This window comes from Lagenorhynchus albirostris, chromosome 3 (assembly GCF_949774975.1).
Source record: "Lagenorhynchus albirostris chromosome 3, mLagAlb1.1, whole genome shotgun sequence".
NCBI lineage: Eukaryota > Metazoa > Chordata > Mammalia > Artiodactyla > Delphinidae > Lagenorhynchus > Lagenorhynchus albirostris.
The window spans coordinates 43778815-44067172 of NC_083097.1; the positions used below are offsets into that span (position 1 = coordinate 43778815).

Below are 288358 nucleotides of genomic sequence, written 5' to 3' on the forward strand. Positions count from 1 at the left end.
GACGTAGAGAATGGACCTGAGGACACGGGGAGGGAGAAGGGTAAGCTGAGATGAAGTGAGAGAGTGGCATGGACATATATATACTACCAAATGTAAAGTAGATAGTGGGAAGCAGCCGCATAGCACAGGGAGATCAACTTGGTGCTTTGTGACCACCTAGAGGGGTGGGATAGGGAGGGTGGGAGGGAGACACAAGAGGGAGGAGATATGGGGATATATGTATATGTATAGCTGATCCACTTTGTTATAAAGCAGAAGCTAACACACCATTGTAAAGCAATTATACTCCAATAAAGATGTTTAAAAAAAAGTGGCTGTTTAGTGCTTAGGGGCTTTTTTAGAGGATTTAAGAGACTTATTAGATGCTTAGATATTTGAAACAGGATAACCAGCTTTCAGGCACAGGTGGGCCTTAATTCCAGTTGGTTTCCTTCTGGTAGGACAAAGTTTCCATATGCCCAGCTTCTAAAATGTTATCTCAATTTTACCTGCAAAAATTAGGTTATCCAATTTATGTGTGGGGAGTTAGAGAATTGTCACTTGACTTTGTACATATAGGGTGTGGCTTCTCACAGCCAGGGCCCTTTGGAGACCACAAACACTGAAAAGATTATGGAATCCTCTCACCCAATTGGTAATTCAAATTTCTATTTTGACACAAGACTTTCATGCATGCTGAAATTAAAAGAATCCCTCTCTCCATTTTTGAGTGTGAAATTCTAGAAAACTATGTCAAAGTTAACTTGTTTATTTGTAGAGGGAGGATGCCCTTGCTTTTCTGGTGCTCTGAACACATCGTAATCTATGGAGTAGTCCTGCACTGTCTCAGCTATCTGTAAAGCTAAAGGGCTCTTTAAGGCAACCCATTATTTTAAACCTTAGAAGTGACTAGAAAAAGCTACTAGAAGCTGTAAGTTTTCTCACTGGTTTCAGGACTCAGATTCTAGTCTGAAAAAGCAAACACTCTAGTAGTTGAATGAGTAAGTACCACAGGGTTGAAGCCTAATGTTGAGATAGATGTTCATTTACACTCTCCCGTCCTCTGCCACAAAACGAGAATGTAAGACATCAGTGGAATTTGGACCTAAAACCTTATGAATATGCTACGTGAACACTTTTTGAAAAAGGTATACACTTTAGCTTCAGGACTTCTTTTGTTGTGTTTGATAGAGTGCAATTACTGGAATAAGATTGCCAAAATGCCTTTCCCAACCAATGCTACAGACTTCTGCAAATAAAGATCATGTAGACATGCTCTTTTAGGTTTCAAAAATAAGGTTAATTGTAACAGTAGGTATAGCTTTAAGCCAATTAATTTTAAGCCCATGCAATCTTACCAAAGAGCTTTATATTTTTATAAACTTGTTTCAGCAAACTTATTGAGAGCCGGGTCTGTCTATCTGTGACATTCTGCTCAGTGCCCAGTGAGGCGATGGGTAAAATGTCTAGTTGTTACATTACAAATCATAAGTCACCTGTTTTCAAGTTATGTAAAGACATTCAAAAGTATATGAGTTAGGGACTTCCCTGGTGGCACAGTGGATAAGACTCTGCACTCCCAATACTGGGGGCCTGGGTTTGATCCCCAGTCAGGGAACTAGATCTCACATGCATGCTGCAACTAAGAGTTCACATGTCACAGCTAAGGAGCTGGTGAGCTGCAACTAAGGGGCCTGCCTGCCACAACTAAGACCCAGAACAACCAAACAAACAAATAAGTAAATACTCTTTTAAAAATAAATAAATAAAATTTAAATAAATTTTTTTAAAAAGTACATGAGTTAAAATTCACATTAATCTAAAAATTTAACTTTTAAAAACACATTCGTGGAACTGTAGTAGGAAATACTACCTGAGACCTTTTTGTAAAAAGTCCTTTTTTTGTGTGAGTCTCCAAATCAGTTTAGTAAATCCAAGAACACCACCAATCAATCTGTCAATTAATCAATGTTCTTGAGTCCTTGTTATACGAAAAGAATCACAACAGTTGCTGTGTGGAATATTTTCTTTTTAAGTATAAAGGGTTTGCCCTTAAGAGATTTATAATTTGGTCAGGAAGAAAAGGCTTAAGTGCATTAAAACATAAATTACCACATAAGAAAACAACACAAAAGCAGACAAAGGCAATGTATGATCAGTTGTCCAATCTAAATAAATGTGATTCTTTCATAAAAGGAAGAAATCATTGTGAACAAAATTTGGTATGTGAAAATTTCACTATTTAACCAAGAAATGCTAAAGGACAGGCCAGTCACAGACCAGTTGAGCAAGAGGGCTCCCTTGCTCCAATGTTAAGACCAAACTAGGTCAAAACTATTGGGTATTTACATGTCTTTAAGGTTGTGAACTGAGATTGTAAACAGGGGAAAGATTAGAATAGCAAGCTGAGGTTGGAGAACCAAAATGCTGAGAGCTCCTTGCGCACCTCCTGGGAACCCTTCTGGTCAGCAATTCTGACACATCTGACGTGTTTAATGTGGATGGTTACATTTGCGTGTGATCTCACAAAACGGATAGTATTGTTTTAACTGCAGTTAACTGTAACTCAACCTTAATGAGATATAGTTCACATACCATACAGTTCACTCATTTAAAGTGGACAATTCATTGGTTTTTAGTACATTCACAAAGTTGTGCAACCATCACCACAATAAATTTTACTATATTATCTTCCCACAAAGAAACTCTGTACCCCCTGATGAGTCACTACCTATTTCCCTCTGCCCAGCCCTTGGCAACCATCTGCTTTCTGTCCCTATGGATGTGCCTCTTCAGGACATCTTGCATACGTGGAATCAGACAATATATGGTCTTTTGTGTCTCACTTCTTCCACTTAGCATAACAAGGTTTATCCATGTTGCAGCACAAATCAGTACATACTTCATTCCTTTTTATGGCTATATAATATTTCACTCTATGAATTTACCATACTTTGTTTTATCCACTCATCAGTTGAATGGATAACATTTGGGCTATTATGAATATTGCTGCTATGAACATTCATGCACAAGTTTTTGTGTGAACATATGTTTTCAATTCTCTTGGGTATAAACCCAAGAATGGAATTGCTGCATCATATGGTATGTCCATCTTTAGCATGTTGAGGAACCACCAAACTTTTTCAAAGTAGCTGCATGATTTTATATTCCCATAAGCAATTTCTCCACAATCTCACCAACACTTGTTATTATTTGTCTTTTTTTTTTTTTTTTTTTTTTTTGCGGCACGCGGGCCTCTCCCATTGTGGAGCACAGACTCCGGATGCGCAGGCTCAGCGGCCATGGCTCACGGGCTCAGCCACTCCGCGGCATGTGGGATCTTCCCAGGCTGGGGCACGAACCCATGTCCCCTGCATCGGCAGGCGGACTCTCAACGACTGTGCCACCAGGGAAGCCCTATTTGTCTTTTTTTATTATAACCATCATAGTGGGTGTAAAGTGGTATTTCAGTGTGCTTCTGATTTTCATTTCCCTGATAGTTAATGACGTTAGGCATCTTTTCATGTGCTCATTGACCACTTGTATATCCTCCTTGGAGAAATGTCTATTTCAATCTTTTTCCCCCTTTTTAAAATAATTAATTAATTTTTATTTTTGGCTGCATTGGGTGTTCGTTGCTGCTCACGGGCTTTCTCTAGTTGTGGTGAGTGGGGGCTACTCTTCATTGCGGTGTGCAGGCTTCTCATTAAGGTGGCTTTTCTTGTTGCAGAGCATGGGCTCTAGGCGTGCAGGCTTCAGCAGTTGTGGCACGCAGGCTCTAGAGCACAGGCTCAGTAGTAGTGGTGCACGGGCTTAGTTGCTTCGCAGCATGTGAGATCTTCCCGGACCAGGGCTCAAACCCGTGTCCCCTGCATTGGCAGGCAGATTCTTAACCACTGAGTCACCAGGGAAGTCCTGCCCCTTTTTAAATCAGGTTATCTGTCGTTTTATTATTGAGTTGGAAGAATTCTTCATATGTATTCTAGATACAAGTTCTTTATCAGGGTTGTGTTTTCAATTCCTTAATAGTGTCCTACGAAACAAAAGTTTTTCATTTTGGTGAAGTCCACTTTGTCTATTTTTCTTTTGTCTCTTGTGCTTTTGGTGTCACATCTAAGAAATGATTATGAAACACAGGTCACAAAGATTTACCTCTATGTTTTCTTCCAAGAGTTTTATAAGTTTAACTCTTACATTTAGCCCTTTGATCCAATTTGAGTTAATTTTTGTATATGCTATGAGGTAGGGATTCCACTTCATTCTTTTGCATATGGTTATCTCATCCCAGAATCATTTGTTGAAAATACTATTCTTTCCCCATTTAATTTTCTTAGCACTCTTGTCAAAAATCAACTGACTCTAAATGTGAGGGTTTATTTCTGGATTCTCAATTCATTCTATTGATCTAGATGCCTGTCCTTATGCTAGTACCTCAATGTTTTGATTACTGTTGCTTTTTAAAATGTTTTGAAATGTTTGACTCTTCCAATTTTGTTATTTTTCAAGACTGCATATATATTTTTTATTTATAACATATTTCATTTTTTATCCACATATCCCTTTTATAGTTGATTTTGAAACAAAGTCCTAGTGATAATTTACATAAAATCTGTCTTTTCCTCTTTGTGGAGGTGTCCTGTCATTCTCTTCTTTGGGTTGATGTTAAACATCAAGGCTCCTCTTGCTGGAACTGACTGAGGCAAAGCTCCTGAACAAAAGCCTTCTGTGAAGGTGGCAGTTCTTCCTTCTTCCTCAAAGTTCCTTCTTAAACCAGATCTTGTCTCTTTGCATTGTTTTTTTAAACTCTTGAGACCTTCAGGACAATTGCTCTGTCTCTGATAATTGCAGTTGAACTGCCCAAATTGAAACTGAGTGAGTGAATGCCTTAATAATAGGCTTTTTAACCACACTATAAACTTCTTTGCTTTATACCTCTTTCAAATGCCCTCTTGGTTCCACATAGCTAGGGATATAATAGATTCTCTATAAACAATCCAAATAATCCATGGTTAATTGATGATGTTAGGTGAAAAAACTCCAGCGTTAAATGTTGATAGCAGTTAGTGAAAAGAAATCCAAATCTATAATTTCTAAATTTCTTTACCTGTAACTACTTCATATATGTTGTTTTATATAGAAGTATAATAACTAACACTTATGTAGTACTCTCTGTGTTCCAGGCACTATTTAAGTGCTTTTCCTATTTTAACTCATTCACTCCTCTCACTGGCACCACAAGTTTGGTACTACTATTAGTCCCATCTTACAGATGAGGAAAACAATGCACGTGGAGATTAAGTAATTTGTTCAAGATTACATGACTATTAAGTTGCAGAGTCAAGTTCAAACCTGGACAGTCTTGCTCCAAAGTGTGTGTGTGTGTGTGTGTGTGTGTGTGTGTGTGTGTGTGTGTCAGTCGCCTGTTTATATCAACATGGTATGATACCATTATGTGGTAGAGGTAATTAGAGAATAGCATGCCATACCATAACGTACAGTGTGGTTCAGAGAGAGAATGTAAAAGGGATCAGAGAAGAGAGAGGTCCTTCTGCATAGAAATGACTGGAAAAGAATTTCCTAAGTAGAGAAGATATGAGCAGGCCTTAGGTCCGTTTGCTCTAAGTCAATTTACCAAATGATCAATTTGCCAAATGACAAATTAGCTAAAATTTGTCAGAAAATTCATTGCAGCTATGTTACTACAAGAGCCATCCACATGGCCAAGAGCAGAAAGGGACAGAGCTATCTAAGTTGCAAGATTGATAGCCAAAATTGATAGTCACTTGACAAGTCTAACAAGTCGCTATCTACAGAATTATTCAGTTTCCTTAAAGCTGAAGGAAACTGAAATGTGGGAAAAGTCCCCATTAAGGCAATGAATTGATGATTCAGCACATTAATCGTTTGTGGAACTGATTTTTGGTGAACTGGCTTGTGGCAAATTCACTGTCAATGAGTTGATTTTTGCTGCATGTGCCTGATTCAGCATCTAGAACTGTAACGTATAAACGTTGGTTTGATCCTACAATCCCCAACCCAATGACCTTGACTCCTTTTTTACTGTAACCTACAGTAAGGAATACACTTTTACACTTTACAGTGTGACCACACACACACACACACACACACACACACACACACACACACACACAAGATTCACATTGCCCTTACCTCAGGCAATGCACTCTGGTATTTTCTATTCTATTCTATTTCTCTTTTTTCCCAATACTGATTACAACCCAATAACACGATTTCATCATCACTCAGTTGGTTATGACCTGCAGTTTAGAAAACCTCCTAACAGAAAACCTGTTGTAACTTTGAATGTACAGTACAAGGCTAACAGTCCTATAGCACCAAACTAACATGTGTAATACTATTTTGGAGATAATAATGGATATAATTCCAACTCAGTGTTTCAGGATACAGTTCTCCACTTACAATGAAACCGGGAACATTCTGTCTACTCTAAATCCTGCTGTGGGGCTGTAGGGAGATCTTGCAGATCCAAATAGCTTGTATGGCTGCCATGGCCTGGTGGGTAGAGGTAGAGCTAGTTAAGGGGCTGGGGGGCATATGCCTTGACCACCAGATGCCTCACTAGTGGGGACATTTTTTTCCCTCTACCAAACCTGCAAGTCTCACTTTCCACTGCTAGAACTTGCTATCTGGTGCCCATAGAAATTGCTCTTTCCCTTGTTCCACTAATAAACCAAACAGCATCTTTCAAGTCCTGGAATCAAGTCATCAATCCTTCGAGATTTTCTAGGGGGTTATACTGCTGGTGATAAGAAGGTAGAGATGGGATGGAAGTTTTCTGCTGTGTTTGCCTCATCCTTTTCTTTTTCCCTTGGGCCATGTAAGAACGACAGAATTGCACATAGATTCTTGTGGTGGGTTGTCAAGTACAGTAACATTGATTCATCATCATTTCAAGAAAAACCAGACTTGGGCGGGTCTGACTGGGCTTTCAGATCGTCTGGCTAAAATCACTATTTTATGATATTATTTCTAATTCAGTGACATATATCAGAGGGAACAATAATTTTAATAAGTACGCCATGTGCTATTTTATAATGTCCTTTCATTTAGCCATGCATTTAAACAAGTTAGATGCTGATTATACTTCAAGTGTAAAATGCTGAAGGCCTATTCTGCTCTTTTGAGTCCAATTAAAATTTTAATTACTTGGTAAAGTGAAGCACTTCAGGAAGGAGAGGTGACATTTCACCCAAAGATTTTTCTAAAGTTAAGGGTTGAAAAACAATATTTTTATGTGCTATTGTTCACTGATGACCAACCAGTGCTTTTCTTATGAGCTCATTTTGTTCAATTTTAACTCTCTCCATTTGTTCATCTCCAGTGGATTTGTATCAACGCTACTGAATGCTAATAGAAAAGATTCGAGTCAAAGACAAAGAATAAGGAAAATATCTGGGATTTGCAAATCTCTGGGATTACATCCTTTGCAGCTGGAACTTCCCATATTGGCATCAACCCAAACTTAATTTAGAGAGAAAATTTGATTAGCATTCCTTCAGTTACGAGGACTTTATAAAGCAAAATGTTTTCTTGCCACTTTTGTTAGATTTTTTTTCCTTCTTCATCCATGTGAGTATCTTTAGAAGAAGAAGGAGAAAAAAGAGCTGCCCTTTGAAACAGAATTAAGAAGATGAATGTGGGGACCCCCTGGTGGTCCAGTGGGTAAGACTCCGTGCTCCCAATGCAGGAGGCCTGGGTTTGATCCCTAGTCGGGAAACTAGATCCCACACGCATGCCGCAACTAAGACTTTGCATGCCGCAACTGAGTCCACATGTTGCAATTAAGAGTCCACATGCCACAACTAAGAAGCCCGCACGCTGCAACTAAAAAAAGATCCCACGTGCTGCAAGAAAGACGCGGCACAGCCAAAATAAATAAATAAATAATATAAATAAATAAGGAAAATGTGAAGTACTCAATTTGCAAAACTGAGAAAATACAAAACTGAGAGTATTACATTGGCATTTGAGTATCTCAAATGCCTACTGTGCGTGTTGGATGATCCTAGTGAATGCATGTGAATCTGTTGTGTAACTCCAGTCCCACGTTCTCTGGTGTGGCCCTGCTACCTCTGTGAATTAAAGTATAATGCTAATGAGGTGACATGGCAGGCATGGTCCCTGTTTGAGTTACTCAGCATCATTCAGAGAAATTTTACTTTTATCACCAGCTAAACTTCTAACTCCAGTGAACTGCTGGGACATTTTGTGCTACTGCTGACAATAGCACTGGCCGAGGACTGTGAGTGATAACGCTATCGATACTCAAGAAATCTTCAAGTGCCTGGTACCTCATAGGCACTCGATAAATATTTGTTGACTGATTAAGTGGTGCCTGATTGTTATACGAAGAATACATTTATTCTTCCTGGAAGCAGTGATGTAGAGTGGGAAGAATACCAAATATAGGGTTAGCAGCCTATCCTGCCAATTTGCCAGCTAAGTAATTTGGGGCAGCATAAAAAAAAAAAAATCTCCCTGAGACTCCATTTCCAAGTCTGTAAAATGGGGGGAAGAACTCTGTCTCGAAAAAGAGTTGTGGGAGAATTAAATGGGGTGACAGAATGCAAAAACACCTGACACACAGGGGGGAACCTCAGTAAATGCTAGTTGAATCAAATCCAAAATTACTCATTCTCATGAATGAATTTGTCCCTAATTTTAGTCTTTCCACCAATAATTTTTATCTATATATTTATTTTGTTCTCTGTGTTATTTAGTATTCCTCCTCCCTTAAAAATAATCAACTCATTTTTGGCAAAGTACAGATGCAGGCAAAAATAATAAAAATATTAAATATTACAATGTCAATAAAAAAAAGATTAAGACCTTCTTTGAGATATTAGTAAGCTCACAGAGCAGGCTCCTAAGTGTACATTAGTAAGGGAAGCAATGAATCCAACAGTAAATTCCCTGGGTAAAAACAACTGTGCTCTTCACAGAGAACCCAACTGATTGTAATTTTATGCCATCCTCTCATCAAGGATGGCCTCTTGGCAGTTACCTAAGCTGGCATTATTATTAGGTTAATATGAAAATTTATGACAGATGCTGAGATACTTCCCTTCAAATAAAATGAAAATAGCGTCCAAGGAAGAAGAAAGACATACATGTGAAGGGGCCAAAAATCAGCTGAATTAGAAAGGGGCCACTCTGAAGCTATGCTCTGCCTAATAGGAGACTGACAGCTCCAGTCTGTGACAGGCCAGACTGCTTGGGAGCTGCCTCTTCTCTTCCAGACCAGACCAGATGATAATCAGTAACTGTCACATGAATAGGCAGAGCTGGGCCTGGGCCTGAAACTGCAGTGAAGAACACCAGTTCCAGCCAACAAGCCTGCAAAGCAGTTGGGAAATAGGAAAATGCAAACGTCCTGGGTCTCCTCAGCCTTCAACGCAGAATCTAAGTACCACCCAACATACAGTCGGCTGTTTCAGGAACATAAAGAATTTCTTTTAGGGACTTCCCTGGTGGCACAGTGGTTAAGAATCCGCCTGCCAATGCAGGGGACACAGGTTCAAGCCCTGGTGCAGGAAGATCCCACATGCCATGAAGCAAGTAAGCATGTGCGCACAACTACTGAGCCTGCACTCTAGAGCCTGTGAGCCTCAACTACTGAGCCCGAACGCCTAGAGCTCATGTTCTGCAACAAGAGAAACCACTTCAGTGAGGAGCCCATGCACCACAACGAGGAGTAGTCCCCGCTCGCCGCAACTAGAGAAAACCTGCGCACAGCAATGAAGACCCAACACAGCCAAAAGTAAATAAATAAATGAATTTATTTAAAAAAAAGAAAAGAATTACTTTTAGGAAAAGATGGCAATTTAAAATTGGCTTTGAAATGTCCTTAATTTCAGAAGCTTTTGATTTCCAACGATATTCCCATATAATTTCCATCCTTGCAAATTTTAGTGTTTGAAAAATTAAAAAACCTAAACCTTCTTGGAATGAGTTCAATTTACTTTGTCAGTATCTATTTCTAAAGAAGGAGATGACTCTTTTAAAACAAAATTTTGAGACCTTCTGAGATATCAAGTGATTTGAATAAGAGGAAGTGTTTATTTACATGGTCTCATTCTGCCTAGTCCACTGTTTTCTTATCTTAAAAGGAGTTGGCATTCCAATGTTTTCATATGTACTAATGAGCTATAACAACAATTGCCCACCCACTTAAATGAATCTATTTAGTAATAAAGAAGATAGTCTTGTGGTTTCCCCACCATTAGGAGCACTTCCCAAAGAAAAGCCGTTCTTAGTTTACCTTTGCCTCCTCTCTCAGACTGGGATAGGATGCAACTTGCTTTGTAGACTACAAAGTTGAGGAGAGTAAATCCTCCTTTTTAAGCTTCCACATCTTGCCATATTCTCCTACAATCGGTCCTGCAGGCTCTCTGCCCACTAAATCATCTGAAGCAGCAGATGCATTCTGCAATTGCCAGTAAATATGTGTGAGGGGAGGGCTCTCTGCAGGCATTTCCTGTGGTTTAGAGCCATTACTACATTGACACTTTTACTTTTTCATCTTAGAAATTATTTTTCTTTATAATTTAATTACAGATGGAAGTCAATGATAGGTGTCCTCTTAGGAAAGACAGAGCAGTACTAAACCAAGTCCCCAGATCAAGACTGTTTCCCCCACCTCATGAGTTGTATTTCTTTTTTACTTTGGTTTCTTTTTTTGTAACTTGACAAAACCACTTTAATTACTTAATGTACTGAAGAACATACTGTGTCCACAACGTGCACTGAATATATAGCAAGGATCAGTCTCTCTGTGTTGTAATTTCAGACTGAAATGCAAAGTCTTCATAACCAATTCAAATGTTCACCACTAAGGTTTGGGGAAAATAAGTAAATAAAATCAGTTGTAAAGTTTTATACTTCCAGAAGAGAACCTGGCATTCTAGCATTTATATATATATATATATATATTTTTTTTTTTTTCTATTTATTTATTTGGCTGTGTCGGGTCTTCGTGGCTGCATGCAGGCTTTCTCTAGTTGCGGCAAGCGGGGCTACTTTTCGTTGCGGTGCGAGGGCTTCTCATTGCAGTGGCTTCTCTTGTTGTGGAGCACGGTCTCTAGGCGCGCGGGCTTCAGTAGTTGCAGCACGCAGGCTCAGTAGTTGTGGCGCACGGGCTTAGTTGCTCCATGGCATGTGGGATCTTCCCGGACCAGGGCTCAAACCCGTGTTCTCTGCATTGGCAGGTGGATTCTTAACCACTGCGCCACCAGGGAAGCCCATTCTAGCATTTAATGCCACCCTGGTTATTTCCTAAAATGTAAACTTTGTAATGTATGTAAATTGGGGGATTCGTTATAGAAACACTTATTTTCAAAAGTTAGGCAAGTTATATCAATCTAACTAAAACTTAGCCAAAACAATATCACTGATAATCAGGAACACTTTTTGGAAATATTTATTATGTTATGTTTATACATATTATTTAAATGTATTATTATTTATTATTGAATAACTGATATACGTCTGTTTTAAAATGTACAAATAACACAGAAGTAAAAAGTGAAAATTCCTCCATCCAACTCCCAAGAGTACTATTAACCATCTTACATGTATTTGAAATATATTTTTAAAAATTTTATCATATCATATTAGCATTATATGTAATATACATATATATATAATAATATATGTATAGATTTTACAAAACTGGAATTATATAATGTTCTGCTGCTTGCTTTTCCACTTAACTACATTTCAGATACCTTTCTTTCTGCGTCAATACAATAAATAGGCAGAATGAGCTATTTCACTCTTCTTTATTACTGAATATTAATTCAGTTTGCATAATTTTTTTAATCTAGCCACTACTTATTGACATTTGGCTTATTGTTACTCTTTAATGAATATAAACACTGCCCTAAAGGACATTCTTGGTCTCTGAAGAATAGAAATTATTCTCTGCAGAGTAGAAATGCTGCTTCAGAGGATAGGTTTATTTAAATTTTTGAACAATATTTCACATTGGCCTTTAACTATGGGACTATATTGGATGCCTCTTGTGCCCACCTCACATCTCGGCCCACCGTTTACTTCCACTATTGCTGCAGCTTCGTGCAGCTGTCTGCAGCCTGACAGCACCTCACTCCAGCCTCACCTCGTCTCTAACCTCTGCTCCAGGTTTCTTAGGCTGTGTGGAGGGTGCCTGTGGGACCCTGATCAGCTTTGGCACTTGCGTAAACCTTGGAATGTGAAAGGCTGACATCTCCTGGTGCGACCCTTGTCCAATGAGGACAGGAGCTTGTGGGGAAATGGTCCCCTCCCCTCTCCCATTCTTTAAGAGGGCAATTGGGAGGCCAGATCTACATAGCTCCTCAGTAGGTCCTGGAAAAATCCAGGCCTGATTGCCCACAAGGGTGGTGACCAGCTGGAAAAGGGTCCCCTGGACTGGTTTTTCTCTCACTTTTTACTCCCCTACTCCTGTTCCCCTGTCTCAGGCTCTACTTTCTGGGGGGACCTCAGCTAACACAGGTACAGATTAAATCTTACCACTGATGACTGGTTCTTCTTGTCCTCAGCCACAGCAGGCACTAGCTACGTTTTTAAATATTGTCTAGCTGATAGGAAATCTCACTGTTTTAATTTGCATGTCTGATTAACAGTAAGTTAAACATAAAACATGTGTTTAAAAATCAGCAAGTGAACCACAATCAAGAATCAGTCATTTCGTCTAACATTAAAACCCTAAGGAAAAACACTTTGTTGCCTCCCTCCCTCCCCATCAGGGTAGTACTTTCTGATTTTCACATAATCATTGATATAACAAAGGCAATAGCAAGGAAACAACATGACCAGAAGTCTTTTCTTACTGCCTTATAGCCCTTGAAATGTTAAAAGAGGACCGGCAAATGATAACTATTTAATTTGAATTGGAGCTTTTGTCCATATGTGTTAGACTTTCATAAAATGTTAGAGCTACAATAGATGTTAAATGTCCTCTGGTTCAGGATCCTTACTTTGAAAATGGAGGCACTAAGACCCAGGGAAGGGAAGTGCCTGAACGACTCACCCTATATGACACAGACAGAGGTAGCAACAACTTAGGACTCATGGCCCTTGGTTTGGCACTTTTTCTACGAAATCATAATGCCCTCTCCTCGGAAACTGATCATTTGGCTTTTCCAAAACATCCTCAGTTCTGGTATCTGTTAGGACCCCATTTACTTTTGTTTTTTTTGTTTTTCTTTTAATTAATTAATTTATTTATTTATTCATTTATTTGGCTGTGTTGGGTCTTCGTTACTGCATGTGGGCTTTCTCTAGTTGTGGCGAGCAGGGGCTACTCTTCGTTGTGGTGCGTGGGCTTCTCATTGCAGTGGCTTCTCTTGTCGTGGAGCATGGGCTTGAGGCATGCGGGCTTCAGTAGTTGTGGCTCTCGGGCTCTAGAGCGTAGGCTCAGTAGTTGTGGCACATGGGCTTAGTTGCTCTGCAGCATGTGGGATCTTCCCGGAGCAGGGATCAAACCCATGTCCACTGCATTGGCAGGTGGATTCTTAACCACTGTGCCACCAGGGAAGTCCCAAGACCCCATTTATTTTGAAATAAGAAATGTTATTCATACTTTCACCATAAAGACACCACAAAGGACTATTTTTAAAGAAAAATATCCAGAGAGGTTATATCTTTGTAAGCAACTTTGTAACAGTGACCTCATGAAAGAGCTTTCCGGTGGCTCCAAAATTGTGATTTATTACTAGGATACTGGGATCCCGGCATACATCACTGTTCCAAGTTGACATAAAAATATGAGGTCAACACAAATATCTAAAATAAAAAACAAAATAAAACGAAACTGACAATTGCTAAGGAAACATCAAGATCAATTAGAGGTCAGAGGCCTTAAATTTATTAGAAGCCTATAGCTACCAGCAATGTAAAGGGAAACTGGAGATCTGTATCTCGCAAGAGTAGATTCCAGAGTTAACTTTGTCTCTTTGGATGTATTAGAGATTTACCTTGAATTTTCATATGTGTAATTTTTATTTATTATGGTAAAACTCTATTTAAAATAATGAAAGTTTTAAAAAGTCATTGGAAGTGATTCATGTATTTGGGCAATTGAGTTTTTAATGCATACTTTTAATTCCTATTATGGTTAACTAACCTATAATAACTCTGCTGAGTTTGCTTTAGCCATATAGTATTTCAGCACAGGGAAGAGGTAATATTTGCGGTGCACCTACTAAGTGCTATGTACTTTGCATGATTTCAACTTCATTGCTAGACCCTGTCCTAGTTTGAGTTCCCATAAAAGCAGACCTTGAGACAAGATTCTAATGCAAATAGTTGTTTGGGAGGTGAAGGCAGAGTAGTGAAGAAGTGATACAGGGAAGGCAGCTAATAAAGGTTTATTTCCAAGCTGCCTACTACTACGAGTAACTGGAGCTTAGTCTTGCTGGGAAGAAATCAAGAAATCATTGTAGAACACACTCCTGGGTTATCCCACATCGAGGGTAAGAAGCTGGTATGTTGGTCAATGTTTAACAAACAGCTCTGGGAGAGGGTGGGAGAATTTTGAGTTGTAGCATTTGTTTATTCCCGTGGTGTAAATACTCCCATCATGGCCAATTTTAAACTGTCAACGTGACATCACTGAACTTGGAGTTGGGAAGACATGTGCATTCCAGGTTCTCATAAGTTGGTGCAAACCAACTGTAGTAGTATACCACTGCAACTTCCAACATTGGTTAAGGACCGCTCAGGATTGAAAATTGGGGCCCACTTCCAGCTGGCCACATGGTCAGCAAAGTGCGCTTCAGAGGCCAGAGAGATGCAGTGGCCAGCATGGCAATCTGGCTGCTGTGTTCCAAAGTAGTGGTAAGGGTGAGAGGAAAAGGGCGAGGTTCCAACAGTATAGCCCCGTATTGATGATGACTAAAGTGTGTACAGCTTGCCAAAGGTCACACAGCTAATAATGGAAGAGCAGAGATTCAAACAGAGACCTGGCTAATACTAGAGCCCTCTTGTCTCTATGGAATGCTGCTTCTCCTATAGAAAGCTGTAAGTATTACAATGCATTAGTGAACAAAGAAAATTATACTGTGTTACTTAGGGTAGATTAAACTGCTATAACAAATAGATCTAAACAAGTACACAAGAATTCTATTCCTTGGTCAGCAAAATAGATTTTTTTTTCCCTTGGAAGGAATTCAGGAGGTTGTCTAATGGGGCTGTCCTCTACCTAATCATTTGGGGACCCTTTTATTCTGTGGCTCTGCCATCCCATGGGGCATTATAGTCATCTGTATCCAGACAGTGCCATGGCGCAAATCCTATTGGTGAGAACAAGTTGCATGGCCATACCTAGCTGCAAGGCAGGCTGGGAAACATAGTCCCTGGCTGGGTAGCTGCTTCCCAACTACAACTATATGGTAATGGATGGAGAGAGGGAATTTGGTGGGCAGCTAACTGTCTCTAACACATCTTTCCAGAGAATATTTAGGCTAGATATTAATTTCCATTTCTTTGCATAATAAATTTAAAGATCTATAGTAATTCAAAGGTAATTTTTATGTTTGATAGACAATGTTTTTTTTTAAATATAAGATTTGAAACAGCTTGGAACTTTGGGTTAAAACATAATACAGAGTATAATATCCTTTTTCCCATTCAAAGGGATGTGTTAGTAAAGATCCCCATGGTAAAATTTTCACTTGAGATGCTTAAATCATTGGGGAATAAAAATTCCCCATTCTCCCTGAGGCAAGAACTCTGAAAGATCTCATGAATATTTTTATGGTCAGTAAGAGAATGATATCTAACCAGTGAAAATCAACAAATATATTTAATATGTCATATTAGTATATATATCCAATATCTATAATGGATATATATTGCATTTTTAAGATTTGAAGAACAGGCTGTGCAGCCAGAGCATATAAGTTCAAACCCCACCTCCACCACTTCCTGGCTGAGTAATCTTGGTTAAGTTGCTTAACCTCTCCGTGGTTCAGTTTCATCTGGAAAATGCAAATGATGATAGTGCCTACTTCATAGGGTTATTGTGTAGATTAAATAAGTTAACATATATGAAGCACTTATCACCATACTGGCATATAGTAAATGCTCAATAAATCATTTATAACTATAAACTTTCTAGGATCCTGTTCCTACAAACTTTCAGATTTGTTTCATGTGTTACAGATATGGCTCCTTTTCTGCCATTCTCTTCTTCTGCATTTTAGATTCCCACTCCTCAGTTCTCTCTCATTTTCTCTCTGTCTCTCCCTTCTCTCCTTATGTCCCTCCTTCTCTCTCTCCCTCCCTCCCTCTGAATTATCCCCAATAAGAGACAATTAGAATGCATATAGAAATAAATTCTCAACTTCTTCTAAAGAAAGTGCAAAATTATATTTGCAGATGCATTCATATTCTTTTAAGGAAAGAGAACTTTTCCCCCATTAGGGATGGAATGTTGTGATTGAAGCTCAAATCCTAAGGAGTCTTGGACAGTTTGTGTTTTGTAACAACTGGAGTCAACTCCTTTTAACTGAGCATCTACTACATGAAAGGCACTGAGCTAGGGGCTCTGGAGAGACAAGGATGATGAAGAGGGGATGGTTCTTCTCTCCAGGGTCTCATGAGCTGGTGGAAAATGCAGACACGGACAAAAGCGGCTCTCCCACAAGGGCAGCCTCTGGAAGTTCTCTGAGGGAAAGGGCATCGTCTCACTTTCTCTACTCCCAGCACCTGGAACAGGGCCTGCTCATTAGCAGGTGCTTAGCAGTACCTCCCTCAGACCTGGGCAGGAGAATACAGTGCACCATGCATCACAAATCTGGAAAAACAAATGTATTAAAGAACACACAGCTACCCTGGTCACTCAGATCTGGTGTGCAGTGCTGGCTTAGCATGACCCATAACCCTAAACATCTGCTCTAGAGACCAGTGCCTTTCAGGCCCCAGGGAAACACGGCTTCACATGTCTTGTCCCATGACCTTGACGTGTCGAGAAGGTCTGTGGTTGTGCTCCTGCCGATGTTGGACATCAACATTAATTTGCAGTCGGGGAGAATTTCACTAGTTGAAGTGTTCAGTAAGAGAAGAGATAAGCTAACTTGTCAAATCTGCCCCTCTGATAACAGGAATGCAATAGATTCCTGTATAACAACGTGTCATATCCTCTTCGTCGGAGTGCTCCTGTTCTTGCTTCTCTTTTTTTTTTTTTTTTTTTTTGCGGTACGCGGGCCTCTCACTGTTGTGGCCTCTCCCGTTGCGGAGCACAGGCTCCGGACGCGCAGGCTCAGCGGCCACGGCTCACGGGCCCAGCCGCTCCGCGGCATGCGGGATCCTCCCGGACCGGGGCACGAACCCATGTCCTCTGCATCGGCAGGCGGACTCTCAACCACTGCGCCACAAGGGAAGCCTTTGCTTCTCTTTTTGACCTATTTCATAGGTCCTGAGCTAGTCACCCATTAGGCCAGTATTCACAACAGTTGCTCACAAATGCTGAGAAAAATTTTGCAGTATTAAGCAATATGTATGACTTAGACTTGTATTTATGGAGGTATAAATAAAACATGTGAAGTATGTTGCTATTCCTTACATTGGCAACTGTATGGATGTTGAATGCTAGGACTGCAAATAGTTTTATCCTAATAAAATATTTGATGACATTTAATTAAATTTTCAGAGTTAAAGGCTCAGCTTTATTTGAATAATTTTTATTTAACATTTTGATATTCATCAAATTTGTAGTTTAAAATAGAATTTTGCCTTTTAATAATAACAGATAATTGGATTGTCTCAAGTGATCAAATGCCAATTATGTGAAAATCCCAATTATAACAACATAATTAGTAATTTTGTTGAAATAAAAGTAGGAAGTTAATGTATGTCTTTATTTTAGTCCTCATCCAAACACTCTCAGCCCATCAATGGAACACCAGATATAAATACAATTGTCTTTAATATTTTGTTGCCAGTCATATAAAAATCACAACTTTACATGTAACATTCAAATTTGTCTTTATATATATCTAGGTAGGAGCCTAGAACATATTTTATTTACTGTTGGTTTACAATTTGACTTTTAACTAATTTAAAATGTTGTATGGGGCCTTCATGTGTACTCACCCTGGCCCTCCAAATGTTAGGAATGGGCCAGGCCCAGGGGTAGTGGTGTCCAGACTTTGGGGGTGGGGTGGATATAAGGAAGTGTTTTCAGAAGAAGAGGGCTCATGGGTGAAAGCATGGAGGAAAGAGAGCATGATCTGTTCCTAATCTGTGGCTGGAGCCCAGGCGCAGGACAGGGTGAGCTGTGTTGAGAACTGAACAGTCAATGGTGGAGGCAGAGGGACGTGGTAGACTGGGAGTGTGATAAGGGCAGATGGTAGGTCTACTCTGATCTCTGTGACATCCCTCGGCCTTGCATGGTGCCCAGCACATAGGAGCTAATGCATTTAATACTCACTGAATGAATGAAAGAAGGAATTTGGACCCTATACTGTATGTAATGTAGAACCACTAAAGAGTTTGAGGAGATGGGACAGAATCAGAACTGTAGTTTGGAAAGATAGCTGACAGTGGTGCCTGAAATTTGTTTGAAAGTTTAGCTGCTGGAAGTAGAAAGATTAATATACTTAGTTATAACTAAGACTATACTTAGTCTTAGTTAAAGACTAATATACTTAGTTAACTAATATATTAGTTATATGTTACCAATTTATATCTATTGTGATTCTTTATTTCCTGAACATATAAATGTGGATATTTAAAATTATACACTAATCTGGCCTAACCAGACATTTAATGGTCCATGAAACTCCTAAGTCTTAGGTACAACGGCTCTAGGGCTGTGCTGTCTGATAACACTGGCCACTATCTACATGTGCCCTTTTGAGCACCTGAAATGTGGCTCAAATGATGTTCAAGATGTTCTGAAGAGTAAAAAACATACCAGATTTCAAAGATCTAGTACAAAAAGAAATGGTAAAAGATCTCATTAGTAATATTTTACAATGTTGATTACATATTGAAATAGTAATATTTTGGATATATTGTGTAAAATAAAATATATTATTGAAATTAATTTCACTTGTTTCTTTTTAGTTTTTTTTAATGTGGCTACTAGAAAAATTTTAATTACATATGTGCCTTGCATTTGTAGCTTGCGTTATAGTTTATCAGGCGGCACTGTTCTAGTGGATGCCAATTTTGTATACATCTTTAGCAGTTTGGACCCCAAAACAATGCACATCGATTGCAAACTGAAGGTACAAATGTTGCAAAAGATGCAGAAGTTGACTAAGCCACAGGAAGTGGTACTAAACTTCCCAGATTACATGTAAAGTCTTGTCAGCATAGGATTTAGCAGAGGTGGATCAGTGGACCACAAAGGAAGAGAAAACCAACAAGGACACTGATTCAAAGAAAGAAATTGAATATTACAGGAGGACCTTGGGGAAACACAGGAAGTCTTCAAATATTTTTTTGCAAAAATGATAGTCATGATTAAGACACAAAAGTTAAATGGAAAAAGAATATCTCATCATACATCAAAAAAAAGCAAGCAACAGGGCTCATGCAAAGAATTCAAAGAATCAGTGCAGAGTTGTAAAGGTAAGCAGAATTTTGCTAACTGTGAGATAAATGAAACTTCATTAGTTGGAGTTGTATTTTTAAATATAAAAATCCCAATTCAACTGGCTTTCATTATTTACCATAAAATTAGTTTCTGATTTTAAATACAAGTAAATACATGCAAAATGTTTAGATGGCTGGTTAATAAAAAGGAATCTCATATATATGCATATATGTATATATAATATAAAATATTTTCTTTTAGCCTAAAACATAATAACAGGGTTTTGTTTTGTATAGTTGGGGGTTTTTAACCAGTATTTGGCTGTAGGGCCTTCGTCTTTTGAGTGTGGGTCCACTATTCAGAGCCCTATGTATCTTTCTCCCATATCTCGTTGACAATTTTCACTTTTAATCTCTTTCAAGCAAAGTGAAAACTGATAGATACGTGCAAAGTTCTTACAGATTTGAATGCTTTTTTGCCCAATCTTTCACAATCATCATACCCACAACTAATGTGACAGAGATTCTTCTGTGTCTCACCTTCATTCATTCTTTCAAAGCATTTAACTTAGTTTTCATTGGAACAACTTTCATTTTGCACTTACATACTCATGTTTAATAGTATTTAATTAAATTCCATAAGGATAGTTATAACAGGTATAGTCAGATTTGTGAAAAAATATGATGGATTCTCTTGGGGTCCATAACTCACCTGGTGTGCAGGTGTCATGAGCATTCATTGTGCTGTGGCATCCCTCTGCCTGCTGCACACCACACCAGGAATGACAGGTATCTGTTATTGGATGAGTCAGCTAAGTGGAGGCTTGTTAAGAAACTTTTTACTATAATGTCACCTACAGTGTACTTGTAGAGGGACAACTATCCCATAAATGACAAGATTTCCTGACTTAGGACATCTGGAAATACCTGGGAATTATGGTGTCTGGAAAGAGCACAGAGAAACCAAGTTCCAGCCCCAATTCTCCTGCAAGTATTCCATAATAATATTGATAACTCTGATAGGACACCAGCTTTTACTCTGTTCTCAAGGTTATCTTCTTACTCTCTATGACTACCTAAGACATAGATCTCACAGAGGAGTGAAACCACACACACTGATGGATCTGAAATTCTATCAGAGTCAGCCTGATAAATACCCACTAATAAAAATACTTGCAGATGGGAATGTTTTATTTATTTACTTTTATAAATATGAAAAACAACCAACAATATCCCCAGAGAAGAAGAAAACTTCTTGCATGTGCATAATAGGTGTTTAATAAACACATGATGAATGATACATGGGCTGAAATATTTCTGCCAGTGCATATTAACTCCATTCATTCTAATATCAGTGATGTTTATGCACGATGAGGAAATGCACCAATATTAAACTGGATCCTCCAAATGAATGTGATGTAGGAACTGAAGTGTGACTTAGGGATCCCAGAAGCACTATGTGGAAGCAGTGATCTGTAAAGCACTGGCGTAAAGGTTACCACAGCTGTCATGGCATAAATGAAATCACTGCAACACGTGTACCTGAGTGAGGATAGAAACAAAGAAAATGAAATCACTGCAACATTTGTATCTGAGTGAGGATAGAAATAAAGAGCTTGGAAATAGGAACCGGAATTTTCAGTGTACAAGCAACCTTGGAAGAGACACCATTATGTCATTAAAGAAATCAAATTAAGGCAATTTGACATACGCCTTTATGCATTAATACAAAGCAGGCTCCTACAGCACCAAACTAGAACTAGAATCTTAACCATGCTTAAACTGCAAAAACTATGGTAGCAATTCGATGGGTTAAAATCTCTTCAAAAATACGTTGTATCAACATATGGCAGAGGAGGAACACCCTTTTCAGTCAAGCATGTCCTTTGATTATTTTTCTACCTTAAAAAAATGTCTGGGGCTTCCCTGGTGGCCGCAGTGGTTGAGAGTCCGCCTGCTGAGGCAGGGGACACGGGTTCGTGCCCGGTTTGGGAGGATCCCACATGCCGCGGAGCGGCTGGGCCCGGGGGCCATGGCCGCTGAGCCTGCGAGTCCGGAGCCTGTGCTCCGCAACGGGAGAGGCCACAACAGTGAGAGGCCCGCGTACAAAAAAAAAAAAAAAAAGTTTGTCGGTGTATAGATGCATGATGACAACATGAATATTTACATAAAAGATTAAGGGGAAGGGCTTCCCTTGTGTCCCAGTGGTTAACAATCCGCCTGCCAATGCAAGGGACACGGGCTCGAGCCTTGGTCCGGGAAGATCCCACATGCCGCGGAGCAACTAAGCCCGGGCGCCACAACTACTGAGCCTGCGCTCTAGAGCCTGCGAGCCACAACTACTGAGCCCGAGTGCCACAACTACTGAAGCCCGTGCACCTAGAGCTCGCGCTCCGCAACAAGAGAAGCCGCCACAATGAGAAGCCCGCGCACCGCACCGAAGAGTAGCCCCCACTCGCCACATCTAGAGAAAGCCCGCTCGCAGCAACTAAGACCCAACATAGCCAGAAATAAATAAATAATTTTTTTTAAAAAGATTGGGCTTCCCTGGTGGCGCAGTGGTTTAGAGTCCGCCTGCCGATGCAGGGGACACGGGTTCGTGCCCCGGTCCGGGAAGATCCCACATGCCACGGAGCGGCTAGGCCCGTGAGCCATGGCCACTGAGTCTGCGCGTCCGGAGCCTGTGCTCCGCAACGGGAGAGGCCACAACAGTGAGAGGCCCGCGTACCGCAAAAAAAAAAAAAAAAAAAAAAAAAAAGATTAAGGGGAAAATGACTCAAAGTACCAAAAGCTAGATGAAAGACCAGCACTTAAGGTTTCTCCATAGTGGTGTGATGGATGGAGGTCAGAGAACTGTGGCTAGTTGATAGTGTTGTATTTGGTGCTCCTCTCACTTGGTTCCATTTTCATCACTGTACAAATGAAGAGGCAAAAGTAAATGTTTTGCTGGAATTCCATTTCCACTTTTCTACTCTGGCCAAACTTCAAAACTGGAACAATTTTGAAAAGCTGAAGGCGTCTACTTACTTTTCTCATTTACAGTTACCTAAATATGTGTGTGCAAATTTGAAGGTTTTCTGATCTAAATAGGAAAGAAAAAAGTTTATCCTTTCCAATGTAGGATTTGGTGGGTGTGGCAATACGGGAAGACCTGGGAAATAACTACTGTTTTCTTTGGATGATACACTTGGCTACCGTTAAAAGAGTGTATAATTATAGCCTAAATGTAGACTTAAACTTTTAACAGATTTATCTAAAGTTTCAAAATTTGTGCCATTGGATGTAATTATCTAAAACTATCTTATGGCAGATGTTGCAGTACTCAGAACACTGAGCTAATATGAAATCTGAACCCGCTTTAAAAATCCCTCGGATATCACCATCCTCCTCAGTTACCATTTATAGCCAGGAAGGAGGTTTTCATTTTATCTATTTCCAAAAAAATCAAAGGAATTATTTTGTAGACACTTTAGACTCCTGTCGAAATATATGAATACTGACAGGATACCGCTCTCTTTTCTGTTCCTGAGGAGCCCTCTGCCTCCCCCCCCCAACCCAGCCCCCGCCTTAATTCCTGTTTCACAAAATTAATCTAGGGACTCTGCTCCCGGGTTGTGGGAGATTTCTCATCACAGACAAACCGGCTGGAGGAAGAGAAGGGAGGGGAGAAATAAACGCGACACGGAAGCCTGAAGAAAGGTCGAAAATCATTAACATGTAAATGGTGCTTTTTCCATTCCAAAGCACCTTATCGCCAGACGCCCCCAGGGACTGGAAGGGTTCGGAACTCCGCGTTAGGCAGCTCGGGCACTGCAGGGGCGGGGGCGGAGGGAACCCGGACGGCGGCCCGACCCTGCTGGGAAGAGGGACGTGCAGCTAAAGGCATAGGATTCGGGGAGGGCCAGAACCTGGCCGAGGATGACAATAGCAAACACTTCCTGGTTCCTTCCCCAAACGTGCTCTCTGTGGTCCTGTATATCGCTGCCTTCCCCAAAGACACCGGAGGAAAAAATAGAAATCTATAGAGATCCCCCGGACCCCCGCCGCCCGTTCCTGTCTCTCTCTAGCCGGGGGCGGGATAGAGGGTGAGAAGAGTGTCCCAATCGGTGACTTCAGGTTTTGAACAAGATATTCCAGGAAACTTTTATTTGTAGCATGATTTGGGGGGTGGGGGGTGGGCGAAAGATGAGGAAAGCTTTTATAAAACTTGTTTTTTTTGGTGCGCGGAACCAGGGCCGCTGAACGTTGGGTTTCTTTCGCTTTGCAGCAGGCGACAGCCCTGGGCGCCACCTGCGCGCCCCGTACGGAGTGGAGGCGGGGTCGGGGGTGGGTTGGTCCGCGCCCGGGTTCCCCGACGCCCACCGCAACGGGCAATGCGAATGACAGGCTGCAGACCCTCTCGCCTGCGTCCTCTTCAACGGCCCATACACCGAAGTTCGAACTGCGGCTCCCGTGAGGCGAGCCCCGGCCAAGCCGGGCCGAGATTGCGGCGGAGAGGAAGCGGCGCTCCTCCACCGAAGCTCCTCCTCTCGCCGGTGCAGCCCGGGACTACCTGGCGGCGCGGCGGGTACGGCGCGCAAACCGCAGCGCGCCCCCACGGCGGCCACCTTGGAGCCCACCTTGCTGGCCGGCGCGCAGGACGGAGCGCACAGCCGACCCCCCACCAACCTGCGGCCGGCTGTCCTCCCTCCACTGAACCCCGCGCACCCGCGCGTCAGTCCCTGCCGGGCGCCCAGAGGGCCGCGCTCACGCAGTTGGCGCAGGCGGCCTTACGCCAGAGGCGCAGCGCCCGCCCGTCCGCCCGCCCCCTGCACTCTCCCCGCCCCCTCCCTCCCTCGCAGGGGCCGAGCGAATGTAGCCCGCGAGAGAAAATGGCGGCGGCGGCGGGGAATCGCGCCTCGTCCTCGGGATTCCCGGGCGCCGGGGCGGCGAGCCCCGAAGCGGGCGGCGGCGGAGGGGCCCTCAAGGCGAGCAGCACGCCCACGGCAGCCGCGGGGCTGCTGCGGGAGGCGGGCAGTGGGGGCCGCGAACGGGCGGACTGGCGGCGGCGGCAGCTGCGCAAAGTGCGGAGTGTGGAGCTGGACCAGCTGCCCGAGCCGCCGCTTTTCCTCACCGCCTCGCCGCCGTCGTCCTCCACTTCCCCGTCGCCGGAGCCCGCGGACGCGGCCGCTGGCGGGAGCGGTTTCCAGCCTGTGGTGGTGCCGCCGCCCCGCGGAGCCGCGAGCCGCAGCGGCGCCCACCCTACAGAACCGGCGGCCGCACCGGACAGCGGCGCCCCGAGCCCCGCGGGGGCCGAGCCCGGGGAGAAGCGGACGCCCGCCGCCGAGCCGCCTCTTGCGGCGGCCCCAGCTGGGTGAGCAGCGCGGCCGGGGGCGCGATGGGGACTTGGGGGGCGGGCGGGCGAGGGCAATGAATGAACCCCGGACACTGCGCAGGGCGTCCCGGGGATCCGCGCAGCGAGGCTGCACGCCGCTCGCCGGGAGCCCTCTGGCACCCCCTTTGACCCTTCCGGCGTCGGGCGGCGCCCCGGACCTGGCCTGGGGTACGGGACGGGGGCCCGGGGCGGGGACATGCGGGAGAGTTTGTTATTGTTTGCAGACATGTGACAGGCGTGCGAGCCGCGCTGCGGGTACCGGTTGAGATAAGGTGTGGGGGCCCGGGCTGGCTTTTGGGGGCTCCCGGAATCGGAACTCTCCGAGGAGCCCCGGAGCGGGACCCTGGCGTTGCCCTCCGGGTCGGGTTGGGAGGCGGGCAGCCGTGCAGCGGCGGCGACCCCGGACGAGAGTCCTCGGGGGCGCCGGGGTGAGGCCCGACCTTGCGGGCGGGCGGTGTAGGTGGGCGGGGTAGGTGGGGAACCCTGCCCGAGGCCGGGGGTGGGGGGGCCGGAGCGCGGCAGAGAAAGCGGTGGGGTCCCCGCGGCTGTGACAGGCAGAGTCTCTCGGCAGGTACCGGGGGCCGGGCTGGGACGAAGGCTGCGCGCCCGGAGCGCGGCCGCAGGGGGCTCCGGGTGGACGGCTCCGTAACGTCTGTCAAAGCGGTGTGGGCTGATCGGCTGCAAATGCTCGGGGGCTTGCGGTCTTTTAGGACGTGGGGTTTTCTGATTGCGTCCCCCAATGTCCTTGGGAATGAAGACTGCACCACTAAGACTTGAGTGACTTCTGTTTGGAGTTTGAATTTGGCCTTTGAGGTTTGCATTTGGCGGAGTGGTGTAAGAGCCAGGACCGGATGTGTCAGCCATTCAGTTTCAAAGCGGTGTTGACTGCTCCCCGCAGCCTCTCCGGCGTGGTTGGGGACCGCGGCGCGGGTGCGGTACTTCCTGCTCCGTGCAGCTGCGCGGGCCGCCGCCGACTGTCGGCTTCCAGGGGACACAGTGCTGTGGCTCCGGCTCCGTAAGAGCCGTACTGCCTGTGCGCTACGGTGTTTGTAAGGTAACTCAGACCAGCCGTTCCTGGCCTGACCCTTTTTGGCAACTGGAAATTTTTATGTTTAAGGAAGTTCTTTTGACTGTGACAGCCATCACCCTTGTTTTTAAAAGAATCTGACTAGTGTATGCAAAGCACAAGTTTGAGAGGTATTTTGAGTTGCTGGAAATGTTTTTGTGATAGTCACCCGTTTCCCTATAGGGTTTCCTGACCTTTATTCTGAGTATTTTAAAAGACTGCCTTAGGTTTGTTTCCCTTGTGAAACGAATTTGACAGTAGGACTCATTGGCTTTGGTTAATTATCTAAAGTGATTTTGGGGGGAACTTGATTGTTTAAAACCACAGTTCGTTGATTCCTTGGAAGTTGTCCCTTTCCCTCTCCCCGCCTCAACCCTCCCCCCCCCCAAAAAAAACCAACTAAAAATATGGTCAGCACTGTGCCATGGCAGTATTGATAGGAAAGATTGGTGACTGTGGTAGTTTTCTGTGTGCTCTTGTCCATGTAACTTAGTCTTACAGGGTTATTCCTCTACACTACTGCTCCTGGGAAGATTGGATTAAAACTTGACTAGGATAATTCGTTGTAGGCAATTGTTACTACAAGTGAGCTCCAGATAAAAATATTAAACCCAAAATTTGAGAGATTAATTTTGTCTGTTCTCATGAGACCGAATTTTTGGATACAGTAAATAGTTTAGCAAGTGTCAGCATTCTAGTCATCTTAATGAGCTATTGAATATAGCAGAAGAGGAACTACTGTAAAATTAACATATAGATGTTGTTTAGTGTTGTCTCCACACAAAGTAAGAGGACGAAGGTGTAAGCAGATAGAATTCAGGTACTGAGTAATCCATGCTTAATTTTTGCATTTTGTAACCTAGGTTTTTCCCCCCCTTTTGTTTAAGGGGTGGATAATAATTGCACAGTATATGAAATTATGGGCTAATCAGCATAATCATTTTTTAAAATGAATGTCACTAGCCAGAATGCTGTTTGTTCATCCCAAATCTTATACCTAAACATTTCATTTATAGTAAAATGTTGATTCCCTCTCCTCTTGAAATAGTGATTTTTTTTTTTTACAATTTCCTTGTTAATGGGGTTGAAATTCATTTGATTCTATTGGTATAAACACTTTGATTGTAAGCAGTTAGTAAAATCTCAGTTGAACTTTACTTTTTTGACAGTAGTTGCATTCATACTTTCAGGAGGAAAATCTAACATTGAGATTTTGAAATATTTTTGTTTCAGTGGTACTATAGGTCTGGAGACCCCTTCTGTTTAAAGACTTATTGTATTCTTTTAAAGAGAATTCTGTGAGATTTTTAATTTCATAATTTCCTCCAATTTTTGATCTTCGGATGTAGAAATTTAAATTGTAGAAAATACATTTTTGTAGTATAACTTATATAAAGAATACTCATATTAAAACAAAAGATTTTAAGTACATCCCTCTTTTACAGGTTAGTAACTGAAATCAGTGGAAGTTTTTTGCCTGTAAGTGGCGCCCAAGGGTTTGGGATTTTTCCTTATATTACAGAATTAGGGAGTTTTTCTTCCTATTTACGGTCTTTGAAGAGAAATTACAGTGTTACTCTCCATTGAACAGGCTATTGTGAGTTGGTAGATATAATTACTCCATTCTATTTTTGTAACTTAAAAAAAAACAACTATCAATTTGCTGGCCCCATGAAAGAACAAGATATGCTGTACTTGTTAATGTTAGTTTTTGTGTAAAACTAAAGCTATTTCATAGGCTGCTTTTATATCCTCATAGAGCCCTTAGCTTTCACTTCCTTTTAGAAGCTGCTAGACTATAAATATAACTTAGTGAATTTTTACTAGAGGAGGTATAGGAACATTATTACCTAAAAACAAGTTTTTAAAAAAGTTAAGTTGGTGATTTATAAAACAATAGAGGTAGTTACATAAGTTAGTCTTACATGAATTTGTAAGTTTTGTAATTATGAATTGTCTCCAAGTTCTGTTTTAAATTAGGTAAGGAAATTAATGCATTCTTCAAAGACTAACCTTATTAAATATAATTCTGAAAAAGAAATATCAGAACTAGAATTGTTGCCAACTTTTGTTGTCTTTTCATATCTGATTTTGGCAAGGGTGACTGGTTAACCAACATTCCTTAATATATTATCCCCAATACACTATAATAACTCCGTTTTGTTAGATACAAAAAACAGGAAGTAGCTCTGTTCATTTATATTCTTTCACATCTCCTGTAGCACCTCAAGCATATGTTGCATGTTTTAGAAATGGTCGCGGACTTATTGACATAAAGATTCCAAAATATGGAATGAAAGGAGTGTTCTTTGCTTTCAACAAGAACAGAAGAACCAGCTACAGCTTGCCTAGGCTGTCTGCTGATCAGCCCTTGACAGTTGCTGTGAGCATTCCAGAAGAAGAAATGATGGGGTGGCAAGGCAGTTAATGGGGAGTGGATTCCCCTGAGGAAAAATGTAGGGCATTCAGAAGTGCTCTGAGTTAGAAGGCACGACTTTTGCATTTTGTACCCTATTTTCTTGGGTTGAGAGTTATTTCTTTATGAAGAAGGCAATAGGAGAACGTAGCATGGAAAAGTAATAGTCTCCAGAGGCTACTTAAGAGCTGCAGTATATTGCACTTCTAACCTTGAAATGCCTTGCTATATCAGATATACCAAGTATATTCCTTAGACTTGGTTGTTTTCCTCAGTCTTGGCCTCCTTTTATATCCTGAGTCAAAAATTAGAGCTACTTTAAAATGTAAACGGGTAAAAGATTAATGTGAGGAAATGTGCAGTATTAGGAATCAACCCAAGTTGTTTTTAAGAAATAATTTAAGAACATTTTTAAACACGAAAGAAATTATCAGGAACAGAATTAAATGTTCATTTACAAATGCTCATTGCAAAGCAGTGAGATGAGTTGGGTGTTCTTATTGCAAGAATATAAGAGGTTTTTTGCTGTGCCTAAACATGTACATTGAGCATAGAGATGTATTTAGATACCTTTTATATAGTCACTTTTTTTGCCTTCTGTGTGTCAGGCAAGTTATATATATTATCTCATTTCATCATCGCTGCAGCCTTCCAGTGCATTGTAGTTTCTGTTTTCAAGAGGTGGAAACTCATGTGCAATGCTAAAGCCCCATTATCACACAACTAGAAGACAGGCTAGGATTCAAACCCAAGTTAGTCCCACTCCACAGTCCATTTCTTTTCACCACTCTCTAACGTCTCCATTTTCTTTTTCAAGTTAATAATCAGATTAACTAATGATTTTGAAGGAGAAAGTTGTTCTTCAAGAGTCAATAAGCAATTGATAGGTTTCTACCCAGTGCCATTGCTAATACATTTGTCTCCTGATGTGTATGTAATGCATAGCTTTCTGTAACCTGGCCTCATCCATGTAATACAAGTAAGCTGTGCTTAGATCACCTTATCATGTTAGGCAGGGAGAATAATTGATTAGTGTTGAGTGTTTCTTAGGTTCCTTGATTTGTGCTGTTTACATCGTAAGTGGAAGGAAATAAAGAAGCTGAAATAATATCACATATTTATTTTTAATCATCACACATGGAGACAAGCTGTTGCAGTATAGCTAGACCCTATCCCTTTGTACTTGTTTTAGATTTCATGCATCCAGCATTTATGAACCTCTGCAAGGTGATGTCCTGGGTGGTAGAGAAAAATATCATCAACGCACAGCCTGTGTTTCTGTTGGCAGATTGTAGTATGAACATGTTTCACACCACCATGTTAAGCGTTGTAAGAGAGATAGGAATAGAGAGGGGCATCCAGATTAAAGAGTAGTGCTGTGAATCTCACCCATGACATTCCACACTGTATTCCTGCAGTGAATACAGTAGTACCTCACTAACTTTCTGAGGAATTAATTGACCTTCTAGGTTTGTAGTTAAGGGTGGTAGCTTTGTTCTGCTTTCTGCTTGTACATTTGGTCTGCTAGCTTTTGCTCTTTCCCTTTGGTCTCTTTACCTTTTCTTAGGACAGATATATGCTGTAGCTTTTCCATTTCCACAGCAATGGCAACAGGAATTCAGATGCAGATTAGTTTCAAACTATTTCTGCCTACTCTTAGGAGGTATATGTATGGAACTGCAAGTTCAGACATGATTTTTTTCTTTCTTGAAAGAGAAAATTAAAATGGGGGTATAGGAGCAAGAAACCGAGTATCTACCAATGCTGGCTTTAGAATTCAGACTTTATTATTAGTAACAGCAACTCTGCTAGTTAAGAAAACAACATTGGGAAATGTAAAATATGCTCTAGGATGTAAGATAATCAAGAAGATACCCTTGTCTTCATTTACTCTGTGACATATCATGGTTGGTTCAGGTATGTTTGGTATGGAGAGGAGCTCTGTACTGTTAGTGATTGAGTCCTTTGAAATACTAGTCTGGTTAGTTTTGGTTTAATAGATTGAGATGTTGTAGACTGCCAAGAACTCTTCAGGTTCTTAAGACCCACCAAGCGTGTGTTTCTGTAAGTACAGTCTGTCACCTGGGAATTATTGATGAGACAGTCAGACTTCTTGAAGACTGGAGGAAGTGCCCGGAGCTCACACAGTGCTGTAGTTAGTGTGTTTACTAAGTTTATCACATGTAAGCATGATGATGATGAATATTTGCGGAGCAAGGAGAGGGTAGATACTGGGCGGTGGGTGGAGGTGGTACTCTTGACAGATAAGATGTGATTATTACCTTCCTTTATTGCTAAATAGCCATTCGACTGATATAGCATCAAATAATCTTCAAACTGGTCTTACAGCGTTCTGAATACTAAATATCAACTGCTAACAGACAGGGAGCTCTGTCTTATTCTTTGTCATTGCTCAGCACCTAGGCTAATGTCTAGCACCCATGAATATTGGATGCACATGAGTGTTAGGATGAATTCATTTTCCCAAAGTGGTTATTTTTACATAAGTGTATAAGAAGATACACTGACTCATGACTTACTGTGATGTGATGTGATTTTAATCATAATCTAGCTTGAGGCAGGTTTTGAAGGCAGGAACTATTTCTTATGAGTTTTTGTGCATTGCTTGGTATTTTGTAGCAGTAGTTGGTATTTAGCAAGCAGTAGTTAATAATAATGACCAGTTTTATATAATGTAAACCAAACAGTAATTAGTTCAATAACTAAGTGTAGTTACAAAATAATTGGAGCCATGTATAAACTGTCAGATATTGAGAATATTGAGTTTCTGGTATTTGAGTGTCTAGTTATTTGGGCTGATAGGTAAGCCCTGCTGATTTTCTTCTTAACCCTGTGGCAACCCTTCCTGAATGGCTTCTCCTCATCTTCTTGAACATTAATATTAGAACATACTCAGGCCCAGGCCTTCTGTCATTCCCTGTCTTCCACCCCCACCCCAGGCTCATTAATGCATTTAGATCAATTTTTGGCCATTCACGAATGATTGCAGAGTTTATTTTCCTAGCCATGATCTCTCCTAAATGCCACACCTGTCTACATGACACATCCATACTCAGATATCTAAAACCAAATTTAGGATTTTCCCTGTACCTTGCCCTACTAATACATTCCCTGCTCATGAAATGGCAGAACCAGAACCTAGGGTTGTCCTTGACAACTTCTGGTCTTCAGGTGATTTCATCTATTATCACATCCCTAGTCCACCTTCCGTGATCTCTCATTTGGACTAATGTAATAGTAAGTAGCCTTCTGACTTGCTCACTCTCTCCTACTTTCTCCCTTCCAGTTGGTTCTCCATATTACGTGGCCAGAGTGATCATTTTACAATGTAAATCTTATTATAACAATTTTCCTCTAGAGAAGTAAATTAAATTGAATTTTAAAACTTTCAAATGCTTTCCATTTGGATAAAGACCACAGAATCCTTAACATGCCCCACAGAGTCCCTGCCTGGTTTAGCCCGTGCCTGCCTCTCCAGGCCCATCTCTGATCACGCTCGCCCTTGTTCTCTGCAGGATTGCCGGAAGTTCCTCAGACTCAGCACACCACCTCCTGCCATAGGGCCTTTGCACGCACCGCATGCGCCCTCTGCCAGGAGCACTGTGCCTAGTCCCGAGCCAGCTCCTCAGTGTTCAGGTCTTAGCTCACTGATGCTTCCTCAGGGAAGCCTTCCTTCCCTGATCTCCCAGACTGGCTTTGTAGCTCAGTGTCCCTACTGTCAGTGTTGTGATTTTATATTTGTTATGTCATTTGGTGAATGGCTGCCTTCCCTGGAAGACTGTAAAATCTGAGTGGGCAGAGCCTTTGGCTGGTAGCAACCCAGCACCTAGCAAAATGCCTGGCACAGAGTAGACCCTCGATAAATATTTGTTGACTAAATGGATGAGGGTAATAATGACATGGCAAGTTCAACCTAGTCTGTGGATTATCTGTTCTTCCCCTTTGTCAGATGTAGTCTGGGACCTAGCTAAGATGGGGTTAAATGGCAAAAGCCTTGTCGGTTTGTGATAGATTCATTAGGCCGTATCTGGACTATTAAACACACCAAGTGCCTCAGGTGAAGTAGGACAGCTTAATGTGGTACAGAGGAAATAGCTATATTGCATGATTATATGCTGTAGGAAGAAGTGATTGCTATGTGTATTTAGTTCTCCTGCTCTTACCAGGGAGTTGAGAGAGAGAGTATATGTGTGGGCTCATGTGTGTGTGCATATATATGAATAAATATACACCTGAAGGTGTTATGCATTAATATAATGATTCCTTCTTCCGAGTTCTCAGTGTTATCTAAACTTAGGGTACCACTTTTAGGATTTTTGTGCCAATAACCCTGCTTCATCCAAAATTTAATTTGTTATTGATAATAATTCAACTTGGGATAAATAGTTCACATTTGCATTAAAGAAGAGGTTTGCTAGACAAGTACTATATGAGATTTCAGGAGCCAAGAACCCACGTAACAGAAAACGATTTACCGGTGGTAACTAAACCTGGCAGCCTCCCTTATCTAGAACATGGTTTAGCACTAAGAAGTAAGTAAAAAAGGCTCTGAGCTGCCAAAGGGCCTGTAACAAAATCTGCACTTTGAAGTTCTTTGATTTTACACTTAGAAGAGTTCCAAGGGCATTCACTCAGAATTCACTGCCATTTATTTAAGTTATTATTCTTGCAGTCTTGTCCATTTGGTGTCCCTAACGTGCAGCAATTAAAAGCAGCCAATTAGAAGGCGAGTAGTGTGAGCAAGAGACAGGTTCCCTGAAGGAAGCATATAAGCAGAGACCTGACAGGTGAGGAGAGAGAAGGGAGGAGAAAGGGAGAGATAAGAGGACATTAAAACATTGCAGTTGGGGCCACCTGGTGTTTGAACGTTAGGTTCCACATACCTGGATTGCCTCTAAGATTATAAATTTATTAAATCACAGCACTTTCCAACATTACTTTTTGGGCATCAGCTTCCTTATTTGTAAAATGAGAGTGATCAAGGTTATATGATTGGCTTTGTTTTTTGTAATGCTGATTACTGTGGCTCATTATTGCAAGGTTGTTGTGTTTATAGTTTTAGAAAGTATTTTGATCCTGAGTGGTAAACATCTAAATTATCTGGAAGGGGTCGTCCTGTAGCCTTGATGATGCTGAATAAATACAGTGCTGTTTGGAATTACATGAAATTGGATGCTGCTCATTACAAATGTCTTGTGGATTGGCTTTGTGGGAAAATGGTTTTGCTTTATTTGTTGGCCTGAGTCATTTTATATCCTGCAATTTTTAAAAAATGCTTGATAGTTAATCACCACCACCAGTATGTACTGCCCTTTCTCCTAGCTAGACTTTGAGAAGTCAGGCAGTAAGCGCCAGCTTTGCAATGTTGACCAAGTTATTTAATTACTGCAAGGACTTTGGTTTAATAAGATGGCTACTTGTGAAAGGATTCTTGATGTTCACATGCTCTTAAGATGCTTAGTGTTTTGAAAAAGACATTTCACAATTCTTTTTTTCTCTTTCAAAATAATTAATTGGCTCTACCTGTTATTTATGGTCTGGATTTTATTGGTATTCTTAAATTCTTCTTGGGTAATAAATAAAATTATTTTCACTGAACCTTAGATTTTAAAAAAGATGTGACATATTAATGTAGATGTTCATATTCCTGGAGAAGGTTTAGTGTCTTCATATAAATTTATTTTGAATTTTGAAAATATATTTCAATTATTCTGGTACACTGGCACCTCCACACTGTTATACAAGGTCCTTATGATTTCTCTGGGATTCAGAATTTATAGAATTAAACTTCATTAATAAAATGATTAGACAGTCCTTTTGAAAGCAACAGAAAAATTTATTTTTTTACTTTATCTTTTAACAAAAGAACAGTATTATGTAGACTGCTATATAGTTTGCTTTTTTCTTAATAGTATTTTGTTCGTTATCTTAATGGTGAACATAGAGCTGTCATTTTCCATGACTGCATAGCATTCTATCATTTGCCTGTCTCATTAACCAGTTTCCTAGTTTTAGACATTTATATTGTTTTGTTGTTATATCGAGCTGTAGTGACTACCATTGTACCTACATTTTCATATGTTTGTGCATTTGATTTTATAAAATAAATATTCAGAAGTGAAATTGCTGAGTCAAAGGACATGTATATTTAAAAATTTTATCATATAGCCAAATTGCCCTGTAAAACACTGCCAGTTTACATTTTTCTCATGGTGAGAGTGCGCATTGCCCCACGTTCTTGCCAGCGTTGGATATTATCAATCTTTCATTTTTGCCAATGTGGTGGATGAAAGATGTTTTCTTATTTTAATTTGCATTTCTTAGCTTTTTAGCATCATAGTACAACTTGTGTTTATTAACAATTTCCTACTTCTTTTGTGTATTTCCTTTCACACATGGGAGAGAATTGTTTGTTTTTTCTTACTGATTTTTAAGCATCCTTTGTATATTAGAATATTAGCTCTGACATTTATTGGAATTGTTTTCTTCTACTTTTGTGTTATGAATTTCAATTATAGTATTTTTCTATAAAGAAGCTTTAAATATTCCTTCAAATTTCAATCCCTTCCTTCCTCCCTCCCCCTCCTCTCCTCCCTCCCCCTCCTCTCCTCCCTCCCTCTCCTCTCCTCCCTCCCCCTCCTCTCCTCCCTCCCCCTCCTCTCCTCCCTCCCCCTCCTCTCCTCCCTCCCCCTCCTCTCCTCCCTCCCCCTCCTCCCTCCCCCCTCTCCTCCCTCCCCGTCCTCCCTCTCCTCCCTCCCTCCCTTCCTTCCTCCCTCCTCCCTCTCCTCCCTCCCTCCCTCCCTCCCTCCCTCCCCCCTCTCCTCCCTCCCTCCCCCCTCTCCTCCCTCCCTCCCCCTCTCCTCCCTCCCTCCCCCCTCTCCTCCCTCCCCCCTCCCCTCCCTCCCTCCCCCTCTCCTCCCTCCCTCCCCCTCTCCTCCCTCCCCCCTCCCCTCCCTCCCCCTCTCCTCCCTCCCTCCCCCCTCTCCTCCCTCCCCCCTCCCCTCCCTCCCCCTCTCCTCCCTCCCTCCCCCCTCCTCCCTCCCCCCTCCCTTCCTCCCTCCCTCCCTTCCTCCCTCCCTCCCTCCCTCCCTCCCTCCCTCCCTTCCTTGCCTTCTAGAGAGGATAGGCTGTGTAGTGGTTCAGAGTACAGATGCCTGAGTTCTAGTCAGAGTTTCACCACTATCAAGTAGTGTATCTGGGAAGTTACTTAACTTCTTTGCACTTAAGTTTCCTCAACTATAAAATGAAGATACTACTTCAGAGTTGTTGTGAGGACAAAGTGTTTGTATAGTTCTTAAAACAGTGCTTGGTGCATGGCAAACACTGTATAGGTAATAGCTATTATTATTCCCTACTGCAAGATTATAAAAATTCACCAGTCTTTTCTAATACTATTTTTCTAGGTTTTTTAAAAAAAATCTCTTATCTGTATGAAGTTTAAGGGGTGACACAGGGCCCTAACTTAATTTTCTCCAAATGATTGGCTAAGTGTCCCAGCACTGCTTATTTATTAAAAGTTTCCCCTTTATCATATACTAGATTTTCAAATATTTCAAAGTTCCCAAATACATTTCTTTAGATCTTATTCTTGCACCAAGGGCCTAAATTCCTATATAACCACATTTCAAGTTTTGTATGAAGATTCTAAAAGAATGTCATTGACTAGAGAGAAGATCTATCAGAAGACTATTAGCTGTATCTTTGCTAAATCGTTCTTATTAATATTTTGGTGCCTAAAATATCTTGGCTTCAATGACAGGGCCTCTGGGATAGCTTCACCAGGAGGTACAGCTCTGCCAGGCACTGCAGCCGGCGCAGTGTCCGAATTGAATCCCTGTCTTCCGCAGCCTCTCTATCTTCCCCTTCAGATCTCCTGGTCCTTTGCGGTGCCGTTGGTAATTCCTGTCACCATCTCCCTCATCACCGTGCTCTTACTCCTCTGGCTTTCTCACCCTCAGCTTCCAGTCAGTGTCCAGTTCTATTGTTGCCAGTTGTCTGCTAGCCCTGGAATCCACCCACGCAGCTGCTAACCCAGGGTCAGGCCTCTGTCACCTTGTCCCAGTTCTTGCAAACCTTCTTCCTAACTAGCCTCTGGCTTTTGGACATGTTCTCCTCAGTCATTTCTCTACACTGCAGGTAGAGTGAGGCTTCTATGATGCAAGTCTGATCTTGACACTTCAGTAGACAAAAATCTAATCTAGTCTTCTCATTTTAAAAATGAGGAAACTGAAACACAGGCTTAAACAGCTCAGATAGCTAATCAGTGGTAAAGCTGGGAAATCCCAAGTCCATCAGAAATAATTGGCACTTTTTCTGGCATTCAAAAATAATTTCTTTTCAAATATATGCATAATAGATTTTGCACCTTGTGAGTGGTGGATAATTTATGTGATTTGAATTGCTGGTGTTCAGCATGCCTTCTACACACAAACTGAGGCCAGGAGAATGATGAAATGCTGTAGAATGAACTGCTGCTTACAGTATACTATACAGTTCAAAAGATGCTTTTGTATTTGCTGCCATCTAATTGAAATATATAGGTTATTATAATCTTTCAACCTGAAAATCAAGCAGTATCACTCAACTTAGATACTGTTAGTTACTTGTGTCATTAGTGTCTTAATAAATCTTAAAATCTACAATTGTTTCTTTTAAGATACTTATTCATGTAAAGGAAATGTAACAATTCAATTTAATTCCCCAACTTTATTCTGTGTTGATATTGTGTTCCACACTTTCAAATGGCTGTGTTCTATCTTTAGATAAATGAATTCAGAGGAAAAAAAAAACAACAACAACTTTTCTTCATCCTGAGAATAAAGTCCAGACTCCTTAGTGTAGTTCAGAAGCTCTGGTAATTGGCTCTGCTCCCCTCTCAGCTCCCCCTTCCAGAACTCCCTGCTCCAGTCATTCAGTGCTATGTTCACATTTTTGTTTCCCCGGCTAACTCTTCTTTTCTTTCAATGGGCTAAATGTTGTTTCTTCTGTTTGGAACACTCATTTTGTCTCCGTTGTGAGATACTTTTTAATATGTTTTTATTCCCTCTGCAATAAAGAATTATTGGTATCCTACTAAATATAAATGTGTCTATTTACAGAAGTCAGTACTCTATTGTGAATTTTGCTGAACTCTTTGATTTAAAGTTCCTTGGTATCTGAGTTAGATATCCCACTTTTAAAACTTTTTAGTTTTTCCTCTGTCATTGCATACATAGTCATGTCTGACTGAACAAGTGTTTACGAAAAGTTCTTTTTAAATTATACATTATTGTAAAGTGAATCAGATTTTTCTGTTAATTTGTGTTAAAATTTCAGAGGTACAGTCTCGGGAAGATATTTCAGTGCCAAGCATTGTACAATCAGCCCTCCATATCTGAGGCTGCAGAACTCGCAGGTACCGAGAGCCGACTGTGCTCAACAGTTTTATAGTATAAGGGCTTGAGCATCTGTGGATTTTGGTATCCGCAGGGGGTCCTGGAACCAGTGTCCCGTGGCTACTGGGGGACGACTGTATTGCTGTCATCCAGAATAATCCAAGACCATCTCAAGTCAGAGAACAAATATGCTCAAATGCTTCACGCACAGAGCTTGATCGTGGCCTAGGCACACCCATCACAAGGTTTATAGCAGCTGCGCAGCCTCCACGGGCAAGGTGCCGGGGAGCTGATAGGTTATAGGAAAACAAGCATGTCAGATGGAGGGTCATTCCAAATCTTTTTGTCTGGTCTGTGGGTGCTCTTTCTAGAAAAACGAAAGGGCAGAGTAGTAAACATGCCAGGATGAATGCCCGTGGTCAGTGCTGTCATTGCTCCTGACACGGGCAGGGTCATGCCTTCATGAACACTCTTGGAGTGACTGCTGTGAGCCAGGCTCCAAGGTGCTGGGGACCCAGCAGTGGGGAAGCCCATGAAGGAGTTTAACAAGGTAACAGACTGCCTGGTGACAGCTGGGAACGAGGAGGGTATAGGGAGGGTTTTCTGGGAATTGGGAGGTCCACCAAGTTGTGAAGAATGCCGAGGAGTTAAACAAGTGAAAGGGACTTGGAGGGAGACTGTGGCCTGCGGGTGGGGTTGTGTGGAGAACACACACAGGCCCGGAAGTCCATGGTAGGCTTGCCCGCTGATAGGGAGAACTGTGAGTATAGTTCAGGTAGCCCTGTCTGGGTGGGAGCAGGGTGCAGACAAGGCTCAGCAGCCAAGCCTGGGGTAGGGTTCCTGGCCCTGGCCAGAGAACCATGCAGAGCTCCCTGCCTCCTCATTGCCGCCACTGGGCAATCCTTAGATCGCCGTGCCTGGGACAAAATAAAAAGCCTTTGTAGTTCGGTAAGTAACTACAGTGCCCTAGGAAGTCGGTCAGGAGGCCCAAAGGGGGAGTTACATCAAAGCTGGTGCAAGACAGTCTGAGTCTGAGATCACAGTCTGGGAGCTGTGTGGCTCTTGCATTTCCAATAGCTTCCCATAGTTTCAGAGGCTCACAGATTGGGAAATGTAATCAGGCAAATGAATTCCATCCACTCTGGTCATGAATGTGTTTTGGAACTGCACGATTACATTTCAGGGGCAGCACAGGGTAGTGATGAGGATGCTGGACCCGAGGAGTCAGGTCCTCTTAGGCACTGACTGTCGCTGGACTCCAAAGAAGCCACTTAACTTCTCTGAACCTCACATTTCTCATCTTGAGTGGGGGTGATTAGACAGGATAATGAAGTCCGGTTCTTAACCCAGAAAAGCACTCAGTAAAAATTAACTGTCTATAATATAAGTGCAAGTAACTATGAAGACTCACTGCTTAAACCTTGACTGTACAGATGAGGATGAGGTAAAGAGACTCACGGTTCCCTTACTAGTTACCATTAATTTAACAAAGGCAGTTTATATAGATTATGCATCATCTTGGGAGCAGTATATTTTCCTTATTATTTTGAAATTATTAATGAGAATAATGGAAAATGCAACTTTCAAAATTATGTGATGTGGGATAAAGCATGTCATCGGTAGGACATAATGAGGGTTCTCATCACTTTGTGAGGACCTAAGGCTGATCCCCTGGGTCTCTTTCTCATCTGTGAAAAGAAGAGGTTGGGTTACATAATTTTTTCGTTCCCTTCAAGCTCTAGCAAATTATATTCCAAAATTTTAATTTGAAAATTATTTCTTGTGGCTAAATTTAGTTCTAATTATTAAAACAAGTAGATTTTTGAACTTATAAACTCTTGAAATTTTAAAGCTGGGTACCAACTATAAAAAGAAATGCAAATGAAAAACAATGAAGGCTCAGAAAAGAGATAATCATATTTATTACCTGACATTATATGATGAGAAGTATTTTTTAGAAAGCATATAACTGTCGGGAGAACAGTATTTTGCAAAATGGAGAAAATAAATTAGGGTAAGGTCGTTTGCATGTTTGTGTTTAGCAAATATGCTTAGAGAGTAGTTTTGAAAATAACTTTTTACGCCTGATTTTTAGTAACTTTACTGCTGTTAAAAACTGTCTTTTTTTCTTCAAGTTTAATTATATAAGAAAGGGACATTCCCTAGGGATAACCTGTAATAAGCAAAGCAATCCTTTGACTTTTTCCTATGTTTATAAAGACCTTTTTGTAAACATGCATGTGTATGCATACTCTTTTGTTTAACTAAAACTTTTAAAAGACAGTTGTATTGTTTCCTAATTGTGAAAATTCAGATTTCGTTCTGTTTCAGGAGTTCTTTTCACATGATTTATATAGAGTTGGCAGTTGCTGGAAAGTATGAATTTCACTATGAATTTTTTTTCTTTTTAATCTAGTAATTTGGGGGTCAAGTGGTAGAAAATCTTGAGTTTCAAATAGTTTTGGAATTGAACTTTTAAACTGATTTAATCATTGTGGTTACACCAATTTGAAGCATATTCACACAAAACTCTCTTGCCCGTCACTATTCTTCATATATAGAACTGAAGCTGCTTATAATTCATTGCAGAGCACCCGGACATCCAACAGTAATTACTGTTTTAGATTCCTGGTAGTGAAGAATGCTTGACCCTTCCTCCTTCCATTAAAACCCACACAGCTCTCTAATTCTGATTGTTGTGATCAGTTATTCAGATATTTGGGAGCACTTACTGTATGCTACCAGCACGTGATTTCCAGACAAGGCTGTGATAATAAATAGAGCAAAGTCCTTTTGAGCCTTGGTTGCCTTAGCACCATTCTTCCATCCTGTCGTGACTGATTATGGTAACTGGCTATAGGTTTTGTCACCAATAAATACGGCAGCTAGACTGTCATTTGCACAATGCAAAGTGAAATCATCCTGCACTGCAAGAAGATTTGCTAGGAGAGTCTTAAATAATGCCCAAAACACATGAGAACAAAGCTTTCCCTTTTGGCACTTAGGTCCATAAAGGCAGTTTTGGCATCGAAGAGAAAAGGTTTATGTTCAAGAACTTCTTGATTTCTATTCTCCCTCTTACTTCCTAGGCCAAGTTTTGGTGATAACATATAAAACCATTAGTGTGTAAAGTCAGCTTATCTCTAAGTACAGCAACTTGAAAAAGAAATGTGTTCAGAATTACATTGTATAATATAATGCTTTATTCTTGTTGAAGATGCACCAAAATAATGTATTTTAATTACTAAAAACAAATTAGTAGAAATTTCTTATCTACGTAGAAAATATGGTCAGCCATGCACTGAGCCAAGATGAAATTGTTTTTTCTGAGTTGTGTTTTTGTTTCTTATTCCCCCAGTCCCCAACACATAGACTTGCCACCTCCCCCATACATACACACACACACACACACACACACACACACACACACACACACACACACACATATCTTGCTAAAGTACTGACTTTTCATTCCATGCTGACAAGTTGTGCTGGAACTTGCCATTACAGGGTCTTCAGTAAGCAACTTACACAGAATTCTGTGCTGTAGCAAGGCTCGTGTAGTGCCAGTGCATTCACACTTTTTCCTATATTTCTCTGTTCTCTGTTAAAAATAAATCTCATTTTATAAATTATTTATTGAACATTTATAGGGTTTGCATTTTTAATCAAATTTGCTTTACACTTTAGATTACCTATACCATACTTTTACTCCTAGGCTGACTTCCCGTCCTTATACTGTTGGGTTACCCCTGCCCTGGTATATCATTTCTTGTGAATGTAGGGCATATACCCTGAAAAACCATAATTCAAAGAGAGACATGTACCACAATGTTCATTGCAGCCTATTTACAATAGCCAGGACATGGAACCAACCTAAATGTCCATCAACAGATGAATGGATAAAGAAGATGTGGCACATATATACAGTGGAATATTAGTCGGCCATAAAAAGAAACGAAATTGAGTTATTTGTAGTGAGGTAGATGGACTTAGGGTCTGTCTTACAGAGTGAAGTAAGTCAGAAAGAGAAAAACAAATACTGTATGCTAATGCATATATATAGAATCTAAAACAACAACAACAACAAAAATGGTACTGATGAACCTAGTTGCAGGGCAGGAATAAAGATGTAGACATAGAGAATGGACTTGACAAAGGGTGGGAGGGGAAAGCTGGGGCGAAGTGAGAGTAGCATTGACATATATACACTACCGAATGTAAAATAGCTAGTGGGAAGCAGCCGCGTAGCACAGGGAGATCAGCTCGGTGCTTTGTGACCACCTAGAGGGGTGAGATAGGGAGGGTGGGAGGGAGGCTCAAGAGGGAGGGGATATGGGGACATATGTATGCATATGGCTGACTCACTTTGGTGTACAACAGGAAACTAACACAGTATTGTGAAGCAATTATACTCCAATAAAGATACATTTTAAAAAATACATTTTATTTAAAAACCAGAGAGTTTTTAAATCTGTGGCAAAGGTTAGCCCAAAGACATAGAAAATTGCATACTATTAATTATTCATTTTTTAGATACCTAATCTAGGATTTTTTTTTTTAGTGTGCTGTGGAGATTGCCTACATTAAAAACATTGAAAATAACACACAAGTTTTGTAAAAAGTTTTTACGTAAGGAATAATATATTTAAAATGTTGATTCATTCTTTACCATATGCTTAGGCAGCCACGTGTCAAATCTTTTTGAATACAATACTGTCTTCTTTCCATAAACCATTGAAACTTCAGCATTCCAGCTCTGTCTTCCACAACTCTTACCCATGAAAATGAGATAAAATTTTGGTTTCTTAGGATCATGTGTGTGAATTTGAGGTTCAGAGACTGTGGTCACTATGGTGATCTGACAGCCATCACCAGCTCTCCTCCAGGATTATGTCACCTGTAATTGTCATGGGGGAAATGGTGACATCAGCACTCTTAGCTGCTATAATTTCAGAATCACAGCCCAGTAACTATTTTGGAGTCACTCCTATACGTCTGGGAAGTGAAACATCACTAGGCTCATGTTGGATCCTGGGTAGCAGAGGGATCCGCTGCTGTGCTGCAGCTGAAGCCAGGGTGAATTCCTTGGCATGGATCATTTCAGATGTCTCTAAGAGCTGCTCCTCCTGAATCAGGCTGGCTCAACAGGATGCCTGCCTGCTGGAGCATAGAAGCAGCCACTGGGACGTTTTTTAGGAGACAGGTCAGGAATGGGATGGAGAGCGGGAAGGGCGGGTTGTGGTGGCAGCTAGAAATCAGTCTCTAGAACCAGTGAACTCCGAAACCTCATCGGGCTGCTTCCAAGGTAGTTAGACTCTGAGAGAGGGAGGTGGGCCACAAAGACCTAGGCCTAAATTAGCTTTAACCCCTGATTTGTAACTTAAGTTTTCCTAATTGTTCATTTTGTAATTAAAGTTTAATTCGACTAACCACCAAGTGGGCCTTTAGACTGCCATTTCAAAAAATTGGTAGCATGCTAACTTTCACACTTATTAAATATTTAGAATCATTGACCATTTGTTTCCCTTAGAACTTCAAATATTAAAAAAACCACTTTTGAACATTCTAGTCTATTCAAAATATCTATGATTGTTTATGTAGGACTAATAAAAAAATTAGAAACAAATGAATTCCATGAGAATTCTTTTTTTTTTAATAACCATGAGAATTCTTTTTTGACCTCTCAGTAGTCAAGTAGCGCTACTTGAAGATGAGATAATGTGGATAATACTTTAAAAACCAAAATTATTCTGATGCAAAACTTCTGTCTTTACTGTCTCAGGTAAAATGAAAAGCCTACTCAAATTGCAGTTCAAATTCAAGAGTTCCTTATGGACATATCTGATTCCTTCTTTCTCCCTTGTAACTATTGGATAGGGAATTGCCAGGTGTCTTTAGTTGAAAGGTACTTAACCTGCTTTCCGCCTGCTTATTGTGGTGGACTAAGTGTTGGCATTGGCTCAGGCCCATCAGGCCCGTCTCCAGTATTATCTTACCACTTCTGCAGGACATTGAGTAAAGTTATTTAACTGCTTTGAATCTGACTGTCCTCATCTGTGAATTAGAAATAATGATACCTTTCCTACTACCAGAATTTGAAAAGATCGAATGAGATGGTGGATATGAAATTACTTTCAAAGGGTGAAAATAAAGCCCTAAGGGACTTCCCTGGTGGTCCAGAGACTCCATGCTTCCAGTGCAGGGGGTGCAGGTTCGATCCCTGGTCGGGGAACTAAGATCCCACATGCCACGTGGCACAGCCAAAAAATTAAATTAAATAAAAAAATAAATAAAGCCCTAGGATTTATGGTCACAGTATTTTAGAATTCAAGAGTACAACCTCCTGACTCTTAGAGTGGCATTAGAGAGGTTCCGTCATTGAGCACTGAAGTGCAGTGTGGGGCTAGGGTGCCCCTGCGTAGCTCACCTTAGTCCATCCTAGTTTAGCTGCATTCTCCTGCCGTGCTTGCCTTATTGGAAATATCAATAGTAGTTAATTTCCTCTGTGCCTGGTACACTGGTACATTATATAGCTTGTCTCATTTTAAGCCTTGTACTACTATCCTTGTGAAGTAAGTGCGGTTTTTATTCCTATTTTACAGATGAGTAAACAGAGACCCTGAGAGGTGAGGTAACCTGGCACCTAGTGGGTGGGCGAAGCCTGGGTGTGAACCCTGGCAGTTTGACTCCAAGACTGTGCTCTTTAACCTTATGGTAATCTTTTATGCATATTTTAACATATTTTTTAAATCAGGAGATGGGTTTGAGTTATATCAGAGAACAAATTTCATTGTCTATTACGCATTTTCCCTGTCTTGGCTGTTTAGGTCCTCCAAAATATACAGGAAGCATCAGTGAAATGTTTTAACATTTTTCGTTGTTTGTGAAGTTCTTATAAAAGAAGACCAGTTGTAAACACAAATTTAGACTTCAGTATGTTTACTGTACCAGAAAAGAGAGTAGGCTCAGGGTGCAGATGTGGCTGAACTTCCTTCATGCGCACACCTTTGCCAGCAGAATGGGAGATGTGCTTGGAGTGCATGGTCAATGTTAACACTTGTGGAGCCTTCACCCTTTACAGAGTGCTTGCACAGACTGTCTCATCCTCGCCCTGCGACACAGGCATCTTCCCATTTTACAGCTGGTGGGAATACCTCAGAAATGTTAGGGGGCAAGAGGCAGAGTGAAAACTCCTGACCCTCTGCTCTGTATATACACACGCTCCCTCCTCTGGGCTTCTCCTAGGCTCACACCTGCATGTCCTATTGCATGCTCTGAGGTAGCTGCCTTGGGTAGCTCAGGCATTTAAAATTTGTTTACAACTAAACATAGCTGTTAGAGCTCTTAATAAATGGGTCATGAAAATAATAGCTAGTTTTCATTTCCAGTGGTTTCAAATTAAAGCTCAATTTAGACTTCGGCATTCTTTTAATTGGTGTGTTTTGAATGTTGGTTGTGCCTGTTTACTCATTAGAATAAAGATACTAATTTCTAAGGCACACATCCAATATAGCGTTATGCCTAAATGGGCTTCAGTTCATTTATTCTCTTACTGTTATTTGTTCTCTACTAGTAATATAAGTTAACGAATGCCTGCCTATCAAGTATTTTGTCTTCAGCAGCCATCTTCTATAATTAAAAGAGCTTAGTGGCTCTGAGAGAATTCAGTAATTTCCCTGACCCTATGCCTCCCCAACAAACAAAGGAGATTATCTTTGAGTTTAACTGCAGAAAGGTCACTCAGGTAAAACTGAAATCTCCTTTAAGGCAAGATAAATATCTTTGCCCTTAACTGGGTCTCTAATATTCCATTATTTTGTTTCTTAAATAACAGTAGTAATGTGTTTGCAGTCCCAGAAATCTTACATATGTGCTGCTTCTGGAAAGTTTCACTATCATTCCAAACTCAGTAATGTTTACTGATATACCATGTGGCTACTACTGTTCTAGGAACTGAGTTATCCCCAGATAAGAGCTGGTAGGTAACAAGATAATTCAGTTCTTGTGTTCTCTAGCTAGTTACTGATTACCAGTAGTTAGTTTCATGAGAAACTCTTGGAGAAAACTGAGGAGTAGTTGTAGGTTCTACCTGGGTTTGACCATTTTCATGTACACACTGGATATGAGACAACTTCATGAATGCTGCCTGTTGATTGTCCTTTTAGGGTACAAATGATGTAGGCAATGAAGAAAAAAGATGAAGAAAGAAATACTGTTGCGCTTTAAGAAAGCCCTCTTAATAAAAACGTGAGTTGACACCCCCCCAAAAAAAATCAAGAATGATTGTGTCAGACTCCTGAAAATGATTTTATTATGTGTATTGTATTTATATACAGCTTTTAAGAAAACAACTTGTAGAAAGTAAAATATGCTTAGCTTTATATCTTATTACATTGATAGTAATTCCACCTCTGGGATTGAAGTTTCCTGGCTGAGATGCTTCTCTTTAATGGTGCCTTTGCTCAGTTCAGTCTTGGGTTTCTCCGAATCTCTCACAATGGCCAAGAATTGAGGAATGAATGGGGACTTCCTATGGGCAATTTTGATTTCCTGATAGGCAGGCCCCGGCTTATATCCATACCTCTGAAAGGATAGTGGGGAATTCTAGCTCAGATTCCTCCGAGCAGTGCCAGGATTTCCTGGAAGAGAGCAGAGAAGAACCTGCAGGAAAATGATACCTGAGAGGCAGAGGAGACTGTTTTACCCAAGGAGAAAATGGTCAGCAGTAGTAATGCCACTGGGCAGGATGCAAGGGTAGCTGTGACTGCCTCAAGGCCAGAATTAGTGGAGTATTGAGCATTGGAGCCACTGAGCTTCCTTAAGGGATGACAGGGCAGTGAGGAAGCCCAGGCTCCTCTTGAGAAGCTGGAGGAGGACGGAGTGGGAGAGAGGCAGAAGCCTAAGGATTTGCAAAAGCGGGGAAGCGTTTTGGGGTTGGTTGGGTTGGTTTTTGTTTTAAGGCAAGAAGGGAGGATGCTCATAGGCTGAAGAGACGGAGCATAAGAGGGGAGGTTTGTTGTTAAAGTAGTGAGTGTGCTTTCCTGGAACACTGACATTTCTTAAGGGAGGGGCTTGGAGGGTGCTTGACTGCATAGTGAATAGGAAGCCAGTCTGTGATGAAGTTTGCCATGGTTATGAAATATGTTGGTAGGGGTTTTCTCGGTGTTTAAATTATTATTGCTCATGGTGTAACAAAACATTCATCCACCTGGCAAATTTATTAAGAAGTGGCTACATGCCAGGCACTAGGAATATAGCAGTGATGAAACAGACAAAAATCCCTGCCCCCACAGAGATTATGTCTTCACAGAAACATGGTTGTAAGTATTCTTGGAATCTATTTCATGGTTTCTGCTTGCACTTTTTTTCATGTTTTGTGGCCTTCCCTTAGAATGACATGAACACTAAAGTGACCTTCCTGTACCAGATGTTCAGAGGATTGCTTTCTGTCCAAGCCTTCCGGGTGGCTCTTGGATTTTTCTACCCTCTTCCTAATTGCTGTTAGTAGTTACCTTATGGAAATACTGTCCAGGTCCCATTTTAACTTAGGCAGCACGTGTACCTGACTGGTAGCCAGTCAGATTTTGATGTCGAAGGTGTGGGTGTGGCGATAGTCTGGGGAGGTAACCCAAGAGTACTTTCTTAGTAATAATAAAATATCAAAGTTTTAAAATGATTTCTTTTTAGAAAAATAATTGAGGACATATTTAGAAATATCCTTGTAAATATTGCTTATTATCTTGCATAACTGATAGACTTTCTTGGTTGGAAAGTGGTAGAGATATGGCTGATACTTTGGCACTTAGGCGCTTTATCTTTGCTTCAGGTAGAGGGTGACTTGTTACTTATATGTCGCTAGTGGTTGTGCCATTGATAAACATTTGTTTATGTCCCCTAAACAAATTTTTGAAGTTTTGTCATACATATGTGATCGTCAGATTGTGAGAAAGTTGTTGAGAACAGCTGCTTTAGCTTATTGGTGAACATCCATTCGGCAAACTTCTGTTGAAGAGAAAGGACCCGGGAGCATGCTCTGCAGCCTGCCATTCTGGGAATGCTTACTTGGAACATTGAACAAAATTGATTCAAGTCCCTAGTCTCATAGTTTACCTTAATTCATTTGAGTTTTATGTTTTAGTCATACTTGTTTTTTGTTTTTAGTTTCTTTTTGCGGTACGCGGGCCTCTCACTGTTGTGGCCTCTCCCGTTGCAGAGCACAGGCTCCGGACGCACAGGCTCAGTGGCCATGGCTCACGGGCCCAGCCGCTCTGCGGCACGTGGGATCTTCCCGGACTGGGGCACGAACCCGTGTCCCCTGCATCGGCAGGCAGACTCCCAAGCACTGTGCCACCAGGGAAGCCCCATATTTGTATTTTTAACACAAAACTGTCACTGCACCGCTCTCCCAAATCTTGGAATAAAATTGACATTCTAGAAGTAGATGCTTTATTTTTTTCATGCTTATGCTGTGGTTTCAAATGCATCCTGCTAGCCGTATCCCCTCCAAACTAGGAGAATCCAGGTTTGAGGAGTCTGGATTGGGGGTTCTAGCGCTGTCCCTTCCCTGGAGACACCCCATTCATTGACCTCCTCAGCTAGTTCCCTTTCTTCCACTCAGGTTTCTTCCTAATAGGATGTAGTCTTGTCTTCTGCCTCTTCCCTCCCAGGCACAAAATCTTTTGGGATTTTCTTTAGAATTCTTTCTTCCTGTTAACTACAGGAAAATCAATAGGTATTAACAAAATTAGAGATATGGACAAGTCCCAAAGTTATGGAAAAGTTTTTTCCACTGAAATACATGTGTCTAAGCTTATGGTTTTGGGCTTCCTTTACTGACCATCTCAGTGTTTTACTGGGGGTGAAATCTGTCACTCTTACTACAGCTGGTATTCCCAGCTCTTCTCTCTTTCTGCAGTGTTCCTAAAACTAATGGTGGGGAGTTAGTTTACACAAAGGCCTCAGTGAAGCTTATTTACATCTTAGAGATCTTTCGTATTGGAAGGGTGTTACTTCCTCATCGCCTGCTGTGTACAAGTACCAGGCATTTCAGAGTCAGTACTGTTAGAGTGGTGGATGAGTAGGACATAGGCCTTGCCATCAAGAAAAAACACAGCCCGAGGGGAAAGATCAATCTGTTCCTTTATTCAGCACATATTTATTGAGTGTCTGCCATATGCCAAGCTTTCTGCTAGGGCAAGGAGCATAAAGTTAAAAGACTCATTTCTGCTCTCAAGGATTTCACAGTCAAATGTTGGAGACAGACAAGTAAGAAACCATTATAACAGAGTGCTATTTGCTGAGTTGGGACTGAGGAAGGACCCCCCGCCCCCCCCCCCCCGCCCTGACTGAGTTAGAGGGGCTGTGACCAGTGGGGAAGGCTGAAGGCAGCTTCTGGGATAGTTTCTCCAAGGAAGGGAGGACCCTAGAACTTGTGATGAGGTGGGAACCACAGGATATATACCTAAGGAAAATTAGACAAATTTTATTTTTTGCTTCTTCTGTATACTAGATAAACTCACATTTTATTGTCAACATTGTTTCTGTTTTTCAACGTAAAAGTTTTGAGTTTCAGCCAGAATGATAATGAATTTAGTCAGTTTTTTTGTTTGTTTTTTTGCGGTACACGGGCCTCTCACTGCTGGGGCCCCTCCCATTGCGCAGCACAGGCTCAACGGCCATGGCTCACGGGCCCAGCTGCTCCGCGGCACTGGGGCACGAACCCGCGTCCCCTGCATCGGCAGGCAGACCCCCAACCACTGCGCCACCAGGGAAGCCCTTAGTCAGTTATTTAATTAAAAAGAATATTAATATGCATGCTTATGAAAGAGTTGCTGTCATGTTTTAAAACAGAAAACAATAATACAATTTATAAAGTACAAGTATAGTTCTTTGCCCCATTTCCATTCAGGTTATTCTTTTATAATTGAAGTCTTTAAAATTAGAAAATGGTTAGGAAGAATGGCTTTTGAAGCATATATCAGGCTAAACTGTAAGTCAAAACCTGCCAGTTTAAAATAAATGTGATTCTTTGGTTCTCCTAAATTGTAGCTTTTGCTACAGTGAAAAGAAATTAGCATATTTATGAACATCTGCAAAATTCCATTGAAATGAGAAGACATTATTCAGGTAGACAGAATGTAATGATTCAGACTATATTTGGGACAGGATATCGGAATTAATGTGGCTTCTCTTTCAAGGTATTTGTGGGCAGATGACATCTTTAATATTAATAATTGCCTGTTACATTTTTTAAGGAAAGAGTGCCACCTATTGAATGAAGGTTTTTTCCTCTCCTCCCATTCCATTCCTAGAACGTTCTGTTTCACTTTGAATCCTTGGTTTCTCCAACTGTGTACTATAATTAATTCCAATAGGTAATTTATGCCAGACAGTGAACAAAGAAGTTAGATTCACTCTTGATCCTATCTTCCAATGGATTAACTAGGGTGGCTAGTATTCTTAGAGGGAGTTTGTGCCTCCAAAACCAACTGTAGAAACAAAACCTAAACATAAGCATGATTCAGCTCTTTGCAAGTTTCAAAACCTTCCCATTATTTTAATGTATTCTCTAGCTGAAGGGTTTTTTGTTTGTTTTAAGATGGGTGTATGGGCACTCAGTGAATAGGAATTATTCCGGAATAATTGAAAGGGATTGAGGAATTTATGACATTGGTCAAGATCTACTGGGGAGACCTCAGTCTCCCAGGGGATATTGTTGGATTGTTGGATCACAACTTGGCCATAGGTCACTTGGGGAGATTCCTGAGGTTCAAATCCAAATACCTACTTCAAAATAAACCACGTGGTACTTTTCGGTAGTTCTTATCTGTGAAAGGCTGAGAACATGAACACTAGCAAACACACCAGTATCAGAAGTAAAAGATTTCATTTGAGAATTTACGTGGCCATTATTTGTAGCTTATTGGCACGTTTGTGGTGTATCGGCTTAATACATTGCTAGGCATCGATTGTCTCCAGCTTTTCCACTTGTTTATTGGACTGTGCAAGTAGGGAGTGATTTTTTTTAAAGGAGGTGAACTGTATGCTAAATTGATTTATACTTGCTGATGTAGACAGATTAATCGTACAGCCCACTGAGGGATGATATTTTGTATTAAAATCCTAAAGTCAAAAACAAAAAAATAGGGCTTCCCTGGTGGCACAGTGGTTGAGAGTCCGCCTGCCAGTGCAGGGGACACGGGTTCGTGCCCCAGTCCGGGAAGATCCCACATGCCACGGAGCGGCTGGGCCCGTGAGCCATGGCCGCTGAACCTGCGCGTCCGGAGCCTGTGCTCCGCAACGGGAGAGGCCACAACAGTGAGAGGCCCGCGTACCGCAAAAAAAAAAAAAAACCAAAAAAATATATTGTGTAAGGTATTAAAATTCATTCCATATAAAATGTTTAAGTTGTCTAACCCAAATATGTCAAGCTTATGTCCTAAATACCAGATGTAATTAACCAAAGATGTCACTTTTTTTTTTCAGTTTAAAGAATAAATTGCATCTAAGAGAGTAGATCTTAAAAGTAAAATAAGTAAGTAAATAAATTGCAGTGACATCTATTCATGTTACTTAAATAAGGAGTACTAATTGGCTGAATGGCAAGCATTCTCTGAAAATATTATGATTTTCTAGTAATACAAAAGCAAAAAAATTTTAGCAGTAATTGTGTTTTCATATTAGCAGTCAGAATGACTCATTAAATGTTAACACTGTATCCCAGCTTTTCTCCATTTAAAAAAAGCAAACTCTCACCTCTCTGACTTGACACAGATTAAGCATTTCTGAAATGATGATACCACATTATGGGAAAAGCAGGCTTTGTGGCCGCAGAGAGCCCTGGACTCGGGAGTTAGAATTCAGATTGGAACATTGTCACAACTGAAGCTGAGACTTGGCCAGAAAGCCACCATGCTTCATTTCTCATTTCAGGCTACTACTTCACATCTTTTTGACTCAAAGCACTTAAATACGCAAAATGGTTATGTGTCTTTTAAGGAAGAGAAATCTGTGGTTCTTTCATTTAAAAAAAAAAAAACTAGAAAAGTTAATGTTTTCAGTGTTTTAAAAAAAACCCTTGAAATCCATGTTTTGTGGTCTCTCCTTTCTTGAATGTTTCTCCTAACGGTTGTTTTATCTTTCTGAGAGAGCTTTGATAGAGTCCCTTGTACATAATACATACCCTTTTAATAATTAGATTTGAATTGCTTTTATCATAGTGCCTATCAGGGGTACTGAGTCTAAAAGTTTAGTAATTTCTAGTCTGAGTTTTCACAGGGTCTGTGGATCCGTATTTGTTCTATGGTGTTGGTAATGTTGAGAAAGGATTCTCACATTTTAAAACACCAGGAGCCACTGGATTATAGATGTACAAAGAATATTTTATACAAATAAACTGTTGGGAGGTATTCTCCAGATACAACAATTAGAGGGAGTTTGTGGATCCTGTTGAGCTTTATATTTTTTGATACTATTTCTCCCTCACAGAACTATAGCATTTACATAGTGGCATTAATAAATGAATCATGTTCATTCTGGATGGCCCTGAATCTTGTAGTCTGATCTGATTTGGTAAATTCCTGAATTCCAGAAAGGTTGTGAATCGCTTAAAGATTATGTAGCTGGCTAATGGCCTAGTTATGACTTGGCTCTTAATCTCAAGACTCCCCAGTCCTGTTATTTTTCTTTGGTTTTGTGAAGCCTCCCACAGTGTAGAGAAGAGTAATTCAGTAGCACATGTTTATTTTTAAGGAATATATCAGCCATACAGAGGGAAAATATTAGAGCATAATATAACGAACAGCCATAAAACCGTTGCCTGTATTTAATAAATGTTAATATTTTATCATATTTGCTGCAATTGGGTATCTGTGCTTTAAAGAAACAATATTCAAGACACAGTTGGAGCCTCCTCCTTTGTCTTCTTACCTCCCTCCTTGCACCCCACCGGTAGTGGGCCACATAGTAGCCTTGTTTGGCAGTCTTCACATTCCAGATGTCTCTAATCAACATTGTTACCTCCTGAAACTAGAAAAAAATAGTTGTATTTTGCTATTTTCATCTGTTTTTCAGCTAACATATTGTTAAAAGAAATTATGTGTAACATAGACTAGAAGGAAGAGCACAGGGCTTTGAAGCCAGAGAGACCTGGTTTTGAAACAAAGAATTCCCACTTACTGTGGATCCTTAGTCAAGTTACTTATCTTTCTGTAAGAGTTTCTTTGTCTGCACAAGGGAGACAATGTGTCTTACTTACATTGTAGCCTCGTGTGAGAGTTGGAGCCCCTGTAAGGATAGCACCTAGCATGATACCCAGTTCAGAGGAGGTCTCCATAAAGAGTAGCAGATCATAAATAATGATCATAGTAATAGTTGTAGTAGTTGCATTTATTGTGTGCTTACCATATACTTGGCACTATTTTAAGTGCTTCATCCATGTTCATTCATTTTAAAACTGTGAGATGAGAACTATATGCTAAGGGCTTAAAACAGTGAAAGGCACAGAGAGGTTAAATAACTTGGGCCAAAGCCATACAGCTAGTAGGTGTCAGACCTTGGATTTTAACTCAGTCATTCTAGCTCCAGAGCTCATGCCACTGATCACCATGCCATCCATCTTGATGATGTTTGTGGTATGACTTCTTTATCTACCCTGTCCTAGGAACATGTCCTTCAAGTTACGTCATTTTTGTTGAATAAGAAGCCCTTTTGATTTTGCTGTGTATACAACCAAGATTTTACTGGTTTGGGTGGCTATTGCCCCATCAATGCCCCTAACAAACCCCACCGCCGTACTTTCTAAACTCCCCAGTGTGGGCCTGGCATGACTAGTGAACGAATTTGGTCAGTTTCCTGTAGCCATCTCTGGACAGCTCTGCCTCCTCGGCCATTGCCCTCGCCTCTTTCAGCCACACTGGTCTCACTGCCTCTGCTGAGCACTGATGCTGCTTCTGCCCTGATCTGCTTCCCACCAGTCACTGCCAGGAGTGCTGTCATCAGTGAAGACACACCAGTGCTTCCACTGTGCCAGCGCTCCCGGGGTTTGCAGTGAAGTGAGGACCGTGCCCCAGGCCCCTGTTTTATTTCAGATTCTGGGGCTTTCCTCTAGGCATATAGAGCTATTTAGAGCAAATGGCTTATCGGGTTTTCGGCTTTGTTTTTTTGGCTGATACCTTCTTTGTCTTCACCCCGGACCTAAGTCCTTGGCAGAGAGTGAGCAGACTGGGCCTGGGGCAAATCTTAGTGACAAACTCTGGCCTCTGCTAGTGGTTAGATTGGGCCACGTTTGTATGTCTGACATTCACTTCTCTTAAGATGAGTTTGTACCAGGTGAATTTACTCATCTCAAGCTGGCTGTCAGGTGATCTTTTTCCCACATATTTTGATTCTTGGAGGCTTAGTTGCACTAAAGACAATTGCTGAATTTTATGATAGCCCGTGAAGCCTTATATTAAGACATTAAAACAGCTGGTGTTAGTTTCTTCTCTGGATTTTTCTTCTTAGACCTATTGACTCATTTGAGCCAGAAAGGGTATAGAGATGATCACATACACATTTCTCTCTAAGGACCACTACTACTCTGTCAAAGATGTTTTGCTTAAAGGACTTCTGTGCCAAATGAGTGCAAGGAATACTGTGTTACCTTCTTTTTTCTTCCCTCTTGGAAAAATATGATGCACATAGGTCTTTAAATGAACGTGTTTATTTTAGTGTTTCCTAAACAGCAGAATCATAAACTGTTTAATATCCTATAGAACATTATTTTCACCAGAGCTGTTTCTTTTGTCAAGAAAATCTTTCAGCCTTCATTGGCTCCAAGCCTGCCAGTCCTGTTCTTTCATTAAATATTATTCAGGCGGGCTTCCCTGGTGGCGCAGTGGTTGAGAGTCCGCCTGCCGATGCAGGGGACACGGGTTCGTGCCCTGGTCCAGGAAGATCCCACATGCCGCGGAGCGCCTGGGCCCGTGAGCCATGGCCGCTGAGCCTGCGCGTCCGGAGCCTGTGCTCCGCAACGGGAGAGGCCACAACAGTGAGGCCCGCGTACCGCACACACACACACAAAATATATATATATTATTCAGGCATCACCTCCTCTGTAGATCTTTCTAGGAGTCTCCTAGATAAAATTAAGATGGAGATCCACTCCATCCTTGCAACGATTTATGATATATTAAAATACATCTATTATAGCAAGGTTGGCATCTGTTTTCTCTGTTCTGCTAGACTAAGCGCCTAGAGGGATAGAGATCCTGTCTTACTTTTCTTTATCCCACTTCGTATTTGTATCTCTGTTGCCTAGCCCAGAGCTTACACGTAGTAGGCGTGCCAACATTCATTGAACAGAGTGGTTTTCTAGCATTAAAAGCATAGAGAAGAAAAGCTACATTTGTCAGGAAGTCATTCTTCCTCATTCTGAGCATCCCAGTTAACATGCCTTTCCACCAGCTAGGAGGAAGTACTGTAGAAATAGTGCTAGCTGTTCCACGGGGTTTGAAAGAAATCATTCTCCTAGCAAAAAGGCTGTAAGAGGGCTTTGTGCTCTACTTCAGCACTATATGCCTTCTCATCCATTAATCTGGGAATGTTAAAAACAGTCCAAGGGTTTTTATTAACACAGAAGGTACTCAAAATGTTACATTTTTAACTTTAAACCACTTTTCTTAAACTGTGGGAGGGAAAATGTGCAGTAACATACCACTTTTGCAATTATTAGTTTTGTTCATTTGATCTTTTAGAATATTCAAACTGAAGCTTCCACATTTCTTTCAAGATAATTGACTTAGTAAAAATGTAATCACACACCCATTGGAGAAGGTTCCAAAGAAAAACATACATCAGAGCCCCCCATAACACTGACTTGGGAGCTTTTTGATGAAAACCAAAATGGTGAAGGAGCAGCCATCTTTTCCCCCTGGAATACCTGCTTTGTGCCATGGATTATGTACCAGTGCCCTTAGATGGAGGACAGGACACATTGCTTTTCTGAAAACTGCCCCAATAGTAGTAGTGTAGGGAGTTCCGATATACTTCTGTAATGTAGTATAAAAGCTCACTTACATTTATGCATCAGTTGTCTTTTACACATTCCCAACCCTAGGTTTGTCAAGTAGCATGAAAGAGGAATTCTTGAAAGCAAATACACATTTAGCCAAATACTGTAAAAAATTAGCATCCTTTTCCTTGCTTACTGATCTATATTCAACAATTAAAGAAGAGGATGTTCATACGTCCCATTTTTTCCCCAAAGGTTTCTAAAGGTTCTTTGTCAGTTATCAAGGACACAACAAAGGAAGGAATAAACAGTGGAATTTTTAGCACTGAATATTAAAAGAATACAGGCTTACAGAGTAAAAAGTATTTGAAGCTTTCATGGGTTTTTATTGGAAAGGAACAAATGAGAAATGCAACCATATTGGTTTTAAACTCCCCCTGTAAACAATGACTCTTAAAAAATAGTTTACATTAAACCTGTAGATTTTCTTGAGTTCATGAGTGAGAAGAAAAGAATAGTGTGAATCTTATCCCATAGGAAGATGGGTAGAAGAATAGTAGTACTTAGAAATTTTGTTACAGAAGTGATTACTTTGATGAGTAAATAAAGTATTTTTGTAAAATATTTAGTTTAATAAACGTTCCAGGGACACCTAGCAACTTTTCAGTCCATTTGTTTTATCATTGGTAACAGAACTGCATTCAGTTTTTCTGTCACTAAGATATTCATATATTTTGTGACACGATGAATCTTACAAAATCACAAAACTCATTTCTGTCCAGTTCTATTTTTACAATTTTCACTTGTCTGCATAAATACTGCCATCAAATTTCAGCTCATAATTTGTGACAAGTCAGTGAATTTCACTGAACTTGAATCATAAGACATTATAGAACTGACGTGTTGGTTTCACTTTAGTCTGATTTGTTTTCTTTTATGCCCACACATGAGGGGTGTTCACTTGAAGAGACACCTGCCCTCACCTTCTCTGGTTTTCCTCCTTGACTACTTTTTAAAAAATAATATTTTTTATTTCAAATTGCTAAATCTTCTAGGATATTCATTTCCTTACTAACCTAACTTGATTACTGACTTGATTCATCTTATTTCCTTTAATTTTCTTTAAATTTCTTATCAATTTTAATAGTCATTGCATATACTTGATTGTCTCTACATAACTACTTCCCTCCTGAATTTGCTGTATGTTTGAGCTGTCTGAATTATCTTTTCCTCCTGTTGAGTTTTTTTTTTTTTAATTTACTTATTTTATTTATTTTTTGTCTGGGTTGGGTCTTCGTTGCTGCCCACGGGCTTTCTCTAGTTGTGGCGAGCGGGGGCTACTCTTCATTGCGGTGTGCGGGCTTCTCCTTGTGGTGGCTTCTCCTGTTGTGGAGCACGGGCTCTAGGCATGTGGGCTCAGTAGCTGTGGCTCGCAGGCTCTAGAGCGCAGGCTCTAGAGCGCAGGTTCAGTAGTTGTGGCACACGGGCTTAGTTGCTTCGTGGCATGTGGGATCTTCCTGGACCAGGGCTTGAACCCACGTCCTCTGCATTGGCAGGTGGATTCTTAACTACTGCGCCACCAGGGAAGTCCTCCCAGATGTTTGTTGATTTGAAGTGATAACCAGCTGCTCTGACTCCAAATCATTGGTTGCTTATCAAGTCCGTGGCATCTGTTGCTCTGGGTGCTTTGTTTGTGGCTGCAGGACATGCCAGGGGAAAGGACCTGCCCTCAAAGAACTTGCACTTTCCTTGTCTAGGCTGACCTAGGTCAGCTAGAGAGCGAGTATTTGCAGTATGATTATCCCCTAATTTTTTGGTTTAATTTTGGTTAATTTCAAACATACTTATCACGATTCTATACCATGTTCTACTTTTCAGAATTCTGTAATTTTTAGTGGAGAATAATTATAATCTTAAAACTCAAATGGGGTGATATTTTAATAGAACGGAATCCTTGATATCAGGTAAGTTGATTTTTAGTATGTGCAAGACAATTTAGAATAATTTATAAATATGAATCAATCAGAATAACTAAGGTGGTATTAAGCTGCTGGTAATCATTGTTGATAGTAAGCTATATTGTCATCTTTGTTATTTGACCTCCATATTATTTAATTTTTGATGTAGTTAACCAGAACGTGAGCTTTTTGAGGATGAAATTCTGTGCCTGTATCCTTCAAAGGACTAAATAGGAAGGTTTGCACACAATACTAGTTTTTCTCATCCTGATGAAGATTTCTGATAGAGATTCAACATATTATAAAACTGATTATACCATGGCCATACCCATATTAAGAAATCAACAGTCCTTTGTTGTGCTAAAGAGAGGATATTTACTCTGTATTGAGGGAAAAAAAAGTAGTTGCCTGTTTCTTGGTAAAAATAAATAGGAGTTGTGCCATCTTTAGTTCTTAGGGCCAAACATTACCGAGCACAACCTGGAATGAAATCTTCTGGGGACTAATTTTCATAATGTGAGCCACTTTTATATATTATTTCTTATGTAAAATTAGACATGTTGTAAATGTTGCATTACATAAAGATGGAAGGGTTGGCCTTACCAATGATTTTGTCTAATCCTTCTTGCTCAGAAGAGGGAAAAGGCCAGCAGTTGCCAATGACAATATATCTCTGGAGAAATTATCTTAAGGAAAAACAGAGTTGTTCCACCACTGAGATACAGATTTTTTGGCCTCAGATCTAGGTGTATGAATTTTAAGCAGTTGTAAATACTAAGTTTGCTTTTGCCCTGGAAATCATTCATATCTGAGTTAAATCCAGTATTTTTCACAGACTTTATCACCTTGGACACATAACCTCCCTGCTTTTTTTCTTATCTGCCAGTGGGATAGTTAAGAGTCCCATTCTCATGAGAACTGACTGAGATGACCCACTGTTAGCACAGTGCCCTGTCAATGGTAAGGGATGGTTAGCCTCTGTTGTTAGCCTTCATGCTTCACCACATTCTCGTCATCCTTTCCGAAGTCATTCCTTCTCTTGCCTTTTGCCTGGCAACTTAAATTTTAAGGGTCCCAGAGTGGTCTAGTTTTGTTTTGGGAGATAGTTCCTCCCTTGCTCTCTCTCCTGTTGGTAACAAAGCTTGTGGGTTTTAGTATGTGAATTCCTGCTGCTAAGATAACTTCCCAAGCAGACCTCAGTTGGGTGGCTCTGAACTGTGCCTGTCCCAAATAATTCAGTGCATTTTCCAGGGTTCTTTGAGATTGCTTGGACACTGAGAGAATTGAGATTCTCCCTAAATAAAGTTATCCATAATCTAAACTGTTGTGGAAATCTTTATGTATACTAAGGTTAAACCCCATTAATTTCCAGAAGGGTTTCATATAATCATTATACTCTTTGTTACTCCAATTACAGTGACGTACTCTACTAATGAATAAAATTAATGTGCTTCTTTAATTCTTATAACGAAAGTCACCATTTAAAAAACTTGTTTAAACTTCTTTGAATACTCATCAAGTAGATATCAACTTAGATATCTGATGCTGGCTCGCTGTAAAGACAAAATCAGATTTGACAGTGACCTGCTAGACCAGTGAAGAGCACAGGCTTCAAAGTCAGATTGAGTGGGGTTTGAAGCCTGTTCCTACCACTTAAAACTGTGTGACCCTGGGCTTGTAACCCAGCCTCTCCAGACCTCAGATGGTAAAGACCTGATAGGATTGTCGGGAAGATGAAATGAGTTAATACTCGTAAAGCACCTAACACCTTGCCTGACACATAACATTCACTTTTTCTGTTATGACGTTAAGTCTGGCAGTTACTTCTCCAACCACTAGTTGTTGACTAACATTACATTTTCGTGCTAAAGATGAACCATTTAAGAAATACCTTAAAGAAATTATAGTAAACTTGTAGGATTCTGTTTTTCAGTGTTTATCGAATGTCCTCTGTGTGCCAGGGAATGTGCTGAGTTAGTGTTTTCATCCGGCTCTTCGGGGTTGCAGGGAAGAGAGACATGTTAGGGTTTATTTCAGTGCAAAATAAAGGACCCGTGAAGTTTCTGCACATACATGTGGCCTCTGGAGAACATGGTGATTCACCACGTGGGGAGGTATGTGTAAAAGTAGCTCCGGCTGGCTGACATCATGGACAGGGACCCAGGTACAACTCTTATGTTTATTGCTTATTCCCTTCTCCCTGTCTCTAACTACATCTTCCTTCTGACTAATTTCTCTCTTCTGCCTTATTTCTGTCTCATTGATCCTATTTACTACTTTGCTCTTTTTCTCTATTTTGATGCCATTCTTCCTGCCATGACACTCTCCATGTATCTTGTACTCAAACTCCCATAGAGAGAAGGTCTGGTGAAGATGTGTAGCACCATCCAGTGTAGAGGGTGTTTGGATCAGGGCACGTTCTTACACCAGCCAGCTGTGGACTTCAGGATGGGTTCAGATATATAAAGCATGGTGCCCCGGGTGTCAGACACCACCCTGGGAAGAGGAATTGGCTATGGCTGGATAGGCCCTCTGGCTTCTTGTAGGGTGCCTTTTGTGGCCTGTCCAGGGCATTTGGCACTGATGATAGAAGAATGAATAAGATGTGGCAACCTGTCCCAGAAGAGCTCCCAGTGTGGTGAGGGAAGCAGATATTTAAACAAATACTTGAGTTTATGCTGTATGATAATTAATACTAGCATACGGGGAGGGAATGGCTAACTGCTGTAGAATGGCGGTAGGAAATTCTTTACTGAAGGCATATGAGATGACAAAAGGCGTATTCCTTTCAGGATATAAATCATCTGCAAAGACAGAGAGATGTGAAATATCTTGGTGTGCTTAAGAAGAGTATTTTAGTGCTGTGAGAAGAGGGCAATGGCTGGCATTTAAGGGGTTCCAGGAAGAGGGTCTAGTATATGATACCAGTGAGGCTAGTCAGTGTTAGAAACAGAACTAGGGAAAAATCATCTCCTAGAAAACAGGTGGGGGAGAGCTACAAGACTGGCAGTCTCATCAACAATGGCTGGTACCACAGTGGGTCAGATAAAGGCAGGACTGAGTGGCTTCACTGAGAAGGGGCCATTGAAGCATCTTGTTTTATAGCAGGTAAATTCTGTAGGTCTAGGAAGAGTCTAAACTAGAAACCCAACCTCAGGGGAAAAAGGTTTTTTGAAGCTCTAGGTCAATCACAAATTCATTCTGAGGAATGTTTAGAAAGCAAAAAATGCAAGAAACCTCATGTTTTCTAAATAAATAGGAAAGGAGGATAAAGCTTAATCTGTAACAATGTTAAGTTTCTCATAGTTATCTGAATAAAATTTTATTAGGTCTTCAAAGTAGTTTCTCAAAATATATATGTTTGTTTTGCTAAAAAGTCAGAAATATACAAGCTACTATTTTAGTTAAAATAAGAAGTATGGTTCTAGGTAATAGATGGGGCAAGAATAACTCTCTTATTCATGTTTAACCAAAATGGATTAGAGGCCCTCTAATCTCGCAGTGATTTTACAACTATCTGTTTAGATTAGTTTGTGTTTAAAAAAAAAAAACAACTTTCCTGCTATAGCTATGATATTAATTGGATAAGATGCCTAATCACTGCTATATACATGTAGACATACACACATAGCTGGTAAAAATAAAAACCCTGTTTATGTCTGATCTGTGAAGACTATATGTTAAGGTTATAACAAAACGGTAAGTATGTAAGAAAAACTTGTTTTTCTTCCCAGTTTGGTTTTCTTTTCAGAGATAAATGAAGCTAAGTAGGTATGATTTTTTTTTTCTGGCATGTAGAATAGAATTTACTGTATATTTCATTGAATCTAAGATTCCATTGGTTATAAATTGTACCATTATTTTCTATACCATGAAGAAATTTTTAAAACCCTGTCCATTAAATTATAACAGCATTTGATTCTAAGAGGCATTCAGATTTCAGAGATATTAAAATGTGAGGCACAGGCCTGGGAAAGTTGAACTAAGAAAGGAAAGTTTATACAAGTTTATTGGAGATGACAATGGGGCCGGGGACCAGGTGCCCCCATGGCAGACTTGGAAGAGCGGGGGCTCCAGGAAGACACGCTGAGGGTCCTAGCTGCCTTCCTTAGGCGGGGTAAATTTTTTTTTTTTAATGTGAAAAAATACACATTTTAGAATTAATGATATATAGTTATTACTTATGAAGACATTAGAAAAAACACTTAGGTTTATATTTGCAGATCAATTTAGGAACAATAAAAATTGTTCTACTGAATAAGATCTAAATTACAAACTGAGTCTTAATTAAATACAGAACTGTAAAAAGATTAACATGAGTAATCATTAAATTTTAAAACTAGGAAGATCCTTACAGCTGCCAAAGATGTTAGTAAATGATCATTTAATATTTATTTTAATACCTACTGTAAGCCAACATTGTTAGATGGTTGTATAGCCATGGATGAAACACTCACTGTGCCCTCCCTTTGTGGAGCTTACATTTTGGGGGGGGTGGGTGGTTTATAGGTTTGCAAATTGCAATGAGCACTTTAAAGCAAAAGTACAGAGCTGTGAAAGAGTGGAACTCGAGATTCCTAATTTGAGATTGGGAAGGTCTGTAAGGAGTTGAAGAAAAGCCAAAGAGTGGGTAGAAATGAACAAGGTAAAAAGTAGACAAGTAAGAAACAGCCTGTGCAAAAAACCCGAGCAGGAAAGATGTTGGAGCCAGGCAGTGAAAGAAACAACAGAAGGGGGTGGGCGGTCCGGGTGACTTCAGTTGAGGTAAGACTGGATGATGCAGGGCCTCACAGGCCATAACATTCTGGATTTCAGTCTAAGCCCAGGGGGAAGCCACCAGAGGGTTTTAATGGGGGAGGTGACCTTGGCTGCTCTGTGAAGCCTGGATTGGAGTAAGATTCAAAGTGAAGAAGCTGTTGCTAGTTCAGACCAACTAAGTTGGCAACTTGGCCTGGGTGTTTTGAATGGAAGATCTGTTTTCTTGAAAATAATTTGTCAGTATTACCTGAAGGCTTAATTTTGTGTACATTTGGACCCAGCAGTTCCACTTCAGGGCATTTATTCTAAAGAAATAATCTTAGATGTGTGCAGAAGTTAAGCTACTAGTATGTTTATCCTCTATTATTTATAATAAGAAATTGGTTGGAAAGATGATAGTATTTTGAAAACAAGTGGAAAGAGGAAAATCATACTGACTTTAAGGAAGCCACATCATCCAGGAAGATTTGTTTAGATAAGGAGAGTTCTCTGTGTGTTTGAGCGGGTACTAGGGAAAAGACACTGAAAATACAGAATTGAGAAGAGATGCTCATAAAACAAATTTGGGGGAGGAGAGACATCTAGGACCAGGGGAAGATAAGCATCTTTGTCAGGGAGTGCTGCACCATCTGGTGTAAAAATGCACTGCAGTTCTACAATGGGACTTACTAGCCTGGGAACCTAAGCCATGCCTTGCAACATTGTTACGGGGGGAAAGTGCTTTTCAAACCAGAGTTGTAAGTGAATTTGTAGTATGCAGTCAGCCCATGAATTTGATTGCCTATAAATCTGAGCTTCCCTGGGTAAGTACTGACTGAGCAGGATGAATTTTTGGGAGAGTATTGCTCTGTCTCTACCCTCCCCACCTTCTTTCCCTCTCCCTTACTTTCCCCCTTCCCTTTCCTCCCTCCCTTCCTTCCTTAGCCTCTCATCCCTCCTTATTCCTCTGACCACCCCTAACATTTACACTTCATGATATATTTAGGGAAGGAATAACAGCCAAACACTTAAGTGTTTTATTATTTAAGTAAATAATAAAATCAACTTCCTCCCTCCTTCCCTCCCTTCCTTCTTCCCTCCCTCCTTCCCTCCCTCCCTCCCACTTGCCTCTTTCTTTGTGAGTTTTTGTACCTGTGTGGTGGAAATATTTTACTATACGGTCTTAATGCCCCTTTGCAAGTTTCAAATGTTAGTGTTCTTTGCATTACTTAAAAATATCTAGGCCAGTCTCTGGCACAGAGGTATTTAACATACTGGTTTTCACTCCCCTCACAGTGTTGATGCTTAAGTAAAACCAGTTAACTGTTATTTCCTTTCTAGTGCATATTTTAAGTAGGTTTTTTTTGTCTTGTTCTTTGGGGTTTTTTTTTTTCTGGTTCTTTGCAAATACTGCTGCTTTATAGTTATGATTAGCTGGAAAATTCCTAGAGGAGTTTAAATTTGACTTTTTGGTAAGCTTGCAGTTATCATCTCTGGTATTTCCTTGAGTATTTCCTTTTCCTATCAGTGTAAAGAAATAACTATTCTGTAGCTCTACAGAATTTCCAAAATAGTTACTGAAGTTAGCTTAGTATTTTTAAAATTGTTACTTCTCCCAGAATGCAGTTGCTTTAACTCTTTCCTTATGAACCAGTTATAAAACCCATGGCTGTATATATTGTGTGTTGCATATATCCATGTATGGATATGAGTGTATTTTGAAGTTAGTGGATGTTTTACCTATTAGGCTTTGTAGAAATAGTTCTCAAAAGTTACCAGCCTGCAGGTTATTTTATTATGGTAACTCCACAATATATTATGGAGTAAAGGTCAAAATGTTTGTACCAGGTAATTTTTACTATTTATATATGGAGTACCCCAAGTACTATATCATGTTCTGAGAAAACAAATTTAATCATTGAGGTGTTGAAAAAATATTGTGGGATCACAGAAGATGTGGTTAGGTTTCACCTAGCTTATTAAATATTTAGCTGATTTCAGCAAATGAGCATATCCACCAGATTTTATCTATATTGACTTAAATTGTTGGAATTCCTGGGATAAATAGTAGTAAAATACTCTTCTAAATATTTGTCTGTTATGTACTTGAGTATATTAGAATGGTGTAATTAGAAACAGTGCAGTTTTCATGTATTTGTTAATGCAATGCTTAATGTCTTAGGATGCTTTTTATTAACTACCTAGAAACAAAGGTCTGCAGTAATATTACTAGTAAGCCTGCACCTTCTAAATAGAACCTTTCTTTTTTTTTTTTTAATAAATTTATTTATTTATTTATGGCTGTGTTGGTTCTTCATTGCTGTGTGCAGGCTTTCTCTAGTTGTGGTGAGCGGGGGCTACGCTTCGTTGTGGTGCGTGGGCTTGTCATTGTGGTGCTTGTTGCAGAGCACGGGCTGTAGGCACACGGGCTTCAGTAGTTGTAGCATGCAGGCTCAGTAGTTGTGGCGCACGGGATTAGTTGCTCTGCGGCATGTGGGATCTTCCCAGACCAGGGCTCGAACCCGTGTCCCCTGCATTGGCAGGTGGATTCTTAACCACTGCGCCACCAGGGAAGCCCAGAACCTTTCTTTTTAAAGGCTAATATTATTGAACTCATGTTATCAGGCAACATTCAACACTATCCATGTTATAATTTCAACAGTATAATGTGATTCACAATGATATTTTCATATCTTGCTTAAATCATTTAGGGGTTTTAGCAGTTATCTTTTTAGTTACATGTCCATTGAAAGTATGAAATAGAACCGTATTGTTCTTGGAAATTTTTTTTCATATATAAATCTCATTCTCCTTCCATTTTAGTCGTGAGATGGAGAATAAAGAAACTCTCAAGGGGTTGCACAAGATGGACGATCGCCCAGAAGAACGAATGATCAGGGAGAAACTGAAGGCAACCTGTATGCCAGCCTGGAAGCACGAATGGCTGGAAAGGAGAAACAGGAGAGGCCCTGTGGTGAGTGACTGTGGGTTACCTGCTAATAAGGAAGAAAGCATAGGAGGAAATGAAAAATTAAGCATAAATAGATCCTCTTGTAAGCTTTTTTTTCCTTCTTCATTTTATATGCAGTGGTTTTATTTGCCTTGATATTTTCTAGACAATTGAACAAAACATAGCTAAAACTATTCTCATTAAGCAACTTAAACTGTTCTAAGAACTAATCCCTTTGGTTGAGTGGGAGAGGTAATGCTTAAAGCAACACTGCCCTCTAATGTTAGTATCTAAAATCCTTTAATTAGAGATTTCCATTGTACTTAAAAAAGAAAAGCAATTTTTCCAATTTTATTTTGATGTTTTATCTCTAAGGTAGGATCTAAGGATCTTAATTCCAAATCTTCTAAAATCATGTATGACAACATTTAAAAATGTATTATGTATTATCAACATTTAGTTGATAAAGCCTAAATGACTAAAATCTGTGTGGGTAAAAAATAGTCTTCATTTATGGCTTAAAGTAATAATAAAGAGAAGCTGATATATTGTCTGTTGTATTTGTATAATACTGCATAATAAAAAACTCACTGAGCTCATGCCTTAGTCTGATGTTCAAATTTACTTATTTTTTTAATTTTTTAACTAATAAAAATATTGGCATTTTAATTTAGGTGGTAAAACCAATCCCTATTAAAGGAGATGGATCTGAAATTAATACCTTGGCAGCTGAGTCTCAAGGAGAAGGCCACGCAAGCGCTGCTTCCTCAGCTCCCAAAGGCCGACGCAGTCCTTCCCCTGGCAGCTCCCCATCAGGCCGCACAGTGAAATCTGAATCTCCAGGAGTAAGGAGAAAAAAAGTTTCCCCGGTGCCTGTAAGTTAATGATTTAGCAAATATGTTAAGTTTCTACAATCTTTAAACTTATTTATAACACAGAAAAGATTGGCTAGCTGTCTATTAGAGCCACAATTCCCAAAGTATGGCCCACAGACCCTTGCTTGGGGGAACCTGCCCTGAGATGCTTCCTGTGGATCCATTAGGTCAAAACTAATTTTGTAATAAAACTGAGATGTTATTTGCCTCTTTTACTGCATTAACATTTACAGTGGTGGGTAAAACTGCTGGTGAATTTGCCTGAATTAAAGCTATGACTGTAGAAACTGTATTCTTCACTTGGGTATTTGGCAAACATTTTCCTTAAGAAGAATTAAGTAAGACTCACTTCAAGGAAAACAACTGATATGTTTCTTCACTAGTGGTAAAATTTGAGATTTCAAGCAAAAATTAAGAGTTTTGGAAAACTCATATCCACCACTGTAAGCTTGAAAGCTTCCCAATATTTAGACTTTTCTATAGGCCAGTGATATTATCAAATGTGATTTTTTTTTTGTATATTGCACAATGAAATAAATGTATGAACTTTTAGAAGATCTGCATAACTTAGTGAACCAGAATTTTCCATATGACCAGTGAATGATGAAACAAAATCATTCTTTAGTAAATGATCCATTCCAAGTATATAAAATAAACCATCTAGATTTAATGTAACAGTAGGAAAAGTTTGTTTATGTGGTTTCAGATTCCACATTACAGCCTCCTTTGATGTAGTATCAAAGAAGAATATTCATCATTATTTGAAAAGGATTTTCCAAATATGTATCTGTGTGAGGCCAGATTTTCTTCATGTACTTTAACCAAAACACCGTTATCACAGCAGATTGAATGCAGAAGCATAGATGAGAATGTAGGTGTCTTCTGTATTGAGCCAGACATCAAAGAGACTTATAAAAAGATAGGTGCTAACCCCTCTGAGAGAGACAGACAGACTTCCACTGGCAGAAAGCAAGTTAAACATTCTAACCTTGAAGAACAAATGAGTGAATGGCAAAATGACTGAGATATAGTGACCACAATGGGAGATTTGGTTTTCCTCACATCTGAGGTTGTTAAAGCATATAAATACTTCAAAAAGTAAATTTTAAGTAAAAATTTTTACAGTAAAGCCCAAAATTCTCAATAGTATTTATTGGCTTTATGTGGACACACCTTTAAATTAGCTGCTCAAAACAGGATCTTATTAGCTCAAGAATCTACAAATTGGGCAGGGCTCAGCAGGAGTGGCTTATGTCTGCTCCCCATGGCATCTGCAGAAGCTGGAATATCCAAGACTGCTTCTTCACTCACATGATCTGGTGCTTCACCTCGAACAGTTGGGGGCTGTTGGCATCTCTTTCTTACAGTATGGAAATTGGGTTGCAACAAGTGTTTCAAGCTAGGAGAGCACAAGGAACAGATTCTCTCTCACAGCCCTCAGAAGGAACCAACCCTGCCAGCACCTTGATCTTGGACTTCAAGCCTCTGGAACTATGAGACAATAAATTTCTAAGTCCAAAAAAAAAAAAAATATGATTCAAGAGGGCAAATCTCAGCGTGGAAGCTCTTATCAAGCCACCACTTGCATCATGTTTACTAATGCCTTATTACCCAAAGCCGGTTACATGCCCAAATCCAGAATCCACGTGGTAGAGGACTACAGAAGGGTGTAAATACTGGGAGGTGTCGTTCATGGGGGCCATTCAAAGTAAAAGTCTACCACGAGTAAATACAGAATTGTGTCTCCCCTCCCCCTACACCTATTTTGGGATATGTGCTAGACAAAGTTACTTCCTCATTCTTTATAACAGCTACCTAACATTTCATTATCGGGATAAATCATGGCTTATTTAGTGAACTACATCCTAATGGACATTTCTATTCCTTCTTAACTTCCATTACTAAAAACAATGGTGCGAAAATATTTTTTATGCATACATTTTGCACATCTTTGAGCATATCCATAGTCTGAATACTTAGCAAGTCCAATAGCAGATGCATGTGTACTTGTTTTTGGTTTTGTTTTACTTTTTAGTAATTGCCTTTTAAAAATAATGGTTTTATTAAGATATAATTCATATAATGTACAATTCACCTGTTTAAATTGTACTGTTCATTGAGTTTTGGTATATTCACATAGTTGTAGCCATCACTACAATAAATTTTAAAACACTTTCACCACCCCAACAAGAAACTCCAGGCTAATTAGCAGTCTCTCCCCAGCCCTAGGCAACCACTAATCTACTTTCTGACTATATATAATTTGCCTATTCTGGACATTTTATATAAATGGAATCATATAATATGTATGGTCTTTTGTGACTGGTTTTTTGCACTTCGCATCATGTTTTCAAGGTTCATCCGTGGTATAACTCCATTCATTTTTAATTGTAGAATAATATTCTGTTGTATGGATATACATATTTTGTTTATTCACTTATCAGTTGATGGGCATTTTGTTTCCACTTCTGGCTATTATGAATAATGCTACTGTGAACATTTCTGTACACAGTTTTGTGTGGACATATCTTTTCATTTTTCTTGGGTATATACCTAGGAGTGGGATTGCTAGATCATATGTTTCACAAAGCAGCTACACCATTTTACATTCCCGCCAGCACTGTATGAGGCTTCCAATTGCTCTGTTTTCTCGCCAACTTTTATTACCTTTTAACTATTTAGTTAGGCATCAAAAAGAACTAGAATTTCCAGTGGGCACTGATGGAAAGACTAAGTTCTAGGGGAATCAGTGAAGTGGAGTGAGAGCGACATATATCACCCTCACCACAGGAGAGTTTTTATCAGCCTCCAGTGAGATGTCTTAATCTGGGAAGAGTCACTTGCCACTAGTTCTCTACAGAGTGTACCGTGGGGGGAATTCCATGGAGCTGTTTGTAAATTACCAGTCACAAAAGAGCATTTAGTAATCCCTTAAGTGGAAACCAGGAAATTGGATGCTTAATAGAAACAAATCATTTTACCTGCTTATAAGGCAAATTTTCTGTGCTTTTTATTTTGATTTACATAATACTTTTCAAAGAAGTCAAGTACTTATATAGTAATTCGTAAAATTACCACATGGTTGTCTCTCTAGGCCAAAGATTTATTATTAGTTACAGGGATGACAGATTTTAGAAGTTTACTCATAACGAGTATATCAAACAAATGCATTTGCAAAATACATTTTGTCCCATCATATTATATATTAGGCATTTTTTCAGAATATGAAAATGGTGTCGGCTATGACCTTTTTTAGGTAACTTTTTTCTAATGGAGAAGTGAGCAATTTACCTAATTTTTATTTTTTTAAAGCATTTCTTAATTTTTTAAAAAATTTATTTATTTTATTTTATTTTTGGCTGCATTGGGTCTTTGTTGCTGTGTGTGGGTTTTCTCTAGTTGCGGCCAGCAGGAGTTACTCTTCTTTGTGGTGCGCAGGCCTCTCACTGCGGTGGCTTCTCTTGTTGCGGAGCACAGGCTCTAGGCGCGTTGGCTTCAGTAGTTGTGGCACGTGGGCTCAGTAGTTGTGGCTCGCGAGCTCTAGAGCTCAGGCTCAGTAGTTGTGGTGCACGGGCAGTTGCTCTGCGGCATGTGGGATCTTCCCGGACCAGGGCTCGAACCCGTGTCCCCTGCACTGGCAGGTGGATTCTTAACCACTGTGCCACCAGGGGAGTCCCCTAATTTTTAAATGTTGTGAAGTTTCAGAGCGGGAGAATCACACCACCTCGAAGAGCCCCTTCACCAGATGGCTTCTCACCATACAGCCCTGAGGAAACAAACCGCCGTGTAAACAAAGTGATGCGGGCCAGGCTGTACTTACTGCAGCAAATAGGGCCCAACTCCTTCCTGATTGGAGGAGACAGCCCAGACAATAAATACCGGGTGTTTATTGGGCCTCAGGTAGGAATTGTCACCATTTTACTTTTTATTAGGATGTGGTACTAACTCTATGCACTGTAACATTCTTAAATTTAGATCAGTTGTGTAATTCTCTTTAGTAAACTAAAGAGAATTCAAATTATATTTTGGGAACTAATAAACACTTTTACTTAATGTGTTTATGAAGGGTTTTACTATGATTTAATATACTTCAGAATACAAATTTGGTCTTTTTAAGAAACCAAAAATAAGAGATTAATTCATGGAGATAGCTGTAGGCTTTTCTTGCGTATCCTTATATATCTTATTATATAAGGATAATGAAGAAAATTATAGAAAGTTTAGTATAATAAACTTGGAAATATTTAAAAGTGATCAACTTAGGAGTTCTAATAGAACACAGATTTATTAAACTATAGGTTTGTGTTTTTTTTAAACTCTTTAGAACTGCAGCTGTGGGCGTGGAACATTTTGTATTCATCTACTATTTGTTATGCTCCGAGTGTTTCAGCTAGAACCTTCAGACCCAATGTTATGGAGGAAAACTTTAAAGAATTTTGAGGTAATTTTTAAATAAATGCTTTATAGTAAAATTGTCAACAGATTTTTATGATATTCCTGACATTTTTCCATGAGCTTTAAATTTAAATAGACAGTGGTCATTTTAAAGGTGTGAAGGTATGTAAGGATTACTTGATGTTTGTGAATAGTTCTCTTATAGTCTATTGACTAATTAGTTTTTTCTTCTAGACTAAAAAAAAGTAAACACTGACCTGCTGTAAAAATACTATCCTTAGTAAGCTATATGTATTCTTATTTTTGAAGCCCTTAAATTGGCTTTGTGAAAAACTTAGAAAATAAAAGGCAAATAATTCAATCTCTAGAACTCTTAATATGTATATTATGGCACAAATGTCATTGTTACTGTCTTTTTTCAATGTTAGGTTGAGAGTTTGTTCCAGAAATATCACAGTAGGCGTAGCTCAAGGATCAAAGCTCCATCTCGTAACACCATCCAGAAGTTTGTTTCACGCATGTCAAATTCTCATACATTGTCATCATCTAGCACTTCTACATCTAGTTCAGAAAACAGGTTAGTACTTTTTAAGGAATTAAAAGCATTAATCCAGTGTTACTTTTTAATTTTAGGGATAATTTTTATATATATACTTGTTAAGTTACTCTAAAATGATATAATTATTGAATCTTGGCTTTCAAGGTAAAATCAAGGGTAAAAAATAGTAAAGGTCATCTAAGTATATATATTTGGATATTTTGTCCTGAAAACTACAGTGTTGAAAACGGCACCTTAAATATCAGAATATAATAAATGTCCATTTCACAAGAAAAATCATGTGGCAGGTATAAAATAAGTGGCTACTGTTTATCAGTCATTACTTTGTGCCAAACACCTTATATGTTGGTCTCATTATGTAGGTTTTATCACTTTTGCAGATAATGAACCTGAGGCACTATATAAAGAATATGTCTATAATTTTTTGATATAAATAAATTATGTACAAGGCAAAGTGGTTATCCAGAATCACTTTCAAATATAGGATGTTTAAATTTCATGACATCACTACTTCTCTCATAGATACTCTCAGGGAATCCTCATTACAGCCTATTTTACATGTGAGAACATAAGCAGGCTCTTCTGAACAAAGAGACTAATAAGCTGTAATTAAGAGATACAGTAGCTGTTAATCATAGTTGTTAATTAAAATCTGCAGTGCTTCTCAAACTTTCCCATTACTTAGTTGCTGATAAGAATAAACTCATGAAGGATCTGAGATGTAGCCCAATATGACAGGTGTGAAAAAATTAAGAGTATTATCATAAAAAGTCATGTCAGTTTTCTTTCTTTTCCAAGATTTCTTTATTGCTTTAATGAAAAAATGAGGTTCTTAAAAATTACTCCAGAAAGGAGTGCTGCTTCTCTTAGGAGGGCACCCCCTGTGTGTTCCCAGGAACCTCAGTCTGAGAAGCACTGGTGTAAGTGCTTTTAAGTCTCATTCTCATCCCATCAATCTTTTAAGTATTGTAACTACTTCAAAATTCATGAGGAATAGAAAGTGATGATATCAGGACAAGGGCATGATGAAGTAAAGAATTGAGAGAGAAGTTTTTTCATCTATGGAAAAAGTAAATGTTTGAATTTTATTATTTTATATTAAATGAATTGATTTTAGAATGAGAATTTTATGAGTTTTTTTGGACATTAGAGATTTTCCAGTTTACATGGTTCAGTGATAAATAAAGCCAGAAGAGGTCATTTGAACAAAGGCAGAACTGGAACCTGAGTATCCTGATTCCTAGTTCAGGGCTCTTTCTCTTACCTGTTATCTCTTCTAAAGAAATGAAAAAATTAGCTTTACTTCTCAAGCTTCCTTACCCAAACTTCTAGAGCCTTTCTCCTTTTGATTGATATTTCTGTAGCTTTTTATTTTGGAAAAAAATAATAACTGCTTAAAACCAGGTGGCCAAAGTTAAAATAGAAAGTCTCTCTCTCTAAGATGAAAAAAAGTACCCTTTCAATATGGGCTGGCCATAATTTGGGGGTTTTATTGATTCATTTGAATTTTTTGTATCCAAGGGGGGAAACCAAAGAAGTTGTAATCTTCCTAAGATTATACTGTGTAGGTAAGTAGGTTAATGTTTCATGTAATCACAAATTTTTATGTCTAAAATAAATATTTTAAGACTAAAATTAATAAAAAAAATTATCTGGAGATCTTATTGCAGTATATTAATTTTAAATGGTATATAAGAAACAATGAAAAACAGAATTGGGACAGATTGAATATGCATATAAAAAATAATTAACAAAACCTTACCAACGAAATAAAAGCTGCAAACAGAAACTTATGGTCCAGGACATAAATGGGCAAAGGACGTGAAGAGAATTTCCACAAAAGAACAATTTCAGGGTGCTGACAAACATGAAAACTGTTCAGGCAACCTAATAACTAAGGAAATGCTCATTAAAAAAAATATATATATATATATCAGATTTATTTACAGAATTAGTAGATCCTTTGTAATGCGACAGTTCAGTTCTTATAAGATGCTTTACTGTATGTAGTGGTATAGCCTTTCTGGAAAAAAATAAATGTGACTTTTTAAAACGTTTATAGTCATTGATCCAGTAAATGTATTTCTTTTTTAAGAAAAAAATTTTAATTTGAGAAATGTACAAGACTTACATATATGGCTGTTTCTCACAGTAGTATGGTGAAAAATTGGGAACAACTTAAATATCCAGCAAATGAATGGTTAAAATATACCCATATTATGAGTATTTCATGCAGCCATTAGAATTATGCTTTTGAAGAATACTGAGTGGCATGAAATAAAATCCAGATTATAATACTGTCATGCATGAACCCATTTTTTATATATAAAAGGTATTATAGGTACATAAATATTGAAATGAATAAAAAAATTAATGGTTATTAATGGGTGGTATTATGACAGGTGACATTTTTATACTTTAAATACTTTGGGCTTTGAGGGTCATTGGGTCTCTGTCACAACTATTCAGCTCTGCCCTTGTAGCTGAAGTAGCCGTAGACAATATGTGAATGAATTGGTGTGGCTGTGTTCCAATAAATCTTTACTTACAGAAGCTTGACTAATTTGATCCCCCTTTAGTTCGCTAATCCCTGCTCTCTACTCAAGTGATTTTACTTCTGAAGAAACTGCTAGAAAGAAAATCTGAAATGTCAAAAAAGAGGGCACAAAGAGGTTTCTAACGGTTTCTTAAAATGTGGAAACAACTCAAATGTCCAGCAATAAGTGGGTGCTTAAGAAGTTAGGATCTGTCTAATCAATGAAAAATTATGCCACCACTTGAAGAGTTTAATAAGTAGAATTTTTACGATAAATCTCTTAACATGAAATTGTACATGTATATAGATAAATGATCTGAATAATGTTTACAAAATATGTACTTGGAAAAAAGGCAGAAAATACCCCAGAATGGAATATTTTTAAGTCAGAAAAGCATTTAAGAAATAAGTTGCACTTACAATTTGACTAAATTGTGGAACTTTATTTTTCCTGTATTTAAGTCTTTTGAATAAGCTAATTTTGGTGTAATTATTTGAAAAATTATTTGATCTTGGGTCATCTTTGCCATTAGTATTTTTATTTTAGATTGTTGTGTAAATCATTTCTGCAGTGTTTCGTTAATTTTTGTCATTAATACATGCATATTTTAATAGCTTTTCCTGCCTCCTCATAGCTCCATAATTATGAAAAGAGAGAGACAGGATAGATAAATGGGAGGGAGAGAGACTAGTAAGTGTGCTTCAGCTCAGGAATCACACATCGTGACATTGATGACATATTTGTTCAGCTTTCAGGGAAGTTTTTTGGGGAACTGTTATTTGCTGTCAGTCACTCAGACCTGTTTTTCAGGAATTATAGCTTAAGATAGTAGAAGTGTAATGTTGAGCCCAGGGGAAAGCCTGAGCTTAGTAGAAGCACGAATTTGTAGGGATAAGTAGGTTATGGGATATTCTCCTCAGGTTAAAGCCAAATGGTAGATTTGCCACGAACTGTTCTGTGATCTTGGGCAGCTTACTTATAATACCCCAGAATCTTGTCTTTATGTTGTAATGGAAATATTGTTATTTTATTTTTTTTCTTTTTCTAACATCTTTATTGGGGTATAATTGCTTTACAGTGGTGTGTTAGTTTCTGCTTTATAACAAAGTGAATCAGTTATACATATACATATGTTCCCATATCTCTTCCCTCTTGCGTCTCCCTCCCTCCCACCCTCCCTATCCCACCCCTCCAGGCGGTCACAAAGCACAGAGCTGATCTCCCTGTGCTATGCAGCTGCTTCCCAGTAGCTATCTACCTTACGTTTGGTAGTGTATATATGTCCATGCCTCTCTCTCGCTTTGTCACAGCTCACCCTTCCCCCCCCATATCCTCAAGTCCATTCTCTAGTAGGTCTGTGTCTTTATTCCTGTCTTACCCCTACGTTCTTCATGACATTTTTTTTCTTAGATTCCATATATATATGTGTTAGCATACGGTATTTGTCTTTCTCTTTCTGACTTACTTCACTCTGTATTGACAGACTCTAGGTCTATCCACCTCATTACAAATAGCTCAATTTCGTTTCTTTTTATGGCTGAGTAATATTCCATTGTGTATATGTGCCACATCTTCTTTATCCATTCATCTGATGATGGGCACTTAGATTGTTTCCATCTCTGGGCTATTGTAAATAGAGCTGCAGTGAACATTTTGGTACATGACTCTTTTTGAATTACGGTTTTCTCAGGGTATATGCCCAGTAGTGGGATTGCTGGGTCACATGGTAGTTCTATTGGTAGTTTTTTAAGGAACCTCCATACTGTTCTCCATAGTGGCTGTACCAATTCACATTCCCACCAGCAGTGCAAGAGTGTTCCCTTTTCTCCACACCCTCTCCAGCATTTATTGTTTCTAGATTTTTTGATGATGGCCATTCTGACTGGTGTGAGATGATATCTCATTGTAGTTTTGATTGGCATTTCTCTAATGATTAATGATGTTGAGCATTCTTTCATGTGTTTGTTGGCAGTCTCTATATCTTCTTTGGAGAAATGTCTGTTTAGGTCTTCTGCCCATTTTTGGATTGGGTTGTTTGTTTTTTTGTTATTGAGCTGCATGAGCTGCTTGTAAATTTTGGAAATTAATCCTTTGTCAGTTGCTTCATTTGCAAATATTTTCTCCCATTCCGAGGGTTGTCTTTTGGTCTTGTTTATGGTTTCCTTTGCTGTGCAAAAGCTTTGAAGTTTCATTAGGTCCCATTTGTTTTTGTTTTTATTTCCATTTCTCTAGGAGGTGTGTCAAAAAGGATCTTGCTGTGATTTATGTCATAGAGTGTTCTGCCTATGTTTTCCTCTAAGAGTTTGATAGTTTCTGGCCTTACGTTTAGGTCTTTAATCCATTTTGAGCTTATTTTTGTGTATGGTGTTAGGGAGTGATCTAATCTCATACTTTACGTGTACCTGTGTAGTTTTCCCAGCACCACTTATTGAAGAGGCTGTCCTTTCTCCACTGTACATTCCTGCCTCCTTTATCAAAGATAAGGTGACCATATGTGCGTGGGTTTATCTCTGCGCTTTCTATCCTGTTACATTGATCTTTCTGTTTATGTGCCAGTACCATACTGTCTTGATTACTGTAGCTTTGTAGTATAGTCTGAAGTCAGGGAGCCTGAGTCCTCCAGCTCCATTTTTCGTTCTCAAGATTGCTTTGGCTATTTGGGGTCTTTTGTGTTTCCATACAAATTGTGAAATTTTTTGTTCTAGTTCTGTGAAAAATGCCAGTGGTAGTTTGATAGGGATTGCATTGAATCTGTAGATTGCTTTGGGTAGTGGAGTCATTTTCACAATGTTGATTCTTCCAATCCAAGAACATGGTATATCTCTCCATCTATTTGTATCATCTTTAATTTCTTTCATCAGTGTCTTATAATTTTCTGCATACAGATCTTTTGTCTCCTTAGGTAGGTTTATTCCTAGGTATTTTATTCTTTTTGTTGCAGTGGTAAATGGGAGGGTTTTCTTGATTTCATTTTCAGATTTTTCATCATTAGTGTATAGGAATGCCAGAGATTTCTGTGCATTAATTTTGTATCCTGCAACTTTACCAAATTCATTGATTAGCTCTAGTGGTTTTCTGGTAGCATCTTTAGGATTCTCTATGTATAGTATCATGTCATCTGCAAACAGTGACAGCTTTACTTCTTCTTTTCCAATTTGGATTCCTTTTATTTCCTTTTCTTCTCTGATTGCTGTGGCTAATACTTCCAAAACTATGTTGAATAAGAGTGGTGAGAGTGGGCAACCTTGTCTTGTTCCTGATCTTAGTGGAAATGCTTTCAGTGTTTCACCATTGAGGATGATGTTGGCTGTGGGTTTGTCATATATGGCCTTTATTATGTTGAGGAAAGTTCCCACTATGCCTACTTTCAGCAGGGTTTTTATCATAAATGGGTGTTGAATTTTGTCAAAAGCTTTCTCTGCATCTATTGAGATGATCATATGGTCTTTTGTCTCCTTCAATTTGTTAATATGGTTTATCACATTGATTGATTTGTGTGTATTGAAGAATCCTTTCATTCCTGGAATAAACCCCACTTGATCATGGTGTATGATCCTTTTAATGTGCTGTTGGATTCTGTTTGCTAGTATTTTGTTGAGGATTTTTGCATCTTTGTTCATCAGTGATATTGGCCTGTAGTTTTTTCTTTGTGACATCCTTGTTTGGTTTTGGTATCAAGGTGATGGTGGCCTCATAGAGTGAATTTGGGAGTGTTCCTCCCTCTGCTATATTTTGGAAGAGCTTGAGAAGGATAGGTGTTAGCTCTTCTCTAAATGTTTGATAGAATTCTCCTGTGAAGCCATCTGTTCCTGGGCTTTGCTTGTTGGAAGAGTTCAATTTCAGTGCTTGTGATTGGTCTGTTCATATTTTCTATTTCTTCCTGATTCAGTCTTGGCAGGTTGTGCATTTCTAAGAATTTGTCCATTTCTTCCAGGTTGTCCATTTTATTGGCATAGAGTTGCTTGTAGTAATCTCTCATGATCTTTTGTATTTCTGCAGTGTCAGTTGTTACTTCTCCTTTTTCATTTCTAATTCTATTGATTTGAGTCTTCTCCCTTTTTTTCTTGATGAGTCTGGCTAATGGTTTATCTATTTTGTTTATCTTCTCAAAGAACCAGCTTTTAGTTTTATTGGTCTTTGCTATCGTTTCCTTCATTTCTTTTTCATTTATTTCTGATCTGATTTTTATGATTTCTTTCCTTCTGTTAACTTTGGGTTTTTTTTGTTCTTCTTTCTCTAATTGCTTTAGGTGCAAGGTTAGGTTGTTTATTCGAGATGTTTCCTGTTTCTTAAGCTTGTATTGCTATAAACTTCCTTCTTAGAACTGCTTTTGCTGCATCCCATAGGTTTTGGGTCGTCGTGTCTCCATTGTCATTTGTTTCTAGGTATTTTTTTATTTCGTTTTTGATTTCTTCAGTGATCACTTCGTTATTAAGTAGTGTATTGTTTAGCTTAGCCTCCATGTGTTTGTATTTTTTACAGATCTTTTCCTGTAATTGATATGCAGTCTCATGGCGTTGTGGTCGGAAAAGATACTTGATACAATTTCAATTTTCTTAAATTTACCAAGGCTTGATTTGTGACCCAAGATATGATCTGTCCTGGAGAATATTCCATGAGCACTTGAGAAAAATGTGTATTCTGTTGTTTTTGGATGGAGTGTCCTATAAATATCAATTAAGTCCATCTTGTTTAATGTATCATTTAAAGCTTGTGTTTCCTTATTTATTTTCATTTTGGATGATCTGTCCATGGGTGAAAGTGGGGTGTTAAAGTCCCCTACTATGAATGTGTTACTGTCGATTTCCCCTTTTATGGCTGTTAGTATTTGCCTTATGTATTGAGGTGCTCCAATGTTGGGTGCATAAATATTTACAACTGTTATATCTTCTTCTTGGATCGATCCCTTGATCATTATGTAGTGTCCTTCTTTGTCTCGTCTAATAGTCTTTATTTTAAAGTCTATTTTGTCTGATATGAGAATTGCTACTCCAGCTTTCTTTTCGTTTCCATTTGCATGGAATATCTTTTTCCATCCCCTCACTTTCAGTCTGTATGTGTCTCTAGGTCTGAAGTGGGTCTCTTGTAGACAGCATATATATGGAAATATTGTTATTGATTTTACAAGCTGTTCATCACATCATGAAGGTTCAAACAAAAATCTGTAAAATAGAAACAAACCTCCTCCCACTCCAGTCTCGGCTGCACACAAAATGACTACTGTTAACAGTTTTTAATACATCTTTTAAAATTATATAAAGCAAGGAATATAAAACTCTTCTCTGCATTCTGGGTATGCAGACACACACACACCCCAATACTTCTCTCATCTTTCCTATTGTTAAGCAATATAGTCATGACATATATTTTGATCTGCAACTTGCTTTTTAAATTAAAAAAAATATTTACTTTATATATCAAGAACATTTTCCTCAATACAAAAAATATACACTACTTCAGCTATATAAGATTGTATGGATGTGACACAATATATTTTGCCATTGCCGTAATTAATGGACATTTAGTACACCTAATTTTTTGTTGGCCTATTAAATGCAATAAATTTTATATTTTTTTGTTTACTTAAAATATTTCTGAAGGATAGAATTCTAGAAAATAGTTTTTTTTAGGTCATGGATATATACATTTAGTATTTTAAGAAATACTAGCAAATTCCTTTCTAAAAATTTCAGGGTTTTTTTTACTCCCACCATTAGTGTATATGAGAGCCTGTTTTCCTATGCCGTTATCAACCTACTTAATTTTTGTCAATCACATTATCCCATTCCCCCCACAAAGACAAATAAAATAAGATAGAGCTTTATTAATTTAACATGTATTTTGTACTTCTCTTTTCACATTTATTGGCTATTGGTCTTTTTTATTTCAACTGCCTTTTTATCTTCTTTGCTTGTTTCACTGTTGAGTTGTTAATATTTTTCTTACTGATTTTATATTCACTTTGTATATAATAGGAATAGTCAAATATATACAGTATAATTCAGATATACATAATAAAGTTACAATTTTGCCATAAATGGAACCATTCTATACAAGTTTGAATTCTGTCAGGTTATCTGCTTTTTTTCACCATATGGTATATTATGGATATTTTTCTTTGTCATCATTTATGGATCTCTGATCCTTTTCAAAGGCTTCATAGTGTCTGGGTGTACCATTTTTTTAACCTTCTTTTGATGTTCCTTTGGTTGATTTTTTTCCTTATGCTAAATAGTTCTGCAGTGAACATTCTCACACACATATCTTTATTATGTCTCTTTATTTCCTAGAAGTCTAGTTGAAAGGTTGTGTGCATTAAAAATGTGACATACTTGTTTCTAGGAAAGTTGGACTATACATGCACCAAAATTGTCTGAGATGGGTCTTCATACTTAAGGATGTGGAATAGATGAGTTCTACAGTCCTTCTAATACTTGAAATCTTGAAACTGTTGGCATGTAGTATGTTTGTACATAGTCAAATCTGATAGCAGTTTGTTTATTCAAAAGGTACAATAACAGAATTTGGGGGATACATATCTCTCTAAGGTTGTAGTTCATATATTGAATTATATTCATAGCAAGGAAAGGTTAAACCATATCCACAACCTATAAATACGTGGTGGTATGAGTCTGATTCAAAATTACTGTATATTAATAAGAGAAATATTTCTCAAATAGTTCATATACAAGACGCTCCTAAACAAGAATTTCTAATTAATTTTTTCATAGTCTAAAGAAGCCACAATTGTTTTTAGCATATGGCATTAATTCTGTTCTTTTGTGGTTAATGCTTTTGTTTCCCCTTCTTTATAGTATAAAAGATGAAGAGGAACAGATGTGTCCTATTTGCTTGTTGGGCATGCTTGATGAAGAAAGTCTTACAGTGTGTGAAGATGGCTGCAGGAACAAGCTGCACCACCATTGCATGTCAATTTGTATGTGGCTCTTTTTCTCTCTGTGCTTACTCAACATGGTTACTCTATCAGCTAACTATATTATTTAGGATTTTAACATGGCCTTCAGCGAGACTGGTGAGAGAAGAAAAGAAGTATACCTAGGCCCTGTAAGAAGTTTTCAACAAGTAGGAGTTTAGGATCTCTTAGGGATGAGCAAAGAAATGTTATAAAGTGTGACGCGTGGTAATGGAAGGCGTGCACAGAAGGGAAGGAGGTGGAAGAAGGTCTGGGCAGGCCTTCCAGAGAGGGTAACGCCAAAGCAAGTTTTGGAATAACATTACCAGGTTATCAAGTGGGCAGAATGTTTTGAAAAACAGTAAACAAAGTACATGTTATGTATAGCATGTTTAATAAAATAGCATTTGCAACAATTACAAGCATCAGAATAATTTAACCTTCCGTGTTTGCCTGCGTTTAGGTAAACGTATAACATTTTGAGGTTCCTTCCATATAAATCCTATACTAGCCATTGTGAACAATTATTACATAAATACTTAATGGTAAACATTTATACTTTTCTAAGTTTTTTTCCATAATTTTTCAGGGGCAGAAGAATGTAGAAGAAACAGAGAACCTTTAATATGTCCCCTTTGTAGGTCTAAGTGGAGATCCCATGATTTCTACAGGTAACAATTATGACTTAATGATTTGGGTATGTTTAATAAAGAATAAAAATGCTCTCAAAGTGTTATTTAAATCTGTTAATTATTTTTAGCAAGCTTTGTTAATTTTTCATTTAGCCACGAGTTGTCAAGCCCTGTGGATTCCCCTTCTTCCCTGCGAGCTGCACAGCAGCAAACCACACAGCAGCATCCCTTGGCTGGATCACAACGAAGGAATCAAGAGAGCAATTTTAATCTTACTCATTATGGAACTCAGCAGATCCCTCCTGCTTATAAAGATTTAGCTGAGCCATGGATTCAGGTAAGTAGTTCTGATTCTTCATTTCTCAAAGAAACATTTATAGACTAATTAATGTAGTTGTCTCCCCAGTTGTTTATAATTTAAGAAAGTACTTTTGCTTGCCTCCATCATGACTCGTATTCCATTGAAAATTTTAATTTTACCTTTGATGTTAATACTATGCCACTTATTATAGAGCTTAAACTTCAAAATTTCTTTGTAATCTCACCTCCCATCTCTAGAAACATCTTTCTAAACTAACAGACATAAAAGGTTATTCAAGGATAGACACTAGAACCATTTAGTGCTAAGTTGCTCCAATGTTTAATCCTGCCAAGAATTTGTCATTTTCTTATTTGTTGCTATTTAAACTCAGTTTCTCCTATTCATATTCTCCTGGCATATGTTAGGTACTCAGTAATTGCTGAGTGGATGAGTAAGAAAAGAATGTGGTATTTACCTTGTATTAGTAATTTTTATTTGTAAGGACAGTTTCCATTCCTTTACTTTCTCTTCTGCTTAAATACTTTTTCATCCTTAGTTAATCGGAATTTCGGTTGGTTGGTTGGATTCTAATGATTTTCTTTGTTGTTATCTGCTTAGTCCATATGTAGAATCCAAAAGCAGACAACATCTCCAGATTATAGTGAAGTAAAATGTTTTTGATAATCTGGTAAATTCTGTTAAATTCGTTAACAGACACAATAACTCATTAAGCTTATACATCAGAAGGATTTATCTCCTTTTTCTTTTTGTGACCATTATAGTCCTGCAGCTTTTGAATTCTTTTCTTAGCATGTTAACAGCCTAATAGGAATCTAATAAAATTTACAAACTTAATAAGTATATTATTTATTTTATGTAGTTCATTAATGGTATTTAACATAGGCCCTCACCTGCCCCTTCATGAGTCCTCAAGAAAACTCTCAATTTGATACTGAGCTATTGGATGCCATTTTTTCAAGGCAGTGGTTCAGGTTTGTTTTGCTTAAGCTTTAGGTTGGCCTAGGCGATATATTCCTAGTTTTTTAAATTAGGAATATCATATAAGACATAATTAAGACTTATTGATATGCTGTTTAACAGTGCCAGGCATACAACAAATTCACTATACTCTAATTGATTTATTCTCCTTTACTATCACTTTAAAACAGAACACATAAAAAAGTCATGATTTATTTTCCCCAAAAATGTGTTTATTCATCCCTAATATTTAGAACTTTTTCAAATGATACATTATCTTAGATATTAAGTTTACTTTTAGCTAACTGGTCCATAATGTCAAGACCATGCACCCTTTCTTTTCTTTAGGGATTCTCTGGCTTTGCAGATGTGATAATGATGACTATAATCACATGCACTTTAAGTATTTCATTATCCTTTGCTGATTTGAACACAGTGTTTTTCTTTAGTCTTGATTTTTCCACTCCATTCATTATATTTTTTCTAGTTAACCAAATAAGAGCCTTTGACTTACTACTATCATTGGTAGGAGAAATACTCTTATCTCTTGAACACCTGCCCCAGTGCCTTTCTTGATTTGGCTTTTTTTAATATTCAGTTTTTTTTCTGTAAACTACCTTAACACAAATACAAATTTGAGGTTCTTCACAGATATGTTTATTTTGTTTTGTGGTAAGCGACGGAGTACAGAAATGCATATATATCCATCTGATTACTTAATGGTGTTCACTCTTAGTTTTACTTGAGCTAATAAATGTTAAGGAGTTTTGCTAATTACCAGTTAAACTTGAGTATGTCCTTACGGACACAGTTGAAAATTGTATAGTATGGTGAAGACTTAAGAAATGTCCAATTTTCCTTTAGTAACCAAAAATCATACTTAATTCAAAACACTTTAGTTTTTCTTCACATTGAATTCATTTTGTTTGTCTGATTATAGGTATTTGGAATGGAACTCGTTGGCTGCTTATTTTCTAGAAACTGGAATGTAAGAGAGATGGCTCTCAGACGTCTTTCCCATGATGTTAGTGGGGCTCTGCTGTTGGCAAATGGGGAGAGCACTGGAAATTCCGGGAGCAACGGCGGGAGCAGCCCAAGTGCTGGAGCTGCCAGTGGGTCTTCCCAGACCAGTGTCTCAGGAGATGTGGTGGAGGCATGCTGCAACGTTTTGTCAATGGTCTGTGCAGACCCTGTCTACAAAGTGTACGTTGCTGCTTTAGTAAGTAGCTTTATTCTACAACCATAGCGTTATGGGTTTCTTGGGTTTTTTTTTTTTTTTGACAGTTGGCAGATATCATTTTTAAGATTCAGTAAAACTACTTTACCTAATTTAATTTTGGAAAATCCAAAATGTTTTTTATTCCATAATCCCAGGAAATTGCAGTCTTCCATTTAATCTCTTCACTTGGATTTTACTTGTTTTAACCTGGTCAGGATTTCTTATATGCTGTTTACTTTCCTCTACTCTAAAGTAGCAATAGTAGGACTTCCCTCATGGCGCAGTGGTTAAGAATCACCTACCAATGCAGGGGACACGGGTTTGATCCCTGGGCCGGGAAGATCCCACATGCCGCAGAACAGCTAAGCCCTCGAGCCACAACTGCTGAGCCTACGTGCCACAACTACTGAGCCTGAGTGTCTAGAGCCTGTGCCCTGCAAGAAGAGAAGCCACTGCAATGAAGCCCCTACTCGCCACAACTAGAGAAAGCCCACACACAGCAATGAAGACCCAACGCAGCCAAAAAAAAGCAATAGCTTGCTATTCATACCTTCACGTTTGCCTTACATTATACATGACCAAATTAAAGATTCTTTATGGGATAGCAAAGTAACCAGAGTTACTTTGATTTTTTTTTAAATTTGATATTAGACATTTATTTTTTATTAATTTGATATTAGACATTAAGAAGAACTGATTTGGGGGACTTACCTGGTGGTCCAGTGGTAAAGAATCCGCCTTGCAGTGCAGGGGACACAGGTTTGATCCCTGGTCAGGGAACTAAGATTCCACGTGCTGTGGGACAACTAAGCCTGCATGCCACAACTACTGAGCTCACAGGCCTCAACAAGAGAGCCCATGTGCTGCAAACTACAGCTGACACACCCTGGAGCCCGTGAACCGCAGCTAGAGAGAGAAAACCCACATGCCACAACTAGAGAGAAACCCGAGCACTGCAACGAAAGGTCCCACGTGCCTCAACGAAAGATCCCGCGTGCCGCAACTAAGACCTGACACAGCCAAAAATAAAATAAATAAATATAAAAAAAGAACTGATTTTTAATGAACGTTGTATGGCAATTCAGAAACCTTTTCACAAAAGAGGATTCCATGACATAGATTACTGAGTTGTTTTTCTAGTTTAACCTGTTAGAAGTTGTCTTTCATGAGTGAGATGGAATGACAAGGAGGCTGTTCTGTTTGTAATTTTGTATGCTAAAATTTGACTTTCTCCATTACGAGTATATATATCTTTACAACAGGGTTTCTCAACCTCAGCACTTACTGACATTGACACATAATTATCTGTTGGGGGCAGGGGTGCTGTCTTATGCATTATAGGACGTTTAGTAGCATCCTTGGACTATACCCACTAGATACCAATGGCCACCCTATCCTCCCCTTAGTCATAACAACCAACAATGTCTCCAGGCATTGCTGAGTGTCCCCTGAGGGCCAAAACTGCCCCCAGTTCAGGACCACTGCTTTATTTATTTATTTATTTTTACAGCAGGTTCTTATTAGTCATCAATTTTATAATTTTATCCACATCAGTGTATACATGTCAATCCCAATCTCCCAATTCATCCCACCACCACCACCACCCCGCCCCCCTGCCACTTTCCACCCTTGGTGTCCATATATTTCTTCTCTATATCTGTGTCTCAATTTCTGCCCTGCAAACCGGTGCATCTGTACCATTTTTCTAGATTCCACATATATACGATAATATATGGTATTTGTTTTTCTCTTTCTGACTTCACTCTGTATGACAGTTTCTAGATTCATCCACATCTCTACAAATGACCCAATTTTGTTCCTTTTTATGGCTGAGTAATATTCCATTGTGTATATGTACCACATCTTCTTTATCCATTCATCTGTCAATGCGCATTTAGGTTGCTTCCATGACCTGGCTATTGTAAACAGTGCTGCAGTGAACATTGGGGTGCATGTGTCTTTTTGAATTAATGGTTTTATCTGGGTATATGCCCAGTAGTGGGATTGCTGGGTCACATGGTAATTCTATATTTGTTCTTTAAAGAACCTCCATACTGTTCTCCATAGTGGCTGTATCAATTGACATTCCCACCAGCAGTGCAAGAGGGTTCCCTTTTCTACACACCCTCTCCAGCATTTGTTGTTTGTAGATTTTCTGATGATGCCCATTCTAACTGGTGTGAGATGATACCTCATTGTAGTTTTGATTTGCATTTCTCTAATAATTAGTGATGTTGAGCAGCTTTTCATGTGCTTCTTGGCTATCTGTATGTCTTCTTTGGAGAAATGTCTATTTAGGTTTTCTGCCCATTTGTTGATTGGGTTGTTTGTTTTTATAATATTGAGCTGCATGAGCTGTTTATATATTTTGGAGATTAATCCTTTGTCCATTGATTCATTTGCAAATATTTTCTCTCATTCTGAGGGTTGTCTTTTCGTCTTGTAGTTTCTTTTGCTTTGCAAAAGCTTTTAAGTTTCAGTAGGTCCCATTTGTTTATTTTTTTTTTATTTCCATTACTCTAGGAGGCGGATCAAAAAAGATCTTGCTGTGACTTATGTCAAAGAGTGTTCTGCCTACGTTTTCCGCTAAGAGTTTTATAGTGTCCAGTCTTACATTTAGGTGTCTAATCCATTTTGAGTTTATTTTTGTGTATGGTGTTAAGGAGTGTTCTAATTTCATTCTTTTACATGTAGCTGTCCAGTCTACCCAGCACCACTTATTGAAGAGACTGTCTTTTCTCCATTGTATATCCTTGCCTCCTTTCTCATAGATTAGTTGACCATAGGTGTGTGGGTTTATCTCTGGGCTTTCTATCCTGTTCCATTGATCTGTATCTCTGTTTTTCTGCCAGTACCATACTGTCTTGATTATTGTAGCTTTGTAGTATAGTCTGAAGGCAGGGAGTCTGATTCCTCCAGCTCCTTTTTTTCCCCTCAAGACTGCTTTGGCTATTCGGGATCTTTTGTGTCTCCATACAAATTTTACGATTTTTTGTTCTAGTTCTGTAAAAAATGCCATTGGTAATTTGATAGGGATTGTATTGAATCTGTAGATTGCTTTGGGTAGTACAGTCATTTTCACCATATTGATTCTTCCAATCCAAGAACATGGTGTATCTCTCCATCTGTTTGTATCATCTTTAATTTCTTTCAACAGTGTCTTACAGTTTTCTGCATACAGGTCCTTTGTCTCCCTAGGTAGGTTTATTCCTAGGTATTTTATTCTTTTTGTTGCAGTGGTAGATGGGAGTGTTTCCTTAATTTCTCTTTCAGATTTTTCCTCGTTAGTGTAAGATTTCTGTGCATTAATTTTGTATCCTGCAACTTTACCAGATTCATTGATTAGCTCTAGTAGTTTTCTGGTGGCATCTTTAGGATTCTCTATGTATAGTATCATGTCATCTGCAGACAGTGACAGTTTTACTTCTTCTTTTCCAATTTGTATTCCTTTTATTTCTTTTTCTTCTCTGATTGCTGTGGCTAAAACTTCCAAAACTCTGTTGAATAATAGTGGTGAGAGTGGGCAGCCTTGTCTTGTTCTTGATCTTAGAGGAAATGCTTTCAGGTTTTCACCATTGAGAATGATGTTTGCTGTGGGTTTGTCGTATATGCCCTTTATTATATTGAGGTAGGTTCCCTCTATGCCCACTTTCTGGAGTTTTTTATCATAAATGGGTGTTGAATTTTGTCAAAAGCTTTTTCTGCATCTATTGAGATGATTATATGGTTTTTATTCTTCTATTTGTTAATGGTGTATCACATGATTGATTTTCATATATTGAAGAATCCTTGCATCCCTGGGATAAATCCCACTTGATCATGGTGTATGATCCTTTTAATGTGTTGTTGGATTCTGTTTGCTAGTATTTTGTTGAGGATTTTTGCATCTATATTCATCAGTGATATTGGTCTATAATTTTCTTTTTTTCTAGTGTCTTTGTCTGGTTTTGGTATCAGGGTGATGGTGGCCTCATAGAATGAGTTTGGGAGTGTTCCTTCCTCTGCAGTTTTTTGGAAGAGTTTGAGAAGGATGGGTGTTAGCTCTTCTCTAAATGTTTGGTAGAATTCACCTGTGAAGCTATCTGGTCCTGGACTTTTGTTTGTTGGAAGATTTTTAATCACAGTTTCAATTTCATTACTTGTGATTGGTCTGTTCATATTTTCTATTTCTTCCTGGTTCAGTCTTGGAAGGTTATACCTTTCTAAGAATTTGTCCATTTCTTCCAGGTTGTCCATTTTATTGGCATAGAGTTGCTTATAGTAGTCTCTTAGGATGCTTTGTATTTCTGCAGTGTCTGTTGTAACTTCTCCTTTTTCATTTCTAATTTTATTGATTTGAGTCCTTTCTCTTTTTTTCTTAATGAGTCTGACTAATGGTTTATCAATTTTGTTTATCTTCCCAAAGAACCAGCTTTTAGTTTTATTGATCTTTGCTGTTATTTTGTTTCTATTTCATTTATTTTTTCTCTGATCTTTATGATTTCTTTCCTTCTGCTAACTTTGGGTTTTGTTTGTTCTTCTTTCTCTAGTTCCTTTAGGTGTAAGGTTAGATTGTTTATTTGAGATTTTTCTTGTTTCTTGAGGTAGGTGGTATTGCTATAAACTTTCCTCTTAGAACAGCTTTCGCTGCATCCCATAGGTTTTGGATCGTCATGTTTTCATTGTCATTTGTCTCTAGGTATTTTTTGATTTCCTCTTTGATTTCTTCAGTGATCTCTTGGTTATTTAGTAACGTATTATTTAGCCTCCACGTGTTTGTGTTTTTTACGTTTTTTTCCCCTGTAATTGATTTCTAATCTCATAGTGTTGTGTTCAGAAAATATGCTTGATATGATTTCAGTTTTCTTAAATTTACTGAGGCTGATTTGTGATCTATCCTGGAGAATGTTCTGTGTGCACTTGAGAAGAAAGTGTAATCTGCTGTTCTGAGATGGAATGTCCTATAAATATCAATTAAATCTATCTGGTCTATTGTGTCATTTAAAGCTTGTGTTTCCTTAGGAATTTTCTGTTTGGATGATCTGTCCTTTGGTGTAAGTGAGGTGTTAAAGTCCCCTACTATTACTGTGTTACTGTTGATTTCCTCTTTTATAGCAGTTAGCAGTTGCCTTATGTATTGAGGTACTCCTGTGTTGGGAGCATATATATTTATAATTGTTACATCTTCTTCTTGGATTGATCCCTTGATCATTATGTAGTCCTTCCTTGTCTCTTGTAACATTCTTTATTTTAAAGTCTACTTTATCTCATACGAGTATTGCTACTTCAGCTTTCTTTTGATTTCCATTTGCATGGAATATCTCTTTCCATCCCCTTACTTTCAGTCTGTATGTGTCCCTAGGTCTGAAGTGGGTCTCTTGTAGACAGCATATATATGGGTCTTGTTTTTTGTATCCATTCAGCGAGCCTGTGTTTTTTGGTTGGAGCATTTAATTCATTCACGTTTAAGGTAATTATCGATGTGTACCTATGACCATTTTCTTAATTGTTTTGGGCTTGTTTCTGTAGGTCCTTTTCTTCTCTTGTGTCTCCCACTTAGAGAAGTTCCTTTAGCATTTGTTGGAAAGCTGGTTTGGTGGTGCCGAATTCTCTTAGCTTTTGCTTGTCTGTAAAGCTTTTGATTTCTCCATCGAATATTGCCGGGTAGAGTAATCTTGGTTGTAGGTTCTTCCCTTTCATCACTTTAAATATGTCATACCACTCCCTTCTGGCTTATAGAGTTTCTGCTGAGAAATCAGCTGTTAATTTTATGGGAGTTCCCTTGTATGTTATTTGTTGTTTTTCCCTTGCTGCTTTCAGTAATTTTTCTTTGTCTTTAATTTTTGCCAATTTGATTACTGTGTGTCTCGGTGTGTTTCTCCTTGGATTTATCCTGTATGGGACTCTCTGCACTTCCTGCACTTGGGTGGCTATTTCCTTTCCCATATTAGGGAAGTTTTCGACTATAATCTCTTCAGATATTTTCTCGGGTCCTTTCTCTCTCTCTTCTCCTTCTGGGACCCCTATAATGCGAATGTTGTTACGTTTAATATTGTCCCAGAGGTCTCTTAGGCTGTCTTCATTTCTTTTCATTCTTTTTTCTTTATACTGTTCTGAAGCAGTGAATTCCACCATTCTGTCTTGCAGATCACTTATCCGTTCTTCTGCCTCATTTATCATGCTACTGATTCCTTCTAGTGTATTTTTCATTTCAGTTATTGTACTGTTCATCTCTGTTTGTTCTTTAATTCTTCTAGGTCTTTGTTAAACATTTCTTGCATCTTCTTGATCTTTGCCTCCATTCTTTTGCTGAGGTTCTGGATCATCTTCACTGTCATTATTCTGAATTCTTTTTCTGGAAGGTTGCCTATCTCCACTTCATTTAGTTGTTTTTCTGGGGTTTTATCTTGTTCCTTCATCTGGTACATAGCCCTCTCTGCCTTTTCATCTTGTCTATCTTTCTGTGAATGTGGTTTTTGTTCCACAGGCTGCAGGATTGTAGTTCTTCTTAGGACCACTGCTTTAGAATAATTCTTATCTGGTCTGTTTTTATTTTTTATTTTGGGGGTAGGAGTTTATTAATTTATTTTTGCTGTGTTGGGTCTTCGTTTCTGTGCGAGGGCTTTCTCTAGTTGTGGCAAGCGGGGCCACTCTTCATCGCGGTGCGCGGGCCTCTCCCTATCGTGGCCTCTCTTGTTGTGAAGCACAGGCTCAGTAGTTGTGGCTCACAGGCCTAGTTGCTCCGCGGCATGTGGGATCCTCCCAGACCAGGGCTCAAACCCATGTCCCCTGCATCAGCAGGCGGACTCTCAACCACTGCGCCACCAGGGAAGCCCTCTGGTCTGGTTTTTTTTTTTTAATTCTTCCACTTCATTTAAAAAATTTATTTATTTATTTTATTTATTTGTTTTTGGCTGCGTTGGATCTTCGTTGCTACACACACTCTCTCTAGTTGCAGTGTGAGGGCTTCTTGTTGCAGAGCATGGGCTTTAGGCGTGCAGGCTTCAGTAGTTGCAGCACGCAGGCTCAGTAGTTGTGGTTCGTGGGCTCTACAGCATAGAGTTAGTAATTGTGGCACACAGGATTAGTTGTTCCACGGCATGTGGGATCTTCCCAGACCAGGAATCAAACCTGTGTCCCCTGCATTGGCAGGAGGATTCTTAACCACTGTGCCACCAGGGAAGTCCCTGGTCTGTTTTTAAAACTCATTTCACTTCTCTGCTTCCACTCTTAATCTTTTTCTAATCCATCCTATAACAACTATGCCTAGCAAATCTTCTTTTTGAAAGGTAGTATAGTATAGTGTTTATGAACATTAGTTTGGAGTCAAAATTGAGTGACCTCATAATTTATCATCCCAACTGGGATACTTGGATAATCTGCTAAACTGGGCCTAGCCTAGGCAATCTGGATATATGGTCAAAATCAGAGGGACTCTGATTCGAATTCTGGTTCTCCAGTTTGCTAGCAGTGTAACTTTTTAGGACTCGTAAACTTCATCTTTTTCACCTATAAAATAATGAAAATATGTACCTCTTAGGTTTGAAATAAGATTGTGTAGATACCTCTAACTGTAATGTCTAGTACATTGTGAGAACATTGAATATAATAGTCATCATTATTCCTTAAATGCCACTTTATTCCCCAGCTCAGAAACCTATAGAGGTTTCTGTTTCTTCAACAGCATTTCCTAAGGCATATTCTGTGGAAGTTTGGCTGGATTATGAAAAGTTTCTTCCCTTTCTTCCCTGAAGAAAGAGTTCTGTGTTCAGTTAAAATTGGTGAATACTAAATTACATGAGGTTAAATGGGTCTGTTCACTGAAAGTCTTCTAGGAACCTTCATAAGTTAACGTACATTGGGAATCTCATCATGGCATAAGATGCATTATTTCCCAAATTTATCTTAACCGTGGTCTTTTTTTTTATATAGCATCTTGAGGGACCAACATACTATAGAATACTATAGAATAAAGACCAGCATACTGTAGAATAAAGACCAGCATAATATAGAATAAAGACCAGTGTTCTTGGCTCAACTTTTTACCTCTTTCTTCTTACTATTTTCCAACACAAACTTTCAGACGTATTTGACTGTTTAGTATAATGCCTTACTATCTGGTTGTTTATTATCACTTCACATGGTTTCCCAATGTGTTCATGAGCTCCTAGAGTGCAGGGACTCTGAATGATACTGTATTCTGATTCCTCTACAGTTATTTAGTGTGCCAGGCACAGTGAGGGCAGACATGGTTCCTGCCCTTAGAGCTCTCCCTTCCCTTTCTCCCCTCCCTCTTGCTCTTCTTTGTTTTCCCTTCCCCTCCCTCCGCATATATAATTTTTTGCTGAACAATTTGAAAGTTATGTGCAGGCATCATGACATTTCACTTCAAATACTTTAGCATGTATCTCTTAAGAATAAATAACATTCTTCTGTATAATCACCATGCAATCAGCAAACTCTGAAAATTTAGCATTAATTACAATATTATTATGGACTATAAAGTCCATATTCAGATATCCCCAAACTGTCCCAACAGTGTCCTTTTCAGCTAAACTACAGACTTTATTCATATTTCACCCATTTTTCCATTAATGTCTTTTTTCTCTTTTAGGATCCAATCCAGAATCTCACATTGCACTTAGTTATCATGCCCCCCTAATTTTCCCATCTGTGACAATCCCTCAGTCTTTACTTGTCTTTTGTAGACCTTGACACTTTTGAAGTGTATTGGCCAGTTATTTTGAAGAATGTTCCTCAATTTGGGTTTATCTGGTATTTTCTCATGATTACATTATGCATTTTTCGCAAGAACACCAGAGGTGATGTGCCCTTCTCAGTGCATTGTTATCCGGGGGTATATCATGTCAGTGTGTCTTATTATTGGTGATGCCATCCTTCATCACTTGCTTAAGGTGCTGTCTACTGGGTACTGTAAAATTACTATTAATAAATGTCTTGGGGGAGATACTTTGAGACTATGCAAATATCCTGTTTCTATTCACAGATTTTAGCATTTGTCAGTGGATCTTGCCTACAGCAATGACTACTGTGGTGTTCTAACGGTGATCTTCTATTTCCCATATTCTTCCTTTATTAGTTGATTGGAATTTGTCTATAACGAAGAGCTGTCTCTTCTCTCCCATTTATGTATTTATTCAGTTTTTTTATTTCTATCACCATAGACTCATGGGTATTTATTTTATTCTATGGGTTATAATTCAGTACTATCATCATTTACTTTGTGCCCAAGTTATTCCATCTTTAGCCATTGGGAGCTCTTTCAAGTTGGCTCCTTTCCTCATTTTCTTTTTAAAATAACTTTTTATTCTGAAATTAATTCAGACTTTTAAAAATTACAGAAATAGTTGAGAGTTCCTTTCTACCTTATCTATTTATTTATCCAGTTTTTTATTTGTATCAGTATCAACTCATGGATTCTTATTTTATTTATGGGTTATAATCTGTTCCTATCATTATTTTATTTCTCAAATTGTCTCAGATTAGGCCATTGTCTCTGATGCTTTTTAAATGTAGTTAAACTGACCTTCAGTTTTTTTCCCCCAGAAAACGTTGAGAGCCATGCTAGTATATACTCCTTGCCATAGTTTGGCAGAAAGAATCAAACTGCAGAGACTTCTCCGGCCAGTTGTAGACACCATCCTAGTCAAGTGTGCAGACGTCAATAGGTAAGGCCCTATAAATGAACTGCTTCAAACCGCCTTGTCCTAAAAGCCTAGCACAGAGCCTCAAACCTAGTGAGTATTTGATACATACTTACTAAATGAGGCTTTGAATACTGTTTTATAATGTGAGATTTGAAATTAACATGTAACATTTAAAGCTCTTAAGGACTAGGAAGAACTAATGGCAAGTAAAAACCAGGCTAACAAACTGCGTGGACCTCCACATTATTGTATGGTGATTGATTCTCTTTTATTTTAAAGTAATATTCTTAAAACTGAAGTCCAGTTGATAAGAACAGCAGGTGATATATGAGATATTATCTCATTTTAGAGAATGAGTTACACAGGATAGGAACCAATAAAATCATTATACATGCTTTGCATTATCAGGACCAAAAAAACAAAAACCCCATTCCATTATTTTCTTTGTGATGGAATTTTACTCTGTGATAGTTTTGTCAGATAACAACAACAACAATTCCATATATCCCTGCAATATCCTTAAAAATCAGCAAGGAACGAGAACAGCCCTCACTGGAGGTAGAGAAATGAGGGTATGGTGATAGGGAAAATGAGCACAAGCTATGCTTTTATTAGACCACTGGTTCTCTCTCTCTCTTTTATTTTTTCCCTTTCCATAAAGTGGGAGGAAAAGACTACTTGTCATATAATGAGCATAGCCACAGTAAACACTTTTTTGGCAGTTCTCATCTCTTCGTGTCCCAGCAGATCTCAGGTGGTAAGAAGCACTGACTCTCCCTTGGTTTGCCTCTGCCATTACCTCCTTTTGGAGCTCTTCTAGTCCAATTTTGTCTTCCTCCCTAAGTCACATGAGGTAGTCTGTAGAGGATCTCAGAAATTAAGCACTTAACTTTGACTTGTTTCTCATCTCATAAAGTCTGTCTTTTGTCTCCATTGTTTCTCTACACAAGCCTACAGATTGTAAGTATTAGAGGTTTTCTTGTTGCTTAGAGAGAATACTATAAATATCTGAAAAAAATTAACAAGTAATTTGAAAAATGCATAGAAAAATCATTTCATTTCTTAATATTATAATAGGGTTTTTTCCCCTAAGAATTTCAATGTTTTTATGGCATTTGTTTTGTTGTCCACTTTCTGAAATTCTAAAGTTAGGTTGTTTACTTGGTCACTTGAATGACTGAACATCATAAGAAATATGGTAAAGAGATTTTATGATATTTAGAAGTCATTCTGGCTATATAAAGAGAATATAAAGGTTTTGGATGGGAAGACTTTGTTTTTAATTCAAGAGAACTTAATGAAAATTCAGAAATCAAAATGTCTGAGTCTTTTCTTTCTTATTTTAACAAGATATGATAATGAAAATAAGCCTTTTATCTGGTTTCATATTTAATACTTGCTGTTTATAAGAGCCAGTAGTGAAGATTCTGTGCTTAACACAGAAGATAAGGTAAAATTTATGGAATTAGACCTAATAATAAATATTATTACTTATAGTGACATCATTAATGCAGTTTTAGTGGTTGAGAAGCAAACACTCCTAAAAACATTTTTTCCCACCTTTTCACAAGGCATTACATTACTACTCTCCTTTTAATATGTATTTTATCCAAGATTAAAATCTGATGTTGCTTCCTTTCATTTTTAGTCGCACAAGTCAGCTGTCTATATCAACGCTATTGGAATTGTGCAAAGGCCAAGCAGGAGAGTTGGCCGTTGGCAGAGAAATACTTAAAGCTGGTAATAACTTTTTACTTAAAATTAATATAATATGTTTTATCATTTTCCTTAGACGGTCTAATCTCATAATCTCTAATAGGGCAGTTACAGGATTTTGAAATAATTTTGTAAATTGACTCAGCTAACATTAGAAATAGGAATTAATCTAAAAGGGAGATTCTTGAAATTAATATAATTCAAGTATTTTTGTTAACCTTAAACCATTTGATCATGTTTTGTTTTAGATTTTAATATCACTGTTTTTCATTTATTTTTACTTTCCTTTCTGTAGGATCCATTGGTATTGGTGGTGTTGATTATGTCTTAAATTGTATTCTTGGAAACCAAACTGAATCAAACAACTGGCAAGAACTCCTGGGCCGCCTTTGTCTCATAGATAGACTGCTGTTGGAATTTCCTGCTGAATTTTACCCTCATACTGTCAGTACTGATGTTTCACAAGCTGAGCCTGTTGAAGTCAGGTAATTTTTCTTCTGAAAATACATTTCTTTCCTCCTTTTACCTACCCCATCCCACCGCCCCCCGCCACACCCATCCAAGAAGGACACATTTTAGATGAATGAAAGACTCAAATTACAGCACACATGTAGGTGACTGATGCCTTAATATTTGATTGGCGAACACCTGAAGTCTAGGCTATTTAATTAAAAATTTTTAGATCCTTTATATTGATTTTTTTAATATAAAAGTTGTGAATTAGTACCATTTTATTTGTATGTATTTTGCAGTAATTTTAATTTGTTTCATAATTGAATGTGTTTTTTCTTTCAGGTATAAGAAGCTGCTGTCCCTCTTAACCTTTGCTTTGCAGTCCATTGATAATTCCCACTCAATGGTTGGTAAACTCTCCAGAAGGATATATTTGAGTTCTGCAAGAATGGTTACTGCAGTACCCCATGTATTTTCAAAACTGTTAGAAATGCTGAATGTTTCCAGTTCTACTCATTTTACCAGGATGCGTCGTCGTTTGATGGCTATTGCAGATGAGGTGGAAATTGCTGAGGCCATCCAGCTGGGCATAGAAGACACTTTGGATGGTCGACATGACAGCTTTTTGAAGGCATCAGTCCCTAACAGCTGTCCAGAAGCCACAGAGAACAGTTCCTTTGAGCGCACAGACCATTTAGAGAAAACTGGAAAAGGATTGTGTGCTACAAAATTGAGTGCCAGTTCAGAGGACATTTCTGACCGACTGGCCAGCATTTCAGTAGGACTTCCTAGTTCAACAACAATGGAGCAGCCAAAGCCAATGGTTCAAACAAAAGGCAGACCCCACAGTCAGTGTTTGAACTCCTCTCCTTTATCTCATCATTCCCAACTAATGTTCCCAGCCTTGTCAAGCCCTTCTTCATCTGCCCCATCTGTACCACCTGGCACCGTAACAGATGTCTCTAAGCACAGACCTCAGGGGTTTGTTCCCTGCAAAATACCTTCTGCATCTCCTCAAACACAGCGCAAGTTTTCTCTACAGTTCCAGAGAAACTGTTCTGAAAACAAAGACTCAGATAAACTTTCCCCAATCTTTACTCAGTCAAGACCCCTGCCCTCCAGTAATATACACAGGCCAAAGCCATCTCGACCTACCCCAAGTAATACAAGTAAACAGGGAGATGCCTTAAAAAATAGCATGACACTTGATTTGAACGGTAGTTCCAAACGTGATGACGGCTTTGGCAGCAGCAGCAATAGCAGTAATGCTGTTATACCTAGTGACGAGACAGTGTTCACCCCAGTAGAGGAGAAATGCAGATTAGATGTCAATACAGAGCTCAACTCCAGTATTGAGGACCTTCTTGAAGCATCTATGCCTTCAAGTGACACAACAGTAACTTTTAAGTCAGAAGTTGCTGTGCTGTCTCCTGAAAAGGATGAAAATGATGATACCTACAAAGATGATATGAATCATAATCAGAAGTGCAAAGAAAAAATGGAAGCTGAAGAAGAAGAAGCTTTAGCGATTGCCATGGCAATGTCAGCATCTCAGGATGCCCTCCCCCTAGTTCCTCAACTACAGGTTGAAAATGGAGATGACATCATCATCATTCAACAAGATGTAAGTATAGTCTTTAAGAGGTTAGAGAGTTTCCTCGGGCCGTGCTAAAATAAAACTAATTCAGAAATACAGCTTTTAACATGAGTTAACTGTTAGAAGCAGAGTTTTCACATAGAATTAATTATACAACAATTTTTGTATCATTATTTGAACAGAAATACTCATTGCCTATTTCAGAGGCCCTTCTGGTTGATTCTACAGTGGTGATCACTTATGCGTTTGACATTGGTCACCAACACTGTCCACTCAGAGGTCAAGTTTATAGGTGATTTGGGGAAGCCAGACTGAACAAGAGTAATATTTTGCCAGGCTGATTTCACAGAGTCTTACTCTTTTAACTTAACAGTAAAAGGATTGCTCTCATTTAATATGCAGACACCAGAGACTCTACCAGGACATACCAAAGCAAAACAACCTTATAGAGAAGACACTGAATGGCTGAAAGGTCAGCAGATAGGCCTTGGAGCATTTTCTTCTTGTTATCAGGCTCAAGATGTGGGAACTGGAACTTTAATGGCTGTTAAACAGGTAAATATCTAGTGAGCTTATAAATGATTACAATTATAAAAGTGAAAAATGAGCAAATAAAGGATATATCCCCATATGTATATATTTTAGTTTTTAAAGTTTTCAGAAACCTAAATTTCTTTTTTTAAAGTATTTATTCTATTTATTTATTATTAATTTTTTTGCTGCGTTGGTTCTTAGTTGCGGCATGCGGGATCTTCATTGCGGCACGTGGGCCTCTCTCTAGTTGTGGCTTGCAGGTTTTCTGTCTCTAGTTGTGGCACGCAGCCTCTCTCATTGAGGCATGCGGGCTCAGTAGTTGTGGCGTGAGGGCTTAGTTCCCTGACCACGGATCAAACCCACGTCCCCTGCATTGGAAGGCAGATTCCTTACGACTGGACCACCAGGGAAGTCCTGAGAAACCTAAATTTTAAAGTAGATGTTGCCACAGCACCAAAGGTATCATGAGTTCTATTTGAAAGTTGAAGCGTGATTATTGTCATGGTTCATCAAGATGAAACATCAGGATGGGCCCTATAAAGGTTGCAGTTTTTGTTTGCACTTTTTAATATTTATTAGAGGTATGGTTTTATACTCCCTTCAGCAAAGTTACTGGTGCAATGTCATCTTGGGATTTCTGTGGTTTACTTTTTATAATGAGCATGCTTATCAAGATATGACAATAGTTGGGAACTCCCTTGTGGTCCAGTGGTTAGGACTCGGCGCTCTCACTGCTGGGGCCCGGGTTCAGTCCCTGGTCGGGGAACTAAGATCCCACAAGCCTCATGGCGAGGCCATAGTAAAGTTTTCATGTTTAAGTCATGTTGGTTCTTATGATTGGGCTTTTCTCATTTTTTTAGTCTGCCTTCAGACAGTTTGGAAAGATTGGTTATGTCTCAGTCTTCCTTTATCTCCTGATATTTTACTGCTGCTTGTTAGATTCTTATTATTTTAAAAGAGTTTGATTTGGTTTTTTTATAAAGTATCTACATTGCATCCATGAGCATAAATGCCTTCTACTATTGATATATAAGTTAATTTGGGTTTGTCCATTTTAGATTAGATTGTTAGTGAAAATTATAAATAGAAACTCATCAGAATTCAAAACTTTGTAAACATGTTTACTGAAATAGGTGACGTATGTCAGAAATACATCTTCTGAGCAAGAAGAAGTAGTAGAAGCATTAAGGGAGGAGATAAGAATGATGAGCCATCTGAATCATCCAAACATCATTAGGATGTTGGGAGCCACATGTGAGAAGAGCAATTATAATCTCTTCATTGAATGGATGGCAGGTATGTTCATGTTTTAAATTACAAATAGTGATACATAGATTTAACTTTTGCTTGATATTAAATTTAGGAAAAACCGTTTAATGAACACTTATTTTTATTAAATAGTTCAGATTCCTAAAAGTCAATTGCCTCAACATAGTAGTATGAACTGTAAATAGTTTGTCTTTCATTTAAATATAAATAAAATATTCATTACCTCTAACTTTTAAACTTTTTCAGTGTGTCTTTTAAAATGATTGTGTACCATTGTTTTATAGGAATAATTTTTTTAAACCTGCCATGGTAAGATCCATATTTGTCCAGTTGGCCATCATTAATAGGACAGATTTAGGAAATATTTTAACATAACAATATAAAAATAAAATTAGTTAAGATATAGCTTTAAAAACTAACAGGTAAACTAGCACTGAAGCGTAAAGTTGAACCTTGTCATCTACTTGAACAAATAGAGACTGAGTTTTATTTTGTATTATACCGTATATACAGTAAAATAAATGACTTGGGACGTAATGAATACACAAGCACTTGGTTTCTTATTTTTTTGTGTTTGAAGAGTGTATTTCTATTTACAAATCAGTTCTTTAGTACATTCTCTGATGTTGGTTGTTACCTGGGTTGATGGTTGTATATAGGTTGACTATTATAAACAATTTTAGATGAGGCTTATTGAGTTTGTGACTTGTCCTAGGTCAGAGCTGGTAAACAGTAGGATATGAAGCCTAACTCTGGGTCTTCTGGCTCCTCCCATTCTTTTTACCTTCTGTTAAATAACATGTTACCACTGTTTACTTACATCATTAAGAAAGAGATTTTGTATATCTTGGTCAAAAAGAGAGGTGAATTGTACATAAGAGGAATAGTTCCATCCAAAATTGTTAACTTTTAAAGCTTTCTGAAATCTTGACCTTCCAGAAAACCAGTTAATGAGGGTTCCATGAAAATGTCTCCTAATTGATAGGTTTTAAGATTACTGGAATGTGTTAGTTTTTAAACCAGTTTCACTTCTGAAGCAGATGATAAATTTAATATTTCAAATGTGAACTCATGCAGTGCAAGCTTATGTAACCAAAGTGTAATGAACAATTTTAATTTTGGCTTAAGTTTATGACAAATTATTATTATTACATGTTTAGGGGGATCTGTGGCTCATTTGCTCAGTAAATATGGAGCCTTCAAGGAATCAGTAGTTATTAACTATACTGAACAATTACTTCGTGGCCTTTCATATCTCCATGAAAACCAGATCATTCACAGAGATGTCAAAGGTAGGAATTCTTTTAATTATTATCTTCTTATTATCAATAAGCAGAAAACAAATGTAATTTTAAAACTTAGACCTTTGTTGATAGTTTCTAACTTGAAATCAACTATGGGATTGTTTCTCCTGAGTAACTCAGATCACTAGAATTATCAGAAGTGAAAGGAACTTTTCAGGGTAATATATTCTGCCTTCCTTAGGCTGAGACTTTTTCCACAGTCTTACTGCTAATTGATGCCAAACCAAGTACCGAATCCAGGTCTCTGATTCCCCTGTCTTGGTCTCATGATGTACTTACTGCCTCCCCAAAGGTTCCTATTCCTGGCTTTATTTAAAATAACTGGGATACTGTAAACTCCTTTTAAGAAAAATCCTCTCTAATCTTTTGCAGTTTGGTTTATTTTAAAGAGCAACTTTGGGGAATTCCCTGGTAGTCTAGGTTAGGACTCCGTGCTTTCACTGCTGGGGTGCAGGTTCGATCCCTGGTCAGGGAACTAAGATCCTGCAAGCTGCGTGGCCAAAAAAAGAGAGCAACTTTGGTTTTCTGACATGAATGCCTTTAGGATTTGATATAACACATTCAAGTAATTTTATAGCATTAATTTTTTTAAGCTATAATTATGAAATTACAGTATAAAGTCTGAATTGGGCTAGGTCAGTATGTTTCAACAGAGCTTTGTCTCAAAGTGTAAACTACACTAAAATTGGAACTTTGAGTAAAGATTTTGCTAAGAATCATTATATTAAAGGTTTAACACTTACTATTTAAAAGTTTTACGAAATCTCTGCTTTTGTTCCTTATGCCTTGATGCTTTGTCTGATTTTCCCTCTGAGGCTTTGGATTGTTTTTACACTGCAGAGACCTATGTGCCTTTACTAATGAAGTGAATTGAGAGGAAGAGTAGATTTCTCTGACACACAATCTACTTTCTTTCTTTTGTCATTATCCTATTTCATTAGTAGTATTTTACTGAGTTTTTAATCTGTTCTTTTGTTTTTAACATATAAGGTCATTTGCTGTTTTTGTTGACAGGTGCCAATTTGCTAATTGACAGCACAGGTCAGAGACTGAGAATTGCTGATTTTGGAGCTGCAGCCAGGTTGGCATCAAAAGGAACTGGTGCAGGAGAGTTTCAGGGACAATTATTGGGGACAATTGCATTTATGGCACCTGAGGTGAGAAGCAGCTTTGAGTGTGATGAAAAAAAATATTTTGGAGTTCTGTGTGACAGCATTACACCAAATAATTTTGCAGTGTTATCCACTGTGTGACTACTAATTAGAAGTCCACGGCCCTAAAACTAAGGTCTTAATGATATCCTTGATTTCAGACCCTTCATCCCTGCCTTTCCATAGCCTTTAAGCAAATCTATTAAAACCTGTTTCTAACAAAGAATTATTCGGTAATTTATAGTAGTTGTTTTCTAGTAAACCCAAGGTGCATAATTGCTATTCTGAACTCGGCCTCTTCTGTTATGTTCAGAACTCTTCACGTTCATATGTAGTGATAATTGGTTGTCCTCTTGCTCTGTAGTTTACTACGCGTACTGAGGCAGCTTTGAAATTCTATGATATGCCTCTCCTTCAGAACCTCACAATTCTCCAAAATATTTTTGTCCCACATAGGAGATTGAGCGTGTTAATGAAATAAATGAGACATCAGGTAGTCTGTGGAATTGTTCTTTGTACATTGTTTTGCTCTGAAGTAAAAAAACCAGAATCCATAACTACAGAATGGCTTTCTCTTTTTCTAATGAGTCATATTTCCAAATTAACTCTGCTTTATTTTAGGTCCTAAGAGGTCAGCAGTATGGTAGGAGCTGTGATGTATGGAGTGTTGGCTGTGCTATTATAGAAATGGCTTGTGCTAAACCACCTTGGAATGCAGAAAAACACTCCAATCATCTTGCTTTGATATTTAAGGTAATCATGAGATAAAAATTACTTTTTTCTGCTAAAATTGGCAGAAGGCAAATTTTCATGGGTTCTCCTTCCCTATCAATCTAATGTGAAGGCATATCTTCTTTGAAATAAATGTATGTGTATATATCTCCAGGAATGGATATGGTGTGGTGATTGTTGGCAGCATGAACAGTCAGTTCTCATTATTCACGGTAATCATGCTCTATCAAGTCACTGAGAACACTGAATTAGCAAATACTGAATCATTGCTCCTGGGTGAAATATGTACATATATATACACACACACACACACACACACACACACACACACACACACACGCACACCAAACTTTTAAATTAAAATACTTGAAGCTCTTTATGTATTGTACTGTCACAAATTTTTTAATCTGTTATTTCCTGTATTTAAAAAATTCACACCTAAGTCAGAGGCCAAGGCTGTTCTACCTTTCTGACAACTTCCAAATCCATTCTCTCCACTTCCACCAGAGAATAATGTAATGTTTGAGATTTTTAGCATTTGAGTTGCACATGTGCTCATTTAAAAGCTTGGGCTTTGTAGTTATACAGACCTGGGCCCAAACCCTGGTTCCATCCTTTAACAGCCATGTGACTTATTCTGTCTACTGTCCGTTTTCTTGTTTATAAAATGGGTGTAATAATAGCACCTCCTTGATGAATTATTTATATTACATCATATTATGAGGATAAACAGAACTACCTCTGGGCCTGAGAGTAAAGCACTTAAAACACACAGTCTGTGCAGAGTGGGTAGTATTAGTCCTCCGAGCTGAGCCCCAGCGCCTCTCCCCTGCCGTAATCTCCTCCAGGTCTCCCCATGCTTATATAGCTTCCTCAGTCACCTGAAAATAAAAAATCAGTGCAGTTGTGTTTCTGATATACTAAATTGACTGACCAGGTTTAGTCTTACTTACTCTGAATAGCTCTCTGTGCTGAAAAAAACAGAAAATGTGCAATGAAGGAAAGAGGACAAACCATTTTGGAGAGTATGAGGAAAGCAGAATTGATTTGAGTGACTATTTCACCTGCCTCATTGTGATGCACTTCGCCTTGTTCATTTGAGACAATAAAGAGAACTGTAGCTCCATCTGATCAGCATGTATTTGGTCAAATTCATGAGTTTTTCCATAGACACCTTGTTAGCAAAAAGTCCACCCACTTTTAATTCTTCTATGTATAGGATGCATATATAGAGGTTATGAAATATATGCACGTGTACTTCTGTATCAGAAGCTCCAGTTGTGGAGAACTTTAACCCTAGTGTTTTCTCTTACAGATTGCCAGTGCAACTACTGCTCCATCAATCCCTTCACATTTGTCTCCTGGTTTACGAGATGTGGCTCTTCGCTGTTTAGAACTTCAACCTCAGGACAGACCTCCATCAAGAGAGCTACTGAAGCATCCAGTCTTCCGTACTACATGGTAGCCAATTATACAAATAAACTGTAATGGAGACAGGATGCTCAACAAGAGAAAAAACTTTTGTGGGGAACCACATTGATAATCTGCTGGCCTTCATGCCACTGAACAGCTATGAACAAGATCAGTGGGGAACCCTTACCTAAGTATGTGATTGACAAATCATGATTTGTACCTAAGCTTAGTATGCAAAAGTCCACAATTTGTGCAGAAACTGTAAACTGTGCCTTTCAAAGAACTGGCCCTAGGTAAACAGGAAAGCAATGAAGTTTGCATGATTAATTAACAGAAGCATAATTTTTTGGAGCACTTTTTCAGCAATATTAGCAGCTGAGGGGCTCAGGATCTGTCTTAATGTTTCAGTTATTCTTCCATTTCATATTGTGATCACAAGCAGGGGGTTCTGCAGTTCGTTTTTTTGTTTTTTTTTTTTTTGGTCACTGGCTATAAAAATCAGTATCTGCCTCTTTTAGGTCAGAATATGCTATAAGTAGCAGTAAATATATTTTTAAAAGTTGGTAACTTCTTTATGACCCACAATTGACCTTTATCTTTTTAAATGCCTGGGCAATTGTGGTTCATTGTGCATTTTACTGTTGGCCCATTCATTTCGTTTTTGGAAATTATGGTTCTATATTTTCATTTCACCTTCATTTATGTTTAATATTCAGGGAAAGGTGATCTTTTCAAACCACAAAAAAAAAAAAGAACTAGATGTGAACCAGAGTTTATTAAATATCTTGCTATTGCAAGAGTTTTTTAAAATATAGATGCAATTTTATTTGTTTTTAAAATTGGAATATGATAAAATACTACCTTCATTGAGTCAGTCACTGCTCTTCTTATGCAGGTTAAATATAAATTAAGTGAAAATCAACTGTTCTCTGTGATGCAGCTCACAACCAAGATCAAGATGACCTTGAAATGTATTTGAATTTTTTTAATGTATCGGTTTCTTTTGTAGGAAACTTCACACCATTTAAGTCTTACTCTGTATGTAATTATCCATCATGCATCATCACCACTGATAACAACGTTAACTGCTGTTTTCCTTCTACCATGCATTATCTCTTTATAGTAGGCCTGGCTGATAGATAGATAAAGAAAAATTAACTTACTCAACTACGAATGAGTGTTTCTAAACAATAAATTTGCTTTGAACTTGGAAAATGTGTTCAGAAAGATAAGTGAAACAATTTCATTTACACACTAATTCCTTGGATTTTGCACAGTTATCTAATGGTTTTTGTCTAAACTGAATTCAGATGCATGGAATCCTGAAGGAAAATGGCAGCTCTTTTACCTTTTTTCTGTGAGTCTTTTAAATTAAGTACTGATTAAGTATTTAATACAGCTTTTTGAGATGTTAAGTTTTAACTCTTCAGAAGCCAGTTGAATTGTTGCAGAGTTAAATAAAATTGGTTATTCTCAAAGACTCAGGATAAGCTAAATAAGCTATATAGAGTACATTTTAAATGTACAACACAAATTGGAAGTAAAATAAGTTACAAGATAAGTTTACAGGGATATATTGCATATAATTTTTAAAAGGCAGTTTTTTTATATGAATGTGTTTCTTAGTGAAATTTTACATTCCTTTGGTTGGAAGATTGGCAATATTTGAAGAGTTAAACATAGTACAGAAATGTGAAGTTTGGTAGCTCTAAATGTGTTGTATTTTCTTTCTTTTTTTTTTTTGACTACTTAGAATTTTCACAGTTCTAATAAGATTGTTTCCAAGTCTCTCATGTGCAAGCTTTAAAGGATGCACTCTTGCCATTTTATGTACTGGAAGATCATTGGTCAGATTAATACTGTGTCTGACAGAGATGTAAACTGTATAAACTGAGGAACCTCAGCTAATCAGTATTACTTTGTAGATCACCATGCCCACCACATTTCAAACTCAGACTGCCTCTAGATGTCAGAAATCCATTGTTTGAGTTTGTTTGCAGTTCCCTCAGCTTGCTGGTAATTGTGGTGTTTTGTTTTTTGTTTTGTTTTCAATGCAAATGTGATGTAATATTCTTATTTTCTTTGGATCAAAGCTGGACTGAAAATTGTAATGTGTAATTATTTTTGTGTTCTTAATGTTATTTGGTACTCAAGTTGTAAATAACGTCTACTGCTGTTTATTCCAGTTTCTACTACCTCAGGTGTCCTATAGATTTTTCTTCTACCAAAGTTCACTTTCACAATGAAATTATATTTGCTGTATGACTATGATTCCTAAGACTTCCAGGGCTTAAGGGCTAACTTCTATTAGCACCTTACTGTGTAAGCAAATGTTACAAAAAAAATCTCTGGGTTAAGATAATTTGGCTTAAATGTATCCTTTGTTATTTTAAATATATCAAGATATTTTAATTAAAATTTTTACCCCATTGAACCACTTTTATAGTATTTGTACCTATTTTGGTGTTTTGTCTTTATAGTAAATAAAAGTTTTTGAACAAAGGTTGTTATTTTTATTTATTTTGAAATAATTTCATACTGACAAAAAAGTCCTAAGAACACCACAAAGTGCTCCCATATATACCATTCACCCAAAAGCCCCATTCAGATTTTGCCAGCAGCCCAGTTATATCCTTTATAGCAAAAGGATCCAAACCAAGATCAGCTTTGCTCTTGGCTATGTTTCTTGAGTCCCATTCAATCCAGAACCATTCCTTATGCCTTCCTTGACCCTGACGACCTTAATTTACTGTTTTATAGAAGTCCCTCAATTTGCATTTGGTGATTCCTCATGATTCAATTCAGAGTATGCATTTGTGACAGGAATATCTCAGAGATGATGGTGCAGGCAGTGTTCTTTTCAGTGTCTCCTATCCGGAGGTATACAAGGTCAGTTTGTCCCATTGCTGGTGATACAAACTGTGATCATCTGAGAAGGCTTTGCCACTGTAAAGTTACTCTTTCCCTTTATAATTAATATCTACCTTTATATTAAATATTTTGTGGAGGTGACACTTTGAGGCTACATAAATAGCTTGTTATTCATCCAACTTTAGCTCTCTGCTCTTAACTTCCTTGCCTGAATTATTACCCTGATGGTTGCCAGACACTGGTTTTCTGGTTCCTGCACTCCTTCTGTATTCTGTTAATGGGCATTTTTCTATAAGGAAGACCTTTCTCTTCTTTGTTATTCATATGTATCAAAATGGGTTTGTGGATTCCTATTCAGTGAGATAAAATCCATTACTGTCATCACATATTTCCTCAAATTGTCACATTTAGCCATTGGGAGCCTCTCAGAGCTAGCTTCTCTATGGACTGACAAGCCACCATTATTCTTTGAACACTTCTATACTTTCAGACCCATATCGTGAGTTTGGTTCATCCCTGGGATCAGCCATTTTTCCAAAGAGCCCTGACTGGTATTTAAAAACTGGGTGCTAGATACACTCATTACTCCTGGGTATCACTGCTCCCAGGCCCTCTTGGTAGACAAAGCTAGAATATATGTTTTTTTGCATACGTATGCAAAATACATATATATATATACCTACCCATACACACACATAAACCATGAGTTCACACTAACCTTTCCATTTCAATATACCACCATCCAGGTTCATTCAAGCTTTCCCTCTTTCCATATTTGTAACTCCTTTTCTGGACAGTAAGAAACCTGGCTCCCATTTGCCTCAATAAGTTGACTGACTTGCTCAAGCTCTCCACCCACCCATGTAACCCATCTCCTGATCCCCGTTAGGCTGCCACCTCAGTCGGCTGCCTTCTCTGCATGGGCCCCAACCCCTGCTGGACTGCCCTTGTTCCAGCTTACCTAAAGCCAGACATACACGTATGTATACTTTATTTTTTAGGGCAGTTTTAGGTTCACAACAAAATGGAGCAGAAGATTCAGGGATTTCCCCCGTAACTCCTGGCCTCACATACTGCACAGCCTACCCCACTATCAACACTGAAGGGCTTTTTGACAAAATAAAGGAAAGCTTTATTTAAAATTGTTCTTTAAAAAAAAAAATTAACTGAAAATTATACGTTTTTTTAAAAAATCTTATGTGGTTTGACATGTTATATACTTGCACATAACTACTACTACTGTTTCCAGACAGCACAGATTAAACTTAATTGATCCTGTTCATACAACTCTTTTTTATATCAGACATAAAAAAAGCATAAAAACCATCCTCTTATGTTAAACTGTTGGCAATAGGAATAAAGATTTATTCAACAGCTACTATTTGTCAGGCATACTTTACAACACAGTGATTATACTCCATTTCACAAATGAGGAAATAAGGCAATTTCAATCATTCTGCAATTCAGGCTGTACCAAGGAACTCACTTGGCCTACCCCAGAGTTTTAGTCTTAGATTGTACCTTGTGGTTGTGTGTTACTGTTTTCTAGTTTCATCCTTTGTATTTCTGCTCAGTAGTTGTTTCTCACATGATCACCCTGCAAGATGGGTAATGTCACTGAAAACTGTGAGTTCAGAAGCTATCTTGTGTCTCTACATTTGTTTTAAACTTTCTGTATAATGTGATTTAAAATGTACACCTTTTAAATAGGCTCTGGATATTTTCCCTAAAGGGCACACTTCAGTCATTTCAGGAAAATATTAACTTTGAGAAAAGCTTTCTGTTTCAGAGGAATTAATAAATTAATTCTCTTCCTTGATTTTACTTCAATGATATTAACAGTTTTACAAAATGACCAAATCTGCAGGTTAGATGGAATCTAGAAAAATGTTGGGGTATCATGCCCACATGGAAATGCCAATGAATGCATTTGTGAACTGATACAGTAATTCACTTGTTATAAAATAAAATGCATGAAATACTGCAGTCACTGGAGAACACAGTGACAAACGTATGCAAACTGCCATATTTCCATGTCATGACAATTTTTAGGTTTGTCATTTTAAAAATTTCTGCTATAAGCAAAAATCGCATGTTGAATTGAGATGTAAGGTAGGAAAGGATGGGTCTTTTAAAGTAGGTGATGATGATGGACTTCGTGACCACAGAGCCTGAGACATCACCTGGGTCAAGTCTGGCTCTGCCACTTGCTAGCCGTGTAACCCCACAACAGCTTTGTAAGAAGTAAGAGAACCTATGTAAATGGCTAAGAACAGTACCAGGCACAGTGGATGCACAATATGTATTTTATGAATGAATGAGTGACCCAAAAGTCACAGACTCAAATGCCTGTGGACCTAGAAGTGTCCTTAGCAGAGCTTTTGGCTGACCTGAGAGTTCATGCCAAATTCATGTCCAAGTGGGGTCCATGGTTACCATGTTGGAATGAAAAAAAAAAGCCCAGTGTTTCCAAAGCCTCTGAATTTTCAAAAGAAGCTGGAGAGATCTGGATTTTACATGCAATTTCTTGTTGTTTACACATTGGAAACTAATTTTAAATTTTATAAGGAACAGTAGGCTAAACAAAACTCATATGCTTGATCTGGCCTGTGACTAGCTGCTTTTTGACCTCTGACCTGGGTCCAGGCTTATAAAACAAAAAATGAAGTAGAAAATCAGAGTGAAATCTCAGCTTTAGGAAACTGGATCCAGGACTTTTGTCTTCTGAGATATATGAGATAAGGGGGAAATGGAGACGCTGATTATAGATGCTAGAGAACTAACCTATGAAGAGAAAATTAATGTCTAGTTTTATGCACTAATGTGAAATGCTTACCGCTAAAGCCTAATTATCATGTAGCAAACTATGTATATAGCATTCAAATATGCAGGACTTCCCGGTGGTCCACTGGTAAAGAATCCGCCTTACAATGCAGGGGACATGGGTTTGATCCCTGGTCTGGGAACTAAGATCCCACATGCCGCGGGGCAACTAAGCCTGTGGACCACAACTACTGAGCCCACACGCCTCAACTAGAGAGCCTGCATGCCGCAAACTACAGAGCCCACGTGCTCTGGAAACTGCACGCAACAGCTAGAAAAGAGAAAACCCACACACCACAACTAGAGAGAAGCCCGCATGCCACAAGGAAGAGCCCGCACGCTACAATAAAAGATCCAGCATGCCTCAATGAAGATCCCGCATGCTGCAACTAAGACCCAACACAGCCAAAAACAAATAAGTAAAATCTTAGAAAAACAAACAAATATGCCATCACAGTGGTATAGCTAGTCTGTGAGTTTCATTTTACAGTAGGTACTCTGCATGATCTGTGACTAAAGAACTTCATCCACAACTGAAGCCGGTCTCATCACTTGAGATCAACCTGGTATTACTGTGGCCCATGCCCCATGGCCCTCAGTTCAGAACTTTGCCAAACCTGTAGAGATAAAACTAGGCTAAGCTGATGACATAAGAGGCAAAGTCTTCATGCCCCAAAGTTCCTTTCCCACAACGCTGAAATTCGTATTGGAGTTTATTTTTGAGATAACTAAGTGCTATTTTCCCTTAAAGTCAATTTGCTTAATGAGATCTCACAACATCTATGTAGACATACTCAGAGGATGAGGGTTGTAACTAGGATGAAAGGGAAAGAAAGAAAAGGAGGAGGAATAATGAGGTATGGGGAAATATTGAAAAATCTTTGGCAGGGAGTAGCACAACTATATTTGCATTTTATAAAGATCACTCCAGCAGTATCTTGAAGAAGGAATCAAAGGGGTGGTACCAGAGGCAGAAAGAAAGTCCGAAGGCAACTGCATTATCTAGATAAGAAAGTGTGAGGGGAGGGCTTCCCTGGTGGCGCAGCGGTTGAGAGTCCGCCTGCCGATGCAGGGGACACAGGTTCGTGCCCCGGTCTGGGAAGACCCCACATGCCGCGGAGCGGCTGGGCCCGTGAGCCATGGCCACTGAGCCTGCACATCTGGAGCCTGTGCTCTGCAACAGGAGAGGCCACAACAGTGAGAGGCCCAGTACCGCAAAAAAAAAAAAAAAAAGGAAGTGTGAGGGGAGAGTGATGTCAGCATCAGGGCAGAATACAATGTCCCTAACAACACTGAATCATGAAGAAAGAGAAAATCTGAACAGACCAGTAACAAGTAAGGAAACTGAATCAGTAAACAAAAACCTCTCAACAAAGAAAAGCCCAGGGGGGGCTTCCCTGGTGGCACAGTGATTGAGAATCTGCCTGCTAATGCAGGGGACACGGGTTCGAGCCCTGGTCTGGGAGGATCCCACATGCTGCGGAGCAACTAGGCCCGTGAGCCACAACTACTGAGCCTGCGCGTCTGGAGCCTGTGCTCCACAACAAGAGAGGCCGCGACAGTCAGAGGCCCGCGCACTGCCATGAAGAGTGGCCCCCACTTGCCACAACTAAAGAAAGCCCTCGCACAGAAACGAAGACCCAACACAGCAAAAATAAATAAATAAATTACTAAACTCCTACTCCCAACATCTTCTTAAAAAAAAAAAAAAAAGAAAGAAAAAGAAAAGCCCAGGACCAGATGGTTTTGCTGGTGAGTTCCATCAAACATTTAAAGAATTAACGCCAATCCTTTTCAAACTCTTCAAAAAAACTGAAGAGGAGGGAACACTCCCAAGCTCATTTTATGAGCCCAGCGTTACCCTGATATCAAAGACAGAATCGGACACTACAAAAAAGAAAACTACAGGCCACAGGTGGTCCAGGATGGCCGTGTAGGAAGATCCTGAACTCACCTCCTCCCACAGGTACACCAAATCTACAACTACATATGGAATATTTCCCTCTGGAAAAGACCTGAAAACTAGCTGACCAGCTCCTTCACGACAAATGATAAAAGGGCCACATTGAGGCAGAGGCAGAGAAGTGATCTCACTAAAACCCCACCCTCAGTGCAGTGACCCACAGTCAGGAGGGATGTCAAAAATGCAGAGCTTCTCCCTGAGGAGTGAGGGGTTTGTGCCACACATCGGGTGCCCCGACCCTTGGGACCTGCAGTGGAGAGATGAGCCCCCAAAAGGTCTGGCTTGGGAAACCAACAGGGCTCACGTCCAGGGGACCCAAAGGGCTGTACAGAACTGAGACATTTCTCTTAAAGGGCTCACGTGCAGACTCACTTGCCCTGGGGACCAGTGAAAAGCAGCAGTTTGAAAAGTGCCTGTTCTCCACCGTGGCTGTATCAATTTACATTCCCACCAACAGTACGAGAGGGCTCCCTTTTCTCCACACCCTCTCCAGCATTTGTTGTTTGTAGACTTTTTGATGATGGCCATTCTGACTGGTGTGAGGTGATACCTCACTGTAGTTTTGATTTGCATTTCTCTAATAATTAGTGATACTGAGCATCTTTACACGTGCCTGTTGGCCATCTGTATGTCTTCTTTGGAGAAATGCCTATTTAGGTCTTCTGCCCATTTTTTTGATTGGGTTGGTTTTTTTGTTTTTGATATTAAGCTGTATGAGTTGTTTATATATTTTAGAAATTAATCCCTTTTTGATCTCTTCATTTGCAAATATTTTCTCCCATTCTGTAGGTTGTCTTTCTGTTTTGTGTATGGTTTCCTTTGCTATGCAAAAGCTTTTAAGTTTAATTAGGTCCCACTTATTTTTGCTTTTGTTTCCATTAATCTAGGAGACAGATCAAAAAAAAAATATCGCTGCAATTTATGTCAAAGCGTGTTCTGCCTATGTTTTCCTCTAGGAGCTTTATAGTATCTGGTCTTACATTTACGTCTTTAATCCATTTTGAGTTAATTTTTGTATACAGTGTTAGTGAATGTTCTAATTTCATTCTTTTACATGTAGCTGTCCAGTTTTCCCAGCACAAATTATTGAAGAGACTGTCCTTTCTTCATTGTATATTCTTGCCTCTTTTGTCATAGATTAATTGACCATAAGTGCGTGGTTTATTTCTGGGCATTCTCTATCCTGTTCCACTGATCTATGTGTCTGTTTCTGTGCCAATACCATACTGGTTTTTTTTTTTTAACATCTTTATTAGAGTATAATTGCTTTACAATGCTGTGTTAGTTTCTGTTGTATAACAAAGTGAATCAGCTATACATATACATACATCCCCATATCTCCTCCCTCTTGTGTCTCCCTCCCACCCTCCCTATCCCACCCCTCTTGGTGGTCACAAAGCACCAAGCTGATCTCCCTGTGTACCATACTGTTTTGATTACTATAGCTTTGTAGTAATTTACAGTATAGTCTGAAGTCAGGGAGTGTGGTTCCTCCAGCTCCATTCTTCTTTCTCAAGCTTGTTTTGGCTATTGGGGGTCTTTTGTGTTTCCATACAAATTTTAAAATTATTTGCTCTAGTTCTGTGAAAAATGCCATTAGTATTTTGATAGGGATTGCAATGAATCTGTAGATTGCTTTGGGTAGTATAGTCATTTTCACAATGTTGAATCTTCCAGTCCAAGAACATGCTATATCTTCCCATCTGTTTGTGTCATCTTCAATTTCTTTCATCAGTGTCTTTCTTTTTTTTTGGCTGCACCAGGTCTTAGTTGCAGCATGTGGGATTTTTGTTGCAGCATGTGGACTCTTTAGTTGTGCATGTAGGCTCTTAGTTACGGCATGCAGGTGGGATCTAGTTCCCTGACCAGGGATCGAACCCAGGCCCCCTGCATTGGGAGCACAGAGTCTTAACCACTGGACCACCAGGGAAGTCCCTCATCAGTGTCTTATAGTTTTCCAAGTATGACTCTTGTAGGTAGGTTTATTTCTAGGTATTTTATTCTTTTTGATGCAGTGGTAAATGGGATTGTTTCTTTAATTTCTCTCTCTCATATTTTGTTGTTAGTGTGTAGAAACTAACAGATTTCTGTATATTAATTTCCTTCAACTTTACCGATTTCATTGATACGAGTTCTAGTAGTTTCCTGGTAGCGTCTTTAGGATTTTCTATGTATAGTATCATGTCATCTGCAAACAGTGACAGTTTTACTTCTTCTTCTCCAATTTGGGTTCCTTTTATTTCTTTTTATTCTCTGATTGCTGTGGCTAGTACAAAAGTGGCGAGAGTGGGCATTCTTGTTTGTTCTGATCTTAGAGGAAATGCTTTCAGATTTTCACCATTGACTACGATGTTAGCTCTGGGTGTGTCATATATGGCCTTTATCATGTCGAGGTATGTTCCCTGTATGCCCACTTTCTGGAGAGTTTTTACCATAAATGGATGTGGAATTTTATCCAAAGCTTTTTCTGCATCTATGATCATCTCCATATGAGATGATCATATGGCTTTTATTCTTCAATTTGTTAATGTGGTGTATCACATTGACTGATCTATGGATACTGAAAAATCCTTGCATTCCTGGGATAAATCCCACTTGATCATGGTGTATGATCCTTTTAATGTATTGTTGAATTTGGTTTGCTAGTGATATTGTGAGGATATTTGCATCTATGTTCATCAGTAATATTGGCCTGTAATTTTCTTTTTTGTGGTATCTTTGTCTGGCTTTGGTATCAGGGAGATGGTATCCTCATAGAATGAGTTCAAAAGTGTTCCTTCCTCTGCAATTTTTTAGAATAGTGTTAGAAGGATAGGTGTTAACTCTTCTCTAAACTTTTGGTAGAATTCACTTGTGAAGCCATTTGGTCTTTTGTTTATTGGGAGTTTTTAAATTACTGATTCAATTTCAGTATTCATAAAAGTTTTAGGTCATGAAAAACAAATAAAAGCAGAGGTAGATTAAATTAGACTAGATTAACTTTGACCCAGTTTAAAAAACAAATAATAAAAGAACAGTTATAAAAGGTATTTTTGAAATTAGAGAAATTTAAACATGGGCTATATTCATGATATTGAATTACTGTTCACTTTTAAAGATACAATGGTAATGTGATTATGTAGAAAATGTCATTCTTATATATGTGTGTGTGGAGAGAGAGAGAGAGAAAGAGAGGAATTGTTACAAAATGTTAACAACTGGTGAACCTACATAAAAGATATATGGCTGTTCACTGAACTTTTCTGTAGGTTAGAAATTTTCAAAATAAAAAATTGGGAAAATATTTATGTTTGTATATTCTTTGGTTTGTTGTCATTTATTTTTTTGTATTTTACTTTGATTTCCTTTTTTTTTCTTTTTTTTTTCCCTACAGCTGGGCTCCTGTGTTTCAGTGGCAATTCAGCCTACACTAATTGACCACCAGTGAAAGAATTATTTACGGAATTACACAACATCCAGAAGAGGGCAGCAGAGTAAAAGTTTTCTTTAATTAAAGGATGATCTTAACAGTGTACTGACTTTGCCAAATATCTGAAAATCAGAGTTTACATCACCTTTTTCTCAGGAATAAGCAGTTAGCTCAGTGTTCCTCTTAGAAAACTGAAAAAACTAAGGCAATTCACTGATAACTCCATTGTTCCAATCAAAAACTTAGACTCAGTTTAAGAATAAGAACAGGACATTCTTATTCTCCTATCCCCTTCAGACAAGAGTAACAGTTACAACCAAGGAGAGGCTCTAAAAAGACACCTGATGCCTTTTTCCTGGTTTCCTGTTCTCAAGACCACCTTGCTCTTGAATTGCCACCCACCCACCCATCCAGCCATTCACCCATCCATCTTGCCAACCACTGTTCGTCTTGAGCTTCCCAAACTATCCCTACATGCTAGTGCTCTGCTTAAGAACCTTCAATGACTACCTACCGCTTACCTCAAGATTTCCTAATGGTCTGATCTTACTCTGCCTAAAAATTTTATTTCCTACTATTCCTAATGCAAATTTTTGCTCTACTCAGATTGTTACACTCTTGTTCTCTGAACCCACAGTATTCATTCCCACCTCTGCAGTTTTGCTCATGCCAATGGTTCTCAAACGTTTTGGTCTCATACTGTGGTCTGAGAAGCAGCTGAGAGCCAATGCCATAGAATCTTCCAGTTGATATATTCAAAACTGCCATAACGAACTGTGTACTAATACACAGCTCTCTGGGGCATCATTCCTAAATATTTGTATGTTTATTATAATCATTTTCCACTAGATGGCAGTAAAGTGGCTGGAGGCAGAGGTGAGTTTTGCTAATTCAGACTAGCAGAGACAATTTTTTTCTTCTCCTTTTTAGGCAGTATGTTATTTTCTTTTACTTTTACTTTTTTTTTTTTTCAGCGGAGAGCATGAACACAGTCCCCCACTACCACAAATTATGCAGTCGAGTTTTCCATATTTGGGGAAATCGCAGGAGTCAACATATCCAGAGTACAATGGATAAGTCTCGCCCTGGGAAAACCACCTTTGAGATCATGGTATCTCCCCTGCCAGGTAAGTATTTCATGCAGTATTTTATAAATTTATTTATTTATTTATTTATTTTTGTCTGCGTTGGGTCTTCCTTGCTGTGCGCGGGCTTTCTCTAGTTGCGGCGAGTGGGGGCTACTCTTGTTGCAGTGCACGGGCTTCTCATTGTGGTGGCTTCTCTTGTTGCGGAGCACGGGCTCTAGGCGCGCAGGTTCAGTAGTTGTGGCTCGCGGGCTCTAGATCGCAAGCTCAGTAGTTGTGGCGCACGGCCTTAGTTGCTCCGCAGCACGTGGGATCTTCCCAGACCAGGTCTCGAACCCGTGTCCCCTGAATTTGGCAGGCAGATTCTTAACCACTGCACCACCAGGGAAGTCCCTCATGCAGTATTTTAGACCCTAAAGCACAAAATAACTTTGAAATACGTTGCGTCTAATTTTATCAATAGGCAATATACTACTGTAATTCATAGAATTGACATTAACTTCAATATCCAAAGTTAATGAAATGCCTTGTCACAAACTTTCCTTCTCAAAATTTTGCATCACAGTATATACGTGGCTCTAACACTCAATTCTCAAACATTTTTGTCTTCAGACCCCATTATACCTTTAAAAATTACGAGAATCCCCAAGGAGCTTTTGTTTATGTGGGTTATATCTATTGATATTTATTGTATCATATTAAAACTGATAAATTTTTAAATATTTACTTATTAACTCATTAAAAATAACAATTTAAAAATCTATTACATGTTAATATAGGTAACTTATCTTTATGAAAAATAGCTAACCCCCCCAAATAGTGAAAAGAATGGCATTTTAATATTTTTGCAAATCTATTTTATTTCTGGCTTAATAAGAGACAGCCAGATTCTCATATATGCTTCTGCATTCAATCTGTCTTACCACATATCATGTAACCCCTAGAAAATGCCACTGTACCCTTGTGAGAGAATGGAAATAAAGGCAAATAACCTTTTAGTACTGTTATGAAAATAGCTTTGACCTTGCCAATCTCTAAAAAGATCGTAGGGACCCCCAGCGTCCTTAGGCTACACTTTGAGAACTGCTGATTTATGCTATCCCTTCCTTTCCACCTCTCTTCTACCTATTTCTCTTTGAGGCACTCCTTACTTCAGTAACTCATATTCAAATTCTATAGTAATATTTAATTTTTTCTAAATTATATGTTTTTCCAACTACACCATAATCTTTTGAAGCTGTACCTAGGCACACAGTTATCAATGAATAAACATTTGCCAGTTATGTTACCCACATTAGATGATGTACCTATTCAAATAGCCTCCAGAATACCCACAAACTTTAAACATCCACTCTCTTACAGCAGAGAACTGTGAAATCATGATTCATGCAAAGTAAGCCTGTCCTCCAGTTTATAGTTTGAAAAACAGTTCTTTCTTGAACAAAGTCAAAGCTCTTAGTTATTTACTGATCTTGCCCATAAAGAATATTAAGCAGATAAATACTGCCAAGAATTCATAAAATGTTTGAATATCTGCTCGTTTGTCAACATAAACTCAGTCTTTTCATCACTTTCCACAGAGAAAAAACCTTAACGCCCTCCTCTAAGGGTGGGAAGAGGACCCTTCCTTGCTTGCCCAGGAGCAGATAAACATTGGTGGGTTCACTCAAAGTAGTTCAGCAGTTCCCTCCTGCATTTCCCTACAAGACTGGCTTTCCAATTCTGGGCTATTTTAAATCTTACCTTCTCATCTCAAACCTCCAATATTCCCCTATAACTATTCTCAGTTGAAGATCTTGCCTCATAGGTCAGTGAGAAACTAGAAGCCATCAGATTTAGTCCTCAACTTTCTCCAACCAAATCCCCTAGTATCCACTGAGTGCACATTCTCCGCCTTCTCTCTTACTACAGTTGAAGATGTATCCCTGCTCCTGTCAGAGGACAACCTCTCCACTTATGCTCTAAATCCACTCCCACCTTTTCAAAAACTTTATTCGGGAAATCACTCATACATCTATATAAATTTCTTTCTTTCTGTTGGATCATTCTCACCAGCACACAAATATGCTATAGGATCTTTCATCTTACAAAATTTCCCTTCACCTTTGGCCCTATTTCTCTGCCTCTCTTTCAGTAAAACTTACTAAAAGAGTTGTGTACATTTGTTTCTCCTTCCTCACCTCATATTTTCTCCCCAACACACTCAAACTTTTCACCAAAACTGCTTTTAATCAAGTCATCATGGGCCTGCATCTTGTAAAACTCATGGGCACTGATCCATCTACATTTTTGCCATCTCCTTTTTCTTCATGTCCTCTGGCTGAAGACTCTGAATTTTATCTCCAGCTATGGCTTCATTTCAAAGCTCCAGATATGGATATTCAACTAGTTACTTGTCATTTCTCACAGGTATTTTAAAACTTCACCCTCCCACATCCAATCTATCATCAAGTCTGGCCAGCTCCTCCAAAATATAATCCTAATCCACCCACTCTCTCCACCTCCACAGCTACCACTCTAGTCCAAGCTATCATTATCTGTCACCTAAACTACTGTACTAGCCTCCTAATTAACCTTCCTTGTGTGGTAACTGCCCATCTAATTGTCCATAAAATACTCAAAGTGATCTTTTAAAAACAAGAATCAAATCATGTTACTTCTCTGCTCATAACCCTCCAATGACTTCCCACGCACACTAAGAATGCTAAATACTCACCCAAATCTGCAAGGCCCTCCATGATTTGGCCACTTCCCTGACATCACCTTTCCCCTCTCCTTTACTACCATGTTCCAGCCACGTGGCCCTCTTTTCCTTGCTTGAATATATCAAGCTCTTCCCCACCTCAGTGCCTTTGCATTTCCTATCCAGAGACTCTCCCCATAGATCTTCCCAAGTTTGGTGCCTCCTTGTCATTTAGGTCTCAGTCACACATGGCGCCACCCTATCTAATGCTGCTACCCCTATTCCCACCCCAAGTGACCCTTAAGAGGGTGAAGTCCCAGGAGGAAACAGAAGACACACACAAAATTATCCACCCCACTCCCTTCTCAGTACCCTACCTCATTTTCTTCAGGGCACTAATTGCTATCTGATATTATTTATGTGTTTAATATCTGTCTCCTACACTAGAGCCTGGGATGCAATAGGTGTTCATTAAATTATTTGTTGAAATCTCATTTTGAACTCTGGAAGTTACAATCCATTTAGGGACACTATTTGTGGATTTTAAGGATATTAATAATAAAGTTTATCTATGCTACATGGCATTTTTGTGATTAATAGCATAAATGGCCTTTAAATGAAAAAATACAGCACACATATCTTTAGTTGGGTAGAGTATTTCAAGAGACTGGAAACAATAGGAAGTAGGGGTAAAGAATCAGCAAAGAAGACAATTTTGGACAGCAGCACATCTCTATGCCTACCAATGCTAACCTTTTGCTTGTTGTATATTATATATTAGAAAATTGTCTGCCTGTCTGTTGTTTCTCATTTATTTGTATTTAAAATTTTATGTAAATCATTAAAGGCAAAATAACTACAAAATATACACTCTTTTCAACTGCATTTGGTATGTTCATCAAGAGAGAGCATATCCTGGGACATAAAACAAGTCAATAAATTTAAAAGAACTGAAAACATACTTGTTCTCTGACCACAACAGAATTAAGAACCAATTACAACAAGATATCTAGGAAAACCCAAAATAGTTGGAAATTAAAAACACTTCTAGGGACTTCCCTGGTGGTGCAGTGGTTAAGAATCCGCCTGCCAACAGGAATAAAGACGGAGACATAGAGAATGGACTTGAGGATACGGGGAGGGGGAAGGGTAACCTGGGATGAAGTGAGAGTGGCATGGACATATATACACTACCAAATATAAAATAGATAGCTAGGGGGAAGCAGCCGCATAGCACAGGGAGATCAGCTCGGTGCTTTGTGTCCACCTAGAGGGGTGCGACAGGGAGGGTGGGAGGGAGACGGAAGAGGGAGGGGATATGGGGACGTATGTATATGTATAGCTGATTCACTTTGTTATACAGCAGAAACTAACATACCATTGTAAAGTAATTATACCCCAATAAAGATGTTAAAAAAAAAAAAGAATCCGCCTGCCAATGCAGGGGACATGGGCTCGAGCCCTGGTTCAGGAAGATCCCACATGCTGCAGAGCAACTAAGCCTGTGTGCCACAACTACTGAGCCTGTGCTCTAGAGCTGAGCCACAACTACTGAGGCCGTGTGCCACAACTATTGAAGACCGTGCACCTAGAACCCATGCTCTGCAACATGAGAAGCCACCACAATGAGAAGCCTGCGCACCACTACGAAGAGTAGCCCCCACTCACCACAACTAGAGAAAGCCTGAGCACAGCAATGAAGACCCAACGTAGCCAAAAATAAATAAATAAATAATAAAATATAGTTATTAAAAAAATAATAAAATAAAAAACACTTCTAAATAATTCATAGATCAAAAAATAAATCACAAGGAAATTTAAAAAATATTTTATACTGAATGCTAATGAAAATACAATATATCAAAATTCCCAGGATTCAGCAAACATAATGCTTGGAAGGAAATTTTTAACTTTAAATACATATATTAGAAAAGAAGAGAATTACAGGAAATATTAAACTCGATTAATATCAGTGATGTTAAGGTTCTACTTTAAGAAGCTAGAAAAAGGGCAAAATAAACCCAAAGTAAGTAGGACATATAAAATAATAACAAAGAGAAATGGCCAAAATAGAAAATAGACAAACAACAGAGAAAATTAATAAAGTCAAAAGCTGTTTCTTTGAAAAGATCCACAAACTTCCAGTTACAATGATAAAAGAAAAAAGAAAACATATCACCAAAATCAGGAATGAATTATCACTACAGATCATATAGACATTAAAAGGACAGTAAGATTATATTTATGAACAATTTTATGCTACCAAATTTGACAACTTAGATGAATAAAATTCCATGACTAAACTTGAAACAAGATGAAACAAATTCTGAATAACCCTACATTTTTAAAAGAAATTGAATTCATTATCAAAGAAAACTAGAAACCCACAGTTTCACCAGAGAATTCTATCAATATTTAATAAAGGAATAACAGCAATCTTATATTAAAAAAATTTTTTTTAGAAAGTAGAAGAGAAGGAAACACTTCTTAACTCATTTTAGGAGGTCAGCATAAGTCTAATACCAAAACTTGAAATAAAACTACAAACAAGCCATGAAACCGAAAATTTTAAAATACTTCAAAATAAACATGGTATGACAACAAAAGCATATAAAAACCGATAGGGTATGACCAAAGTGTTACTCACAATTGAGTAGGGTTATCTCAGGAATCCAAGGATGGTGCAACATTTGATAGTGTGTCATTATAATTCACTCTATTAATAGGAAAACAGAGAAAAGTCATGTGATCACCTCAATAAATAGCAAAGAAAAGCATTTGATATTCATCATTCATTTAAAACTTAAGACAAAAATTCCTGACAAATCAAAAATAGAAGAGAACTTTTTAAACTCTATAAATTATACCTACCAGAAAATTACAGTAAATATTAAACTCAAAGGTGAAACCTCAGAAATAGAAGAATGAAGTATATTCATACAAAATAATAAGGGGAGATTCCAAAATATATCTTTAATAAATAAAAGTTGAATATACAAAACACACTCACACACAATTCTATGATTTTCTACAGGAACATACACAGAGAGGTACATACACAGAAATAAGATTGGCAGAAAACACATCAGCCTGATAACCTCTGAGGAGAGTGTTAAGGACCAGGATTGTTGGAAGCACAGGTTACAGGGTGTGGTTATAGGAGACTTTTTAGCCTTATCTACCATGTTTCTATTTGTTAAAAGGAGAATGCTGTTTTCATGAATTACTTAGATAACCAACAGGTAATTTTAACACCATAAATTTAAACTCAACATAGTATTGGAAGTCCAAACCAGAGCAATTAGGCAAGGAAAAGAAATAAAAGACGGCCAAATTAGAAAGGAAGAAGTAAAACTGTCACTATTCGCAGATGACATGATATTATATATAGGAAACCCTAAAGACTCCACTAAAAAACTGTTAAACTACTAAACAAATTCAGTAAACTTGTGGGGTACAATTTCAACATGGAAAAATCTGTTGCATTTCGATACACTAATAAAGAACTAGCAGGAAGAAAAATTAAGAAAACAACCCCATTTACAATTGCATCAAAAAGAATAAAATACCTAGGAATAAATATAACCAAAGAGGTGAAAGACCTGTCCAGTGAAAACTATAAGACATTAATGAAATAAACTGAAGATAACATAGATGGAAAGATATTAAATTATCATTGATTAGAAGAATTAATATTGTTAAAATGTCCATATGACCCAAAGCAATCTAAAGATTCAATGCAATCCCTATCAAAATCCCAATGGCATTTTTCACAGAAATAAAACAAACAATTCTAAAATTTGTATGGAACCACAAAAGATTCCAAACAGCCAAAAGTATTGAGAAAGAAGAGCATAGCAGGAGGCAAAATACTCCCTGATATCAAACTATATTACAAAGCTATAGTAATCAAAACAGAATGGTATTGTCATAAAAACAGACACACAGATCAATAAAACAGAATAGAGAGCCCAGAAATAAACCCATGCATATAAATAAATTTACAACAATTAATTTACAAGAAAGGAAAGAAGAATATACAATGGAGAAAGGACAGTCTCTTCAATAAATGTTGCTGGGATAACTGGACAGCCAACATGCAAAAGAATGACACTGGACTACTATCTTACACCATACACAAAAATTAACTCAAAATAGGTTAAACACTTGAATGTAAGACCTGAAACCATAAAACTCCTCAAAGAAAATATAGGCAGTAAGCTCCTTAACATCATTCTTGCCAGTGATTTTTTTGGATCTGACACCAAAAGCAAACGCAACAAAAGCAAAAATAAATAAGTGGGACTACATCAAACTAAAAAGCTTCTGTACAGCAAAGGAAACCATCAACAAAATGAAAAGGTAAGCTGCTGAATGGAAGAAAAGGGGTTAACGTCCAAAATATATAAAGAACTCATACTTATCAACAGCAGAAAAACAACCTGATTTTTAAAATGGCCTCAAGATCTGAACAGATAGTTTTCCAAAGAAGATATCTAAATAGCCAACAGGTACATGCAAAGATGCTCAACATCACTAATCACCAGGGAAATGCAAATTAAAACCACAATAGATATCACCTCACACCTGTCAGAATCGCTATTATCAAAAAGACAACAAAAAACAAGTGTTGGTGAGGATGTAGAGAAAAGGGAACCCTTGTACACCATTTGTGGGGACTGTAAATTCGTGCAGTCACTATGGAAAACAGTATGAAGGTTCCTCAAAAAATTAAAAATAGAACTACCATATGATCCAGCAATTCTACTTCTGGTTATGTATCTGAAGGAAACCAAATCACTGTCTTGAAAAGATTATCTGCACCCTCACGTTCATTGCAGCATTATTTACAATAGCCAAGACATGGAAACAACCTAAGTGCCCATCAATAAATGAATGGATAAAGAAGATGCAGTATATATATATACAATGAATACTACTCAGCCATAAAAAAACACGTTATCTTGCTATTTGCAACAACATGGATGGACCCTGAGGGCATTATTAAGTGAAATAAGACAAAGACAGACAAATAGCGTATAATCTCACTTATATGTGGAATCAAAAAAAAAACAAAACAAGTTCATAGAAACAGAGAACAGACTGGTGGCTGCCAGGAGTTGGGGGGTGGAGGAAATGCATGAAGGGGGTCAAAAGGTACAAACTTCCTTTTATAAAATAGTAAGTCATGGGGATGTAATGTACAGCATGGTAACTATAGTTAACAAAATTGTATTGTACATTTGAAAGTCACTAAGAGAGTACATCTTAAAAGTCCTCATGACAAGAAGAAAATTTTCTATATATGGTGACAGATGTTAACTAGATTATTGTGATCATTTTGCAATATATACAAATATCGCATCATTATGTTGCACACTTGAAACTAATATTATGTTATATGTCAATTATACCTCAAAAACGTAAAGAAATAAGTAAATAAGTAAGGTCTGGGCAAAACGGTCCTTTGTACCAGAGGTACATTGTAGATGATTAAACTATATGGTAAAAATTTTAAAAGCACTGGAAATATATACAAAAACTACTTTTTTGTTTTTAAAGATAAGTATATTACTATAGGTAAGAAGTCAACTAGTTCCTTTTAGTTCCTTTTAAGTTTGGAGACCTTAAAGTTACTCTTTGAATGCCATTTGTTGCACATCCTGGAACTGAATTGCTCCCATTTAGCAAATCAGGTAAACCTGGAGGATGTCAATTTACCAAACACAACACCTGACAGCACAGCCTCTAGAGTTTGCCAACTATCCTATATAGTAGAGTGAAATAGAAACTTTGACAGATATTTTTTCTTTTTATTCCTTTTTTGGAATACAACAAATTAGTCCTAAGGCTACTTGAATTTGCCTGAATTTTCACTAGATCTGACTAGTTCAATTTAGACGTTTAGGTTAGGATTTACCCTCACAGGCAAAGAACAGGAAAGCTGACTTTCCAGACTGAGGAAGCGGCATCAACACATTTATTTTTTAATAAACACCTGATGTGAAAATGGCTGAGTTATTCTAGTAGTTTACCCCTCCTGCAACTAAGCGTGGTCTAATTAATCCTCTCCTAAATGTGAACGCGTTGTGTGTGAAAATACACGAGCGAATGGAGAAAGGAAAAGGGAACAAGGAGCCCTCCTACAGCTCTACGCACCTCTGTTTCAGCGAGCTGGGGTCAATAAAGCAGAGGCACGGAGACACGGCGATAGGAGACCAGGAGGTACCGGGGCCGCCGAGCGCGGCACTGAGTGCTGAGACCGCGAAGGGGAGGGACGGCGCAGCCTCTGCTCCTCCTCGGGTCGGGGCGGGCCCAAGAAAACCCGCCTCCCCAGTGCCGTCCTCTTCACGGCACCACAGGACAGCCATGCCGGGCCGCCTGCTGCGCGGCCTCTGGCAGCGATGGCGTCGTTACAAATACCGCTTCGTACCCTGGATCGCGCTGAACCTAAGCCACAACCCAAGGTGAGAGAGCTGGGCGGCTCGACCAGGGCCGTTTGCCTCTAACCCAGCGACGCCATCTAGACCGCTGGGACTTGAGTTAGAGGGCCGAGGTGGGCGGAGCTTCCGGAGGGCGAAGCCTCAAGCAGGCGGAGCCTAAGACGACCCAGGGACCTGAGTGGGCGGGGCCCGAGGTGGGCAGCGCCCGAGGTGGGCGAGGCGGAGGCTGATGGAGTCCGAGTTGGGCTGGGGGCCTGAAGAGGGCGCGGGGCTTTTAGGTGGGCGGGGCCTAAGGCCTATTTCCCGTCGTCCCCGGCGCGGCGAGGTCCGCTAGGACCTGATCGCCCGCGGGCTTTGGCTCGAGTTCTCGCTTTTGCTTCTGCAGGGGCTGCGGTTCCTGGGCTTGGGGGAAAAATGGGAACTTTTGGAAAAGAAAAAAACTTGTACAACGTGAGGGTGCGTGGCCTTCTCTCCGCCAAGGCAGTTAGGAGCTTGAAGTTCCTTAGAAAAGCTCCTAACTACGTAGTTGGTATGGTCACAGCTCCGTAGTTGGTATGGAGAAAACAGCGCAGCTCGGCTGTGAGGATAATAGCTTGGAGTAGCTGATGAATAAAAACGAGCAAAAAGCCAATAAAAGCATGTCGGAATATTGGATTTAGAATACGGATTCAGCGCTTTAAGAAGGGGATCTAGCTGAGTGGGTGGCCGTAGGATCATTGTTATTGCCGGCTTTAGTAAGTGGCCTGCTTGTGGTCTGGAAGAAGTCAACGTAATGCTCACTTAAATAGGCAAAGAAGTCAACGTAATGCTCACTTAAATAGGCAAACGAGCTCCGCTGAAGGCTGGTTAATAACCAGAGAGCTTTCCCAGAGTTTCATACTACGGAAACGTGAATTCAGCTGCATCATTACTAGAATTGTGAGGTGGAAATTGGTTCAAGTAAACCAAGAAGTAAAAATAATACTTAAAAACTATTTACGGAAATAAAAAGTGATCTTTAAAGAAGTAATTACTGTGGTGGTGTGATGAAATGGGAGATTGGGATTGACATATACACACTAGTATGTATAAAATAGATAATAACCTATACATAAAATTAAAAATAAAAAGTAATTACTCCTGGGAGAGAATGTGACAAAATATATAATGTTAACTTAAATTTGTCTTTGAAACTACACGCGTGTGAAAAGAGCCATTGCAATATGAGGATTCTCATTATGTAATAACATTCACATAATGGCTTTGGGTGTAGTGGGAAACTAGCCCTGTTTCCGCTTCTGGCTCTCCCATTTACCCGCTTTCGGACCATGGGCAAGTTCCCTAACATCTTCACGCTTGAGTTTCCTTGTCTGCAAAAATGGCGTAATGAATGTAAGGACCCAACAGAATTTGGTATGTAATGGGCCTTTCATAAGCATTAGCTATTGTTGACTTGTGTAGGTATTGTTGGGAGTCAGGTAACTAGAACTAAACCTAAAAAACTCTTTTCTGAACTTCTTCGTTTTATGCCCTTCAAACACATGAGAATAATCTTCATACAGGCCAGTAACCCAGAAGACATCAAGACAGTCTGGCTTTTATCAGTTAAGGGTAGTGAATAGAAACTTTTCCCATTTTCAGGACCCTCCGATACGTTCCAGAGGAATCCAAAGACAAAGTTATCTCAGATGAAGAGGTCCTAGGAACATTACTGAAAGTTTTCCAGGCTCTATTCGTAAATGATTTCAATAAACAATCAGATATCTTGACTGTGTTTCCAGAACCTGTTAAATCAAAATATCAAGACCTACTGTCAGTTCAGCATCCAGGGGTGAAACAGCTTGAATACAGACATCAACAGCAAAATACCTTTACACCAGAAGAAATTCTTTATAAGACATTGGGTTTCAGTGTCACCCGAGCACCTAGCACATTGATTTCGGCTGGAAAAGGTGTCTTCGTTAACAAAGGATTAGTACCAAAAGGCGCGGTTGTATCTATGTATCCTGGTAATGACATAATTAGTACTTGGCCAAGAGTTTCTTATAAAAAAATATAAGTTCAACAAAGTGCCTATCCCTGTAATCCTTGGAGTAAGGGGTTGTATTGGAAACTCTGATTTCCACAGATTTTTCTTTTTTCCACAGATTTTTAAACCCTGATTTGGAAATTAACTGTTTGTAAATTATCTCATGTATTAGAAAGTATCCTGGAGTATTTGTTGGGATAAATGCATTTTTCTTTTAAGGAAATTTTTCTAATGAATGTTTAAATTTAGGAGATTATAGTATGGCCTACTTTGATAAGACAGATTACTTAGAAATCACTAGAGAATAAGTCAGTTTGGCTTAGCTAATTAATAATTAAAGGTAAAAAATGGGTTAAAACATGAAAGATAAAATTTAAACCTATAAATCACTGAATAAAGATCTTCCTGCCATTTCTAAACTTGAAAAGTAAAGAAGCTTCTTTTCAAAAGATCATTGACTAGCATGCTAAGTAGAATGTTACTTGTTAAACATATTATTTGGTGTAGTGGAAAGTATGCGTGAATGTTTGTCAGATAGACCTATGTTTTTAAAAAGTCATTCTACTATTTTTTAATTCTGTGAGTCTCAGTTTCCTCCTACACAACTATCCTAACTCCATAAAGACTAAATAGGACAAGCCAGCAACAAACAAATTAATAGTAAAATAAATAGATTAACATGCCTGGAACATAGGAAGCACCCTGTAAGTATTAATTTTCTCCTTTCCTTCATTGCCAACGAAAGGAAAAACAACCTGAATGTCAGACTCATCTATTCCAGTATATATCTACATTATTTAATTATTAATAAAAATACTTTTCTTAAAAGGCTCTTTAATAGATGACAAATCACTCTACTTTAAAAAATAAAAATAAAAACAAAAACACAGCTTTGTAAAACTGAACCTAAAATGTGGTGTTCACATTTTTTTAACCAAAATAGTCATATTTTATTTGGCTGTGTGGACAAGTTGGTGCTGTGCTCCTTCTGCTATTGGCCACTCTTTAATGAGGAAAGGTAGCCAAAGAGAATCTGATGGTCTAGACGGGAGGTGAAACTTTAGAGAAAGGCAGAGAAATTAAAACAAATTCTTCCATGTTATGTTTATGTTCCAGAGAAAGGTCCTTATCATGATGTTTATGATTTTTATAGGTTGCTATAATAATGTCTTTGTCTTGTATACTAGGTACAGTATATCAAAAGTACGAGCCAATCTTTTTCCAGTCCATTGGAAATCCGTTTATTTTTAGATGCCTGGATGGGGTACTCATTGATGGAAATGACAAAGGAATATCAAAAGTCGTGTATAGGTAAGTTGGTGCCATGTTCAAATTTAATTATAGGAGGTAGAACCGCACCACAATGACTCTGACCACTAGCGTTTGTACTTTAAAGAAAAATCATTTAGGCGGCTGCCCTATTGATTAGACAAAAGTTTTTTAAGAAAAATTTCACTGTTCAATTCTAGGGTTAACTTTCAATTTTAAGATACAGAGGAACAATGTCTTAGCTAATGCTTTCACCTGTTTCAGATCTTGCAATGGGAGGGATCAACTTGGCCCTTTAAAAATGAGTGATAGTACATGGCTAACGTCAGAAATTCATAATCCACTGGCTGTAGGACAGTACGTCAACAATTGTTCAAATGGTAAGTTGGCACCTTGGGGCTGTGAGATATAAATACAGCAGTGGTAATGCTCCTCCTTTGCCATGTGACTGAGTGCCAGAGGCAGTTGAGTTAACATTTCAGCTATCGTAAGCCCTTGAGTAAACTCTAACTTTATAATAGCTGATATCAAAGAGAGAGTTCGGGGAGATAATGATATACATTAACTGGAATTCTTAAACTTACTATTTTTATTCTGATTTTTCAGTAAATATAGGCAATTGATAACTGCCCTTTTGATCATTATTATTTTAATACTTAACTTAGAGATTATTTTGTCAGTGCCTCAACATAGCCTTATAGATTACTCACTAGACACTAGACTGGTATCCTCTTTCTGTTGCTAAGTTTGTGAGTTACCTACCTTCTCTAGGACTTAACTTTCCTACAAGTTTGATCATCTGGCTACATTTAATATAGACTTTGGTGTTAGGGAGACATGAATTTGAAGCCTGATTCTTCTACTTAACCTTTACCCCTTCTGAACCTGTTTCCTGATCTTCAAAAAGTAAATAAAACATCCAAACATATGTATATAGATATATAATCTAGCAGTGCCTGGAACATAATAGTGATTATTAATTTGAACGTTTTCTGAAAATTTAGAAAACCATACATCAAGTGCCATAATTCAGTACATAATTCATGACCTTATAAAATGTCTCTGTTTCTAAAAAATTCTGTACTCGTTCCTAGACAGAGCAGCTAATGTCTGTTATCAGGAATTTGATGTGCCTGCAGTTTTCCCTATAGAACTGAAGCAGTATCTTCCAAACATTGCGTACAGCTATGACAAACAAAGGTTAGTCTTCTGTTAGAGCTTTTCCTATCTTCTGTCTTATGCTGTACCTAAAAATATATATATTTTCTATGAAAAAACTATATAGAGATTGGGGTTTTTTAGTGAAAAATTATAACAGATTTTTATGTGCATCACACTTTAGTGTGTTAATGTAGGTTATCTGAAATTTAAAATTTTCCATTAACTTAGCTTATTCTGCTTATTATTACCCACTTTTATTCTGTGTAGTATTTTATAAGTTATCAACCTTAAAGTTTGTTTCAGGTGACTCTTGTTTTTCCTACCTACAAAATCTTCAAATAAATTTTACTTTATTTTAAGGATCCTGTTCTCCATTTTACATGGAAGCACCCAGTTGAAGAAAGGGACCAAATTAGACTATTACTTCTTTTGCCTACTTCACTATTAGGTTCAGAAACTTAGTCAAAAAAAGGGAAATATTCAGAAGATATGAATTTTTAAATCTGCTTTTGTTTTTACCATAATTTATTTATTTTTTATACAATTGTTAAAGGTTACTTTCCATGTACAGTTATTATAAAATATTGGCTATATTCCCCATGTTGTACAGTACACCCTTGTGGCCTTACACCCAGCATTTTGTACCTCTCATTCCCCCACCCCTATGTTGACCCTAGTAACCACTAGTTTGTTCTCTATATCTCTAAGTCTGCTTCTTTTTTGTTATATTCACTGGTTTGTTGTATTTTTTAGATTCCACATATAAGTGATAAGAATATATGTATTTTTTTAAATAATGTTATTTATTTTGGGCAGCATTGGGTCTTCATTGTTGCGCATGGGCTTTCTCTAGTTGCAGCGAGCGGGGGCTACTCTTCGTTGCAGTGCGCGGGCTTCTCATTGCGGTGGCTTCTCGTTACAGAGCATGGGCTCTAGGCGTGCGGGCTTCAGTAGTTGCAGCACATGGGCTCAGTGGTTGTGGCATGCGGGCCCTAGAGCACACAGGCTTCAGTAGTGTTGGCACGCAGGGTCAGCAGTTGTAGCTCGTGGGCTCTAGAGCACAGGCTCAGTAGTTGTGGTGCATGGGCTTAGTTGCTCCGTAGCATGTGGGATCTTCCTGGACCAGGGGTTGAACCCATGTCCCCTGCATTGGCAGGAAGATTCTTAACCACTGCGCCACCAGGGAAGTCCCTGTATTTTTATTGTAACATTTCTTCTCTGATCAATCATTAAGTGGAAAGTCTACCGAGAATACTCAAGTAACAATTTTTAAATATAAGTAATTCTGTAGAGCTAAGAGTTCTTTATTAACAATGCTATAGGAAGATATTGTCTTTATATCATTTCACTGAGCTGCCAATTGCTAGCAAACTTTATTTTGTACAGGTCCTATTAAATTGTCTTTTGAAGATGAATGATATTTAAAACTTAGACTATTCCCTGTACTTAAACCTTGATAACTTTCATGTCTATGTGTGTGTATTTAACAATGAGGTTTTTTTAGCCTTATACTCTGGGGCATAATATTATTACTGTTCAACAAGTACAAGAAAAGTTAAATGAGTAGGAATATTGAAGGTGTGCATTATGTCTTGTGTCCATAAAAACTATTTTTTTAATTCCCATAAATTATAAAGTAATGTTTCCAGCTTTGCAGAATACAAAGATACAAATTAATTTTAAGTGTTGAATTATAATAAATTATAATAAATGTCATTTTAAAATGCTTTTTGTGATACCAGTTTTGAGGGCTTGAACATAGAAACAACATTTTCAAAAGAAGTAGTCAGTTGTATAAACAATTGACTTGTGGTCTTTTTAAATAATACAAAATAAACATACTCTAAAATGCCTTCATCAGTGATAAGAACTATTTCCTCATGGAAATCAAATACATAAAGTAAGATGACAGTAAGGAATCTGAATAAAATTCTCTAAAATCCATATTGGTTGTATTAAAACATGAGCTTGTATCTGTTAATACTTCTAATTTTGTCTGTGTTTCTTTTTGTTTTCAGTCCACTTCGATGTGTCATTCTTGTCGCACTCAGGGACATCAAACAAGGAGAAGAGCTTTTTTCAAACTACTATACAATTGTCAGCTAACTGTATGAAATTAGGTTTTCTATTCAGCTACTGAGTTAATTCTAAATGTTTTTGTTGTTTCTCTGAGTTCCACCTGCAGAGCAAATATTTTGAAACCTAATTGGAGTGGGAACTTTTTAGTTTTTATTGATATTTGTGTTTCAGTTCCATCATGAAAACTATTTGCTTCATTACAATTTCAAATTTGTAATGCAATTCCAGTGTTAATTGGTTTTCACCTAAGTACACAGTAGTTTACTAAATTAAAACCCACTGTCTGAACTTACAGTTTCAACTTTTCTTTTGTATATTTTGATTATCTCTGTGGCGGTTTATCGAATTTTAGCCAAGTCATCAGCAATTCTTGTACTATTGATGTGTACTAACTTCCATAAAGACTTAATTTTTCCAGAATATTCTAAAACCAAAAATATTTGTTGTGTTGTCATGAGTTAATTGGGGTGTGTTTGTGTGTGTGTGATTTAAAGATTGTTTTAGGGACTTCCCTGGTGGCACATTGGTTAAGAATCTGCCTGCCAGTGCAGGGGACATGGGTTTGAGCTCTGGTCTGGGAAGATCCCACATGCCGTGGAACAACTAAGCCCGTGAGCCACAACTACTGAACCTGTGCTCTAGAGCCCGTGTGCCACAACTACTGAGCCCACGTGCCACAACTACTGAAGCCCGTGCACCTAGAGCCCATGCTCCACAACAAGAGAAGCCACCACAATGAGAAGCCCGTGCACTGCAATGAAGAGTAGCCCCGGCTCGCTGCAACTAGAGAAAGCCCATGTGCAGCAACAAAGACCCAACACAGCCAAAAATAAATAAAATAAATTTATTTTTAAAAAAATTTAACAGAAACAAAAAAAAGATTGTTTTAGCTGGTTAAGGGAAAAATGGGGGGTCATCATACTATTTACTGTATGTGAACATTTACACACACACACACACACACACAGTTTAAGAGTGTAAGATTGTTTTGGCATGGAATTATAGTTAAAAGATGGTGGTGGGAGGAACACCTATCCCCTATTCCACACTTCTCATATTTGGACAGCTTCCATAAGTAATTCTCCTGCCTCTTTCTCCACCCACTGGCGAAAGAGTGATTTTCTGAGATTATCTTTAGGGAAGAACTAGGCACCCATGGCCCAAACCCCTCTAGTTCCTTTTCTGTGGACTCTCCCAGCTGAGTCTGTTCTGGGCTGCTCTCTGCCCTGTGCAGGGAGTAGCCTGTAGTCAGCCCAGCCAGTGAAGGAGTGAGTTTAGTTCAGAGGTAGAGTATTAGTGAGCTGACCTGGCCTCAGCTCTGAAGCCACATTCTCCAGTTTTATTAGTAAGAGTTACTTTGATCTCCATCAACCTGACTCCTGCATCCAACCCTCAGTTCCAAACTTGGATAGGGAGGAGGGTGTTATTTTTTGGGCCCCTCAAATCCTAACATGGCACCTATACAACCAGATTCTGACCATCTCCACTGCTACACCAACAGCTTTTCTCAGTTTATTGCAATTTCAGTGGCCTCCTAATTGCCTTCCCTGTTTCCATTCCTGCCCCTTTTACAGAATAGAACACCAAAAGGGATTCTTTCAAACACAAATCAGATCCTAACCCGCCTCTGCTCAAAACTCTTTGATTACTCCTGCTTTGGAGTAAATGCCAGTCTTTCATTACCTCTGATCTCACGTCCTGCTCACTCCACCCAGCCACACCTGCCTCCTTGCCACTCCTAGAGCCTGCCGGGCACACTCCCACCTCAGGGCTTTTGCACTAGTTCTGCCTCCAGAAACCTCCCCCCAGATAGCCATACAGCTCATTCCCTGTCACCTTGCCTAACCAACCTATGGAAATTTACATTCCCCCCGCCAACCCCTAAAATCCCCATCCATTTCTTCTCTGTAGTATTTATCATGTATGTCCATGTAAATCCATGGAAGCATCTCTTTTTCTCAGGCTCATTTGTTTTTTATTTGTGCCGCCAAGATTCTGAGATGCCGGGGGACTCATATTATTAAAAAATGCCAAGCCACTTGATCAAGAAGATCCTATTGGGCTTCCCTGGTGGCGCAGTGGTTGAGAGTCCGCCTGCCGATGCAGGGGACACGGGTTTGTGCCCCGGTACGGGAATATCCCACATGCCGCGGAGCGGCTGGGCTCGTGAGCCATGGCCACTGAGCCTGCGCGTCCGGAGCCTGTGCTCCGCAACGGGAGAGGCCACAACAGTGAGAGGCCCGCGTACAGCAAATAAATAAATAAATAATAAGATCCTATTACTCAGAACTTTATGTAAGATACAGAAACTTAACTCCTGTGGCCATATTAGGTATTTAGGAGTGAAGTATTGCAATGTAAAAGACTTTTTAAAAATAAGTCAGAGGACTTCCCTGGTGGCGTAGTGGTTGGGAGTCTCCCTGCCGATGCAGGGGATATGGGTTCGAGCCCTTGTCCGGGGTGATCCCACATGCCGCAGAGCGGCTGGGCCCGTGCACCACAGCTGCTGAGCCTGCGCTCTAGAGCCCGTGCTCCGCAGCTGAGGCCGCCGCAGTGAGAGGCCCACGCACTGCAACAAGGACCCAACGCAGCCAAAAATAAATAAAAATAAAACAAATTTATAAATAAATAAGTCAGAAAAAATGCATATTATATAGAAAGAGAACAAATATGGTAAAAAGTTAATTGTTTAATCTGGATTGTTCTTCATACTGTTATTTTAACTTTCGTCTTAAAAGTTTTATTATTTTAAGTTGGGAGAAATGTCACCATCAGCTTAAGAGTCATCAAACATTTAGTGAATGCCTACTATGTGAAGGGTCCTGGAAGATTCAAAGAATAAAACACAGTTCCTGCTGATAAAATGCTTACAATGGTACTATAAAGTGTACCCAGTACCATGACTTGGTCTGGACTGGAGAGGTGAAGATATTTTTAAAAAATAAAACATTGATTTTTTTTTAAAGAACCACTTTTTCCTTACTAGAATATTTTTTTAAGGTTTATAAATGACATATCATTTCTGACATGCTTATGAAATGCTTTTATTAATTCTACACCAGGAAACAACTTTGTGGCAGTATTGGCTTTTTGTGTAAAAACAATCTCATCAAAATCGAGGTACACTATAGAGCATGTGTCTCTCTAAAGTGAATATGCCAGCTATAGTATATTAAACCTTGAAAAATGTGAGCATTTCTGGTCTAGGACTATGACTTCACCGCCCTGTGCACTGTTTTGTCAGAGAACCCAGATAGCCACAGAGAAGAGAATAAAGATCAGAGATCACTTACCTGGGTGGGAAACTGTACACAGTGCTATATCCCAGGGACTAATTTAAATTAAAAATGAAAGTGTGGGGCTTCCCTGGTGGCGCAGTGGTTGAGTCCACCTGCCGATGCAGGGGACACGGGTTCGTGCCCCGGTCCGGGAAGATCCCACGTGCCGCGGAGCGGCTGGGCCCGTGAACCATGGCCACTGAGCCTGCGCGTCCGGAGTCTGTGCTCTGCAACGGGAGAGGCCACAACAGTGAGAGGCCCGCGTACCACAAAAAAAAAAAAAAAAAAAGAAAGTGTGTATAATGAAATACCCAATTTACAGATGACATGAAATCTTTAAGTCAGAGAAGCAGCTGGCTCAAAAAGTATACCATTGATGGAAATTATGGCCAAAATGGGTAAGGTCTACAAGTGACTAGATTATTCTGCTCCCACAAGGCTCTCCTCCCTCCCCTAAAAGACTAAAGCGCTATGCTCTTATATGGCGTTTGGCTGACCTCTTGGCTGTATTCAAAACACTGGTCCTTGTACCTCCTTTGAAGGCACTTCTGTGTATGTGTCCACCAGATAGCCCTGCACATTAAGGAAGAAATGTGGTTTTAGATAAGCAACTGAAGCAGAGACGTCAAGGTTTTTATCCTCCTCTTGTCCAAAATCTGGACATTATGTGCAATCTGATCACTGCATATTAAGAATGGAACTACAGAGAGAAAGCTCTGGTCAGAGCAAGTGAAATATGGGGACAGACTTGTGAAATTAGGCTAAGATGAGATATTTAGCTTGAAAAGATGAAGACTTAGGGAAGATATTTCTAGAGTCTACTAAACTATGAATATTGTGATAAGGAAGACTAGTTTACTGTAAATATATTGTCAAATGATAACATCTGATCAAATTTCAGATTTCATGTCTTCCTAAATGACAACAGTTACTGAGAAACTTGTTTGAAACATAACAGACATTCAATAAATACTTCCTACTTCCTGAATGAAACTAAAAGTACGTACAATCCCCACTTTGGGATAACGAGAATTTTATTATAGATGGAAATTTATTTTAGAGGAGTTAAAGAAAACTTATTTTATCTACCAATTTTATTACTTACCTATCAAATACCTTATTTACTACATCTAAAACCAACTTAACAGTGGTTAAATATCTACGCATGTGTTATAGCTTAAAAACTATTAAATAAAAATCTATTTGTGGCATATACTCACACGAACCAAGAAAAAAAAAGATTTCCAGATTTTTATTTCTGGAACTGTACACCAGGTATTAAAGTACAACAAATACAAAATAATGCTCAAAAAAATCAGTGTTTATGTACAAATATTAAAATCAATGCAACAATAGCAACTTCCTCTTGAACATCTGATACTAAAACTTGTTCTGATTGTCACTAATCAATCTCATACTCACAGCGTACTTATTTCAAACTGGGACAATTGGAATCACTGGTCATCTAAGAGGAGTTTTAATATCTACCATATTTAACAATAAAACTAATAGTTTCCTCCTTTTAGTGAAAAAATTAAGAACTTTTTAAAAAACATAGTAATGTCAATATTTTTATAAATTATTTCGATTTCCATTTGTAGACAATGTGCTTTGAAACTCTGGGCAAACAATCTCCTTGGTGGTCAGGTTTATTTGTTGGTTTACATTCAAAGTTGAAGTATTCACTAGAGACTTTGGTTAAATTAAACAGTATCACTATGCTCTATTAGATCTGACGTTCTCAAATATTATGACCCTCAATTGTAAAAATTAAAAAGGAAACAATTGCACAATTCTTTGACCTAATTGTACACACTTTAGTATTGTTTAAACAGTATTCTACATCCTTCAAGTAAATTCAGCAGTTGACCATGACAAGAGGAAAACTAAACACTGAAAAAGCTAGCATGAAAAAGTGGAGTACAACTAACAAAAGTAAAGTATTGCTATAATCACAGCACCAGTTTCACTTCTAAATGAATCCGCTGTCCTCTTCAAACCCCCTGTACATAAAAGACACATCAGCCAACACTGCAACTGCTCACCATGGATTTTTGGTTTGTTCATACAAAAATAATATGGCAAAGGAAAAAGAAAAAAGAATTTATCACAGTTTGTTATAAGAATTGTGCTTAACACTTGATAATAAAGGCATTATTGTTTCTTCTTATGACTGCAAATCAGTTATTTTCATGCTCTCAAACGCAATTCTTCTAATAAACAGTAACAAATTCTCTGTTAAGATGCTTAAACGGAAAGGAAAAAACCCAGTAAATCCAGATTTAAAAGGAAATTCAATAAATAGCTATTTTACATGAATAAAGTCATAGTGGTACAATTTATGAATGTCACATCAAGCATGCACAAAAATGGTATTATACATGGAGGAAGCAGTCAGAAAATATTGAATTAGATCTAAAAAGAGATGAAGACTTTACATATATATACAAAAATCTTGCAAATTATTGCCTCATTTTAACAAGGAATTAAAAGTAAACGTTACCAGCCAGTTAGCGCTCTCTAAGAGGCTAAAATCAGATTGGCGTTTAAAAATCCATTAAACTAGCTGGAAATTATTTTTCTCTCATATCATTTCTGGATTTTGGTCAAAAATCTTTATTTAAATAACTAAAGTGTCCATTCAACTTGCTGATAATCAAAACTTCAGATAAGAAACACTGTTTCCATCTTATATCAAGATCCCAGCAATGCATAGATAAACTGAATATATTACTGCATCAGCTACTGAGAATGGGCATGTTCATTTAAGTGCAACTGGTATTAGCATTCAGTCATCTTTGTGTAAATTATTTTATACAGACCAGCCACTGTAAACCCAGAGTAAAAATTAAAGTTATAACAATGGAAGATTATGGCCAGTATCTTACTAAATTATAGGTGTATTCATTTTTAACAAAAGAAATTAGGTTCAAAGTTTAGCACAACACCACAGCAATAAGAAGCTGACAACTTGGAAAAAAATATCTGAAAGCAACATAGAACCCAGGCTACCCATTATTTACTGTGTGCATACAGGAATGCTAGACTTTAGATGTATAAATTAGAGACTGACTTTTAAGTTATTAATTTAACTACTTTTCGTCCACTGTGCTAAACTAACTTTTATAGTAAATGTGCTAATGCGTAAACACTTCAAAGCAATCTTCATTAAAATGCTGCAAAGAAAAGAATACACATCATCCAAAACTAAGGATGTCATTGCAGTTCACAGTTTGTATAATAAATACCCTCCCTTTCCATCACTACTAAGGTAACTACATTCTATCTATTCATCAGCACAACCTTGAAGCGACTTATACTTACAAATATCAGCAATGTAGCCAAACATTTAAGTTTCTGCAAAGCAAGACAACTAGTAGAAACTGAAAAATTTAATTGACAGTGCAAAAAAAAAAAAAAGTAAAATTCTGTGTTTTAACTGAACTATAAAAGCAAAGCTTATCACATTCTAATACTGCATTACATATTGTCTGAATTCACCTTATAACTTAAAGATGCATGTCTATACAGCAAAAATGGCCTAAGTTTAAGACAATGGCTTCTCATTCACAATGTTTGGAATAAAAATAAAACTGAGTTTGAGATGCAACTGAACGTCAATCACTTTTTAAAACTTAAAGTGGTAACGTACCATTCTATTTCAGATAGGAACTCACATTTTTCTTGCCAGTAACTGTTCAAGCTAAACAGAAAAGTTTAAATATACTTCAAGGTTCTACTGCATTTTATGTCTAAAATCTAGAAATCCCTCCTAAATATTAACACTTTGAACTGCACCACTATAAAAAAAACCTAAGAGGTGTTCCAAAATGTAAACCAATGAGTGGCAACATCCTAGGCTTTGTAGACTGTGCCCTGCAAGTCAACTGCCTCAGGATAAACTAAATTATCAATGACTGGTATGATTTTTATGATTACAATCTTGATAATGGTGGACAAAACCCCATCTAAATACCACACCTTCAAATGCCAAACTTTTAGCCAATAACTGAAGTTACACAGAAATCTTCCGGCAGTAAAATGACCAATTCTGTGTAAGGTAGCCCTGGTCTAGAATTCTGAAACAGGATCCAAGCAAGCGTCTTCATAATTTGCACGCAGTTCCTCGTGCTGGCTTCCATAAAGATGGACTTGCTGTTTTGTAAACTGAAGTGCTCTAGTTGAACAACATGAGAGAAGTTTCCATTTTTAAAAAAATCCTTGCATGTTTGTGCAGTTTAAAGAAACCTACCCCTGCTTTTATTTAATTAAGAAAATAAAACCAAAAAATGCTACATTGAGCAGGGATCAGGATCGGTACCTGTAAACATTGTTATTCCACTGCATCCATTACGGCAAAAGGAATTTACATGAATAGAAGCCACTCCATTCAGTTCAGAACATCTGTGCTGGTTTTGAGCTGGTGGCCTCTGTCTACAGGTTTTAAAATTGGGAGTGAGGGCAGTGGGGAACAGAAAATAGAAAAAGAAGGGAGTGGGGAAGAGGTACTGGGGATGAGGAAGAGATAAGCAGAGCTTAAAGCTGCACCACAGAGTTCAATCTTAGTCCCCAACTCTGCTGATCATAGTTCATTTCCACATTTATGGATTGAAAATGAAAATACTCTTGATAAATCAAGATATAGTTCTATACATACTGACATCACTGATGTCATAGTGAAAAAAGTTCAAACTTCCAGTGAAAGACTAAGCAAACCTGATACTTTCCTGGTACTGGTACTGCACACCCACTGTTTCTGGGCCCCTCACTCACATCACTCAGAATGGAGGGCGGCATGCTGATGCAGAGCGTGGGCACTGATGAAACCATTGGTCTCGTTGGCAGACAGACTGCCAAAGTCAGCCACAGACACGGCCATTTTGGCACTGGTGATATGATGTGTGTGATTTTCAAAGTCCACACCCAAATTATTTGCAGAAACCTCATTCATAAAGGATTCAGGAACAGCAATGCCCATTTTCAATCTCTTTGCTGGTCTTTCTGACTCTTCACTGCACATGTTCATGGGGTTTAGCTCTGAGTGATAAAATCCAGTCTCAAATAAGTTAAAACAATCACTTTCCCCATTGCTGGGCAGGGTGAGTAACTCCTCTGTTCCAACAGGCACGTGATTGACTTGTCCACGGGGCGTGCTGCCCAGTGGAGGAAAGCTATCATCCAAACAACTCACATCCGCTGGATCGCAGACGGTCGCTACACTGCTGGTCAAAGCTAAAAAAAGAGACGGAAAATGGTTTAAGTAAGCGGTCTGACGTCATGCCACAAAGAGGATATAAGTTTGCCCCAAGCTATGGTAAAAAATGCAAAAAGATGCTCATGTTACCTGTCAAGTCACTGGCAGTGAAAGAGCTGAGAATGTTCAGCTGTTGATCAGGAACAGGCTCAGGTCGGTTAGATGTTAAGGCTGAAGGATTTACTGTCCCACCCAGAGCTTCTGTTTCGTCTACCAAACGATCCATATAGTCCCTAAAAAACACACCCCAATAATTTTATGACTGCATATCACAGTTAAAAACAAAAATCCCAGAAGTCAATCCCACAGTACTTACGTAACTCCAGGGTGATGGTTATATCGTTTCTTTCCAAATCTTGTCTGTTGAGCAAAGTAATCATAACGTTCAGATTTCTTCCACATATAGTAGAATGCTACACATTCAGCAACTGTTCTAGTTCTCACCTAACAAAAAAAGTTGCATTTTTTAAAATCAACATATTCTATGCATTTTTTAATAACTATTATTTTTTACAACCCATAGGTCTTATTTTCTATCTTCCCAATTAAGAAATTCTGAACTTTTTATTAGTGAACTGCCGTTACATTTACACTATTTAATAATGAGGCTGACTTCAAAAGCCCAAGGCTTTTTCTTTAAATCAGAATGTAATAATAACAATAAATGCGTATCCAGAAATTATCTTTTTTTACACCTTTACCAAAAATCTTAAAACACTGACATCCTTTACTTTTCTTCACTGAACTTTCACTGTGATTCTGACTGTAGCAGGGGTCCTTCTTAACCCTGAGGGATTCATGAATGAGCTTCGTTGGGATCTATTAATTCCCCAAATTTCATGCAGGTATACTTTTCTGGGGAGAAGGGTGCAGCTTCATCAGATTATCAAAGGGTTCCATGGCCCAAGAGATTAAGAACCATTTGCAAAGGGATCAGTACTCTACCGCATCTGGAATTTAAGATGATTGCCAGATAAAGGCAGAATTTTTTCCTTTAACATGCACTTGGCTCTTAGCGCCAACAGAGTTTGGTAAGAACAACAACAACAATAAAATTTGAGCCTCGTTCAACTTGGCTCCACATGCAGACTAGGGCTCTTCTAACTATATATAGGTAAAGGTATGAGTTCAGATGTACAGACAAAATTCTGTATCTTTACCCAATAAACACTTTCTCCCCTGCTTAATCAGTACCCAATAAGGACATTTCAGAATCTCTATCCTGATTAGTGAGCATGTTGTGATATAAGATCATAATATAGGAACAAGCTTTTTAAACCAAGAAATAAGGTATACCTTTCAATAAATACATCAGCCATAAATAAGTCTTCAAAAAGAATATAGGCTTCTTGGGAACAGAGACCTTTCCTGTCTTATTCACTGATGTATCTCTAGAGCTTAAAATAATATCTGGTAAATGATAAAGCTTATTTGTGAAATAAATGAATATATTTCATAAATTATTGCTAAACTGAGATTTTATTTTGACTTAAAAGGGCAACTGTTTCATCTTTCAATAAATTAAACACTTAATCTCATCTGTGAGAAAACAATAGGTTTTCATACATACAAAAAAGCACTGAAGTATTCAACATCATACTGGAAGATCTAGCTAAATGCAATAAGAAAAGAAATAAAAGGTATACAGATTGAGAAGAAAGAAATAAAACTGTCTGTTCACAGATGACATAATTGTCTATATAGAAAATCCTAAAGAAGCAACAAAAAACCCTCCTGGAACTAATAAATGATTATAGCAAGGTTGCAGGACACAAGGTTAATATGCAAAAGTCAACTGCTTTCCTATATACCAGCAATGAGCAATTGATATTTGAAATTAAAAACACAATACCATCTACATTAGCGCCAAAATGAAATACTTCGGTATATACCTAATAAAATACATGTAAGATCTATATGAGAAAATCTACAAAATTCTGATTAAAGAAATCAAAGAAGATTTAAATAAATTGAGAGATATTCCATGTTCACAGATAGGAAGACTGATTATTGTTAAGGTGTCAGTTCTTCCCAACTTGATTTATAGATTCAGTGAAATCCCAATTAAAATTCCAGCAAGTTATTTTGTAAATACTGACAAATTAATTCTAAAGTTTATATGCAAAGGCAAAAGACCCAGAATAGCCAACACAATATTGAAGGAGAAGAACAAAGTCGGAGGATAGATACTACCCAACTTCAAGACTTACTATTAAGCTATCGTAATTAAGATAGTGTGGTACTGGTGAAAAAATTAACAAATACGTTAATGGAACACAATAGAGAGCCCAGAAACAGACTCACACGAATATAGTCAACTAATCTTTGACAAAGGAGCAAAGGCAATTCAATGAAGGAAGGATCATCTTTTCAACAAACAGCGCTAGAACAAGTGGACATCTATATCCACCTTTCACAAAAACTCAAGATGGATTACAAGACCTAAAAGTACACTACAAAACTATAAAAGCTCCTAGAAGATAACACAGGAAAAAACCTAGATGACATTGGGGATAGTGATGACTTTTTAGGAACAACAATACAAACACAATCTATGAAAGAAAAATTGATTAAGCTGGACTAATTAAAATTAAAAACGTCTACTCTGCAAAAGACACTGTTAAGAGAATGAAAAGACAGGCCAAAGACTGGGAGAAAATATTCAAAACTCACACATATTTTTTTGGACTGTTATCCAAAATATATAAAGAACTCTTGCAATTCAACAATAAGAAAACAAACCACCCAATTAAAAAATGTGCTAAAGACCCTAACAGACACCTCACCAAAGAAGATATATAGATGGCGAATAAGCATATGAAAAAATGACCCACATATGTCATCAGGGAAATGCAAATTAAAACAAGATACCACTACACATTTTAGAATAGCCAAAATCCAAAACAATGACACCACCAGATATTGGCAAGGATGTGGAACAACAGGAACTCTCTCATACATTGCTGGTAGGAATGCAAAATGGCACAGACACTTTGGAAGACAGTCTGGCGGTTTCTTACAAAACTATCCATACTTGCTTAAAGAAAAAGAAAAAAAAAAAAACACTGTAAAGCAATTATACTCCAATAAAGATGTTTAAAAAAACCCAAAAAAACAACAACAAAAAAATATCCATACTATTACCATATCATCCAACAATCACACTTACTGGTATTTACCCAAAGGAGTTAAAAACTTATGTCCAAAAAAACCCCTGCACACTGATGCTTACAGCTGCTTTACTCGTAACTGCCAAAACTGGAAAGCAACCAAGATGTCCTCCAAATGGTGAATGGATAAACAAATTGGTACATCCATACAATGGAATATTATTCAGTGATAAAAAGAAATGAGCCACACTAAGACTCCATGCTCCCAATGCAGGGGGCCCAGGTTCGGTCCCTGGTCAGGGAACTAGATCCTACCTGCTGCAACTAGAAGTTCACATGCTGCAACTAAAGATATTGTGTGCCGCAACTAAGACCAATATAGCCAAATAAATAAATAAATTTTTTTTTAAAAAAAAAAGCGAGAGAAATGAGCCACAAAAAAACATGGAGGAACCTTAAATGCATATTACTAAGTCAAGAAGCCAATCTTCAAAGGCTACATACTGTATGATTCCAATTATATGACAAGGGATTTTTTGATCAGTGAAACTATTCTGTATGATACTACAATAGTGGATAGGTGTCGTTATAACAACAGAGTGAACCTACTGTAAACTGTGAACACTAGGGGATAAAAACATGGCAAAGTAGATTTACCAGTTGTAACAAATGCACCACTCTGGTTGGGGGGCTGGTGGGGGGAAGCCGTGTGTGGGTGGGAGCAGGAAGTACATGGGAACTCTCCATACTTTTTCCTCAATTCTGCCGTGAACCTAAAACTGCTCTAAAAATAAAGTCTATTATTTAAAAGTGTGTGTATATTCTAACAGTTTGGGATAATTAAATCTCATTAAAATATGCTTTGCTTATTCTTTCTTTTTGTCCTAAGGAACACAGGATTCTAAAATATTTAGGTGGATAGGTCAATATTCTATGCCTACTGCTTTTTAAAAATTTTAAGTTTATTTATTATATTTATTTGTTTTTGGCTGCATTGGGTCTTCGTTGCTGCACGCAGGCTTTCTCTAGTTGTGGTGAGTGGGGGCTACTCTTCCTTGCAGTGCAGAGACTTCTCATTGCGGTGGCTTCTCTTGTTGTGGAGCATGGGCTCTAGGTGCGCAGGCTTCAGCAGTTGTGGCACATGGGCTCAGCAGTTGTGGCATGCAAGCTCCAGAGCGCAGGCTCAGTAGTTGTGGCGCACAGGCTTAGTTGCTCCGCGGCATGTGGGACCTTCCCAGACCAGGGCTCGAACCCGTGTCCCCTGCGTTGGCAGGCGGATTCTTAACCACTGCACCACCAGGAAAGCCCCACCTATTGCTTTTTAAACTAGATTTTATATTTCAGAGCAGTTTTGGGTTTACAGAAAAATTGATCAGAAAGTAACAGAAATGTTAATAGCAGGGGAGCATTAACAAGTTATAGCTTTTATTCCCTACCCAAGAGGCTCATAGATTAGTTGCTTATATTCATTGTAATTACTAAGCAATTTCTCTATACTAATTTGCCTAACTTACCTTATTCTTCTGTATAAGATGAAAATCTTTTCCAAAAAGCATGAGTGCATGTTCAAAGCTCCGGCATTCTTCTTCTGTCCATGCAGTCATTCCTTCTAAAGAAATTTTAAAACAAAATAAATTGGCCTCAAAACTCTTATATATATAAATGACTGATTTACTTTCAGTATGTTTTCCTAATAAAAAGGCTATAAACTTCTACACACACACACACACACACACACACACACACACACACACACAGACAAGTTCTTTATGTGGAGATTTTAGTTAGTAATCTTAACTAAAAAAATCTAGAATACCAAAATATAAACAACTGGGTTTTTTTCCTCTGCATGATGAGACAAGAATTTTATATTTTCTTCTATAATTCAAGCACATTGTTTTTCTAATTTTTTTAAGCAATGAGCATTTTTTTAATTAGGGGAAAAAAAAGGTTATTTTCTTTATAGAAAAAAAAGCCTTCCTTTGGTCTTATGTCAAAACCATAAGCTCTTTAATTAGAGACCATAAATAATGAACACATATTTATTCAGAGTCAGTTTGCAAAGTGCTATACTGTAGGAATATAAAGGGAATAAAAAACAGCCCATGCTCTCAAAAGACTAAATCCCATTCAACTTCCTGGCAGATGTCAATGTTGATGAATCAAATCTACTTGGGGCAGAGGAGACTTGAAGTGCCTCACAATGGGAACCAGGTCCCCAAAGCCATTAAGAGTAGCCCACCACGAAGGTGAAAACTTTGTTCAGAGTTTTGAGAGCTTAAAGTAATTTTTTCAAAGAAGCAGCTTTTACACGGAAACATTTCAATAGACTATCTCACCTACAAGTTTAAATGCATTGTCTCCAGCTTCTATATTTTTCCAAGTCATTTATATAATATTAGTAAGCATTATTTCACTCTATATATACTTAATGAAAGCTATGGTGCATGCAACTGATTTATATAATGACAAAAATACTGAAATTAAACTTAACCATTTTCCTTGACACACACAAACCAAAACCTAAGCACTGCAAAAATGTTATTACATGATTACTAAACATACACTTCTTGCAATAAATTGAATGGAATATATTATACATGTTTCTTTTTTTTAATCTTTAATCTCCTTTTCATTTCCTGTCTGGTTTAAGAAAAAGAAAAAACAACTTTTTTCCCCCAATGAAATCATAAAATCATTCTTATTAATTACTTTGGATATATTGTCATCTCTGGGGTCTGCTTTGTTCTGGAGGTGACAGGGGGGTAACTAATTTGTATTTGAACAATCTCTGGTACGTCTAAAAATAGAGGGCAAGAAAAGGAAAAAATTATTTGCTATGAAGATAAAAATAGATCTTATACAAAAGTGTTATAGGATTGCTCCGTCCTTTATACTTTGCTTATTCTGATCCCCAAATGACCATCCCCTATCATTTCCCTCTCTTGATCCCAAGTGTTTCTTACCTTGAGAGGCCTTTCCGTTGCAGCAGTACCTTTCAATTGCTTCCTTTATATTATGGTTACACTTGAGAAGTTCGTATAATGCCTTAGGGCAAGGGAAAAAAAACTATTCAATAAAACTTACCAAAAGTTCATACTTAAAAAAAAAAACTAAAAACAAACAAACAAACAAAAACAGGTGTATTGTAAGAGTCCTGACAAATACTAGCTGAAGTGCTCTCTAATTTCAGGACATTTGAAGCGTATGTTTGCCCAGACATTTAATCTACGTAACTATCCTGTATATTGACTCTGGTATCCGAAGAGTTTGTTCATTCTGATTCTACCTCTCAGAAGTTATCTACCAGTATCATTCCTCACTTTTTTTTTTCATTGCCAGGCCTTCTGAGCTGGGAGAATATCCCTATTTTAGATGATTATTTCTAGTCAGGAAAAGTCAAGAATTATGGTCTTCTCTCTTGATAGCACCTTCTGCCTGCCTTTTAGAGTTTTAATAAAAGAGAATAGCAGCAGGTCTAGAATAGAAGGATGGATATTTTAGTGACTGGAGTTTATAGTTATTTCCATCTACTATGGAAGATATCATTTTTTAAAAATTAGAATTTCTTCCCATTAAACCTGTTTGGAATTATGAATATACTAAATAGCAGCAGACAGAACTCAACTGAAAGTTAAATAATAATCCACCTTCCCAAGTACATTTCAAGAAAGGCAAGGATATTGGTAAACCTATTAATACATCAATAGGTTAATAATCAATACATTAATAATCAATCATTAAAAACAGCTGCTAAAAAAGCTTCAGATAAATCAGTACCCATTTCTATTTTTAAAAAGACAAAACCTGTAACGGTTATAAGTAGATGGATACTACCTTACTATAAGAAAGACAGCCTGTATCAAACCAAGGCTGGTATTATTCTTTTTTTAAAATTTTTGGCCACACCCCGTGGCATGTGGGATCTTAGTTCCCTCACCAGGGATTGAACCCGTGCCCCCTGCATTGGCAGGCGGAGTCTTAACCACTGGACTGCCAAGGAAGTCCCAAGGCTGGTACTATTCTTAATGTAAAAACCTTACATGTATTATCTTCCATCAAAAGCAGGCCTCAAACCACTGTAACTACCAGAAGTCTCTGAGAGTTATAGCTAATGCAGTAAAACATGTTCTAGGAATAAGAGATATAATAATGGTAAGGAAGGAACAAACGTATAATTCAGTAATGACTTTAAAACTAGAAAACCTAAGAGAAACAACTGAAAAATCATTATACTAAATTAAATAGTTTCAGTAGCTTGAGAAAAAAATTTTTTAATTTATATTTCTCTAAATCAACATATACAAATACAAATATAATAGTGATCTCATTTACAACAGTGCTAAATACTGTATTTAAAAATAATGAGGAATTAATTAAATGCATGTGATACTTAAAACAAGTAAAAACATTTGAGTGATTAAAAAAAAAGTCAAATACATAGAGAATCAGAACATGTTCTTGAAGTAGGTTTTATATTTTAAAGGTACTAATTCTTCCAAAATTAATTTATAGTTTTAATGGAATATCAATAGGAAAAGCCAATGGGATTTCTTTTTGACAGCTGACAAAACTACTTTGAAGTTCAGCTAGTTTGACTTCTCTGTGTTATTCGGAAATTCAAGTTTGAGTCCACCTATCTCTGGGCACTCATTAGCTGGGATTAGCTAGGCTGGAGATAGAGTGTAAAGGTATATGAGAGGGGCAAACAACATCAGAGAGAAAAAAACCCTAATAGGCAATACTTCCACCCTTAACCCACACACCATCAGGAGCGTACTCCATCTACAAGCACACAGTATTTAACGAATGCTCCTAAAGCAAATTTATACACTTTTTTTTGTTTGTTTGTTTTTGCGGTACGCGGGCCTCTCTCTGTTGTGGCCTCTCCCGTTGTGGAGCACAGTCTCCGGACGCGCGGGCTCAGCGGCCAAGGCTCACGGGCACAGCCGCTCCGCGGCATGTGGGATCTTCCTGGACCGGGGCACGAACCCGTGTCCCCTGCATCGGCAGGCGGACTCTCAACCACTGCGCCACCAGGGAAGCCCTATACACTCTTAATAGACATGAACTTCAATCACATCCTGAATAAAGTTCAAGAATAATCCAAAAAATAACTTTAACATAAAATCTAAAAGTCCGACCACAGAGAATGTTTAAATAAACAATGGAACATACAGACATCAAGAATGAAGTATTAAAGAAATCTCAATGGCAAAGAAAATAAGACTAAGTAATTAAAAGGATATAACATGGTAGGTAAAGTAAAATATATGTGTGTGTATACAGAAAAAAAGGCCAGAAGACATGAAACAATAGAATGGTTATCATTAGGTCTTGGGATTTTTTTTAAACCAGTATTTTCCAAGTTTTAAAAATCAGAAAGAGATAGCCAGTTCATATGTAAGAAATATTTGAATCAAATATAAGAAAATCAAGAAGATACTATATTAGTTAGCTGCTGTTTCAACAAAAGGTGATGTATACCTGTTCATTGTCCCTTGTGTGCGTTCCTGCAGAAATTCTATCCATTATTTTTTCGTTTCCAGTTCTTAATGAGGTCTCAACAAGGTACTCCTTAACTTTGCTCTCCAAAACCACACCAGGACGCCAAAGTAATTGGTCTTCATTTTCATACACTGATAAAGAAAATCCCATCAACACATTAAAAATAGTGAACACACTTTAAGATGTATACAAAACTGTTTTTCCTCTTCCTATACAAGTAACTAACTTTGAGGACACCAGTAATTTGATTGTCTGGCAAGCTGAGTCTTTCATTAGTAAAGGTTTAAAACAATTTTTTTTTTAACTTTATTAAGGTCCAAGTATTCCAGTCACTAGAGCAAGTAGCTGTTTTGGTGATTGGATTTACTAACAAGTTAGAAAGCTTTCTAGGCCTAGTAGTCTAATATAAAACCTGGTAGTGGTGTCTTACATTCTTCTAATGAGGGGGTAAAAATAACCTGTGTAAATTCTTTAATAAACTTATTACAATTTTCTCTTAAACTCCCTAAATGGCTCTATGAAAATGTCTACAGGTTAAAAATTGCAAACAAATTAAAACAAACAAAAATAAATAACAATCAAAATATCTGCCAATACTGAAATACCTAGGAAAGATATAGTTTTCCTTTACTGATTTCTTCCCAAAAGGTAAATTTTTATTTTAAAAAGCAAAAAAATAAAATAAAATAAAAAGGAAGCAGACTAATTAAAAATGGAAAACAATGATAAACAGTAAGATAAGTAAACTTTCCACCTCTTAGAGAAGCTGATATTTAGTAAGCGAAATGACACTAAAACAAACTGTATATTTTATTAACGCAAACACTGTTGCCATACTGAAGGTTTCTACTTCACACAATAAAGTCATACAGATAGCCCAAGTATTTATCCCATTGCTTCCATTCTTCAATTGTAAAATAACTACTAAATATAGCGAATAAAAGTAATTTACTGAGAGCTCGCTATGCAGCAGAGACGGTGGTAAGTGCTTTACATTCACAACTGTATAAGGCAGGCATTTCTATTCCCAATGAGCAGGAAAGTTAAAAATAAAGTGTGCCTGTGAAGCAATAAGACTGACTTTTGAGGTAAGTTTCTGGAACCAGTTTCATAAAGAAACTTTAGTCAAAACTGAAATAGGTAATATAGTTTGAGTTTATTCCCTCAAAAGATAGAGAAGGTATACGTTCCTTTCTGAAGGTGTAGAACTGAGAGAATATTACCTCCGCTATGTTTCATCTAAGGACCAGCAGCTGCTGAGCATGTACTTTTGCCCACGGCCAAATCTACGTGTTTCCCAAGTTTGGCTAGGAAGGTGCACCTGGATTTTTACTTCCCACCACCTCACCCCTCCATATTTTCAGAACCAGCTATAGTTGGAATCTACCAAAAATGTGAGGAAAACTGATTACACTTAAGTAGGGGTATATAACAAAAGCAACAGAATCTTTACATTCCACCACCTTATCTTTCAGGGCTGGGGCAAGAGAATTTCTTCTAGCTTCTTTTTTCCTTAAGTGTTTCTTCCCAAGAGGATTATATTCCTAATGTTCTCATTATCTCAGGTGATAGGATGCTACCAACTTCCACTGCAGTGGGATGTAGGCCAAAGAGCTGTACTTTAAGAGCAGCTCCACTATTTTAACAGGTGCTTAGCATACTGAGTTAAGAAGCACTGTAAGGGGCCAGGGTTGGGGAGAAGGGGGCGGTAGTTCTCTGAGTCTCATGGTTAATTAATCTCATGATACATTACTCCTAAGTCAGGCCTAATTCTTCCCTGACTCCAAATCTGTCTTTATACTCACAGGATGAGCATACAATCAGATATTTAAATAAACATATCGAGTGGTAATTTGGCTTACCAAATATTATCAAAATTAAAAGGCTTCCTTACCTTTCTCATTACCAGCATACTCTCCAAGATAAGGTGGAATCTCTGCTTGATATTGTAAACCAATCATTATTTCCTACAGGAAAATTTAGAAGTAAAAACAACTTATTACAAAAATAAATACTGAAAAAGAATGTTCCAATTCATTAATCAGTTACTACAAATCTAAAGTTATCTCACAAAATTATCGTAAATTATTTCAGAAGTGTTTTTAAAAGCTACTTTAATCCAAATGGTCTACTAAATTATGATGGTAACTTAACATACCTTCCTCAAATCTTCAGGTGAGTTACCACTGTCTGTTTCAACATCTTCAACCTCTGATTCTTTATCTCCATCACACGTAGTATTTGCTTAAAAGAAGAAAGTTAAATTTTAAAAAAGGATTTTGTTGCCTATTTTTGCAGCACTTGAAAGAGTGCCTGATATTTTATATTTTACTTATGATAAAAATTTGTTGAATAAATGAGATCAGCACAAATATACTAAACCTCTTGTACTATTCTCACATTTTGAAACTAGTCAAAACAAGACACTGAAAACACGAAGAAAGTGCATAATATCCTTATAATTATCTGGTGTACGGTCATATAGTTTGGAGAGGCAAGAGGAAAACCACTACGGTCCCCTTAAAAAAAGAAGGTAAAGCACTAGATTACACTGATTACATTAATCCAGAGTGAGACATACACAATGAGCTGCACATTGAGTCCATAAAAATTATCTTTTTGCACACATATGTGTATGTGTATTGGAACTTGTTATCTGAACAGTTCTTCTACCATAAAAATACCTGAGAAATAAGCAAGATTGCATATAAGAAATTATTTCAGTTCAAAGACCTTTTAAATATTACTGATATACATTAAGGGATAACACCAAGAACTAAAAGAAAAGGATTAAATAAATCACTAAAAATAAAAAATACTTTTGGAGCAACTGATGGTAGTTTTCAAACTGACAGTAGTTTATCAGGAGAGTAAGAGCCTTTTAACAGAAATCCAAAAAATGTCTATAAAATTTCATGGCTGAACTAAGATTGGTTGCCCTAGCAACAGATGAGTCTTGGGAAAGAAAACAGCCCTGCAAAACCAAGCAAATGCTTTCGTTTTTAAAGAGCATATTAGTTTACATCTCCCCCAATAAAAAAAGGTTATAATCTTGTTCAGCTTATAATAGTATTTTATTTCAATTAAGTAAAACACTCAGATATTCTGACATAACTACTGAATGTAACAAAATGTACTCAAGCTACAGTATCAGTGCTACTACTAATCAGTAATGATTGGATTTCTTACATCGTAAAGGTCTAGGGAAGAAATCGGAAGTTTCATGGGAAGTCACAGATGGTGTCAGATCATCTGCAGAAGACTGAGTTTCCTCATCATCACCTGACAATAGGTCTTTTGCTATTTCCTCCTATAAGAATAGGAATGCAATGCTAGGGTTAGAAATGATTACATCCCATCAATTTTGAAAAAAAAAGTCTTTATAACATTATTCATAAACATTATGGTATTATAATACAATTAAGAACTAACTGAAGTCTCAGTTTTGAGAAAAGTAAATTTGAAATTCTCCTATAATTTACTTCACGTACACAATTAGTTAATAACATTTACTAATTATATATAATATTAATGCTATACTATTATACATTTATGATATAACAAACAATTTTCTTAATTGTGGGTATGTAAAGAACTTATCTGAAGCGGTAGACTAATTTTTAGTGAATTTACAACAAAAATAATCTTACTTCTAAGTGGTTAAAAATTAAACTCACTTTCTGCCAACTTAAATAACTAAAAGAAAACAAAAAAGTCTCCAAACTCCACTCTTCCGATAACTTTTTAGAAGTCCAACTAATGCACCACTCCGACCAGTGATATAATTTTAAAAGAAACAGTTCAGAATTAATTTTTATGTAAGTATATAGTCATCCTTGTGCCTGGTACATAGTAGGCACTCAATATTTGCTGAATGACTATGGTCATTAAGGTTTTTGGTACATTAATATCACATTTAATTGAAAAGTGGGAACAACATAACTCACAGGAAGATGTGGAGTCCTCTCCCTGCCTGAGACCTGAAAGATGAGGAAAGTTTCCCAGGGATCTGTTAGCAGAGACCATGACTGAATTCTCCTTGGCGGGGACTAGGCCTCCCCTACAACCAGCCTATGTTAAAGATGTATCACTGAGGCCTTGGCTGCTATGGTCTCTGTCACTCCCAGAGCCCAAGAAAACAGAACTTCTCTCCAACCACTCCATGCCTAAGCCAGATTGGTTTGAAAACTTCTGGGGGATTCATTAATCAATGCATTCAAGTGTCCACAGGATCAAAAGAAGTTAGGGCAAAATCTAAGTTTAGATACAGTATGTCTACACAGGAAAGATAAAAAGTTATGGAAGAATACTCAAATATGCAAAGTATTATGAAGCTATTACTACTTCTAAAGTAGTGAGATCAAAGCCAAACAATATTCAAATCAGTCACCAAAATGATAAGAGCAATGCATCCATAAGAAGTTTACAATTCAGAATTATGAAATGCTTTAAATTAAACTAATAAAAACAGTCAATGGTAACAGATCTGGAATTTTTTTCTACATGCTTGTACTTACTTTGTCTAGTGTCATATCTGGTAGTTCATCTGCAAGTTCACTTGGGGAGCTATTTGCACTGGAATTTGCAACTGCTGGAATTGTAGGTTCATAGCCATAGAATGCCAATAAATCTTCTAGAGGCATGTTTCCTTCCTATTCAAGCCAGAACACAAACATGAACTCAGCAGATGCCACAATGCTGAACCTCAGACAAACCTTGATGCCATTAGTGTTCATAAAGCACATTATCAAAACAGCAGGACCAAATCAAAACCAAGTTTTAGTTTTGCTTTTTGTAACTGTATCCAGAAAACAGGATCAAACACCTAGAGCTATAATTAATATATGAACAAAAGTCTAACAATTAACATCTTAATTTTCATTTTCCAGCATCATTTTACTTTTTAAAAACTTCCTCAAATATTTGCCTTCATGCAGACTTTTTTTTCGCTTTTATATTACTATAACGATTCGCCTTGAAAACATTTCCGATTAATCAATCAATAACTTCACATAATTTTTAGCTTGTTTCCTTGCAATTAACAGTTGACCACTTGGTTTATTCTTCATGTTATTTGGAAGATACCTAATGAGAAAACCTTTGCTGAACATTTACTAACACTATTATGTTTACATATTAATGTTCAAGACACAGTTATCCTTTGATATTCCTACTACTGTCTCTATATTCTGTACCAGTTGTTTTTTTCCCACAACTGTCTGATGAAGTTTGCATTACCACCATCTTACAGATGAGAAAATTGAGGCTTAGTTCTGGGTTCGAATCCCAGGCCCCCAAGTTCTCTTACTGGCAGTGCTGCTTTGATAAAATTACAGACTCTGGCTGCAGGACTACCTGTGTTATGAATACTTATGCCATGCCACATAGTGGCACCCAGTCATTGTTTTTTCCCTCCACTAATCTGAAAATAAGTGCTATATTTCCTTTTTTAAAGTAGTTTAATTCAACCACTAAAATGCATAGAACTGTTTATAATTATGATTTAAATGACTTCAAAACCATATATTCATGAACTAGTTAATTTCTTAAATATTTTAAAGACGCTTATGTCCATCTATTAAGAGGTTCACTTTTAAAACTAGCTTACGGTTTAATTTTCCCTTTAAAAAAAAAAATCTAAGTCATGAAGCACACAGCATGAAAGCAGAGTATGCAACACATGCCTACAGTTGATCACAAAGTGAGCTGAGGAGAGCCAGTGATGTCTCCCAGAGAGCCAGCTGGCTGCCCACCAGGGCCCACAAGGGACACAGGTTCTGGGGGTCCCTAAGAATTGGCCTTCACCTTTGCAGTACAGAACTTACATTTTTCACTATGCCTGAATGAAATAGATTCATGTTATGAGATTAGAATAAAGTATATGACAGAATGCTAATTTGTGAATCTGCAGTAGCAGACATGCACCTTTCCAATGACCATGCCACTCATGAAATCTTTTCAGCTTGGAAGTGGAATCAGTAAAAAGCTGCTTTGGGAGCATGGACAAATTCAGCACAAATTAAGTTGGATGGTCAGGATGGACAGAAATTCACCCATGCCACGGGAAAACCTCATGAAGTATTCTTCTCCCAAATGAAAGAACCTCTCGAAGCTGCCAGAACCACATTGAGAGTTTCTCCAGTCCTGCTCCTTGCAGAGTCCATGCAGTCCATTCCCTCTGGTTCACACTAGTTGTAAGAGGAGACTGGTTACAGCCTTTGGCAACCACCTGTTAGCAATATTTCTCCAAAACTTTACAGTTTCAGATTCCCTCCATGAACTGGGGAGATGGCAACTTTCACTCATCATGCACTGACAGTCCATCTTCCCATCAACACAGCATTTACTGAGCTCTAGGTACCATGTGAAGGACTACTGGCTATGGGTTAAGAAATACAATTTCCAGAAAAAAAAAAGAAATCCCTGCTCTCAAGAAATTCAGTCTTGGTGGAAGGAACTGATAAGTTAACAACTGTAAAACATGGTGCTAGCTGCTTTAATCAGTTCTGGAATTGGTGCTATGAAATGGTAGGTACAGAGAAGGGAAGACCTACGCTCCAGGAATAATAGTATATGGTAGGGAAGTATCACACAGAGGACAAAGACTGAGCTAAGTCTTGAAAGATGAAGAGGCTTTTAACAGATAGGGTTGTGTGCTAGGGACTTGTGGTTCATCGTCAGAAACACTGACTGAGCAGTGACTGTGCCAGGAGCCCACTGTGCCACGTGCTGGTATGAAACACAGGTCTTGCCCTTCCACAACTTACAGACTAGGGGGATACTAACAATACTCAAATATGGAACTGCCAATTAAGATGCGTGCAAAAGGAATCAATAGGGTCCTGAGACACAGAATTATGTGGAGGGCCTACTGTCATAGGGTTACAGAGTCAGACAGTGAATGACTTTAGCTGAGGCCCAAAGTCTGAGAAGTGACCAATCCTGTGAGGAGCATTCCAGGCAAAGGAAACAACACACTTGAGGCCTGAATATGGTTTTCCACTAAGCCAATGGCCAGAGCACAGAGAGTAGAATGAAGAATGGCTCAAGAGGTGATTAGAAAGACAAGCAGAGGCAGATCACAAAAGGCCTCATGGGAAAGAAACTTGGACTTCATACTCCCAGGGCAATGGGAAGCCATTGGAGAATTATAAAACTGGAGTGACATGACTCTATTTCTTCTTAAATCCTGGGCAGCTGTATGAAGAAAAGTTTGGGGAGATGAAGAGGGAAGAGAAAAGCAGGGAGACCACTTAGGAGTTGCATGCTGGGTTAGGGTAGTGATACAGACATGGAGAGAAGTGAATAGATGAGATGTATTCTGAGGTGTAATCAAATGGGCTACTGGAGTAAAAGGGAGAAAGAAGGACAACTCCCCAGATTTCTATCTGAGCAACTGCCTATCGTGGTAACTTTTACTGAGGTAGAAAAGACTAAAGGAAGGAAAGGTTTATGAAGGAAAAACATTAAGAGCTCTGCAGAGGGACTTCCCTGGTGGTGCAGCGATTAAGAATCCGCCTGCCAATGCAGGGGACACGGGTTCAAGCACTGGTCCAGAAAGATCCCACATGCCGCGGAGCAACTAAGTCCGTGCGCCACAACTACTGAGCCTGCGCTCTAGAGCCCGCGAGCCACAACTACTGAAGCCCACGTGCCTAGAGACCATGCTCCACAACAAGAGAAGCCACTGCAATGAGAAGCCCACGCACCACAACAAAGAATAGGCCCCGCTCACCGCAACTAGAGAAAGCCCGTGTGCAGCAAAAAACATCCAACTCAGCCAAAAATAAAAAAAAAAATAATTAAAAAAAACAAAATGTTTGAGAGGAGAAGAATACGGTGAATTTCATAATTTAAAAAAAAAGAGTTCTGCAGAGGACACAAAGTTAAGTTTGAGAGGACTATGAAACATCCAAGTGGAAAAGTCAAGTTGGCTAAGAGCCTGGAGCTCAGAGGATCAGGCTGGGCTAAAGATATAAATCTGGCATTCATTAGCATCTAGATGATATTTAAAGCCACAGGAGTAGATGAGCTCACTCAGGGAGAGAGTAAAGAGAAGGGGATCTATGCTTTATTAGAAGAATTTTCAGATATATTACCCTATAGGCAATGGGACACGTCTAGAAAATTTTAGATATGATTTGCATTTTGAAAAAGACATCCTAGGGGGAGTAGAAGAATAAGAGCCTGAACTAAGAAGGGAATTAAAGAATCTATTTCTTGACTTACGTGATAGAGGGAATGTAGGTAACACAGGAGTCTAAGTGGATTGCCCATTTCTGGCCTGAGAAGGTTAAATAGCTACAGCATCATTATAAGACCAAAACAAAAGACAAATAAACTTAAGGGTAGAGGGTGGGACAGTAGATTTAAGGTGAAAGTCGAAGCACTGGGCTTGAATGAGTTATCCAGAAGAGGAATACAGAGTGAGAAGACAAAAGCTAGAACCCTGGGGAATACCATCAATTAAAATGAGGGTAAAGAAAGAAAAGTCCGTAAGTACTACAGAGGGAAACACAGAGGGTAGAAGTAGAACTAGGAGAAAATGCAGGATTATTTAAGTTAAGAAAGAAGCAAGGGTGGAGAAACCACGGATGGTCACTTGGGTCAAATATCAAAGAGAGATCAAGCAAGATAAAGCAGACATGAATTCTTTGTATCTGTCAATCAAGAATTATTGGTGACCTTACAACCTGTTGGGAGAAGCAAAGTTGAGGACTGAATGGGAGGGGAGAAAGTACATACACTATAAAAAGAGAATGTTGAAGGGCAACACAGGGTCAAAACAGAATTTCCAAATGTGGGAAATATATGAGTAGGAGGCCTTACTGAAATAAAAAAAATAAGTAGAAGAATAAACTGAGGGCTAAAGGGGTGGAATCTAGGGACTAGCCTGGGATGTGGAAGATACTTTTGGGACCGGAGAGAAGGAAGGAAGAATTAGCATAAAAGTTAAGTTTGCACGTGTGAGGCAAACAGGAGGTTCTGGGTAGTCATTCACGAAAATCCTACTTTCTCTACAAACACACAAGCATGATCATCTGTTGAGGGAGAAGGTGACCTTCTTTGTGGAAACCTCCTTAATACAGTCAAAGGATGACACTGTAATGACCCCTAGAAGGGGCTGGTGCCAAAACACAGAAATTATCTGTACTAAAACTTTGAAGCAAAACTGGAGAAGATTAATCCAGTCTCTGAAGCACTTTACAAATGAGCTTTCTGTTAGAGCCTATTAATAAAGCACTTAGTCCTTTGAAGCACAGAAGAAATGTTTTCAAAATTGAATTAGCAAATCTCAAAGTCTCTGAGGATCTGTGGTGGCTAGATCAGCTTAGAAGTTTGATCTAGCACCTTATCCCAGGGATGAGGATTTTTCTCTTCTACAATATTTCTCAGGCATTTTGTTGAACCTATTTAAATTTCAAGGGACACATCTGAGTCCAGTCACACTTATAAATGAACTGTTTTGTAAGTCAAAGGATTTGTAACAGGAAGAGCACAATATTTAGAGGCAGAGGACTCACTAATTGCTAACTACTACTGTGGGCAAATCACCTAACCTCTCTCACCTCTATTTCCTCATCTGTAAATAGAAAAACACATTATTTCATTAATCCTATGATGCATAACCTCACATATCAGAAATCAGGATGCACCTCATTACCACTGTACAAATTTCTTATAGTAATGTCCCTCCCTGCTCCCATCTATGCTACTTCTAAATCTACGGTACATCTTACAATCAACAAGGCCTCTGAGCCAAGGAAATAACGCTAATACTTGTCTGACACACCTGATGGTGTTGCTGAATGGGTCAAATGACACTGTCTAAATGAGGTACAAATTAATTTTCACATAACACCAGTCTGGTATCTTATAATACTGGATGCAAAACCGCATACATATAACTTTTTAAAATGCTTTAAAAATAAATCAGTAAGGACCTAGATCAAAGTCTCATTTCACAATGCATATCAGAGGAGAAATCTATATATTAATAAAGGCAGAAATGTAAATTACTTTTTTAAAAGTTATAGGTCTAAATCTAGGATTATTAAATTAAAACCTCTCAGGAAACAGTAATGTGAATAAATTAAAATGTAGAACGATATAACATAAACCTTATTTTAGTATGGTTAATAACTAAAATCTTGTCACGTAATCTATTCTCTATACTTACCAAAGTGCTACCGTAAGAAAACTGATTTTGTACCGCTCTTATTTTCCATAACATATAATGTACTAAAAATTTGTAAGCACCAAAATAAAGGCCATATGTATAGACTATCAAATTTATTTACTATGAGCATAACAACTTGTAGTTTTCTAAAACATTAACACCAAGGCTCTAAGGCTGTTACCATGTACCAACACCTAAATCACTGTTCCAATAATATAAGATTAATACATTATTTTAAATTGTATAGAAATAATTTCAAACTTCTTCTAAAAATACAATGATCTTTACTCTTTATATTTGTGTCTCTATCTACTGTTTCTTTTCTTTGTTTTCATGTTTCATTAAACATCAGTAAAGAACAGAGACCACATCTACACAGTTATGCTTTACTGCAGATAAGAATCACAGTTCAGATGAAGTGAGCAGTCAGTCACTCTTAGAAACAGCTCCTCTTGTCCCTTGCTCAATGAGAGAAGGATTAGCCTTCTGAGCAAGGACACAGCTCTTAGGTCTTCACTAGAATTTGTTTAAAAATCACCTGGATTTTTCTGTCTCAATTTCCAAGAATGCGACAAAATGCCAAGAAGCAAAACTGCCTAAGTACAGAGAAGCTGAAACATTTAAAGGCCTGTAATTTTTCAGAATCTACAAATTCAGTGACAGGTATCATTACAAAGATTTAATTACTGGAGTTTACTAAACAAAATGAAAATCACAGGAATAGAAACTAGGTATTTCTGTGAACAGCTAAGTGAGTAACTCTTTGCTGTTGATTATTTCTCTATATCTTCCCTAATTTTCTTTTAAAACTCACCACACAGATTAAAGCAGCTATTACTATAATCTCTGGAAGAATAAAACCTACAAATCTGAAAAACAAAATTTTACCAGCCCGTGAAAATCTCTACCAGATTACCCATACTCAAGTAGGAACTACATTAACACATTAAATGAAATTTTAAATTCTTACTAGTTTACTGACAAAACATCTATTTGTGTGGTTAAAGCACAGTCTAGCACATTTATATTATTTTCTTACGTCATGCTGTAAATAGACTGCTGCCTCCCTATCTTTAACAGCAAACACATAATTAAGGAAGGTGCATTATGAGACCACCTGGGACTTTTGACCAAGCCCACAGCAGTGTCCTGACATAAAAAAGTACAGGAGAGAAGTATGTATTCTAAGAAGCCTTCCATGAACTTCCACATGAGGCTAAACACCTTTTACTAGACATAAATCCTTTCTCCCATAGCTCTCACTGCTTACTGCTTTCAGAGTTCTTAGCAGAGGACATCAAAAAAATCTTTGCTCTCATTTGTCACCCCACACTAGACCATAAGCTCCCAGAGATCAGAAACATTGTCAAATTGCTCATTTTTGCCATCCCAGGACCCACCACAGTCCTTGGCTTAGTGATAATGCTAGCTGGATTATAATTCTCAATTTTTCTAGGCTACCTACGAATTCCCTGAATAAAGTCAAGGCAGAGCTTGAGACTCTTGGGTATCTTCTCTCATCAACAGGCAACAACTTATCATCACCCCTGAAAGAAGTGATAGGTAAGACTTTTCTTCTTGATTATTTCCTAACAATTTTATCTCTATATTCCCAAATCTGTTTGGCTTTTATAGGAGATATATGTATTTTTTTTAATGATTAAATCTAACCGCAACCATGTTGGATTAATCTGCCAAAGGAATAAACATGTTTAGAAGATTTCAGGTCTACAGGAGCAAGCCTGGGGTCTAGGCCCTGAAGACTCTGCTTCTGTTTCCCTGTGTGTTAAGATGAAAGAAGAAATGCCATAATAGCACAGCCCTGCCTCACAAAGATAGCAGAAGAGATTACTTAAGAATGTGCTTTGTCTTCTTCAAGAAAAAGAAGTATGAAAACTCAGTATTATTCCTGAAAACTTTTGTTATTCTGGGCTGATTAGAAATTTGCAAATAAGGTTAATTTACAGATAAGTATAATCTTTTCAAGGAACCCCTCTCTCTGTAGTTCCTGGTATAAATATATGTTTAAAATCCAGTTCATTTGAATTTATACTGATTTGGGGTTTTAAAAGTTATAAACTACATTTACCTTCCCGACTTTCTAAAAGATGACTGGGTGGGAAGGAAACAGGATATTACTAATTCAAATTTAAAAACAGAGTAAAACTTTTTCTCTCTCAATTTCCTTATAGTAATCCATCAGATTTTAAGTTTCTTGAAGGAGAACTTCTCCCTGTATCTACTGCAGTGCAGTGCTTAGTTAAACTCAAGTTTGCCCCTCAGTAAAATAGTGTGATATAATGCAAAGAGGCTGGGCTAGGATTCAGAACTAAGTTTCCTACAGTTCTCTATATCTCAATATTCTCATCTGTAAATGTACCTAGTTCATTGTCCTGGTATAAACTTAAAAACAGGTTAACAAACATAAAATAATTTTTAAAAGTTATATGAAAATGTACTTATTAGGCTATCCTTCAAAATAATAAGAAAAGCAGTAACTTTCTGTACAAGTTAGGTCAAAAGGAAATACGCTGATACTATTTTTTTAATTGAAGTATAGTTGACTTACAATGTTGTGTTAGTTTCAGGTGTACAGCCAAGTGATTCAGCTATTTATATATATGTGTGTGTGTATATATCTTCTTATAAATATGTGTGTGTATATATATATTCTTCTTCAGATTCTTTTCCATTATACACTATTACAAGATACAGTTCCCTGTGCTATACAGTAGATCCTTTGATACTATTTTTATTTCAGGTAGGTTATAAATAATTTATAATAGAATGTCAAAATCTTTACTATAAGTTTGTATTAAAATACTAAAGTAAAATCCTTTACCTTTTCTAAGTCTTCAATTTCAGAACTGAAGTTTTTACCCTCATCCATCATTTCCTCTTCTTCAAGAGTTCTTTCATCATCATAGTCATGGACCAACATCTCAGCAGTGGGGTCAAAATCATGATCCTCAGACGACAAAGACCCAACTGGAAGGAAACAAACTGAATCACTTTACAGGTTCACAAGGCTATTTACAAAAGAAAATAACTTGTGTTCTACTGCCAGTTCCTTAATACACTTGTCTAAAAGCAGTAGAAAAATGTGAGACGGATTATGAAAGGAAGACTTCACAAGAGTCTTACATAGTGAGGCTAAAAACTTCAGTAGAAGGGAATATTAACTTTACTCAAATTCTAACCCTCAAATAAAGGTTCAAATCACAACAGAAATGTGGTTTTTAGAACAAATACAAATTTCTGTGAAGCAGCTATACAGCAATTCAGTCTTCAAAAGCACTACCTCACTTTTCACGTCTATAACAGTATTTCAAGCTCCCCAGCATTAAACCATAAAAGCATGCTTTTCTTTGGACTACTAATAAAGTTCTTAAGGTTATGTGAAGGGAATACAGAAAATCATATCTAAGAGCTTTGGAAGAGGTATCCCATTGCAAGTTGTTTTAGTCAATTCCAACTTGTTTATAAGATGGTAATGCTTGGGAATTCCCTGGTGGTCCAGTGGTTAGGACTCTGCACTTCCACCACAGGGGGGATGGGTTCGATCCCTGGTTGGTAACTAAGATCCTGCAAGCCACGTGGTGTGGCCAAAAAAAAAAAAAAAAAAAGATGGTAATGCTTTTTAATGGCAAATCTGAAGTCAACAGGATACCCTGAAAACCAAATGGAGAAATGAATACTATCCATAATCCCGAAAAAATGAAGTCAAATTTATGAAAAACAGGATTTTCTCCATTTGTTTTACTCTACTATGTAATTTAATTAGATCACTCTCAGAGCAGGCAAGGAAAGAAGTATTAGAATCTTGGAGTGGAGAAAGGGAGAAGTGGAAGGAAGCATATTCAACACAAAAAGTTTGATGTGTTTTTAGTCAAGCTATTTAATATTTTAAACATTTAAGGACATTAAGATCATTACCAAAACACTGAACTAGACCAAAGATTTTTCACTATGGAAAAAAACACAGACAATTCAATGTTTCTGATTCTGAGTTCAGAGAACTCTAATCATTAGCCCTAAAAATAATAAAATTCCTATGGGACTCTATTCTTTAGGAGGTTTACATTATAATGTTATTTTTTGAATGCTGAAAGATATTAACCTGCTCATTTTAAAAGCCTGTTGAAGTATAGGTAGTTTAAGTTAATTTTAGAGAAAGATGAATATTTGTTAAATAGCTGAAAAGCAGAACATCAACCATTACAAATTTTCTTTGAGGAATTCCAGGAAACTTTTGGGGTATGCCAAAGTGTAAGGTATGAAGTAGATGGTAACTTTTCTACCTCTTTGAAAGCAGAGCTCTACCCTCTTTCTAATCCACGTATCACTTGGCACACTTTAAGGCTTCCCCTGAAAGACGAAAGTATTCATTCAATAACAGCCAGAAACAGAAGGGCCTGAGGGTCTACTCTTGGCTTTGTCCCTGGCTTTCTGGGACCTGAGGCAAGTCATTTAAACTGTCGGGGCCTGGGTCCAGTTTTTCATTTATAAAATTCATAGGGTTGGTTTAATGACCTCTAGTCTCTTCTGGTTCTAAAATGTTCTTAAAAATTGGCTAATTGATTATAAACAAGTTATAAGTTTGTTTAAACACCAAAACCACACTTTTTGCTTTTTATTTAGATTGCAACTTCTTAAAAGCAGACAGTGATACAAAATGGAAAAATTCCATTATCATCCAGATGTTTGGCATCATGTACATAAATATTCTTTCCCTGAAATTAGCTATAACAAAGAAATGTTTGTCTCAAAATTAGAGAAACTTAAAACAATTTTTAAATGTAAAGACATAGCTATTTTCAAAATAGCCACAAATTTCTTCTACTTGATGTTAATTATTTTATAATACCTTAAACGATAATCAAGTGAGACATTAAAGGTTGACTAAAGACACGAAGTAATATGCAAGGAAATGGACTCTAAGGCAACATGTGGTAACAGAAGACTTGGGAGCCCATCCAGACTCTGCTATTAACTAGGTAACTCTCGGTAGAGTTATTTAGAAGTCTCCTCAAGTGTAAAATAAGGGAGTTGAACTAGTTCAGAGGCACTTTTCCTGGAGACTATGAGAGGGAAAAGAGGCAGCCAAAAGGGGGCTGGAAAGAGAATAAGAAACTGAAACAAAGCTGTCCTTAACATTTCAGCACATGAGGAAAGGTCTCTGCCATAGATGGGTTTCAGGGGTTCCACAAACCCCAAGGTATATGCAATTATCCATTATGTGCAGAGTTCTGGAGGCAGAGTCCCTTGCTTTCATCAGATCCTGACAGGGGTTTCTAACACCAAAATGGTTAAGAAACACTGTCCTAGATGATCTAATGTTGTCTCACCTCAAAAATTCTGTATTACCACTTTTCTTTGCCAAACTCATAAAGTATGTGTTTCTTTTAATTAGGACAGCTTTACGTAACTCTCAATTTTGCATTTAATACAATCCACAGACACTTCTCAATTATGAAAAATGTATGAGACAAAACAAGGGGAGATGGAGAGTCAGGATTAATGATCAATATAAGCACCCCCAAAGTTCTGACAAATTAAAGAGACAATTTCTCAAAAAAATTAAAATCTAAATTAAACTGCTAAAGTTAGTGGAAAGTTTGGGAAAGATTTGGGATTAACCGTTTCAGACTTGGAGAAAAAAACACGATATGTGAGAATTAAAGATCTATTACTTAAAAAGAACGTTTGTCAATTAGCAGCTCTGTAACAAAAGTATTTTTTTCAACATGCCAGATAAAAGTGAGAAAAGAGTGTAACTGTTCCTTCCTCCAACAGCTTAATTACCAAAATGAACACTGAAACCTCTTAAAAACAAATGATGAAAAACTCGCAAGACAAATTTCTGTTGGAAAAATTGAGCAATAGATCTTTGGGTCCCCATCACCCTTTGGGACCCACTGAAAAGTAAGAAAAGGGGACAAACCTGGGCTCGAACTTCCAAAAGAAGCCTAGGAGAGAAAAGAAAACGTGCGGTTAGATCGCGCAGCCAGGGAAAGAGGCAGCGCCGGCAACAGGGCGCAGAGGAGGCGGAGCCCAGCGCTCCTCCGCAGCTGCCAAAAGTGCAAGACGTAGCTTCGCTCCAATCGCTCCCGGCCCCTTTCGGGCCCCTCTTGGCTGCCTCGCCTTCCTCCCCGAGTCCGTAGTGTACAAACTCGCACACCGGGGACGAAGCCCGGTGTCTAACTGGCAACTCCAAGACTCCGCTTGGAGCTCAGCAAGTTACAAAGTAGAGAAGCACAACCCAGAGCAGTCGGCTCACAGCATCGGTCCCCCATACCCCGGCATCTCAGGAGTCCCCCAAATCCCACCTGGCTCTCCACAGCCCCAAACAACAACTCGCAACCTAACACCCTTTCCTGGAAGGGACTCACCCTGCGCATCCAGTCCACCTCCTGGGGCCCGGTAGCCCCAATTCCTGGGCTGTCCTCTGCCCCCGAGCGTAGCCAGCTCTCAACCGGACACTCGCCCCCAAACCAAAGCTCAAGCCCCCCCATACTCTCTGCGGCGTCCGGAGACGCGGATCCGCAGTCCCAGAGATGCTGGTTCCTTCCAGAGTGTTCAGTCGCTCCCCGGGCCCGCCAGCGAGCCCCTCGCCCTAGCGTGCTCCTGCCGAGGGGCTTCTGCTGCGCCACCCCCTCCCCCCAAGCTCACTAGTCCCGGGGGACACGGCCAGGGCAGCTCCGCTCGCCCTGCCTCCCCCCTTAAGCTCGGAGGAAAGTGGGGCTACCGAGAGTCCGTGGAGAGAGCGTCGAGGGTCTTGGTCCTCCCCGTTTACCCACAGGAGCTCCCGCACCTCCCGGGCTGCGGGGCGGGGAGTCCCGCTCGCCTCTCGCGAAGCCCAGCGGCCGCGCATCCCGCTCGCCTCCGCGCCCGGAGCAAAGTGGAGCTTGAGGTTCCTTCGCACCGCAGCCTGGACCCAATGGGCCGGGGGCACAGAACACTCCTCCAGCAGGGCAGTGGCGCAGCCCGCTCCCCGCTTTGCAATCCGGCCGCGGAGGGGGGGGGATCGGCCGGTTTCCACCCACCCCGGCCCCAGGAGGCGGCGCGGAGGCTCCGGCGGCCCGCGTCAGCTGCCCGGGGGCACGGCACGGCGGCGTCCGCGGGCCGGGGTTCGCTGCCGCCGGCCGCCGCCTCCCGTCCGGCCCCGTCGCCCGGCCGGGTCGGGGCAGGAGCCGCCGCGGCCTAGTCCCGGAGGGAGACAGCTCCCGCGCCCGCTCCCGCCCCCCGGCCGGCCCCGCCGCCGCCCGTCGCCGCCCCGCGGCCCCGCGCCGCCACGCCGCCCCCCGTAGGGCCGCGGGAAGGGCCCCGAATCCCCCAAGCCGGCTCGGGGACCGCGGGAGGCCGCCGGGCACCCGCTCCAGCCCGGCCGCTCCTGCCCGGTTTCCCTGCTCACCTCCGCCATATTGGTACCTTTAGGGCGAACGAGCAGCGCCGAGCCCAGTCCCCGGATGGGGAGCCTGAGCCAATAGCAGCCGCCGCCGCCGCCGCCGCCGCCGCGGTCCGCCCGGCACCCGCCCGGCGGCGGAGGCGGCTCGGCCCCTTATAGGGCAGGGCGGCCCGCGACACCCCCGGCCCGCTCGCAAGCCCACCCCATCCGGCGCCCCTCGCCGCGCCCCGCGCCCGCTGCGGGCGCCTCGACCCGCACCCGCACTCACCCGCCCTTCGCCTCTCGGCTGGAGTAAAGTTCCTGCCGAATTGGAGGCAGACGGGGGACGGATGGAAACATCGGCGCAGGACAGACCCATGTCCACCCAGTCGAGGCCCAAGAACCGGCCGGGGTGGCTGCGGACCGACCGACAGACGCTCCGGTCCGGGAGGGCGTTGGGGAGAGGGGCAAGAGACTTGGAGGGACAACTCGACAGACTTCCCTAAGTAAGAAGAGAGGAGGTGGTGGATGGCCGAGAGGAAGCCCCGAGAAATGGAAGAAGTGGCTGATGGACTGCAGTGTCAGTCCAGAATGAGAGGACAGCGACCAGGCATTTTGCGGTTTCCCCTAAGAGACCTGCAGGAATGGGGGATGCAGATCAGCGTACACTGGCCCATGGAGTGGACGGTGGAAGTGGTCATTTGCCAAACAGGTTTGGAAGATAGTGACAGTACGGAAGAAAAGGCAAAAGATCAACAGGGCAAAGAAGTGATAGTGAATAGAGTTGCACGATTCAAAGAAGATGCTTGTAAAATACAAACTCTGCACGTTCGGGAAAAAAAATTAGAACAGTACTAGAGGTTGTTAATTGCCAAATAGGGTGATAAGGGAATAGGGTTGATCCCAAATAGGGATGACCCAGAGGTACACACTTGATAGACCTGTGGAAGAGCAGGAATACTCAAGGGCCTGAAACTGACCCACCTCCCACCTCCCTCCCAAAAGGTCAAACATTTGCTTAGGGTCAAATGGGAAAGTAGACCTGTGGGCAAGTGGATGGGTTGAGGATGGAGGACAAGGTTTAAGAGGTGTACCTTCTCCTAGGCATGTCTTATGGCCGTTTGGTCTTCATTGGGAGACCTAAGTCTAACTCCTGGCAGTTCCATTTTCACACTGAACAACTCTGAGCAAAGTACACAAAAATATTCACCAACAACTCGTTGGTAGCCCACAGAGGTAAATCCTGCAAGAAGTTCGAGTCCGTATTCCTAGTTGCCTTGGCACACAGGTGTCTTGAGGCAGGAGGCCAGAAATAATATGTATGGAAAACAAAGTAAAAAAAAAGAAAAAGTGGAAAAGAGAAGTCGACTGTAAGGTCCTGGATAAGTGAGATGCAAACACAATTAGAAAAGTATAGCAGGGCCCTATAGAAACTTGGAGAAGAGTGTAATCTCAGACACCAGAGCTCTTCTATCAACTATTGCTAAAACACGTAATATTAAATAATAGAATTGAGGTTATTTGCCGTAATCTCACAAATTGAGAGACTTTTTAGAAGCTTAAACTTTCCATTCTTTTAGTCCAAACATGAAAGGTCTGGATTTTAATCCGGGGTTGCCTTCTATTCTCCCCTCCAATGGTGGAGACTGGATTATGGATAGGAGGGGAGATGATTACTTTCAACCTTTTTAAGCAAGGCATCTCAAAATTAAAGTTATTCCACTGGTGAACGTTATTTATTTATGGAAATTTTAGGAGAAAAGTCACCTCAACCATTTCAAAACATCATAAAGACATGGAAAATTACACTTTCCCTGCTGTGAAAGATATCTTTCGACATTTTGTCCAGTCAAATAACTCAAAAACAGCTGAACTTTGAAACCAGAGGGCTTGGCACACATTGTATGTACTGTCCTCAATGAGGCGTTTAGAGTTTTCAAAGTGAAAAATGGCTTGAAATTAAGTGATTAACTTTAGAAAAGTGGTAGTGAACACATCCCATGGACAGAGCCATTAAACAATGCCCTGAGCTGGACCACAGGCCACGCCACCACAGAATGGGGTTGGGATCGAGTCATGAAGAAAGTGTCTCCAGCAGCCTGTCTTGTCATACTTAACACTAAGGAGAAACGTTTGCTTCATAGCAAAACGTGGCTAATCCAAACTATAAATGTGGCCTTAGGTTCCATTTTGCCCTATCTAAGAAATATACAGACTCCTGCACTTGCGTAAACTTAGTAGAGAGTCTGCAGATTCTCTTTTTATTAAACTATAAAGATTTTGCACAGGCACTTGTAATTTTGGCTGCTTATATGCTCTCCATCCTAGTACGTAATTCATGTAGTCTTATGTCCAGGCTATTAAATAAGGATTCATAGAAAGATAAGTGAAGCTAAATTAATTTGCAGATTAAGGAAATAGAGGCACTTTCCACTCCTAATCCCCAGAGAAAAAGTATACCACCCAGTCTTACATAACACATTCCTTTTATGATAAAGTGTGTAAAGTCTACTGTTTGTACATGGATCTTTCATTCTTTTTGATGACAAGGCTTCTAGCAGTTGCTACAGATAAAAAGTCCCCTTGTTCTAGGGAGTTGAAATAAAAAATTACTTTTTACTGTTGTTATTATTATATACAACAGGTGGCATTATATAGAAAGTAAGTCCTATGCTGGACTCTGGGCACAATGGGATCACCGTAAAAGTCCTTGTCAAAGCTTACCGTGTAACTGAGTAATTTTTATACGTGGTGGATGGGAATCAGAGCAAGGAAAACTCAAAACTGAAACCACAGTAACACCTAAGGAGAACCAAAATGTAATAACATCCTCCAGCCATCTTTAGAAATGAAATAAATCAAGGAAAGATTATAAATGTATGGTTTAAGATGTCTTACAATATATACAATAAAATAAGAAAATGTACGTATAAAAAATGAGGGCCAGTGAAACTAATTAGCCTAGGAGATTAACACCAGAGAAGAAGTCAGAACAAGAATATGCAGGTAATGAGGTGTGATACACAACATGAGAGTTAAACCATAAATTTGGCTTAGAGCTTTCTGGAGCTAAAGCAAAAAATAAAAAATAAATACAATTGTTGCTTGATTCTCACTGTCCTTGAGAAGAAATGTACAAATTCTTCCATGGAAACAAAGCTTTTCAGAACCTTTAAAGAAATGTCTTGCCTGAGCTACATAATAATGTAGTACTATAGAGGGCAATATCCTCTACCAGATCCTCAAAGGGCACTGGCAGGGTTTGCAACACTGTTTCTTTTAGTGACCATCCATGAAAGTTGAGGGCATCCTATAAATGTATGACCTACTGAAAGCAGTTTTAACAGGGCCACGGTATGCAATACAAATATTTAGCTTTCTACAGATTCCATCTAACCCAAATAGACTATCCAAAGTTAATGTCTCAATCTCAAGTGCCTGTGCTAGTCGGGCAGGCGCAACGAATCAGTGAAGCTGGCCATTGTGAAGACTAAAGTAGGGGCAATAGCAAACCCGTAGACAGTAACCCTACCGGAATGGAGCAGCCACTAACTCAGTCTCAGCAGACTGGCTCTAGCCTTGTGAGAATGTGGGCCCAGTGCTTCCAGGCATTCTCAATTTCCAAGAACATCTGGAAAGCCAGATTTTTATGTGACATCTCCTGGTTTTCAAAATTTATCAACTAATTTTAAAAAAATGTTCAACACAATGTAGATTAAATAAACCACGTTAAATAAATCACGTGAACTGTGAGCTTCCAGTTTGCAGACTCTTAGAATCTCTTAACCTTACCTCTCAACATGGCTTCGGGTAAGACTATAATACCAACATTTCAGCTCGCTATCACATCAAACTTCTTGCATTTTTCTAATCATATCCATTTTTCCTGGGTGAAACTCAAATATTTCTTGACAGAATGGATGACTACTCTCTGAGAAAGCTAATTCACTGTAGTAAGCTTTGCCTAAACAAAGATTGTTAACAGAAGGGAGATGGTCTATGTAGTTATTTAAAAAAAAAAAAAGAGGGCTTCCCTGGTGGCGCAGTGGTTGAGAGTCCGCCTGCTGATGCAGGGGACACGGGTTCGTGCCCCGGTCCGGGAAGATCCCACATGCCGCGGAACAGCTGGGCCCGTGAGCCATGGCCGCTGAGCCTGCGCGTCCGGAGCCTGTGCTCCGCAACGGGAGGGGCCACAACAGTGAGAGGCCCGCGTACCGCAAAAAAAAAAAAAAAAGAAAAGAAAAAATAATTCTTATTTCTCTAAGATTGACCGAAACAGGTTGAACAAAACAACCATAAGTACTGACAATTGCTTTGTAGTTGTATGTTGTACTGTATTAGAATGGAAGCTAGAGAAAGTTCTGAAAAAGCTGAACTCAACAACGTCAGAATTTTAGCAAAAACTAACTGGGGCAACCAGCTTGGAGAACTGGCTTTGAGATGGAACACACAGGGCAAGGATATAGGGACTTCTCTTGATGGAGGAACATTGCCACTTCCCAAGGCAAGTATTAGCAGAACTAATTTAACGGCTGCATAACTTATCTTGAAGAAAGAATGCACACGGGGCTTCCCTGGTGGTGCAGTGGTTGAGAGTCCACCTGCCAATGCAGGGGTCACGGATTCGAGCCCTGGTCCGGGAGGATTCCACATGCTGCGGAGCGACTGGGCCCGTGCGCCACAGCTACTGAGCCTGTGCTCTGGAGCCCATGAGCCACAACTACTGAAGCCCCCACACCTAGAGCCCGTGCAATGGGAGAAGCCACTGCAAGGAGAAGCCCGCGCATCGCAGCGAAGAGTAGTCCCCACTCGCCGCAGCTGGAGAAAGCCCGCGCACAGCAACGAAGACCCAACGCAACCAAAAATAAATAAATAAAATAAAAATTCTTTTAAAAAAAGAAAAAAAGAATGCACAACTCAAGGAGTGCCAGTGACTTTGCTCTCCATTTCCCTCAATCAATATACTCTGGGTTTACCTTGAAATGGGAGACTCCAATCTTCTGTACTCTTGGTTGGCTTCTCACAGTGTGAGCACCTTGCTGCCCTGAGTATAATTCTGGTGTTTAAAGATACATTTTTTTTTTTTGGTACAGTATGACCTATAAATACAAGCCATAGTATTTAGGCTTAAAGTATAGACACTTTCCTAAGCCATTTTTTTTTCGGTTCAATTTCTTCTAAAATTATTATCATGAAATGTTTCAGGAATATTAAAATATATGCTATTTAAATAGTTTTTCCTCCTTTTTCATCTAGTTGCACAACCAAATGTAAATACAGTGTGATTCCACATTACATGCATTTATTGAGTACCTATATATATATTTTTTTTGGCCGCACTATATGGCACGTGGGATCCTAGTTCCCCGACCAGGGATCCAACTCGTGCCCCCTGCAGGGGAAGTGCAGAGTCTTACCACTGGACCGCCAGGGAAGTCCCTTGAGTACCTATTAAGTACATATTTTTTCGTATAGTCTTCTTCATCATCACCTTGGAGGTAGCTGTTATTGTCTCCAGCTTATAGATAAGGAAACTAAGGCTCAGAGAAATTCAAACTTATCCAGCTTTTAAATGACAGAGCTGAATTTGGGCCCAAGGCTGCTTGAATTTAAAGCCTGAGCTCTTTTCTTCGTATTAAGATGTTAATGAGTGAACCAAGAACCATTAGAAAACAAAAAGACAGCATTTAAGTGAAATCTTGATAATTTTATAAACGAGACTAAGCAATCTCTCTTGGGAAAAAACAAGTGCTAAACTAAGGGACCAACTCTTAGAATAACCTATGAAACTGGATAAAAGAAAAATGTGTATCAGATCAACTTATTGTAACAATACAGTAAGGAAAATAATCTGAGTTATACAGTACTTAAAAGATGGTAAGCGGACGGCGCAGAGACCATGTCCATCTCAGTCCATTTTTTTGCAAACATCTGGCCTAGCACACTGCTTGGCACACAGTGCATGTACACTCAGTAAATATATCTGAATGAATGAATCAGGATCTAGTTCAATGGTAGCCACTTCCTTAGAGAGAAATGACCTAAGGTATACAATAATGATGATAATAGGCAATGAGTCCTAATGCATCATTAGGAACAGTATTACAAAGGCAATAGTCATTCACTTATTAATCCATTTACAAACCATTTCCATCCCTGGCCTTTGGTTAGATTGGGACTGCCCATGTGGTACACGTACCAGGAAGCCCAGCCACAGAACCAGCCCTCTGACTTCACTGTGCAGTCAGGCAGCCCTACCGCTCACTTGTTCTGACCTGTTGTGGTCCTTTCTCCTTCCTCCACCTCAGATACCCAACTCTCCTCGATGTCATACCAGAGAGTAACGTCCCACAGGGATCCCTTACCTGTGTGACTCACTGGGACATGCTTCTTTGGCTTTTACTCTCAGCATCTCCCTAAGACCTCCACTCACCCATAACTGAAAGTTTTTCCTGGCCCATACTGGTCACATCAGCTCTACCTGGCCTTCTATCTGGGAGAAGAAGGGACATATGATTTCACTGTGCTGGGATCTATAAGGAGATTCATCATAAGTCTACACTGCAAAACAGTTCTCCTCATTCACTAACTTGTATTTCAACTTTTGAAATACTTATGCCCCGACATTTATATTTACACACAAATGAATTCACCACACCACTGGGTGGATTTCTCTCCAAAATTACCAAGTCAAAGTTGTACAAGAACAAGCTTATACTTTAGGAGAACTTCTCTCAATAGAAAGAAGGAATTTTAGGAACTGATTGTATCAGAAACATCTTATGTGCTGTGTTAGTTTGCTAGGGCCACCATAACATGGTACCCCAGGCTCGGTGGCTTAAATAACAGAAATTTATTTTCCCACAGTTCTGGAGCTAGAAGTCAAAGACCAAGGTGTCGGCAGGTTTGGCTTCTCCTGAGGCCTCCCTCCTTGGTTTGCAGATGGCTGCCGTCTCACTGTATACTCACATGGCCTTTCCTCTGTGCACACGTATCCCTGGTGTCTCTTTGTGTGTCCAAATCTCCAATTATAAGGACATCAGTCAGATTGGATTAGGCCCACCCTAATAGCCTCATTTTAACTTAGTTATGTTTTGAGAGGCCCTATCTCCAAATACAGTCATAGCCTGCAGTACTGGGAGATCAGGACTTCAACATATTAATTCGGGGGAGGGGGGAAATGATTCAATCCATAACACGCGCCCCCTCAGATTCTTTCCACCCAATCTGCCTCTCGCACTTGCAGCCTCCACCGTAGAAGGCCAATTCCATGCACACAGCTCCTGCTGGTATCTGGCTTCTTCTGCCATTTCTGCACTCAGACAATAAACAGCTGCAAAGCATGGAATCTGGCTTCCTGAGTGACTGTTAGGGGGATTGGATGGTGTAAGCCAAAAACGTGGAGGTTTGAATTCCATAGGAGGCAAGCTTAGATGAATGGGGATGTGGGAGACTGCAGGGCGCCAGGCAATTAAATTCCCTTTCCTCCCGCCCTTGGGTGGATGACTCTGGGGCACAGTTTCTCCACCCAGCCTGTCCTGAGATGTCCAGTGGTTGAGCAGATGTACTTGCTGAGTGACCTGCTGGGTCTCCTGTGGCTTTGTCAAGAAGCAATGACCAGCATGGTTACGTATCGCCTTGCACTGCTGTTTAACTTCCCTCTTTCTTCACTCTTGCTACCATGGCTTTGCACTTCCCCAAATCATCATCTCTTAATCCTTGTCTCAGGCTCTATTTTCTAGGGAACCCAGGAGAGAACACTGGCATACGTGCCAGCTGGAAAATGAGACTGAAAAAGCAAAAACAAAAACAAAAAACAACCCTGTTAATTAAAGACAAACATTGACAAGGAATCTTGGGGCTGATGCAGAGCTGAATACCATGTAATCAATAACATGCTCCTGCATGATATACATCATGTTCAGAGGACTCATCACTCTTTATGAAATAGGAGATTAGAAAGTATATCAGTTGGTTCCAACTGGGAACCATTCTAAGATTTAAAACAAAGGAAATTAATCCATGAATTGGTTACATAGGCCATAGGTTTGGCTGAGATGCCAAACAGAGGACTGTGAAGCAATCCATAGATTTGCAAAAGCAGAAAGTGTTACGCCTTCTAAGCTGGAAAGACAAAAGGAAGAATCAATGTTACCACAGCCCAGAGGCCAGTCACTGGGGGAAGCTGGCACTACTGTATGCTTGACTAGCTACAGCTGAAGATACAGCTGTGCCGGAGATGCAACTAGGCATAGAGAGAAAAGGACAAATACCCTGGTTTTTCTCTTCCCCCTCCAATTTCCTGCCAGTGCCTCCCATTACCTGAACTGGGAAGAAGCCAGCGGACCCAGGAGCTCGGAAAATGCAGCCTGCAGGAATTGGCACCTGTCATATGGAGCAGTTCAAGGGAAGGATATAGAGTGAAATTAACAGCACAGGGTAAGGACTGGCCCAGAAAACAAGACAGGTTAACTTGGAGAAGTTGTTAGAAAGTCAATAACTTTACAGGTCAAGGTACTGTACCTTAGGGGAAAAATATATACGTAACACAGCTATAGCATAGTGCACATTGGAGTAAAACAGCCCTGAGTTCAAATGTTATTCGCACATGTGACCTTGGAAAAGTCATTTAATTTATCTGAATCTCAGTTTCCTCTTGTCGATCTGTGTTGTAACCCTCTTAGAAACGATGTGTAATGCTTTAGCATTGTCCCACTGAGGGGTGAGGAAGTTGGAATTTTATCCACTAATTCCCATCCCCATTGAAGGTCACTCCTGGCATTCACTCCTGGGCACTTTTGGCCTGCCCTTCCTTCAGGAGGGCCAGGCCCACTGTCTCAGGCAGAGAACAACCTTAGGCAGAGAGATGCGGGAACCAGGTGTGAACAGGTACTGTCCAAAGACAACTCCAGGGTAGACTGAGGAATATGGATCAAACATTGGCAGTATCTGTTGCTGATATATAACTGAAAAAGATCTGGGAATCATAATGGACCACAATCCAGCCTTAAATCAGCACAGTTGTGCTTTCATGTTTCCCTAGACCAGTGCTTTTCAAACTTTTCTGACCAATATCCACAGTTAGAAATATAATTTTACATTGTGACCCAGTACACGTGTGTTTGTATACTTATATATAACTTAAACAAAAGTTTCATTAAACAATATTTATTCTAAGTAGCATGGACTCTGATATCTTTTGATTTCATTAGACATTTTTAAAGAAAGGTTGCAAGTCACAAAATTGATTCCATGACCCTCTAAAACCCTCAGTGTATTTTCTTAGCTACTCTAAGTGTGGGCTGCTGCCGTGACAAGTTAAGGAACTGCAGCCAGAATGTAAGTAAACTTGGTCACTATGCACTAAAGTCATTAAGCACTAAATTCAGCTGACGTTTTTTCATAGCAAGATATTCTCAATGAAGGAAGCCGTATGTGTTGATTCATATTTTGGCTCAAGCTCCTCTAGTCAGAGACCAACAGCTCACGGATCCATCCTTTGAGTAGTACTACCCTAGACCACATTTTAAAAATGGCTTGTTTTAAGGGTAAAGAAAGAAGTTTTCTAACATTTGCCCTTCTCTCTTGTTAAAAGATCCCTAGTCCTCCAAAATCTTCCTCAGTTTTTTCTTGGGGTCTCTGAGGGTCATCTCTGATGATGTCATCAAACCACATTTACAGATGGTCCCCACCCTCTCCTTAGTGCCTAAGGCTAGAAGCGAGGGTGAAGACGACTGCCCACCCCCGCAAGAAGGACCACGTGGTCCATGCTCCTGGTTCCCTGTTCCTGCTGCCACCCAGTCTATGGGGAAATGAGATTCGAGTTCCACTTCTGTGGACCAGAAAAGGAGGAAAACGGGGTCCCACACTGCAACTGTGGGCCCCTTCTCCAGGCTGCAGGTGAGTTCTGTGAAGCTACTATCTTCCAGGACAGCAATCCTCAAATTGGAGGATGCTAGGGCAGTGGGCCTCAACCAGCAGCGGTTCTGTCGCGCCCCCCCACCCCCGCCCAGCCCCTGGAACATTTAACAATATCTGGAGATGTTTTTGGTAGTCAAGCTGGGGCGAGGGGGTTGCCACTGGCATTTTAGTAAGCAGAGGTCAAGGATGTCGGTAAATATCCTACAATCCACAAGATAGTCCCCACAACAAAGAATTAAATAACCCAAAACACCAGTAGTGCTGAGACTGAGAAACCCCACCCCCAGGGTACATGCAGGCTTCCCAGGGGTGAGCACGCAGATTGTTCTAAGCTGATTGGTTACTTATCTTCAATTCCATTTGTAATCTTTCCTAAATTTGGTCTTCCACAGTCTGCCAATTCTCCTTTTCCACCTCCTTTTTTTTTTTTTTTTTTTTTTTTTGCGGTACGCGGGCCTCTCACTGTTGTGGCCTCTCCCGTTGCGGAGCACAGGCTCCGGACGCGCAGGCTCAGTGGCCATGGCTCACGGGCCCAGCCACTCCGCGGCATGTGGGATCTTCCCGGACCGGGGCACAAACCCGTGTCCCCTGCATCGGCAGGCAGACTCTCAACCACTGCACCACCAGGGAAGACCCCCACCTCCCTTTTACAATGACCCTTTCCCCAAATCCCAAATAAACATTCCCAGGTATAAAAACTTCCAAGACACCCCGTAAGGGACAATTTGAGTCTACAGCTCCCTCCTGTGAGAAGCAACTGTGAGGCAGTTCCCTGGGTGCAAAGCAAAAGAGCTTCATAAAAACACTAAAGCAGCAGCATCTTGTTTCGTGCAGGTGACAAACTCCTGCAAGCCTCTGAACCTTATGCAGCCATCTATATGTCTTAGAATTATAATCCAAAAGTAAGATAAGTTGATCACAGGGAGACATATGAACACATTTATATTAATCGATAAATGATGTCATATTTTTTTTCTGACTGAAAAATTCAATCTGGTTAATGGGTCTGACAATGAGGACTGGCTTCACCATTTCAATTATACAGGAGACATTTCCATAAACTAAATTGGCTAACTCTGCAGGCCAAGGTACAATATATGATGTGCCAGAAATGACATCTTTTTCAATTATTCAGATTTATAATAGAAATATTTACATGTTAACTTAAAGATGTGAAAGGAGGGTGACACTGTTGGTGTGAATGTAAGCTGGTGCAGCCACTGTGGAAAAAAGTATGGAGGTTCCTCAAAAAACTAAAAATAGAATTAACACATGATCCAGCAATCCCATTCCTGGGCATATATCCAGACAAAACTATAATTCAAAAAGATGCATGTACCCCTATGTTCATAGCAGCACTATTCACAACAGCCAAGACATGGAAACAACCTAAATGTCCATTGACAGATGAATGGATAAAGAAGATGTAGTACTAAGATCAGGAACAAGGCAAGGTTGCCCACTCTCACCACTATTATTCAACATAGTTTTGGAAGTTTTAGCCACAGCAATCAGAGAAGAAAAAGAAATAAAAGGAATACAAATTGGAAAAGAAGAAGTAAAGTTGTCACTGTTTGCAGATGACATGATACTATACATAGAGAATCCCAAAGATGCTACCAGAAAACTACTAGAGCTAATCAATGAATCTGGTAAAGTAGCAGGATACAAAATTAATGCACAGAAATCTCTTGCATTCCTATACACGAATGATGAAAAATCTGAAAGTGAAATTAAGAAAACACTCTCATTTACCATTGCAACAAAAAGAACAAAATATCTAGGAATAAACCTACCTAAGGAGACAAAAGACCTGTATGCAGAAAATTATAAGACACTGATGAAAGAAATTAAAGATGATACAAATAGATGGAGAGATATACCATGTTTTTGGATTGGAAGAATCAACATTGTGAAAATGACTCTACTACCCAAAGCAATCTACAGATTCAATGCAATCCCTATCAAACTACCACTGGCATTTTTCACAGGACTAGAACAAAAAAATCTCACAATTTGTATGGAAACACAAAAGACCCCGAATAGCCAAAGCAATCTTGAGAAAGAAAAAAGGAGCTGGAGGAATCAGGCTCCCTGACTTCAGACCATACTACAAAGCTACAGTAATCAAGACAGTGTGGTACTGGCACAAAAACAGAAATATAGATCAATGGAACAGGATAGAAAGCCCAGAGATAAACCCACACACATATGGTCACTTTACCTTTGATAAAGGAGGCAAGAATATACAGTGGAGAAAAGACAGCCTCTTCAATAAGTGGTGCTGGGAAAACTGGACAGCTACATGTAAAAGAATGCAATTAGAACACTCCCTAACACCATACACAAAAATAAACTCAAAATGGATTAAAGACCTAAATGTAAGGCCAGACACCATCAAACTCTTAGAGGAAAACATAGGCAGAACACTCTATGACATAAATCACAGCAAGATCCTTTTGACCCACCTCCTAGAGAAATGGAAATAAAAACAAAATAAACAAATGGGACCTAGTGAAACTTAAAAACTTTTGCACAGCAAAGGAAACCATAAACAAGACCAAAAGACAACCCTCAGAATGGGAGAAAATATTTGCAAATGAAGCAACTGACAAAGGATTAATTTCCAAAATTTACAAGCAGCTCATGCAGCTCAATAACAAAAAAACAAACAACCCAATCCAAAAATGGGCAGAAGACCTAAATAGACATTTCTCCAAAGAAGATATACAGATTGCCAACAAACACATGAAAGAATGCTCAACATCATTAATCATCAGAGAAATGCAAATCAAAACTACCCAGTCAGAATGGCCATGATCAAAAAATCTACAAACAATAAATGCTGGAGAGGGTGTGGATTAAAGGGAACTCTCTTGCACTGTTGGTGGGAATGTAAACTGATAGAGCCACTATGGAGAACAGTATGGAGGTTCTTTAAGAAACTAAAAATAGAACTACCATACGACCCAGCAATCCCACTCCTGGGCATATACCGTGAGAAAACCATAATTCAAAAAGAGTCACATACCACAATGTTCACTGCAGCTCTATTTACAATAGCTAGGGCATGGAAGCAACCTAACTGTCCATCAACAGATGAATGGATAAAGAAGATGTGGTACATATATACAATGGAATACTACTCAGCCATAAAAAGAAATGAAATTGAGCTATTTGTAGTGAGGTGGATGGACCTAGAGTCTGTCAAACAGAGTGAAGTAAGTCAGAAAGAGAAAAACAAATACCGTATGCTAACACATATATATGGAATCTAAAAAAAAAAAAAAAAAAAACTGGTCATGAAGAACCTAGGGGCAAGATGGGAATAAAGACACAGACTTACTAGAGAATGGACTTGAGGATACAGGGTGGGGGAAGGGTAAGCTGGGAAAACGTTGAGAGAGTGGCATGGACATATATACACTACCAAATGTAAAGTAGATAGCTAGTGGGAAGCAGCCGCATAGCACAGGGAGATCAGCTCGGTGCTTTGTGACCACCTAGAGGGGTAGGATAGGGAGATTGGGAGGGAGGGAGATGCAAGAGGGAAGAGATATGGGCACATATGTATATGTATAACTGATTCACTTTGTTATAAAGCAGAAACTAACCATTGTAAAGCAATTATACTCCAATAAAGATGTTAAAAAAATAAAAATGTATGGATAAAGAAAAAAGATATGGTACATATATACAATGGAATACTACTCAACCATAAAAAAAGAATGAAATAATGTCATTTGCAGTAACATGGATGGAACTAGAGATTATCATACTAAGTGAAGTCAGTCCGAAAGAGAAAAACTAATACCATACAATATCACTCATATGTGGAATCTAAAATATTACACAAATGAACCTATCTATGAAACAGAAACAGACTCTCAGACATAGAGAACAGACTTGTGGTTGCCAAGGGGGAAGGAGGTGGGGGAGGGATGGATTGGGAGTCTGGGGTTAGTAGATGCAATCTATCATATATAGAATGGATAAACAAGGTTCTACTGTACAGCACAGGGAACTGTATTCAATATCCTAAGATAAACCATAATGGAAAAGAATATAAAAAGAATGTACATACATGTGTAACTGAATCACTTTGCTGTACAGCAGAAATTAACACAACATTGTATTATAAATCAACTGTAATTCAACTTAAAAAAATGTGAGAGGAAAGGTGATAGAAGCCAGAATAGAGGTTACCTATGGGTAATAGAGGGCAGGTATCAATAAGAAGGGAGCATGAGGGAGCCTGCTAAGGTGCTGGAAATGTTCTACGTCTTGATTTTGGTGGTGGTAACGTGAGTGTATAAATATGGAAAAATTCATTGAGTCTTACACTTAAAATCTGTGTACTTTAGAAAAGTTATATTTTAATAAAAGCAAGAAAAAAGTAAAGGTTTTTTTTCAAAATTCTTTTGTGAGAGTATTCAAGCAAAAAATGTTGCAGACTACTGCTGTGGGAGAATGAGAGGACTAGATTTTCCTGGTTTTCCTTGTTTTCCTTTAGCCATGGTCTAAAACATGTCTCTTCTGTCCTCTATCCTCAAGACTCCTTCTTCCTAACCTGTCTCATTTGCTTCCCAAGCCCTTCCACTAAGCCCCTGGAAGTTATATTCTGTGATCAACACACCCCTACACCATGAATCACTTCCCAGGCATTTCCCTCCACCACATGACTTAACTGAAATCTACCTCCTCTCCTTGACTGCTCCCACCCAGGACACCGTCTTTTCAGACTGCACAGACCTCAGAGTCAGGAGGGGAGGTCTATGGCCTTGCTCTTCTGATAGGAAGCAGGGTGCTGCACCCTCTGAGAATCCTAGCACTCAGTCATACAACCTTCTCCCCCGTCACTGTCATTTACTGACTGCCTGGCCACTGCCCTTCACCCACCGAGGATTTGGTGTACACACAGGCTTCTCTGCCTCAATCCCTGCTATTCTCTTGATTACATTTACACTTAACAGAAGATTTCAATTTCGATAAAGTCCAATGTATCCCTTTTTTTATTTTTATTTTTATTTTTTTGGCGGTATGCGGGCCTCTCACTGTTGTGGCCTCTCCCGTTGCGGAGCACAGGCTCCGGACGTGCAGGCTCAGCGGCCATGGCTCACGGGCCCAGCCGCTCCGCGGCATGTGGGATCCTCCCGGACCGGGGCACAAACCCGTGTCCCCTGCATCGGCAGGCGGACTCTCAACCACTGCGCCACCAGGGAAGCCCGTATCCCTTTTTTTAAATGGTTGGTGCTTTTGTAGCTTATGTAATTTTTGCCCACTCCAGGTTTTCAGAGATTTTCTCCAATATCTTTTTTTCAAAATATGTTATAGTTTTAACTTTAACATTTAGGTCTATGATCTAGTTTGAGTTAATTTTTACGTATTGTGTGAGTTAAAGGTCAAGATTAATTTTTTCTATATAGATATACAGTTGTCCCAGCACCATTTGTTGAAAAGCTTTCCCCATTGAAATAACTTGGCACTTTTGTCAAAAATCAACTGAGTACAGTGGTCCCTCAGTATCTGTTAGGGGTTGGTTCCAGGACACCCCCCCCCACTCCCACCCCCACTTAGATACCAAAATCCACAGATGCTCAAGTCCCTTATGTAAAATGGTATGGTATTTGCATATAACCTAAATCCTCCCATACACTTTAAATCATCTCTAGATTACTTACAGTACCTAATATTGATACTGTAAATGTTATGTTAATAGTTGCAAATACAATGTAAATGCTATGTAAATTGTTACTGAAGTGTGGCAAATTTAAGTTTTGCTTTGGGGAAATTTTTGGAATTTTTAAAAAATATTTTCGATCTGGGACTTCCCCGGTGGTCCAGTGGCTAAGACTCCACACTCCCAATGCAGGGAGCCCGGGTTCAATCCCTGGTCAGGGAACTAGATCCCACATGCCGCAACTAAGAGTTCGCATTCCACAACTTAAAGATCCTGCATGCCACAACTAAAGATCCCACATGCCACCGCTAACGATCCTGCATGCCACAGTGAAGATCCCGCATGCTGCAACTAAGGCATGGCAGAGCCAAATAAATAAATAAATATTAAGAAATTTTTTTGATCTGAGGTTGGTTGAATGTGTGGATGTGGAACCCACCGATACAAAGGGCAAACCGTACTATGCGGTTTTACGTGAGGGACTTGAGCATATGTGGATTTTGGTATCCTTAGGCAGTCCTGGAACCATTCTCCCGGATACCCAGGGATGACTGTATATATAATATAGGTATTCAACTGGATCAACTGAGATATTTATATTACATTATATACATTTTATATATATACATATAATGCCTATTTCTGGGCCTCATATTTTGTTTCATTGTTCTATATGTCCATCCTTAAGACAATTCCACACTGTCTCGATGACTTATAGTAATAAGATGTATAAAAAATCTTGAACTCAGGTAGTGTAAACCTTCCAACTTTGCTCTTTTTCAAAATTATTTTAGCTATTCAACATCCTTTGCTTATTCCATATGAATTTTAGCATCAGTTCCTCAATTTCTACAAAATGCCTACCAATATTTTCACTGAGATTGCACTGAATCTACAGATCAATCTGGAAAGAAATGACATCTGAACAACAGTGAGTTTTGCAATCCACGAACATGACATACCTCTCCCTCCATTTAGGTCTAACTTTCTTTCAGGAATGTTTTATAGTGTTCAGTGTACAGGTCTTGCACATCCTTTAGTAAGCTTATCCCTAAGTATTTTATGTGTTTTCAAGACTATTTTAAATGACATTTTAAAATTTTCATTTCACCACTGGTTGTTGCCAGTATATAAAAACTTAAATTTTATATATTGACCTTGTATCCTACAACTTTGCTGAACTTATTTATTGTTTTAGTAGCTTTTTTGTAGCATCTGTAGAATATTCTATGTTCACAAATTTGTCATCCATAGTTAAGACAGTTTTACTTCTGTCTTTCTAATCCAAATATCTTTCTCTTTTTCTTGCTGTAGTACAATGGCTAGGACCTCCAGGACAATGTTAAAAAAAAAAATGTGTTAAGAGTACTTATCCTTCCTTGTTCTTGATATTCCTGGGGGAAGGCATCTTATTTTTTACTGTTGTGGTGGTTATGAAATATATTCATGATTTATCTGACACTCCTCCCTTCAAAAAGTGGAGCCTTAATATTCTCCCCTTGAATGTGGGCTGTAGTTAGTGACTTGTTTCTAATGAATAGACTCTGGTGGAAATGATGGTATGTGACTTCCAAAAGACCAGGTCATAAAAGACATTGTGGCTTCCTCCTTGCTTTCCCTTTCTCTTGGATCACTCACTCTGGGGGAAGCCAGTTGCCAAGTCGTGAGAACTTTCAAGAAGCCTTGTGAAGAGATCCATATGGTAAGGACCTGAGGCTTTCTATAAACAGTGAGTAAGAACCTGAAGCTTTAGCCCAACAGCTTCATGAATGAACCATCTCGGAAGCAGATCCTTCAGCCCTAGTCAAGTCTCCAGATGACTATAGCCCTAACTGATGTCTTGAATGCAACCTCATGAGAGAATCTCAAGCAGAACCACCTTGCTAAGCTGCTCCCAAATCCCTAACCCTCAAAAATTGTGAGATGATAAGTATTTATTGTTTAAGCTGTTCATTTTGGGGGTAATATTTTACACAACAATAGATAAATAATACAGTCATTAAGTATCATCATGTTTCTTTATATGTCCTTTATCATCATTCCCTTCTATTACTAGTTGGCTAAGATTATTTATTGTAAATGAGTGTTGAATTTTGTCAAGTACCTTTTCTCCGTACATTGAGATGATCATATGGTTTTTCACCTTATTCTGGTAATATGGTGATTTTCAACGTCTAACCAACCTTTCATTCCTGGGATAAATGCTACTTTATCATTCCCACTCTACGATACATTCATCTTGTTGAGCAGTAAAATGGAATGAACTGATACATGCAACAACATGGATGACTCTCAAAAGCACTCTGGTTCCATTTATAATAAATTCACGAAATAGCAAAACTAATCTAGAGACAGAAAGTAAGTCAGTGCTTACCTGGTGGCAGAAAGTGGGTGGGGATTGACAGCACAGGGCAGGAGGAAAGGGTGATGGAAATATTCTGTATCTTGATTATGGTAGTGCTTATACAAATTTACATTTGTAGTGGTTATACAAATGTATAACTCATTAATCAAGCCCTTAAAATGGGTGCACTTAAATGTAAGTGAATTTCACCTCCAGAGAGTTGATGTTTAAAAGTTTATACTTGAATTCTGTGAAACTAAATAGGTTGAGAATGTATTTCCTTGTCATGCCCATTAAAATAAAAATGCTAAAACAGTGGGTCTAGGTTATCTTTAAGCATGGTTATCTGTGTTACAACTAAAGCTAGCAATTTGGTTAATGACCACAGTAAAAGAGAAAACACTGGCCTAGTTAATGGATTTAATCTATTTTCTAAGTCTAAATGGTTGTTAAGTAAAGGCTTCTGCTGTGTATAGAATCATTACTGTAGGGAAGTGTACTCACTGGGCCTATTTTCCTAGGGTGAAATTCAAATGTTTGAGAAATCCAAACCCAAGTCAGTTTTCCAAGGGAGAAACCTCTACTTAAGTGATCTCAGCCTCAGAATAAAGGGTTAAACAGAAACACAATGCATGACTTTTCTGATGGTTTTTCTCATTGTGCTGAAAGCATTTCTTCTTTAGCTGCGATAATCTTGAACTCTGTCTCACCCTGAACTAGGACTCTTCAGCCTGGAACACACAGAAATGGTACAAACGCCAACACTTGTTTCTAAATAAACCAGCCATAAAACAGAAGTTGTTGATAAGAGGAACAATCAACAGTATCAATTGTAAGTTATTGTCAGTAAAAACTGTGATTTTTTATAACCAAGCCTAATGCTGACCCTCCTCTCTCTTATCTTTGCATTTGCAGAAAATGAAAAGACTGGAGGAAATGAGAGTCTGCCTCTAAATTGGTAATTGCACTGGCCATGTTCTCACCCTTGTCACTCTCAGGCTGGAATTCCAGAATAGCTGCTGCCCCCAAATCAGCCCCTCCTGCACCCCTCAGCTTGTCATTCCAGCAACAAGAGCAAAAGAGAAAGAAAGGGGCTAAGATAACTGTCAGTCACATTCAACTTTCCTCTTTCTCTACTCTTTTATTTCGAGGGTGGAATCTGAGAACCTCACTATCTGCAACCCCTTTTCCTTAAGTTGGAGAAGCCAAGAGCTAGTTATGCCTCTGTGATGGAAAATATCTTTTGCAGGAAAACGTGAAGAGCCCTGATATCAAGGAAGTGCAAGACAACTAAGGTCAGGAAGCCCAGGGGAAGCCAGGAGTCAATAGCAAGAACTACGGGGACCATAATCCAAAAGACAGATAACTCTGTTATGAAGATGTGAAAAAATTAGAACCTTCATACACCACTGGTGGGAATGTAAAATGGTGCAGCTGCTTTGAAAGGCATTCTGGCAGTTCTCAACAGGTTAAACATAGTTACCACATAACCCAGCAATTCCACTCCTAGATGTACATCCAAGAGAAAGGAAATCATGTGTCCATACAATAATTTATATACAAATGTCAGAGCAGCATTATTCATAACCACCAAAAAGTGGAAACAACTCAAATATTCATCAACTGAAGAAAGGATAAACAAAATGTTGTATATCCATACAATGGAATATTACCTGGCAATAAAAAAGGATGAAGCACTGATATAATATGGAGATATCTTGAAAACATTATTCTACATGAAAGAAGCCAGTCATAGAGGACGATATATTGTATAATTCCATTTAAATGAAACCCCCAGAATAGGCAAATCTATTGAGACAGAAAGTACAACAGATTAGTGATTGCCTAGAGTAGCGAGGGGGAACAGGCACATGGAAGGGTTGGGGGTTGTTGGCTAAGCAGTATGGTGTTTCTTTTTGGGGTGATGAAAGTATTCTAAAATTCATTGTGATGATGGTTGCACAACTCTAAATTTATTAAAAGTCATTGAATTGTACACTTCAAATGGGTGAATTGTAGGGCATGTGAATTATATTTCCATAAAGCTATTATAAGAAAAACAAAAATACCCAAAACATACAGGGGACCAGGGCAGGAATGGAAAACCTGGAAATTAGCCAGAGGGAAAGAGGAAGCAGGCAGGTGGCCTGAGGCAGTTCCTAGGCCTCACTACAGTGCAGCTGCTGTCGGTCTGTATTTGCTACAACATGAGGCATGGATGGGATGAGTTGAATTTAAAGGGCCAGGGATTGGGCTAGACACTACTGTACAGCAAGCTGCTGTTTTTATGGCAGACGACTGCTTCTATAGTTGCTATTAAAAAGTGCCAAGGGCTTCCCTGGTGGCGCAGTGGTTGAGAGTCCACCTGCCGATGCAGGGGGCACGGGTTCGTGCCCTGGTCTGGGAAGATCCCACATACGGCGGAGCGGCTGGGCCCATGAGCCATGGCCGCTGGGCCTGTGCGTCTGGAGCCTGTGCTCCACAACAGGAGAGGCCACAACAGTGAGAGGCCCGCGTACTGCAATAAAACAAAACAAAACAAAAAAAAACTGCCAAGAGGCTGCTTCTGTGTTCAGGTCTCTTTAGGGGGCAGATGGTGAGCCCCATGTTCATTTGTTTATTTAGGTCCTCACAGTCAGGAAGTTGACTTACTCATACTCAGTTTAAGACATTTTATCCTCTTCAATCCCATATAAGGCCTTTGGTGGTGGGTATATTCCTTTATATTTATTCCTTTTTACTCCTATATTCTACCCAAGCAACCATTCTAGTGGGTATAATGAACATCTTTTAGATAGTATGTGCATCCTTGCATATTGAGTGTTACTGATTTGTATGCAAGTATTCTTAAATTTAGCAAATATTATTGCCTTGGACAGCTCATTCTGGTTCTTTTTTTTTCTCCCCCTTTTTTTTTCACTCAGCACACTGTTTTTAAGGCCTAGCCATGCTGTTGGGTGTACATCTTTGTTTCTAACTGGTGTGCATCCGCTACATGTTACCAAACTTCTCTCCTATATGTGACTGACATATAGGCTGCCTTCCTCTCTCTGCTACCCCCAGTAATGTGTGGCATCCGTGCGAAAGCTCCTCACAGACCTCCAGCCACAGGCAGGGTAACTGAGCAAAGGCCCCAGCTGCTGTACTCTGAAATCCGGCGCTGTGTTTCACCTGAGGTCATGTTTCCCACGGGTTGCTCCCAGCCAGTGACTAAGTGCAGCAGGGACACTAAGACAGGCCCATTTCTGGGAGACATGGGATTCCTCTCACAGCTGATTTTGGCTTGAAGACTTCCTGCTGGACTCAAAGAACCTTCCCTAGTTTGTACAGCAGTCTAGGACACTTCCACCAACAGCCCTTCCATCTCTCCTTCACTTGGGATCAGACTTGCAACATGGTATGACAGTTCTCCCAACCCTCCCCATTTTCGCTCACAGGTATATTCCCTAGTAAAATCTTTGTACATTTAATTGATTCAACCCACATCTTGGCATCTGTTTTTTGTAAGACTCAGGCTAATCCATAATGCTGTATCAAACATCCTCATACGTGTCCCCTATTAAGTTGTGTAAAGATTTCTTGGGGATGTACATCTAGGAGGGAAGTTGTTGAATCCTAAGGTGGGACCAGATTGCTCCCTGGAGGGGTTGCTCCCATCTGCATTCTCAACAGCAATACATGGGATTCTTATGTCTTCTCATCTCTGACTCTCTGTGGCATTATCCACTCATTTCTGCCCATCTAACAAGCATAGAGTAGCATCTCTTTGTTGTTTTAAATTTCTTTTCTCTGATTACTAAAATTACCAATCATTTCTTCATATGCGTTTTAGTCTTTAGGAACTCCTCTTCTGTAAATGGCCTGTTACAGTCTTTACCCATTTTTATCTTGGGATTGCTTTCTTTTCCTTTTTGGTTTTAAGGAATGCCTTGTATATTCTGGATACTGAGCCCCTGTTGATTTTAGACTTTGCAAACATCTCACAATTTACCATCTAGTAACCTTGTTCACGATATCCTTGACTGAACAGAAATCATTCATTTTAACACGAGAACATCTTTGGGGAAGGGGAGAGCTGTTAACATTTCACATCATGGTCAAAAATTTGAACCATGGCCAGAAATATCCAGACTTCATTCTAGGCTCACCATCTCCTAGATGTGTACATCTAGGCAAGTTACCTCTCTTTCAACTTTTCATCTCTAAAATGGGCATAATATAAGAGAATCCCACCCATCTGAAGCAATTGGGATAAATAGATCAACTTAAAATGGAGAATCATAAAATGCCATACCTATGTTAAACATTTTCTTTTAACGTAAAACATACAAATATGTATTTATTTATACATCTTCACATAGAGCATAGGCCTTTTCTTTGGCTATACTGCACATCTGTCTTCTTACCTAATCCAATCCACAATGCATTGGCAATAATTTCCAGTTTGGGATTCTTTAAGGTGTGTCAAGAATTTATATCTTCTATATTTTTACAAGTTTTTTCTACCTGTTACAATTGTTCTTACCCATATTTAATCGACAGAAAGTTTTTTTATAATACCTTTCCAGAGCATTCCACTTAATTTTCTTAGGAACAACTCTTCACACTCATATCTAATGTTTATATACTAATTAATCAAATTGCACAATTGTAACAAGCACAATAGGCACAAACAGGTTTGAGAGCAAAGATAGTTTCGTAAGCATATGACTCAACATGGGGGAGCAGAAGTACACAGGCAAACCAGAGTCCTTGGCTGTAAATATTCCACGTGTCATCAGAATTCACCCTTGTGGGTCACGGAGGAAAGGGAGAGCCCTGGAGAATCTGAGGAGTTGTTTCAGTGGACGCTGCTTAGGAGTTTCCATTGTTATCTGCCTTTTGGTTAGTTGTACTGAACACTGCACCTGGCACCTAGTAAGTGTTTGGTAATTGTTAATCATTATTAATACTAAACTAGTGGTTCTTTTTTTTTTTTTTTTTTGTGGTACGTGGGCCTCTCACTGTTGTGGCCTTTCCCGTTGTGGAGCACAGGCTCCAAACGCGCAGGCTCAGCGGCCATGGCTCACGGGCTCAGCCGCTCCGCGGCATGTGGGATCTTCCCGGACCGGGGCACGAACCCGTGTCCCCTGCATCGGCAGGCGGACTCCCAACCACTGTGCCACCAGGGAAGCCCTAAATTAGTGGTTCTTAACCTGGGCAACCTGTCTCTTGCTCCTGCCACTCTGTCCCCCAGCCCAGGAATATTTGACAATGTCTGGAGACTTCTTTGGCTGTCTCAGCTGGAGAGGTGGTCTAGTGTCTGGTGGAAAGGTACTAAATAGGACAGTCCTCACAACAAAATGTCAGTAGTGCCCAGGTGGAGAACCCTGTACTAGACTATGCACTTCAGGAGAACAGTAACCACATAGGTATTTATTCACAATTGTATCTCTAGTACTTAACATCTCATGGTCCATAGTAAATAATAAGTATGTGTTGATTCATGCATGCAAACTGATTAAATGAGAGAGAAGCCTTTGAGAGAATGGAGGGCACATTCCCAGAGTCGGGGCCCAAGACTTCAAAGGGGCACAAACAGACCCCTTCCCAGAAAATTAATCTAGGCTACTCTAGCATCGACGTATATACACTGCCGAATGTAAAATAGCTAGTGGGAAGCAGCCCCATAGCACAGGGAGATCAGCTCGGTGCTTTGTGATTACCTAGAGGGGTGGGATAGGGAGGGTGGGAGGGAGACTCAAGAAGGAGGGGATATGGGGACATACGTATGCATATGGTTGATTCACTTTAGTGTACAACAGAAACTAACACAGTATTGTGAAGCGATTATACTCCAATAAAGATCTATTAAAAAAAAAATTTAGACTACTCTGTCCCTAATCCAACTTCTGCATATTACAGCTGGTCAGCTGTAGTTGGTTTGATCCTCATCTGCTTATACTGTTTTTGTCTGTCATATTTACCCACTAAGAATTTTATTATTATTCTTTTGGTAGTTGATCTCTGGCTAGATACCTGGACTTTGCTCTAACCCGGCAATTCAACGTTGGTCCACTTCTCTGGAGAGCCCAGCCCTGCCATCCATTAGTGTTCAGCATCTCACCCTCCTGCCTGGCACCTGAATGCTTGCTTCAGCTCTGCCCCTGGCTGTCAGGAGATTAGATGAAGGGAGAACACAGTTATTATAACTGGTTAAAGAAAGGTCCTGAATGAAGAGAATAAAAGAGGTCTGGCCCAGGGAAGCAGAAGAACTATGTTCTCACCCTGGTTCTACTGCTTATCAGCAATATCTTGGGTAAAATCTCATAGTTACTTTTTCTTTACCTCAGTTTTTTCATCCATAAAATGGAAACAATAATGCTTTTCAACCTATTTTATATAAAGTGGTTTGTAATAAAATGATAACATGAAGGTGATTTTCAGAAAGGTTTACAAATAACCTAAAAGTCTTTAGTGACTGTCAAAGAAACCAACTTTTTAATAAATGGATATAATATATATATATATATATATATATATATATATATATATATATATATATATATATACATACCACATCCCCACACCCTGGCATTTTCCCAGGCAGGCAGAGAAATGCTCTTCCCATTTCACAGATGGGAAAACTGAGTCCCTCACAGGTTAATGTTTTGCATAGTTCAAACAACTGGTATGTTCCAGAGAGACTGGGACGGGACACAGACCAATGCTCTTTCAACTAAGATACTAGGCTACTAAGCAGGTCCTTTGAAGACATGTGAAAATGACTTTGATAAAGTAATACAAAATCACATTATAAAAGGGTTTGGCATGAAAGGAAGCTGCACAGCATACACCCTAAGGATACTTTTATAGTCATGTCTCAGATGTAAAATTGGGAAACAGTGAAACTATGCAGCTAATTGTCATTTTTTTTTTTGGTTTGAAACATCCCACTCAGAGAGGATTTGCATGTGGCCCTGAAATTTCTCTGCTCATTCAAGTTTTGTCCATTCTTTTTGTGGCATGGATCTACAGAACAGCAAGGGCCATAACCTTAAATTCACACATGACTGTCTCCTGTGTCACTCTGTGGGATTCACCCAGGCCTGACAATACTCACGGATGGATAGAAGGAAAGGAAGCAGCAGGACTTGAACGCATCTCTGTTGGGCGGGTCAAACACAAAGGAGGGAGAGGGAACCAGCAGCTGCGGCTGCAGGGAATTCCAGTTTTGTGCATGCTGCCGGGGCGGGTGGCCTGGAGAAAGCTGAGCAGGTGGCTGAGAAGGAAGAGGATCCCAGCAAGCACGTGAAGTACAGGAGTGGGGCATTCAAGGTGGAGCACACTTAGAAGTCTGGGACACCCAGCCAGGAATCTGTCAGCACTGGGGATATTTGTGATTCTGATCCCTGGGATCTGGACTGGCAAGGCCAAGGGAGGCTCCTGTTCTAAGAGGAGATGGGGACATCACCAGGTTATTGAGAACAGGCTCAAATACAGAAGCCCAGACTCAAGACATGGGGCCTGTGAAAGAAGATGGAGAATTCAGGAACAAATTAGGCACTGCTTATGGACCTCTACAGGGGTTGCTCAGCTGGAGTAGAAAGACTGCTCTCTGGGGAGAGAAAAAAGGAATAAACCAGGCGCCAGACTGGACGAAGCAGGAGGGGGCTGTCAGCTGTCAGGAGGCAGTGGGACCCTTGATCGCCTCTGTTGCCCCACTGTGAGCACAGTACCCCACACGCTAGAGTCTCTGGGCTGCAGAACATACCTGCTGCCCCTGGAGTAGCCCCATGGGTCATACCGCAGAGCTATTACTAAAGAGATAAAGGAAAACTTGGGAAACGCTCTGGGTTGAGATTTTAAATATTTACAGTATTCTCTGCAATTGATTCTCAGTCGACTTCTTTGCTCCCTGGTGCCACCTTGCACCTGCCACTAGAGCTCCTTCTAGGCAGCCAGCCCCGACCTCCTAAACCTGTAAGCATTCTCTTTGAACAAAGCCCATCAGAGGTGTCTAAATGGGAGAGAGAATTGGAAGAAAGGAATGGGGGAGGGAAAAGGACCAGCTCTAACTGAAGTCAAAGTTGGAAGGAAACTGAAAAGTAAGTGGTATAAAGAGACACTGCAGGTTGCTCTCCAAAGCATTCTGTGCTAGGATTGAGTCATCCTTGGGTATAAATCTTTTTGATGCTGATCTACAAAGGAATGAATAAATGAATGAATGGACAAATGAATAAATCAGTGAATGATTCAAAGAATCAATGGACTGATAAACAAATGACTGATGAAGATAGGAAAATGGCATTGTGCAACCATCACTACACAGATATGTGTATGATTGTGTATATGTGTGTGTGTGTATGAAGGAGGAAGAGTTCAAAGGGTTGATGGGTATAATAGGTACACAGAGGGCTACTCTGGCTCTTAGAGAGGGATTGGTGACAAAGTAAAGGGGAGTAACAAGACCTAAATTACCTCAGAAACCCTCAGCTCTCGAATGGCAACAGATATGTGCGGCAGCTGCATCCTGACAGCCGACGGTTGTCATGTTCAACTCTCTCCTTCCCCCATGGGACATGGAGCAAAGTGGGCCCAGTCAAAGGATGCTCCACTAAACCAGTCCTTTCTCTGACAAGCTCCTCATGTTTACTCCCTGACACTACAAAAAGAAACAGAATCACTCACAGATTTTATAACTAATGCTTTCATGCAGATGAAATCCTGTGCCTCTGAAAGACCAGCCAGCTACCCAGCATTGGCTAAAATAGTACTTGACACACGCACTAGGCAGTGGAGTGGTGAAACTGTGGCTGTGAAGAGTGGGGTGACTTCCGGCTTGATTTTATCTAGCCGGTATATAGGGGAATAATGTATCCTAATGGCCTGTTGTGGATAACCTTTTCAGAATGAACATCAAATTCTCAACTGATAGAGGGAGTGAGGACCAGGATCACCTGGGCAGCTTTGTCGAACTTCACATGCCCCAGGCATCCTAGCCCTGATTCTGGTATTTACTGCCTGAGACATAAGCTACTAGCGTGCAAGGAATTAGATCTGAAGTTGTTTGCACCCGACAGAATGCCTACCATGCAGTGTGGGCTCAATACATATTTTTATAATCATAGAATTTGGAGGGATTTGGTCTCCTCTTTGCTTGAAGGGGCCTTAGAGCTCAACCAGTGATCTTATTCAATGGCAGAAATTAGGTCTGGAGTAGTGAAGTGACTTGTCCAATATCACATGTCTAACTAATGGCTCAGCATGGCAACTGAAATTGCAGGAGAATGCAGAGAGGTTAGTATAAAAATGTATATTAACCAGTGAACGTAATTGTTTTCTGAAAAGGGCAAAGCACCAGTTTTAGGAAATTGGTCAGATGGTCTGATTGAGGGAAAGAAAAGATATGCTAGGTTCACCCATCAAATGTGGGGTGTATGGGCCATGGGTCTGTCCTATCTTTAGGTTCCTGGCCTCTCCCTCCTACTGCCAACCAAGCCTTGTCACACAATCCTAAGCCTACAAAGTAGAGGAGATGGGCATGGTTTATTAGAAGCATCTCCTGCAGCAGGAGAAAAGGAACCAGGGTCAAATGCCAATTCAGTGCTTCAGAGAAGATTCTCAGAGAGAGGTTCATTAATCAGGAACAGTTTAAGTAAGCTTCCATTTCAAGATATGTAATCTCTCTTATGAAAACTCTCACCACCATTAAAACATCTTTTCCTGAAGCAACAGCAAAATGAATATGGCTACCAATTTTAGGGGGGAGGCTACTTACTTCTATTGTCAAGAACCAAGAAATCATTCAGCACTGAAACAGTTAGTTCTTTTTCACTGGGCAAAGGTCAACATAAAAACCACAGCCTCGGGACTACCCTGGTGGCACAGTGATTAAGAATTGCCTGCCAACACAGGGGACACAGGTTCAATCCCTGGTCCGGGAAGATCCCACATGCCATGGAGGAACTAAGCCCGTGCGCCACAACTACTGAGCCTGTGCTCTGAAGCCCGCGAGCCACAACTACTGAAGCCTGCGTGCCTAGAGCCCGTGCTCCGCAACAAGTGAAGTCACTGCAAGAAGCCGACACACTGCAACGAAGAGTAGCCCCCGCTCGCCACAACAAGAGAAAGGCCTGAGCACAGCAACGAAGACCCAAAGCAGCCATAAATAAAGTTAAATCTTTAAAAAAAAAACAAAACAAAACACAGCCTCTGCTTTTAGGTTAAGTTCTTTTCAATACTTCACACTCAAAGGATTTGAAACATAAATCTGCTTGGCTTTGAGTTGCTGGAAAGCAGGTTGTTATTTAAACACACCACCAAGAGTGACACTTTGCACGTGGCCACTAAGACACCACCTAGAGAAGATATTGATGAGGTGTAATCATCTTAGACTGTGCTTTGGTGTTGGAGCAGCACAGGGAACACTGATATGGAGGGGGTGCAACTTTGTCAAGCAAATGGCCCAGTCCTTTTGTTACCCTTTTGACAATAAGGGCACCTTATGAAACTGGGCTCCGTGAAGCACTTACATCATGTCTTAGGATTCTATCCATTCATTCAAATGATTTAAACCAACACCAACATTGCCATATGAAATATTTTAAACGTACATCTGTAATCCTGATAAAAAAATGTCTAGGAAGGCCTGTTCTTGGCCGCTGTATTTCCAAAAATATCTCTTGCATACACCAACAATTGAGCACACAATCTGTGTGATCTGTGCCTTCAACCACTTGCACCGTTCTTCATCTTTGAAGCCTGCTGTTGAAGGGCATTCATCGCAAGGTCACGCAGCCTCCAAAGAGGATCATTTGACAACGGCACACAAAGTCATCCACAGATGGAAGATAAGAGCCTTTGTAACTGTGTGGGGCCTGCATGGTTGCAAAACGTCAATGAGACGAGAGAGGTGTTACCAGGAGAGCACGGACTCCTTTCTGATATTGAAAAATGAATACTACTGCCTTTTTTGCCCTGAGATAACTGATTTGTGAAATCCACCAGTCAACTGAGCTTTAAAAACCTTCCAACGGTAAGACTTGCAGTATATACAACATTCTATGAGCTATCCTAAGATAAATAAAATCATACCCGATCCCTCATATTTTCATCTAACTCTGGTGTTAATAGTTAAAATAATCAAATTTTAAGGACTTTTTTTCTAACCAAGTAATTTCTCAAACAAATTTGAGAATAAAAGGCTCCTCTACCAGAATGATTTCTACAGAATGTTAAATGGAGCACTTGGATTAACATGTATCTCAGTATTTAACTGCATCCTTCCAGGCAGACCTCAGACAGAGGAAAGTGTGGAAGATTGGCAAACAGTCTCTCTACCCCAGGATAGGCTTACATCTCACTTTCCAAAGAATTTCAGTTGTAATAAACTTTACCCAAAATTACGTTATGACAAGAGATTGTAATTCTAAGTAATGAAACTCAACATTTCCTTCTTCTATTGCCCATGGTATAATGATTTAAAGTTGGCAAGCCCTCGCTTGGTCACACAATCTATGAAATTAAAATATGGCTGTGGTTTTGGTCAAGGCCAATGAAATGTGGCAACCCTGAACAACTTATAAGAATAAAATGTTAAATTAGCAATTCTAGGGACTTCCCTGGTGGCACAGTGGTTAAGAATCCGCCTGCCAATGCAGGAGACACGAGCTCAAGCCCTGCTCCGGAAGATCCCACATGCCGCGGAGCAACTACGCCCATGCACCACAACTACTGAGCCTGCGCTCTAGAGCCCGTACTCCTCAACAAAGAGAAGCCACCGCAATGAGAAGCCCACACACAGCAACAAAGTGTAGCCCCCGCTTGCCGCAACTAGAGAAAGCCCGCGCACAGCAACGAAGACCCAAAACAGCCGCTAAATAAATAAATAAACAAATTTATTTTTTTAAAAAATGTTTTAAAAAACAAATTAGAGAGGAGCTTCAAGTTGGAGGAAGAGTAAGACGCGGAGATCACCTTCCCCCCCACAGATACACCAGAAATACATCGACACATGGAACAACTCCTACAGAACACCTACTGAACGCTGGCAGAAGACCTCAGACCTCCCAAAAGGCAAGAAACTCCCCACGTACCTGGGTAGGGCAAAAGGAAAAAGAATAAACAGAGACAAAAGGATAGGGACGGGAGCTGCACCAGTGGGAGGGAGCTGTGAAGGAGGAAAGGTTTCCACACATTAGGAAGCCCCTTCGCGGATGGAGACTGCGGGTGGCAGAGAGGGAAAGCTTCAGAGCCGCAGAGGACAGCACAGCAACAGGGGTGCGGAGGGCAAAGCGGTGAGATTCCCGCACAGAGGATCAGGGCCGACCGGCACTCACCAGCCCGAGAGGCTTGTCTGCTCACCCGCCGGGGTGGGCAGGGCTGGGAGTTGAGGCTCGGGCTTCACTCGGAGCACCGGGAAAGGACTGGGGTTGGAGGCGTGAACACAGCCTGCAGGGGGTTGGTGCACCACGGCTAGCCGGGAGGGAGTCCGGGAAAAGTCTGGAACTGCTGAAGAGGCAAGAGACTTTTTCTTCCCTCTTTGTTTCCTGGTGCGCGAGGAGAAGGGTTAAGAGCGCTGCTTAAAGGAGCTCCAGAGACGGGCGCAAGCCGCGGCGATCAGCGCAGACCCCAGAGACGGGCATGAGACGCTAAGGCTGCTGCTGCCGCCACCAAGAAGCCTATGTGCGAGCACAGGTCACTCTCCACACCCCCCTTCCGGGGAGCCTGTGCAGCCCGCCACTGCCAGGGTCCTGGGATCCAAGGACAACTTCCCCGGGAGAACGCACGGCGCACCTCAGGCTGGTGCAACGTCACGCTGCCTCTGCCGCCGCAGGCCCGCCCCGCACTCCGTGCCCCTCCCTCCCCCCGGCTTGAGTGAGCCAGAGCCCCCGAAACAGCGGCTCCTTTAACCCCCTCCTGTCTGGGCAATAACAGACGCCCTCAGGCGACCTACATGCAGAGGCGGGTCCAAATCCAAAGCTGAACCCCAGGAGCTGTGAGAACAAAGAAGAGAAAGGGAAATCTCTCCCAGCAGCCTCAGGAGCAGCGGATTAAATCTCCACAATCAACTTGATGCACCCTGCATCTGTGGAATACATGAATAGACAACGAATCATCCCAAATTGAGGAGGTGGACTTTGGGAGCAAAGATATATATATTTTTTCCCCTTTTTCTCTTTTTGTGAGTGTGTAAGTGTATGCTTCTGTGTGTGATTTTGTCTGTATAGCTTTGCTTTTACCATTTGTCCTAGGAATCTGTCTGTCCGGTTTTTTCTTTTAATTACTTAAAAAAAATTTTTTCTTAATACTTATTTTTATTTTAATAACTTTATTTTATTTTATCTTCTTTCTTTTTTTTCTACCTTTTATTCTGAGCCATGTGGAGGACAGGCTCTTGGTGGTCCAGCCAGGTATCAGGGTTGTGCCACTGAGGTAGGAGAGCCAAGTTCAGGACACTGGTCCACAAGAGATCTCCCAGCTCCACGTAATATCAAACAGTGAAAATCTCCCAGACATCTCCATCTCAACACCAGCACCCAGCTTCACTCAACGACCAGCAAGCTACAGTGCTGGACACCCTATGCCAAACAACTAGCAAGACAGGAACACAACCCCACCCATTAACACAGAGGCTGCCTAAAATCATAATAAGGCCACAGACACCCCAAAACACACCACCAGACGTGGACCTGCCCACCAGAAAGACAAGATCCAGCCTCACCCACCAGAACACAGGCACTAGTCCCCTCCACCAGGAAGCCTACACAACCCACAGAACCAACCTTAGCCACTGGGGACAGACACCAAAAACAGCAGGAACTACGAACCTGCAGCCTGCAAAAAGGAGACCCCAAACACAGTAAGATAAGCAAAATGAGGAGACATAGAAACACACAGCAGATGAAGGAGCAAGGCAAAAACCCACCAGACCTAACAAATGAAGAGGAAATAGGCAGTCTACCTGAAAAAGAATTCAGAATAATGATAGTAAAGATGATCCAAAATCTTGGAAATAGAATGGAGAAAATACAAGAAACATTTAACAAGGACCTAGAAGTACTAAAGAGCAAACAAACAGAGATGAACAGCACAATAAATGAAATTAAAAATTCTCTACAAGGGATCAATAGCAGAATAACTGAGTCAGAAGAACAGATAAGTGACCTGGAAGATAAAATAGTGGAAATAACTACTGAAGAGCAGAATAAAGAAAAAAGAATGAAAAGAACTGAGGACAGTCTCAGAGACCTCTGGGACAACATTAAATGCATCAACATTCGAATTATAGGGGTCCCAGAAGAAGAAGAGAAAAAGAAAGGGACTGAGAAAATATTTGAAGAGATTATAGTTGAAAACTTCCCTAATATGGGAAAGGAGATAGTTAATAAAGTCCAGGAAGCACAGAGAGTCCCATACAGGATAAATCCAAGGAGAAACACAAGAAGACACATATTAAACAAACTATCAAAAATTAAATACAAAGAACAAATATTAAAAGCAGCAAGGGAAAAACAACAAGTAACACATAAGGGAATCCCCATAAGGTTAACAGCTGAACTTTCAGCAGAAACTCTGCAAGCCAGAAGGGAGTGGCAGGACATATTTAAAGTGATGAAGGAGAAAAATCTACAACCAAGATTACTGTACCCAGCAAGGATCTCATTCAGATTTGATGGAGAAATTAAAAGCTTTACAGAAAAGCAAAACCTAAGAGAGTTCAGCACCACCAAACCAGCTTTACAACAAATCCTAAAAGAACTTCTCTAGGCAGGAAACAGAAGAAAAGGAAAAGACGTACAATAATAAACCCAAAACAATTAAGAAAATGGTAATAGGAATATAAATATTGATAATTACCTTAAATGTAAATGGATTAAATGCTCCCTCCAAAAGACACAGACTGGCTGAATGGATACAAAAACAAGACCCAAATATAGGCTGTCTACAAAAGACCCACTTCAGACCTAGGGACACATACAGACTGAAAGTGAGGGGATGGAAAAAGATATTCCATGCAAATGGAAATCAAAAGAAAGCTGGAGTAGCAATTCTCTTATCAGACAAAATAGACTTTAAAACAAAGACTATTACAAGAGACAAAGAAGGACACTACATAATGATCAAGGGATCAATCCAAGAAGAAGATATAACAGTTGTAAATATTTATGCACCCAACATAGGATCACCTCAATACATAAGGCAAATACTAACAGCCATAAAAGGGGAACTCGACAGTAACACAATCATAGTAGGGGACTTTAACACCCCACTTTCACCAATGGACAGATCATCCAAAATGAAAATAAATAAAGAAACACAAGCTTTAAACGACACATTAAACAAGATGGACTTAATTGATATTTATAGGACATTCCATCCAGAAACAACAGAATACACATTCTTCTCAAGTGCTCATGCAACATTCTCCACGATAGATCATATCTTGGATCACAAATCAAGCCTTGGTAAATTTAAGAAAATCTTTTCTGACCACAACGCTATGAGACTAGGTGTCAATTAAGGAAAAAATCTGTAAGAAACACAAACACATGGAGGCTAAACAATACACTACTTAATAACCAAGGGATCACTGAAGAAATCAAAGAGGAAATCAAAAAATATCTAGAAACAAATGACAATGAAAACATAATGAACCAAAACCTACGGGATGCAGCAAAAGCAGTTCTAAGAGGGAAGTTTATAGCTATACAAGCCTACCTTAAGAAACAAGAAACATCTCAAATAAACAACCTAACCTTACACCTAAAGCAATTAGAGAAAGAAGAACAAAAAAACCCCAAAGTTAGCAGAAGGAAAGAAATCATAAAGATCAGATCAGAAATAAATGAAAAAGAAATGAAGGAAACGATAGCAAAAATCAATAAAACTAAAAGCTGGTTCTTTGAGAAAATAAACAAAATTGATAAACCATTAGCAGACTTATCAAGAAAAAAAGGGAGAAGACTCAAATCAATAGAATTAGAAATGAAAAAGGAGAAGTAACAAATGACACTGTAGATATACAAAGGATCATGAGAGATTATTACAAGCAACTATATGCCAATAAAATAGACAAATTCTTAGAAATGCACAACCTTCCAACACTGAACCAGGAAGAAACAGAAAATATGAACAGACCATTCACAAGCACTGAAATTGAAACTGTGATTAAAAATCTTCCAACAAACAAAAGCCCAGGACCAGATGGCTTCACAGGCGAATTCTATCAAACATTTAGAGAAGAGCTAACACCTATCCTTCTCAAACTCTTCCAAAATATAGCAGAGGGAGGAACACACCCAAACTCATTCTACGAGGCCACCATCTGATAACAAAACCAGACAAAGATGTCACAAAGAAAGAAAACTACAGACCAATATCACTGATGAACATAGATGCAAAAATCCTCAACAAAATACTAGCAAATGGAATCCAACAGCACATTAAAAGGATCATACATTATGATCAAATGGGGTTTAACCCAGGAATGCAAGGATTCTTCAATATATGCAAGTCAATCAACGTGATACACCATATTAACAAACTGAAGGAGAAAAAACATATAATCATCTCAATAGATGCAGAGAAAGCTTTTGACAAAATTCAACACCCATTTATGATAAAAAAAAAAAAAACCCTCCAGAAAGTAGGCATAGAGGGAACTTTCCTCAACATAATAAAGGCCATATACAACAAACCCACAGCCAACGTCATTCTCAATGGTGAAACACTGAAAGCATTTCCACTAAGATCAGGAACAAGACAAGGTTGCCCACTCTCACCACTCTTATTCAACATAGTTTTGGAAGTTTTAGCCATACCAATCAGAGAAGAAAAAGAAATAAAAGGAATCCAAATTGGATAAGAAGAAGTAAAGCTGTCACTGTTTGCAGATGACACGATACTGTACATAGAGAATCCTAAAGATGCTACCAGAAAACTACTAGAGCTAATCAATGAATTTGGTAAAGTAGCAGGATACAAAATTAATGCACAGAAATCTCTTGCATTCCTATACACGAATGATGAAAAATCTGAAAGTGAAATTAAGAAAACACTCTCATTTACCATTGCAACAAAAAGAATAAAATATCTAGGAATAAACCTACCTAAGAAGACAAAAGACCTGTATGCAGAAAATTATAAATCACTGATGAAAGAAATTAAAGATGATACCAACAGTTGGAGAGATATACCATGTTCTTGGATTGGAAGAATCAACATTGTGAAAATGACTCTACTACCCAAAGCAATCTATAGATTCAATGCAATCCCTATCAAACTACCACTGGCATTTTTCACAGGACTAGAACAAAAAAATCTCACAATTTGTATGGAAACACAAAAGACCCTGAACAGCCAAAGCAATCTTGAGAAAGAAAATCAGAGCTGGAGGAATCAGGCTCCCTGACTTCAGACTATACTACAAAGCTACAGTAATCAAGACAGTGTGGTACTGGCACAAAAACAGAAATATAGATCAATGGAACAGGATAGAAAGCCCAGAGATAAACCCACACACATATGGTCACCTTATCTTTGATAAAGGAGGCAAGAATATACAGTGGAGAAAAGACAGCCTCTTCAATAAGTGGTGCTGGGAAAACTGGACAGCTACATGTAAAAGAATGCAATTAGAACACTCCCTAACACCATACACAAAAATAAACTCAAAATGGATTAAAGACCTAAATGTAAGGCCAGACACCATCAAACTCTTAGAGAAAAACATAGGCAGAACACTCTATGACATAAATCACAGCAAGATCCTTTTTGACCCACCTACTAGAGAAATAGAAATGAAAACAAAAATAAACAAATGGGCCCTAATGAAACTTAAAAGTTTTTGCATAGCAAAGGACACCATAAACAAGACCAAAAGACAACCCTCAGAATGGGAGAAAATATTTGCAAATGAAGCAACTGACAAAGGATTAATTTCCAAAATTTACAAGCAGCTCATGCAGCTCAATTACAAAAAACCAAACAACCCAATCCAAAAATGGGCAGAAGACCTAAATAGACATTTCTCCAAAGAAGATATACAGACTGCCAACAAACACATGAAAGAATGCTCAACATCATTAATCATTAGAGAAATGCCAATCAAAACTACAATGAGATATCAACTCACACCGGTCAGAATGGCCATCATCAAAAAATCTACAAACAATAAATGCTGGAGAGGGTGTGGAGAAAAGGGAACTCTCTTGCACTGTTGGTGGGAATGTCAATTGATACAGCCACTATGGAGAACAATATGGAGGTTCCTTAAAAAACTAAAAATAAAACTACCATACAACTCAGCAATCCCACTACTGGGCATATACCCTGAGAAAACCATAATTCAAAAAGAGTCATGTTCCAAAATGTTCATTGCAGCTCTATTTACAATAGCCAGGACATGGAAGGAACCTAAGTGTCCATCAACAGATGAATAGATCAAGAAGATGTGGCACATATATACAATGCAATATTACTTAGCCATAAAAAAGGAACGAAACTGAGTTATCTGTAGTGAGGTGGATGGACCTAGAGACTGTCATGCAGAGTGAAGTAAGCCAGAAAGAGAAAAACAAATACCGCATGCTAACACATATATATGGAATCTAAAAAAAAAAAAGAGAAAATGGTCAGAAGAACCTAGGGGCAAGACGGGAATAAAGATGCAGACCTACTGGAGAATGGATTTGAGGATACGGGGAGGGGGAGGGGTAAGCTGGGAAAACGTGAGAGAGTGGCACGGACCTATATACACTACTAAGCGTAAAATAGATAGCTAGTGGGAAGCAGCCACATAGCTCAGGGAGATCAGCTCGGTGCTTTGTGATCACCTAGAGGGGTGGGATAGGGAGGGTGGGAGGGAGGGAGATGCAAGAGGGAAGAGATATGGGAACATATGTATATGTATAACTGATTCACTGTTATAAAGCAGAAACTGACACATCATTGTAAAGCAATTATAGTCTAATAAAGATGTTAAAAAATTAGCAATTCCACTTCAATTAATTTATCTTAAGAAAATAAAGATGTGAGCAAAGATTAATGTACAAGGATATTCATAACAGTATTTGTTTTATAGGAAAAATTGAGAACAATTTTAATGCTCAGTAACATAACACTAAATACAGTAAGTGCCAATGTGCACTCCCATGTCCAATCACATAAGTTATTTCACGTGTCTGGTGTACATTTTCACGTGCGTGCATTCTCTACAAGTGGTTATGCTTTTGCGTACTTTACTGTACAGTATTGTATAAAGTACAGTATCTTTATCTCAAGCCCAGGATGTCTGGAGTCAAGCAAAAAAGCAGAGGTGATGTAGCTGGTACTACTGCACTTTTCAAGGTATACTGTACTGTAAGATTAAAAATATTTTCTTTATTTTTTGTGTTTGTTTTTTATGTATTATTTGTGTGAAAAGTATTATAAACCTATTACAGTACAGACTGTATAGCCGAATGTGTTAGTTGGGTACCTAGGCTAATTTTGTTGGGCTTAATGAGCAAATTGGACTTACGAACGTGCTCTCGGAACGGAACTCGTTCGTATGTCGGGGACTTACTGTAGATGATGGTATAGCCATTAAAAATGATGATCAAAATGTAATAGTATTACCTTAAATATTAAATAATGGGGAAAGTTATAAAATACTAAAGACAGACAAGCTAATTTTTATGGGAAAATGTACCTATATACATAAATAGTCCAGAAGAATATACGGTATAATTATGGCTTATTTTAACATTCTTCCTTCTTTCTAAATTTTCTGGAATAAATATATAAAGACTTGTATAACTTTATTATTAAAAACACATTTTATTTAAAAAAAGAATAAAAGTATCAGAGACCAAAAATGCTACTGGCCAAATGTTTGTCATTGATACCTGCAGCCCCTCCTTTCTACTTGAAAAGTCAGGATAGGCTAACTGATGAAACAGATAAACCCTAAAGCTTGGCAGCTCTCTTAGGCAGCTCTTCTCTGAGCAGTGACTTAGGAACCAAGGCTCTTTCAATCTACAGCCTTCACTAAATCCTTTGCATTAGAAAAGAGAATATTTAGGGTTACACAGGTTTTCTTAGACAAGCCCAGATAGAATTCACAATATCACCCAATTCCACTGGCCATACCTCGGTCATAATGCCATGTCTAACTACAAGGAAGACTGAGAAACAACTAGTTACATGACTAGGAGGAAAAAGAGAATAATTTGGTCATCAACTAGCCAGTTGCAGCTATACTAGCATAACCAATACCAGGACAACTTCCACATGGAAACTCTACTTGTTACATAGAGTTGGGAGTGAGGCATCCTTCCAAGAACTAGAAAATGAGAAAATAAAAATTAACCTAGCTAAAGCCAACCCCAGTACATAAAAGTGTATCCAGTTCCTACCTTTTTGAGCAATGAACAGGAGAGAATCAAATGGATATTGCAGAAGAGGGCAGGCATTCTCACCTATACTCTGTGCTCCAGGGCTTATTTTTTCAACCACCAACTCATGACCACGTTGCCAGAACATAAGGGTTTCACACTATCCATGACTGTAACCCAACAGACGATAGATAGGCTAAAGATAGACCAGCATTATGCTTATTTTGATAGACTCAGAATGAATCGGGCTCATAGGGTCCAGTCTTCAGAAACATGACTGGACCAATAGATCTGAAATTGTAGCACAATCAAACATTAATGTAGTCAAATATTTTAACCCAAAGTCTAACAATATGAAACACTCTGTCTAAAGAAAGAATGTATTGATAGATATTATCTTCAGAGAATTTAGTAAAAGAAAGAGCTAAGAGTAAGAATTTGGCAGTTTATCCATCAACGTTCAGTAACAGACATTAAATCATAATTTTAGCGAATATTCATTGAACTCTGTGGCTCTCAGGCTTCTAAATATTTCACACACATTGTATCACCTAATTCTGTAACAACTCTGTGAAATAACTTCTGTCATCATACCCTTTCAATAGAGGAAGAAACAAATGGTTAGGGAGTGTAAGTGACCTGCTTAAGTTTTCAGTTTGTGTCAGAGTCAGGAGCGAACCAAAGGTTTCTGATACCAGGAGCTGAGAGTCAGTTCACTCACAGCATCACATGGGACATGAAAATCATGGTCACCCAAGAGGTGTACCCTGTGGCAGAGCAGAAATAATTCATCATGTTCTACCTTGGCCTGGATGAAATATTTCCCCAACTGATTGTTTCTAAACTTGGCTGGTGTCACCGGGGAGCTTATAAAAAATACAGTTCCCAAGCCCTATCCCAGCCATTACTAAATGAAAATCTCTACAAGCAGGGCTCGAGGATCCATACTCTTACAAAGCTCCTATGGTGATTCTGATGTGCAATTACCTTCGGGAATTAATACTCCAGAATTTCCCTCCCTTGGCTCTGATTCACACAATTGAAAGATTCTATTTAAAAATTCAGCCATGTTGGGCTTCCCTGGTGGCGCAGTGGTTGAGAGTCCGCCTGCCAATGCAGGGCACACGGGTTCGTGCCCCAGTCCGGGAAGATCCCACATGCCGTGGAGCAGCTGGGCCCGTGAGCCATGGCCGCTGGGGCTGCGCGTCCGGAGCCTGTGCTCCGCAACGGGAGAGGCCACAACAGTGAGAGGCCCGCGTACCACACACACACAAAAAATTCAGCCATGTTGACAATGGGACACGTATCCTAGATGGTGTGCATAAAATTCCACTCATAGGAAAATTTATACTCTTTTGTAAATTAATAAGTTAGCTTTCAGTTTTATAGATGAGTCTTTTAGAAACTTGATCGACATAAGGAGAGCCCCCCGCCCCAAATCTGTTCATTTCACTTTGTGGTTTGGTTGGGTGAACAAGAGTTCTGGTTTGCCCAGATATTTTCTAGTTTTCACAATGAAAGTCTCACTTCCCAGGAGATTCCTCTGGTCAAACTGGTATGATTGGTAGGGTGACCACCGCATCCCAGTTTGCCCGAGACTGCCCCATGCTTTAAAATTGAAGGTCCCATGTTCTGGGAACTCCCTGAGTCCCAGGCGAAATGCACTGGCTGGTCACCCCTACTTGTTCACAAATCATTGCTTCCCTATAAGACTCCCTCTGCATAGTCTGATAACCTCAGACAAATTCTCTATTTTACCTTTTACTAAAATATCCCATCCCAAGACTCAATGATATCCAGAGTTTCAGGAAATAAGGATTTCACCCCTATGGAGGCCTCATGTATAGCAAAACATACAGCTTATAGGCCACAGTGGGGACTTATTCAGAGAAAAGAAAATCATCATGTAGGATTTCTCAAAATTGGAATGCTCTGTAATTTCCTCTCATCCTTTTATAAATAGGATTGAAAAAGCAAACAAAGGTGTGTTGCTATTTAGTTCCAAACACTGATGGGAAGGAATCCAAGGGTCACACCAGATATGTGATCATGGAAACTCCAAGGTCTCTGGAGTCTGCAGAAAAAACTTTGATGTCACCAAGTGTTCCCGATCAAAGAAGAGCCCCAGTGCCTCCCTCCTTGACCGAATGTCTCTCTGATGTGGGGTTCGGACTTCATTACTCATCTCTCACACTGGTTGTGTTTCAAGTGAGTGACCCAAGTGAATGAGTTTGCCTAATTAGATTTCCACTTTGTTTCTGAGACCTTTTCTTCACGCAACAATTGGTGAGCACTGGGTCAGTCATTTATAAATTAACACATCTGAATATTCATAAACAGCATCTGCTTTAGTGTTCCCAAACTCTGCTTCATGAATAATTCACGTCTGACAGCAACCTGTGTTATTCAATTTATTTAAAGACTACAATCAATACAGCATGCTGCTTTAAAACACAGCAACCAGTCCTTTAACTGGAGTGTGCTTTACAATTTCTTCCCAGTTATTTCTCCATCACACTGAACCACAAATATAGGGTAATTACTAATAATTCTATCTCCATTTGCATGTCACCACAATCAACATATTGATTGCTTTTTGATTATAATAAATGGTTGGTTAAATTGAAGGTTTGCGATTAAGAATGTTAAGTTCTGATGTTTATTTAATTCAGCTGCACCAATTTAGGTTCTACACGGTAATTTCATAAAAAGCTTTTGAGAATCAAAGTAGTTATTTGAATCAAGTTATAAAGAAAACCCAGTTTCCCCAGGAGAATCTGGCATTTGAATAAATTACACCAACTAGGGGTTTGGTTTTCCCTCTTGGAGCATACAAATCATTCCAGCATTATGCTTATTTTGATATGTAAATAGAATGGAGGAAAACTTAGGGAATTTCTTTGGTTAATTTCTTATTTTAGGATTTAAAGAAATAAGCTCCAGAGAAAGACTAAATAAAGATTAAATGAAACTTTGCTCTAGGCATAAATAAGGTCTTAAACTGGCTGCGTAAAGACAAAATAAGAATTATAGGAGAAATATGATAGGATAGTCACTTTGGTAGAGAATTTGAGAGATTATCAAGATTTTGGCTTATAGCCAGGAACCTCATTTCAAAGGAATGAAAATCCACTATATTTTAGAGTCCCTTAGGAGGAGACACCAAATTTTTATATAAACTCAGTTTTGTGATTAACAAAAATCAGCCCAAACTAGAATGATCAGTGTTAGGAAATTCTTACTGACATCATTCAGAGTGCACTGTCATCTCATTTCCTCTTATTCTCTTTGAATGGCCATATTTCAATGCCTTCCTCATTTAAGAAACATAAGTTCTGATGAGGACTGTGGCTCTCCCTCCACTAATGAGGGACATGATGAAGTTATACAGAATCAGCTTTCATACTTTCTTAATTTAAAGACATACATGTTTCATATTGTCATGTTTCTGAAACCAAGATGTATGATTAATATATTCTTTCCTCCTCCTCCCTAAAAAAAGCTGTTATTAATTGCATAATCTCACAATTCATACTGTCTTAGACTGAAACCATGATACTATCATTGCTCATGGGCTCATGTAGACTAGAGTTTTCTTGGAAGTATTAATCAACCTGGACCACGCCTGACTTTTTACAGAAACCCAACTCTTTCCTATTCGTAAAGCCACTATGGGAACTAAGGCTTCCAGATACCCTACTTTCAGTTCATCATGGTTTACTTCCACGTCAGCATTGGACACCACTCAAGATGAAACTTCTTTGTCATCTCTCAACTCTTAAACTGTCTTCCCCAGACTACTTTTTTCCCCTTTCTCCTGCCCCAATCACTGCTTTTCCTCTCCCTCCTAAATCTGCCCATTGTGCTCTTGGGAAACCCTATTTCCTATATACGAACTCCACTGGGTTTTCAACATCACAAAGTGTTCCCTAGCTCTCCTTGCCTAAACTGAAACCCAGACCTTCCCAAAGGAAACTGCTTGCCCTGTCACCCTCCGAATAGTTGCTTCTCACTCTTCCACGCATGATGTACCCTGAGGTCAAGAGATTAGCTTGACAGCATCTTCCCTAAATAACGATGCATTCAGGCCATTATTTTTCCAGCCTCTTTTAAGGACCATAACCTGGTTTTACTGTCCCTGCTTCCTCATCTCTCTTATTTGTTAACCTCCTCATTATGTTCCATCATTCACTATGAACCTTGACTTCTCATTCCCTCTTTCCCCCAATGTATCATCACTGATGGTTGCTTCAACATCCATGTGAAAGACCCATTCAACACTTCAGTGTCTTGTTTCTTTACCTATTCAACTCCAAATACCATCACCTTCACCTACTTCAGTTTATACATTTTAGACCTCACCACCTCCTAAAATGATTCCACCTCTAAAATTTTCAAACATTCCATTAACTGCATAATCTCCTATCCTCACGTTTCTCCCACTCTGTCCCCCTGACCTTGTCGTTCTTGTTTCTTCATCCTCTCTGCACTTTCTTTTCTATCTAATCTAGAGCCTACAGTCCATCACTTCTACCACTCTCTATCCAGTTTCCTCCACTACCTCCCTCTTTGGTCCTTCCATCACACATGCCCGGCAAAATGCCAACCCTGGAGAAGCCAACCTCATGCCTTCTGTGCTCCACACCTAGTCTGTGGGTGCTGATGGGAAAAAAAAATACCCAACTCTACAAACACACATAGTCAAATCACTCTGAACTCCTGGACTCCAGCCAGGTCCTCAGTGGCTGCCTGATAATCCTATTGTCTGGGTAGCTTTACTCTCACTCTCTACAGAAATCATTTCAAACTCCTCCACCCTTTTCTTTACCTATAGCCCATCACTCCTCACTCTCTATTGGAAACTTCACCTCAAGGAAAATAGAAGCCATCATTTGGGAGCTCCCTCAACTTTCTGCTACCTAACACACAAATTTCCTAGTGTCTCTACCTTTTCTTCCTTCTTTTCCCCATCGTCAAAATGGGAAAGATGTACTGCCTCTTATTTAAATCTGTTCTCTCTACCTGTAATCTGATCTCATTTGGTTCTACTGTCTCTCAATATTGTATCTTTACTCTTGCTATCACACTAGCTCCTTCCTGGAAGAATTTAAACAGGTCCTCATCTTTAAAAAAATGAACCCGCTCTGAACTCCGTATCTACCCAGACTTATTTTCTCCCTTTCATAGACAAGACTCTACACAGAGGTGCCTGCACTCAATATGTCCTCATTCTCACCTGTGATTCATCACTTGGCTACTGCAGTCTTGGCTTCTCATGCCACTGAAGTGACTCTCACTAAGATCTCCAATCCCTGTTGTTAAACATTTGACCTCTGTAGTGTTTGCCCATATTAACCATGTCACTGTTTTGAAGCTCTCTTTCCTAGAATTCTATGAAGCCATGTTCTCTTGGTTCCCATCCTGCTTCTCTGACCACTTCTCTTTTTCTCTAGACACCTCTTCCTCTGCTCATCCTTGAATGTAAGTGACCCTCAGCATTCTGTTTTGGCTCTATTCTCTTCTCTCCTGGATGACCTTCATCACTTCTGTGCCTTCAATTATCATCCATATTGTGTCAGTTCAGGTTTTCCAAAAAGCATTCACCAAGATGTGATAAGATGTGCAAGAGATTTATTGGGGGAACATCTGTAAAGGATACAGGGAAGGGAGAAGAAATAGTCTGGGAAAACATTTAGATCATGACGTCATTCTGACACCTTTGGAAGAAGAGGGAGAAGGAAGGAAGATTGGTAGGAAGAGTCTCAGACTGCCAGCCAGTTCTCAGAAAGTTCTAGTCAGTTCTATGGAGAATCCTGGAACCAAAGCCACCTGTTAAGTAGTCCTGTGGCTGGCTGGGAAGTGTGGCCTCGGTGTGAACACAGTACAGGATCCAGAGCGGGCTGAGCTGGGTCTGTCAGTCAACTATGTTTCCCGTAGCGGTTTCTCTTGAAGGAGGTCTGAGCAATGCACTTTCTGGTTACCACAAATACCAATAAATTTCAACCTTGGCAGGGCATGAGAACCCTGATGGAGCTCTTTAAAAACCTATGCATCTACATCCTGCCTCCTGAAAATTTTGATTTAGTTAGTCTTCATTGAGGTCAGACATCTTATTGCAAGAAGCCTCCCAGCAATTCTGATTCCTAGCCAAGTTTGGGAACAATGATCTTTATGTTGATTACTCGAACTGTTCTATTCAGTCTAGATCTCCATCCTTAGGTCTAGACACATATAATCAACTGCCTACTGGGTCTTTCCATTTGGATGTCCCATAGTAAGATCAATAAAATCTGCCCAAATCCTGTTGCTTCTGCCCTATTTCAGGGACTGCCAATACCTTTCACCTCTCAGTGGTCCAAATCAGAAACTATGGCATCCTCATTGACTCCCCTCTCCCTCATTCCTCACAGGCACTTAGTAACAAAGTCCTGTTGATTCTGCCTTCTTGATATTTTCTGAATCTCTCTCTCTTCCCCAGTGCCACTATGTTAGTTCAAGCTCTCACTCTTACCTCCATTCTTAACCGCTCTAACTCATTCTTCACACAACAGCTAGGTTACCCTTCCGTAACACACATCTGATAATGTCATCCTGTTGTCTCCTCATGGCTCTCAAGACAAAGTCAAGAATCCTTTATATATTACACAAGGCTCTACACATTTGGACCCCTGTGTATCTGCCCTGTTTTATCTCTTGTTGTCATCCTCCCTCCTGCTGAGCTACCTGCAGTTCTGGGAGATCTCCAGGCCTCTGTATCAGCTGCAACCTCTTCCTGGAATACCTGTTCACTTTTTTCCTTGCTAATCTCTAGTCTCTCAAGGCTCCATTTGAATTCACTTACTTTGTAAGCCTTCCTTAAGATCAATGTCTCTTTCTAACTCCTCCAAGACGGGGTTAGATGTCCTTGCACTCCCCCCACAAAGCATCCTATCATTGCATGTTTCACAATGATGAATGTGATCCTTGAAGCTACGGATGTGCCTTCTTCACTATAATATTCCCAGCAATTAGCACAGTGCTTAGCATAATGTAGGCACTCAATAAATATTCATGTATGAATGAATGAATAAATGAATGAATGAGTGAGTGATGCTGTGGTCTCTGTACTAGACACTGAAGTTCTAAGCTATGCACCGTGAGGTCTATAAGCAGAAGAAAGAGCATGGGCTTTGAAGTCCAGCATGGCCTCCTTCTGCATAAACCTGGGCAAATACTTAACCTCTTTGACCTTCTGTCTTCTCATCTGTAAACTGAAGACTTTCCCTCTGGATTGCTGTAATGACTAAATGAATTGTTATTTAACACATGGTGCCTGTCATATGGAAGGTGCACCCCAAAATTCTAGTTTCTTGATTCTCCTCACGTTCACCATATCTCAGTTTAACTCTACCCAGTCGAATCCAATATGCCTTCTTCATTCTTTTCCCATTAGAGCTGTTTCCTTCCTGTATATTAGACCATCTTCCCACAACTCATCTACATAGCCAACTTCCTCTTTTCTTTGATTTCTTCCAAGAGCTGATTCCTGCACCTCATTGCTGAAGCAGACACCGCTAATGGTTTTTACAGAAACTGTGGCGTCAGACACAGCAGCAGATCCATAAGTTACTGCACATTCATGTGAGCAAAAGATAGGGCTTGAATTCCCAGGTGGGAAATGATAAATGTAATTGCTGAAGTGGATACCATTAATGGTTTCTGCAGAAATTGTACTGTCAGATCCTTCATCATATGGACACTTGAACTCCCAAGAGCAACCAGGAAAATAAATTCTGGTGTATCAGAAGTTCTTAGCCAAATCTTGGGCATTAAAACAATCTCATGTAAGTATTTGATGGGGACAAAGCAAAAGCTATATAACAAATCCTTCTCACCCAGATGTTCTTAAAAAAACTGACTTAGGACTCCTGTCCTACATAGATTAATTAACTAACTAATTAAATTTTCCAGTAGTTACTGAATGTCTTGTGTGCACCAGGCACTGTGACTGATCTAAGAACAAGTACAGTTTGGAACTGGAAGCAGTTTAGCACAGTAGTTAACAGCTTGGCTCCAGTTCCTGTCTGCTCCTACTCAAACATAGGCTCCATCACTCACTACTTGTGTGACCTTGATCAGTTACCTGCTCTGTGCCTCAGTTTTCTTGTCTGTAAATTGGGCATAATGGTAGTACCATCCTGATAAGATTACAAGGAACAAATGAGTTAATACATGTTAGGTGTTACTTAGAACTGTGCTTACCACAGTATACACTTAAATATATTAACCATAATTATTGTGGGAACATAGAGGAGGGCATCCACCCCAGGCCTGGAGACCAAGACAGGCTTCCTGGAGGAAATGATGTCTAAACTGAGACTAGAAGGATGAGTATAGGTGAAGGAAAGAGTGTATTAGACAGCAGGAACAGCATGTATAAAGCCCCACATCCCGGTGACTCTGATCCAAGGTAGAAAACTGTTGAGAGTTGCTCGTTGTAGTGTGTGTGTGTGTGTGTGTGTGTGTGTGTGTGTGTGTGTAAGTAGTGATAAAATAATGATAAAAGTAAGCAAGGGTGCCACATGTCTTCCATTTGTCCCTTCACATTACAATCTTCTCCACCCTGCTCGAGGCTGACTTCTATGGACCATCTCCGTGGCTCCTTTGCTTACTGGCTTCCAGTTGTATTTGGTCAGTGAGAAGGCTGAAAGGCCATCTGATGGAGGAAGGGAAGTAAGGGTGGGATATCACTCCCCTGGCTCCCTTCCTGTAGGGTCTCAGTGAGCCACAGCTCCTTTCAATCAGCCTCATCACCCAACAACCATCCCCAGGCATGGGGAAAGAATCCCCCAGGAAAACATCAAGGAGAAGGAGATCACCAAGTCTGATATCCTTTGGATTCCTAAATATTTCTAACACCACTGGATGTTTCCCACCCTGTCCCAAGTGTCAGCCGTGAGGAGGAAGGTCTCTATCTTTCTCTTTGTACACCTCTTCTATTTCTTAAAATCTCCTAGGGTCAAAAAGTGTGAATTTCAATAAACAGAATGAAAAGACAACCTACAAACTGGGAGAAAATATTTGCAAACTGTGTGACCCACAAGGGGTTAATTTCCAAAATATACAAACAGTTCATAAAACTCAATATCAAAAAAACAAACAACCCAGGAGTTCCCTGGTTGCCTAGTGGTTAGGATTCGGTGCTTTCACTACCATGGCCCAGGTTCAATCCCTGGTCGGGGAACTGAAATCCCACAAGCCTCACAGCGAGGCCAAAAGAAAAAAACAACCCATTCAAAAAATGGGCAAAAAAAAAAAAAAAGTGGGCAGAAGATCTAAATAGACATTTCTCCAAAGAAGATCTACAGATGGCCAAAAGTCACATGAAAAGGCATTCAACGTCGCTAATTACTAGAAAAATGCAAACCAAAACTACAATGAGGTATAACCTCACACTGGTCAGAATGACTATCAAAAAGTTTACAAGTTATAAATGTTGGAGGGACTTCCCTGGTGGCGCAGTGGTTAAGAGTCCGCCTTCCAATGCAGGGGACGGGTTTGAGCCCTGGTCCGGGAAGATCCCACATGCCGCAGAGCAGCTAAGCCCATGCGCCACAACTACTGAGCCTGCACTCCAGAGCCCGCGAGCCACAACTATTGAAACCTGTGTGCCTAGAGCCCGTGCTCTACAACAAGAGAAGCCACCGCAATGAGAAGCCCGCACAGCACAATGAAGACCCAGCACAGCCATAAATAAATAAATAAATAGATAGATAGATAGATTTTAATAAATAAATAAATAAATGCTGGAGAGGGTGTGGGGAAAAGGGAACCCTCCTACACTGTTGGTGGGAATGTAAATTGGTGCAGCCATTATGGAAAACAGTAGGGCAGTTCCTTACAAAACTAAAAACAGAGCTACCATATGATTCAGCGACCCTGCTCCTGGGCATATATCTGGAAAAGATGAAAACTCTAATTGAAAAAGATACACGCACCCCAATGTTCACAGCAGCACTATTTACAACAGCCAAGACATGGAAGCAACCTAAATGTCCATCAACAAACAGATGGATAAAGAAGATGTGGTATATATATTACAATGGAATATTAGTCATAAAAAAGAATGAAATATTGGTATATGCAGCAACATGGATGGACCTAGAGAATATCATATTAAGTGAAGTAAGTCAGTCAGAGAAAGACAAATATTATATGATATCACTTATATGTAGAATCTAAAAAATATGAATGAATTTATTTACAAAACAGAAACAGACTCAGAGATATAGAAAACAAACTTATGGTTACCAAAGGGGAAAGGAAGGGGAGGGATAAGTTAAGAGTATGGGATTAACAGATACGTATTACTATATATAAAATAGATAAACAACAGGATTTACTGTATAGAAGAGGGAACTATATTTAATATCTTACAATTACTTATAATGGAAAAGAATATATATATATGTATATATATGAATCACTTTGCTATACACCTGAAGCTAACACAATATTGTAAATCAGCTATACTTCAATTAAAAAAAAAAAGATGTGGATTTCAACTTTTTCTTTTCTCTTTTTAAAAATTGAGGTAAAATTGGTAAACACATTAATTTGAAGTGTACAACTTAATAATTCAATATTTGTGTACACTACAAAGTGATCACCACAATAAGTCTAGTTACCATCTGTCACCATACAATTGACCTCCTTAGCTCTTTTTATCCACCACCACCCTAACCTCCTTCTTCTCTGATAACCTCCAATCTGTTCTCTGTATCTAAGAGTCTTGTTTTTGTTGTTTTGTTTGTTCATTTGTTTTGTTTTTTAGATTCCACATATAAGTGAAATCATAAGGTATTAGTCTTACTCTGACTGACTTATTTCATTTAGCATAATACCCTCAAGGTCCATCCATGTTGTCACAAATGGCAAGATTTCTTTCTTTTTTATGGTTGAGTAGTATTCTATTATGTATGTATACCACATCTTGTTTATCTATTCATCTATCAATGGACACTTGAGTTGTTTCCATGTCTTGGCTACTGTAAATAATGCTGCAATGAACACAGGGGTGCGTATATCTTTTCAAATTAGTGTTTTTATTTTCCTCAGATAAATACCCAGAAATGGAATAGCTGGATCATATGGTAGTTCTATTTTTAATTATTTGAGGAACCTCCATACTGTTCTCCACAGTGGCTGCACCCATTTACATTCCCACCAACAGTACACGAGGGTTCCCTTTTCTCCACACCCTCACCAACACTAGTTATTTCTTGTCTTTTTGATAACAGCCATTCTGACAGATGTGAGATAATATCTCCTTGTGGTTCAATTCTTTACTTTCTCTATGTTATGTCCTCCCTGTTTGTTGGGGCAGATGGCTACATAGTCCGACCATTTGATGGAAGTGGTGTCTACTTTATGCCGTGATATCAACCTCTATATACTGAATGCCTCAAGAGCGGCTCTGGAAATGAGATCCATAAGATAACTTGGCCCCAGGGATTACCTAGGGCAAAAATACATTTGTTTAACATGCTCAAGATATTTCACCTATTATGTGAAGATTTACAATAATGTATATATAGTACATTACACAATTCTTGGACATAGTAAGCATTTATTATATAGTAGCAATTATTATTTTGTAAGTTAGAGATGATGCAGTGATGTGGTTATTATTAATTCTTAGGCAGTGACTCTGAAGGGCTCTCTCTATTGCACCCAAGTGACTACAGACCCACTTGCATAGTCTTTCTTCTTTTTTTTTTATAAATTTATTTATTTTATTTATTTATTTTGGCTGTGTTGGGTCTTTGTTGCTGCACATGGGCTTTCTCTAGTTGCGGCGAGCGGGGGCTACTCTTCGTTGCGGTGCGTGGGCTTCTCATTGTGGTAGCTTCTCTTTGTTGTGGAGTATGGGCTCTAGGCGCTCAGCCTTCAGTATTTGCAGCAAGGGGGCTCAGTAGTTGTGGCTCGCGGGCTGTAGAACGCAGGCTCAGTAGTTGTGGCACACAGGCTTATTTGCTCTGAGGCATGTGGGATTTTCCCGGACCAGGGCTCGAACCTGTGTCCCCTGCATTGGCAGGCAGATTCTTAACCATAACACCACGAGAGAAGTCCCAGCCTTTCTTCTTTTGGCCGATTTTTTTTTTCATTTTATGGTTTTTAACCCTGCATCTGTCTTCTTCTGTGTGGAACTGTGATAGAAAGAGTTGTCTCAATCCTGTTATCACTTGCCATGCAAATTTGCTGGCTTTTCTGCTTCCCAACACCACTCTGTTCTGCCTTGGGAAGCACATCTCCAAGTAGGAGCGGGCAGCCACCACAGCAGTCCCTGATTCTAGCCCTGCAAATCTCTCGTCTGTACTACTTTCTCAAAGCCACTGGGAACAGAAACGATTGCCAGGTGTGAAAGCTGCTGACACTAGTCCTGGCCGCTAGGGGCACTCTGGTCTCTCTAGTCACCAGAGGTGGAAGTGTTCAGGTAGAGATCATGGGAATGGGCTCTTCTGCATGAAAACAAGTTCTTGACCTAATGTAAATAGATAAGCCCCAGACTGGTTTTGTTTGCACAGTTCCGAGGGTTTATAGGAACCTGATCTTTCTTTTTGGTGTTATCTCACTTGGCTGGTAGACCAAGATGCATGAACTTTCACCTTAGGACAGTTTGGGGATGGCACTGAGGTAAGACAGGGTGGTTTTATAAATCTTTTCTAGAATCCTCCAATCTTCTTTCTCTGTTTGGGCCCCCAGCCCATCCTGTCTAGCCTTGAGGTGCACTGCACACCTCCTATGTAGCAGCCCTGTTCTCTGGAGGAGGAGTGTATTCTACTTGGTCTCTGGCTCTTCAGTTTCATCTTCTGGACATTATGTGGGCTTCTAGACACTGGAAATCCTGCCTTAACTCATGATCTATTTCTCTTAATCCTGTTAGTTTTGTCTGACCTAAATCATTAGCTGGTTGTTAGACCTGGTTCTGTCTCTAATTCAATTCAGTGTCTCTCAAATCATGGTATGGAGACCACAGACATCAAAGCCACTTGGTATGTTTGTTAAGAATGACAATGTCCCTCACCTAACACACACACACACACACACACACACACACACACACACACACACACACACACATCCTTAGATATTAGGTACAAAAATTTAGCAAACCAAATCCAAGTAATACACCAAGACCAAGTGGGATTTATTCGAGGTATGCAAGGTAGGTCCAAGATTCAAAATTCAATCAGTGTAATCCACCATATCAACATGCTAAAGAAAAAAACATTATCATATCAATTGAAACAGAAAAAAAGTTTGATGAAATTCAACACTCATTCATGATAAAAAAAAAAACTCTCAGTATATTAGGAATAAAGGGCAACTTCTCAGCCTCATGGAAAGTATTTACAAAAACACCTAGGGACTTCCCTGGTGGCACAGTGGTTAAGAATCCTCCTGCCAATGCAGGGGACACAGGTTCGATCCCTGGTCCGGGAAGATCCCACATGCCGTGGAGCAACTAAGCCCGTGAGCCACAACTACTGAGCCTGTGCTCTAGTGCCCAGGAGCCACAACTATTGAGCCCATGTGCCACAACTACTGAAGCCTGTGCGCCTAGAGCCCGAGCTCTGCAACAAGAGAAGCCCCACAATAAGAAGCCCGCGCACCATAACAAAGAGTAGCCCCCGCTCACCGCAACTAGAGAAAGCCCACGCGCAGCAACGAAGACCCAACACAGCCAAAAATAATTAATTAATTAATTTTTAAAAAACCTATAGCTAAAATTACATTTAATAGTGAAAGGCTGCATGCATTCACAAGAAGATTGAGAACAAGGCAAAGATGTCTGCTCCTACTTCTCCTATTCAACATAGTATTGGAAGTTTTAGCCAGTGCAGCAAGGCAAAGCAAGAAAATAAAAAGCATCCAAATTGGAAAGGAATAAATAAAACTGTCTCCATTTACATGATTGTCTACACAGAAAATCCCAAGAAATTTTTTTAAAATCTCCTAGAATTAATAAGTGAGGTCATCAAGATCTCAGGATAGAAGAAAATCATACAAAGATCAATAGTATTTCTCTACATTAGTAATAAACACATGGACACAAATTAAAAATATAACACCATTTACAATTTTTCAAAAACCAATGAAATACTTAGATATAAAACTAACAAAACATGTACAGAACTCGCATGCTAAGAACTACAAAATGCTGATTAAAGAATTCAAAGAAGATCTAAATTAATGAAGAGACATACAATCAATATATTCAGGGATTGGAAGACTCAACATATTATGTCAATTGTCCCCAAATTGATATACACATTTAATGCAATTCCATTCAAAAATCTCAGCAACATTTTTGTAAATATAAAAAAGATTATTCTAAAATTTATATGAAAAGGCAAAGGAACTAGCATAGCTAAAACGTTTTTTAAAAAGAATAGTGGGAGGAATCAGTCCACCCCATTTCCAGACTTATTATATGGCAACAGTAATCAAAACTGTGTGGTATTAGTGGAAGAATAGACGCATAGATCAATGTGTGACCAGAACTGAGAATCCAGAAAGAGAGCCACACAAGTATGCTCAACACATTTTTGACAAAGGTGCAAGAGCAATTCAATGAACACAGCCTTTTCAACAGATAGTGCTGGAGCAACTGACATCCACAGACAAAGAAAATCAACTCAACTTCAACCTCACACTTAATATAAAAAATTAACTCAAATTGGATCATAGACTTAAATGTGAAATATAAAACCTTGAGGACAAAGAGGAGACAATCTTCACAATCTAGGGCTAGGCAAAGAATTCTTAGACTTGACACCAAAAGCATGATCCATCAAAGGAAACACTGATAAACCTCATCAAAATTAAAAACGTTTGCTCTCTGAAAGATCTTGTTAAGGTGATGAAAAGATGAGCAACAGCTCAGGAGAAAACATTTGCAGACCTGATCAATGACGAGTACCTAGAATATATAAAGAACTCTAAAAACTCAACAGTAAAAAAACCCCAAACAATCCAATTAGAAATCGGGCAAAAGACATGAAGAGACATTTCACTGAGGCAGATACACAGATGGCAAACACACACATGAAACGGTGTTCAAAATCATTAGCCATTAGAAAAAAGCAAATTTAAAACACAATGAGAATACCAGTATGCACATACCAGTATGGCTAAAATCCAAAACAGTGACACCACCAAATGTTGTCAGGGATATGGAGAAATCCAATCACTCATACATTGCTGGTGGGAATGTAAAATGATACAACCACTCTGGGAAATCGTTGGGCAGTTTCTTTAAAAATTAAACATGCAACTACCACACCACCCAGCAGTTGCACACCTAGGTATTTATCCCAGAGAAATGAAAAACTATGCTCACACAAAACCTATAAACAATTGTTTATAGTAGTTTTATTCATAATAACCCCAAACTGGAAAGAATTCAGATGTCCTATAAAGGCTGAATGATTGAACAAACTGTGGTATATCCATATCATATGATACCACTCAGCAACAAAAGGAAACAAAATTATTGATACATACAACTTGGGTAAATCACCAGCTAATTATGCTAAGTGAAAAAAGGCAATCCGAAAAAGAATTTATGATTCCATCTACATAACATTTATGGAATGTTAGAGAACTTGAAAACAGTGGTAGCCAGGAGTTAAGGACCCGGACAGGGGTGTAGAGAGTAAGTGTGGCTACAAAAGGGCAATAGGAGAGATCTTTGTAGTCATGGAAATGTTCTGTTCTGTATCTTGTCTGTATCAATGTCTATACCCTGGTTGTGATTGTGATATTATACTATAATTTTGCAAGATGTTACCATTAGGGGTAACTCAGTAAAAGTTACTCGGTGTGACCTCCCTGCATTATTTCTTATACTTGCATGAGAATCTATAGTTATCTCAAAATTAAAAGTTTAATTTAATAAAGAAAAATGTTAATATTGACATCATTTGCCAATATTAATCATTAGTTGTTTTGGATTTACCTGTTATGCTTTTATTAAAGTCATTTTTCTAATTTAAAAAAATGACCAAGCCCCTTACCCCCAACACACACACATACACGCATGCACACATATGTACACAAGTTTACCTAGAATTAGGTACTAGTAGTCTACTGGTCTGGTGCGATGCCTAGAAATCTACATTACTAGCAGTCAGATAATTTTGATACAAACTAAACCACTGCTTTAGGTGAAATTTGGTATTATTCCCCATCATTGTACATTAATGTTCCAACGTCACAACCATGTGGTGTCAGGGGTAAGAGAGAAAAGTTCTTGAGCTTTGCTACACAAATGTCTTCCAAGGAAATCTGGCTCCTGCAGTTTCATAGAAAACGCTTCCTATTGGAACAGACCAGAGCCTCTCACTTCCTGTAACACCATCTTTGCTACCTCTCCAGGCTGTGCCTGGTGACCCATTTAGTTTTACCTGGAGGAAAAACCATAACATTCAGAGTCTTAGGATCAAAATGAAGATCTTTTGAAAAGTACAAATGAGCTGATTTAAAAATAAAATGTATATTCTTACAGTTCCTGATCCTGCAAATGGCAAAGAATGAGAAGAAAGTCCACTTTCCAAACAAAAGCTCTATACCCCATGCACTCACAAGACACATTCTTGTCTTGGTGTGAAGGTCCACAGCTAAGCTAAGGGATACCATTTCCTCCTAAAATCTATTTAAGGAAAACAGGGATTTTAAAAAGACACAATTACCTTTGATACCAAATAGAGAGAACCAAAACCTGTAGTAGACAGCTGCTTGTTTCCCAAAGTGTCTTGGCAGCCTCACAGCTGCAACTTTCCTGAAACCTGAGGAATTAAATTTAAGACAAGAAGTTGGAGGCTGAAGAATCGAGACTTTAGAATACCAAAGCATTAGAAGGTTGAGAGGAATTTTGATTGACTAGGCAAGTAATCCACACCAAATAAATCTATGTCAAGGTAGGGGAGCAATGCAGTGGGGTTCAGGAAGGGGGATGGGTATGCTTGGTGTAAATCTCACTTTCACATCCTAGCATTTGAAGACGTTTTCCAGTATATTTCATGGCCAGGAATAGACTTTACTACCAAGCAGTTAGGCTTTCTCCCAGAGGACAAAGGGATCATCTGTATTTTTTCGTCTCTGTTAGAGGGGGATGGGGGGGAATGAGCAGGGACTGAACATTCCTGAAAATTCCACTTGGTTTTTGCACTGGCCAGAGGAATTGGCTGCAAACAACAGACAAAGATTTGGGGGTAACTAAGCAGAATAGGAATTTATCATCAGGGAACCTGAAGAACCTAGCTCAAAAAAGGAGTATGAACCAAGGAGGGGCAAACGGGTGGGCTCACCGCTATGATCACGCCCTCCTGGCTGGGGGCCATTGCTGCAGCTGGCACCACTGCTATAAACTGAACGTTGCCAATGACTCTGCTAACCACTGGACCGTGGGGGTCACCACTGTTGTCACCATCACTAGGGGAGCCGCCTACTCTGGGAATAGGATCAATCAGAATGAAAAATCAGGATTTCCAGGAGATTCTAATGAATCAGGGCTTCCAAAGTGTGGCCTATAAATTTGTATTTTAAAATAAACTCTCCAAGGAACCTCTCTGGCAGCCCAGTGGTTAAGACTCGGCGCTTCCACTGCAGGGGGCTCAGGTTCAATCCCTGGTTGGGAAACTAGGATCCCACATGCCAGGTGGTGAAGGAAGGAAGGAAGGAAGAAAGGGAGGAAGGGAGGGAGGGAGGGAGGGAGGGAAGGAGGGAGGGAGGAAGGAAGGAAGGAAAGAAACTCCCCAAGAAAAGAACTTAAAACAGAACAGACAGATGTATCTGTATAACTGAATCACTTTGCTGTATACCTGAAACTAACACAACATTGTTAATCAACTATACTCCAATATAAAATAAAAATAAAAACAAAAATAAATAAAAAATAAACTCCCTAAGCTGATTTTAGAGATCCACCTGATCTGGAAAGCAATGACTTAAACGTAGAATATTAATCATGCTATTGCCCTAATCAAAGCCTTCCTGCTTGTTTTCTGTTCAGAATTATTCAATGGCTTATTATTGTCAATGGGAAATTAAGTTCAGATTCATTAGACTAGCATTCAATACCCTACGTTTTCTGGCCCTATCCAATTTTTCCAGATGTACATCCTCCTTTCCCCTCTGTGTACCTATCATACCAGCCCCGGTGAACTGCCCTAATCTTTCTGAGGCTGTGCCGATGCTCCTCCTGCCTCCACTCCCATCTTTATCTGCTGAAATACTCTTCATTTTTCAGGTAACCTTAACCACAAGCTCTCCTTATTTACTTCTCAGCTTTCTCTGAACTCTCTTTAGCACTTTACCTCTCTTTTGACGCATCATACTATGACTTATGCTACAGATTTTGTGCCTATATATTATTTATAGTAATAGATAAGAATCTGTGAATCACATATTGTATATAGAATAGTACCTGACACACAGCAGATATTCAATAAATGTATGAACAAAAGCCATCTTGAGAATTTCTCCAGTCAGATTTGTAAAGTACATTAACCAATAAATGTTCCCAATTAGGGGCAGAGCTGGCCACAAATTCTGGTATTCTAAATTAGAGCCTGTTCTTCAAATTTATAGACTGTGATTCTTTAAAAGCAATGGATGGTCACACTAAATCCCCTTAAATACAAATGTTATTTACCCTATCACTGAATTGAATACCAAAAAAAACTGTGTGTTACAGAGTTAGACCATACCCTTTCCCTCAAACGTTAAAATTAAGAATATCTATCAACTTAGAGCAAATATTACTTACTCAAAGATAATTTCTGTCAGTGTTAGCCCAGAGAGAAGCACTTCATTGTAAATATGTAGCAGTGAATTTTAGAAAGAAAATTCCCAAACCCATATACCTCAGTACTTATTTTTTTAAGAGGTTAACCACAAAGAAAAGGTTGCCCATCTGCCACCTGGGTCAAAATTTAAAGGCCTGAAGTGATTGATTGGCACAATGGTGCGTGGTTAAAAAGGAAGAAAGAAAGAAAGTTTTGGATTTCTTTTCTGTGGTTACCTTGTGTCAGAGATAACTACTATAAAACTATAAATACAATGGTGTTTGCTTTTATTTTTCTCTGTATCTTGGATGTTTTCACTACCTTGGTTTGGAAGTTACAAAATCAAGCCAAACCAAAATGAAAATAGAAAAACAAAATGAAATGGAACAAAACAAAGAGCTTAACTCCTTTGCTTCGACCAGTACAGAGGTGAAATTGGGGGTGGGAGGTGGGGCTGAGCTTATTAATGGAACTGTCGGTGGTCAGTGAGTTTGGAGGTTCCATACAAAATTCAATCTGGATTCAGGAAAGGACTGGGGAGAAAGACCCAACATAGGTTGATTTCATGACTCCCTTCATTTATTCAACAAATATTTACTCAGTGTCTGGCATTGTAGATCTTGGGTTGAGTAAGACAGACACAGTCTGCCTCCTCATGGAATTTATTGTTATGTGAAGAAGATTATGAACAAATGACTATACAAATGATTATTCTGCTGTGGTGACAACAATTACTATGACAGAGATGTACATGGTGTAGTCTGAGATGGTATTAACAGGAGTCCCAGCTGCAACTCACCGCCTGGGTTCCAGACTTTTATTATTTACCTCTACTATTTATCCCCAATTTGTTTAGCTCTTCTCTTTAGCCATTATGTCAGTCTTGTCTATTCTAGCCCACCCTCTTCTCCAGAGTCCCAGCAAGTCATTAGACGAGCGTCACTTTCATGCATCCACAATTTGGAAAAACTAATAGCCCTTTTCTGCATAGTATCCAGGGTAGCCTGGACAGAGTTAATTAGAAGAATTATGATCGTGGATGATCCCAGACAAGATTCTTTTGACTCTTGTCATTCCATAAGTGAATCTGCATCGTACACACAATGTGGTATGAGAAGCCTCTGTTAAATGACAGCAATCCATGACCCATCCCTCCAAGAGCCCTCTCTGCTCCCTTAAGTGCAATGGGAGAGTCATCATAGCCCCTCTGAGATGATACCTCAGTGGAATGGCAATAGCCAGAGTTTATTTCTGCTATACCTTCAAGGATTGGGAGCATTTACTACTACTTAGGCATACATACTCAGGTCAGTGTCTATAATCTTGACTGGGAAGGGCAATGCCCACAAACTGGGAAAGTTCTTGATTTTCACATTAGTTTTTCTCACTTTGTTTTAGGTCATGAACAAGGAGACCTGCCATGACCAAAGATTTTACGACTGTGGATATAAATCTATGGAGAAACAAAACTAGGGGTGAGAGGGATCAACAAAGTTGTGTGTGACCCATTTATTCACACATTCAACATTTGTTAATCCCTTCTACATATCTTGTCTGGGTTCCACGCTAAAGAGGACTCAAGATGAGAAAGATATAGCTCCAATTTCGAGGCAATAGGTTGTATAGAGCTGATATAATAGAATCACCCTTAAGCATTAATATTGCTGGCAAAAAGAGAAAAGTCTAACCAAAAAGGTATAATACATGCTAAGCTTGAAAGTAAGTAAAGGAAATCCGCAGGTGCCAGAGAAACAAAACAGGAGCTGGAGCCAAACCTCTCAAGAGTTGATTAATAAATCAATATAGGCCTCAGAGGCCAACAACTGGGGCACTGGTGGTTTCATGGGGATGAGAGGTGAGGATGTGGGCTTCCCACAAAAGCCATGGCTCACAAAGCTGCTCTGCCCATGACAAGGAAATGGAAGGACACTGACCACTGTCCAGGGAAGTGTCAATGAAGCTCGTTTTCTACCAAAGGAAAGTGACATCCATCAGAAATCAGAACCCCAAATCTGTGCCACAAGTGTGGGAGGCTACAAATTCATACTACCCTGTGGAAAAGGGAATACCAAACCAAAAGATTAACCTAGAAACCTTCCAGAACCAATGAAACCTTTAGGGCTCTAGAAAAGGCATTATAAAACTATCTTGAAGAGATGTCTCCCATATCAAGGGTTCCCAAGACCATGTCGAGTTTCAGTGATTTGCTAGGAGGACTCACAGAGCTTCGCACATAGTTGTCCTCATGGCTAGGATTTATTAACACTGAAAGGATACAAAGCATAATCAGCAAAGAGAAAAAGCACATGGGTGAAGTTAGGAGGAAACGAGGTAAAATTTTCCAAAAGTTCTTTCCCAGCGGAGTCACACAGGACACAATTCCCCCAACAAGGATCTGTTACAACACATGTGATATGCTGTGTACCAGGGAAGCTCATTGGAGACTCAGTGCCCAGGATGTTAACTGGGGGCTTGGTCATGTAGGTATCCTCTGCCTAGCTCATACCCAAATCCCAGACTCCCACTAGGAAAGTATATGTTCATCATAAGCCAAGTTGTACAACTTAAGCAGAGTGAGCCACTTGGATCAGTTCTGAGAATAGTGGGACCACTCTTAAAATCTAAGTGTGTGGAATGGAACCACAAAAAGACCTTAAGCATTCTCACCACACACACTAAAAAGGTAACTATGCAATGTGATGGATGTGTTAAATAACTTGATTGTGGGACTCATTTCACAATGTATACATACTATCAAAACATCACGTTGTACACCTTAAACATATTACAACTTTGTTTGTCAATTATACCTCAATAAAGCTAGCAGGGAAGCAAAAACAAACAAACAAACAAGCAAAACTGAAGTCTATTTCTGTTGCTTACAACCAAGGATCTTGACTTATATAAGAACAATCTGAAAGAGACTTTAAAAAAATATATACTGGGCTCCAAAATCTTGGGGCTACAGAGCCCACATATATTTTTGGGGTGGGGGAAACAAACATGTGGGGACCTTACTACATATAATGTGAAAAGTGCTGCAACAGACACACCTACAAAGCATTCTGAGAACCCAGTGAAGGGAACCTTTTTCTTCGTGGGTGGAGTGGGGTAGGAGGCCAAGTCAGGCTTTATAAGGAAGTAACATGAACCTGAGTCTTTAAGGGTCCGTAAGATTTCATCATACAAAGAGCTGAGAAAAAAGACTTGTATTTAAAGGGGAAAGCATGATCAAATGTAAGGCAGGAGGGAAGAAACGCTGAGGATAAAGAAATTTAGGATATGAACACAATTAGATATAAGGCTGAGGAGAAAATATGGAGAGTGTCTGAAGAAGGATATGGGAAATTCAGGTGGATAAGCGGGTTGAACCAAATTCTATAAAACCTTAAAATGACATTCCAAAATGTTTCAATATTATCCTTGTCTGATTTCTGTCAGTTTTAGAGGTAAAACATATTGGACCATCAGCTACATGACCTGGCAGGAGATGAGCAGGTCATTGAGATGAAGAATGGATTGGGGCTAGAGGGCAATAATCAAGCCCCAAGCCTAGTGGCTGAAAGCAGGACAAAAACCATAAGAACAAACTTATGGTTACCGGGGGGAATGGGGGAGGGCAGGGATAAATTGGGAGACTGGGATTGATACATACACACTACTATATATAAAATAGATAACAATAAGAACCTACTGTAGAGCACAGGGAATTCTACTCAATACTCTAATGACCTATATGGGAAAAGCGTCTACAAAAGAGTGGATATATGTATATGTATAACTGATTCACTTTGTTGTACAGCAGAAACAAAACATTGTAAACCAACTATACTCCAATAAAAATTTAAAAATAAATAAAAGGAGTTGGCTGGAACTCAGAAAAAATAAAATAAAACAAAGAAGGCTTATTCAGATAAAGGAGCCTTATTCAGATAAAACAAAGAACACATGGGAAAAATAAAAAACAAATAGCAAGATGATAAATTTAAATCTAACTATATCAATAATCACAACTGTAAATGGTTTAAACACCCTGATTAAAAGACAGAGATGGCAGAGTATCAATATTGGCTCATCAGTTTTGTAATGAACTGAATGTTGTCACCCCAAAATTCATATGCTGTGGCCCTAACCCCCAGTGTGACTATATCTGGAGATCTGGGTCTTTAGGAGGTAATTAAGGTTAAATGAGGTCATAAGGGTGGGGCTCCAACTCAACAGAACTCTAGCCTGAAGAGAAAGAGGATATCTCATCCTCTCTCTCACTCCTGCTTTCACTCTCTCTTGCTGCCTCTTGCTCCCTCTCTAATTGCACCCAGGAAACGCCCTGTAACCACACAGCAAAAAGGCAACATTTGCAAGCCAGGAAGGGTGCCGTCACCAGAGACTGAACAGACCAGCACCTTGATCTTGGATTTCTCAGCTTCCAGACTGTGAGAAATAAATTTTGGTTGTTTAAACCACCCAGTCCATGGCATTTTGTTACAGCAAGTGGAACAGAGTACAACAAATTGTAACAAATGTACTACATTAATAGTAGATGTTAATAATAGGGAAAGCGAGAGGAGGAGAGTAAAGGGGTACATAGGAACCCTCAGGACTTTTGGCTCAATTTTTCTGTAAATTCAAAACTGCTCAAAAAAGAAATTCTATTAGTTTTTCTTTTTTAAGGCAGAAATTATCCAACTGATTATAAAAGCAAGATGCACTATATAGTGCCTATGAGAAATGCATATTAACTATAAAGACACAAAAGGTTAGAGGTAAAAGGACAGAATAAGATACACCAGACTAACACTAATCAACATAAAGCTGGAAAGCCTATATTAATATCAGACAAAGAAGGTTTCAGAGCAAAGAATCCTGCCAGGGACATATAGATTCAATTCATAAATGATAAAGGGTCAATCTACCCACAAGGACATAACAATCTTAAACATTTATGCAACTAAGAGCAGAGTTTCAAATAAACATGAAGCAAAAACTGATAAAACAATACAAGGAATATAGCCAATAATATTATTGTATAATAACTTTGTATGGTGTATAATCTATAAAAATATCAAATCACTATGTTGTACACTTGAAATTAATATATTGTAAGTCAACTATACCTCAATAAAAATAAATAAGATGGGGAAAAAGACTGATAGAACTACAAGGAACAGTAGATACCCCATAATCACAGTCAGAGATTTCAACAGCCCTCTCTCAATAATTAATAGGACAAATACAGAAAATGTCAGTAAAGCTACAGAAGACCTGAACAAGGCTGTCAACCAACATGACCTAATAGATGTTTATAGAAGCCCCCCACCTGAAAACAGTAGAAAACATAGTCTTCTCAAATGCATACACAATATTTACCAAGATACGTCATATTCTGGAGCATAAAGCAAGTCTTGATAAGTTTTAAATGACTCAAGCCATAAAAAGTGTATTCTATGACCACTGGAATTAAAATAAAAATCAGTAACAGAAACCTCCATGTAATTGGAAACTGAATAACACACGTTTAAATAACTAATGGGACAAAAAATCAAAATGGAAATTAGAAAATATTTTTGAACTGAGTGAAAAACACATCATATCAAGATGCATGGGATGCCTCAGTGGTAGGGTGAAAAATGGCCCCCAAGTATATATACATCCTAATCTCCAGAACCTGTCAATGTTACCTTATATCACAGAAGGGACTTTGCAGACGTGATTAAGCTAAGAATCTTGAGATGGGCAGATTATCCTGAATTATTCCAGTAGGCCAGTGTGATCACAGTAATTCTTATAAGAGGAACCAAGGAGGAGTCAGAGAAGAGGGTAATATAATGACAGAAGCAGAGGTGGGGGTTGTGTACTTTGAAGATGAAGGAAGGGGTCACAAGCCAAGAAATACAGGCCACTAGAAGATGAAAAAGGCAAGGAAACAGATTCTCTCCTCAGAGATTCCAGAAGGAACCAGCTCTGCCAGCACCTTGACATTAGCTCAATAAATCTGAATTTGGACTTTATTTATTTATTTATATGTATCTATCTATGGCTGCGCCGGGTCTTAGTTGCGGCATGCGGACTCTCAGTTGCAGCATGCGGACTTAGATGCGGCATGCACACTCTTAGTTGTGGCATGCAGACTTCTCAGTTGCAGCATGCAGACTTCTCAGTTGCAGCATGTGGACTCTCAGTTGCGGCATGCATATGGGATCTAGTTCCCTGACCAGGGATCCAACCTGGGCCCCCTGCATTGGGAGCGCAGAGTCTTAACCACTGGACCACCAGGGAAGTCCCTGAATTTGGACTTTTAACCTCCAAAATTTTAAAAGAACAATTTTGTATTGTTTTAAGCCACTAAGTTTGTGGAAATTTGTTACAAAAGCAACAGAAATCTAACAGAGCCCTTAAAATAGTATTTAGGAGGAAATTTATGCTACCAAATGCCTTACCTTTTGCCTTATGAAACTAGTGGGGAAAAAATGAATAAAATCCAAAGTAGCAAAAGAGAGGAAATGATAAAAATCAAGAAGAAATCAATGAAATAGAAAACAGGAAAACAATAGAAATCAGTAAAACTAAAAGTTGGTTCTTTAAAATCAATAAAATTAATAAACCTCTAGCCAGATCAATCAGAAAAAGAAAAAGAAAGAAGACACAAAAAAGAAAAAAAAAGACCAGTATCAAGAATGAGAGAAGTGGTAACACTAGAGAGTCTAAGGTATTGAAAGAATAATAAGAAAATATAATGAATAATTTTGTGCCAATAAATTCAACAACTTAGAAAATAAAATGGAGAAGTTCAGGGCTTCCCTGGTGGCGCAGTGGTTAAGAATCTGCTTGCCAATGCAGGGGACACGGGTTCGATCTCTAGTCCAGGAAGATTCCCACATGCCGCAGAGCAACTGAGCCCATGTGCCACAACTACTGAGCCTGTACTCTAGAGCCCTCGAGCCACAACTACTGAGCTCGTGTGCCACAACTACTGAAGCCTGCGTGCCCAGAGCTCGTGCACCGCAACAAGAGAAGCCACTGCAATGAGAAGCCCGCGCACCACAACAAAGATTAACCTCCGCTCACCCCAACTAGAGGAAGCCCATGTGCAACAATGAAGACCCAATGCAGCCAAAAATAAATAAAGAAAATACAGAAAAAATAAAATAAAATGGAGAAATTCTACAAACTACCAAAGCATACTCAAGGAGAAGTAAATAACTTGTATAGCCCTATATCTATTAAAGAAATTGAGTTTATAGTTAAATATCCTCCCCAAAGAAAACTCCAGGGCCAGATGTCTTTATCAAATTCTACCAAATATTTAAGGAATAACACTAATTCTACACAAACTTCTCCAGAAAATTGAAGAGTATAGAATACTTCTTATCTCATCTATGCGGCCAGCATAAACCTGATATCAAAACCAGAGAGATATTACAAGAAAAGAAAACTACAGACCCATATCACTAAAGAACATAGATGCAAAAATTTCAAATAAATTTTAAGTGTAATTTGTATCCAACTATATATAAAAATGATAATACATCATAATTACATAGAGTTTATCCCCATGTATCCCCATTACATGGCGCTTATCCCAAGAATGCAAAATTGGTCTAACATTCAAATATCAATCAACTTAACTCACCATACAGGATTTTTTTTAAGCTAAAAACTAAAATAACAACAACCCTGTATGGTCATTTCAATAGATGCAGAAAAAGTATTTGACAAAATCCATCATCAATTCTTTAAAAAACAAAAGAAAAAACTCTCAGCAAACTGGAAAGAGAAGAGAACTTCTTCAATCTGATAAAGTGCCTTTACAAAAAACCTACGGCTAACACCATATTTAATAGTGAATACTGAATATGTACCCCCATATGTTCAGGAATAAGACAAAGATATGCACTTTTGACATGTCTATTCAACGTTATATTGGAGGGTCTAACCAGTGCAATACGGTCAAAATAAAGAAATAGCTGCCTGATTAGAAAAAAGTAAAACTGTCTTTATTTATAGAAGACATGATTGTCTATGTAGAAAATCAGATGGAGTTTATTTAAAAGGTACTGGAATTAATAAATGAGTTTAGCACCAGCAATTCCACTCTTGGGTATATATCTGAAAAAAACAAAAACACTAACTCGAAGAGATACATGCACCCCAATGTTCATAGCAGCATTATTTACAATTGCCAAGATATGGAAGCAACCTAAGCAATATATATATATACACACACACACACACACACACACACATACACACACAATGGAATACTACTCAGCCATAAAAAAGAACAAAATTTTGCCATTTGCAGCAACATGGATGGGCTTGGAGGGCATTATGCTAAGTGAAGTAAGTCAGACAGAGAAAGACAAATACTGTATAATATCACGTATATGTGGAATCTAAAAAATACAACAAACTAGTGAATATAACAAAAAAGAAGCAGACTCACAGATATAGAGAACAAACTAGTGGTTACCAGTGGGGCAGGGGGGCAATATAGGGGTGGGGGAGTGGGAGGTACAAATCACTGGGTGTAAGATAGGCTCAAGGATGTATTGCACAACACAGGGAATATAGCCAATATTTTGTAATAACTGTAAATGGAAAGTAACCTTTAAAAATTGTATTAATTAATTAACTAAATGAGTTTTAGCAAGTTGCAGGACTCAAGATCAATATATACAAAACAATTGTATTTCTATACAATTAACAATTAGAAATTGAATTAAAATTTACATTTAATTTACATTTAAAATAGCATAAAAATATGAAATACTTAGGGATAAATCTGACCAAAAATATGCAAGCTATGTACAATGAAAACTATAAAACATTGCTGAGAAAAATTAAGGAAGACTTTAATAAATGGAAGAGGTACGGTGTTCATGGAAAACTCAGTATTGTTAAGATGTCAATTCTCCTCAAATTGATCTATAGTTTCAATACCATCCCAATCAAAACCCAGCAAGTTTTTTTGTAGAAACAGACAAGCTGATTGTAAAATTCATATGGTAATTCACAGTAAGCCAAAGTGTCTTTGAAAAAGGAAAACAAAATTGGAGGACTAATGCTACCTCATTTCAAGACATCATAAAGCTACAGTAATCGAGATAGCGTGGCATCAAGAAAGACAAACAGATCAGTAAAATAGACTGAGTCCACAAAGAGACCTACACATATATGAATAACTGCTTTTTACAAAGATACAAAAGCAATGCAGTGAAGAAAAGATAGCGTTTTCAACAAATGATGCTGGAGCTACTGGATATTCCTATACACAAAAATGAATTCTGATCCACACCTTGTATCATTTAAAAGATTAACTCAAAATGGATCATAGTACCAATTGTAACCTAAAACCTGAAACTATAAAATGTGTCGTAAAACACGTCTATCAGAAGTTCCGCAGTTCACAAGGCCAGAGGGTCCTGTGGATCCGTCTCTTGCTTCAGTAGCGTTTGGACAGAACAGGCCCAGGGACGCCCTTTCCTCCAGCCTCGTAGCACCCTCCAACCTTTTCTCCAGTCGCAACCATCAGAATCAACCCCTTAGCTACCCTCCGCCTCTAGGACCAGCCAACACCACGAGCTCCCAGATTCGTCAGAATTATTCTACCCAGGTGGAGACCACCGTCTACCCCGTGGTCAACATGCATCTGCGGGCACTTAGCTCTCTTTGGGCTTCTATTTCCACCGGAAGGATGTGGCTCTGGAGGGCACGGACCCCTTCTTCCGCAAATTGGCGGAGCAGAAGTGCGAGAGCGCCTAGCGGCTCTTGAAAATGCAAAACGAGCAGAGCAGCCACGCCCTCTTCCGGGACCTGCAGATGCCATCTCAAGCGGCGTAAACCCCAGGACGTTATGGAAGCCGCCGTTCTCAGGTAGATGAACTTGAATCTGCATGTCCGTGCCCCGGCAGACCCCACCTCTGTGACTTCCTGGAGAGCCACGTCCTAGAAGAGCAGGTGAAACTCATCAAGAAGATGGGCTACCACCTGACTAACCTCCCAGGCTGGCCTGGCCCCCAGGTTGGGCTGGGCGAGTTTCTTTTCAAGGCGCACCCTCAAGCGCGACTCAGAGCCTCTGGAGCCCAGCGGCCTTTGAGGAGCCCCTCTGTTGTCAGGGCTTCTGCCTGAAGCCTTTCTCTGCAGCCACTAGGCATCATTTTAACCACCCTGGAGCCTTTTCCCGAGCTTTGGACCAAGTGGGAACAATAAAGCTTTCTGCAGGGAAAAAATAAAAAACAAAACCAGAAGTTCCCAAGTCGTTGTGATCCCAAGTTAGGCAAAAATTTCTTGGATCTAAAGACAACAATTATAAACTGGACTAAATCAAAACTTAAAACTTCTCTTTGAAATACATTAAGAAAATTAAAAAGACTAGGAAAAAATGTTTGTGAATCGTATTTCTGATAAAGGTCTTGTATTCATAATATATAAGGAATTCTCAGAACTCAGTAATTAAAAGCAGGGACTGAAAAAGATATTTCTACATTTGTGTTCATATATAGCCCGTTATTCACAGTAAGCCAAAAAGTGAAAGCAGGGACTTCCCTGGTGGCGGCGCAGTGGTTAAGAATCTGCCTGCCAGTGCAGGGCACACGGGTTTGAGCCCTGGTTGGGGAAGATCCCACATGCCGCGGAGCAACTAAGTCCTTGCGTGTCACAACTACTGAAGCCCGCATGCCTAGAGCCTGTGCTCCGAAACAGAGAAGCCACCACGATGAGAAGCCCACGCACCGCAACAAAAGAGGAGCCCCCGCTTGCAGCAACTAGAGAAAGCCTGGGTGCAGCAACAAAGACCCAACGCAGCCAAAAATTAATTAATTTTTAAAAAGTGAAAGCAACTCAAGTGTCCATCAACAAAGGAATGGAAAAATGTGGTATATACATACAATGAAATATTACTCAGCCTTAAAAAGAAAGGAAATCCTGACACATGCTACAGTGTAGATGAATCTTGAAGGAATTATGCTAAGTGAAAGAAGCCAGTCACAAAAAGACAAACACCAGATGATTCCAATCATACGAGATACTGAAGTGTAGTCAGACTCGTAGAGATAAGAAGAAAAATGGTGGTTTCCAGAGCTGGGGTTGGGGAGAACTGGGCAGTTATTATTTAATAGGTAGAGTTACAGTTTTTCAAGATGAAAGAGTTCTGGAGATGGATGATGGTGATAGTAGCACAACGATGTGAAAGTACTTAATGCCATTGATCTGTACACGTAAAAATGGTTACGATGGTAAATTTTATGTTACGTGTATTTTACTGCAATTTACAGAAAACTCAGTAAATAGAAAACAACTCAATTTTTTAAATTGGGCAAAGTATTTGAACAGACATTCCCCAAAGAAGATAAACAGATGGAAAATAAGCACATGAAAAGATGCTCAACATTTTCAGTCATTGGGAAAATACAAATTAAAGGATCATTACATACCTATTAGAATGGCAAAAATTAAAACCACTGACCATACTAAGTTTTGACAAGGATATGGAAGAACTGGAATTTTCATGTAGCGTGGATAGAAATGTAAAATGGTATAGCCACTTTGGAAAATAGTTGGGTGGTTTCTAAAAAGTGAAACATACACTTTCCATATGTGATCCAGCCTTTCGACTCCTAAGTGTTTACCCAAGAGAAGTCAAAACATATGTCCATACAAAGACTTTTAAAAAATATATTTATAGCAGTCATATATAATGGCTGAAAACCTGGAAACAACCCAAATGTCCATCAACAGGTGAATGGATAAACAAATTGTGGTATAGCCATATGATAGACTACTACCTGGCTCCTTTTTTTTTCTCCTGTTTCTTAACAAAAGGAATATGGATGGATCTCAAAATAATTAGGTTGAGTGAAAGGAGTCAGACAAAACAACAGTACAGACTGATGATTCCATTTACATAACATTCTAGAAAATATGCACTAGTCTCTAATGAAGGACAGCAGATCGGTTGCCTGGGTATATGGGGAGGAAGCAGGAGGATGAGATTACAAGGGGCACGAGCAAACCTTTGTGGGTGTTGGATATGTTCATTACCTTGATGGTGGTGATGGTTTCATGGCTGTATGCGCATGTCACAACTTATCAAATTGTATTCTTTAAATATGTACAGCTTATTGTACGTCAATTTTACTTCAATAAAGCTGTTAACAAAATAAACAAAGGAGTTTTGCGAGCTCAGACTTGATCTGCCTCAGTAAATTCCATCTGTTGGTGGAAACAGAGATTGAGAATAATAACAATTTGGAATTTTCACTTTGGGAAATAATCAAGGAAGACAACCTGGGATGAGAAAAAAAAAAAACTGCTGAGCCACATGGAGAGTTTGAAAGAGGTCGAAAACTGTTCATTTTCTCTGCATTTAATCAACATAGAAAGCCTCAGAGTCACATGATATTGGAGCCAGGAGGAATCTTCAAGAGATGAAATAGTCCAATTTCTTTATTTTACAGATGAGGAAATGAATCCAAGCGAAATAAAGGGACTTGCCTTAGGTCACACAGCTTGCAGAGCTAAGAATAAAATGTGAGTCCTCTGAAGCTTACTCTAATGCTATTTATTTTTCTTCATCTAGCTAACCTAAACCCTTGGGTAATTGTTAATCTAGGCTAGTCTATGAAAATATGGAATAACACAATACCTATGAGATGCTGAGTTCCTTCATGGCCATGTGGATGGCCATGAAGATAGAAGGGAACACCACTACATTTACCTTCATATTTTCCAGTCCCCAAACCCTCTTAGACAATACTCCTTGTAGGGCAGTAATGCTCTCCTGGCTACCCTCAGAATCTAGGCAACTTAAAACCATTACTTCTGAAGTGAACTCCTCACAGGTACAGTCAGGTCTGCTATAATGCTTGTCTTGAAAACACAAATTTGTTCCAATGTGATTGATATATTAGGAAACAACATATGAGTATAATGGAAATTTGCCTTGGCCTATGTGAGATCTTATGAGCAAGAAACACGAGGTGAAAGCAGAAAATCATCCAGCCAGCTGAACTGAGGCGCCTGGGAATACACAAAATGCACACACACGCTCTCCTCAGATATCTACCAGCTACCTCAGTTTACTGTGTATGTTGCGTTGTGCCCATCCACATCTGGTGTTAAAATTTTTCCTCTGATTTTAGATAACTTACCTTCCTACCACTGTACAATGAATTACAAGCTGCAACCCTTCCAATGCCTACTCCCTCAAACAAATTTCAAATCTTTTTTAAGGTAAAGTAACATATTTATTGTATTATTTATGAATTTCCTTTTCTTTTTCAACTTGAAAGCAGTCATTGTTTGTTAACTGACCAGATTATAAAAATAATCATGGGAGGCACCATAGTTCATCCTTCTAAGAAGCCTGTTGATCCGGTCTCCCCTGTTGCCAGCAGCTCTGCCTTCTACACAATGCAATGCCTTTCTCTCCATTCCACCTTATGAAGAAGATAATTTGAAAGACCACAGGAAGAAGTTTGCATTTTCCAACAGTATGGGTCTCATGAATCAGATCCTCCATGCAGATGATATCCTATTTACCAAGAGATCGAGCAGTCGAAGTGTTATCTGTTGGGACAATCACCTTCTTGTTGATCTTGCTATAACTGCACTTGTAGATCAATTCTTTTACTGATCTGTTTCAGGTATCCCATATAGTATATGGCTCCACAGTCAGCATGTTAACTGAGCTTTACTGAGCTTAACAAAGGTGCCATTGAGGAGCTGAAAAAGGTAAAGAAGATGGAACACCTTTCAGATCTTTGGGCTCACACCGTTGATACCCTGATTCTGAAGACAAATGCTCATTTGGGTTCTAGAGTTACACAGAAGTTACCCACTTTTCTTGCCATCTTTGCCAGTCAAATCTCACTTCTGTACATCTGCCTATTTTCCTTATTATGGTGCTTAGCTTTTTCATAGATAAGCTTCCTCCTTGCCTTTTGAAGCATCTTTTGGGCAAACTTCTTTCTCAGGTGCATGATCTTCAGCTCTGCAAAATTCCTTTGCTTTTTCTTGATCGTATCGGGCATAGAAGAAACTTTTTTCCCTTCTCTTCTATACCCTCCATGATTCCAGCCAGAAAAGAGGTTACTTATAAATTTCTTAACCATTTAACATGTGTAAAACTGCGCTACCGTTTTTATTAGGTTCTTATATCTTTTTTTTTTAATGTGTCACTGGTGAGGTTTTGGAGTGTTGTCTCCCTGAGCGCATCTTTTCCCATAAGCCCTGTGGGTTTTATTGCACTATTATTGTGCATAGCATGGTGATTTTTATGAAGGCATGTGTCATATTATAGCAGAACTGTATTAAGAGTGTGGGTTAAACCCTTAAAAGACTAATCTTGGGTCTAACAGCTGTTGGTGCGCGCGCGCACACACACACACACACACACACACACACACACACACACACAGAGCCTTGTTTAAATACAGTTGACCCTTGAACGGTGTAGGGGTTAGGAGCACTGACCTTCTGCACAGTAAAAAAAACCTGAGTATCATTTATAGTTGGCCCTCCTTATTGGCAGTTCCTCTGTATCCACTGTTCCATATCCATGGATTCAACCAATCAATATTAGTACTGCAGTCTTTACTACTGAAAAAAAATCTGTGTATAAGTGGACCCGTGCAGTTCAAATCTGTGTTCAAGGGTCACCTGTTCTACTAGGCAGGTATCCTGTCATATGAGTTTGTTTCTGGGCTGACAGGAGAATAAAGTATCCATTTCAGAGTCAGCCCACACAGTGGTTCTTAGTTGCAGGATATAGATCCCTTGTTCCCTCTGACTAACGTTGGATGGGATGGAGACCATTATCACTGGCCACCAGCAAAGACAAGCATTAAATCAGTTCACACATAAATGGATCAGGCTTACCAATGACCCACCCTCTTGGCATCTTAAGTGCTAGAAACAGTATAGGTCAAAGCATGTTCCATCGTGGCCTGCATCAGAATCACCCGGAAGACTGAACAGAAAGAAGATTCCTCGACCTCACTCCAGATCTTCCAAATCAGAACCTCTAGGACTTAAGGACTAAGGAATCAGGAATCAGCATCCTGACACTCAGTGATCCTCATACACCCTGAACTTTGGGAACTACTGGACTAGGATGTCTGGCTAAACAAGGCATACAAATGTAGAGCCAGGTTCCCAGGCACTTGATATACAACCAAACAACATTTTACCTAAAACAGCTGGCTTTTACTCTATTTTATATCATTATTGTCCAACTACAATGGCTTTTGTCCAGTTTTAGACCATTATTGTTGAGGATTTGTCATGGGTGCCACCTGTTAACCTGTTATGAGGAATTGGGGGTTGATAGAAAGAAAGGAAAGTACCAGAGAGGCGTTTGACATTATTAGAGAGTGTTGTTCTGTAGCTTGTTCATTAAGTTCATATCCCATCTGCCTATCAAATTTTTTTTAGAACTTTGAATTAAATTTCTCTGGTGTGTTCTGAAGCAAAGACAGGACATCTGTAGCTTCCTAATGAATCATTTCTCTCTTCTATAATCTAGCCACTGATCAACTGGCACTAAGTTCTGTATTTGTGTACAAGATGGGTTGGGAACAAAACAGCAGTTAAAAATTGCAGAGCTATTATGAGTGCATTAAAGGAATATAATTATTTTTCTGGTGTACATAGCCATTATTATAATGTTCCATACAGTAATGCCTTGTAATCTGCCTCAGGCGTTAATGTGATGTTTAACATGTTTTACCTTGGGAAGTATTTTATTATGATTCAAGTCACAGGTAAAATAATGAAAGATCTTAACTCTCTCCTTAACAGCCCCAAATAAATATTGTAAAATAACTCTAGTACTTAGTATGCTGAGAGGAAAAAAGCAAATTCTATCTTCTAGTGTGTGCAAGAGGACACTGTAATAAAGAGGTGTTTCTGAAGAAATGATGCAAATGGACATGAAAGTACAGAACTAAGATGGATTTGCTTTGTCTCTTTTGAAATTGTTGAAACAAGAAGGACCAAGATGAAATTTATTATGCATGCTTTGTAAAATGGCACGAGGTATCACAGAATTAGCATGAGAATTACCTAAGTGCTAGAAACCTCCATTCCCAGAAGTTCTGTTGATGATTCATCTTGCCCACCCTTTTCTAAATAAGACTTGACTTGTTCAAGAATTGTCACTTTCTCATGGCATGACAAGTGTCAAGCTTGTATTTAAGAGTAAAATGCCATGATATCTACACTTACTTTCAATTAATGTCCAGAGAAAGAAAAAGAAAATATGGCAAAATATTAACTATTGTTGAATCTAAGAGGGTGGTATATGGTTGTTCACTAAACTATTCCAACAACTTTTCTGAATGGGGGAAATTTCTCAGAGTACAAATTTGGAGGGAAAAAAAAAGGAATGCACAATGTAGCCACTTAAGGTCAATGAAAATATTTATAGTCACTCCAGAAACCCTTGAAATCATACCCAAGCCTGTGAGTACGATTCAGTGTGTAATTCTGGTTTTATGACTTGGCATGGCACTCCTGTAAAATTATGACTGAAGAAGAAGGAAGTGAAACTTGATAACTGCCCTACCCACTGTAATTCTTTTTTTTTTTTTTTTTTTTGCGGTACGCGGGCCTCTCACTGTTGTGGCCTCTCCCGCTGCGGAGCACAGGCTCCGGACGTGCAGGCTCAGCAGCCACGGCTCACAGGCCCAGCCGCTCCGCGGCACGTGGGTTCCTCCCGGACCGGGGCACGAACCCGTGTCCCCTGCATCGGCAGGCGGACTCTCATCCACTGCGCCACCAGGGAAGCCCTGTAATTCTTTTGATACTGAGTATATTCCCCTCCGGAATATGACTTGTGTAGTAAATGTTACAGTGGTTTTCTACTTCAGGCCCACGCTTATAAGATTACTTCTCTTTCTGTGGTTGACTAAAAACTGAGTTGTCATAGTGTGGATATCAAAATTAGTTTCTGTAAAGAACAGGTTTTACGTAAGTCTTCAAACCAGTTAGATTCTAAACTAGGAAATGTTTATAAATAGACGGATCCATGAGTAAAAGTTCATTTATCAAAATAAATGACAAGGTGGATTTATTTATGGAGTAAAATCATGGAATCAAGATTTTCTCCTAGAAGAGTCATAGATGTTTTTATGTTGTGTATGTTTATATTTGTTTCTATATGTTATGTATGTTTCCATTTCAGGAACTTGAAGCAACTAGTTAATCTCAAATTCTCTTTTCCTCTCTCCCTGGCACTATCTGTCTTCTCCAGGCCCTATTACTTCTATCTCAGACTCTCATACTTGAAATGTGGCTCTGGGCAAAAGACCATATCTCATCTACAGAATGAGGCGGAGGGCTAATGTACCTCACAATCCTCCTGGATCCCATAACAGTTCAGCTTCATTTTCATTTGCCAGTTAATTGTGTTGTTTACTCTCCTCACTCCCTGGGAACCCACCAGGCTCATGATCTCTCCAATCAATAATTTAAATCCTCCCTTCTCTGAAACAGGAACAAGGAGATTCTCTCTCTCTCTCTCTCACTCTCTCTCTCCCCTCTCTTCTCCTCTCTCCCCTACCAGTTTCCATTTCCATAGGTCCAACAAATGACCACTTCCTGAGTTTCTAAACTTAGCTCTTAGGCTACCTGACCTATTAACCCTTTCACAGCTGGCTCCCCTCTGCACCTGCTGGACCCATTATAGTTCTACATTCCATGTAAACCAAAAGATTCTTAAAACATGCTTGGTAAATGCTGGTTTCCCGTCTCCTAGGAATGCAAGTTCACGACAGGTGATGTGCCTAATGGGGTCAGCTGGACCTAGTTATATTCTCTACTGAATTCCTAAGGTATAGCCCCGAGACTTCCCGGTTACCAAATGTTTCCATCTACCTCACCATGAGCAGCTGGTTCCAGATGCACGGTTAAAGTTATGACCAGACATAGAAACACCTGTGCATAGTTTCCTAAAGCACCTTCAGGATGACAGGTATTGTGTATGCTTGTCTGCTGCTGCTATTATTAGAAGTACTTCATACTGACTAAGCTGTTGTTGAGGATGAAATGGATTAAGATTTATGGAGTCTGAGTGGTAAACACGTGACATACGGCTCTGCGGGCAGGCTGGGTGGTGTGCAGTTTTATTCAGCACCGCACCTCAAGTGCTCATCAGGGCAGCCTGCGTTAAGGGCATTTTCTAAGCAGCAGAAAGGCAATTCAGATGTTTGAATGACTCATCCGATTGACCTTCCACCACAGCCCAACTATCCTCAGGGGATGGGCAGGCTGACAGCAAAATGCCACAAGGAAACACACTGGAGGGGAAGCAAGGGAACCGCAGATGCCCACAACTGGGTAGATGAATCACTGGGTCCCTCTGTGCCTTCGTTAACCTGTGAAGTTCACGGACAACAGCACCTGCCTCCTACTTGCCTTGGGAGGTTGTTTTGAGGACTGCAGGCAATGCTGGCCAAGTGCTTAGAACTCTGGAAGATACTAGAATTCAGACGAATGGAATGCCAAGTCACAGTAGACACATTGAACCCTAGGTCCTTCCCTACATCGACAGAGGCATGTCATTTATGTCATTTGTTAATGCAAATGTCTTTACATTTTGATCAAATTAATAACTAAAGAGCCACTAGATAACCAAGCACTCAACTACGTTGTGATGTGACTGACCCTCTGGTGGAGTCCTAGAGGTGGGGGAAGAGAGAAAGCAAGGGCCCTTGAGATGTGCGTGCTGGAGAGTGTAATCTTACGAACTACCTCTGTTCAGAGTGGGAGAGCACCAATGAATAGATACAGCAGGTTCCGTCCTATTTCGGCAGAGACATTTGATGAAAGCCTGTTGAACTGGGCCAGGAGCAGTGTGCATCCACCAGCCGTTCTCTGTAGATTTGACTTGTGGATCTTACCAGCACTCAAGTGGGGGGATACCAGCACTGAGGGCAAAAAGCACACTCAAGTGTGATCTCTGATAGATCTCACTTCTCCAGAGGATATGTAGAATAAACCACAAATCATAAAACCCAGCCTATGGAAAGATACCAGGAACAAGAGAAGGGGCATCATCCTTAGACTCAGACAACTCACAGGCCCCTGAAAAGATTTCCTGCAGGAATCAGGAAAAAAAAAAAAATTGGGAAGTTTACCTCCTCAGAAGAATGCGAAGTAACTGACCTCTTTAAAACAGATTCAGGGCTTCCCTGGTGGTGCAGTGGTTAAGAATCCGCCTGCCAATGCAGGGGACACGGGTTTGAGCCCTGGTCCGGGAAGATCCCACATGCTGCAGAGCAGCTAAGCCTGCAAGCCGCAACTACTGAGCCCGTGTGCCACAACTACTGAAGCCTGCATGCCTAGAGCCCATGCTCTGCAACAAGAGAAGCCACCACAATGAGAAGCCCGCACACCCCAAGAAGAGTAGCCCCCGCTTGCCACAACTAGAGAAAGCCTGCGTGCAGCAACAAAGACCCAACACAGCCAAAAATAAAACAAATAAATTAATTTTAAAAAATAAAATAAAACAGATTCAGAAAAGCACAGGATGGATGAGATGAAAAGACAATAGAATGAAAGAAAATTGGAGGTGGGTGAATGAAGTCTGAGATAGTGGAACTAAAATCCATAATGGAGACAATAAAGAACAGAATTGGCAATGCAGCCTCACCTTTCTCAAGGGTAGTTCAGCAACATGTATTAATATTCTTAAATATGTACATGGTCTTTTACTTAACAAGTGTATTTCTAAAAAATTTAATCCAAGGAAATAATAGTACAAATTTACAAAGATGGAAGTATAAGATGTTAATGAGGGCCTTTTTTTTTTTTTTTTTTTTTGCGGTACGCGGGCCTCTCACTGCTGTGGCCTCTCCCGTTGCGGAGCACAGGCTCCGGACGCGCAGGCACAGCGGCCATGACTCTCGGGCCCAGCCGCTCCGCGGCATGTGGGATCTTCCCGGACCGGGCCACGAACCCGTGTCCCCTGCATCAGCAGGCGGACTCTCAACCACTGCGCCACTAGGGAAGCCCTAATGAGGGCTTTTATCATAGAAAAATGTGTCCACCAATGGAGAATTACTTAACTACATTATGGTATTGATATATCACAATATTAAAGTGAACACAGCATTAATAGTTTTAAAATTCTTTTTCATATTCTTTTCCATTATGGTTTATTACAGGATATTGAATATAGTTCCCTGTGCTATACAGTAAGACCTTGCTTTTTATCTATTTTATATATAGTAGTTTGTCTCTGCTAATCCCAAACGCCTAATTTATCCCTGCCCCACTCCCTCTTCCCTTTGGTAACTATAAATTTGTTTCCTATGTTTGTCAGTTTGTTTCTGCTTTGTAAATAAGTTCATCTGTATCATATTTTAGATTCCACACATAAGTGATATCATATATTTGTCTTCTCTGACTTACTTCACTTAGTATGGTGATCTCTAGGTCCAGGGTACACTTGAACAATACTACTCTTAGATCCAGACAAGAAGTACCTCTGCCCTGGGCTTCATGCTTTAGCTTTGCTCTGCACACCACAAACCCTGCAGATCATAAGCACAGACACACACACACAAATATCAGAGAGCATGCCTGCCACTTAGAATCTGACCATTAGCACTGGCCCAGCACAACCTCTAACCCTAAACATCGGCTCCTGTTCAGCCCCCGGGGAATACTTCCCCTGGCTTACCCTATAACCCCAAAACAAAAGGCAACTGTATCAAAATGCCATGAAGATTTGCAGGTTGCTCTACTGCCAACATTGAAGGCCAGTGTCTTCTTAGAATTCAGGGCAGATCTGAGCAGCAGAAGTTCTTAGGTTAGAAAAAAGACAAATTTGTTAGCTTGTCAAATCCGTCTCAGAGAGCTTGAAGGCAATAACTTCTATAGTGAAGTATGTCCCCACAGTGCCAAGCCTTCTTTGTTTCCTTTGTTTCCCAATTCACAGTTCTGGAGGAACTGACAACTTAATATTGTATTCACAGCAGTCACATGTAGTAGCAGTGCAACACTTTGTAACACTAAACAAGTAGTTTTACCCTTTAATTTATATTGTCTCTCAGACCCCAAACCACCTCCTATATTTTGTTGTGTGAAGCCATTACTGGGACTCTGCAAACTACCTTCCTACTTTCTGCCAAAAGGGAAGACAGCAGGAAGGCTGCAAGGCCAGAGCACGCAGGGACTTGCTCCTCTCTCTGTGTGTTGGGTGTTCCTGGCTGCATCACCTCCATGACAGCCCTTCAATGTGGCAGCGACAGCTGGTTCATGTCCTGCTTTTTGTGGCAGTCCCAGAAACGGCACCACAGCATCCACTAGCCAAGACAACTCTCCCCGTTCAAAGTCTCCACCCCAGTTGTGCAGTGCCCTCCTCCCAGCTTCTAGTTTCTTCTTTGTTCTCCCAGCCCTGGGCTGGTGGCTTCTACAGCTACGAACTTCATGTTACTTTCATAACTCCTTTTCAGTATTTTAGTCTGAGGATACCTGTTTACCAATTCCTTAAGTTTTTGCTTCCTAACTGGACCTTACTGATACAATAGGTCTGAATGGAGTAAGCATGAAGCATAACAATAATTCTTCACAGTGCAATTAGATGAGTGTTGAGTGCTGGAATTGTGAATGGCTTTATTTTTATAAACTTATTTAATAAGATTTAATTAAATTTTGAACAAATTAAAGTACTATTTTATTTAAATACTTTGAGATTAAATTTTTTTGTATTTATGAATTATGATTTGTACTGGGCTTTTTACTTTTAATAATAATCTTGAATATTTTAGAAGAAAAAACACCTTACTTTAAAAACATGATATATGAGTCAGGATTTGAGTGAGAGATTTATTTCAAGGAACGGATTCGTGTGATCGTAGGGACCGGCAAGTATGAAATCTATAGGGCAGGCCACCAAGTCTGGAACTCTTGGGCAGAATTGATGCTGCAGTCTTGAGGCAGAATTTCTTCTTATCTGTGAAACCTCAGGTTTTGCTCTTAAGGCCTTTCAATTAGTTGAATGAGACCCACTCACATTACTGAGGATAATCTTTACTTAAAGCCAACTGATTGTAGGTGTTAGCCACATCTACAAAATACCTCCACAGCAACACCTAGATTAGTGTGGTTGAATAACTGTCTAGTACAGCTGAGCCAAGCTGATACAGAAAAATAACCATCATTTTTATACATTAAATATATATAATAATTTTTATAAAATAATATATATAAAATACATAAATATGTTTTATTTTATAATTTCACATTAATTTACATTTTTGTAAATATATTTAATGTTTAGATACCTTGAATACTGTTTGATTTAGAAATGAAAAAGACAAAAGTAGAGCCCAGAAAAAATATTTGAAGTTGCAGAAACTTCATCTCTCTGTTCAAGTTCTGTACTTGAAGAGAATAATTTTCTTGACCCTTTATTGTCTTTGATAAGTAACTAAATCTTTGTTAAACACAGAATTTGTAATATAATGTTCTGTTTGCTAACTTAGGATGATCATAGCCAGCTGAAGGCTGCTCATTCGCATTGTTTTCAAGTTGGGGACATTTAAGCAAACCACCTCTTTCCAAAATGGAAAATCTCGAATACCTTTGCTAAACATGCTCGGATTTGGCAATGTCCTTGAAATATGTTGCAACCAGGGTAGAAAAATGTTTATGGTCATTGACATTTTATGACAAATTGCTGCATAAGAAACTTCACGATAACTTACTAATGTAAATATTTTCATTATTATTATTCTTTGGCTAATTTGGTAGGCCAAATTGATGGTAGGCCAAAAATGATATATTGTTTTTATTTTAATTATTGGTGAAGCGATATCATTTCTCAAGTTTGTACTTAAATTAACACTATATATTATAAAGCATGAAATTATTTATAGTTTCTGACCAAACAATTCTACTTGTTAATTTATTCTGAAGAAACAGACCATACTAGGTATGAAAATATTTTTTTCTGGAGTTATTATAGCATTGGAAAACTAGAACCATCTGGAGTTATTATAGCATTGGAAAACTAGAACCAATGTTCAATGAGTGGAGACTTATTGTTTAATTATAACAAATGTATTTATCGACTTTATGCAGCCCCCCAAAATGGCTGCTATATTAAGTTTACATGCCATCATGGGTAACAGGGCAGGAGGAAGGGGTGAGGAGACTCATAAGTGTAAAAAATTTTAAAAAAATTCAAGATACTAATTACTCATACACTTTGAGTATATTAAGATTTTTTTTAATGCATTAAAAAGACCAGAAGAAAATTCATCAAAATGTTGATGTTGGTTATACTAAGGTCACAAGATCACAAGTATGAGTTTTCTTCATGGATGTGTGGATATGTATAACTGACTGACTTTGCTGTACAACAGAAACTTACACAACATTTTAAATCAACTATACTCCAATTAAAAAAAAGAATGAACTGACTCACTTTGTTATACAGCAGAAACTAACACAACATTGTAAAGCAATTATACTCCAATAAAGATGTTAAAAATAGAATGTATATATATGTATAACTGAATCACTTTGCTGTATGGCAATAATTAACACAACATTGTAAATCAACTACAATTTAAAAACCTGCAAAAAAAATTTTTTCTATAAAAGGGTTATATAACTATTTCCCTGCAAAGACAAGTGAAAAAAGAAAAGAATTCCACACATTCCACTAAAACTTTTGAACTCATTAAAAATCTTTATTATTCAGAGCTAAATGAAATATTCAACTTTTCACTTTCTTTAAATCACCTCACTTTATGAGTTACTGTGAAGGTGGAAACCATCTGAAGACTCCATCAAGTTTTTCAAGTTTTCCTTTGTCACCTCCAAATGTCTTTTTGTAGTGGATTGTTCTTTCCTATTGTCTTAAAGAAATACCCTGCCTATTTTCCAAAAGTAAGTCTTCCAATTGTGTCCTTGGTTTGAATTCTTTCCTGCCCTCAAAGCTTTGCCCCATCCATCATGGCCTCTCTCCTGTGTATTTGCCTCTTCTTTCATTGGATCATTCCCTGGACCTAGTGCAAAATCTAAGTGTGGAGTTCCTTATTCAATATTACTAAGAGCAGCAGCAGCAGCAGATCCTTAAGCCAATCATGGGGCCCTTCTGAGCACAGGGTCCTGTGTGACTGCACAGTTCATGTGCCCATGAAGCCAGCCCTACCTGACAGACTCTCTCCTACTTTGTTTTCTATTTCAGTGAATGGCACCATCATTTACCTAATTTATCATTCTGGCTATCATTCTGGCTCTTCCTCTCCCTCATCCCTCACACCCAATAAATCACCAAGTCCTGAAATCTCCTACTTACTCTCAAATTTGTCTCTCAAATTTGTCCACACCTCGTTATCCCCAATGCCAATCTCCCTAATTGAGGCTCTCATCACCCCTCACCTAGAAGACTGCTTTAGCCTCTACCACTCCCATTGCCTCCTAACTCACTCATCCACCAAGATGGCCAGGAGAATCATCTCATCGTGATGCACATCTCATCATGATTCTCCCCCCCACCTCCCTTGATGACAGCACCTCAATGACACCCCTTGTTTGGCGGATAAAGTTCAAACACCTTAACATGGCTTATGAGGCCCTTTCTGATGTGGTCACTGCTTACTTTTCAAGTCTCAACTCTCTTTCCCTCCTAGAGGCCATTCTTTCTCCTCCATCCTTATGTGTTATAAGACCCTCAGGCATCCAGCTAGGCTTTATCACAAACTCAGGACAGGTCACACAGGCAGGCCTCATGAGGAAAAACTGGGAACAGCTGTAGAGCTGGGCCTGAATCCTGCCACACGCACAGGCGGCCTCTGCAGCAGAACCCCCCATCTCCCCCATCCTGGTGGGGCCGTATGGTGGGGCAGTACAGCGCAGTGGCTAAAAGCAGGACCCCGGGAACCAGACTGCCAAGGAACGTCATGCTGTTCTGCCTCCGTTTCTCGTCTGTCAAAATGACAGTAATAAAAGTATCTACCTTAAATTAAGGATTAAGTGAGTTGATAAACATAAAACACTTAGGACGTTCTCTGGCAAGCAGTAAGTACTATATGAGCATCATTGTTGTTTTTTTTTTGAATTTTATTTTACCTATTTTTTATACAGCAGGTTCTTATTAGTTATCTATTTTATACACATTAGTGTATATATATCAATCCCAATCATCATCAACACAGCTAAATCTGCTTCTGCTGCTTCTCTCTCCTGTCAACCAATACCTACTATCCTTTCTCGTCCTCATGGCTTCTGCTCATGGATGGCTTTGGTTTACTCATGTCTTCCACCCCCTCGTGGAATCTACATATTGTTTCCTCTCTGTGTGAGTTTAGCTTCTACTGCAATTTGCCAACTGCTCAGCTAGCTCTTGCGACGTTCCAATCTCCCCGAGAGAGGATCTGATTGGTCCAGAAAATCACTGCAATCCCTCTGGGATAACCTGCTGCAGTGCTGAGGCAGGGGCACCCCCGCCCCCCCGGGGCTGCTCCCCTCTGTAGGGGTTCAGGGAAGGAACCTCTCACAGGGGCCTGTGGGCGAAGCTAGCATTCTGAGCCGTGGTCTTGTTCAGTTTGCACGTGTTCACTTAAGCCTGAAGCTCCGCTTTCTCTGACTGGTGTCAGTGCCCTGTTTCCTACAGCCAGTTTCTTTACCTTCTTAAAAAATTTTGTCTTCATATATTTTGTATTGGAAAGCCATGTGTTACCTTCATTTTTAAAAATTTAAAATAACTGTACATTTAATTCTGCGAATATACTGCCTGTGTTTTTAAGTTAAAAAAAATTCTAGAAATAGTTTCAGCAACATAAGAAATTTCCAACTTAAATAGCAAAGAAATACATCCCACTTACTGCTGACTACAGATGTTTCTGTATTTCCCATTTTTTTTAATAACTATCATATTTGGTAATATGAACTCAAAGAATAATTATGAAAAAGTCAGACAATTCCATATACCTCTAAAAATCTCATTTGAAAATATTATGTTTGTATGGGATCGACCATAGGTGCAACGCAGTAACAGAATGTACATATGCTTCTTTTTCTTTTTGCACCACAAGATAAAGTAAAATTCATGATTTATTGAAATATGTATACTCAATTAAAAAATACTCAGATATGCTATATAAAACATAAAATGTGATGTGTGTCCTTGCCAGTTCATAAATTCATTCCAGATATAAATACCCAGGAATAATTTAAAAGCATAAGAATCCTATTGTGTTTGCTTTTTCCTGTAGTTTTCTGCCCCAAATCTTATTATACAACATTTCAAAAATATAGAAAAGTTGAAAGGATTGTCCAGTGAATAAGCACATGGTTTATTTATCCATTCTTCTGTTGATGGACATTTGGGCCATTTCCAAATTTTGGGGCTATTATGAGTCTAACTGCTATAAATATTCTAGTACAATTCTCTTTGTAGACATACAGTGTTATTTCACTGTCTTAATGGTGCTTTTGATGAACAAAAGTTTTTAATTTTGATGAAGTTTGATTTGTCAACGTTTCTTTTTTTATGGTTAGCTCATTTGTGTCCCAGTTATGAATTTTTTGCCTACCCCAATTCCATGAATATATTATCTTATGTGTTTTTCTAGAAATATTATTGTTTTGCCTTTCACATTTAGATCTATGATTTAATCTCAAGTTGATTTTTGAGCATGTTAAAATGAAGAGCCTGGAGTTCCCTGGTGGCCTGGTGGTTAGGATTCCAGGCTTTCACTACCATGGCCTGGTTTCCAGATCAGGGAACTAAGATCCCGTGAGCTACGTGGTGCAGCCAAAAAAAAAAAAATGAAGAGCCTGTTACTAGGGTCTTTTTATTCCATGTAAATATTAAATTGTTCCAGTGCCATTTACTGAAAAAAAAGTCACCCTTTCCCCACTGAATTGCATTGGTGACTTTGTTGTACATCAAGTAACCATATATGCATGGGTCTATTTCCAGAGTCTCTATTTCACTGGTCTATTTGTCTGTCCTTATGCCAATACACACAGACTCACTCTTTTAAATAGGTTTTTTTTTTTTAGGTTTCAGATTGATTCTTGTTGTCTGATAGGTTAGTCCTTCAAATCCATTCTTCTTCAAGATTGACTATTATAGATATTTTGCTTTCTTCATATAAATTTTTTTTTTTTTTTTTTTTTTTTTTTTTTTTTTTTTTTTGCGGTACGCGGGCCTCTCATTGTTGTGGCCTCTCCCGTTGCGGAGCACAGGCTCCGGACGCGCAGGCTCAGCGGCCATGGCTCACGGGCCCAGCCGCTCCGCGGCATGTGGGATCCCCCCAGACCGGGGCACGAACCCGTGTCCCCCGCATCGGCAGGCAGACTCTCAAGCACTGCACCACCAGGGAAGCCCCTTCATATAAATTTTTAAATCACTTGTGAATTTCTATAAAAAACCTGTTGAGATTTTTATGGAATTGCATTAAATCTATATATCAATTTGGGGAGAATTGCCATCTTAACAGTACTGAGCCTTCCAATCCTTGAAATGGTGTATCTCTCTATTAATTAGGTCTTCTTTAATTTTTCTTGACAATGTTTTGTAGTTTTCATTGTAGAAGTCTTGCATATCTTTGATTGATTTCATTCCTGGGGTATCTATTATTTTGTACTATTGTAAATGATAGTTTTAACATTTTTATTTCCTAGTTGATTATTGCTAATGTGTAAATATATATTTTTCCTATTGACCTTGTATCCAGATACCTTTGCTAATTCAGCTTAATATTCTAGAAATTTATCTGTAGACTCAATGGGATTTTGTAAGCATACAATCAAATCCTCTGTGAATAGAGAGAATTTTACTTCTTCCTTTCCAATTGCATGCCTTTTTTTTTTTTTTATTGTTTTATAGCACTGGTGTTATCTCCAGTAAGTCTCCAGTACTGGATCTTCAGTACAATGTGAATAGAAGTGGTAAAAATAGATATTATTGTCTTGTCCCCAACTTAGGGGAGAAATGTTAAATAGTTCACCATTAAAGTAACACTGGCTGTTGTTGTTGTTTTGGTGTGTGCCTTAGCAAATTGACAAAGTTCCCTTCCTAGTTTGCTGAGAATGACATAAGCTTTTCTTCATTTCTTTGATTTCATATTTATATCTCTTCTCTCACACTGAAAATACTGGTTCCTAATAATGTGAATATAATTTTTTTGTTTTATCTTATGATGTACATGAGCTAGTTTCAAAACTGTAATATCAATAGCAATACCAAAGTTGCTACCAAGTAAAGGGCAAGATTTCTTTGCCCCTTTTTTCACTCTTATGATATATCTCACTAAGGATATATAATCAGAGTCCTATGTGCTAAAGACAGTTGAAATAATTCTTTCCTCTTTATGGTTATAGCACCAACTTGATATACAGTTACATTGATTTGTTTCACTTTGCTTTCAGTTTTAGAGTTTTATTTATTTTTTCAGGTAAACTATCATATACTATGGGAAAAAAAGACAGTTTTGCCTCTTCCTTTTCAATTCCTTTTCAATTTTTAACCTTCTAATTATTTTCCACTTTGAGTGCTTATGTAGGCTGAAGTCTGATGGAGTTAATTTGTTGTGGAGATGGTGCTCAATCTTACCCGGCTCCTAACTCAAGCAGGAATGTGTACAGTTTTTCCCCAGTAAGTAAGATCCTGCTTTAGAGGTCATTATGTATATTTCTTAAAAGTGCTCCCTCCTCTATATTCCTATAAGTACAACCTTAAGTCTGACCTTCATTACCTCTTTCTCGGCCTCGATCTTTCTCTTTCCACTCTATCTACCCTTTATGGTTGATTAGTTGTTCAATTCACTTCCTTGATTACACCTCTTTTGTGCATATTCTGTAAAATGCAAACATCTTCTGCATGAGGTGTAATTGTTACAAGTATTAATAACACATGAATGGATTAGGGTTGGTTTTGGAGAGAGTGCAGATAGAAGGCATCAAATCCCCAATGGCATAACCTGGAGAATAATAATCCAGAGTTAGACTGTGATGGTCAGAGAACAGAGGCAAAGCTGGGAGATTCAACCCTTGCTTGAGGGGAAAGGACCTCTTTGAAGACCTGTGACCCCTTCCCACTGATACTAATAAGGCACAATCATGTGACTCCAATTTACCTTTCAAATCTTCTTTTACACTATTGCCCTTGACAAACAGCCCAACTTACCTATTCTCTGTACCATTTCTGCACTCGGGATTTCCAAACAGTTTCCTTTTGCTTCTGACACTTCAAGTTGGTCCTCTGAAGCCATGTGCCAAGTATCTGCTGGCCACCCCCCTATGAGATTCACACATAACACAAGAGATCTGACCATGTACTCTCCTCCAGCATGTATGCCTTCTGCACAATGAGCGTTTCTTTATCCTTACTCCTAGAAATAATCTCTGGCTTCTCTGAATTCACCTATACCTATACCTCTCTTATGATACCTTGATTCCTGTCTTCTGCTGTGGTTATTAAAGTACAGACTTACCTCTGAATAAACTGGAAGCTTCCTGAAGTAACTCTGATCCATTTTCAGATTCCCATAACTTCTAGAATGACAACCGGCACCATAGTAATAAATAAGCATGAATGACTGTGTTTTGATCATTACAGAAAACACTGGCTTCCATTCCTCTTTTGCTATACTTTTGTTTGTTTGTTTGTTTGTTTGTTTTTGCTTTTTTTTTTAACTATACTTTTATTAACACAACCTAAGATTTCACTTTGCTTTTTCTTAGTGGTAAACTATTAGGTAGCATAAGGTTAAAATCACCAAAACCCTTGGCTTTTTTTTTTAAGAAGTTTCTTTTTCTGTTCTAAGTCTCCCTCAATTTCTGTTTGCGAGGCTGATCTTTAAAGTTTAAGTGTAGACATTAATCCATGCCAAATTTTATCTTGTGAGAGTCTATCTCGTAGTCTGTGGAGATTTCGATTCTATCACCCAACCTGTAATCCGTGCCTCCAGCTTTTAGGCATCTGCCCATTTGGGAAGCATCTCTCCTAGGTCTTCATTGAGATAGCTTATAAAAATATAAATATTCATGAATCCAAATATAAATATTCATGAATCCTGCATAAAACTACGCACACCAGAAAAAAAAACAAAAACCTCTAAGCCAACATGGATTGATTAATTAGAGATGTTTGGCCACTATTATTAAATTAGCTAAGAATCTAATCCACGTAATCCATTGTATTATTTTCCACATTACATTTCCTGGATTCATCTATAAGGATGTCATGATTGTCTTTGTCAGCTATCTCACTAAATCAAAGAATAAATAGAAAAAGCTCTCCTTTCTTCTACCAATCTCTCGTACGGAAGTAAATGAGGTTACTTCGGCATGCCTCGCTCCTGAGAACCCAGGCTGGCGCCTCCTGCCAGATAAAAGGATTCTGATTTGTTTAACACAGCCCAGCATTCACGCTCACCTGGCTCTCTCCACGTGGAAGGGAAGGCGCTACTTCTACAGAAATAAAACAATCTGATGACTCACTCAGAGGAGAGAGGTTACTCCCCTTGACAGCTAATCACAACCTGGAAGCACGCAGGTAAAGTCAATCAAGCTACATTACTCATCCTCCTAGACCTCCAGTTGATAAGAGAAGCGGGAAAGGGGGGTAGAGCCTCACCCCTGTTGTTTCCCAGCACTCGCACGCAGTCCACAGAGCTCCCCAGCACAAGAGCAGCCTTTAAATAACCCACCGACGGGCTTCCCTGGTGGCGCAGTGATTGAGAGTCCGCCTGCCGATATAGGGGACACGGGTTTGTGCCCCGGTCCGGGAAGATCCCACGTGCCGCGGAGCGGCTGGGCCCGTGAGCCATGGCCGCTGAGCCTGCGCGTCCGGAGCCTGTGCTCCGCAACGGGAGAGGCCACAACAGTGAGAGGCCCGCGTACCGCAAAATAAAAAACAAAAACAATAAATAACCCACTGATACCCTCCTCACTACCTTTTCTGTCCACGTTCTTATCCAGAAAATATCCACTACCAATTGTATAACATTCATTCCTAAGGATGGTCCTAAAATACAGGTCTTTCTGGCACAGAAAGATCTTCTGATAAAACTTTTTCTCTGCAAGAAATTATTTTGGTAGATGGTATACAATACATACTCGAATTGGGGCTTTGTTTCTTGTTAAATCCATTAGCTTGGACGGGATTTTAAACTTTCAATTTGGATATAGGTTTTATCTATTGAGGTTAAAAGGTAATTTTTGAAAACATACTTTAATATATCTGAGTATTTCCTGGCCCTCAGCTCTCCTTCAAGGCAGAGTTCATAATTCTGTTAATTTGTGCATATTGAAGGAATCTTTTTAGTCAGGGCACTATGGTACATTCCAAGAAATTCCTAGAAACTCTAAGTTGAATTGGATCCTGTCCTTGCTATCTGTACTTTCTGTAAGGAAATATAATGCACAATAATTCTGTTAACAACTTCATGGGGGTGGGGCATGAAAAGGGATAGAACGGAAATAAACTTTGTAAGCAAAATTGAGTTTCTCTTAGGATGATTTCCAATATAAAAAGGTTATCCTGACATAACCTTTTTCAACTTCCAATCAAAATACTTAAGAAGAAGAAAGAAGATATATACCCAAATCAAAATAAAAACTGACAATTAACCTATGGGCAGAAGCAAAGGGAAAACTCCACTAAGGATAAGTCAGATGGAATCACCTAGAAAAGTTTAATCAGTTGCTCTCCCTTTCTATGCCACTGGGGAAAATAGGGAAAATGGAAGAGCCCATCCTTTTGCCCCTGAAGGAAGAAATAAAAGACTGCAGAAATGAGAAACCTTAGACAGCCAACCTTCCCTCATATGGGAGCTGTGTTTGAGGGAGCTAGAGGGTTCTCTCACCGTCCTCCCTTCCTTCTCTCTCAAAACATTTAAATTCCATGATAAAAACTAGGAAGGAGCTGGGATAATACTGGAGGTATTGTAGTCCCCTAAGTGAACACTGTAGAGACATCAGGAAAGAGCTGTGAAATAGAGGGATCTAGGATTGGTGAGGTTTCATGGAGCCCAGCAGTCAGAGGTTGATAGAGGCACTGGGGCAGGAGAAGATAGCAGATATCTCAAGCCAGCGGAGTCTTACTACATGAAAACCTGCAAGAGGCTGGGAACCAGGCTAGGAGCTGCGCATCAGCCTGCTGTCTAGCTACTGATCTGACAGGGAAACACACCCAAGCAGAAACCCAATGGCAGTCGTGTGCTGGTAAACCAGACCCCCAAAGTCCTATTTTGAAGTATTTGCCAATTTCCATGCTGTAAGTACTCCCACTGTGGTGGATCTCAGCTATCAATATCACTGAACCACAAGTTGGGAAGAGAAGCAAACTCTGCAGTTGGTATAAGCTGAATCCATCACATTCCCTGACAAACAGGTGGATGAATTTCTCTTCATTTCTGGAATGAGGAAAGAGGAGTGCATGAGAAAAAGGCTTCAGGAAAAAGGAAGGCGAAGGATGATTATACCTAGCAGGGGTTGAGCACTTACTCTTCTAAATAGTTTATAGTTTACAAGGAACATCTCATTTAATCCTCATAGCAACTCTATGAAGTAGGTGGTATTATCATAATTTTAAGACAACAATCTGAAGTTTCCGTAGGTAAAGTAATTTGCTTTGCTCACGCAGCTCTTAAGCAGTAGATCTGGTCTTTGGACTGCTGAACTCCAAAGCCCTAACACTTAAACTCTAAGCTAAGCACAAAATGAACCTGAAATAAACACTGTGATTTCTTGACTCATAACAATATGATAAACCATTCATCTTCCTCATAAACGGTTGCCATCTTCACTTTTTTCTCTCCTGATTTAAAGAGAGATTTATATTTAGGACCTTTCCATTGCTCTTTGCTAAGTTAGAATGAGAGAGGCCTCCGGGCTGTGTGTGTTTGTGTGTGTGTATGAGGGGGAGGCGGCTGGAGACGTCGGGGGGAATATTCAGAGAAGAGTGGACCAGCGTCCTTGAATTCCTTTCCGGGATGCCAGAATGCAATGCATAGAGATCAGAGGCTGGGACTGACCGTCCCAAGTAAAAGCAGCCTGTCATCTATTAATCTTCTGGTATTCTCCTAAATTCATACCAGAGAGCCCTTTCTCTTTGCTCTTTGCCCTCAGTGTGAACACCCACATGGATAAGTCATCCAATACTCTAGCTTCACGGTGCCTTGATATATTTAACGACCTTTATTCCATAAAAACTACCTCCTCCCCAGGGCACACCTGAGGACCTTTGTACATCTATGTGCTCCACCTCTGACAGATTGAACTCCGGTGAATTGCTCACTGACCACAACCCTCCAGCTCTTCCACATCTTACTCCTCCCCTTGGCCTTTGATCTAGTCAAGCCCCTCACACCCCCGCCAGGTATTGCCTCCTGTGTTTCCCCCTAACTTTCATACCCTCCTGTCTTCTTTCTTTTCTTTACTCAGCCCAGACCCCAGGTTGTATCAGCTCAATCACTGTCTCATCAGTGAGCTCACCATCTTTGTCCTCTTGCCTCCCATCATACCCCGGTCTTCATTCATCCATCCTCTCAGCCCCTGAACTCACGTTGCTTTAGGGCTGCTGAGAAAATCATGTAATCAGGTTCTCCAACCTCGGATTATTCTTCCTCACAGCCCAAAATTTCTTCGGCGAATACTTTATCAGTTGTTTCTCCCACTCCTCATGGCAGCTATTTCAAATTTCTACCACTTTCCTGACTCCCCTACTCCACAGACTTAGGACACTGACTGCACTTCACAAGTGTATTCAGTTGGAGGTGCTGCACATACTTGGGGGATCATGGCACTGCAGAGCCCACAGTCCATAAGCACTGTTAGCAGGAACTTTAGTATGTCCTTCCTGAAGTTTCCACAATTCTTCTGAATTGTCTTAAAGCCCTAAGGGTTTCCCTGACAAAAAAGGGTCAGTCTGCCTTCCACACCCAAGTAGAGATGGCTCTGGAGTCTGATTAGGACCCACTTCCTGACTTCTTGCTGGCCCACATATTATTGATACTTAACCATACTAGCTAGCTCTCTTGACGATCCTGCCAGAGTTGTCTGGAGTCTTCAAAAAAGGGCAATCTCTTTCACATAATATTAATCTCTTCCAAGCCTCCTGCATTCTTTTTTTTTTTAATTGAGTCAAAACCACGCACAAATTTCACAAACTTCCTTGCTCAGTGTTTCAGTTTAGCTCTACACATAGATTCCAAGAAAATATACCTTTAAACTTCTATGCTCTATTTTTTTTCCTAACATTTTATTTTTAACATCTTTATTGGAGTATAATTGCCTTACAATGTTATGTTAGTTTCTGCTGTATAACAAAGTGAATCAGCTATACATACACATATCCCCATATCCCCTCCCTCTTGCGCCTCCCTCCCACCCTCCCTATCCCACCCCTCTAGGTGGTCACAAAGCACTGAGCTGATCTCCCTGTCTATGCGGCTGCTTCCCACTAGCTATCTGTTTTACATTTGGTAGTGTATATATGTCCATGCCACTCTCTCACTTCGTCCCAGCTTACCCTTGCCCCGTGTCCTCAAATCTATTCTCTACGTCTGCGTCTTTATTCCTGTCCTGCCCCTAGGTTCTTCAGAACCATTTTTTTTTTTAGATCCCATATATATGTGTTAGCATATGGCATTTGTTATTCTCTTTCTGACATACTTCACTCTGTATGACAGACTCTAGGTCCATCCACCTCACTACAAATAACTGAATTTCATTTCTTTTTATGGCTGAGTAATACTCCATCGTATATATATATGCCACATCTTCTTTATCCATTCATCTGTTCATGGACATTTAGGTTGCTTCCATGTCCTGGGTATTGTAAATAGTGCTGCAATGAACATTATGGTACATAACTCTTTTTTTTTTTTGAATTTTATTTTATATATATTTTTTATACAGCAGGTTCTTATTAGTCATCAATTTTATACACATCAGTGTATACATGTCAATCCCAATCGCCCAATTCAGCACACCACCACCACCACCACCCTGCCACTTTCCCTCCTTGGTGTCCATACATTTGTTCTCTGCATCTGTCTCAACTTCTGCCCTGCAAACCAGTTCACCTGTACCATTTATCTAGGTTCCACATATATGCAGTAATATACGATATTTGTTTTTCTCTTTCTGACTTACTTCACTCTGTATGACAGTCTCTAGATCCATCCACATCTCAACAAATGACCCAATTTTGTTCCTTTATATGGCTGAGTAATAGTCCATTGTATATATGTACCACATCTTCTTTATCCATTTGTCTGTCCATTTAATGGGCATTTAGGTTGCTTCCATAACCTGGCTATTGTAAATAGTGCTAAAATGAACATTGGGGTGCATGTGTCTTTTTGAATTATGGTTTTCCCTGGGTATATGCCCACTACTGGGATTGCTGGATCATATGGTAATTTTTTTAGTTTTTTAAGGAACCTCCATACTGTTCTCCATAGTGGCTGTATCAATTTACATTCCCACCAACAGTGCAAGAGGGTTCCCTTTCCTCCACACCCTCTCCAGCATTTGTTGTTTGTAGATTTTCTGATGATACCCATTCTAACTGATGTGAGGTGATACCTCATTGTAGTTTTGATTTGCATTTCTCTAATAATTAGTGATGTTGAGCAGCTTTTCATGTGCTGCTTGGCCATCTGTATGTCTTCTTTGGAGAAATGTCTATTTAGGTCTTCTGCCCATTTTTGGATTCGGTTGTTTGTTTTTTTAATATTGAGTTGCATGAGCTGTTTATATATTTTGGAGATTAATCCTTTGTCCGTTGATTCGTTTGCAAATATTTTTTCCCATTCTGAGGGTTGTCTTTTCGTCTTGTTTATGGTTTCCTTTGCTGGGCAAAAGCTTTCAAGTTTCATTAGGTCCCATTTGTTTATTTGTGTTTTTATATCCATTACTCTAGGAGGTGGATCAAAAAAGATCTTGTTGTGATTTATGTCAAAGAGTGTTCTTCCGGGGGGCTTCCCTGGTGGCACAGTGGTTGGGAGTCCGCCTGCCAATGCAGGGGATACGGGTTCGAGCCCTGGTCCGAGAAGATCCCACATGCCGCAGACCAACTAATAAGCCCATGTGCCACAACTACTGAACCTGCACTCTAGAGCCGGCGAGCCACAACTATTGAAGCTTGCGCACCTACTGCAACAAGAGAAGCCCATGCTCCACAACAAGAAGCCACTGCAAGCCCGCGTACCACAGTGAAGAGTGACCCCCGCTCGCCGCAACTAGAGAAAGCCTGAGGGCAGAAATGAAGACCAAATGCAGCCAAAAATAAATAAATAAAATAAATTTATTTAAAAGAGTGTTCTTCCTATGTTATCCTCTAAGAATTTCATAGTGTCTGCTCTTACATTTAGGACTCGAATCCATTTTGAGCTTACTTTTGTGTATGGTGTTAGGGAGTGTTCTAATTTCATTCTTTTACATGTAGCTGTCCAGTTTTCCCAGCACCACTTAATGAAGGGACTGTCTTTTCTCCATTGTATATCCTTGCCTCCTTTGTCATAGATTAGTTGACCATAGGTGCGTGCGTTTATCTATGGGCTTTCTATCTTGTTCCACTGATCTATGTTTCTGTTTTTGTGCCACTACCATATTGTCTTGATTACTGTAGCTTTGTAGTATAGTCTGAAGTCAGGGAGTCTGACTCCTCCAGCTCCGTTTTTTTCCCTCAAGACTGCTTTGGCTATTCGGGGTCTTTTGTGTCTCCATACAAATTTTAAGATTTTTTTGTACTAGTTCCCTAAAAAATGCCATTGGTAATTTGATAGGGATTGGTAATTTGGTAATTTGATAGGGATTGCATTGAATCTGTAGATTGCTTTGGGTAGTATAGTCATTTTCACAATATTGATTCTTCCAATCCAAGAATATGGTATATCTCTCCATCTGTTTGTATCATCTTTAATTTCTTTCATCAGTGTCTTATAGTTTTCTGCATACAGGTCTTTTGTCTCCCTAGGTAGGTTTATTCCTAGGTACTTTATTCTTTTTGTTGCAATGGTAAATGGGAATGTTTCCTTAATTTCTCTTTCAGATATTTCATCATTAGTGTATAGGAATGCAAGAGATTTCTGCGCATTAATTTTGTATCCTGCAACTTTACCAAATTCATTGATTAGCTCTAGTAGTTTTCTGGTGGCATCTTTAGGATTCTCTACTTATAGTATCATCTCATCTGCAAACAGTGACAGTTTTACTTCTTCTTTCCAATTTGTATTCCTTTTATTTCTTTTTCTTCTCTGATTGCCGTGACTAGGACTTCCAAAACTACGTTGAATAATAGTGGTGATAGTGGACATCCTTGTCTTGTTCCTGATTTTAGAGGAAATGCTTTCAGTTTTTCACCATTGAGAATGACGTGTGCTGTGGGTTTGTCATATATGGTCTTTACTATATTGAGGTAGGTTCCCTCTATGCCCACTTTCTGGAGAGTTTTTTTTATCATAAAAGGGTGTTGAATTTTGTCAAAAGTTTTTTCTGCATCTATTGAGATGATCATATGGTTTTTATTCTTCAATTTGTTAATATGGTGTATCACATTGATTGATTTGCATATATTGAAGAATCCTGGCATCCCTGGGATAAATCTCACTTGATCATGGTGTATTATCCTTTAAATATGTTGTTGGATTCTGTTTGCTAGTATTTTGTTGAAGATTTTTGTATCTATTTTCATCAATGATATTGGTCTGTAATTTTCTGTTTTTTAGTATCTTTGTCTGGTTTTGGTATCAGGGTGATGGTGGCCTCATAGAATGAGTTTGGCAGTGTTTCTTCCTCCACAATTTTCTGGAAGAGTTTGAGAAGGATGGGTGTTAGCTCTTCTCTAAATGTTTGGTAGAATTCAGCTGTGAAGCCATCTGGTCCTGGACTTCTGTTTGTTGGAAGACTTTTAATCACAGTTTCAATTTCATTACTTGTGATTGGTCTGTTCATATTTTCTATTTCTTTCTGGTTCAGTCTTGGAAGGTTATACCTTTCTAAGAATTTGTCCATTTCTTCCAGGTTGTCCATTTTATTGGCATAGAGTTGCTTGTAGTAGTCTCTTAGGATGCTTTGTGTTTCTGCAGTGTCTGTTGTAACTTCTCCTTTTTCATTTCTAATTCTGTTGATTTGAGTCTTCTCACTCTTTTTCTTGATGAGTCTGGCTGATGGTTTACCAATTTTGTTTATCTTCTCAAAGAACCAGCTTTTAGTTTTATTGATCTTTGTTATTGTTTTCTTTGTTTCTATTTCATTTATTTCTACTATGATCTTTAAGATTTCTTTCCTTCTGCTAACTTTACGTTTTGTTTGTTCTTCTTTCTCTAGTTCCTTTAGGTGTAAGGTTAGATTGTTTGAGATTTTTCTTGTTTCTTGAGGTAGGCTTGTATAGCTATAAACTTCCCTCTTAGAACTGCTTTTGCTGCATCCCATAGGTTTTGGATCGTCGTGTTTTTATTGTCATTTGTCTCTAGGTATTTATTGATTTCCTCTTTGATTTCTTCAGTGATCTCTTGGTTATTTTGTAACTTATTGTTTAGACTCCATGTGTTTGTGTTTTTTACGTTTTTTTTTTCCTGTAATTCATTTCTAATCTCACAGCGTTGTGATCAGAAAAGATGCTTGATATGATTTCAATTTTCTTAAATTTACTGAGGCTTGATTTGTGACCCAAGATGTGACCCTGGAGAATGTTCTGTGTGCACTTGAGAAGAAAATGTAATCTGCTGTTTTTGGATGGAATGTCCTATAAATATCAATTAAATCTGGTCTATTGTGTCATTTAAAGCTTCTGTTTCCTTATTTATTTTCATTTTGGATGATCTGTCCATTGGTGTAAGTGAGGTGTTAAAGTCCCCCACTCTTATTGTGTTACTGTTGATTTGCTGTTTTATAGCTGTTAGCAATTGCCTTACGTATTGAGGTGCTCCTATGTTGGGTGCATATATATTTATAATTGTTATATCTTCTTCTTGGATTGATCCCTTGATCATTATGTAGTGTCCTTCCTTGTCTCTTGTAACATTCTTTATTTTAAAGTCTATTTTATCTGATATGAGTATTGCTACTCCAGCTTTCTTTTGATTTCCATTTACATGAAATATCTTTCTCTGTCCCCTCACTTTCAGTTTGTATGTGTCCCTAGGTCTGAAGTGGGTCTCTTGTAGACAGCATATATATGGATCTTGTTTTTGTATCCATTGAGCAAGCCTGTGTCTTTTGGTTGGAGCAATTAATCCATTCACGTTTAAGGTAATTATCTATATGTATGTTCCTATGACCATTTTCTTAATTGTTTTGGGTTTGTTTTTGTAGGTCCTTCTCTTCTCTTGTGTTTCCCACTTAGAGAAGTACCTTTAGCATTTGTTGTAGAGCTGGTTTGGTGGTGCTGAATTCTCTTAGGTTTTGCTTGTCTGTAAAGCTTTTGATTTCTCCATGGAATCTGAATGAGATATCTTGCCAGGTAGAGTAATCTTGGTTGTAGGTTCTTCCCTTTCATCACTTTAAGTATATCATGCCACTCCCTTCTGGCTTGTAGAGTTTCTGCTGAGAAATCAGCTGTTAAGCTTATGGGAGTTCCCTTGTATGTTATTTGTCGTTTTTCCCTTGCTGCTTTTAATAATTTTTCTTTGTCTTTAATTTTTGCCAATTTGATTACTGTGTGTCTCGGTGTGTTTCTCCTTGGGTTTATCCTGTATGGGACTCTCTGCCCTTCCTGGACTTGGGTGGCTATTTCCTTTCCCATGTTAGGGAAGTTTTCGACTATAATCTCTTCAAATATTTTCTCTGGTCCTTTCTCTCTCTCTTCTCCTTCTCGGACCCCTATAATGCGAATGTTGTTTCATTTCATATTGTCCCAGAGGTCTCTTAGGCTGTCTTCATTTCTTTTGATTATTTTTTCTTTATTCTGTTCCACAGCAGTGAATTCCACCATTCTGTCTTCCAGGTCACTTATCCGTTCTTCTGCCTCAGTTATTCTGCTATTGATTCCTTCTAGTGTAGTTTTCATTTCAGTTATTGTACTGTTCATCTCTGTTTGTTCTTTAATTCTTCTAGGTCTTTGTCAAACATTCCTTGCATCTTCTCGATCTTTGCCTCCATTCTTTTTCTAAGGTCCTGGATCATCTTCACTATCATTATTCTGAATTCTTTTTCTGGAAGGTTGCCTATAGCCACTTCTTTTAGTTGTTTTTCTGGGGTTTTATCTTGTTCCTTCATCTGGTACACAGCCCTCTGCCTTTTCATCTTGTCTTTCCGTGAATGTGGTTTTTATTCCACAGGCTGCAGGATTGTAGCTCTTCTTGCTTCTGCTGTCTGCCCTCTGGTGGATGTGGCTATCTAAGAGGGTTGTGCAAGTTTCCTGATGGGAGGGAGTGGTGGTGGGTAGAGCTGACTCTTGCTGTGGTGGGCAGAGCTCAGTAAAACTTTAAGCCACTTGACTGCTCATGGGTGGGGCTGGGTTCCCTCTCTGTTAGTTGTTTGGCCCGAGGTAACCCAACACTGGAGCCTATCTGGTCTCTTTGCTGGGGTAATGGCAGTTTCTGGGAGGGCTCACGACAAGGAGTACTTCCCAGAACTTCTGCTGCCAGTGTCCTTGTCCCCACGGTGAGCCACAGCCACCGTCTGCCTCTGCAGGAGACCCTCCAACACTAGCAGGTAGGTCTGGTTCAGTCTCCCCTGGGATCACTGCTCCTTCCCCTGGGTCCCGATGCACACACTACTTTGTGTGTGCCCTCCAAGAGTGGAGTCTCTGTTTCCCCTAGTCCAGTCAAATCAATCAAATCCCACTAAGCTTCAAAGTCTGATTCTCTAGGAATTCCTCCTCCTGTTGCTGGACGCACAGGTTGGGAAGCCTCATGTGGGGCTCAGAACCTTCACTCCAGTGGGTGGACTTCTGTGGTATAAGTGTTCTCCAGTCTGTGAGTCACCCACCCAGCAGTTACGGGATTTGATTTTACTGTGATTGCGCCCCTCCTACCGTCTCATTGTGGCTTCTCCTTTGTCTTTGGATGTGGGGTATCTTTTTTGGTGAGTTCCAGTGTCCTCCTCTCGATGATTGTCCAGCAGCTAGTTGTGATTCTGGTGTTCTCGCAAGAGGGGGTGAGAGCACATCGTTCTACTCCGCCATCTTGATTCCAATCCTAGCCTCCTGCATTCTTAAGGTTCTCAAATTTACAGACCTAGAGCAGAGGAAGTAAATAAATAAAAATATCCAGATATTGTTGATTCTGCTTTGGTTAAATTTAATTCCAGATTATAGCAGAGGTGCCCTATATGTCAATAACAGGAACTTTGGGCAGATGAGATGTTGACACAGACATTTTAAGATTATAATACATTAAGCTGATCAGGCAGCTTATTAGAGAGATTAAGATCAAAGACAGACTCTATTAACCAATCAGATGTTTTGAGGACAGCCATAAATGTAAACATTAGCCAGGTTGGGGCAAAGGTCCCTTCTTGACAGATTTATGTTTCTTATCATGATGAAATTTCTGCCTAGTGTGCATTTAAGAAGTTCACCAGTTACATCATTTTTTTTTAAAGACTTTTTTTTGATACGGACCATTTTTAAAGTCTCTATTGAATTTGTTACAATATTGCTTCCGTTTTTTTCTGTTTTTTCTTTTGTCTTGGTTTTTTGGCCACAAGGCATGTGGGATCTTAGCTCCCTGACCAGGGATCGAACCCACACCCCCTGCATTGGAAGGTGAAGTCTTAATCACTGGACTGCCAGAGAAGTCCCCAACAGTTATATCTTGATTTTTAACTACAATAGTTTATTGTTATATTATCCTTAATTTTGAGACAATGCTGCTTGTTTTACTTGTTTGTTTTAAGAAATTGTATTTCCTCATTGTTACAGGAAGTTCAGTTTGAATTAACTCATCAAAGTAACTGATCTTATTGTAATTAATTCAACAAGTATAAAGGACTCTCCATATTCTCTTGGAGTTAGGAAAAATACATCTATTTTCTTCCTTTCATGGGCTATGATTGTAAAATAAATCATGATTTTTAACAGAATCTTCCTTTCCTGGTATTTATCTTGAAAAAAATATCAACCTACATAAAAGTAGAATGAACAATACAATGAACCTCCATGTACCCATTATCCAGATTCAATAATCATCAAGAAGTTGCCACAGTTTAGCACACTTTAAAATCCAAGCATAAATTTAGTTTTATGTTTAACAGTGCAAATCAGTCTCTTGAAGCAGCTGCCTCTCAGGTCCAAGGGTACTGACACCTCAGGCATCTACCTCTGTGCAGAGACAGAGCTATTCTCTCCGCAGGGCACACCTCAGGGTATTTCTACTTCTAATTTTAATTTTTCTTTATTTTTACGCTTCATTGGTTAAGTGGGTTTTTAAAAATTATTATTACACATATAGTATGTACACAATATAATCCATCATACACTACATGGAGTTATTATTTATTCTTTGTTTTAAGTTCCCAGTCTCTTCTTACCTCTGAGGTTACTGCTGTTCATATGAACAGGTTGATTTCTATCATTCAATGCTTTTCTGCATATCCACACCAATATGTGCAAATATATGGTATCAGTTATTAAGCCCTTGTCTCTCAGCTCCAACCTCCCTCTGTGTTTTGTGATGCTGGGATTGTGACTCTGCAAACCACATTTCTCCTTTACTCCCTAGCTTCCTGTCAGGATCCTTGTTTCCTTCCAGTTTGCTAATGGACCCCATGAGAATCACTTGACCAATACTCTTCAGTCCTGCAGCCACAGCCATGGCCCCAGACAGTAGCTGAATACAACTTATAGTTTTTCCAACAACTGCAGAACAAGAGTCATCACACCTCCTAACCTAGAGTTCTCCAAGTTCTCTTTCAGTTATCTGGTTAGCAAATTGGTGTCGAGTTCACCATTATTTTATATTTAATCATATATAAAATCATATAATCATATATAAAACTATATTATTTCTCTCTTCTCACAACTAGACCCTGACTGACACAGAAATATACACATGTTGGAATTTTTTCTTCTCCTTATTTCTGGATGGTTTACAATAAATGGGATAATCCATGCCCATTACTTTGCAGCTTGCATTTTTCGCTTAATGTTTCATGGACATCCTTCTAGATCAACATGTGTGTAACTCTAAGTAAGTCTTCTCAATAGCTGCATAATATTCCATTATATAGACAGAATGTAATCTATTCAACCATTCACCTGTTGATGGATGTACAAGTCCTGATTTCTGCTATTACCAAAAATTGCTACAATAAACATCCTTGTTCATATATCCCTTTAGACTAATACATTTGTTTGTATTAAAAAATTACTGAACGTGGGATTGCAGTGTCAATGAATAACAGTGATATCCCATGTACCGAACCAAATTGGCCATACTCTTCAGTATATCACACACTATCATTACCAGTTCATTCAATGCCCTTCTTTTGTTTTATATTTTCCTCTGTTACTGCTATTCCCATTTCATTTTCTTTTCTATAAGACCCCATTCTAGCGTCCTTTCCATGGCCACCTTATACCTAACAAAAATTTCCTGATTGTTTTAAAAATATCCTTTTACAGTTGGTTTATTTGAATCAGAATCCAAACAAGGTCTACAGCATTGTATTTTGTTTGTTCTGTCTCTTGATTCTCTCAGTTTATAAAAGTGCCCTCTCACCTTTTCAACTACCCCTTCCTGCCCTGCCATGCCATTTATTTGTTGAAATAAATGATTGTTTGTCCTACAGAATATTCCAGATTCTGGACTTGGTTGATTGTTAAGTATTGCTTAACAAGTTAAGTATTGCTTAACTTGCTCTTCTTTTCTTATTTTTTGTAGACTGAAAGTTAAAGGCTTGATTATATTTAAGCTCAATTTTTTTGTGTGGAGGATTCTTTATAGGTGGTGAGGTGTACTTCATATTACATGATTGTCCTTAATGTCAAGTTGTTCCACTCACAATGACACTGAGATTGGTGCATGAATTCAAGTATTGTCAGCCTGATCCATTCATTATAAAGTTCCCCATCAGCCTTTCACCTAATAGTTTCAGCAGCCATTAATGAACATTCCTTAGAGCCACTGTCTCATTAGGGTTTACAAAAATGGTGACTTTCTTATTCTATCATTCCTTCTGCATTTAGTAACTAAAATTCCTCAACTAAGAATCTTCCCTTATCAACTATTTAGTTACCCTAAAACACAGTTCAAATAGAAAAGAGAGGCTGGTACGTTTTCTTAAGCAGTAGATTTAAGTTGTCCAATACTTCCTATGATATTGGTATTTGGAGTTTTTTTAACTTTTAGTTATTTATATATTGCTAGAAAAAATTCCTTCCCTCTAGATTTTCAGTTTATTACCATGGAGTGCACAAAATATTCTTGTATAACTCTTCTGACTTCTACCATATCTCCTTTTTCAAACTTTAAAGTGGTATGTGTATACATATGTATGTGTATATATGGGTGTGTGTGTGTGCGCATCTGTGTTTGTATTTTAATTTATCTTTACAAAGAGCCAGTTTAGGTTTATATATATTTTTGGCGACCCCAGAAGTTATTTTCCCTTCTATAGGTCACTTCCTAAGTGATTCCAAGTACTCACATTTGTTTCACGTTTGGAGCTAGTCTGGTGGGTGGGTAGGGAATTTCTTAGGTAATTTATAGTTCCAAATTACCTTTCTGGTTCGTTTCCTCTGCACAGATTCAACTTCTAGTACCTAATTTTACTATCCAGAGCCAATTTAGAAATCATCAGGAAAACATTCCGCTGCTTTTTACCTCTCGTCAACAAATTTATCTGCAGTCTTGCCTTTTTTTTCTTTTTTTCAGGTTTTCGAAGAGGTTTATTACCAACGGGAGGAGGAGCCTGCCTGCGAGGCTGGAGGCCCGCGGTGGGCCCGTGCGAGGCCTCCCGCTCAGGTGCTGCTCCGCGTGAGGCTCTTCGCCGGCCCGCCCCGCTTGGGCAGCCTGGTGGCGCTGGGTTGGCGGGGCATCCTCTGGCTGGATCCTTCCCGGACGCCGCGTTCTGTAAGCGCCGGGCCTCCGCCGCCGAGGGCACCGCTGCCTTTGTTTCTCCCTCGGGTCTCAGGCACGCCGGGCGTGAGCAGGGGCACGGCCGCGGGGTCCTGGGGCTCGCTCGCCAGCCTCTGCCCGGCGCACATGCACTGAGCATCTGGAAGACGGCGAGGGGCACCACGTTCAGGTTCAGCACGTCCACCAGGATCTTGCACACGTCGGGGTCCATGGCGTCGCCCGCCGCCTGCGCCAGCTTGAACAGCTCCATCTCCTCGGCGCCCAGCACCTTCTTCCGCCGCAGCGCCAGCTTCTGCAGGCCCGCCTCCAGCCCCGGGGGCGCCCCCGGCCCGGGCCTCGCGCCCGCGCCCGCGCCGCCATCTGCGGACGGCGGAGGATGCGTGTCCGCATTCTTGCCTTTTTTAAAAAACCCTATTCCCATTCCCTCTCACCACAGTGAAAGTTGGTAATTATTCAACTAGGCATTGCATCTATCCCTCCCACATTCCTACAGACCTTGGGTCATTAATGAATGATTCTCAATTATCATTAAATTCTATCAACTGACTTCCTTCAGTCTGTCAACAGGCTTAAGTCTCTCCCATCTTAGTCGAACAGACACCTCCCTTTATCCTATGTTCCCTTCTAGTTACCTCTGTATGTCTTTTCTTCTCATTACAGCCAGCCCACTGAAAACATAATCCATTGTTTCCACTCATAATCTTTCCTCCACCCCCATTACTTCCCCAAATCTCCTCTTGCCAAAGTCAGCAGCGGTTTCTTCCTTGCTGAAAAACAGTGCACTCACCACAGCATCTGATGCTCTTGACCTCCTTGAAATGCTTTCCTTTCTCCACTTTCTTGGACCCCACCCTCACACTTTTCCTGATTATTCTTCTACTTTTCTGGCCATTCCTTCTTAGCCTCCTCTGCAGATTCCTCTTCCTTTCTGGAATAGAGAAGTCCTTCAGATGTCAGACTTCCCACTGTCCTTAGCCTTCTTTTCCCACTTACCCTGGAAGACAATGGCACCAATTAATCTTTACCAGGAGATGGCTTCCAGAGTTGAACTCTGGTCCAAAACATTCTGATGAGGTCTTCTGTGTCCACACTGGACTTGCCTAGATGTCCTAGAGGCACCACAAAGGCAAAATGTCCAAGTCTGAACTCATCATTTTTCCTCAAAACTTGTTTTTCCTCCCATCCTTCCCTCTTGATAAATGATACTGCCATCTATCCAGTTATCCATGCCAGAGATCTGATGTGATGGCATGAGATAGTATGATTACAGAACAGAAAAGCCACTCGATATTGCAAGTAAAAAGAAGATTTATCATATGCTTAAGGATAATTTCATGGAAGGCATTTATAAGAATTATAATCAGGTCTCAAAGGAATCTCCTCAAAATCTCTATCTCCCAAGTTCACTTGAATTTTTTTTTAAGTTTTTATTTTTTTGGCTTTCATCTGTTTCCTCCCTCTGTGAACTAGATTTTTCTGCTAATATATGGCTCACTAAGACTAACACCAATCCAGCATGACCTTTCAGGGAAAGCTCACAACAGCATTTCCCTGTTCATACCAGGAGAGAGTCAGATTGCCTCAACCTACCCAACTCAAGTGGTGCAAACATGTCTGCCTATGTCCTCTGCCTTAGCTGGATCTGTAGATGAGAACAGATGCTTTTTCGAATGCGTTGTGGGAAACCTAGGCTGTACATCGAGAGTTAGTCCTTGACTTTTGACTCTTCACACACCCTCACATCTAAGAAGTAATGATGAAGTTCTGTCAAGTCTACTTTTCTAATATTTTCCAAATCTAGCCACTTCTCTTCATTCCCCTCTCTCACTTCTCTAGTTAAGGCTGCCCTTTCCTAGGTCCTTCCAATGTGTCCCTATATTCAGTCCCTCTTTCTTCACATCCATCCTCTACACTGCAGCCAGAGTGACCTTTTTAAAGTACCGATATGATAACATCACTTCTTTACTTAAATCTTTTCATAGAACATGTCAAGGCTGACACCTGACATGTCAAGGTGTCTGTAGGTCAATTCAAACTCCTTATTATGACTATATTAGTTTCCCAGGGCTGATTTAACAGATTACCACAAACTTCATGACTTAAAACCATGGAAGTTTATTCTTTTACAGTTCTGGAGGCTAGAAGTCCAAAATCAAGATGTTGGCACGGCCATGCTTCCTCTGAAATCTCTTGGGAAGAACACTTCCTCACCTTCTTCTAGATTCTGATGACTCCTGGCAGTCTTTGGCGTTCCTTGGCTTGAGCTGCATCATTCCAAACTCTACCTTCATCTTCACATGGCCTTCTTTTCTGTGTGTCTGAGTCCTCTCCTCTTCTTATAAGGACACCAGTCACTGGTTTCAGGGCCCACCCTAAATCCAGAATGACTTCATCTGAGATCCTTAACTAATTACATCAGCAAAGACCCTATTTCTAAATAACCTCACATTCTGAGGTTCCAGGTAAATATGAATTTTGGGGGGAATACTCCTCAACCCACTACAATGGCCTACAGGTGTCTTTTATGATGATATGATACAGTATCTACTCATCTCTCCAGCCTCATCTCTTATCATTCTCCAGCTCTCATATAATCTCTAGTCATAGTAAGCCCCTTGCAATTCTAGAACCACAAGATGCTCTTTCTTACTTCTGGATTTTTGCATTTCCTGCCCACTTCTGTTTGGAATCCTTGCAGTCTACCTTTGCCTGGGTCTTACTATTTTTCAGATTCAGCTGCTCTAGGAAGTCTTCCCAAATCTCACCCATCATTGCCATATGCTCTCCTTACCCACAAATTCCCATTTTACCTTCTACTTACCTCAATCATAGCCTGTATCTCACTATTTAGTAATTTTGATTGTCTCACTTCTCCTGTAGGTCTCTTTTCTCAATTCTTTGCCACCGAAACAATCAGTAAGGGACGAATCATTTCTTGTTTTCTTTTCATTTGCTTTTGTATTCTCACTGCCTAACACAGTGCCTAATAGGCACTCTACAAGTGATTATAGAATGAATGAATGAATGTCTTTGAAAAGTGGTTCACATATGGTAAGAATTTCTAGGTGTTAAAGCTGATATGCAATAGCATCTGTGGCAGTTTCTTTATTCAGATTTGTCCTTTAGAGAGAATAATAACTTCGTCTGAGAAAATTGAGGGAAGCGCTCCATGAATATTGAATATTATATTAAGCAGTATTAAATTACCCCATTTAGTTTTGGTGTTGCATGTGTTGAAAACCCACTTTGATCTGACCATAGCTCTATTCATTTTGATTATCCTTAGATCAAATAATGTAAGATTCTCAATTACAGTCATAAATTTGAATGATAGAATTACCATATGAATGGGTTTGAATTCCATATTAATATTAACCTTAAAAAATTATGTGAGTTTTTTCTAAAGAGAAGAAAAGCCTCTATTGAAATTGGAAAACGTGTATACCTACAAGTGAAAGAACTTGAAATAGAGCCTTAAAGAAAAGAGAAAAGTTAAAGTAGATAGTATTGATTACTTTCAGGTAACTCACCACTCTCATCACCAATAGAATTTAAATTATACAAGCACTTTGAATAAAATGAGGACAAACGTTATTACGAAGATCACATTCCTTTTAGTTAGTCATTTTTGGAATAAAAGGCTCCCCAGATTCTTGAATGTTTTCCTTTTTGGTTGATATAGCATCAAGGATTATATAAGTGTGTAGCAGGCATATATACTTATATATGAGTTGTCTGAACTAAAAGAGCCTACAAGCTAATTGTGGTGAAGGACATCAACAAGTAGGACATCAAGAGTGGGGACAGTTTCTGGAGGCCCTTGGACTCCTTACGAACCCTAAGACCCAGTCATGGGTAAGTTCTTGTAGCTGTGTTTAAGGGAGTTGTAATGACCTGCCAAAGGGCAGCTGGGGAGACCAATGGGATGTGGTGAGGTACTCCAGACTAACACAAACGCAAGCTCCCAAGAAGCATCAAGAACAAAATAACTCAAAGGTGGAGAAACTGAGCTGGGATGAGACCAAGAAAGGGGAGTTCATGATGGTCACCTGGTTTTCAGATTGTGCTCTGGGAACCTACTCAGCAAAATGGAAGAGCATGACTTGTAGAGAAAAAGAACTACACTTTTCCTTCACTTTTCCGTCCTTCCTCTCATCTTTCTCTGTATCTCCGTCTCTATCCTCTTTCTTTCTCTTCTCTCTAACTCACACTACTCTCTTTGTTCCTCTCTGGATTACTGGAAAATTGAAATAAAAGCAAAGACAAATCCCTGCTCTTCACATAACCTTTCCCTGTTGCCTATCTCCCTGTGAACAAAGGCCATAGCTGGAAAGAACTAGATATTCTCTTATAACCTTCATTTCTGAAAATCTATTCATTGTGTTTTTTGTCATTCATTCATTTGTTCATCATTCAACATTCGACATTTATTGAGCCTCTAATGTTTTAGGTATATAATTTGTCTTCCAGATCAATTATTTTCAATCTGTTTCTTTTTAAGTTATGTAAACTTTTTTTCCAGTAAAAGATTGCTGATGTTCAATATGGAAAACATGACAACTGCACTGAATGAACTGGGGGTGGGGAGGGACACAGAACTTGGCCAACTCCTACCCTGCCCTATTCTGCAGCCCCTTAAGGATGCTATGTGGAGCATAGCACACACACCACTGTTCTATAATGAGCACACTCTCATACATTGCATTGGAAATGTGAATTAGTACAATGACTTTGAAAACAGTCTGACACATAAAGTGAAAGATACGCCCACCCAGTTCTACCCCAGGGTATACACCTAAGACTGAAACTCACACATATGAGAACCACGGGACATGTCAAGAGTAAGCACAGTTCTTAAGAGCCTCAAAATGGACCCAGTTTTAATTTCCATCAACAGTAGAATGGGACCTCCCTGGTGGCGCAGTAGTTAAGAATCTGCCTGCCAATGCAGGGGACATGGGTTTGAGCCCTGGTCTAGGAAGATCCCACATGCCGCGGAGCAACAAAGCCCGTGTGCCACAGCTACTGAGCCTGTACTCTAGAGCCCGCAAGCCACAACTACTGAGCCTGCACTCCTAGAGCCTGTGCTCCACAACAAGAGAAGCTACTGCAATGAGAAGCGTGGGCACCGCAATGAAGAGTAGCCTCCGCTCGATGCAACTAGAGAAAGCCCACACAGAGCAACGAAGACCCAATGCAGCCAAAAATAAATAATTAATTTACAAAAAAACCCACAAAACTGTAGAATGGATAAGTAAAATTGTGGTAAAGAACAATTACAGTGGATAAACTACATGGAGCAACGTGGATGAATGTAACAATGTTTAATGACAGAAACAAGAAAAAAACAATATGGACAATATGGTTGCACTTACATAAAGTTCAAAAGTAAGCAAAACTAAACTACATTATTGAGGAGATGCACACAGAGAAGGTTTGAAAGACTAGAAAGAAGAACAAAGAAGTAATTACTATAAAATCAGGTGAAGTTACTTCCAGGGGAGATGAAAAGGGATGTTACTGGCAAAGGTCACAGGGAGTAGTAGGTGCTTTGGGGATGCTAGCATTGTCTTATCCCTTACTCTGGGAAGTGATCACACTACTGTTTGTATTATTTCTTGACTTAGTGGGGTGATTATACCTGCATTTGTTTTCTAATTATTCATTAAACATACTTTATGTTTTATATCTTTTCCATAACATTTCTTGCTTGTTTAAATGGCTAAGCAAACAAAATACCATTGCTCGATTCCAGGGGGGTGGGGCAGTAGGGAAAGGGACCAACTTTGACGATTTTGGAGTCTCTAGCTCCTGGCACAATGTCTACACCAGGCGAAAGGTCTATAAATGCTGGCTCAACCAAACTGGCTTAGGCAATGTGACATGATTTGAAAGAATAAATATCTTGCAGAGCCCACAGGCTACACCCAAAATTCTCATCTTTACTCCATGTCAAAGACAAAATGCTGCTGTGGTTTTGTGATTCCGTTTATCTTACTATGCATTATTTAATTTATACTGAGTAAAAAATATTTATTTTCTTTGGGGACATCAGTGTTTTTAACTGAGTTTTGTTTGTTTAACTCAGTACTGACCTTTAATTTCAAACTTCGTAAAAACTTTTCTAAATCTAGACAAAACAATTGACCTCAGTCTCTAGCAGAGCCAAACACATACTAAAAGTTGGCGGATATAGACACATAGTGTACGTGTGTTCTTGATTTTCCCTGTTTCTCCTTAAAAGATTGACCAAAGGAAACTCTGGTTATTTGTGGGTTAATTTTGTTCTAATTGAGAATTCACTGTATTCTATGTTATGCAACTAAATTAAAATACTTCATTTACTTTAGATAATAGCTACATCTTTCTATTGGTCAATTATTAACGACCAATCAGATTCTTTACCTGGTTTAATCTTATCTATGATAATAACCAATCCTCTGAAAATTATTAGCCTCAGATGCAATTACAAAAATGTTGAGATATTTTAATAGTTTTCAATGTTTTTAAACATAGAATTAATTGAAAAAAATAATTTATATATACATCATGTATAATGTTGTGGTTTTTTTCAATAGTTTAATTTTATTTATTTGTCATACATGATAGCTGTAACAGCCTTAACATAAATTGAAATAAAATGAAGAAAATTTCACTCATAAGCCCACTGCCACCACAAATCAAACTGTTTGCAGTATTAATTATACAATTTAGTTCCCTATTTTTTTAATTAATGAGATCATTTTAAAAGATATGTTAGTCTTTGCTCTTCTATAAACTAGAAAGAAAAATATTTCATATTTTTCGTTTCCTACTTAGTTCAAAATTATATGTAGGATTGACAACAAATGTTAAGAATTCTATGTATGCTCTTATATTCCAGTGTATAAATTGTCCTATGAACATTCACCCATAAGACAAAGATCTGAAATAAAATACATCAAAAATAAACCAAAATGAATAAGTGGTTATGTTTATCTCATATAAATTCTAGAAACAATGTAGGTGTCCTAAGTGATATCATGTTCTCATAACTTATCCTTGCATCGTCTATCCAATTATTAAATATAAATGACATTTATTTAAAGTTATAGAAGAGAAACTTAAAAGCTTTTGCACAGCAAAGGAAACCATAAACAAGACCAAAAGACAACCCTCGGAATGGGAGAAAATATTTGCAAATGAAGCAACTGACAAAGGATTAATCTCCAAAATTTACAAGCAGCTCAAGCAGCTCAATAACAAAAAAACAAACAACCCAATACAAAAATGGGCAGAAGACCTAAACAGACCTTTGTCCAAAGAAGATATACAGACTGCCAACAAACACATGAAAGAATGCTCAACATCATTAATCATTAGAGAAATGCAAATCAAAACTACAATGAGATATCATCTCACACCAGTCAGAATGGCCATCATCAAAAAATCTAGAAACAATAAATGCTGGAGAGGGTGTGGAGAAAAGGGAACACTCTTGCACTGTTAGTGGGAATGTAAATTGATACAGCCATTATGGAGAACAGTATGGAGGTTCCTTAAAAAACTACAAATAGAACTACCATACGACCCAGCAGTCCCACTACTGGGCATATACCCTGAGAAAACCACAATTCAAAAACAGTCATGTACCAAAATGTTCATTGCAGCTCTATTTACAATAGCCAGGACATGGAAGCAACCTTAGTGTCCATCAACAGATGAATGGATAAAGAAGATGTGGCACATATATACAATGGAATATTACTCAGCCATAAAAAGAAATGAAATTGAGTTATTTGTAGTGAGGTGGATGGACCTAGAGTCTGTCATACAGAGTGAAGTAAGTCAGAAAGAGAAAAACAAACACCGTATGCTAACACATATATATGGAATCTAAGAAAAAAAAAAAGGTCATGAAGTACATAGGGGTAAGACGGGAATAAAGACACAGACCTACTACAGCATGGACTTGAGGATATGGGGAGGGGGAAGGGTAAGCTGTGACAAAGTAAGAGAGTGGCCTGGACATATATACACTACCAAACGTAAAACAGATAGCTAGTGGGAAGCAGCCATATAGCACAGGATGATCAGCTCAGTGGTTTGTGACCACCTAGAGGGGTGGGATAGGGAGGGTGGGAGGGAGACGCAAGAGGGAGGAGATATGGGGATATATGTATATGTATAGCTGATTCACTTTGTTATAAAGCAGAAACTAACACACCATTGTAAAGCAATTATACTCCAATAAAGATGTTAAAAAATAAAATAAAATGAAGCCACAAAGAACTTTGCAGTCTACCTCACAGCAGCGTTGAGGAACAACACATTGAAATAGTTTTGTAAACTGTGAAGTATTTAACCATTGGGGAGATTTATCATGCGGATGGAACGTTTTAATTCACTAACTAAAGATAAATGCAATAAACCAGAAAAATCAGATGACATGAAGACAAAGCCCAGTAAAGGTGGTCTTTGATGTAGAACACAAAGATTGAAAGTGTGATGGTGTTCCCTGGTGGGAAACTTCAATCTAGAATTCAGATTCAAGTGTTCCTATAAAGAGTCAACAAAGGAAGAAACAAAAACAGAAACAAAAAACCCTCAGTCTATTATCCAAAACAAAACAGGAACTTGCAAGCTAAGGAAAGGAGGGTTGAATGAGACTTATCTTGGGTTTAGAAGCAGAGCCCTCTGAGGCTCTGAGTGCCATTTTATTGTCCTCTGTGGAAGTGTGGGTGGAAGATTCATGTGAAAGCTGCTACTGCCAGTGCGCTCAATTACTGACAGAAAATCGCCCTGGTGTTGGGGGAAAAAACCTTTCATTTGGGGTATAGAAACTGAAAACAAGTTAAAATTAATGGTTACAGCATTTTAAAAAATCCTCCTTTCGTACCTCTATAAGGAATAAAAAAATAATATATTGTTCACTATTAATGTTATCTAAACATTGCTGACTTATGCATTTGGACCATAATACAGAAAATGAACTTAAATATTTTTATCATGATGTCTAAAAACACACAAAAATGTTTCATAATTAAAGCCTTAAATGACCCTATCTTTTCTTTTCTTCTCGCACCAGATCCTGGGACACAGGATGCTTTCTTCATCCTTCATCCCTGTCCCTCTGGCCATAATCATGTTTGTTTTAAGGAATTTTCCTGCTGATCATTCTGGAAAACCTGTTTTATCTCCATTCTCTCCTCGGCTCTCAGGTAAGCTCCTTTTGTGTTCCCTGCATTCACTGTCTCCATTTTCGTTTTCCTCTTCAGTTTCCAGTCTGACCTAGACTTTCACCATCCACTGAAATAACCTTCTTATGGTCAAAGCAGTGAACTTGAAAGAGGTAAGACTGCAGACAGATGTAGGTGAATAATGAAGGAGGCTATTACCTCAAACCTAGGTGAAAGAAAATGGCATCTGGAAACAAAGTGATGTCAGTGAGGGCCGACAAGCCTGGATTCCAGTTCTGAGTGAGAGAGAAATCACAGGTGACTGAGTGGGGCGATGCTGTCACTTCCTGATATCAGGAACAGCAAGTCTGTGTTGGTGGGGGCAGGGGGAGGAGAAGGGTTTATTAAACCAGCTCTGCACAGGCAAGATCACACTAAACACGAGTGAGGACTCTCCCATACCAGGTGTCTGATGGAGGGATTCCCCCTCTACAATGGGCAGGATGGTTTGGCCCCTTAAAGATTTCTAGAAAGTAAAACCAGAAGCCAGACCTTCTTTTCTAGAAACAAAGAAGGTTATTAATTCAAACAAAAGAATGCAATCCAATATGAAAGCAATACTGATGAGTGACAATGACTAAGGCTGGAATTTTCTGTCCAGAGATGTTGAACTGTTTCTGTTTCAGAAGACTACATTGCCACGTGAAAGATAATAATAACAGATATCATTTACTGAACATTTTATATACTAGAACTTAAAACATCATGCTAAGAATTTTTCATACAGTGTTTGGCTTATTCTTCATAGCAGTTATACAAGGTAGAGAATTAATATAATCACCATTTCAGAGGATGCTAAAACACACAAAACTGAGTTAAATACTTGGCTGAGGTCACTCAGCTGGCAAGTGATGGGGCTAGAAGTTGATCCCAGGCAATCTGATGCCAGAACCCACCCTCCTAATTGCTCAGGTGCCTGAGTGTCATTCACCTATTTCTGGGACTTGTGTTCTTGGAGGTGATCTATGAGGATCACACGCTCCTCTGATGAGATAGCTCTGCAGATAAGGAGGAAGAATCTGAAATTTGGGGAGTCTAACTGTGGGTCAAACCTAAGAAAGTGAGGTGACCGAGATTATTAAGAAGCTCCCTATTGCATCCTGGACAGTGAGATCCTTTCTGGTTATAAGCCGGCCTAAACTGGTTTTCCTGCTTAGTGTAAAGAACAAAAGAGAGATCTAATCAGAAAGCCTTGTGAAGGGGCAATATATCAGTGTATCAGAGCAAGGGTGAAGGGGCAGTTCTCGAACGCAAGGTCTTTTTTTTTCTCACAAGAAAGTTTATATTTAAAATGAAAAAAAAATCAGTCACGGAGGCATTCAAGTAGTAATAATGTTATACAGATTTTGCTTTTCCTTTATATCAAGACAGATTTGCAAGGCCTTCCGTGGTGGAGCAGTGGTTAAGAATCCGCCTGCCAATGCAGGGGACACGGGTTCGAGCCCTGGTCTGGGAAGATCCCACATGCCACGGAGCAACTAAGCCTGTGCGCCACAACTACTGAGCCTGTGCTCTAGAGCCCGCGAGCCACAACTACTGAGGCCATGTGCACAACTACTGAAGCCCGCGTGTCTAGAGCCCGTGCTCTGTAACAAGTGAAGCCACCACAATGAGAAGCCCACTCACCGTAACGAAGAGCAGCCCCCGCTCGTGGCAACTAGAGAAAGCCCGTGCGCAGCAACGAAGACCCAACACAGCCAAAAATAAATAAATAAATTTATTTATTTAAAAAAAAGACAGATTTGTACAAGTGTTTGCAATAGTTTGTATACAACCCACAGTCCTTTATATATATACATATGTATATAAAATAAATTTTGTTTTTTAGATTTGATTTTAAGATGGAAGTAGTCACGCTAATTGGTATGCGTACAGGCCCAAGTGATCCACCGGCAACACATTTATGAATACAAATTTTACAGGCAAGAACATTTTCATACATCTATCTGTATCTGCCTATAGACAGATATAGTAAGAAAATAAACTTAAAAATTAACACAAGGAAGTCTACTTTGTCAAGCTAACCCCTTATGTACTGGTGGTCATTTTGCTTTTATTGCAGAGGTGCAAAACGGAGCAACAAACTTGAATAAAACTTCATAACCCTTGTGAAAATAATCCCAACCCCAGGGATTACTCTACTTTGCTTCTAGTTGTTTCTCTTATTTTCAGTGGCTCAGGTTTCTATCAGAAAAGACAGATTTTACTGTAAAGCATGCTTAGTTTATTTTTCTGTATAGGGGAGAAAGTGTTCGACTCTGTGATTAGATGGTCACTAACATGAACAAGAAGAATCAGGTACAATTTTTGTTTAAAACAAAGAAAAACCCCCAAAATTCTGGGGATCTGGCATTCGCCAAACATCCTTTGGAAGATTCCAAAGTTAAATCCCTTAAAAAGGAGAGGGAAAAAGAAATGAAATGCCAGTGTCTTTGCAAAGTCTTATTGATCAAGGAAGATAAAATCAGCCCCTCCACAATAAGAGAGAGTAAATGGTTGTAGTGACAGAAAGAGAGTTGAAGTTTCCACAAAATGAGGAGTCCTTAATATTTTACAGGACTAACCATGTGATCCCATTCAAATGCATGTTTCAGTCCCTTTTTAAAGTAGCATTTTTTACCTTTTTAAACTTACAATTATAAATAAGGCCCCCTTTCTTCTTCCCTGATAAGTATCACAAAATTTTATCTCTGCTTCCTAAGTGTCAGGAGACCCTCTTCTCCTTACCTGAAAGTCCTGAGGCTACAACTTCCCTACTGACCAGAGGATCTCAGATTGTCCTCTTAAGAATAAAAGGAATCATACAACCTTGGTGTGGTAGGGAACTGGGGTGTGATGGTCCTTTGGCTACTGGCTGGTGAGCATTTCCCTCCTCCCTTATTGCCATGCCATTGTTGGAAATAACAAAGATTTATTTTTAAATTCTGAGTCTGTGGTCTTTTTTTTCATACCAATTGGATATCAGCTTGGCGGAATCTGGAGCCATGTACACCCTGAGGGTGGCCTAGGTAGACTATGGAATCACTCCTTACATTGTCTCCACTACCCAGGGATGCCATAGTTAATTTCTGCCTCAAGCTGTTTTCAGATCAGAAAGACTTGATTTTTCTGGCAGGGATCATAAACCGTAGGTGTCTGTCCAGAATCTACGCCAGTTCTCTCCACTTCTTATCACTTTCCTACATAACCCTTAAAAATTGGGTAACTTTTTGTCTGTAGGGTAAAGTGACTTTCTATATGAACTCTTCAGTCCAAGAGTCAGGAAGGGAGGTCTACTCTGAGCTCATTTTGTTTTAGACACATGAAGCAAGGAGAACCCTAGTGGCCAGATTGTGTTTTCTACAGATCATTCCTCATTAAAAGGAACTCGAGCTCCTTGAAGAAGTGGCTGATTCCAGAGACTACCAGGTTCATATCAAAAGAACTCAGGAGGGACTTCCCTGGTGGCTCAGTGGTTAAGAATCCGCCAGCCATGGGCTTCCCTGGTGGCGCAGTGGTTGAGAGTCCGCCTGCCGATGCAGGGGACATGGGTTCGTGTCCCGGTCCAGGAAGATCCCACATGCCGCGGAGCGGCTGGGCCCGTGAGCCATGGCCACTGAGCCTGGGCGTCCGGAGCCTGTGCTCCACAACGGGAGAGGGCACAACAGCGAGAGGCCCGCGTACCACACAAAAAAAAAAAAAACAGAAGCCGCCTGCCAATGCAGGGGACACGGGTTCGAGCCCTGGTCCGGGAAGATCCCATATGCCGCAGAGCAACTAAGCCTATGAGCCACACTACTGAGCCTGTGCTCTAGAGCCTGCGAGCCACAACTACTGAGCCTGTGTGCCACAACTACTGAAGCCTGTATGCCTAGAGCCCGTGCTCTGCAACAAACAAAGCCACTGCAATGAGAAGCCCGTGCACCACAACCAAGAGTAGCCCCCCGTTCGCTGCAGCTAGAGAAAGTCCGCGCACAGCAGTGAATACCCAACGCAGCCAAAAATATGTAATTAATTAATTAAAAAGAAAAACCTCAGGAGTCTTCTAGAATAAACTCTCACTGGCCAAGAATGGTTAATTTGAACATCACTAAGGTTAATAACTGCAACAGATTAAAACACATCAAATGTATTTAAGCCTTGTGTTTAAAATAATACTTTAAAAAACTCCAACTAATTTGTCACTTTTGGAGGGTGCTAGCGAACTGATTCATTAAACTTGAAAACTGGTAACTAGAGCAAAGAAGTAATCATTACTCCTGTATTTCCTATACATACTACTTCAGAGTAACCAATACTTGACAAGCAAACTTTCTCTTTATAGAATTACACATGGAAAGAAGGAACAATAGAATTAGAATATCAGCATCTTGCAATCTCTAATGAATTCATCTAGTCAATGATCATCAGTGGCTGCTAACATCACAAAGAACACAATTGGACTTTCTGTACCACCTGATAGAAGTACACACAACACTACTCACAAAATTCTCCTGGAGCTCAGTCATCTTGGAACCGGTGGAGGCCTGCTGGAAATAGGACTTCTAAAACAACAAATATGTCTGGAAGGCTGTGGTCCAAGGTCATTTTTGCTGGCTATAAGTGGGGTCTATGGAACCAGAGGGAACACACAGCTCTCTTAAAAACTGAAGATGTATATGCTCCAGATGAAACTGAATTCTATCTAGGCAAGAGATGTGCTAAGGTATACAAAGCAAAGAACAACACAGTAACTCCTGGTGGAAAGACTAACAAAACCAGAGTAATCTGAGGAAAGATAACTCGTGTTCATGGAAACACTGGCATGGTTTGTGCCAAATTCCGAAGCAATCTTCCTGCTAAGGCCATTGGACACAGAATCCATGTGATGCTGTACCCTTCAAGGACTTAAACTTATTGAAAGTAAATAAATAAAAGTGTGGATCTGTTCTCTTGTAAAAAACTAAAAAACAATTATTGGAAATTAAAAAGCCAATGTCAATCAGGTTATTCATTAGATCCAATTTACAGGAAACTTAAAGGACACAGGAACATGTTAAATGACAAGACCAGGATGCAAACTCCAGTGGACAATGGAAACTATGGGAAATACAACCCAATTTCTTCAACAACAACAAGAAGATTCATGGGCATATTAATCAAGGTTCTCCAGAGAAACAACCAATAGTATAGATAGATAGGTAGATAGATCAATCTAGAGAAGAGTGGATTATTATAAGAAATTGGCTCACATGATTATGGTGACTGACAAGTCCTAAGATCTGCAGTCAGCAAGCTGGAGACCCAGGAGAGCTGATGGTATACTTCTGTTCCAAAGGCCAGCAGTTTCTAGACCCAAGAGAAGCTGAACCCAGTTCGAACCCAAACGCAAAGGGAAAGAACGATAATCCAGCTTAAAGGCAGTCAGTAAGTGGAATTCTCCCTTATTCAGGAGAGGGTCAGCCTTTTGTGCTACTCAGAGCATCAACTGATTGTGTGAAGCCCACCCCCATTAGGGAGAGCAAGCTGCTTTACACAGTCTACTTATTTAAACGTTAAATTCGGGACTTCCGGGAATATGGCGGAAGAGTACGACGCGGAGATCACCTTCCTCCCCACAGATACACCAGAAATACATCTACACGTGGAACAACTCCTACAGAACACCTACTGAACGCTGGCAGAAGACCTCAGACCTCCCAAAAAGCAACAAACCCCCAACGAACCTGGGTAGGGCAAAAGAAAAAAGAATAAACAGAGACAAAAGGATAGGGACGGGACCTGCACCAGTGGGAGGGAGCCGTGAAGGAGGAAAGTTTTCCACACAATAGGAAGCCCCTTTGCAGGCGGAGACTGCCGGTGGCGGAGGGGGAAAGCCTCGGAGCCGTGGAGGAGAGCACAGCAACAGGGGTGCGGAGGTCAAAGCGGAGAGATTCCCACACAGAGGATCAGGGCCGACCGGCACTCACCAGTCCGAGAGGCTTGTCTGCTCAGCCGCTGGGGCGGGTGGGGCTGGGAGCTGAGGCTCGGGCTTCGGTCGGAGCGCAGGGAGAGGACTGGGGTTGGCGGCGTGAACACAGCCTGCAGGGGGTTAGTGCGCCACGGCTAGCCGGGAGGGAGTCCGGGAATGTCTGAAGCTGCCGAAGAAACAAGAGACTTTTTCTTGCCTCTTTGTTTCCTGGTGCGCAAGGAGAGGGGATTAAGAGTGCTGCTTGAAGGAGCTCTAGAGACGGGCGCGAGCCGCGACTAAAAGCGCAGACCCCAGAGACGGGCAGGAGACGCTAAGGCTGCTGCTGCCGCCACCAAGAAGCCTATGTGCAAGCACAGGTCACTATCCACACCGCCCTTCCGGGGAGCCTGTCCAGCCCGCCACTGCCAGGGACCCGGGATCCAGGGACAACTTCCGCAGGAGAACGCACGGAGCGCCTCAGGCTGGTGCAACGTCACACCGGCCTCTGCAGCCGCAGGCCCACCCCTCCCTCCCCCCCGGCCTGAGTGAGCCAGAGCCCCCGAATCAGCGGCTCCTTTAAACCCGGCCCGTCTGAGCGAAGAACAGACACCCTCCGGCGACCTACGTGCAGAGGCGGGGCCAAATCCAAAGCTGAGCCCCTGGGAGCTGTGAGAACAAAGAAGAGAAAGGGAAATCTCTCCCAGCAGCCTCAGAAGCAGCGGATTAAAGCTCCACAATCAACTTAATATACCATGCATCTTTGGAATACGTGAATAGACAACAAATCATGCCAAATTGAGGAGGTGGACTTTGAGAGCAAGATTTATGATTTTTTCCCCTTTTCCTCTTTTTCTGAGTGTGTATGAGTGAGATTTTGTGTGTATAGCTTTGCTTCCACCATTTGTCCTAGGGTTCTATCTGTCCGTTTTTTTATTGCTATTTTTCATTTTTTTCTTAATAATTATTTTTTTATTTTAATAACTTTATTATATTATATCTTTATTTTACTTTACCTTCTTACTTTCTTTTTTCCTTCCTTCCTTCCTTCCCTCCTTCCTTCCTTCCTTCCCTCCTTCCTTCCTTCCTTCCTCCCTCCCTCCCTCCTTTCTTTCTTTCTTTGTTTCTACTTATATTAATTCTTTCTTTCTAGTTTTTCTCCCTTTTATTCTGAGCCATGTGGATGAAAGGCTCCTAGTGCTGCAGTCAGGAGTCAGTGCTGTGCCTCTGAGGTGGGAGAGCCAACTTCAGGACACTGGTCCACAAGAGATCTCCCAGCTCCACATAATATCAAATGGCGAAAATCTCCCAGAGATCTCCATCTCAACACAAGCACCCAGCTTCACTCAACGACCAGCAAGCTACAGTGCTGGACATCCTATGCCAAACAACTAGCAAGAGAGGAACACAACCCCACCCATTAGCAGAGAGGCTGCCTAAAATAATAATAAGTCCACAGACACCCCAAAACACACTACTAGACGTGGACCTGCCCACTAGAAAGACAAGATCCGGCCTCATCCACCAGAACACAGGCGCTAGTCCCCCCCACCAGGAAGCCTACACAACCCACTGAACCAACCTTAGACACTGGGGACAGACACCAAAAAAAACAGGAACTACGAACCTGCAGCCTGCAAAAAGGAGACCCCAAATACAGTAAGATAAGCAAAATGAGAAGACAGAAAAACACACAACAGATGAAGGAGCAAGATAAAAACCCACCAGACCTAACAAATGAAGAGGAAATAGGCAGTCTACCTGAAAAAGATTTCAGAATAACGATAGTAAAGATGATCCAAAATCTTGAAAATAGAATGGACAAAATGCAAGAAATATTTAACAAGGACCTAGAAGAACTAAAGATGAAACAAACAACGAAGAACAACACAATACATGAAATTAAAAATACTCTAGATGGGATCAATAGCAGAATAACTGAGGGAGAAGAACAGATAAGTGAACTGCAAGATACAATAGTGGAAATAACTACTGCAGAGCAGAATAAAGAAAAAAGAATGAAAAGAACTGAGGACAGTCTCAGAGACCTCTTGGAACAACATTAAACGCACCAACATTCGAATTATTGGGGTTCCAGAAGAAGAAGAGAAAAAGAAAGGGACTGAGAAAATATTTGAAGAGATTATGGTTGAAAACTTCCCTAATATGGGAAAGGAAATAGTTAATCAAGGAAACACAGAGAGTCCCATACAAGATAAATCCAAGGAGAAATACGACAAGACACATATTAATCAAACTTTCAAAAATTAAATACAAAGAAAACATATTAAAAGCAGCAAGGAAAAAACAACAAATAACACACAAGGGAATCCCCATAAGGTTCACAGCTGATCTCTCAGCAGAAACTCTACAAGCCAGAAGGGACTGGCAGGACATACTTAAAGTGATGAAGGAGAAAAACCTGCAACCAACATTACTCTACCAGCCAGGATCTCATTCAGATTTGATGGAGAAATTAAACCTTTACAGACAAGCAAAAGCTGAGAGAGTTCAGCACCACCAAACCAGCTTTACAACAACTGCTAAAGGAACTTCTCTAGGCAAGTAACACAAGAAAAGGAAAAGACCTACAATAACGAACCCAAAACAATTAAGAAAATGGGAATAGGAACATACATATCAATAATTACCTTAAATGTAAATGAACTAAATGCTCCCACCAAAAGACACAGATTGGCTGAATGGATACAAAAACAAGACCCATATATTTGCTGTCTGCAAGAGACCCACTTCAGACCTAGAAACACATACAGACTGAAAGTAAGGGGATGGAAAAAGATATTTCATGCAATTGGAAACCAAAAGAAAGCTGGAGTAACAATTCTCATATCAGACAAAATAGACTTAAAAATAAAGACTATTAGAAGAGACAAAGAAGGACACCACATAATGATCAAGGGATCGATCAAAGAAGAAGATATAACAATTATAAATATTTATGCACCCAACATAGGAGCACCTCAATACATAAGGCAAATACTAACAGCCATAAAAGGGGAAATCAACAGTAACACATTCATAGTAATGGACTTTAACACCACACTTTCACCAATGGACAGATCAATCAAAATTAAAATAAATATGGAAACACAAGCTTTAAATGATACATTAAACAAGATGGACGTAATTGATATTTATAGGACACTCCACCCAAAAACAACAGAATACACATTTTTCTCAAGTGCTCATGGAACATTCTCCAGGATAGATCATATCTTGGGTCACAAGTCAAGCCTTGGTAAATTTAAGAAAATTGAAATTGTTTCAGTATCTTTTCCAACCACAACGCTATGAGACTAGATACCAATTACAGGAAAAGATCTGTAAAAAATACAAACACATGGAGGCTAAACAATACACTACTTAATAACCAAGGGATCACTGAAGAAATCAAAGAGGAAATAAAAAAATACCTAGAAACAAATGACAATGGAGACACGGCGATCGAAAATCTATGCGATGCAGGAAAAGCAGTTCTAAGAGGGAAGTTTGTAGCAATATAATCCTACCTTAAGAAATAGGAAATATCTCGAATAAACAACGTAACCTTGCACCTAAAGCAATTAGAGAAAGAAGAATAAAAAAAACCCATAGTTAGCAGAAGGAAAGAAATCATAAAAATCAGATCAGAAATGAATGAAGAAGAAGGAAACGATAGCAAAGACCAATAAAACTAAAAGCTGGTTCTTTGAGAAGATAAACAAAATTGATAAACCATTAGCCAGACTCATCAAGAAAAGAAGGGAGAAGACTCAAATCAAAAGAATTAGAAATGAAAAAGGAGAAGTTACAACTGACACTGCAGAAATACAAAAGATCATGAGAGATTACTGCAAGCAACTCTATGCCAATAAAATGGACAACCTGGAAGAAATGGACGAATTCTTAGAAATGCACAACATGCCAAGACTTCATCAGGAAGAAATAGAAAATTCACAAGCACTGAAATTGAAACTGTGATTAAAAATCTTCCAACAAACCAAAGCCCAGGACCAGATGGCTTCACAGGCAAATTCTATCAAACATATAGAGAAGAGCTAACACGTATCCTTCTCAAACTCTTCCAAAATATAGCAGAGGGAGGAACACTCCCAAACTCATTCTACGAGGCCACCATCACCTTGATACCAAAACCAGACAAGGATGTCACAAAGAAAGAAAACTACAGGCCAATATCACTGATGTACATAGATGCAAAAATCCTCAACAAAATACTAGCAAACAATCCAACAGCACATTAAAAGGATCATACGCCATGATCAAGTGGGGTTTATTCCAGGAATGCAAGGATTCTTCAATATACGCAAATCTATCAATGTGATAAACCATATTAACAAATTGAAGGAGAAAAACCATATGATCATCTCAATAGATGCAGAGAAAGCTTTTGAAAAAATTCAACACCCATTTCTGATAAAAACCCTCCAGAAAGTAGGCATAGAGGGAACTTTCCTCAACATAATAAAGGCCATATAGGACAAGCCCACAGCCAACATCATCCTCAATGGTGAAAACCTGAAAGCATTTCCACTAAGATCGGGAAGAAGAGAAGGTTGCCCACTCTCACCACTCTTACTCAACATAGTTTTGGAAGTTTTAGCCACAGCAATCAGAGAAGAAAAGGAAATAAAAGGAATCCAAATTGGAAAAGAAGAAGTAAAGCTGTCACTGTTTGCAGATGACATGTTACTATACACAGAGAATCCTAAAGATGCTACCAGAAAACTCCTAGAGCTAATCAATGAATTTGGTAAAGTAGCAGGATACAAAATTAATGCACAGAAATCTCTTGCATTCCTATACACTAATGATGAAAAATCTGAAAATGAAATCAAGAAAACACTCCCATTTACCATTGCAACAAAAAGAATAAAATATCTA

General features: G+C 39.3%; 3 protein-coding genes, 1 long non-coding RNA gene, 1 other non-coding gene and 3 pseudogenes across 8 annotated transcripts; 3 read left to right on the plus strand and 5 right to left on the minus strand.

Annotated features, from left to right (window-relative positions):
* Positions 1-24403: 24403 nt before the first annotated feature.
* MAP3K1 (mitogen-activated protein kinase kinase kinase 1) lies at positions 24404-106184 on the plus strand. Of its 2 annotated transcripts, XM_060142968.1 has the most exons (20): positions 24404-24919; positions 65331-65481; positions 66132-66332; positions 70032-70232; positions 70657-70773; positions 71156-71304; positions 80639-80760; positions 81326-81407; positions 81522-81705; positions 83588-83866; positions 93413-93534; positions 95162-95253; positions 95525-95714; positions 96025-97306; positions 97682-97834; positions 98947-99109; positions 100243-100374; positions 101401-101543; positions 102159-102290; positions 103585-106184. In XM_060142968.1, the coding sequence occupies exons 1-20, from the start codon at positions 24438-24440 to the stop codon at positions 103732-103734; spliced, it is 4527 nt and encodes a 1508-aa protein (XP_059998951.1). In that variant the 5' UTR covers positions 24404-24437; the 3' UTR covers positions 103735-106184. The 2 variants fall into 2 exon arrangements, with proteins under 2 accessions (XP_059998951.1, XP_059998952.1); XM_060142969.1 differs by lacking the exon at positions 100243-100374.
* Positions 52644-125076, minus strand: LOC132516831 (uncharacterized). 3 transcript variants are annotated; one of them, XR_009539485.1, is made up of 4 exons: positions 124676-125076; positions 121164-121232; positions 66179-66330; positions 52644-52847 (listed from the first exon to the last, which is right to left on the minus strand). It is a non-coding gene; the product is annotated as an uncharacterized LOC132516831 (long non-coding RNA). The 3 variants fall into 3 exon arrangements; XR_009539484.1 differs by lacking the exon at positions 52644-52847 and adding an exon at positions 65214-65451; XR_009539483.1 differs by lacking the exons at positions 52644-52847; positions 66179-66330 and adding an exon at positions 102661-103150.
* On the minus strand, positions 115720-115883 carry LOC132518935 (U1 spliceosomal RNA). Its single transcript, XR_009540048.1, has one exon. It is a non-coding gene; the product is annotated as a U1 spliceosomal RNA (small nuclear RNA).
* SETD9 (SET domain containing 9) lies at positions 124807-132335 on the plus strand. Its single transcript, XM_060142974.1, has 6 exons — positions 124807-124983; positions 126580-126947; positions 128155-128278; positions 128501-128616; positions 129331-129436; positions 131416-132335. The coding sequence occupies exons 1-6, from the start codon at positions 124886-124888 to the stop codon at positions 131501-131503; spliced, it is 900 nt and encodes a 299-aa protein (XP_059998957.1). The 5' UTR covers positions 124807-124885; the 3' UTR covers positions 131504-132335.
* Positions 132336-135991: 3656 nt separating this feature from the next.
* MIER3 (MIER family member 3) lies at positions 135992-165321 on the minus strand. Its single transcript, XM_060146083.1, has 13 exons — positions 165199-165321; positions 164751-164775; positions 161649-161794; positions 153144-153278; positions 151816-151936; positions 150785-150870; positions 150521-150593; positions 148606-148757; positions 146085-146166; positions 144633-144727; positions 140325-140452; positions 140099-140241; positions 135992-139986 (listed from the first exon to the last, which is right to left on the minus strand). Exons 1-13 carry the CDS (start codon positions 165319-165321, stop codon positions 139529-139531), a joined length of 1767 nt encoding a protein of 588 aa, XP_060002066.1. The 3' UTR covers positions 135992-139528.
* Positions 165322-236633: 71312 nt separating this feature from the next.
* On the minus strand, positions 236634-237399 carry LOC132518310 (large ribosomal subunit protein uL30-like; annotated as a pseudogene).
* A 30751-nt stretch (positions 237400-268150) lies between these two features.
* LOC132518311 (mitotic-spindle organizing protein 2-like) lies at positions 268151-268754 on the minus strand (annotated as a pseudogene).
* Positions 268755-282088: 13334 nt separating this feature from the next.
* LOC132518068 (large ribosomal subunit protein eL33-like) lies at positions 282089-282447 on the plus strand (annotated as a pseudogene).
* Positions 282448-288358: the final 5911 nt, after the last annotated feature.

Excerpts from the sequence above, each read along its gene's own strand:
- MAP3K1 (XM_060142968.1), top strand. The coding sequence starts at position 24,438 with ATGGCGGCGGCGGCGGGGAATCGCGCCTCGTCCTCGGGATTCCCGGGC. Across the intron at positions 80,761-81,325 it reads CCACCATTGCATGTCAATTT|GGGCAGAAGAATGTAGAAGA; the intron begins GTATGTGGCTCT and ends ATAATTTTTCAG. Across the intron at positions 97,307-97,681 it reads TCATCATCATTCAACAAGAT|ACACCAGAGACTCTACCAGG; the intron begins GTAAGTATAGTC and ends TTTAATATGCAG.
- SETD9 (XM_060142974.1), top strand. The coding sequence starts at position 124,886 with ATGCCGGGCCGCCTGCTGCGCGGCCTCTGGCAGCGATGGCGTCGTTAC. Across the intron at positions 128,617-129,330 it reads CGTCAACAATTGTTCAAATG|ACAGAGCAGCTAATGTCTGT; the intron begins GTAAGTTGGCAC and ends ACTCGTTCCTAG. Across the intron at positions 129,437-131,415 it reads TACAGCTATGACAAACAAAG|TCCACTTCGATGTGTCATTC; the intron begins GTTAGTCTTCTG and ends TTTTGTTTTCAG.
- MIER3 (XM_060146083.1), bottom strand. The coding sequence starts at position 165,321 with ATGGGGGGGCTTGAGCTTTGGTTTGGGGGCGAGTGTCCGGTTGAGAGC. Across the intron at positions 146,167-148,605 it reads ACACAAGGGACAATGAACAG|GCATTATACGAACTTCTCAA; the intron begins GTATACATCACC and ends CCTTGCCCTAAG. Across the intron at positions 140,242-140,324 it reads AACCATCACCCTGGAGTTAC|GGACTATATGGATCGTTTGG; the intron begins GTAAGTACTGTG and ends TGTGTTTTTTAG.